We start from the raw sequence: 288,358 nt of genomic DNA on the forward strand, positions 1-288,358 counted from the left end.
GGTCAGGCAGTATTACTTTTGTTACAAAATACTATTTTCCTTAGTTCTTACTCCAATAAACTATAGTCAGTCTAGACTCAAACCAAGGGGATTATACATAGGCACAAATTTGGGAAGTTTGGTTATTTGAGTTCTGTATTTAGAGAACAACAAAGAACCTTGTTAGCTGAGTGAACTTTTATAGCTTACTATGTGCCAAATACTATTCTAAGTCAGATGATCCCTGACTTGTGATGGAGTTATGCCCATTGAAAATTGAAACTATTATAAGTTAAGGATGTATTTAATATACTTCATGCTGCCAAGCATTTCAGCTTTGCCTACTTTACCTTAAGCCTACTGAGAACACTTACATTATATTATTGTTGAGAAAAATCACCCACTATTAAGGTTATTGTGCAATAAAAGAGTTAAGAATCTTATGTATGTATACAGGTAGTTGTCTTACAGACATGCTGGAAAGCACTAACACAAGACACAATATCCAAAAACTGCTGACAACACAGTACACAAGAGAGTAAGGGTTGCTTACCTTGTGATCATGTGGTTTTTCTGGAGCTATGGCTCAAGGTTACTGTCGGGCATCACATGAGAGTATCATACTATGTATTGCTAGCTCAGTAAAAGATCAAATTAAATTTCAGTGTTTAAGTTCATGTTCTATTGAATGCATATTGCTTTCTCACCATCATAAAGTGAAAAGATTGTAAGTCAAACCATCATAAGTGGGAGACCATCAATACTTTCATGTGGATTTTTCTCTTTTAATCTTTACAAAAATCCATTGAGAAGTGGTATTACAGATTCACATTAGTTAATGCACATATTTACTGCGTGGCAACTCTGTAGCAGACTGCAGTGGTCAGAATTCTAAGATGGTCTGTGTGATCTGTGCCCCATGGTGTTTCTCCTCTGACTGTTATGTGACAAAGGGATTTTGCAGATTTAATTAAGGTTTCTAATTATTTGACCTCAATATAAGGAGATTATCCAGGTGGGTCTAACCCTAATCACTCAAGCCTTTTAAAGGCAGGGGATTTTCTCCCGCTTGTAGGAGAAGGGAAAGTTAGAAAGATAAATAGCATATGAAGAACTCAAGAGCCAAAGTTGACTTTGAAGATAGAGAAGATAAGTGAAGGTTGCACAGAAAGTTTTAGCAGTCAAAAGCAACCCAATAGCCAAAAAGTAAAAAGGGACTTCAGTCCTACAGTCACAAGGAATTATATTCTACCAACCATCTCAATGAATTTACAAGCAAGTTCATCCTAAGTCTTATGGTATGAGTCAAACGTGGCTGACTCTTGATGTCAGGCTTATGATATGCCTAAGCAGAGAACCCAGTGAAGCCTACATGGACTTCTGACTTTGAACTAATAAGAGTTTTGTCACTAAATGTGGTAATTTATTACACAGTAACAGTGTGTGGCTTTTCTTCATACCACACCCTTGCTTTTCTTTCTTCTTTGCCCATTTGTGCTTTAATAACAAAACACTATTATAACAAAATATCACTGACTGTGTAATTTGTAAATAACAAAAATATATTTCCCCTAGTTCCAAAGGCTGGGGAGTCGAAGATCAAGAAACAAGCATGTTTGGATGTCTAGAGAGGGCTTCATGCTTTGGAGGAAGGAATGCCATGTCCTTATGTGGTAGAAGGCAGAAGGGGATGGAATCCTGGAGCAGGGTCGTTTACGACCTGCTGGCAGTGTGAGTGTAATTATTGGTGGAAATTGAATAGAAATTCTCAAGTACTGCCTTACAACTGAATTGGGACAGGATGAAAAAGGAAGGTCAGTTGCTGACAAATTCACTGCATAATATGAAAGTGAAATGGCCTCCTGATGGCAGTAACTGAGACCCTCATAACTTAACCAGAGAGTGTAACACACTGTGCAACAGGTCCAGAACTCAGTGATGAATTCAGCAGAGGTATACAAATTCTACATTTAGAGTTTTAGTAAATCTCTAATATCAGGAAAGAAATGGAATCCTGAGGTCTCACAGTGATGTAATTAGATAGATATTCTTGAATACATTGAATTTAAGATTATGTCTTGTCCTCTCTGTTTTCAAAAAGTGGTCACTTCCTATGCTTGAGTATACCAACATATATTGCACAGTCTTCAGAAGACTGTGCAGAGACATCTCTTTATCTAAAGATTATGCAGAATCCTCCCCTGCATAGTCCTGGCTAGGACCAATAACTAAGGTCGAATCTTAGGCTGCCCAAATGGGGAGCACTGTTTATGCTGAAGTATGATATAGAATATTCACCCGTGGAAATCAAATATTATGTAGCATCTGAGACCAAGAAAACATGAATAGGAGTAGAATATGAGTATAATGGATCAAATTAATTACATATCAAGCTGGAGTGAAGGGTTGGGTGATATGAAAACTCTTTCCCATAATTCAGATTCAATATCCTGGCAAGAGTTCATTCTTAATACATTGTTGGGGTGGATCCCGGGAGATTGGAAGAAATGATGGTTGAATTAAATTAGCAGGTGATGACAGAATGTTGTTGAGGAAGGAATAAAACTGCTCAGAGAGATGGATATACCGGAATGAATCTATTACCTACAACCAAACTACCCACAAATAGTAAGATTTCCTAGGAAGATCCAGGGGATACCCCTTTAAGAAATGATCTTAGTGAGGGAGAAACCAGGAAAAAAAAAGGTAGCTCAGAGTTGAAGTGATGATGAGCTACTGTAGGCTGAAATTGATAATAGTAAATAGTCACCTGCTATTGTGACATACTGACCCCTGTTGTTACCTGAATCATAGTATTGCAGAATAGCTTGGGCAAGGTGTCAGTATTTAACCGTCAGACAAAGAGTGTTTGTACTTACCATTTGGGGTAATTATCTACATCATGAATTTTTAATTGGGGTGAATATACTTATAATCAGGACAGATAATAGAATGTACTCTGTTCTTGATCAGTGCTGTTATTATTCTCTTGCTTCATGTCTTGATATAGTCAAAGAGGACATTGATTGTGTGGACATTCCGCCACTCATAGTCCTGTAGAGAAGATATCTTGAAAGACAGAGGTAAGAAGAAATCTTCCCGGTAGGCCAAGCTTGTGCAGTACTCAGGCTTATGGTCTATGGAATATGGCTTGATTTACTCATTAATGGCTTGGAAAGAACAATATTAGGAGAGAAAAATCTAAAGAAAAAGACATATGGATGGATACCTGGGAGTGACATGTACTGTGCAGATTTTGGTATTTCACATAATTGCCAACCAGAGAAAATGTACTGAATAAAATGTACTAACCAACCAGGTAGACAAGATAACCCATTCAGTATATATTAGTCATCTCTTTATTAATCAATGCCAGTGTCCACATAGTAAAGCAAAATATTTACTAGTCATAATAAGAGATATTGTCTATGTATGGGTCCAAAAGAATTCTACCAAAGTTGAAAAAGTGACTATCACTGCTCAATATTTGTCTTGTCAGAACAAGAAAATGATTATTTGGTGTTTGGTATATCATCAACTCTCCAGGGGAATCAGCTCCTTGGTGGAAAGTTGATTATAGAAAACCCCCTCTACTCTGGAATAAGCAGAAATTTTCTGATGTTCTAGCATGGGTTTTCCTTTTTCACCAGTAATGCCTTGGCTTAATATTTAATGACTAACTGTATGTGTGACTGTTTATCATTTTATCCTTTATAACATTTCTTTGGACTAACGAAAATAATTTGTAGGAAACTGACTTTAACAATTAGCATGTACCCAAGGAATCACTTACTGAGCTGTTGTGTATATTATCCTAAGCCTGATGGCCAGATAGTATGGTATAATTAACACTCAAAGGCATGGCTAATGTTTGGACAACTGCCTTCGGGTGTGATATGTACCTTTGATCAGTGGCCATTTTTTTCCTGTGTCCTGACAGAATATCAGTACAGAAATGATAGAATGGAAGCTAGAGTGGATACTCTCAGCAGTAACATACCTGGCGATTTACTTAGATAATTTGTGCTTTCGTTTTTGCAATTTTGAACTTGACATGTCTAGAGGTCTAAAATTATGTCTTCTACCTGGCCCCTTTGAGCTCCTAATACCAGTAAACCAATACAAAAGAAAATAGGTATTTGCTTGGCAATGATAATGCATTGATCACAATGAAGTGGAAGAATGCCTTTTATAGAAAGAAACATAAAGAAGTAGAAGATTTACTATGGCATACTAAATTATCTAAGTCTTATTTTACCCATGAACAGACCCTAGTCAAACACAATTGTAGTAATAAGGGTGAAAACACTTGAGGTATAAAAACATAGGTTTTCCCACCATTTAAATTAACCTAAATGAGCAGAAATCTCAGTTATCAGTGAGAGTTTAGCAGAAGTGGTGAAGGAGGAAGATGGTAAATATAATTTAAACCTCAGGGCCAATTACATCAGAGTTCCTGCCAGTGGCTGATGTAGTTTAACTCTCTAAATATTTCTTCTCCTTCTTACACCTTGCTGAAGATTTGAACATACTAAACATGTCTTCATTTTTTTTTCTAGAAATGTTACTAGGTATCATCCTGAAGCAACAGAATAGTGAACTTAATCTGAGGGTTGATTAGATTTGACCATTTAAATGGGGGTTGGGGTTGTAGCAGACACTGTCTATGTTTCCCACACATTTCCTAGAATCTCTTTATCAATTTCATTCACTGTAGTTCCAACATCCACAATCTGCATCTGTGAGCATAGGGCTGTCCTCAACATGCTAAGCTTACCCTACAAAAGAGGTAAAAATGTCTGAGAATTTATGCACCTCTCTGCACATCCCTTAAAAATTAAATGATGATGTGAAGATATAAGTTCTCAGCTCTTCATATCTTGATCACCACAATATTAAGGTATTATGTACACCTTAGTATACAGCAGGGGTATGAGATTACCCCTTTAGGGATGAGCTGACTAAAGTATTTTCTGTAGGAATTTCCTTATCAAATTTATGTTTGGTTGCCTTATATTCCCAGCACATCTTCCATTGAATTTCATGCCCAGGTTATATAGAAGCAATTCTACCTTCTGATTTTCTCTCTTGTTATTGTATGATTCTGTTTTTCTCTCTTGTTATTGTATGAATGTATACATCCCTTCAAAATTCATACATTGAAACTTAAATTCCAAAATGGAAGTATTAGAAGGTGGTGCCCTTGGGGTTGATTAGGCCATGAGAATCCAAATCTTATGTATTGGATTAATGCCTTCATAGACATGCTGGAGGAAACTAGCTATGCCATTTTGAGTTTCTACCTTCGTTGTAGAAGAGAGAGCCTTCATTTAATCCACTGGTACTTAGACCTTGGACTTTCCAGCATCTAGAACTGTAAGAAATAAAATTCCAGTGTTTATAAATTATAAAGTCTATGGTATTTTGTTGTGTCAGTAGGAATGGACTAAAAGATCCCTTCCATCTCCTTCTCCTCCATTCTATTTTTTCTTCTTCTAATTAGGATCAAGGACAATTATCCTAGCCATTATGGTTCCCCTAAGAATCCAGCCATGCTAAGTATTTAGGAATCTATCCTGAGTGAGATAGAATGCTCTTGAACAGTTTTGAGCAGATGAAAGAGGCATGATGTTACTTCACTGGGTATTTTGTGAAGAAAAGATTGTGCAGGACAAGATGGAATGACAGAGACTAGAAGAAAGGAGCTTGTAGGTAAGATATGATGATAGCCTATATGACAGCGATAACATCAGATGTTGGTCAAAAGTGGTCAGAATTTCAAATAACACATAAAGTAAATACATAGAATAACAGCAGATATCTCAAGAGAAAACTTAAAATCTAGAAGGGCATGAAATGAGATAGGGTTTCTTGGAGCTATTTGCCCAAGCTGATTTTGAATCACAATCCTGAAAGTGCTTTCACTCCTAGGATACTGTACCCAGCAAAGCTTTCAGTTCTGAGGTCAGCAACTGTGTATTCATCCCCTTCAATTTCCACCAAATCCTCTATTATGCTATTTAACAATGTTCTTTTGAAGAGTTGTATTCCCCTGCCTTCTTTTTCTCCCTATGTTTCTGTTTTGTGCTTTGTTTGTGTGTTGTTTATTAGTTAGCTGCAGGTTTTAGTCATCTGTTATCTTTCCCTTGACTTAATTTCTATGCTCTGGCTAGCTTCTTTGTTCCTTAGGTTGTTGTAATATTCCTGTTCCTTTACCTGGAGGTGTAACTTAGCAATAACAAATTCTCATATTCAATGTGAAATCAGTAATTTACCTAAAATATGAGGAACCCTTGATGATATTATCTATCAACAGTGGGCATTGGGGAGTAACAGTTGTTTATATAGTGATAGATACTAAGGTAATTAAAAACATGGCACTAGAAAAGTGGGCAGAAGGGGAAGGAACAAGGGAGAGAGAAGGTTTGAGGTGTGGGGGCTATACAATGAAAGGCCCTAATGTGCATAAAGGTGTAGTTAGGTCGTTGGGAAGGAGGGTGTTATTGTTAGAGAGAGGAAGGATGGGGTAAGGTGTTAAGTTGGTTTAATAAACTTTAGTGAATGGTGAGTGTGGAGGAGGTAGGTCAGTAGTGGGAAATGAGAGGGAGTGGAGAAGGAAAGGAGAAGAAGAAAGAAGAAAGAGAAGAAGAAAAGAGAAGAAAAAATAAAATTAAAATTAAAAAATGGGGGAGAGAAAGGAAAGTAGAGCAAGGGGGGATAAGCAAATTGATATTTGGACAGAGTGGATGAAGGAGATAGGTAACAATAAATTGAAAAAAATGGAGAAAAGAAAAAGAAAAATACTAAATAAAAAAAAATTAGTTCAATGAATGTTCTAGATTCTTTCTTCTGATTAACTCCAGGTGCTGACACATTTGACAAGGCCTCTCTTGGCATCTCTGTCCCATCTTAAAGTTGGTATGCTGGGCTGTGTGGCAATAGATGTTGCTCCTCCATATTGGACAGCTTTGGGGAGCATCAGTTCAGGGTGTTTGAGCCCAGGCTTTTGTTGGTGGGATGGACTTTCTGGTGTAGTTGGGTTCTCCCAAGTGGTTCTGTGAAGAGCTGGTATCTTAGCAATCACCAGCCCATACTGCTCACAGGGCAAGCTTGGGAGTTAAAATTTAGTTTTGATTCACCACTTTATTCTTGAAAGTTTGTCAGATTCACCTCACTACCAGTTTCTCCAATGTTGTGAAATGTCTTGTTTTCACCAGACTGTAGCTGGATTGCACAGCCCCCACACAGGCTGGGTCAGCTCAGCATTCCACCCCATTGCCACTAGGCAGAAGCAAAATATTCTTCCATTTATTGGGCCACTAGTTTTGTCCAGGGAGGGTTCAACCTGCCCACTAGCTGTGCTGGACTATGTGGGTCCCTCCAGTGCAGATTATGTGTTGTGCTCACCTGGCAGGGTTGCAGATTCACTCAGTTCTGGAATGACAGAGGCAGGCAGCACAAGCAGGCTCCCAGTCCATGAATTATGGCAGATCCAGGATGTCTCAGACGCTTATAGGACTCGTTCTGCAGTTCTTTGCTTGTGCTTTTGCTTTTCTAGGACAGTAGTAAAGAAGCCACAAAAAATCAAAAAAAGAAAAGAAAAAGCCACTTTCCAGTGGGTGAATGGATAGTTGTTACTGGTCCCAGGGCTGGGGCTTCCCCAATTATCATGTGCAATAAAAAACTAATTTAAGGATCAGTAGTTGACCATTATGTGTATTCCATGTATTGGTAGTATCTTAGTTGGTTTAAAAAAAAAAAAAAAGCAGGATTACTAGAAACTTTCTACCATGAATCTGAATTATTCTTCTGAAATTGTGGAGCTCAGGGTCTCAGGGTACCTCAGCTATCCACCATCTTGCTTTCCCTTCTCTTCTAATCTCTAAGATGTTTTATCCCTTCTTTTTCCTCTCTCATTTAGTGTAAAATCTGGATTACAGTATCTACCTTCTGTGCCTTCTGGTATCATTGCAGTCCATTCCCATTTCCATTCAAACCAAAATTCAACACCACTGTTGTGAAGCCTATTTTAGAAAAGGTCCCATCTTCATATCCAGCCCTACTTGGTTGGCACTGATCCTCCTTGTGGTAGCCAATACATTGTATTTTGAGCCCATATTTTGGGATCAGACTGAATACAAAATTTTGGATCTATCTCTAACTTCATTGGATAAGTCACACACACAAAAAAAAACCCTTTTAAATCGCTCATCTGTCCAAAAGGGAATAATAATAGAACCTATGTCATTGGAAAAAACAAAAAAATAAGATGATAGGGTTAAATAATTTAGAATGTGATGCTCTGATAGGTACTTTAACAACTACATTTATAGATTTAAAAAGAAAGAGTTAATTCACTGGTCATAAAGTCATTGAAAGTAGAATTGAAAAGGTGTGCCCACTTGGCATGTGTGTAGATAGCATACTACTGAGTTTGCCAGTGTTTCATACATTACATTCATAAATATTCTCTATTAGTATTATGGTTTGTACACACACACATGCACACATATATGCACACATATTAATTAGGACCCTGTATCGCAAAACATCCGTTCGTGTCAGTCTTCCTCCTTGTTGTATATTTCTTGTGGGTAGGTATTATCATTATATGACTTGAAAAACATTTGCAAAATACTCTGACTTCTTTGTGTGTGTATGTGGGGGGGGTTGGTCATTCTTATATTCATTTCAGAACTAAAGATCCATGTCTTAATTCTTATTATTATGAATTGATAATCTGGATTATCAATTTCATTAGATTGAGAGATACCTATGTGATTAGTAAACTTATATTTCTTAGTTTGTCAGTGAGTGTTCACCAGAGATGATTAGATCATGAGGGTTCTGATCTCATGAATGGTTTAGTCCATTGATAGATTCAAAATAGTAACAAATTAGCATGAGTTGATGGAACTATAGAAAGTGGGGCCTAGTTAAAGGAAGTGGGTTTCTGGGGGTATATCTTTGAAAGGTATATCTTGTTGCTGACCACTTCCTATTACTCCTTTCTGCTTCCTGGCTACCATGAGGAGAAAAGTTCTCACCTATCATGCCCTTCTGCCATGATGTTCTGTGTCACCACATGCCAAGAAACAATTTAGTCAATTGACCATGGACTATAACCTTGGAAATTATGAGCCAAATAAATCTTTCTTCCTTTATACCGTTTGTTTCAGCTATCTGTCACAGACACAAAAAGTCTGACTACCAGGCATGGATGTAACCATACTGCTTACCTCCATTACTCCCAATGCTTTGTTCTATTTTTTGGTGGTACTAGGTTTGAACTCAGGGCTTTGTACTTGCTATGCAGGCACTCTACTACTTGAGGCATGCATTCAGCCCTTTTTTGCTTTGGTTATTTTTGAGATAGGATCTCAGTTTTTGCTGGACTCATCCTCATGATCCTCTGGATCTTAGCCTTTTGCATAGCCAGGATGACAGACACATGCAAGACACAGACATGGGGTCTTACAAACTTTTTGCAAGAACTGACCTCCAACCATAATCCTCTCAACTCTGCTTCCCAATTATGTGAGGTTGTAAGAATAAGCCACCAGTGCCTGGTCGTATTTGTTATATTCTTATTTCTTATCTTTAAGCTATGTCTCCTTCCTTTTGCATCTTTTGAAAAATATTAAAATCAGTATTATTGATTTTGTTAATAGATGAATGAATTACTGAACTAATGAACTAAGGTGAGGAGATTTAGAGAGAAATTCTGAAATTCAGCACAGTACCAGAATATTATTTTGGGTCATACACAGGCACTGATCATTAGACCCTAGAAGATAATGCCTAAAAATAATAATTATTATAATGGGAAAAGAAAAATCATAACTACTTATATGTGTTGAGCATTTACTATGAGAGTCATTTTCCTGAGGATTTTCTGTTATAGAAATTAGTACCAAGGGACACTTGAGGGAGAAATAATGCCTGCACCCTTAATCATGAAAATGTGAACAAATTCAAATCTGTTCAATTTTAATTTGCCATGTTTATTTTTCAGTTAGTGTTAATCCAGCTAAGTTTGTACTCATTTGTATAAAGAAAACCTCAAAATTTTAGGTGAACTAGAATTTAAAATGGTAGTACAAATATCTTCTACTTAAAATTATCAGAACTTCCGGTTGAAAGTGACAAAAATACCAATTTGAATTAATTAGTAAAATTAAGAAATATTTTAACTTAATATAAGAAATAGGTGAATGTCCTATACATAGGAAGGGAAGAGGTATATCTGAGGTGGAGGGACAACTAGAGATAGAGCTTGGAGGAGTATAAGATTCTCTTCATGTATTCACTGAGCTTGCAGCCAGTGAATAATTGGTATTATGTCTTCTAAATAGTTAATGTTATAAAGATTTCTCATATGTGGCAGAAAGCATGACTTTTAATAACTTCTGTGTTTTTCATCTTAAGACTTCAAATCTTAGAGATGGACTTATGTTGATTAGACTGGTATGGCTGAATCCCCAAACCTGGACCACTGAAATTCAGCTAGGAATCATGTAAGTCTTCTACCAGTGTTGGTTGGATTCTCACAGCTGAACCAGTCATATTTAGAAGATGACCGATGACATGACCATTATTGAGAAAATTATGAGTAGACAGAAGAAATTCTAGAAGGAGAATGTTAGACAGACCAAACAATAGATATCCAGGAAAAGAATATAAAAAATAGTTTCCAGTTCTTATGTCAAGTTTTCATAAGAGACCCAGTGACCTTTTCCACATGGTTCAGAAAAGCCTTGGGTTCTAACTTTCAGATTGCAGCAAGCAATTCAGGCAGGTCAGATCTATCAGGCATAGCTCTCTTGCTATTGTTCTTATCCTTACAAAAGAAACACTGTTAGTATTCACAATGGCACAATGAAATGAAATGGTCTCTTTACCCTGTACCTAAGGCAGTATTAGATATTAATTAACTCTTATTGTTGCTAGAGAGAAAATAATAGCAATAGTTCTCTCTTCTTTCATTACTAAAATTATTATTTAGCAGTAGCTTCATTCTTGAGCTTTTTTATTTAATAGGCAGTGACCTTTAACAAATATCTACAAATAACATTGATGTTTTCATTCTCAATCGCTGCCCTCTATACCCACCATCTTCATTCTGTCTGTCAAATCACATTGGGTCATACAGAGGACACATGTGAGATGTTTGAATTTTAGAATTACAAGCATCACAGCCGATGTGCATTTGCATAAAAGCAGACTTCTTTTTCAGACATTAGACACACATAGCAGCATTCAGCCTGCCAACTTTATTACTGTTCATTTCACTATCCTACAGTAGCTCTTGCTGAAAAGAGTAACATAAATCTGAGCAATATCCCATAACCACTCACTGAAAAAACAGGGTATTATCTTATTCTATGGTATACATTAGTAAAGTGGCATTTGCTAAGCATTTTATGATTTGGGAACAAACATGAGGAAGTCTGATAGAATATTTGAATCAGATATCTTGAGGATAAAGTAGAAAGCAAGGATAAAAAATTTATAGATCTTTTATTTTGGCTGCAAGTGCTATTCCAGCAATGCTGTCAAAATGCCTAGGCACAAATGTGGCAGGATAATGAAAATGCTTTGATAGGCAGAGACCATCCCATATATTTCACAACAGACAGATACAACACATACCTCACATACTGTGTGTTCACATTCCAAGGCCCTGCTCTGTGACTTGCTGAACCAGCTAATGGGTTATTCCATACTCGAAGATTTACACTAAGCTTTTTCTTTCCAATTTCCTTCGACTTCAAGAGTTACTGATGCTGATTGAACTCAGTGGCTCAATAAACAACTTTGCTATCTCAAAAAATACACCTTTGCCAGCAAGATGTTTGGAGTCCTTCCAAGAAAAAGAAAAAAATCAGTCAATGGAGAAAAGGGACTGCATTGAAAAGTATGCACTACTATTTTCACTCTGGTCATAAATCATTATCCACTCTGTCATTGATTAATTGGTCTTCCTCAAATCCTCTAGAATTCTTATAAAAATCCAGGATAAAGGGCAATCACACTGTTAGCAGCAGACAGAAAGGGATACATTTTAAAGGCATTGCCTGGAGATAACAGTGCTTAGACAAAAATGTGCCACATTTGAAGCAGCTTTTTGGTTATTTACATTTGTAAATGATTTAGTTCCTTTTGTTCAAGTCTTCATTCACTACTTTTCTTATCTCAGGTCTACAACCAAACCAGAGTTGGTGAGGATGACATGCTCTACATACTCCACCTGTCAGTGTGACACCAGGGCATCCTGGCCCCATTGAAAATTTCTGTGTTTTGATGTCTAATTCTTCAGGGTTCATTGCTAATGATCAAGTTTTGCATTGATAATTGTAGGTAGCATCTTAAATAGATTAGAAATGGGCTAGAACAACTGTCTGAATGTCACATGTGGTCAGCCTCATGGAGATTAGGCTCATCATTCTAACAATAGCTTCACTTTGAGAATTAATAAGCTTTAATTTGAGGACTAGTGTTTACTTATTCCTGCTTCCTGTTCAACCACACTCTTCTTGCCTTCTTCACTCCTCGATGACTTGTATTCTTTCACTTTGCTTATTTCTTTTAAGAAAGGTTGTCATTATACTTTGCACTTTGGTAGTTACTATTCTGTGTGATACATATTACTACAATTTTGCTATTGTAGTAATTGCTATTACTACAATTTTTTTTGGTGGTATTGGGAGTTAAACTCAGGGCCTGTCACTTGCTAGGTGGGAGATCTACTACTTTAACCATGCCTTCAGTCCCTATTATCACAGAGTTATAAGAGAAAAAAGGCACAGGAAAAGAAAAATATAGACCAACATGTCGTAATAGATACCCATAAAGCAAATTTTGTATATGGATAGTTTAATAGATGTCATTTGGTAGACTAGCTAATTATACAGATAATAAGAAAACTGAATTCTTGGGGAGTTGGGTAAGATGTTGGATTAGAAGCTTTCTTGGGCCGGGTGAGACAACATATGCTTCTAATTGCAACTACTTTGGAAGCAAAAATAGGGAAGATTGCAATTCAAGGCCAACCAGGGCAAAAAAAGCAAGGAACCAACCATCTCAGGCATTAAGCTGGGCATGGTATTATGTGACCATGATCCCAGCTAAACATATGTAGGAGGATCCCTGACCAAGCTGGTTCCAGTCACAACTGAAATACTTTTCTGAAAAATAACTAAAGAAAAAAGGGCTTAGGGATGTGCTCAAGTGGTAGAGCACTTGCTTAGCAAGTGAGAAGCCCTCTACTGCCAATAAAAGAAAAAAAGATTCTCTCTTTGACTATGAATTGGAAGAGTCAGGGTAACAGTGGAAAGATTACATTTAAATAATACTACAGAGCAGTAATAATAAAAACAGCATGATACTTTCATAAAAACATGAAGACATGGAAAAAAAATACAAGACCCAGAAATAAGTCTGCAAAACTACTGTCATTTGATTTGTGATAAAGGCCAAAACAGGCTGGAGAAACGATAGCCTCTTCAATAAATGGTGTTGGAAAAGTGGATATCGGTATGCAGAAGCCTATCTCTCACCTTGCATAAAAATCAGTTCAAAATTGATAAAAGACTTTAATGTAAGAACTGAAATTTTAAAACTACCACAGGAAAACATCTGAAGACATAGGCATAGATTACAATTCTATGAATAGAATTCTAATAGCTAGGAAATAAGAGTAAGAATTGACAAATGAGATGGTCTCAATTTAAAAACCTTCTGCACATCCAAAGAAGACATTACCAGAATGAAGAGGCAACTTACAGAATGGGAAAATGTCTTTGCCAGCTATTCATCGGCCAATGGATTAATATGCAGAATATATATAGAGAGAGCTCAAAACATTGAACACAAAGAGAATTAATAATGCAGTTTGTAAATGAACAAATGAGCAGACATTAGAAGTACAAATGGCCAATAAGCACATGAAGAAATGTCTAACATCCTTAAACTCTAAAGGAATACAAATCAAATGACATTTCATCCTAGTCAGAATGGGTCTCATCAAGAAAACAAATAACAAAATATTGCTGGTGGAGATCATTGTGTTAAATGAAATAAACTAGACACAGACAGATATCACACATTTTCTATCATATGCTTAATCTAGACGTAACAAATGACATGAATATAAAAAGGGACTGTTGGGGGAAACCAAAAGGAGGGTACAGAGCAAAAGGAGAGGGTGATGAGATGTGAATGTGATAGTACTACATTCTATGCCATTTTTGAGGATGGAAAAATGAAACCAATTTTTTTTATTTCTTTTATTCATATGTGCATACAATGTTTGGGTCATTTCTCCTGCCTTCCCCCTACCCCTTCCCTTTCCCTCCCCCTCCTTCTCCTCCCCCACCCCCTCACTTCCGGGCAGAAACTGTTTTGCCCTTATCTCTAATTTTGTTGAAGAGAGAATATAAACATTAATAAGGAAGACAAAGGGTTTTTGCTAGTTGAGATAAGGATGCAGGGAGAGTACTCGCATTGCTTTCCTGTGCATATGTTTTCCATTCTAAATTAATTCTTCTTGATCTAACCTTTTCTCTAGTTCCTGGTCCCCTTCTCCTATTGGCCTCTGTCGCTTTAAAGTTTCTGCATTAGATCCTTTGCATTGAGGATATCAGATGCTGTCAAGTTTTTTGGGTTTCTTACCTATCCTCATACCTCCCTTGTATGCTCTCGCCTTATCATGTGATCAAAGTCCAATCCCATTGTTGTGTTTGCCCTTGATCTAATGTCCACATATGAGGGAGAACATACGATTTTTGGTCTTCTGGGCCTGGCTAACCTCACTCAGAATGATGTTCTCCAGTTCCATCCATTTACTTGTGAATGATGAGATTTCATTCTTCTTCATGGCTGAGTAGAATTCCATTGTGTATAAATACCACATTTTCTTAATCCATTCGTCAGTGGTGGGGCATCTTGGCTGTTTCCATAACTTGGCTATTGTGAATAGTGCTGCAATAAACATGGGTGTGCAGGTGCCTCTGGAGTAACCTGTGTCACAGTCTTTTGGGCCTATCCCCAAGAGTGGTATTGCTGGATCATATGGCAGATCTATGTTTAGATTTTTAAGAAGCCTCCAAATTTTTTTCCAGAGTGGTTGTACTAGTTTGCGTTCCCACCAGCAGTGTAAGAGGGTTCCTTTTTCCCTACATCCTCACCAACACCTGTTGGTGGTGGTGTTTTTGATGGTGGCTATTCTAACAGGGGTGAGGTGGAATCTTAGTGTGGTTTTGATTTGCATTTCCTTTATGGCTGGAGATGGTGAGCATTGTTTTGAAACTGATTTTGTAAAAGAAATCTAGGTTCCTATTTTATGCCACACAAGAAGTTTATATTCGGGAAGATAAAAAAACAATCGAAAGGCAATTTAATAAGTTTAATGAAAATCTAGAAGTGTGTTCCTACCTGATCCCCAGAACGGAATAAAGTACTCCCAAGATCTCGAGTGTAAAAAAAAACTGAGAATATTAAATTTAGTTAGATTAATTCAAATGGGTGGTATAAATTAAGATTAAACAGCTGAGTTCCAAAATGTCATAGGATTTTTTAAAGCAAAATGAAACAGCCAAGTTACTGATACCACTAAATTAATGTTTAAGCCTTTCCTCAGTTTCCTAAGACGATGTCAGATAAATCCACAGAACGGGGCTTGTAAAGAATTGTTTAAAAAAAAAAAACAACAAGAGTAGTCAAAGCATTATTACACATCCATATTTAATTACCAAATTCTTATTTTGCACACCATGAGGCACATCATTATTTTAAATATTGTTACAAGTACTATTTTGGCCATTATAATGGCTACATGAAGTTGGTACTAGCTTAATTACACTCTTTGTGCAAATAAAGGAGCTACTGAGAGGGTCTGTTATTTACGCCAGATAAGATGATGTTTCCTCAGTTTTGCAACAGACCTGCCCTGTTAGTCACTGCTTGCTATGGCATCCCTAAAACTTTCATGCAGAAGTAACACTTGACATTAGAATACTCTTCTTTCCGGAAAAAGAAACGTGACTCCGTGGTCCTAGGAATTAACTCATTCCCTTATACTTGGTAGGCAAGTGCTCTTCCACCCCTTTTTTTGTTTAGTTTATTTTTCCGGTAGCATCTAGGTCTTTTTGCCTGTTCCAGCCTGGGGCTGAAATTCTCCTAACTATCCCTTTTGCATAGCTGATATTACAGATGTGTACACTGTGCCTAACATATTAATTTAGATAGGATCAGGATAACCTTTTGCCTAGGCTGACCTTGAACTGTGATCCTCCCAAACTCCAGCTCCTGAGTAGCTGGAATTATAGTCATGAGCTGTCTCACCTAGCTAGAAATCAACTTTTGCTTTGATTTTTTTTCTTAAATTTCTCGTATATTCTAGTTACAATAATGAACAAAGAAAGTCAGTATTCTGCTCAGAGACAATGTAGAGGGCTGGTGGAATGGCTCAAGTAGTAGAGTACCTACCTAGCAAGCTTAGCAAGTGTGAGGCCCTGAGTTCAAACCCCAGTACCACCAAAAAACAAATAAAAAGAGACAGTGTAATTTCTTCTAGTTCATCAGTATGGTCTCCTGACAAAAGTCATTACATATTTCTATTTTCATTCTACTTCTTTTGATGGTTTCTTATAATTAGAGTATAAATCAATATAGTCAAATAATTATATCCATTCTCAAATATGTAAAAATTTATAATAAGGAAAACAGACTGAGTAAAAAATCAAGTAAGTTGGAGGTACATTGGAGGATTATGGATTGGATGAGCTGATGTTAATCATATAAATAATAATGTACATTTTGATCACAGATTTGCACATTGGTCTAGGTTTAAGGTTATCATACTATTCTTGGCTTCAAAAACTGAGAAATCTTGTCTGAGTTTGGCATCAAATTTCACTGTTCTCAAAATTTTGAAGCAAGAGTTAGTTCTCTAAAACATGGTTATGAGACTCCTGGGGATCTCTAAGATATTTTCAGGTCAAAAGATCAAAACTATTTTCATAATAACACTGAGGTGTTATTCTGCCTTTCCATATTCATTCTTCTAAGAGGATACACTGGAGTTTTCCAAGTCTACAAAATAATGGACAGCACTGTTTAAATCATTTTCAAAAAGTAAAATCATAATACACCTTTACATATAAAATGATCATGAATTTATGATTTTATACTACTCATTAGCTGAGGGAAGCATGCTAAGGAGATTGGTTTAAAGGAAAAGTCAAAAAAGTTCAAATGTATGTATAGAAATGTTGAAATGAATTGCAAATTTAGACAAATCTATATTTTTTCCTCAGAAGTCAAGGGGAGACATTTGAACTTCTATCAGACAAGACAAGATTTGAAACACTTTTCAGGTAATTACAACTACTTCTAGGATGATAACAATGGCCTTGATAGAGTCAGAATCTGGCAAGATAGAAGGATGTGGTAGAGATAATGCATAAACTTTATTCACCTATGTCAAAACAACTTCACTGCAGAAGCAGATGTGAAAATCCAGTCATCTTTCATAAAGCCAAACATTAAAGAAATTTACAAAAATGTAAAAAGGTTTCTGACCTCATTGTTATTTTTGTTGTGAAAATACAATTGTCATAAAATAATAGGCTTATCATTCTCATTTTATATGAGTTACTATTTAAAATTTTTTCATAGCCTTAATTTCTAATGGAGTAAATACTGATAAAAATAACCCACAAAACCCAAAATGTCTATCTTCAGTAAATACTATTAAGATAAAGGATCCTGAGAACAAAATGTTTGAACACACTATTGGTTCTGAAAGGGATTCTAATATTTCATTCCAAAATACACCATTTTGGCATAAAGGTTATTTTGAGCTGAATAGCCAATAGATACAAGATGAGTCCTCTGTCCTCTTTTTATTTGTTTAAAAGCAGAGCATAAATTTTTCTTTATGAAAGTGTCCCTCTCCTGAATCAGGAAGACAGGAGCACTTATCATCAGAGCTATGAAGACAAATTCTCATACACAGACCTTACCAAAATAACTCTTATCTTCCTTGAGTTAATTCCCCATATATATCCCAATCACTTTCTCATTTTTTATCATTCCTTGGAGCCCAATCCCCTATTTCTTTTTTAGAATAGCACATATGTTCCTAAGTCTAGCTACTTCTTTGAATTCTACTTCTAGTCTGTGAACTCATATGCATGTGAAATATTAATACAAATTCTATGCTTTTTCTCTTGTTAATCTAATGTTTAATCGTTTATTTCATCACCCTAAATGAAATGAACCTGAGAGGGAATGAGACAAGTTTTTCACCCTAAGCAATTACTTATTATTTTATCCTTTTGTCATAGTAAATTCATGGAAATTTGATCAGATCTCTGATCATCTAGAATTTACTAATCTAATATTTCTATCAAAAAAAGAAACAATCTAACTCATTCTTAGGATATGGATATGAGTTCTAATAACTACCATGTTTTTCACGAAGGTCTTGGGCATCTTTTATTTAATATTCCTTTTTGTTTTAGATTTCAGAGCCTCTTGTTGGTAAAAGAATTTACCAAGGTACTGAAAACAGTAAAAAGCAAATATATATTAGGACACCACGAAAAGGAGAGAGAATGGCTGGCAGCTAGGCAAAGGACCATAGCACATGGAAGCAGGGTTGAGAGTAGGGTTTATTCTTTAAATCAGGCTACTTTTGACTGCCTGCCTCCCTTTTTGTGGGCCTTACTGATTTGTTGCAGAGCATGGTTTGAATTTTGTGCTTGCAAGAATATCTCTAAGAGGTTGGCTTTTACTTCTGTACTCCATCTGGCCCACTTCTTCCCCTTGACGTATTTCTGTGTTCCATTGGTGGACTTGATCCACTTCCACATTCACTCTGTCCCTTGGCTTTTCTTTGTCCACCCTATCTCTTTAAAATGAGGACTTCTTCCATCCTTTTAATAACCTCTCTTGAGTTTGGAATCAAGATTCATTACTCTATATGTGGAAAAATCCAAAATTGACACTTTTAAAGAAAAAAAGAAACTACACTTTTTTTCTTTTCCAGTCTTTGGCATCTCTCACCTACTATTCATTTAATAAGGTTACTAATTATATGCCTAACCATTTCCTGTGATTTTAAGTATTTCTTATAATGCTTTTAAACTTAGCACATTCAAATTTATATTATCTTGAAATATTCAGAGATTTCGTGAATAATTTTCTGTTTACCTTAGGCATAACATTTTTTGTTTCAATCTTGTCTATATCCTCCTTGACCTACTGAAATTGCCATCCTTATCTTTGATGGTTTTAGATCTGGACCATTGCATACACTTTTATCTCTTGATTTTCATTTTATAGGCCTGTGAAAATTACATGGGCTCTAGAACAGTTATTTTTTGAAGTATGATCCAATTATCACTTATATCAGAATTCCTTGCTAAAATATATCCATCCCTGGATGGAATCATAATATTTTGCTTGAGCTGAATCTCTGTCATTTGTTGCCAAAGGATTTGTAACCAACATTCTTATAATATTAGAGCTTATAGAAATTTTATCCATCTTATTCATTCAGTCCTCATAAAAACTTATTAGTCCTATTTTATGATTGAGGTCAGTTAAGAACTAGCTCAAGGTTATAGAGCTAGTAATTGTCAGAGCCTGGAATCAAATCAAAGTCTTGTTTATTTGGTTTTCTCCCTCCTAATATCTCAGGCAGATTAAACACCTGAGGGATCCTGGGAATGGCTTGATTACCAAAATTACTCTCATTGGCCCTGTCTGAGTCTGAAATCCTCAGCACTTTCCAGTTCTTTCGTTAAGGCAGTGTTTAAATGCAAATTATATCTGGGAAGATGTCACATTAATAGCTACTACCAGCTATTAACTCCTAAACACAAATCAATGTTCTTGTTCTCTAGACTAGACAGGACTCTAAAAGAATGTAATATTTGAAAGAAATTTTTGAACTGAGAATGAGAGGTATGGGACAGGCTCGGGACATAAGGATGCTGTCACAATTAGAACCTTGGACAAGTAACAGATCACAAGTGCTGGGAGGAGGGTGACCATGATAAAGGAGGATACAGTGGAAGCAGTCTGAAAGCACTATTAGAAGGGGTGATAAAAACAAGGGTTGCCTGCTTTACATTTTTGCATACAGCCATTTCAAATTCTGGCATCCATTTTGAACATGCTTCAATCTTTATGATAAAACTCAGGAAATTACTGCTCCCCTTTAATGTGCAGGGCGTGTTAAATATGAAGAATGAATCTGAGATTGCCAAACTTAATTCACAAAAGGACTCAGCATGAGATTGTATTTGAAGATCATAAACATCTTTAACCTAATTGGACCTTTCTTCCTCAGCAACATATACATATGAAAAGTAAAATGTGATGTCAAGGGATTATATCACATACAAAATGTTGCTTTGTTGTCAGAATCACTACTAGAGGAATGATTTTAGAAAGGTATTATCGAAACTGGTCTAGCTTGATAATTCTTCCCATAAATTACTCCGAAAACAGGTTTCACAAAGCAGTAAAATAATTTTGAGGTTGCATAAATTACTTGTTAAGAAATAAGTGACAGAGCTATTTGGCCATAGTGGCTAATGTCAGTGCCTAATAAATTTGTTACAAAATGTTACGGGATTAAAAAAATTATCACTTAGTATTGGATCAACAATAAAAAAAGCAGGAGCTTTTCCTAAAGCTCTCAGTGAACAATGACACTTGAAAATGAAACACTGGCAAATTGCCCATCTCCTGTGGGAAAAGCAGGAAGGACGCAGCAGCATCTTTGTAAGCAATCACACTGGAGAAGGCAGGCTTCTTCCTGGGGCATTAACAACATCTCAACAGGACTCAGAGATTTTTTGTCAAGAGCCACAATTTACACAATAATTACACTCATTGGAGCAAATACTGATCCCAAATTGCCTCCTATTTCTTGTTCTTTCCCCAAATCAAATGTTTTGTCCATGTCCCCAAGTTGTTTTAAAGGACAAGTTATTAGTGTATTCACTTAACAAACAGTAGCTTTTGTGTATGGGTGTTTTATTTTCCCAACCAATCAATTCACAAATGTGATTCCTTTCTATTAGTGTACTAAAGGATAAAAAAGGAATATGATTTTAGGAGCCATTGACATACCTAAACATATCTCTCCTATATTCAAAGGTGAATAGATCTTTTTAAAAAGTGTGAGTAAGTTTGCTAACCTGAATTTATTAAGGAACACAAAACCAATAGCAATGAAAGACAACTTGGATTTATGTGGAAATGGCAAAGATTATATTGTGCATTTTATAAGACAAAGGTAGTTTTTCCAGGCTATTAGCTGCTGGTTTTTCAAGGACAGATGTGAAGCTATCATTTTCCCAGATGAATAGGTTGAGGGAGAGAGGCAAATTTGCTATAGCTACTGCTCATGTACTTACTGTTGCTGCTCGTGTAACATTCACTGTTGCCAGTTTGTCTTGACAACATGGGAATTCAGTGAACCTATGATCATACTCTGCTTTCATGGTGCCATGAAAGAGAAGTCATTTTAGTCTACTACAGCTTAAACTATTGATGTCCAAGCTGATTATGCATTATTATCTTCTCTATGGTGCTGGGACACCAAAGACTGATCCTGTTAAGAAACAGAGTGCAAAACAGGATCAGTGGGATATTGTAATCAGGTGGAGGAAAAACTAAAGTGCCTGAGAAAAAGACTTCCAGATGGTGATGAAAAAAAGATGATCTCCAATGGAGTTACTACACAAACTCCTGGAGGAGAGCCTCAGGGCCAAATGCTGTGAAGGAAGCTGAAGAAGAAGAAAGAGCAGCAGATTTCTCCTTCTAGGTAGATAGAGATCAGGTCAAAAGCTTCCTTAGGGGATGAAGTGCAGACCCTTCAAGGGAAAGAAGTTTGTTGGTTATCTATAGATAATCAGCTCTTACGTATACTCCCCACTCCTGACCACCAAGAATTAGGTGCTGCCCATATATATGAAAATATCCTTGCCTATGGATTACATGTGTGTTTACACTTCTGTATGACATAGTTGGGCTCTGCTGCTTTTTTAGTTCTCTAAATTTACCTTCCAGCATTTCTCATTGTGAGGCAAATTGAATGCTTTCATATGAAGAAATACTAATGATTCAAACCGGATGAAATAATGATCCATCTATTAGCACATATGACAATTCTGTATCCACTCTTAAGTTTATTTCTTATAGGTTACAAGAATAAAATTAATATTGGTTTTAATATTTAAAATATTATTGTAATGTGAATTATCATTGTCATTTTGTGGACATTCAACTTAATGCATTACCTATTAAACTGAGAAATGATAAGACAATTGCTTAATATTGGACCCTACCAGTATATTCTAGATTTCCATTGTTGGTGACAATAAGTTCCAGAATCTACAAATCAGATTACCATTTCAAGACTTAGCTTAAGAAGGGTTAATATGTAATGGTTAAAATTAACCATCAATAGGATTGCCCCAATCTAAAGGACGTAGAAAATAATGACTAGAGAGATCTAAGACATGAGCCCAAATTTTATCTGAAGATACAAATTAATTAATTTTTTTGCAAAGTGACGCTCTAATAAAACTTTCTATCTAATTATAAACAAATATACAATTATATGCAAATATATAAATAAAATCAAATTCAGAAGTAAAAATGTTTCAGTAGGAGACAAGTTTTTGGCATGTGATTTAAAACCAGTATGTTATATAGGAAGACTGTGTGAATGGACAGCCATTTGATATGGGGAATCCAGCCATTCTTATAATTTGCTATTGGATTTATTTATCACAGTACTTACTTGAAAAAAGCCAGAGAAAGTCATGAGATAAAAAAAGGTATGTTTGTCATCCTTAAAATGTGTACACATTAATCCCACAAGAAAGCACAATTATGGACTGACAGAGAGACAGAGAGACAAAAGAAGACCTTATTGACCTGGTAGTAATACCAGAAGAGAGCTACATTAACAAATATTACCAAATAGCCTTTATCTGCCATTTATACCTTCCTATCAGTTGCTTTCCCAAAAGATTTAAAAACCTTTTGTTTTGTCTTTCCACTTCTGTAAAAAAATTTACTGTTCTTTGTTGAAGATGCTATATAGGCTGGAGTTAAGAGCTGCTCCTTTGAGCATTACTTATTTCCTAAGTATCTCCCATGTAAGTATGAGATATACATGTTCATAAATTTGTCTTTGTTTCTCTCTTATTAACTTGTCTTTTGTCATGGGTGGTCTGTTTCAATTCAGAATTTATGAGGGTCGAAGAAAAATTACTTTTCTTTCTATTTACTTTATTGCTGATCCATGATTACAATAATTTCATAGCTAATATATTGAGGGCAAATATTTTCTTACTTGTCTCCAAATCTTTGCTCTTAGTAGGCTACTTGCAAAGACCTGGCACTCTTTAAATTTGGGAACTAAGAAGTGTGAGAGAAAGGAAGAAATCAGCATTTCAACTGCTAAGCAAATCTGACTCCCTCTGCCAGGACCCATGAAGATGCTTCATCACTTTCTTGGTGGTGACTCTGTGGCTAAAAAGGATAGCATGTGAAAATGTACCCTGAATTGGTTACAAACACAGCCAGTCATTGGTGTGGCTATTTAGCCTCAGCATTCAAAGGAAGTTGTATCTGCAAGTAAGGTGAAGGGAATCTGAACTAAATGTTCCCTAAGTCTAAACTTCTGCCATCTCTCACATTCCAAGACTATATCCAATTGTATATTGGTTAGATGTAGATGGCATTATTGATGCTTAATGATTTCATTAACAGAAGTCTCATTAGGGTAAGGTGTTAAAATGGAATGCACTATTCCTTAATAACCAGAAAAAGAATTTGAAATGAGCTTAATTTAATTTAGCTTTAAGGAATTGTAGGGTTATATAGCAAGTTGTGAATAATTTGCTTTAGGATCACTGCAGAAAGTGCCTTGTCCTCATGTGGAGGAAGGAGAATATTTCTGTCTCTTCAGTGGGTGTTAGATCAGTGTGATCATTAGCACAGCCTTATAAATGTATCAATTTAGAATTAGGAAAGGCTGTAAGATCACAGGATAAATTTCTCAGAGTACAACCCATCAGAAACATTTCAGAAACAGTCTTACAGCGTCTCCTTGAACCCATATGCTTTCTGCATTAGACTATTTACATTTTTTGACACACATTGTGTCAGTCAAGTGAGAGAAGATAGACATCAAGTGCTTAGGGCCCTAATATACCATTTAGGAGGGAGCCACCAGCTGTGGAAATGAAAATGTAAGGGAAGAATACAATCTTTTATAAAGAATTCTTTGAAACATAAAAGAAAAATTACAGTGTGCCTTGCTGCTTGATTGTCTCCTGTACAAAGGCAACTGACACTGACTTGAATCTGTGGCCTTGTAGTCCACATGCCTTCCAGATGATCTAAATTACTCAGGCTTGAAATGAGAAAACTTCGTCCTAGTCTTGTATGTAGACAGATGCAAGCACTCAGTTGTTTTCAATCAAATTTCTATATGTGTCCCTCAGTACTCTTTATTTGTGAACAAATAAAGAGAACAAACACAGAACATAAACTGACATGGACTAATATGATCTTGATTCTTGCTCAACACTGTCAGTTGAAAACTACAATTATAACATTCATAAAAAATGTTCTAATATATTTCTGATGGTTTTAATACCACTGCAGCTCAATAGTATTTCTAAGGTTGTAAATGGAATTTTATAATTCTTTTTTGCAGAATGTCACCAATTCTTAATTTTGGGCTGCATGTGCAAATGTTACTAGCTGAATATTGCATAAGCCTCTAACTTTTCTGAGCACAGCATTTATCTGAGAGAAACATGTCCACCCTATCCAATAAGGGTTAGTTTCCAACTTTCCTGAACAAGGAAAATGTAACAGTTGATTTTGACTCAGTGTATGCTATATATAGAATGAATATTAATCTGTGATACCAATTCCTATATTCCATTTTAAATTTCTCTATAAGTAGATAAGCTCAGATAAGCCTTACTTGTGAGGTGTTTTTTGTTTCTATCAGAGGCTCAATATTAATATTGGAATCAGAGCACCCTGCTCATTTTAACTCAAATGTGTGGGAAGCAGGTAACCAATCTATATTAAGTATGTCTTAAAACAAACACAAAATACAAACTGACATGGACAAATATGATTTTCATTCTTGCTCAACATTGTCTCAAACTATTGATGGCAAAATGGTGTTTTCAGAAGACCTTGGTCCTTGCATTCCCACATGGAAGAATCCAAGCAGAACATGTGGGTATAAATAGGGTTTATTAAAAGATAGGAAAGGAAATACAAAGGGAGCATGGTGGGGTGCAGGTGGAGTCCACCAGCAGAGAGAGCTTGCTTTTCTTTTTCAAGTGTTTTCAAAACCTATACAAACCCTGGGAAGGGACGACCCAGGCGATTCCCACCTAATAATGAACAAGTGGGGAGGGCATGGGCAGTTCCCAGCCAGGTAAGAGAGCTCTGGGCCATCCCTGGGAAACCTACATGAGCCCCAAACTTTTCCTACTTCTAGCGTGCCTCAAAACTATCATGTGTTTCAGAACCTCTTAGAGGAGGGTGATTCAAAATACAATGCTAGGGCTTCTATCTGAATCTAGAGGTAGACCTAGTTTTATTTTGAAAAGCATCTAGGTGATGCAGGTGGATCTGGTTTTGTGTTTTGAAATACTTGTTTATGATCTAGATAGAGTCTGTCTGCATAATGAAAAATGTATTACATCCAGAAGCAAATTACTTTTGTTTCTTAGTACGTAGCTTCGTTAACTATGTTCTTTCCCTTATACTTTAGATGCTTTGCAGTAAAAACAAGGAGCTGTAAAACAGAATGTCTTTATTCTTAAGACAGTACCCATTTAGTAATGTAGTAAAACAGATCTTTTTAATGTTGTGTTTTTTTAAAAGGAATTTTAGTTTTTTTAAAAAATGTTTTTAAGAGAAAAATACAAGTGAAGGTATATTGAGAAAATTTTCATTGAAACAATAATGTTCACTCTACAACGTTCTTTGTAATGGTGCAATTCTAAAGTAGAGATATAAGAAAATGAGCTCTACTTTCATTTACATAGATTTGAAATATGTCAACATTAACAATATGGTACATAGTCTAGAATAAGTTCTGGTACTAGGGAAATAAACAGAATAAAGCAAACCATTTTAAGTCCCCAAAAGTATAGGATTCTCAGTGAAATAAAACTGTGAGTTTGGTAATGCTATACAGCACATGTGGGATTTAGGCCTTGTTGCAGAATTCAGATGCAGGTCATTTCTATCTACTCCCAATATAGTAGTTAAAAAAGAAAGAAATTTACAAAAATGTGGCCAAATTATACTCTTTATACTACTTACAAGTGATATTAACTCTGGAGTTAATAGCTTATTTTATTTCCTTACTGGGAAGAAATTGTTGCTGTGTATGTGGCTATTATAGTTGTTGTCAGGGAGAATGTCGTGAATGCTGCATTTTAAGATGGAATTAAGCTCCTTGAAAATTCTCCCATTTGTAGACATTCCAACCTCCCAACCCACTTAAATAGAAAGATCATTCTGGGAAAAAAATTATTATTTATAGCATAACATGTAATCATATGCAGAAACTTTTATGCAACTTTTTGCAAAAGTGAATTTTATATATGCAGATTGTTAATGAGGATTTACAAGTTGGGAAAGACATCTAAATAATATATGATTTTCCAGATCTTATCAATTTTGTTGAGTATCCTTTATTTTGATAATTTTTCTAGTCTTTATTTATAGCTGACATCTTATCAAAAGTTAATGCAAACCAGACTAATGATGTTGCTTTCTGAATCAGAAGAATATAAAACTAGGCATTTGACAATTCATCTGTGAATTCTTTTTGCACCTGCACCGTTCCTTTGCTGCATTATGTACGTGGTAGCCTAATACCATGCCCTGCCTCTCGGGTAGATCAAGGTGAGCCCTGGCAGTGACGGTCTAAGTAAACTTCCTAAGATCTGCAGATATGAATTGTTAGTTGAATTTGGACAGCTGGGGTAGGCAAATCTTTTAGTTTTGCTCTTTTGTTCCATGTGATTCCAACTACAGGTAAGTAGATAAAATTTTACATAAACAAATGGGTATGCACTTTTAGATAAGGTTCTTTTCCACAACATTGCAGAGAAGTGATATTCTTTAATGAGTGATTAAATTTTATCAAAGAGAACAGACATGACTGTTTAAATATCAGTGATGACACCATGTGTATGAAGGAATTAAACACTAAAATGTATATATTAATCTCTGAATAACATTGGTAATACTTTCAAGTTGTGAAGGAGATGGAGGTGAGGAAGCTAGAAGCAAATTCCATAAGACTAGAAATAAGACATTTGCTTCTTGACATGAGTGGTAACTTGGGGCTTGCTAAAAGTCAAGAGACTATATCTGTTTAGGGGCAGGAATGGATTTCACCTAAGTCAATTTTTATTTTTAATTGTCAACACTTAGCACAGTGAGTCATACAAATTAGAAACTCTGTAAATATTTGCTAAGTGATTGAATAAGTCAATAAAGAAGTTTTTTCTTTCCTTTTTGAAGATGATGATATAAAGCCTGCACTTAGGAAACTGAAAAGTTCTTCACATTCTAAGCCTGAAAATATTTCTCAACTTTGTCTAGCATTTACATTTTATTACCAAATTTGTATGAAAAAAGAATTTTAAAATTAGTTTTTAACATGGGAAAGAAGAGCATTAACTCCTCTCCAGGTACCAAGTTAGACATGCTTTTTGTACTCTTCCATGAGATAGTCCTATCTGCTGTTTTGTCAATTGTGAAACTGGCCTGAAAGAAGTAAACTGATTGGTTAACTGACATGTTGCTGGTAAGTGTAAAACTACTTAATACCTTTTAGGAATGGGACTCTTAAAAGAAAGAAAAGCAGCTTCAAAAAATAAAAGCAGAATTTATTTTCTTTTCTTTTAGAGGTGCTGGTGTTTAAAATGAGATCTTTGCACTTGCTAGGCAGGTATTCTACCAGTTGAACCACACCATCAGCACTTTTTTTTTTGATAGCTTCTCTTATTAAGGTCAAGCTGTTCTGGACAATGATCCTCCTATTTATGCTTTCCAAGTAGCTGGGGATGACAGGTGAGTGTCACCATGCCTAGCTTTTTTTTTTTTCATTAGTTCCGATGTACTGTCATTAAGTACTGTCATTAAGTCGAGGCAGGTCTTGAATCACAGTCCTGCCATTTGTTTCCTTCCAAGTAGCTAGCTTTATAGGTTTGGGTCACCATGTCTGGCCAAAATTTCTTTGAACAATTATACATATATATATATATATATATATATATATATATATACACACACACACATATATATGTATATACAAACATACATACATACATACATGGTGGGCTGTTGAATAATCAAATAATGCAAAATTTTATTTTGATTCTTGATTTTCATCCTGAAAATCTATGCTCTTAAGTTAAACTAGCATTCAAAGTTAAATAACAGTGTACATATGCATGAAGAAACAAATAAAATGAAGCAAATTGGTTTTGGAATATTATGTTATTACAATACCAGATTTCATATTTCATTCAGAACCATTCATTTAGCATCAAGTCATGGAATCTGTCATGAGTAATACTCACTGACTGACTGTTGGACTAAGAAAGGACTACCATAGACAAATGTAAATTGTCCGTGTAAGCAGAACAAAGGGACAGACTTTCCACTGAAAATATGCAGTCGAAGGAATAAACTGCAATAGACAAACACACAAACTCAAATTTTTTGTTCTGTGAAATTTATGACCTTCTCACCATGCTCAAGTGCATTAGTAATTGAAAACATCACTTCTCCATTATTAAATGCCAAATGGAACTTTTTTTTAATCAAAAGACCAAAATAAATTGAAGTTCATTGTAAACTGGTAAATGTTTAAAAACTTAGTACTTTATAATACTAAGTTACAAGACAGTTTCAAATAAGACAGTAAAGAATTTTTTAAAAGACAATGATTTAATCAGCTTTGTATTTTTAAAAGATGACTCCGTTGCTACTGTAAAGAATTGGGAAAGAATGCAATGAGTCCTGGATGTGTGGTAACACACACTGGTCCAAGCAGTAGATGATGGGAGTCTCCTGCCGAACAGACAAGAAGACAGGGAAGGGCGGATGGGAGGATATAAAGTCACAAGTAACAGCGTTCTACAGAGGACTGGGGAGAAACAAGCCACAATAGGGAACAAAGCAAAATTTTCTAAGACTATGTACAAAGATTTCTGACTACACAATTAGAACACTCTTGAGATATAGTTTTGAATACAGGACATATTCAGTGTCATAGTCATTTCAGGCTGTGATAATAAAAATGTCAGAGACTTTTTGACCTGGACAGCACTTGTTTCTTACAGTTGTGGAGGGTAGGGAGTCTGTGATCAGGGAGTCAGCAGATTTCACATCTGGTGAGGGTCATCTTCCTAGTTTATGCATGATGCCTTTGCTCTGTTTTCTCACATAGCAGAAGGGGCAAGGGAGCTGCCTGGACACTGATCTCATTATGAGGTTTACACTATCATTACCTAATCTCCTTCCCAAAGTCTCACTTCTAATACTACACCTTCAGGGTTAGAATTTCTACATAATAATTTGGGGTTGGGGGCACAGTCAGTCCATAGCAGCCAGTTTATAGAAACTTCTTCCTAAATTTTACATATGTGATGCATTGCTTTCCATTTGCTCCTCCAGACTTATTTTTCTCTCTTACACTTACCTCTTACCTCAGTCACTGCATGCATGAGGCTGACATTTCTGGTCACCTGTCTTTGCACCAGGTCCAGTTGATATGTCTCCAGGTCTGCCACAATGCTTTCTTTGTTTTCTTTTGTAGCCCTAACAAGGGCTAAGCTGCTTGGATGATCATGGAGTTAGACATTTGTTGCTGCTTCAGGTCACAGTTGGCTCTGTTTTAGCCTCTGTTTGGGTGTTTGGTTTGCTTCAGATCACTCAAAGACATATCTACATAGAACCCACCCTTTCCTTGTACTACACAGCCTCACCACGTCTTCTGAGTGGAAGACAGACACCATAAAAACAATTAATGTCAATGTGTGACACAATGTAGATCAAGAAATTGACAGCTCATGAGGCTTTTAATAGTCAAAGGAGCCCCCAGACTCTTAAAAGTCATCATAACTTCATACCACTTCTTTGGAAATGGGTGAAAGCAAACAGTTTACTTGTGAGCTTCTATTCAGGTCAGGAAAAGTACTTTTTATAATTTTTTGTTCTTTCATTTTTGCTTCCCAGAGATTTTATACACACTAATGTGTTTGAAGACACCATCTTGCTCCTTACTAGGGGTCATGGAGCTAAGAAAGGGGTATTGTTAGTCAGAAAGGGTGAGTTTGGGATTTTTGTCATCATGGATTTATCCTTTCCAATTCCACTGTAGCCTTCTTCTATGACAATCCTCCTAGGTTCCAGTGCCTGCTTCTTCTTTGTGTCCCTTCAAGCTCAGAGGGCAGTAACTTCAAGGTTCTGCACCATTGATAATAGCATTGTTTAAACTCTTCTCAAACCTTTGCAGTGAGTCATGTCATTGCATATCCTTAATTACTATTCTGATTTGTTCAACATCTTATTTGGAAAGACTTGCAAATGATCCAGAGAGTTATATTTCATAACTAAAATTGGAAATTAGCATGTTGGTAATCAGTATGGGAGCAATGGAGAAGGTCAGCCAAGTTTAAAAAAGTTATATACCAAAACAGGATTTGGCTAACCTGACGCAGGGATCAAACTATACCATCTCTAACATCTTCCATTTTGTAGTCTAACATTCTATAGTTTTAGCGCAGGGAAGAACACCTGCCCCACTGATGTCAATCATATCCATTAAAGGGAAAATGGTAGCACTTCTTCTTTAACTTGTATCAGTAAATGATATAAACCAACAAGAAAACGTGCTCTTATATAATAAAATTCAAAGCAAAAAACCAAACAACTAGTTTAGGATTAGACAAGATATAACTGTCATCAAGTTTCTTATTAACCATATATAGCTCAAGTCATTTTCATTTTCTGAGACTTTGTATTCTTACATGTAAAACAGGCATTAAGATGCCAAGTCACAGTGGCTGCATAGTTATTACAAAAAATTAAGCAAGATAAAACATGTAAAACTACATTATTTTTTAGAGTACAGTGATTTTTGTAAATATGGATGTAAATGTTGACAATCCATGGAAATAGCCTTATATATAAAAAAGATTGCAACCTCAAATTAGGAAACACTGGATATGCCTAGTCTTTGGGGAAAGAATAAGCCCAATGGTTACCCATGGGAATCACCTCTGATGTCAAGTTATAAATTTTTGCCTACATAATTCTCTGTGACACAGTGCATTTGAAAGAAAGAAAAAAGGTCCATTTCATATTATTTCCAATGCAGAATTCATTTTTCTGGTCATTAGTTAAAAAAATGCTTCCTTAGTCAATATGCCTGATTTTTTTTTCTGATACCCATTAGTGCATATGCAATATAGTGAAAAAAAATGTCACCTTTGGAAAACAAAGCACAGTACCTTCTAGGAATACAACCACAAGAATGGCTGAAATCTGGAGCAAACCATTCTCCAAAGGTAAAGCTCAGAGCCTCTGTTTCCACAGTTCTCTGCCTCAGTCTTTGGAAAACACTGAGTTGCACTGAACCAGCTATTCATGGTTTCTAGCCCAGTCAGGCTGAAAGTGCAGCACACGTTGCCACAGGGAAAAAAAAAAAAAAGATTCCTCGTTTTTCTGAGACTGTTTCAGAAAGGGCATTTATCAAATTCTCCTGCTTTCTCAGTTTCACATGAAGTTTTGCTGACAACCACTGTAGAATTGAAATCCAATTCAATATCCCATAAATTTTTAGCATAGAAAACCAAACACTTTCAGCTCTGTTACTGCATCAGCAGTAAACATGTTTAATAATATCATTTACTGACTGCAACACTTCTCTAATCTGGAAAACCATCCAGCCTCTTGGAGATAGTGTCCTCTGCAATTTTAAGAATACTGCGTTCATTATAGTGGACTGTGTAAGCATTTTAGCAGACACCATCTGTACAGCAAAAGAACCAATATAATCTCATGTAATTACTTTACGAGGTAAATGCAAAATATATCATTTAATTCCTCTAGATAAGATTCGTATTTGTTTGTTTACTTTTTTTTTCCTGGGACTGGGGTTTGAATTCAGGGCTTCACACTTACAAAGCAGGCAGGCACTCTACCACTTGAGCACACTCTGGTTCATTTTGCTCTGGTTATTTTGTTTGGGGGTCTTGAGAATATTTGCTGAGGCTGGCCTCAAACCAATTTCAGTCTCCCAAATAGCTAGATTTACAGGCATGAGTCATCAGTGCCCAGCTATATAAGAATCTTTAACACCATAAGTTTCTTTTTTTTTTTCATTTTTCTTTTATTATTCATATGTGCATACAAGGCTTGGTTCAATTCTCCCCCCTGCCCCCACCCCCTCCCTTACCACCCACTCCGTCCCCTCCCTCTCCCCCCCTCAATACCCAGCAGAAACTATTTTGCCCTTATTTCTAATTTTGTTGTAGAGAGAGTATAAGCTAACACCATAAATTTCTTAAGAAGAACTATATTTAAATGTTCCAGAGTAATAAAGTAAAGCTTTACTTAGAATTTTCAACTATGTTCTTCTGCTATTTGTTCCATTTAGGAGATCACTAAGGCTCAATTTTGTGGACATATAGGTTTCTAAGTCTACAAAGAGCATTTTTTTTTTTATGGTCTGGCCAAGGGTCAATTTTTATTTGAACTTTTTTTTCCATTCTTTTTTTTCATTTATTCATATGTGCATACAATCTTTGGGCCATTTCTACCTCTTGTTCTCTCTTTCTTCCCCCAACCCCCTTGCTTCCAGGCAGAAACTGTTCTGCCCTTTATCCAATTTTGTTGAAGAGTAGACATAAGCAATAGTAAGAAAGACATAGCATTTTTGCTAGTTGAGATAAGGATAGCTATACAGAGAGATTCTTAGCATTGCTTCCATGTACAAGTGTATTACAACCCGAATTGATTCATCTCTACCTGACCTCTTCACTACTTCCTGGTCACCTTCCCATATTGACCTCTGTCATTTTAAGGTTATGTATTAGCTCCTCTGCAGTGGGGACGTCAAATACTTTCAAGATTTGGGTTTCCTATCTGTCCACATTCCTTCTGTATGTCCTTTCCCCTTAGTGTGTGACCCAACTCCAACAACATTGCTACATCTGCCCTAAAGTCCACATATGAGGGAGAACATATGATTATTGGTCTCCTGAGCCAGGTTAAACCTCGCTCAGGATGATGTTCTCCAGTTCCATTCATTTACTTGTGAATGATAAGATTTCATTCTTCTTCATGGCTGAGTAAAACTCCATTGTGTATAAATACCACATTTTCTTAATCCATTCATCAGTAGTGGAGCATCTTGGCAGTTTCTATAACTTGGCTATTGTGAATAGCACTGCAATAAACATGGGTGTGCAGGTGCCTCTGGAGTAACTTGCTTCACATTCCTTTGGGTATATCCCTAGGAGTGGGATTGCTGGGTCATATGGCAGATCTATGTTTAGATTTTTAAGAAGTCTCCATATTTTTTTCCAGAGTGGTTGTACTAGTTTGCATTCTCAACAGCAGTGAATATGGGGTTCTTTTTTCCCCACATCCTCACCAACACCTGTTGTTGGTGGTGTTTTTACTGATAGCTATTCTAACAGGGGTGAAGTGGAATCTAGTCTGGTTTTGACTTGTATTTCCTTTATGGCTAGAGATGGTGAGAATTTTTTCATGTGTTTTTGGCCATTTGAATTTCTTTTGAGAAAGTTCTGTTATTTCAGTTGCCCATTTCTTCATTGGTTCATTGATTTTGGGAGATTTTAGTTTTTTAAGTTCCCTGTATATCCTAGTTATTAGTCCTTTGTCTTATGTATAGCTGGAAAATTTTTTCTCCCACTCTGTAGGTGGTCTCTTCATTTTAGAGACCATTTCTTTTGTTGTGCAGAAGCTTTTTAATTTTACAAAGTCCCATTTGTCCATCCTTTCTCTTAGTTGCTGAGCTGCTGGATTCTATTGAGGAAGTCCTTGCCTGTACCTATTACTTTCAGAGTGTTTCCTGGTCTTTCCTGTACTAACTGTAGAATTTGGGGTCTGACATTAAGGTCCTTGATCCATTTTGAGTTGATACTAGTACAGGGTGATAGACATGGATCTAGTTTCAGTTTTTTGCAGGCGGATAACCACTTTTCCCAACAACATTTGTTGACGAGGCAGTCTTTTCTCAATCATATGTTTTTGGTGCCTTTGCTAAAAATAAGGTTAGCATAGCTGTGTGAATTCATATACGGGTCCTCTATTCTGTTCCACTAGTCTGCATGTCTGTTTTTCTGCCATTACCTTGCTGTTTTTATTGGTATTCCTTTGTAATATAGTTTGAAGTTGGGTATTGTGATACCTACAGCATTTCTTTTTTTGCTGAGTATTGCCTTGGCTTTTCGCATTCTCTTCTGTTTCTAAATGAACTTTAGGGTAGAGTTCTCAATATCTGTGATGAATGTCACTGGGATTTTGATGGGAATTACATTGAACATGTAGATTGCTATTGGTAGTATAGCCATTTTTACTATGTTGATTCTACCAATTCATGAGCATGGGAGATCTTTCCACCTTCTGTAGTCTTCCTCAATCTCTTTCTTCAAGAGTTTGTAGTTCTCCTTATAGAGGTCATTCACATCCTTTGTTAAGTTTACTCCTAGGTATTTGATTTTTTTTGAGGCTATTGTAAATGGAATTGTTTCCATATATTCTTCCTCAATTTGTTTGTTGTTGGTGTATAGAAAAGCTAATGATTTTTGTAAGTTGACTTTGTATCCTACTACCTTGCTGCAGCTGTTTATGGTGTCTAGGAGGTTTTGGGTAGAATTTTTTGGGCTTTAAGACATAGGATCATGTCATCTGCAAATAGGGATATTTTGACTGCTTCTTTACCTATTTGTATTTCTTTTATTTCTTCTTCTTGCCTAACTGTTCTGGGTAGGAATTTCAGGACTATGTTGAATAGGAGTGGGGATAGTGGGCACCCTTGTCTCATTCTGATGAGAAATGCTTTCAGTTTTTCTCCATTAAGTATGATGTTGGCTATAGGTTTGTCATATTTATAGCCTTTACAATGTTGAGGTAGAGTATTACTTCTATAAGTAAAATTTCTACTATTCTCTAGTAATCTGACAGATAATACTGCTCAACTGGAAACAACCTCTCTTTGTGATATATTCTCTTTTTTAAAAGTTTTTTTTAAGTATAGAGTTAGGATCTAAGGGGCTTAGCTAAGGCCATATTGTGATTCCTCACCTATGGAAATGATAATTGAATGACGACTCCAGAGACCAAGATTTTTTTTTTAATAGAAGGTTTTAGGAGAGTGAGGATAGGATTCTATCTTAGAAACATTAATCCAACCAAAGGAGGTGGGTTAGACAGACCCATTGCTTTTCGCTATCACCTGCCTAGGAAATGTGTACTTAGTAACTGAGCTAATGCATTGGTACTGTACCAACACTGTACTCTCACAGTCAATTCCAGCTTTGGGAGGAGTTACATGTAGAGGATTGCTCATTGGGGATCCATACAACTGAAATAGAGGTTAAACTTCATCTGACAAAATGATACTACTGAAAGCAAGGTTTCCACTTGAGAGAGAAGAGCAATAAGGAATTTTAGCACAATGCAAATATAAGATGTTAGAGACTGAGTTCCTGGGCTCTTGGAACTGGTGAAGGTCCATTGTGGGATAGGCACCTCCCTACTTGGTGTGAACTGGGCTGGTGGAAGGGTGAGTCACTTTCCTTCCTAGATATAACTGGAGATACTGGAGACAGTTGTACCAACTCACTATCACTTTTTTTTTTGCTGCTACTCATGGGAATGGCAGCTCTAGGAAGGGGGATTCTTTTAGAGAATAGAAGGAGGATCTGAGAGTAAAGGCAGAGAGGATTAGTGGAAAGCCAATGTGTCTAGTGTCCCTACTGTTCAGGGTTGCTTACTTACTTCTACAGTGGGATGAGGTTTTCATTTATTTCCTTCAGAATTTGTGTGGTTCACAGAAAAGTCCTCTGCTTTTTCCTCCTGTAGTTAATGTAATCCCCAAACAAGATGTTACAAACCTTCAAAGCAGTTTTTTATATCCAGTCTGACTCCAGCATGCATGAACTGAATGTCACTGGAAGATATTGCCTGTTAAATTCTAGAAAAAATTTGTGAAAAAAAATAAGCCATTCAAGGCCTGGTGTGGTGGTTCATGCTTGTAATACCAGATATATGGGAAGTGGAGAAAGGAGATTGCAGTACAAGGCTGGTCTAGAGGAAGCTTAGGAAGATCCTATCTCAAAAAAGCAAGCATGTTGAGGTGGTACACACCTATCGTCCCAGACACTCAGGAGACAGAGTTAGGAGGATCCCTATCCAAGGTTGGTCCCAGGCAAAAGCACAAAAAGGAACATAAAAGCAAAAGGACTAGAGATGTGGTTTAAGTGGTAGAGGGCCCCAAGTTCAAACTCCAGTGCTGTGCCAAAGGGTGGTGTGAAGAAAATTTCATATGACAGTGTACTAATAAAAAACCTGAAAGACTAGATTGTTTTTAAATTTGAAAGCCAACAAGGAAGGAAATATCACCATCTTTTCATGCCAGAGCTATGGCCTGATGGAAGAAAGGCAAAAAGGACCCAAGGCAAAGTAGATAGAGAGAAGAAGGAAAAAGAATGGTCAGGAGAGGAAAAGGCATCTGAAGGCCACCTGAAAAATTCTCTAAACAGACTAAATGTTTTCAGTTAGAAAAGTGAAGAAAGACTTTATATTGTACCCTTCAATATTAATAACCCTTCTGTAAGTGGACTCTACCTCCTGTTCTTCCAGCTAATTCAGCAACACAATGGGTTACACTTATTAATTATTGTAATTACAATAATTATTTATTAATTATTGTCCTTGTGTATGCATCAGTCTTGCTCAATAGAGATTGAGTTCCTCCACGAGAACTCCAGATTCATTTCACTTTTGCTCCTTGCACTTAGTTTATCAATGTTGTCGAATGAGAGAACAAATGTTAATTTTGTGCTCAGCTATTCAGCTTGGTTTCTCAGTTGTGGAACACTTGCTAGTAAAGCATTCTATCTAGCAATTCTCCACTATTGGATGATTTCATACCATTGGATGCTCATGACTAGCATTTTGGGAAAATGGAGCCTGGGGCATTCACCTGTAGAAGTGCAATGCTAGAAGAAGAGAGATTCCTCCCTCACCTGTCACTAGACTCATGACTGAGGCTGGCATAGCAGAAGACAGATTGACAAGACAAAAAGAATACAAATTTATCAGATATAAATTTTATATAATATGAGGCTCTTCAGAGGTAAACACCTAAAATAACCCATGTAATTTTATGCTTCACTATGATGAAGAGGGAAGAGTTGGACTGAAGTGTGATTGGACAAAGGGACTATCATCTAATGGTAATCAACTGGGGAACTCAACAAGGTAAGAGATTCTTCTCTGTGTTCCTGTGTCATCAGAGAAATTGCAAGAATGAGGGTTTCATTATTTATTTTATAGGAAGGCATAAGAGGAAGGGGAGAGTTTTCAAATGCTTCTGCCGTTTTTTTAAAATGCCAATGTGCAGTATTCTGACATAATGTGTCCTGAATCCCATCAACATAGTCCAGTCATTGTCTTTTATCTGTTCCATGGGAGAGCTGTAACAGACAAAGGAACCAAGTTGGTCCCAGTTCACTGCAAAATGAATGGTGTACATTTGTGAATGGATGGAGTCAAGGCTCAGAAATAGAGCACTGTATGATTCCAAATCTACTATGTGAACAAAGCTACTGGGTAGTTGGTATATTTAAAGGTGAAATGATTAGTATGGCTTTTAAATTTTAAAAACAAACCCTACTACTTGAATATTAAGCACACTGAGATTCCCCCAAATAGAAACTGCTCTAATTTGTCATGTTTTATTTTTAGAATGATATGCAAATATCAGAGAGAGAAAACAACTTCTGTGTATTTATTTGAAATTCAGACCCATTAATGGTTTTTGTATGTGTAGAATACTATGGATATTAAAAGAAACATTGCCACTTTGAAGATTTTTAGCCAGAGGACCCACCTGAAAATGTTTTAAAAAGCTAAAAACTAATATTGGAAGGAATGTTTATTCAATTTAATTTAACTTTTTGATCTAAAAAGAGGGAAGAGAATAAGAGGCCATATAATGAAATTATTGGGATATTTCATCAAATTTTTCCTCGCTGATGAAGCAGTCAGCATTGCAACACTGTGCTTAATGAAATAACTTATTACTATTTATTTAATAAATGTGTGTGGTGGGAAAAAGGATGAAGTAGATGCAGACTGTCATTTATCAGACATGAAGGTATATTCATTGTATTTTTGTCAATAGTCAAAGAGCAAAAACCCTTGCCTAATTTAATAGGCTTCACTCTGAATTAATTATTTAAATAACTGGCATAGTTTTACCATTATTTCATTTCAAACTATGAGAAATGCAAGCCTGTCTGTCAACTATTTTTCCCTCCCTTTGGCTATTATATGATGCTCTACTTCTTCCCATTGTCTTCAATTTGATCCTGTTACTATAACCTTTAGAACTTCCTGGTCACTAACAACAAAGTACTTTACATATTACTTTTCATTTGTATTTGATTGTCCTAGTGGTGTGCTTCTCTTGTGGTTCTTTTCAAGGGCTCTTCTCTCACTGCCCTCTGCCCTACATGTCAATGGGACATGAGGTTGAGATGATACTATCCTGTCTCCCAATGGCATCTGCAGCCATTACATGACTAGCATCACCTTGGAGGGCTTTGGTATCCATGCACATGGTTCTCTAACATCCTAGTCCCTTATCTAGTCATGAAAACATTTTCTAGACCTGTCATCATCTTGAACATATTTATTTCTGGAAAATTAAATATCACTACAACTGAATACAGCAGTCCTTACTTATTTGCCCTTTACTTTCCAAGTTTTTAGTTAACTGTGGTCAACTATGGTCCTAAAATATTAAATGGAAAATTCAAGTCAATAATTCATAAATTTTAAGTTGAATGCTGTTTTGAGTAGTGAAATGAAATGCTTGCATCATCCTGAATCATCCTACAAAGGAAATGAATCTTCCATTTAAGTGTACTCACCCTGCATATGCTATCCACCAATGAGTAATAGTAGCCATCTCAGTTATTAGATCTACTGTTACATGTCACAGTGCTTTTATTCAAGTTATATTTGTTTTACTCAATACTAGCATCAAAGCACTAGAGCAGAGGGGCAAAGAAGGCCCTAGTGCATAAAACAGAAAGGGACAGTTTAATCTGGTATTACATCACAACACTGCAGGGAATATAAGAAAAAAGCATAGAATATGTAGAGTTTGGTGTAACACACAGTTTCTAGCATGCAGTAGGAATCTTATCCATCATGGATAAGGGGGGCTTCTATACTACCATCAGCATTTCTAACTCTCATTATCTTATTTCCATTAAGTTGCTTTGCTGATTTCCATGTGATATCAAATATCTTAACATCTCTTTGATTTTTTTTTTTTGCAGTACTGGAGTTTGAACTCAGTGTCTATATCTTGAGCCTCTCCACCAGCCCTTTTATTCTGATAGGTTTTTTCAAGATATGGGCTGGCTTCGAGCTGCGATCCTTCTGATCTCTGCCTCCTGAGTAGCTAGGATTACAGGCACCTAGTCTCTTTGTTCTTGAAATATATTGGTCCTTTCTTCAATGCTTGTGAATTCCCAGGCCATTATCTTGAAACATGAAAGTGTTTAGTGAGTACTACCTGTTTGATGTTTCTGTTAATTATAACTAATATTCATGTGAGCCCCATGGTTCATCATTTTTGCCATTTTGCTTTTATTCTTCCAATTTTCTTCTTCTTTTTAAAAATTTTATTGTTGTGCTGGGTAGGGGTACTTTGTGGCATTCATAAATGTTCTTATTCTTGTTTCAGTATACCCATCTGGCAAATTCCAACCTGGATTAATCCAAACCATCACTTTTCTGTTTTGTTCACACTATGCCATTCTCCTCAGTCAGATTTTATTTTTATTCTCCTAATGCCCCTAACAGCACACTTAGCTCTATTCTAACCTTGTTTCTATTTCACATTAGGAAAAAAAGGAGATTGATCCTGACAGTGTAATAATACTTAGCAATTAGAAGCAATTGACTCGCTGTTCACTCATCGGCATAGAAAGATCATGAAAACAGTGTTGAGCGAAAGAAAGACATGTAAGAAACAGAAAGAGGTATATAGCACACTAATAGCAGTTATGTTGATTATAAGAAGCCTCTTTTATCATTATGTATCCTGGTTTGTGGCTGTGCTTTGCTGACTGGCCTTCCCATTTTAGTTTACCCCATAAGAGTAAATTTTCTAAGATTCCTCCAAGACACCTCACAACACTAAAGTGTAAAAACAAAATCCTTGCAGTGGCTGACACAGTATTCAAGTTTGCCTGTTCTCTTTCCATCTTCTCTGGGCTCATTCTTTCCAGTCACAGGGGCCTCTTTACTGTTTGTTGACTATGTCAGGCATTCACTTCTTCTAATCCTCTTCCTGGGACATCTGCTTTCCAGACATCCCATGTCTTTCTCCTCCTGCTCATGTATGTTTCAAATATTTATCCAAAGCCTAATTTGGATACATTTTCTAGGTGCTGCAGAGAAGAAATAAGTAGCCAGTGAACACATGCATTATAATAACAAAAGTGGAAAATTCCTGTCACCAGTGGAGGAGCTTGCCTTCTAGTGGGTTGAGATTTGGGACAAATACTAAATAATGTGAGGAATTTGTACCAAATTTTAGAAAGACATTCATTTCATGGTATAAAATTAGGCAGGAAAGAGAGATAGAGCCTGTAAATTTGAAGGAAGTTTGAGGCTATTTTAGCATTTTAAATGTTTGTTCGGGAAAGTTCTTTCTGGGATTATGAGAGCAAAGAATAGAAGAAGATAAGACAGAGGGCTGTTCGGGTGCCTAGAGGAATTGGATTCCAGTTGAAGGAAGAAGAACATAGACCCTGTGTTTTGGGATGCTGGCTGTTTCAGAAGCAGGGGTCTGAGAATGAGGGGGGTGTTCAAAATGACATCACAGAAGTTAGGTGAGCAGGAGAGAAAGGCTTTTTAGGCTTTCTGAGGGTGGCTGGATTTTGCAATGATGTGTGAGAAGTTCTTTGAAGGTTTTGAGCAGAGAAGAGACAAGGTCTAGATTTAGGTGGTTTTCAAATGTTACTTTCTCAGTATTCCTGAGTACCTTAATCAGTACTCCAACCTCCCGTTTCTATTCCCTGATTTTTTTTTTTCTGATAGCACTTACTTGGACCTAAACTACATGCCTTACTTCTTACTTATTTTATTTTTTTTCTTTGCTTCCTTTTCTCATACTAGAATGGAAAATCCACAGTGCAGAAATATTTTTTCTCTTTTTTTTTACTAGCATAATCCCCACCCTGTCTCCACATGCAAGGTGCTGAGAATAATGAAGTATTGATTATATAAGTATCACAAAAAATTAAATAACGGCCTTTAGGGAAGGATGGATGAATGAAAAGTAGATGTGTGGATAAAATTGATGAGGAAAATTTAAAATTAGTAAAGTCTTGCATGGTGATACATACCTGTATTCTCAGTACTTGGAAAGATGCAGCAGAACAATTGCAAGTTCTAGGCCAACTTGGGTTGTAGAGTGGTACTTTCTCAAGGGGCAAAAAAGAAGAAAGGAAAGAAGGAAGGAAGGAAGGAACGAGGGAGGGAAAAAAGAAAGGAAGGAAGAAGAAAGAAAGAAACTTGCATGGATCTGTTTACACAGAGTGTCACAAAATGCTGAACAAAGTTTGCCTAATAATGTCCATAGAAATGCCTAAATGGAAATAAGCTTGCAGATACAATCTTTTCTACTCTCTTTCTCCTTTAAACTTTATTGCTTCTATTTTCATTTTTCTATGAGCAAAGCTCATTTTAAAGACTAAAGTTCCCTGATGAAAAGTGAATCCATTTATGTTTGTTCAGAAATATATTCTCTTCATTCTTAAAGACATTGTTTTGTAGTTTGTGCCCTCATAACCAAATGCAATGGGTACACGTCGCTGAGTGCAAAATCAAAAACAAGCATGGCCAAGAAATAAGAGTGGAGAAATTTTTATTATCCAAAGTTTTATTGTCCAAAACAGTGCCCTCCTGGACACAGGAAGCATGGAGATTTTTATCTGATGAGTCTATACATATACAGGAAAGAATTTTAGGATAATAGTAGGAAAGATGGCAAACATGTTTTTATGCACAATTAGCTAAGTGTCATAGAACATATGTTTGAGAGGTTAAAGTGGTGATCAGAAACACCTCAGGGTATGCTAGGCTTGCATTATAAAGATGATGGACAGGAAAGTCTCTGGCATGCTTGCTTTTCTCCAAAAAGTTTTAGCTGAAAAAAATAGGAAAGGACACTTAAAGTCCATTAATATAGATGTTTGCCCCTAAAGCTGCCTGCCTCTCTCAGTGGCTAACATCCTTTCTTTCCAGACCTTTAACATTTTTTGCTCTCCAAAATTTTTCCCTTAACTACATTGTCATGTCTGTCTTTCCCATCTTAAAAACAAAAAATGAAAGCAAACAAGTATGATACCTTCGGACTCTGTATACCTTCCCAATGCTACTCTACCTTTTCAGAGCAAAACTTTGAGAAGGAGTCATTGAAACTTTATTTTTACTCAGCAACTTCTTGTAATCATTTCTCAGTTGGTTCTTGCTATTTTTTAAAGTGTACCTGCCATTCTTTACTTAAGATTACCATTCATTAGTTTATTTTTTGATAATGTAAAAGACATATTAGATATGTAGAATACTACATGACGTTTGGAATGCAAATTTTCAGGATCATTTTCTTCACCGATCTATCACTGCCATCTTTTTGGGCATAAAATTTGCCTTCCACTTTATTTTTATCAAGATAAAATAAATTGGTCTTTAGTTCAGAGAAAGAAATAAAAAAGAAAAGTCTCTCTCTGAATAAAAACACAGTTGTTTTGCTATGAAATGATTGCTCTCAACAGTGTAAGTGGCTGATACTTTTACTGATGTTTGACGCTAAGTCTGAAACAGTAATTATTTTCATCAATATTTTCTGTACTCTCAAATATCCAACAATTATCAACTTTATTTTAAGAAAAAGAAATAAACCAAAGGGAAAGCTGGACAATGAAGGATGAAGTTTGGGGAAAAGAGACAGGACCCTGAGCAGGAGTCCATCACTAAAATTCCCTAATGGATGCAGGGACACACAAAAGAATAACAAAAGAATCTACAGTAAGAAGAAACTCCCACGTATGCAGGGGAGTTGAAACTAAGAACGAATGAGGTTTTGCAACATTCAGGAAGGAACTGGAGGGGTAAACTGAGTAATTATTACATTCTCTTCCTATTTCCTTTTGACATAGAGTATATATGGTAAAGACTTGGACAAGAAGTAAAGAATTCTGGCTATCGATCTGAATCTGAATACTCAATTCAAAGACTAGCAGAGACAGTGGACTTGATTCAGGAAAACAACAAAAAAACTGTACTCTGGGCTCCTCCTGGTGTTAATGACATTATTTAAAAAATAAGACATTGCCTAAGCCCTTAAGGAGCTATAGCCTGCTGCAGAGGGACAGCTCCAGTAAGCAGTTTTAACTAAGTAAGACAGTTGCTTTAATGATGTGTTTGTCAAGGGCAGCAGAGGGAGAAGTTCCTAAATCTGCCTGGATGTGACAAGTTCAATGTCATAAAGAATGTAGCATTTGAGCTGAGTTTTAAAAAGTAAAACGTTATTGGACTTCCCAGAGAAGGAGATCACAGGCAGAGGATCAAGAATGAAGATAGAGGGGAGCAAAGATTTTCTTTGGAATTTATGCATAATTCAATGTTGAAGGATTAGACACAGAATTTAATGAAGTGGAGTAAAGGGCTATGAGTTTAGATTCAGGAAGCAGAAGTTAGACCTTGAAAAAGCATTTTATTCACACCTGTAATTCCAGTTACTTGGGAGACAGAGATCAGGAGGATAGTGGTTCAAGATCAGCTTAGGCAAAAAGTTAGGGAGACCCCCATATCAACCAGTAAGCTGGGTGTCATGACATGCACCTGTAGTCCCAGCTGTGTGGGAAGCCATAGGTAGAAAGATGCAGACTGGGGCCAGCCTAGGCAAAAACATGAGACACTATCTGAACAAATAACTAAAACAAAGGAGGGGTGGAGGCTTGTCTCAAGTAGTAGAACATCTGCCTAGCAAGTGTGAGGCCCTGTGTTCAAACCCTAACACCACTATCAAACAGAAACAAAAAGGAACACAAATAAATAAAATCACTATTGCATGTCTCACTAAAGGGTTTTGAATGTTACCTTGTAGGTCAATGGAAAGCCACTGAGGAATTTTCAGAAGTAGAAGACCATGTTAAAAGTCTTTCCTGTGGTAGGTGGATTAGAGAAATCCAAAACACTTCTCGGCCATTCACGAAAACAGGTCTTATATGATTTTCCTCAGAGTAAGTATATTATAGTGAAATACACATGAGGAAAACATGCTCTGTCTCCTTAGAATTTCAAAATGCATATTAAGTACCCTTTGGTCATTAACAAAGAAAACTAAATAATGCATTTAACCCTGTGTTTCTCAAACTTTTTTATTTTGCTTATTCATATGTGCATACAATGTTTGGGTCATTTCTCTCCCCACCCCTGCCCTCCCCTTTCTCCCCTTCCCCACTCTCTCCCCCCATATCCCCTTGCTTCCAGGCAGAAACTGTTCTGCCCTTATCTCTAATATTGTTGAAGAGAGAGTACAAACAATAAAAAGAAAAACAAAGCATTTTTGCTAGTTGAGATAAGGATAGCAGTACAAGGAGATTTCAAGCATTGCTTCCATGTACATATGTGTTACATTCTAAGTAACATTCTTCCTATACTGACCTTTTCTCTAGTTCCTGATCCCCTTCTCCTATTGGCCTCTATCTCTTTAAACTTTCTGCATTAGTTCCTTTGCATTAAGGACATCAAATACTATCATGTTTTTTGGGTTTCTTACCTATCCTCATACCTCCCTTGCGTGCTCTCACCTTATCATGTGATCAATGTTCAATCACATTGCTGTATTTGCCCTTGACCTAAAGTCCACATATGAGGGAGAACATATGATTTCTGGTCTTCTGAGGCTGGAACCTCGCTCAGGATGATGTTCTCCAGTTCCATGCATTTACTTGCGAATGATGAGATTTCATTCTTCTTCATGGCTGAGTAAAATTCCATTGTGTATAAATACCACATTTCCTTAATCCATTCATCAGTAGTGGGACGTCTTAACTGTTTCTATAACTTGGCTATTGTGAATAGCACTGCAATAAACATGAGTGTGCCTTTGGAGTAACCTGTGTCATAGTCTTTTGGGTATATCCCCAGGAGTGGTATTGCTGGATCATATGGTAGATCTATGTTTAGATTTCCTTCACATGTTTCCTTCACATGTTTCCTTCACATAGTTTCCTTCACATGTTTACTTGGAATAAATCAAATGACATCCAGCTTTAATATTCAGACTATTTTTTTCAGTTTGTTTTGAATAATATGTATTTGAGTCTTATGGCTTGTGAATTGATAAAATCTGTTTTAGAGATGTGATCAACCCTTTTTTCAAAGTATCTACAGACAAGGGCTGGTGGAATGGCTCAAAGTATCTACAGACAAATAAACTAAAAGCACCTATACTACATGGGAGGGAAATGCCAACCAGAAAAATCAATTTTCAAATTTATTTTTAAGGTTCCTTTTCTCCTCTCTTAGCAACCATACATATGGTCACTGTGTACACAGGTTTTGCCTGGGATGAAGTTAGGTTTGAAGATTGCTGAACTGTAATTTTTTTAAAGGATTTTTGTTGTGCCTAAAATTGCTTCCCATTTTCTTCAAAACACTATCTTTAAGCTGTTCAAATCTTTGATTTAGTATCCTTTCATGTATGTTTTATTTTCATTGCTGTTTCCTATATTAATGGGTACTGCATTTTTTTTCATTTTATCTTAACATTCTGTTAAGGACACAGCTGTATGATCTATTGTCCCTAGGAATGACTTCAAATTTTCTCATTACTGCAAGACATTAAGTTGCCAAGATATGATTTACTTTAGTAAATGCCTTTTATGCCATCTATGCTGGAGAGTTTTTGTGACTGTTACTTAAAATTCATTTCCCTTGTGATCTGTTTTAGTGTTAAAAAACAATGGAGAGATGAAATGTTGGAATGGACAAGATACATAAAATATTAGGTAACAGCCAACCTAAAACATTAGATAAATATTAGCTAACTGTCACTGCCTTGTTAGGCAGACACCACTAGAACAGACCTCATACTACATGAAACCAGAACAGCCACCTGGAAAGGCAGAGTGAGCGGCACTCCTTGGCACTGCCTTTCCAAATCTGTCCTATCAGCTGCACACATTTCTGAATACATGGAAGCAAAGAGAAGACCACAGAAGTGGAAAATTGGAAGCAGAAAAAAATCTCTTCAGGCGGAGACCTGAAGTAAATTTTTAAGCATGTATAAGTGGAGAATGCTTGCTGGAATTTGATAAAGGTAAAATGTACAATAGAAAGAGTCTGTTCCAATGTTTGAGGACTGTGTTGAATTGGCTGATAAGAAATGAAATTGTGTAAACAAATTGAAGGCAAAGATGAAGGACTTCAGTTCTGCTGAGAACTTGCTTAGGCAAAGCTGGTGAAACTGTCACCTTATCTATCTGAGAAACGTGATTTTTGCATGTTTAAAACCAGAACAATAATTGGAATTTAAAAAACACATATATAGAAATTGTATTCTATAAATCATTGCTTCATGGTGTGGCAAAATATTCCAATATTTTTATGTAGAGCATTAAGCAAGACTGAATAATTTAGGGAGGCAAAATAACAACACAGGTAAGTATAGTTTTGAAAGTTGTAACACAATAGTTATATTTGGAAATAATGACTGAGGCCATTATTTTTATTCCTTTGATATATAATGTGCACTTACTTTTAGGGTCCCCAGGTATATGTAAATTGCAAAATCTGAAATGATTTAAACAATGGCATACCTAACAACAGCACTTAAGGATAGCATTAGCACTACAACCTCACTGTTAGTCATATCAGCAGACACTAGGTATATTATCTCAGAAATTACATTATGGGATTTTTCCCATTCCTGTCATCATATATATTCCTGTTCAGTGGCATTAACTTAAAAACCATTTAACTATAAATCATGAAACAATTAAACTATGCTTTCCAGAAAAAATTCTGATAATGATGTTAAAGCTGGCCTCAGTTATTTTTTTCTCTAATGCCATTATCCTTAGAAATTGCTTTTGTTGTCGGGTAGTGTAGTAGTCCCTGCCTGTAATCCCAGCACTCAGGAGGCTGAGGCAGGAGGATCAGCAGTTCAAGGCCAGCTTGGGCTACATGATGAGACTCTAGTCAAAAAACAAACAAAATCCCCACAAAAATAAGTAAACAAAAAAGGCAAAAAGAAATTGCTTTTGTTTATAAACAAATAAAGAAAAAATTAAGGCAAGGCATTATGTGCTAGAATATGCACTTTACATATCAGCAAGCTTGTGAGGTAGAATTATTATCATATCTATTTTTGCAGAGTGATCAAGAAACAAAAAGCTTAATTTTTTTTCTAGTATTGCATTGTTAATAGCAGAGCAAGACTCAAACCCAAGTTATCTTGACTCAGTTTTGAAACAAAGAAGATCTGCTTCCTTTTTCATCAGTGATTATTTCAGGCTAAATTAATACAAGTTTTTTTCTGTTTTTTTAAAAGTGAATTAGCTATAAACTATTCATTGGTATTTCTCATGCCATGAATTGTCAATGCCAGGACTCTAGATATTTGGAAACACTGTATATTGCACCAAATCATTCAATATTTTGTTTTCATTTTTTCCTTCTATTGGCTCCAGTTTATGGTTAGGTAAGAGAGATCAACAGCATAAAAGATGAGGCAGAAAATCAGGAGAAAGTCCTGAAGCAAGCAATTGAGGAAGTTTAGGCACAATTAAAATAGCCAGATGTCCTGGCAGGTGACATAGTTTGGCAGCAAAGTCTCATACAGTCATTAGCACAAGGAAGATCTTTTCTAAACTATTGCATCTCCAGCCAAATGTTATGAGGTTTGTGACTGATCTTGGAAGAAACCCAGAAGAATAACATAACTGAACAGGAAACTAAAACAAGTAAGATCTTGACAGTCAGTGACTAAAATAACTGAGATTTTGTTGAAGCAAGAAAAAGATAGGGAAGTAAAAATTCAACTGATGATATTATTTCAATGTTTCCAAAGGAACATCAACAATTTTCCAATGAATCAAGAGTAAACTTAAGAAAAAAGTATATTTTAACCAGAATCATACCCAAGGTAACACTACAACTGGAAAATCACTGAATGCTTCTTCAAAATTCTTCTTGCTTTCTTACCAATGACATATGGAGCTCTGTTTCATTTATTCTGTCTCTTGGACAGATTACTGAAATATTCAGTTGCAGGACCAATCCACTTCTTGAGTGCATCCATCTCAAAAGTATGACAGGCATATTCCTTAGAATCTGCTAGAATAATCCAAAACCCAATAAGAGATCCTTTTCTTCCCTTTTTCCTCCATCCTTTTACTAAGTGATCCCTGAAGAACAGGCCCCTATTTTAAGGAGACATGGCAAACAAAGGAATACTAAGGAACAGGTGGAATGCTGGGATGGAGGAAGTAGATCAACAGCTGGGAGGGGCTGAGATGGAACCATGCAAGCAGAAGCCAAGCTTGCAGAGATGTTCCTATAGTGAAATTCAAATGATGATCCTTCCTAGAGAAAACCAATCAATAAGGTCCTCAAGAGAGGAGCTGACCAATCAAAAGTGGCCTAACTCTGAGATATGAAACTTACTCTGAACCCTAAGTGCACTGTGCTTGTTTGCGTAGCCTCCCACCATAGTCTCCCTTATTAATTACATCCTAATAAATCGTTTTTTCTCCTACTCTCCATCTGAATTTGGTTAAATTCTTTTAACCAAAAAGAAGCTCCTCCAAACCCATGACAGACAGTCCTTACAGAAACTGATCCATGTTATTCCTGGCTTCAGGAAACTAGTGAGTCTGGCCTTGTGGCACTACCTTGACATTTCTGCTCATTTCGTGACAATGGGCTTTACAAAGAAGAGATGTTGGTTATTACAACAAACATGCCTGGAAATAGATTTACTGCTGCCATGAAGTAGGCAAGTTTAAACATGACGAGACCCAACCTTTGTTCCTGAAACTTGGGAAACGTTCATTCATGAAATAGCCTGAGTCACAATATTTGGTAAGATGGAAAGCTAGGGAAAAAAAACACAGACAAAAGTTAACTATTCTACAGTTCTAGTTCCCTAATTTTTATTTCTTCTACTCTAGAATTCTGCAGACTTGAGATTAAAGTAGTCTTGTAAGTAATACAATATGGGAATTAAACATTTACCCTGCTTGTTTGAATATATATATAGATATATCTATCTATCTATCTATATTTATGTATGTAAGTCTTAGGGTATCTATCTGTCTATGTATGACCTAAGACTTTTTTGTATTAATGGATTTAAATATTCGTCTCTGTTTTATTCTATAAAAGAGGATACACTACTGACAATCAGTGTACAAAAAAGTCTATCCTTGATCCATCAGTGTTATTTATGTTTGATAGTTCCTTTAGCTAGACTTCATGTAGTGTTCAGGTTGTTATAAAAACAGTATGAGATGCATTGCTTTCCCCAAAAAATTTCTTTATGAACATGAGTATTTTGCACATTTAAGCTTAGAATGAAATCCACTACAGAATCTAATCATGAAGACTTTTTTCAAGCTTCCCTATTTACCAAGATTTTTAAAAAGTGAAAAGAAAAATAGTACCTACATCTCATTACAAATTCCTGACTATGCAGTAAAGGTGCAGCTGTTAGCTATTCATCACCTAAACTTGGCTTTGTTTCTATTGACAGATCATTTTAATAACCACAATTCTCAGTTGATATAAGGTATTCCACATTTCTGTGCTCAAGCAATTTATTAAACTGCCTAAAATAAAAAGTTTTATTTTTTGCACTTTTTCTGAGTAATTCTTCACAGTGCATTCTTTTTCTCTTAAAAGTATACCTGAATAAAAATGATTGCCTTTCCAGAAAAAATTTTAGTCTGACAGTTAGTCAGACCTGATAGATAATATAAAGCTATTTGCACAGAAGGCACTCAATATCATGTGACTTACTGTCCTTGTGTTCTATTTCCTATATTATTTAGCCTTATTATTGATCTCTTCTGTCTGAATTTGTAAAATGCTTGAGTTAAGCAATTTTTTAAAAGGTGGAGAAGCTAGCATACATAAATCAAGGACAATGTTGAGTGTTATATAGAAGAGACCAATATGTGCTACTTGATTCTGCCTGACATTTTCCAGTTGCCCAACCACCCACCCAAACCCTCTGTCTTTTCTATTTAAGGAAAAGTGAAAAACAGTGCCAATTCTTTTTATCATGGTTGGTATAAAAATCAATACAGCAATGACATTATTTTTAACAGCAAACCATCTCTCCCACATTGTATTCTAAGTTAAAGATGTGACAAGATCTAGAGAAAATGCACTCTAGTTTTGCTTATGACAACAAATAAGGTTTGGGTTGTCAATGTGCTTACTTCATGTATTGAACAATAAAGCTGAAAAATACTCTTACAAGAAATAAGAAATCACAGTGTTTTACAGAAATGAACTTCATCATGTCTTTTTCATGCTATTAACTAGCTGAGTGGAAACTGATTTTAGTCTCAAGAAAAAACTGATTAAGTTTATATGGTTAGTCTGAGGGAAAAATAAATGATAGCTCAAAAGGCTGTTTTCATCACTCCTGATGATTTTGTTCTTCATTGCATTTCCTGATTTCTTGCTAAAGCTATTTTGCTAAAGGCTACAATATACTAAGAATTAGAGCTAGTGAAGTGGAAGTAAGTCAGCTTTGAAGCTAAGTGACCAAACTGCTTCCCTCTGGCAAAAATATCCACTTATGATAAAGCAAGTTTCCTTTATAATCAGCCCAGTAAACTTCTAGGGGAATACCTATGTCAAGTCCAGGTTACAATGCACTTAGGATGCCATTTTGAAGGAGAGAAATACCATGTTTGTTCCAATAAGTCTTAAAATAATGCTCAAACTTTATGTATCCTTTCCTTCCTGCAGGCGAGGCACAACAACATTAGGGATACCGAAACCTATGATCAGCATCAGGAAAAGAGGTCATGACTATAAGTTGTTCAAATTTAAGAAAGAATTTGGGGGAATAATATGTTTGCCTTCACCAACTTCAAGATCGTTAGAGAATTATGTACTATTTAGTATCAGACCACTATGGCTTTTAGATAGCGTCCTATGAATTGAGTGAATCTTGTTCTATGCTCCAATTTTTCTTCCTAGCATATTCTCCAAAGCTCACAGGAGTTCCTTTTGAGCAAATCAATCCTTATTTCTGTCATTGGAAAGACTTGCTAGTATGAAGACAATTCTATTACCACATCACCCTATTTTCAAGATCTAGAAAGAACACGCAGCTTGAATATATATTTACTAACTACATTTCTATACTTCTCTGTAGTTCCTCAGGGGTCAAGGTCAGGATAAAATAGAAAAGCTACATACTTTTCTTGTCCTTTGTTTTCCCCCCCAATGTATGAGTTCTTTCCACTCACAGAGACACACCTAATGAACTAGGAAAATAAATAGAAATAGTGTGAAGGGAAATTCCCCAAAATCCCTGCTATTTCTCCCAAATAATCTAAGGTAAAAGACCATCAATTTCAGTTCAGCTACTTGTTCATTTCTGAACAAAATAAACAAACATTTCAGTATATATCAAGGAAAGAGCCATTGTTTAGCATGTTTAAGGCCCTTGGCTCCATCCCTAGCACACTCATGTGCACGCGTGCACACGCACACACACACACACACACACACACACAATCATAGTTTACAATATCATTGTCTGGGTATGGATAAATTCAAATTGATATAACTGTAAAGAACTCCTTAATATCTCCATTCCAATTAGATGACTTCAGCTTCTTGTCCTGAATGAAAAGCAAATGATAATTCTTTCTGAATGACAGGACAATGTTAATTCTCCCTGAAATATCTTATAAGCATTCAACTGAAGTGCTATTCCTGGTATCTTTCCCAAAATATAGAAGGAAAAGTTGAAAAGGGACTTTTACATCTTAGATATTCACATTGTTAAGTATATCAGGAGCAACTTCTTTATTAAAAATAAAATCAAAATGTACCATAGTACTAAATTAATTTTATTGGGTCTTATCTATATGAGATGTACTTATTATTTAGCTTAGTGCTTTGGTGCTTGTAGTATCTTTGTTACCATTCTGGAGACTCTCCAGAAGTATGTCAACCACTTGCTAGCATAATATGGATCTGGAATATTAAAAAGGAATATTTTTGAGTAATTTAATTACTATATTCTGCTCATAAAATATCTTTGCAGTTTTTGTTTTTATCATCCCATTTAGAAAAAATAGCTCCTTGATTGTGAATGTTATTCAACAGAAGTGTTAAATGTTAATTAAATAAACTCTTGCTCTTTAAATTCCATATTTTCAGTTTATTAGTTCCAACTGCCCAGTTCTGATTAAATTTCTCTCTATCTAAACAGACATTCAATTGAGAATCAATGCTTCCACAACAACATTAAGATGTGGAGAACAAAACTAATGGAGTGTTTTTTTTAGTTTCACTGTGGACATAGGTTAGGAAAAACTCATGCTAGCTTTATTCTCCTTTCTGCTCTAGGGACAATTGTTTAGCATATTTTAATAGTGTTCCATTAAATATTTCTAATTTTTTAGTCCCCTGGGGAATAAAGAGTTGACTTTGACTTTTTCATACCAAGTGAAAAATTTTTCCATAGTAAGTGACTTTCAAGGTATCTTCTTTGCTCAGAATGCAGATAGAGTAAGAAATTTGCAAGCTGAGGGGAAAAATTTCTGCATTATTCAGGAATGGAGATTTTCTAACTTTAGTGGAATATACTGTGGTTATTAAAATGACCTGCCAGGTAACATAAGTATGTTGCTAGGCTTAGGCTGTTTAGTTGTAAATACAGAGCAACCTAGGGCTGTTGTATATGTAAATGTTCATTCTTTATTTGTTTTGATGGATTTTGGACAAGGATAAACTATGATCCCTAAAGTTACTAGACTACTGTGGGGAGTTAGTTTTGAAATTCATCTGTATTAGACAGGATAATTAATGCTAATTGATATAGCAAATAACTCCTCATCTGCACTGACTTAACATACACACACACACACACACACACACACACACACACCTCCCAACATAGTCATAGTCTGAAACAAGCTGGGTGTCTTTCCTGAGCAAGGTTTTGACTAAGGGATTCTGGGTGTTTTTTTCACACAATGCTGCCATGTCTGTGTTTTCTGCATTCATCCTCAGAGCAAAAAGGAGAGAGATCTCTACTTGAATATTTCTAGGAGATTTTAGTGTATCTGATTAAGAGAAGCAAATATTTCCATGTACATTCTAGTAGCTCAAACTTCTCACATGGATCTCTTAGATAGCTTTTAAAAAGGCAGGGAAATAATCTGTCTGGATGCTTGTCAGTAGAAAATAGCCTAGGTGAGTATCTAACCAAGGTTTCCTAATAGGGCTCTTGCCATTAGTGTCTGCTGCATTTTGAGAAGTTTGTAAACTCATACTAATCACTACGGGGTGAGAAGAAAGCCTGATATGATTGTTGCCCTCATTACAAATTCTGTACTACTTATTTTACAGCCATAAAGACACAATAAGGTTTCAGTCCTATAGATACTATGGAATTTCAGCAAGTATCCCAAGGCATTTGTTGAAACTATATCTAGACTATCAAACTTTGCACTAATTTGTTCTAGCCTAAAATAATCAAGGTTTTCCGTGAGGAACATCTTAAAGTGGCATAATTTTATGAGAGAATTTAGCTTGTTCTGGTTTGGTAATCTGCTATCTTTTGCGAACAATAATAACACATGTGGATGTCCTTCGGTGTTGAGAAGGAATTCCTTGGGGGAGGTGAGGGAGGATGAGAGAGAATGAGGCAGTGGGGGTGAACCTAACCAAAGTATATTTTAACCATAAATGGAAGTGTCACAATGAAACTCACCCGTAAAACTAACATCTGCTAATAAAATGCTTTAAAAATTACATTAAATATGAATGTGGCAAGCTCCAGAAGGTAGAAAAGGAAAAGAAATAGACTTCCTCAGAACTTTGAGAAAGGAATGCAAGACTGCTCAAATCTTGATTGCCAATCTCTTCTGGACATCTGACCTACAGAGTTGTAACATAACAAATTAATTTTGTCTTTAGCCACTAAGTTTGTGGTAATTGTTTACAGGAGCAACAGAGAAGAAATATAATTTTTGGTGCCACTGAAACAAATACCTAAACATGTAAAGTGACTTTCAAATTGGACACTGGGATGGAGTAGAAAAAACTATGAGGGGCATGATTTCAAAAAGTGTAGATTACCTTGAATAGACTGTTCATCGACACTAAGTGTGTTATGGCAGAGGGGAATAGCTCAGTAGTAGAACACAAAGCCCTTGTTCACAAGAAAGAAAGAAAGGAAGAAAGGCAGGAGGAAAGGGATGCAAAGAAAAAAGTGAAAAAAAAAAAAGAAAAGCAAAATAAATACCACCAGATGTGATGAAACCTGTTTATAATCTGAGCACTTGGAAGGCTGAGGCAGGAGAATCAAGAGTTTGAGGCCAGCCTGAATTACATAGCAAGTTCCACGACAGCTTGGGCTACATAGCAAGACCTCAAGAACTTGTCAAAAGGAAAGAAAAGAAGAGAGAGAGAGAGAGAGAGAGAGAGAGAGAGAGAGAGAGAGAGAGAGAGAGAGAGAAGAGAGAGAGGAAGGAAGGAAGGAAAGAAGGTAAGAAGGAAGGAAGGATAGAAAGGAGGGAGGAAGGAGAAAAAGATTTAAAAAAAGAAGAAATTCCTTGAGAAGGTAGGTTATCTATAACATATTTGCTCAACCTATTTTAGAAGTAAAATAAAGCTGTCCTACTTACTGTTTTGAAACTCTGGATATCTTTGGTTTTCATCTCTGTAACTAATTTAACTCCATTGTTAGTGAGAACTAAAGGGAAATTTTAAATAAATAATATTCCCTATGTTATACAATTAGATCCTGATTACAATTTAAAAATACCTGATCCCAGGCTGCTTTTATTGCCATTCATGTGAAATATGTTAGAAGCATGTCAATCATTATTTCTTGGGTGATCAAGAAATTGGAATTTTCTTCCTTGCTCTCACTTTGTTCCAAAAGTATTTACTTTAGTCCTGATACATATATAACACTAAGAGGATGCATTCCAGGACTTCAACCCCTATAGGACCTCAAGGGTGAGATGTTAATGTTTTACAAATATCTTGTTCTTTCCTGAACCTTTAATCTAGGTCAAATGTAAATTCCTTAACTTGTGTTTTGGATGTAAAGTGTCTGTCCCCAAAAAAGCTCATCAGTTGAAGGAGCAGGAACTGAAACCATGTGCCCAAATAAATCTTAACTCCTTTTAAGTGGCTTATGTTAAGAACTTTGTCACAGCAACAAAACATTGATTTGTAAAACATGCTAACAGCCCAAATAGAATGCAATACCTATCTCAAACCATGGGGCCTGATAAGAACTGAATGTTTGCATAACCTGAAATTTCATATGGTAATGTCTACATTTCCAATGTGATTGTACTAGGAAGTCAGACCTTTGAGAGGTGATTAGTTAATGAAAGTGGAGACTTCATGAATTGAACCCCTGTATAAAAGTGACCCTAAAGAGTTCTTTTTCTTTTTCTTTTTTTTTCATCCTGTGAGGATAAAATAAGTTGTCATTCTCCAAATCAACATAAATTATCACCAAAACTTAACCATTCTGGCACTTCCAGAACTGGAGAAATAAATTTCTGATTTTTGTAAGTTACCCAGTCTATGGTACTTTGCTTTTTGTCAGTACTGGGGTTTGAACTCTGGATTTCACACTTAGTAGGCAGGTGCTCTATCTATCTATGGTATTTTTTATGCAGCCAAAACTGAGAAAGGCATCAAAATAGGCACTAGTAAAATGATGCTTGTTTGACTTCTTCAATCAGTTCTCTCTTTGGATCCATTTTCTTTCTCTAAAAGTGACTTATGTTTCTTCCAAACCCAGTTAAAGACGTGGTCTTACATGTTCCTTTACAGAACGTACCTTCCTCTCCCATAAAGGTAAGTATACATATTATATTCTTTGTAGTGGTTGGGAAACAAGTTGAATTTTCTTTTCTTCCTCTGAAGGGATTAATGGTTAATCTTGATTATCAACTGGGTTGGATCTAGAATTGGTTAGGAAAGCTCATCTCCAGTGTGTTCATGGGGATGTTTCCACAGATCAACTAAGCAGCAGTGGTTGGGGGGAGGGGCATGTGAGATCTGCCCTGAACTTGGTGGCACCGCACTATATAGGGATTAAAAGAGGATAAAAGGGGGGGAAAGGAGAATGACCAAAAGCACAGGGATTCTCTCCCTCTGCTTTCTGGTTGCCAGGAGATGATCTGCACTGCTCCACCAAGTCCTCTCCACCATAATAGATTAAAACTTCTGAAATCATAAACCAAAATGGATCTTTTTTACCTTCAGTTGTTCTGCCAATAATTTCATTATAACAATGGTAAAATGATTAGTATATAGGGTATTGTGACAAGTATTTGGCATATTATTTATGTTTAATAAATAAATGCATGGCAAATACTGAGAAATATTTTTATACCTCATAGTAACACTTCAGTCATGATAGTAGTGTCTTACAGGTATTTCTGTGGCATAATATATGAAATAACAGCTAAATATTTTGTCATATAAGATAATGTCAGTTCAGTTCATCTCCAAAATCCAACACTGCTTGTCAATGTAACCGGTAACAGCTAGTTTTATTATAAGCAAGAAGTAGAAAATTTATCACTTTTCGTCAAGCAAAAGCACTAACTATTAGAAACCACACAGCAAAATTCAGAATGAGGTGGAGAGAGCCTGTTTTGTTTGTTGATGGCCTTCATTCATCAACATGACAGCCTTATTCCTACACTCTAAAAGCTATTGAGTAGGTGCCTCTCTGTTCAAGAGAAAACTTTCATTAGACCCGGATCTTTGTCTCGTCTCTACATTGTATATTGGTCTTTTTAGCTCTCTTATTTATACTCCCCATCAAGTTTCTACTTCACTAGTGCCTAGCTTCTTGCCTGTATTATCAAACATGTTCTCTCCCATTCATACATATCAGTGGCAACAGAGGTAGAGAAAAAATGGAGAAAGATTCTCAGTGATGCTGGGAGTATCTGTGTTTGCTGATGTTGGGGGAATCTAGCAAAGTATCTGCTATCTCCCAGAAAGAGTTTAATCTTTGTTGAACAAAAATTTTTCTAGATGTATAAAATATACCATGGATATAGTAGACACTTTGCTAAAGTAAAATGAATGTCTTTTTTCTGACTTTGACATATATTGTAGAAATCCCATTTCTGTTACTTTTGATTAAGAAGGCAGCTAAGAAAATAGATGGAAGAAAATTAAAAATTTATAATATTTTTGTTATTCTTGTCTATTTTAATTGACTTGCAGTTAATTTGACATGATGAGCTCTATCTACTTGTACAAACACCTTATGGATGGGGTGAGAGACAGTGTAAATTTACAGAAGGAAAAAAGTTAAATAAGATATTTTGGAAGATGAGAGTCTTTGGTTCTAGACATTGTCTTTGACTGGAATGATTTAAGTTAAAATCTGAAGTTCCAAGGGCAAACTTCATAAATATAGGATTATTTCATTAGATAAGGCAGAGAGGAGATAACCATTGAGATCCATTATTTAATATTTTATAAAATTAGAACAATATTTTTCTTAGCTTCAAATTTTAGAGCTAATGATCCCTCCTAAGAATGTTCACCTCAGTAATACAAAAAGAACAACTTCCCAGAGATTCCTATGAAATAATTTTTCATTACAATGATTTTGCCTGAATCAGATGATCTGTTTTCATTTCCCTCTAGGGTAGTGATGTTACTAATGTGAATGGTTAATTTATTTTGGCAACTACTTTATTTTGGTTGAGTAATTTTCCAGTTATTTTACAATTCATTAATGTCCTTATCATTGGGTGGGGATGAGAGAGGAGGATAGTAAACTGAAGAGGTTTTGTTTAAAAAAATTATGTTTGCTTCTCATTATGAGTAAACATAGTGTGCTTTTTAAAATAAAAGGAGTAAGCTGAAGTTTCAAACCCAATAAAAAATTCACCTATTTCACCTGTTTTTAAAAAATTGAATATGGCATAGCTTACATTATATTTCATGGGTCTGTTGAAGTATACTGAGATATGCCCTGACCCAGTATTTGTTGTTATAAAAAATTCCTAATATTTTACAGCTCATAGAAACTCTGCTGAGGATTGTTTTCTATAGTCAACTGACTTCATCTCTCTCTCTCTCTCTCTCTCTATATATATATATATAAATATGTATATATATATATGAATATATAGTTATAATTTTGATATGATTACACATATGATATAATGTTAAAATCAGTGAAAAAGTAGTTTATATCTGTACATTTTAGGACGTTGTTCTATGGGTTAATAGTGTACGGAGACCAGAAAGTAACATTACACAAAGAATAAGCAAAAATAAATGGTAAGCTTATAAAGAGGTGTTTTACTGGTAGTTTAAGCATAGCATTTCCAAAAAGGATCTAAATAGTTTTAGATAGTGTTCCTATTGTAACACTAGCAGTTGACTCATTCTGGCTCCCAGCTTTGTTCTATGTAGTAGAACCATTGTTCTATTCATGCAACTTTCTTAAAAGTCCTTAATAAAAACTTCACTCAGAAAACTAACAAGTAGTAGAAATTTATCAATTATACCTTCACAATCATGCTGTCTTTTTTCTTTTCCTTCTCCTGATGTGCCTCAAACTCATATTCATTATGCCTTGTCATAACTACCCTAACATATTTCTTCTTGTTGCCTCTAGTCTTACTGTTTTTATTCCATCCACACTACAAATTGATGTCAGAGTGAACATCCTAATGCAAAGTTGCAATGCCATCATCCCTTTTCTAGAAAAACCTTAGGTCATGACCCATTGTATTAGTCAGAGCTCTTGACTGCAAGCTCAGAAACCAATCCTAGTTCTCCAGCAATGAAAATTGAATGTAATGACAGACTTAACGGGAGGCCAAAGAACTCGATTTGAAAAATGCATGGAGGAAAGGTCAGTAGAGAAGGCTTTCCTGGCAGTACAATAACAGTATTTTAGCAGGAACATTCTGGCTAGGATATTACTTTGGTGCTTCAGGGCACCATTAGTGCAAGTTAAGAAAGGAATATTTCCTTTTGTCTTTTGTAGTGTGAGAAGATACACTACAGCACAGACTGCATACAATAGCAAAGCCCCAAATCAAGATGAAACAGTCCTGAGCTGAACAATTACTCAAAAGAAAGCAAAACAACAACAAATAGAATTACTACTATAAATGTTAATTCATTATACAAATAGGGCCTAAACTTGTTAGAATCGTGAAAACTCCCTTCCCAAACTGACTTTCCAATCTAATTGCTTGCCAAGGTGCTCCTTTCCTTTGTTATATTGTCATCACCAACAAAGAGTTATTTTCTCAAATCACTGCTCATCTTTCACACATTCACATTTATACACATGCTGTTTTTCTCTACTCAGGTTCTCAATTGGGGTACCATTTACAGTACACATCGAGACATTCTTTGCTGTAGTGGACTATCCTTTGCATTAAGATATTTAGCAGATCCCTGGTTTCTACCCAATAGACTCCAGTAGTGCTTCTCCAGTTGTGATAACCAAGAATATCTCTAGACATTGGCTAATCTTTTCTAGGAATGTGCTCACCCCAGTTTAAGAAGGCAACTGAGGAGAAATAATTAAATACATGTGGAACTCTAGACAAAGGACACCTGTGGGAAAATTTGTGAAATTAAAATATTTTTTAGTTAATAATGTTGTATGAATTTAACTTTCTGGTTTGATCCTTATACCGGCTGATGTGCAATGCTGCTTTAGAAAACATTAAGTGAGGTTACAGAGATGCTGTCTGTGCTAATTTTACAACTTTTTTTTTTTTTTTGAAATTCTACAGCTAGTTCAAAATGAAAATGCAAACATACTTCTGGGTTGACCTCACCATATCCTGAAAGAAAAGTGTTTCTTTTCTTTTCTTTTAGGTCCTAATATTGCATTTTCTTCAACCATCCAAGGCCATTTGATTTATTCTTTTCTGCATATCCTGTCAATGAATTTTGACCAATGCTGAAAGACTATACACAGTCATGTACTGTATGTATAGCTGACTATATATATAAGAGAGTAGTTTTTTAAACTCCTGCTATGGTTTGTATCTTGATTCACCCATGTTAAATGAACTGAATGAGGCCCATGATCTTAAAGGCTGAGTCCACAATTTGTGGCACCACTGGGAGGTGGTACAACCTTTACAGGTAGGACCTAGTGGGAGGAAGTCAGGTCATTGGGCATTGCCCTTAAAGAGTATGTTGGGACCACAGGCTCTCTTTGCCTCCTGGCAGTCATGAAGTCAGGAGTTTCCTCTGTCACATGCTCTTACTATGAGGTATTGCCCCACTATAAGCTCCAAAGTACTGGAACCAAGTGACCATGGACTAAAACCTCTGAAATCAAGAGTCAAAGTAAACCTTTCTTATTTATATGTTGTTTATTTCAGATATATTATAGTAACTGAAAACTGACTATAGTGTCTGAACCCCAAGAACTAATTTTTTCTCCTTTTTGAGAACACGTGCTTTGGTCAGAAGCAGTGATAATCCTCCAACTTTCCAAAACTCTTTGTATCTATAATTCAGTTGTCAAATGTTGCTTTTCATTTTAATAAAAAATATACCTATAAGTGTATACACATTTTATCTTTCCTACATTACCCATTAGCTTCTTAATATCACTGGTGTTTTATCTGCCATTTTTGTACCTTCTACAGCAACTGAAATACAAGGAACTCAAAGTTTGGCTACTATTTAAAGAAGAGATTATATTCAGCTGAGATGATTTGTGTAAAATAGACAAAAAGTAAAAGAGGTCTAAGTAAAAATCAAGACAATAAAGTGAAAACATAACCAAATCAATTTTGAGCATGGTGGTAGTATTGTTTGACTTGTGTTTTATTTGGGGGTAATAGTGAGGGATTAGGAGAACAGGTGGGTAGATTTGCAATAAATTCATTTCAAGGAGCACAAGATGTGTATAATGAAAAACCACATGGTGGGGGGGGTGGGGGCAGGGGGGAGAAATGAACCAAGCCTTGTATGCACATATGAATAATAAAAGAAAAAAGAAAAAAAAAAAAAAGAAAAACCACAGCTACTGGCTGTGTGATGATGGACAGAATTTTGAAGTTACCTGAACAAGAAATAACTTGTCTCTAACCTAGGTAATAAAGTGAGTTAGCCTCAGAAGGACAATAGGAAACAAATGCAATCCCTCCTTTAATGTTTCTTTCTCTTGCATGAAAGATATTTGCGGTATGATGTTTTTCCAGACAGTTTCAGATACTAAATATTCTTTTTCTACTCCTAGAAGTCTTCTTCAGTAACATACTAAAACTCGCAATTAGTATTCCATCAGCTTGGACTTCCTTAGTCAGGAAAATTTGAAGGAAAGAACCATATACTCTCTTCAGAGTTTCCACTGATGAACCTAACACCTGAATTTTTCTTATCAATTTTCTGGGAACATGTATTATGTTGCCCAGCAGTTTCTATGAAATCCTCACTTGACTTGAGAGCAAGGAAGCCAGCCTGTCTCTGCACCATGGAAGAGGACAGATGCACTGACCAGTTTATTCAAACGAATCCTCACTATCATTGTCTCAATTTCTTATTACTCTTACTTTCCTTGTATGAAGGCTGGGAGTAGGAGATGGTTTAATGCTGGCAGAAAGAGCCATAATGCAAGTCTTAATACAGGAATTAATTTAAAACTAGGAAAGTACCAGCATATATTACATATTTTATGGCTTCAATGATATTTGCCAGAAATACAGAGATTATAGGGAATAAATTATTATCTGGTTATATTTTAAAGCATGAATACTACCCAGCACACAATAGATATCCAATAAGTGTTAGTTCCCTTTGTTTCCCATTTTTCTCTTCTTTTTAAGATACTTCTCTGAATCATATTCCTTGCTAGCTTGCAAATTAAATTCTATAAATGTCTTTTTATATAAATATATTATACTGTAGATTCCTGTACATTTTGCCATTCCATGTGTTTCCCGTATCACAAAAAAGAAAAAGAATTAGATTTAAATAAACATCATCAATGAATAAAAAATATTGAGTAAATGGAAACAATTGAGAATGATAACAATCTTAAATATTGGTTGATAAATTTGATTTTGTCTCTATTTACTCAATTGATTACAACTAGATAATTTTATTAACTTATAAATTAGACTAAAAAGATGTCACACTGGCTGGAAACATATTTCCTCTAAATGTTTTGTCTTTGGCCACTTAGTAGTGTTTTATGGAAATTCTTTCACCAGGTAAAACAGAAATCTTAAGGCTTTTCTATTTCTTCAACTATACCCATGGATTTTAATGTATAATAGATACAGGATCTTCCTGAACCTGTTTATAGCCTATAGTCTACCAATTACAGGACTTACTATTATATGAAGAAATGTTTTCCATTTTAAAAATAAAGTCAGTGATTTAAAGTCTAAGGAGCACCCTCTTACTAACTGGTCACCAGCCAGCGAACACGGAGGTGACCTGAGGGAATGTCAGAAGCTGATAAGCTGAGGAGTCTGGGCAGTTGTCTGTCAGAGATCAGATAAGCAAAAGATACCAAGAGGGCATCCACACAGTGAGCAGAGAAGCAAAGAATGTCCAAAGTCCAGCTAAACAAGCTGACACTACTGGCAGGCAGCAAAAGTAATTGTGGAGAGCTGTACTGGAAGGATAAACAGGAAATATGGTGGATGATGGCGAATGAATTGAAGGAGAACTTGACACAGAGCCAGCTTGCTGTCTTTGCCTCCATTGCCTTCATATTCCTCTCACTTGGTCGAGATTTAGTCCTGATTGAACCTGGCTTGGAGGGAAGCCATTGATAACTAAAAACAGGTGGTTTAATGTCTGAGTAGCAGACACTTAATCCACATTTTCCAGGGTAGAGGACAGACATATTTCTCCACCACAGGCAGTTTCCTGACACTAATATTAGTGAACACACTCTCTGTGCCTTTAATGATTTTACAAACTTCGATCACTGTTGCTACATCTTTCATTTTGACTGTTTGCAGGGTGAATGGTCCTTTAGCCTTTCCACATGTGGAAGCCCTTCCTCCCCACCCTTCCTCAAACTTGTTATTTGTTCTTCAGATTGTATTCAACTCTGTTTTTTTTAGCTGGAGCTAGAAAATCTGTACCTCATTTTCAAGTATGGATTCTCCCATTTAGAACAAGGGCAAAACAATAATTTCTATATTCCCATGAGATAATTTTCTGATTGTAGTATGATTTAGGCTCCAAATGCTCATCGAGTCATTGTATTCATAGATTAATGCTTCTTCAATTTCAACATGCATCTGAGCTACCTGGGGATCTTGTTAAAGTACAGATGTCACTTTTTTTCCTCAATCTGCTATCAGACCTTGCCTCTTTCAACCCTTTCTCATTTTGTTTCCCAGACTCCAGGCTTTTGTCCAGGACACTACCCATAAGCAGATGAACACAGTTCTGTTCCTCCAACAGGTTCACTACAGTCACCTAAAACAAGAAGACACTGCTGATACCTTCTCCCCTTAAGAGATCTGACACCCCTGTTCAGCAGGGGGTAGTTAGAGGATATCAGCACCCCATTCCCTTTTATATGTATGTGTATCAAAAGGCAGGAATGTTAGGGTGAACAAAAGGGAAGTCTTGTTACAATTGGACCCCCCCAACTCTTGCAGGCAGCTTACTGGGAACACCCCAGCATTTATCGGAAGGACTACATCTAGCCTCAAGGGAACGATAAATTCTCACCTTGCAGAGTGAAGGGGTTAGAGGGGACCCTAGAGCTGGTTATACAACCATTTTCTCTAGCTTCCCCTAGCAATTGTTAACCCTTGAAATTTTTCCATCCAGCTACAATTCCCTTCCAGGGCTCTCCCTTATACCCACTCCAAGTCTGTAAAAAGCAGTGGGGATCTGACATTGGCTAGATTCTTCCCTCCACAAGATTTCTTGAATCAACCTTATGCTGGCATTTGAACTGAAAACATCCATCTATCTATCTATCTATCTATCAATCAATCTATCTATCCATCTATCTATCTATAGATATCTATATAGATGTTAATTCAATAGGTCTGGAGTGAGCCCCAAAATTCTGTGTTTCTAGAAATTTCTAGGTGTTGCTGCTGGTGCCTAGGCCATACCCTTGGTAGTAATGTATTACTATAGTAGTAATCAGACTCTTTCTCTGTGCCAGAAGAAAATGTTTAATGTAGATTATCCCTCCCATTCCACCTTCTCCTACATTCCCATAAATATGACTTTCTGTTTTCCCATATTGATACATAATTATAATTTTCCTATGCAAATAAACATACAGGAGTCTCACAGAAATTTATATAAATATTTATTCATATTTGTTTAACATTACTATGAAAATTAGTTTAGCATAATAAATTTTGGGAGAGTTTATTGTTTGCTGAATATATTTTGATTTAGTTATGTCTTTTGTGACATCTTAAAACTTGTTATTAAGGCATGTATGTACATAGAATGGGACTGGCAAAGAACTGCAATGAGTTCCAATGAAATAACACAAGCTAAAGACAAGGCTATCTTATGCCCCAGGTTCACTCAAAGTTATATAGATGGTGACCAAGTAATTCTACTATCTCTTGTCATAGGTATAGTGAAAGCTGGAATAAGGAGCTGAAAAATCTATGCTATTCCAGTATATGGATGAAGAGGTGAGGAATCTGGAAGGTGACCAGATTTTATCATAATACTGGCTAGTCATTATGTTAAAATCAAAACTAGAGGCTAAGGTAGATACCCTCAATACACCTTTCCTTCCCCTGGGGCAAGAGAAAATGAAATATTCAATCCACTTAAAGCAAGACCTAATTGGAAATAATACTAATCCTTCTCTAAGTGGTTTTAATAAACTCCATATATCTTTCATTATATCAGTTTAAGAGATTGCAGGAAAAATTAGGTGTGTTCTTTTACAGATTATTCTTAAAGTAAGTTTATAGGGACTGCTGGTGCAGCATACATAGAAGAGTCCAATAACTGGACATTAGGACTCATGTATCTACCCTAACATTATTGTTGTATATATCAGCTCAGTGAACTGGATACAGCTCAGTGATAAAGTGCTTGCCTCACATACACAAGATCCTAGGATTGATCTCTGGAACTATAAGGAAACAAACAAAAAATATTAAAATATTTCTGAATATATCCATTTTTGGCAAAGGTTCCCACTTTCCAACTTTTGAAAGTCTTTTTGAAAATCTAAACTGTATTCATATATATTTCTTGTCCACATCATTTGGAGACAGGAATCATTTCTTCCCGACTTGCTACTGAAAGTTTCATTTATGCAGTAAGGGCAGTCCATTAGATAACAAACAGTGCTGCCCCATTCTCCTCCTCACTCACTTATAGTGAGTACTGTTAAAAACAAGGGCGGGGTGAGGATGGGTAAGACACCTAAAAAACTAGCTAGCATTTGCTGCCCTTAACGCAGAGAAACTAAAGCAGATACCTTAAAGCAACTGAGGCCAATAGGAAAAGGGGACCAGGAACTAGAGAAAAGGTTAGATCAAAAAGAATTAACCTAGAGGGTAACACCCACGCACAGGAAATCAATGTGAGTCAATGCCCTGTATAGCTATCCTTATCTCAACCAGCAAAAACCCTTGTTCCTTCCTATTATTGCTTATACTCTCTCTACAACAAAATTAGAAATAAGGGCAAAATAGTTTCTGCTGGGTATTGAGGGGGGGGAGCGGGAGGGGGTGGAGTGGGTGGTAAGGGAGGGGGTGGGGGCAGGGGGGAGAAATGAACCAAGCCTTGTATGCACATATGAATAATAAAAGAAAAATGAAAAAAAAAAAAAAACTAGGTATGGGAAGCTTGGCCTCTTCTCTCCTTTGTAGAATCATCTTGTTTCCTGAAGTTAGTCATGTGAAAAGTTTACAAGCTTGTTTCTGCCCATAGGGAAGCTTGTGGTAGTCTAAGTCTGTAGCTGACTGGCGTTTATGTTGTTCTAGCTCTGTGGTCACTTATAGGAAGCTCATTGTTATCACAAATTGTGAAGCCATATTTTCCATGTTTACTAGTAATAAAGGTGATATTTTGTTCCCTACCTAGAGGATACTATGTCTTATCTGTTGTATCACACTGTGCCAGAGAAGTGGTAGTGTTTATTGGCATATCATTGAACACAAATTTTATTTATCTTCATTATCATTCAGAGAACTCCAGAAGGCTCCCTCTTTTGCATTTTTGTTTGCTTGTTTTTGTTTACTGGTGGTTGAACAAGCACTCTACCACTTGAGCCATGCAACTAGCCCTTTCTGCTTTAGTTATTTTTGGATTATGGTCTTTCGTTTTTGCCAGGACTAGCCTGGGCTGCCAGCTTTGTATTTATGCTTCCCATATAGCTGTGATGACAGGCATGTACCTCCAAGCAAGCCCACCTATTTATTGAGATGGGATCTTGTAAACTTTTTGCTCCCTTGACCTTGAACCACAATCCTCTATACCTCTGCCCTCAAGTAGCAAAGATTACAGGTGTGAGCCACTTTTCCTGGCCTTCCAAAAAGGCTTTATCTGATACGAAATGTGTTGTTTCCTTCTTATGGTTGTGTATAAATGAATTGTAATTCATATTAAAAACCCATCTAAAAATCAAGACTGGGAACTTGGCTTGAAAAAATTTGAGATCAACTTTAAACTTCTACTGCATTATATTTGAATAATCTTTGGAAGTAAAAATCTTTGAGTCTCAACTATCTGATCTATAAAATGAGTTTCACATGTTTACCTTATCATGTGGCAGTAATGCTAAAATTAAATGAATGTGAAAATATATTGGCAAATATAAAACACAGCACAAATGTATGACAGCTCTGTCACAATTCTCTATGTGTGTATTTCAAACACACTTTGAAAAAAATGACATTTCCTTTGATTGTATTCAAAGTGCTTCTCTTTATAGAAAAATGGAATTAAAACCATTTCTTCTATCCAGAAACACTATTATAGTTAGTTTATTAGACCAGATTTTTATTGCAGTCCATAAGAGGTATTTTATTTGGATTGACTTTATGCCACGTACACTAAGAATGGATCATTTTTATATCTAAGTTCTGTGATTGACTGAAAGTATTTCCTTGTCAAATAAAGATTTTAAAAATGAATTATGTTTGTATCACCTAGGTAGCTTTATTTATGTAGATTTCAAAACTCATCTTATTGTTAGACATTTTGAGGTTAATTAATTTCAGTTATATGAAGTGCTGAATAACATTTGTTAACCTATTTCAGTGAAAGCACCTTTAAAATGTCAACCAAACAGATGTTCTACTATAAAAATGAACAAAAATGAGGGTATAGAAAGACTAAATATAGGATACTTTGTGGTAATATTACTTAAAATTCAGAAGTGATAAAATTATATATAATTAATTAAGAAGACAGAGAAAGACTCCCAAGTTCAAAATTTAGAAAAAAGTTTGAATGTTTTAAAGACCTTTCAAAGTTAAGATGTTACTTAGTTGTTTTTTTAAAATAAAGCATTTTAAGAACAAAGTTAAGCAAATATGGTTAATGGCATTATTCTGATGGTTTCTGCTTCTGCTTCTATCCTTATTTTGATACTTCAGAATCCGTTTCAAGTTTACTATTCCAATGGATGCTATACTTCAGTTATCTCCATTCTATTCAGCTGCTTCCGTACCCAGGGAAGATACATTCTAAGACTGCCTGTGGATTCTGGAAATAGCAGATAGTACTGAACCTTATATATATTATGTTTTTCCCATACTCGTAATAACATTTAATAAATTAGGCACAGTAAGAGTTTAAGAACAATAACTATTTGTAAAATTAAATAATATGCTGTAATAAAGTTGTATGAATGTGTTCTGTTTATTTCTGGAATTTTCTATTTAATATTTTTGAGCTGTGATTAACTCTGGGTAACTGAAACTGCAGAAAGTAAAACTGGAATAAGGAGGAACTCGTGTGCATGTATTATACGTATAAAACATCTCACAATAAAAAGTGGCCGGGGGAAAGGCCTATTTTATCTAAGAAATGAAAGGAAAACATAAATGCCATTTCCCCTTTGTATACAATACAACATCTGAATATTTTGAGGTTTTAAAATGTGCAGTTTGAAAAATAAACCATACATTTAGCTAAATTTAAAAAGTGCATAAAACAATTAAAACAACTTAAAGTGTTAACCCTGAGGCTGAATGAAAAACTCTCATTTTCTACTTTGATGGTCCTAAGGTGTAACTTAGGACTTCTTGCTTGATAGGCAGGCATACTACCACTTATGCCACATTGCCAACCCCTTTTGCTTTAGTTATTTATTAGATAGGGGTTTATGTTTCTGCTGGGCCTGCTTTAACTGTGATCCTCCTATTTACACATCCTGTCCAACTGGCATGACAGGTTTCCACCACCAGCTTACCTTATTCATTGAGATGGGAGTCTTACTAACACTTTACCTGGGCTGGTCTTGAACCACTGATCTCTGCTTCTGGAGTAGCTAGTATTATCTATGTGAGTCACTAGGCCCAGCCAAAAAAAGCCTTGTAAGGCATGTATTTTCAGAAATTGTCTTATTCTCATTTATGTGAAGATGTACATATAACATTTCACCCTTCCTGAATTGATACATTAATAATAATGACATGATAATATAACATAGCTACAATTTTTTTTATTGCTACAACTCTTTCTACTGTTTGAATGCCTCCTGAATATTTGGGAACTTATTACTGGGATTTGGGAAGGTATATTTATATGTATACTCTTATTTAATATATCTGTTTTTATTTGAGCCTAAAGTAAAAACAAATAATTTTATTTTGAGACATATTTTACTTAATTTAAGATAGGAAATACATAAAAAGAGGACTTAGATTTTTAATGCTAAATGTAAAAAAATTTTAGAAGCATAAAGCAAACAACCCACATTATTAAAAATTCTTATGAATATTCATTATGAACTAAACAGCCCATGTGCATATGCACTATGGGACTTTTATTTATTATCATATTATTGTTATATTGAGGGTTCATTGTGACATTTACAATAGTTCTTATAATATATCCCAGTTGAATTCACCCCCTCCATCATTCTCCTTTATTCTCCCTTCCTCATTCCTGGAATAGTTTCAAGAAGTCTTGTTTTTCCATTTTCATACATAAGCATACAGTATTTCCACCATATGGACATACATGGAAAGAAAATCAGTTTTATTCCAGAAAATGGGTCATCATCCAAACCTCAGTATTTATAAATATCATATTGCAGGTACTTTTACTTAAGTCTATAGTTCTTATTGTGGCTATTTCAAGGGGCTCTTATCTGACTTTTGTCTTTTGATTTCCTTTTCTATTTTTAGGTATAGGATATCATAATTCAGTTTTTCTTAAAATAAGGGATACCTGAGAGTCTATCCTTAATTGTTACCAATTAACATACAAACATGAAATTGAGTTTGAAAATTTTTGAATTGTTATTATTTGAGGCAATTTTGAATGATGACAAATGCTTTAGCTAATTACTGTATATTTAAAAATATAACCCAAAATAAAATAAAATTTTTCCCCTTTTATCCTTCTTGTCAATATGGATTTAAATGAATAATAAAATAATGGAATAATATAATAAAGCAAATGAAAGTAATAAATGATTAATACTACTATTTTAGAATTTTAAAATGATATAATTTGATTGCTATAGTTATCTCATAAGTTAGGTATTATTCCTGTCCTTCCTTTATACATTTTCAATCTAAGCCTCAGAGAAATAAGTAACACGCCAAAAACTTATGACCTAAATGAATATAATGACATTAGGGTTAAAAGAATATCTTAATTGCCATTCAAACAAGGATGAAAATATATCAAGTAAGGCAGAATTTCTTTACTGACTTGCTACTGAACTATCAATTTCTCCCTTTGCTGTCAGGAGAAGTCTGCTCATTTTTGGTCAAGTTTCTATTGTTACCAAAGTCTTCCATATTTTTATTGTTTGGAGAGTTCACCAAATATTAGCACCAAACTTATAAAAACATTTTAAAGCTTGCACATTAATTTTTAATTCCTATTATAATAACTTATTTCAAGATAAGTGACTTAAAACAAAATAAATCCTAAATGCCAAAATAGTTAACAAATGGAGAGGAATTGTACTGTAAGAAGGATTGTATGACATGACTCACCTATCTCTAATTAAATGATTTAAGTGACTTGAAAATTTTGAGTTGTTGAGACTTATATGACATTTCAGACTTAATGCTGTAATGGTTGAAAACTTTCAAGATCTTACAGTGGGGTACATTATTTTACAGGTGAGAAGTATACAAATCTTTCGATTAAGAGGGTGTCTTCTGCTGAGATGGATGAGTGAATCCATCAGTCATAGATCTAATCTCTTGAAAAGCCCTTTGTGTGGCTGAATAATTTGAGCTGTGTAGATGTTACGATTTGAATATAAAATGTTCCCATGGGTGCATGTGGTGAATGGTTGGCCTCAGTTGATGACATTATTTTTGGAGTTGGTGGAAACATTAGGAAGTTTGACCCAGCTGGAGGAAGTAGATTGCTGAGGACATGTATTTAAGCCTGTTGCTCTCTCTCTGCCTGAAGTGAGCAGGTCTTGAGGCTTTTAAAAACATGAGCCAAAATAAGTCCTTCCTTCTTATTTTTCAAAGTAGTTAGCCACAGTGTTGGAAAAAGTAACACAGAAAAACTGGTACCAGAGATGGGGCTGCTGCTATTACAATTTCTAATGGTGTGATTCATCAGAAATAGGTTTTGCAGAAGAATTTAGCTAAGTTAGAAGATGCAGGCTAGACAAACCCTAGAATGCTGTAAGCAGAGCTTAGTGGGTGATTCTAGTGGAAGATCAAAGGACCAGAGTGCTCACAGGAATGGGAACAGAAACAATTCTTTAGTTGGGAAGGAGGACTCTATTGAGATTTGGACTGGAGGCCGTGAGTCTTACATTCTGTCAAAAAACTTGTCTTCACTTTGTTCATGCCCTAAGACTTTGTGAGGCTGACTTTAATGGTAATGGACTAATTAATCTGGCAGAGGAAATTTCAAGGCTGCATAGCGTTCTGGGTGGTGCATAGGTGTTGTTGGCTGATTTTAACATGTTTACAGTGAGAATAGAGACTGAAGGGAAAAAAAAGTGGAACAAATTGAAAAAATTTATAGTTTGATCATAAAAACCTGTGTAAAGTTGGGGTTAAGGAAGGCATGGTTTGTGAAGAGAATAGCAGCATTAAAAAGAAGCCAAGTACTTTACACTATTACAGTAGGAAAAGATAAGATGAGGGCAACTTAGGAATCAGAAAGACCCCCCCCCATAATTCCTCAAAGATATAAAATAGCAACCTGATTTGAAAGGCTGTTCCTTGAGAGGAGAGTGCCACTGAGGCACCCTGTTCACATGGGGCCATAGGATGGTGTTTCCCCAGGACTGATTTCACATGGTCAGCCATTCCTATATTCAGAAGCTATTGCTGCCATGGTCCATGGGGGCCTGGCTAATGCTTGAGTTGGTAGCAAAGCTCAGTGTTGATCACATGATGCTGGATTTACAGGTACATGCAGAAGGCAAAAGTTATGTGGTCATGAAGGCTTCCACTCACATTTCAAAGGAAAATCTGAGAGGCTAGGTAATGTGTAGCAAGGATGAATTCCCTATGAGCAGACCCTGAAAGAGTGGTGGATGAATCAGAAAGCATGAAGACAAAGTTGCAATAGAGATTCCTGGAGTTTCTGCCAAGGAAAGCCACAGGCAATTAGCAGAGCTAGACCATGGGAGAGGGCATGTGGACTGCAAATGGTAAGGCCATACAGAGGAGCTGCCATACAGAGGAGCATGTAGGGCAGCCTACATGCTGCCCTAGCATTATATCTTGGAACTATGTAACTTATTTTTGATTTTTATAGAGGCTCTTGGCTAGGTTTGCCTTGAGTCTCAGAAGAGACTTTGGACTTGAACTTTTGAGAAATGATGAAATATTAATACTTCATTTATTCTTGGGGATGGACTACATGCATTTCACCTTATAAAATGACATAAGCCTTTGGGGACCAGGTATAATCTTACAGTTTGAATAAGAAATTATCCCCACAGGCTCATGGTATAAAGGCTTGCTCCCTATCTGGTGGAGGCAATTTTGGGAGGTGCTGGAAAAGGCAGTGGGGCCTAGTTGGAGCAAATAGGTCTGTAGGGGCATGCCTTTGGAGGGTTTCTTGACCCTGGTCCCTTCCTGTTGTTTTCTTTCTTCTTGCTGACCGTGATGAGTGGAATAGATCTCCATTGCACTCTCTCCTCCATGATATATTGATAACCTAAAACCAACAGAGCCAGCAGCCCTAGATGGAAACCACTGAAATCATGAGGCAAAATAAAACATTCCTTCCTTAAGTTTTTGTCATCAGGTATTTGGTCACAGTAATGTAAAAGCTGAATAACAATGTGTCCTTCAGAGACACTAGCAAAATTTTCAATCACACCTTTGGCATTCTCTCCAGAGCCAAGCCACTTCCTGACAGTGAATCTTTAATTTAGCATTTCTTACACATGTAGATAGGCTGAAAATTTCCACAGTCATCAAGATTCCCTTTGCTTAAAAGCTATTTTCTCTATCCATTTTCTTTCACATTTTACTGTAATTTAACAAGAATAAACCAAGCCACACCTCCAACACTTTTACTGGAAATCTTCTCACTTAAATATCTATATTTATCACTTAAAAGTTCTATTTTCTACACAACTATAGAACACAATTTTGTCAAGTTTTATGCCAGTGTCTAAGAAAGACATAATTTATTCCAGTTTCTGATAATGTGTTTCTCATTTTTATGAGCTCCTAAGAACAATGTCTTTAAAATTATATTTGTATCAATAGTCTTTAAGTATTTTCTAAGACAGCATAGGCTTTCTTCATGCTCATGATTTACTTCTCAGTTTTCTCTACAAAAGTCATTATATCTATATAAGTACTAATAATTTCCTCAAGAACATTTATACTTCCTTTGTCATGTGCCTTGTAACTCTTCCATTGTTTATTACCAAATCCTAAAGCTACTTCCATAATTTTGGACATTTGTTACAACAGCACTCTACTTCCAGATCTTAATACATATAGTAGATTCCTATTCTCTAACTAATTACTCAACTTAGTAGCTTGAAACAACCAAAATATATTTTTTTGTAGTTCTAAATGTCAGATGTAAAACATAGGTCTTCGTTAACATAAAAAAGACAGGAAGATTGACTTCTTCCAGAAGGCACAGGAAGGAATTTGTTCCTTGCTTTCCCCAACTTCTGGAGGTTGGCAGAGCTGTCTCATTCACGACTCTGCTGATGTCGTCACATCACCTTCTGCTATCTATGTCTGTTTACACTCACAAGAACATTCATGATTGCACTAGGGACACTCTTATAACGCAGAATAATTTCTCCATCTCAAAATCCTTCAGTTAAGCTTACCTGGAAAATCCATTTTATTATGTATAAAGTAGCCTGTTTACAACATATTTACTTATAAATATAGTCATGAAGATATTTCACTCAACAATAGACTACACCTAAGATTGTGGTCCCATGAGATTCCCTATTGATGTCATAGCTATCATAAAGTTAGAACAGAATGCATTGACCATGTTTTTGGTAATGCTGGTATAAACATACTTTACTAAACAGTCAATTGCATAAATGTCTAATGCATACAGATATGTACAACATACAACTTAAAGAAAATAAATGACAATAGCTCTGTGTTATTATATTATAGTTTTATTGTTAATTTATAATATATTCCTTCTACTTATACATAAAAAGTTTATTGTAAAACACTATGACGTGATGTCAGTAGCAGTCTAATAAAATTATTGTTTGCTGAGTCTATACGTTGCATCAAAAAGTCACGTTCTGTGATTGATCTGTACTATTTAGGTTTGTGTAGGTACATTCTATGATGTTCACAAAATGCTAAAATCAACTGACACATTTCTTTGAATCTCCATCATTAAAAAACAAATGATTATATTATTCATCCTGGCCTGTTTTGATATTAGCTCTCATTGATGTTTTCTTCTGATTTTAGTCAACTATGATATATACAGTGAACTGTAATTATATTTGATATCCATAATCTTAATGTTATAAATTTATTACTGACAATTTATCCAAACTTTGTCTTTTTTTTAGTAATATGATATAATGATGATGTATAGTACAGATTATCTGGATTTTAAAAGAAATTATTAAGGCTGTGCTGAAAATGTATTTTAGTCAACAGGTGATATAATCATATTAAATATGATTCATTATGTTGTTTTTTAAAGTACAATCTGTAAGAAAACAACATATCTTTAAGATATGGGAGAAGAAAGAATATGAGATGAGAAGTGTTTTTTAGAGATGAGTTGCTTGTTTATTTATCATTTAAATTAACTAAGAAAACTGAAACCAGTGTGTTCTCAAAGTTCATTTTTCATAAATTTAGCACACATTCTCTATGTATGCCTGTATTGAGAAACAAACATATTTCACATTCATAATGAAGTAAGAGGACTTTTTTTTAGATTATAGGAAACCTAAAGAAAGATTTGAAAAGCAGATGAAATGTACAGTTGGTACTACCCTCAAAGCAAGTTAGTATTCTTTTATATACAGCACATTCACAAAGCTATGAGTCTGCTTCTGTAGACTACAAAGGAATATGTTTGATCTCTTCCTAGCATCTTGGTACTCGAGCTTTATTTGTCTCCCAGCTGGAGCTTTACCACCTTCTGAAGTCTGCTCATCCTAATGCTTTATTTTGCTAGTGACTGTATAGTGACATAATATAGACACCTTATAAACAAGCATTCTCTGAATCAAACTCTGAAACCATCCTAGTATAGCCAACTGAAATCCAATTTCTGTCCCATCCATGTTTACCACCCCTATAATTAAGTTGTATGAGATTGCTCCTCTTAATTACTCAGTAGGATCCCAGTTAGCCTTCTTCTTCACAATATTCTTCAGCTCTAATTCATGTTCTACATTGTGACCTGATTTTTTTTTCTGAAATACTAAGGCCACTTACCAAGTTTATCAAAGATTCTCAAAATCTTGCACAGTAACTTCTGGTTTTAGTTCAAACTCCATAATTCAACATCTATAATTTTCAGAATCTAGCTTGCCTATGGTAATAAATTACCTCCTCTTAGGTTTTTCCCCTATGATCATCTTCAAGGAGAATTAAATGCTCTTATCTGGGATTTTCTTCTTCATACTTGTTATAGTTGGTCTGTTTTGTGGACCTATAATGCTGTAAGCAATGTTCAAAAACTGTCATTATTTGATGCATTTACCAATCTTGGATTAGAAATGCCATATAGTAAGGAAACTTACTATAGATGTTTTATAATATTTCTCTGGTCAAATTTTAAGTAGCAGAATTGGTTTATAAAAATGGACATATTTAACTCTTTACTATACTTTTTACTGTACCACAGTTAGCATTACCAAAATATTGTTTACACTAACACATGTTCTAAGCAGTCATGTGTATATGTAAGAACATAAAAATGAAAAAAAAATACTGATATTTGTAGAGCTAATTTAACTTGAAATAAATTTTAAGCAATTTGTAAACACAAATATTCTTAAATTGATCTAATAAATTATAAGATGAGTAAAAGATATTTTAAATAGCTACTAAGTATAAAATAAGTTATCAATGCATAAAGGAAGGAAAGAATTTAGGTTTCCAAGACTTTGTGAGGAAAAAGATAAGATAGTAGAAAAAGCAGGAAGAACTATGGGATGTGTTCATTTTTGTTTTTTTATGTTTTTGACAAGAACACAATGGGAATGTACTCAAGGAGGGTTGAAATGTTAGTAAGACTTATGTATTCATATATTCCTCCTGGTTATTGTATGCTATACCAGAATTTTTGAAAAAATGTTATTACAATGAAAACAACTAAAAGAACTGATATAAGCAGTAATTAATATTGTGTAGTTAGTTCTGCCTTTGTTGAATGCCTGGAAGGAATTTGAGGAGAAATTGGTACTGAGGGTTAGAATTCATTACATGTAAAAAGGCTCTTTTCAACCTGTGTGCTTAAAAAGCATTCCAGGTATAGTTCATGTCCATTGTTTCTCCTAGTAACTCTACTACAATTAGGTTCAAAAAATTAATTATGCAGTTGGCCATTATACATAGTGTGCCCTATTCCACAAACACAATTCTTCCATTAGAAGAAAATCAGTAGTAGAAAATAGGCAGAGGCTCATTCTCCTTGTGTTTTGTATGAATTGGCTTATGATGAGAGTAACTATAAAGTCCAATGTACATTATGATCCAGGAAATTAGGCAACACATAGAGACAGCCATGGTCTAAATAAGGGAGCCAACAAATGAAGATTACAAATTAAAACCAGTTTGTCACTGTTTAAGTTAATCCTGATTTATTTTCTATGCCATGTCTTAGAGCCAGGAAACTTCCAGATGGTGGTAGTTCTTTGGGATTTGACATTATTTGAAAGGTCACCACAGGCAAATTATAACGAGAACTTCGCTCTTATCAGAGACCAAACATCTGTGATCTTGCTCCAGTTTTGAATCACCAGTGGAGCCGTTTCCCGTGGCAGTTCCTTGCCAGCTTTCTTTCAGGGTGAACTATATGAACTTTTCTTTTCTATTAAAGACTGGCACATGCATTATATAAGCAGTCCCATAATGTTCCTAAAATTTTGTCACTTAAATTTGAGCAAAGAGAAATTAGGTTATTGATTTAGAAGAACAGATATATTCATTTATAATGGCATTAACATTTAGGAAATATTCCTTATGTAAGGTCCATTTGCTTATCTGTAGTGTTACTACCTAATAGCAAACTTATATTTACTCTGCTGCCTCAAAATTATAATACATGCTGACAAATAAACCAGTTTAATTGCATTATTATACAAATATAATATTTAAATTACAATGTTTCAGAAGTTCCTTTCCCCTTCAGTATTAGAGAGCAAAAATAAATTAAAATTATGAATGCTCTCATCCACAAATATGAAGATCTTTGGAGGGTTGTTTTGGATGTATGCTTCTATTACATGTAGATGTTATGAGAAGAAGCAGATTGGAGAATAGAAATGAGTATTATTTTACAACCTTGAAGTGTTTATTGTTACTTTGCCAAATCAGTAAGAACTGGTATTCATATTGAAGATTCAGATGCCATTAATTAGGAATGAAAGCTTATATTATGCTCACTATAGATTTTGTATGTAGTGAATTTTATTCTTTTTCATATTCCTTCTATATATGTACTTTAATAATTACACTATTTCAGTAGTAGAGTTTTGTTCTGAACTCTACCCCTCTACCTAAGGTCTGGGTGCTTGACTTAGATTGTGTTAACCAACTTTCCCACCACTTGTGGGAAGATACCAAGATGTACTTAGACCTTTGTTTGGTTAAAATATTTCCTTCATATTGGCAACTTATCCACTTGATATTTGAGGACAATTCATGTTCTGGATATCTTTTAGGGTAATTCTATTAAACTAAAACCTAAAATTCCCAAATAATTTCAGTGTTTTTCTATTGTAATTGAAAGCAGTGCAATTGCAAGAAATTTTGAGAAGGTACAAATAATTTTAAAAATAAAAGGTCTAGATTAACAAGTGACTTTTGTTTATGTGGACAAGAGAGAAAGCTAATGAAGATGTACATATACTGTACAACAAATACATTTATGTTAACTCAGACTTATTTTGTGTTCATTATAAATTCAACTTTTAAATCTGTTTACCACAAAAATAAATGAGCCTCTTGTACTATTGAAAAATGGTGTTGTTATGATAGTTGAATTATAACTAATGAAATGAATGTTTGAAATGGGAGGTTGAATTTACAAGAATGTTATTTGTAGAAACTTTAAGTGGTGATTTATTTTTAACATATGCAATAAGTTTTCCTCAATATCATTGGATTGACTAATCTCATAACTCCTCTGATCTACTTTACAAAATGACATTATCAAATTAACTTTAAGTTATAATGCAGAATCATAATCTACTTTTTCCTTGAAATTGCTCAAACTGTGGCTCCTTTTACAAGCACAATCTTTAAGAAGAAAGAAAAAGAATGCTACCCAGCTCTTATTTCTTTCTAAAGTCTGCATACTGTCTTTTATGGAATAGCTTTTGACACATGTAATGAAGTCTGCTTTTGTTCAAGTTACTTTAAATGAACTTGTATTGCCAGCAAAGTGTAACTCTCTGAATAAAAGTAACCTTGTGCAATTTTTTTTGAACCTATAATGCAAAGCATTTATAGAAATGACACTCAGGCCACTATATCTCTTAGACATTATCTCAGGTGCACAGAGGTGTATTTCTAGTAATAGATTCTCCCAGTTACTTCACCACCTGGTGTTTGACCTTGCAACTGGTTTGGGTTCCCTGCTAAATATCCTCAACTAAGTTACTTTGCTATTAATGACTCAAATATGGAGCACAGAATCATTCTCTGTACTTCTCCAAAGACTGTCACTGGAGTTGGTTTTATATTAAAATTACCAGAAGCAACCCAGTGCCTCTTTTTAATAAAGATTGCAGTTTTAGAAACTACTTGTATATGCTGTGAAAAAATATAGATGTCTGGAGTGTGGCCTGGTGCTCCTTTTATTTATAGATTCAGAAGTGCAATTTCATTTAACAACTACTAACTTTTTTAGAATATAAACTCCCCATGGGAGCACATGGATACATAAGTCCTTTTGTGAAACTCAGTGACTTTCCAGTTCCCCATTCTTAGTTTCAGCTTATGGACATAAATAGTGTTAGATTACAGGGTTTTGAGACTAAAAAAATCAGGAAGTTTATTTTCTTCAGCAAGTTGGCATTTTTTTTTTCTGTAGATGGAGACTATTTCCCATATTGAAGGGAACATTTAAACCATAATCAACTCTAACACTTTGATGAAAGGGCTAGCAAAATTATAGAAGATCCAGACGCAAGGAGGCAAGAATTAGGTAGGTTAAATCACAGCATTTCTGGGAAAATATTGTTTTATTCCTTTATATTTGTGACAAAATCTATTACCTCCTAAAATGGCACATTTTGAGGGCCAAAGTGATGTTTTAGACTGGGATGTTGATTGTTTTTCGGCTCCAATCCAAACTTACAAATGCCTGAGTCTGTGTGCAAAACTAGGGAAGCAGAAAGTAGTTTCAGGCCAATGCTACTCAACAATCAAATTTTACCTAGTGTCTTTGATGTAATGATACCTATTGGATACTACCTGAATCTTTGTAGTTGCATGATGATTTCAAGAATCTTGGATTTGGCTATTTCTTAATTAAACATTCAACTAACACTTAACATTCTTGGATCTATACCTTAATAAGTAGTGTTTGAATGAATGAAGAACTTTCTTAATTATTATTATGTGCAATATTTTTAACCGTTTAAAAATATGACTTCCTTCATTAAAAATACTGAAATAATAATTTCCACTATAATTGGACTCTGTAATTTGAAGACAGGTAAATTTTTTCATGTGAATTATAGCAGTCATGCACATAATAAATGTTGTTAGTACTTGGTGACTACCAACTAGATTTTCACTTCTGATTTAGAAAAGAAAACCATGCATAGTTAGATAGCATCATATATAGCCTAATTTCTTTAGAAAACCTGGCCATAACATTAATAAAAAAGGTATCTGAGAATATTCTGGCAGGATGAAGATTCTTGATTAAAAGCAGAAATAGGTTATGTTTATGCAATAGCAATTCTGTTGTTCACAGGAAAAAATGACTCATCATTATGCATAATTGGTAGACAGATGGGAAGAAATATTAGTCACTTCTTTTTTGTTTATTTGTTTTCTTTTTTAAGGAAGAAAATCACCTTTTATTCCCTAATGTAAAGTGGTAGAGAGCAATGTAACAGATGTAGCTAATTTCATCATTTGGAATGATGAATTTTTGGAGTAGAAAGGGATGAAGCAAAATTATTTGGGTATATATTAATCTCATTTTACCTAGACTATAGCTAGAACTTGAAGCAAAATATATTTTTTAAAAATTCAAAAAAGAATTTGTGTATTTAGGGCTCTGAAGTATGAAGAATATAATAAATGAGTAAATCAGGGTTTCACCATGGGTTTTCTCTGGAAATGTAATTTAAAATACAGCAAGACAAAACTTTCAGTGATCAAAAAAATTTGTAGAAAACTGGTTTTAAAAAGTCAAATATATTTCATTTGCTCTCCTCCTCTTCCACTGAGGATTGAACCCTAGCAATTCTTGTACATGCTCAGTAAAGCGATGGTATTTGGAATACACCCCTGGTCCCAGGCAGATTTTCCTAGTGCAATACTTCTATTTCTCAAAACCTTAAAATAATAATAAACTATGAATATATATGAATAATATACTATGAATATATATGAATATATGTTGAGATATATAATACAGAGAGTATATTTAAACATATCTATATCTATCTATCATCTATAGAGTTTGATTCAATTTTTCAAATACATTTGACTACAGAACATTGTTTTTTTCTTCTTAGAGCACCTTAGGGCGTAAGACTTTGTAGAACATACTTCAGGATATTGATAGAAATATTTCTCAGTTCCTTCATTAAATTTTCAATGTTACTGTGTATTGATACTCAGTATTGTGTGGACTAACTAGTATTTAACTATTCTGACAATGTTAAATAATCTCAGATAAATGAATCATACACTGGTTTCTTTATAAATTCTGGTAATTTTTTTTGGTCAATTTATAGAAGAAGTTCATTGTTAAAATATATAGCTATCTTGAACAAAAATTTCAGTTTTCTTTTTTAAAGGAGAACAGGAGGGCAGAACAGGTCTTGCCTGAGAGGATGGTACCTGTGGGAGAGGGGAGGATGTGGAGAGAGAGTGTAGAAGGTGAATATGGTGCCAATTTTGTGTACACATGTATGTAAATGGAAAAATGAGACCTGCTGAAATTATTCAAGGGAAGGGGGGAAGAAGGATAAAGGATTATGATGGAAGGGGTGAATTCAAGTATGATGTATTGTAAGAATTTTTGTAAATGTCACAATGTACCTCCAGTAAAACAATATTTTTTTTTAAATGTGCTTTTATTTTAACAGAAATCTTTATCCTCCAACAGGATGAAAGAGTGCTATTTCTACCTTGAAATTATACCAAGCTATAACTCTGGTTAATAAAATACTTAAGACTCTTGATGAAATAAATCATTATAACAACAATATTCATCATCATTATTGTTATTTCTTTAGAAAAAGAATTGGCTTCTGGGTATTCTTAGGCTAATCCCATCTGCCACCACAAAATTTGGGTGTAGAAAATGCTTTAGACATTTCCTGGTTCACATCCCTAGATAATGAAGAGCTTCATTAAATATAGAAAGCTGTGTATAGCCTCACCTCCCACTTTGTTTAATATATAAAAGCCTGTACTAGATACAGAAATTGTATTTACATTTTCAAATCCACAAAGTTACATTTCATGTTGTGTGAGAGGAACTTGAGGTCACCCTACACAGCAACCAGCAAAGAATTGTGTTTGGTTTCGTCTCCTTTTTTGTCTGATTTCTTTTAAAAAAAAGAAACAAGAGCAGCAATAACAATGACACAAAACTTTTCAAAGTCAATCCTCAAGTAATAATAGTTTGCAACTTCTTCAAGAAAGCAAAGATTTTTCCAAATGACTGTTACATTAACATGAGCACTGGTGCTTTTTCATAATAAATTTGTAAGACAGACAAGAAAGCGCTATCTAAAAGGGCATATAATGGAGAATAAACCAGAAACATGGGTAAGTTTGATATGGAAAATTACCAGATTGCATAATAATAGTATTATATGACTATGATTAAAGTGAGAAAAATGATTTTTTAATTGCCTGCAAGTCTAGTCTTAGTTACAAAGGTTTGCAACTTAAATCCAAAAGAAATGTAGATGTCTGCCAGAGACATCTTGCCTGAAAATGGTGTTTACTTCACTACATATTCTTTAGCAGTATTTTGAGATTGATTTTTTTGTATCCATTGAGTTGACAAAGATTAAAAATATGACAACATCAAGTGTTGGTTAGGATGTGGGAAAACAAGTATGCTTATATACTGCTGGTGTGAGTATACATTGGTATAGGTAAAAAAAATAGCATTTTCATAGTTAGCTCTATAAATGAAAGTAAAACCTGTATATTATGTATTGTGTTAGACCTTTCACCACTGTGACAAAATATTTGACATATACAGCTGAGGATGGTCCTTGGTTCCATTGATTCTGAATCAGTGATGAGATGGAACATTATGTTGGTGGAATATGTGGCACAGGGTACTCACCTTATAGTGGACCCTATATATAGGAAGCAGAGAGAGGTAATTCTGGAGGAAGAGGGCAAGTTTTAGTCCTTAGGGATGGCCCCAGTAACCTGCTTCCTCCAACTAGGCCACATATCCAACTTTTCTCTACTTTCCAATTATGCCATCAAATTAGGAATCTATCAAGGGATTAATCTGTTGCTTTGGTCAGGATTCAGTCTTTTCCCAAGTCTATGTGGTACATTTCGTATTCAAATTATAACATGTATTGATATATATGGATATGTTATATTCATATAATTATTCATTTTAGTTATTTTTAATTGAGTAGTAATTTGGGGGGTTCATTCTATCTATAATTCATGTGTTTTAAGCATAGAAGAAGAACATGTAAAATGGAAAATATTAATATATCTTTATTGTTTGAAGAAATATATTAGGGTAGTTTCTATCTGTCCCTTTCTGTCTATCATTTATCTAACATCTACCTCTACTGATCTATCTCTATATATATTCTTTTTGATTCATAAAACAAATATATCCTTATAAAGAAAAAGGAACTCTGTCATCAAACTATTTTTTATTAATTGTTTAAACCAGGCATTGGTAACTTTGGAAGGATAAATCTTGCCCAATGCCAGTTGACATAAATGATATATAGTTAACATATTGATGGATGGCTTCCTGACAAAATGGCAGATTTGTCATTGCAACAGAGACAATATGGCCTACACTTTTTCGTAGAAAGTGTACCTAATTAGAGCTGGCTGGGTGTGTGAGACAAGTGTCGACTGCTTAAATGTGTTTATATAGATTATTGAATTATATAGCATGAAGTAAACCAAGTAATTCCTTAAAAACAGAGTTGATTCCAATGTCTGGTTAAAATGCTAATAGAATTAAATGGATAGTCACACTGTAGTTATCCACAAACTATTCCAATTAAAGTTATATATTTAAGGGCAGAATTTTGTTTGATTTCTGACTAGGGCAGATATTCAGTCAAATAATTACTCCCCACTTCCATAGAGTCTCTACATAATTCTTATACATGAAATACCTCATTAGTCATTTGAGTTTATATATTAATGATAGGATTACTATTCCCACTTTTCAGCAGAAATTTAGTTTCTGAAAAATTTGGTGAACTTATTTGCTTAGCATACTGGAATCCTTGCACCATTTTTTCCTATACAATGTTTTCTCCTCCCTCCCGCCTTTCCTTCTTTCCTTCCTTTCTTCCTTCTTTCCTTCCCCTTCCTTTCTTGCTTGGTTCATGGTAGGCAATCATTCTACCACTGAGCTACACTCTCAGCCCTTCTTTCTTTTTAAATGAGTTCATAAGAAAGATGAATATTTGACATCTTTTGATTTTTAAAAAAATGAATAATCTTACATACGGATATCTTAGTTCCAGAAAATAGGAAATTATGCACTTGATCTTTGTCAATCAAATTTCTTTAGCTTTCCCCAACATATAGGTACAATTTAGATCATTCTGTGTTACTCCTGCAATCTCACTCGCTTCAGCTCCTACTTACCTACACAGAAATTCCAGTCCTCACCACAGTTTCCCACTTGTTTTGTTGACATTCTTCACATTGATTTCAAAGTAGGCTAGCCTTCTACTCACTGTGACCTTCTAGACACAGACTTTTGGACAGCAGGGCAGTGTCTAAATGCCCTATTGTCCTTTTCTCATCAGAGACCTGGTGCTATGGCTTCCAATTTCCCTTTCTGATTCCACCATAGCATGGTAGTCTCTCAAGAAGGGAAAATTTCATCTAATTTCCTTTTTATGTTCTTGCAAAAGAGTTGCTTGCATTCTAAAATGAAAGAGTACTTTGTATTCAACCACCCAGTTATTTTTCTCCTCAGTGCTTAGACATGACATCAGATGGTAAGATTGTAATAAATTACTGTGTGTGCCAATTCATGTTTCTGGAATACACCATTGTCTACTAAATTACCAAACATTGGAGGTAAGAGGATTAATACCTAGATATTGGTATAAGAGAAATATTCTAACTCAACTTGCCAAAACACCATAACTCAGCTTCTTGCTTAAATATAAATATAGTACTTATATGACGTGATGGTTAATTTTATGTATCAGCTTTGCTGGGCATGACACAGAGATCATTATTCTAGATGTTTCAAGAAGGTAAAAATATTGTTAAGGAAAATTATATTAGAAAAATCACAGAGAGCTTGACAGAGGGACAGAGGGTAGAAAATGGAAGCTTTTGTACTTCCAAATTTCTGCAAGCAGGAAGCAGCTGCAAACACATTGCCTTTTGTGAAAAAGGCTAAATAGCTAGAGCAAAATCAAATCTTGATTTTGAACCATGGTAAGTTATTTTGAGGAAGGAGTTGGGCGGAGTCCTAATCAAGGAACTTTGAACATGTTTTTGAATATATTTCTGACCTGCTGTAAACCAGTGGTTACTATACCCTTCTCCCCCCCCACACACCCTTTTTTTCAATACTGGTGTTTGAACTCAGGGCCTATACCATAAGCCACTCCACAAGCCCTTTTTTGTGATGGGTTTTTGCTGAAATAGGGTCTCACAAACTATTTGACCTGGCTGGTTTTGAACCACGATCCTCCTGATCTCTGCCTCGTGTGTAGCTAGGATTTCAGACTTGAACCATCGTTGGGGCCCAGATCCCCTTCCCCTTTTGAACAGAAGTCTTGGAACAGCTATCCTAAGCCTGTCCTACCATTATAGGTTGGCTTTGTGTATTTATGTGTAGTGTGTATGGAAGTAGGGGGTAGATCATTTGTCTTTTTAGCTTAAGTTTACAGAATGAAAAGATCTGAGCCCCCAATTTTTTCCTACATTTTTTCACTATTGGGGATCACACATTTGGCCTTGCCCATGCTGAGCAAGTAGTTTACCACTGAGCTACATTCCCAGCCTCTCCAAAAGGTTTTCCTTAGTGACTCATACCATCTCTCCTGTACCTAGACTTAATTTAGATGATTAGATTCTGACTGTCACACTGAAGTTGTGCTGGGATGACACTTTGGATTTTTGTGAGCGGGTGAGAGAATTTTGCATAAAGGACAGAAATAAATTATTGGTGGGAACAGGATACTATGGTAGACAACATCTAAGTTGATCCTAAACAACCACATATCCTGAAATTCAGGTACTTTTATGGTTCTTTCCACATTAAACAGGGATAGGTTCTGTGGCAAAGAGAATATATTAGAAGTGATGGCATTGCATTTTGGAGACAGATTGTAAATGATACTATGCTTTTCATCTTGATGCTCTCCAGCCCTCCTCTCCCTCCATTTCTGTCCCTCTCTCCCTCCCTCTCTGGTTACCTCAGATCACTTATTCTGTCTGGTAAAAGCCATTTGTTTTACCATGAGCTTTAGCAGTGGTCCCCATGTGCTGAGGAACCAAGACCTCTGCTCTACACCCAGTAGGAACTCAGGACTGCTGTCAATAGCCACGTGTGTGCAGTTAAGGTTGTGTCCTCTTGTTTTAGTCAAGCTTTATACAGACTGTGAGTTTTGAGTGATTTATTATATAACAAATAACAACTAATATAACTATCCAAGCGGTCATTAATATCTTATTTTATCTTCTGCTTTGTATAATATGCTGATGGCAATAATAATAAACCATAATATCCAACCTTTAAATAACTTAGGACTCAATGCTGAAAATAGAAACCACTAGGAAGTACTAACTGGAAGAGTTTTTAACAGAAGGGACATAGATGCTTGAAAATACATTGGAAAACATCAAGTGCATAGTCAGGTAAGGGCCTCGAGGGGCTACTGATTTTGAGGCCATCGCTGGTACCAGCAGTTTAAAAAACACAGCTCTGTAGTTTAGTGAGAGAGATGGTGTGAACAAGGCATCAATTCGGTCACTGTTGCTGCTACTGATGTCTGTGGCTCTAACACTTGGTAAGGAAGAAAATGGACACAAGTATGTTACTTCAGAAAAATGGTATCTGATGATGACATTATTCAGGAATGCAGCATAACCAACGAGAGGCAAATAAATGGCTTCTTCTTTACTTCTATCACCCTTTTGTTCGGGAAGTAATCCTAAGTAATAGAACCTAATTCTTTTCTAGATTTTTAGTGGCAAAGAAGTCTGGAGATGTTTTTCACTTTTGAATTTCCTCAACTTGAAAGGAGGTAGAATGGAGGTTGAGAGCCAGTTCTCACTCTTCAACGTGGTCTGTGCTCACAAGGGGTTTGCAAGCTTAATGAAATGACAAGATTAACGTAATGCAACAGTGTTAGCGATGGGACATGTGCTAAATTGAGTGTGACAGCTGATACTCAATATAAGATCAGAGAAAATGGAGATTGGATTGTGATGAAGAATTCAGAGAGAAAGTTTCATAGAAGAACTTAGCATTTTGGTTGAGGCTTGAAAACATCTTGAAAATCGAACAAATGTAGAAAAATAAAAAAAAGGACACTGAATGCAGGTGGATGACAATACTAAAAGCAGGGAACAATATAAATGACACTAGGTAAGTAATCTGACACTGGTAAAAGAAAAAAATAATGAAGGTTTATAATAACCATAGACTTTGAAATAAATGGAACTTTAAAAATGGATGTGATATTTAAATATATTGCATGTGGGTCTCGATGTACTGATGTCCACAACGTACATTTACATAATTATGTAAATTAGGTGTTATATCCATTGAGCAGATTTATTTCTTTGCCAGAGACTGATGTGTCTAGGCTGAGCTCCAGAAATGTACGTGCCCACAAATATCTCAGTATTCCCTTCCTCCAAACCTGCAATATCTGTGTAATAACTACTACAGTCTTTTGCCTTGGTATTTTCTGATTTTTACTTTGTTTCAAAAGTATGGGCTTTTGGTATTCTCCCTAACTTTTGCAGTTCCTTCTTTATTGAGGGTCTGGACTTATTTTTGTATTTTCCTACTTACTGTCTAGAGCAGTGATTCTAAATGGAAATTTTTGAGCATTGTTGTATGACCCTGTCTAATCTTGAGATTTGTATGTGTCTGGAGAATTCTGCTACTATGACTCCTCATTCAAATCAGATCTTTATCCATTTTCATATCTTGATATTAAGAATCATTATAACTTAGTATGTATATTTTTCTTTTCTAGGAAATGTATTCAACACTTCCCAAATATTATTTCAAATCCAAATATATGTTTTTTATATTCACTTCATAGATGAAAGAACTGAAACTCATTTAACCAAAGAGATGACAGTCTTTCCATTATATGATAAAAAAACACAAAATATTTCCTTTGTGTGATAGTGTCTCAAATTTCAGAATTTACTAAGCATTCTTTTTACGCATTATCTAATTGAATCCTCAAAATAAGCCAATGAGATGAGAAAGGTGGGAAATTACTCTCTCCATTTTTGTAGATCAGATAAGCAATTAAATTCTAAGTCGCTTGTCTCAGAAAGTTGAGTGTTCAACAAACATTATTATGCTTTGATCCAGTCTTGTATGAGGAAAATTTTATTCCATATTCATTAGACAGACACATAAATAAATAGATTAATTAAAGAATTTGAAGCACAAAGAATTTAAGTTTGGAGAACCACCAGTACCATAAAGAATATAAATTTTTAGCACAATAGCAAGTGGTAAAATTTATTTATAATAGAAGTTTTTCTTACATAATTGACTTCATCTTGGGTACAGCTAAGCATGATTTCCATGTGTTGATGAATGTCACATCTTTTATGTTGAACAAGAAAAAAAATGTTGTTAATCTTTCTGAGTCTCTATCTAAATTTCCAGAATCTTCTTCTAATTGATGCATGTTTTCAACAATGGAAGAGTCAAAGAAACTTGTTGGCTTTTTCTTGGGGGATCTTTATTGCTACCAACCTCATGAAGTTGTTCTTGGCAAACTTGTATATATATGTTGGTATCATATTGGAAAATGAATGTTCTATTATTATATCCATGTAGATAGGTGTTTTTCGAGAGTGTCAATGCATGAGGTAATATCAGAAAATAAACTTTAACCTCAAATTAAAACAATGAAATTTTAGTTATTTTTCATGATGTAGGACAGAATTATAACTTTAGAATGACCTCTAGTTCTTAAATTCCATCTTTCATCAATTAGACCTCACAACCAGCTTGCCCTTTTCCCATCAAGAAACAAAAATTTATGTCCATGAAACATCAAAAATTCCTTGGTTATAATCAAGAGGAACATAAAGGTGAACATTTTCATTAGTGCATGTCATGGTCATTGTAGAGAAAAGAATTATAACACACCCCAGTCTAATCCATCTTCCCTGAAGAGCCATTTACAGAAGGGGTGGGGAAATCTTGGTTTTTCAGTTGCTCCAACTCATTGAAGTTTAAAGTTGCACAGTGAAAGTTCTCAAGGAATAGCAATGACTGCTGGATCTCAGCTAGAGCCAATGAAAAAATTTTAATTTTTCTAATGACACTGCATCAGAAATAATGCATTCAATTCTAAAATCAGGAATATTGATAGAAATCTAAGAGATAGATGTGAGATTTTAGCCTCTGAACAGAGAGTTAATACATTTTTCCATATATTTAATTAATCATGGATTAAGAATTAAAGATAATATATCATTTGTCTCAGCCTTATTGAACAATTCATAATTGCTTAAAATCTGTATGAAAATTCAAATATTTTGCTTTTAGTTCTCAGGGAAGGAAATTTGTGGTTTAAGATTAAAAATTAAAAGTTGTTGGGAAAGAAATCATTGACAGAACAAATATAGATTGCTATTTCAGTAAAGAGCACAAAATTACTTTCTAGACTAATAAATATATTAATATATATCCAAATTGCATTGTTATTTACACACAAAGTAAAAATTTTAAAATGCCAAGACCTCAATTAAATGTGCTACAGATAATCAGATATTTTAACTAGTGGCTAAATTAACGTAAATGTGCTGTTTTACATAGGGTGTGGCTTTCTGGATCATCTGCTTATGCAAGGTGATAGCCCCACCAAGATGTACGAATTGTTGTTATTGTATTATATCTGTAATTCCAATTATACTGGAATAACATTGAAGTGGTTAGAAGTGATGTGTTCCTAACTTCAAAATTTATAAAGAATACACAGTAGTCTCCCCTTATGTGTGGGAAATATGTTCCAAGAGAGTGGATTCCTGAAACTGCACACAGTACTAAATATATAAAAACTTTTTACAAGACATGTATCCCTATGGTAAAGTTTATTTTATAAATTAAGTGCAGTAAGAGATTAAAAGTACAATTGAAAATAAAACAGAACATTTATAATATAATACTGCAATAAAATTTATGTGAATATGATATATTTCTCTCTCTCAAAGTATCTTAATATACTATACTCTCTCCCTCTGTGCAATGACATGAAATGATGCAATACCTATGTGATTAGATGAAGTGATGTGAATGACATAGGCATCATGACACAGCATTAGGCTACTGTTAACCTTCTGACAATTCTTCATGAGGATGCTGTTGACTATGAGTGACTGAAATCGTGAAAGTGAAATTGCCTGTGAAGCAGTCTACTATAGAACATTTACAGACTGGCTTTGTATTGGACACTTTACAAATTTCAAATTAATTCCTTTAATCCCCTTAATTATATAAATAATCTTATATAGTAGGTATTACCTTCCCTGTTCTATGGCTGAAAAACTGAACTCATGATTGCATAACCGGAATTTTACTGGACTGAGAGTTAAACACAACTTTGTCTAAGTCCCAGTCTTTGTCAAATTGCATATTTAATTTAAAATTTTCATATTTCCATGAAATTATTCCCTGTGTAGTGTCTTTCTACTATTGTTTTGTGACCTAAATTTTCTCATAAAATGTGCTGTGACCAATGGAATTTCAGCAGATATGACATAAGCAAGGCTGGAACTGAGTTTGCACAATGGGACTTGATCTGCTGTGTTTCTGTCATTGCCGTCAGTCTGTCTCAGGATCCCAGACAAAAGGCATGTGGAGCACAGCCTTCTTTGATCAGCTGTCCAGAGCAAGGTAGTAAAGAGCAGAACTCCTTTCTGTCAGCCAGCTGCAGATGATTAGGTTCAGCAAGTTCAATTTGCTGTATTTGAGATGTCTACAAATGTGTGAGCTGAAAGGATAAGTGATTGTTGTTTCCATTCATGGGGTGCTTTGATATACTGTGGTTAATAATGAACACAAAACCTCTTTTTCTTGCATTTTGCAAATGATGAAATGAAACATGATGCCTGATAGGAAAAACTTGTAAAAGAGTTGATATATCTTTGCTGTCTTTGGGAAAGGCATAAGTTCAAAACTTATGTTAAGAGACAGAAATGAATGGATTATAGTGGATTATTAATTTAGCCATCTGAAAACAGTGTTGCATGACCTCTATTAGCTGAGGGCAAAATATGAGAACCAAAAGGAAAGGATAGTATTCCATCCCATGAAGCAATATAGTGACTCACTAGTATGCTTCAGTGTAGGAAACTAATGAGGTCATACTCTCTCCCTCCTACTTTCTTTCTGTAAGCACTGCTTGAAGATGAACAACTATGGACAAGAGAGTCTAAAAGTTTTATCAGGGACTGGCAAGTAATAGCAGATCTAGCCGACTGGCTGTTATTATATACGAACACGCTCATCTCTATTTATTGTACAGTGTCTAATGTTGCTTTTGTTCTACAATTGTAGAGTTGAGTTGTTAAGAGAGCTATGATGTCATACTGAACTTATCACATCTAGCCCACTTTAGAAGAGGTTTGATGACCCTTGTTCTAAAGCACAGCAGGGGAGCGTGACAGGAAAATGTTACACTGGAATAGGAAAGTACAGCTGTGTCAAGAGAAGGCAGTTTGCAGGTATGGTTGTGGTTGTAGTTGTTTTTATAGTGATTTTAGTAAACAAATGAGAAAGGAAACATGATTTCTGGGAATTCTCACTGAGGTCCATTGTGAGGTTTGAGGTCAATTCTTCTGTGATTTGCTTGTTGCAGAAAAAATTTTAATGGCTTACCTACTTTAATGAAACCTTGTTTCAATATAGCATATTTCACAATATTAGTGCCACCTGAGAGAATTAACTTGATTTGTAGGTAGAAATTTGAGCCAAGAGAAATGGGGCATTCTTGAAAGGTAGCCAAACTCAGATTCATTTTCTATAAAACATCTGGTATATGTGTGTGTGTTGATGTGTATGTGTGTGTGTATGCATGCACATGTGTGTGTGTTGTGGTTAAAGGTATTTTTCAGACATTGTCACAATGATATATATGTTGGATCAAGGATACACATACACATTGTGTGTGTGGGGGAGATGTATTTTAAAAGGCATGTTCCACACATTGTGCTAATCATAAATATCTTTGAATTTAGGATAAAGTATACATATTTCTATAATTCATATTCTGTCTTGCTGTACTTTGGGACACTCTGAGTGCTTTTTGTTATATGTAACCTCCAACCCCAAAAAATCTCAAAGAACCAAATAATTTCTATGTTCCTCTCTATTAGTTCCTCTACTTCCTACTGTTCACATTACAACAGTAGTTCATTTCCCTTTGTCTGTTCTCTCTCACACTCCTCCGAGCTGTGTAATCACTCATTCTTTCTTGTTTATCACATCCTTTCCTGGTCCTGACTACACTATCTCCCCAGTTTTGTCATGGTGCACTGGTACATTACAAATACAATTAAACCTCTTACGATACTGCAGCTTTTGGCTAACACAGCCCAGCTTCAAGGTTGAAAGATTTCTGATATTACCTGATACCAGTTCTTTCCCATTTATTGGCAGTGTCCGGACTAATGCAGTAGTGTTGCATTAATTAAAGGAAGCATCTAGTAATACTGCTGTTTTTGCCTGGCTGACACAGAATCAGGAGGCTGATGCCCGCTCATGTTTTAAGAACCATTTATCACCCATGTCATCCCAAAGCAGCCAGCTGTCTGAGCCAAGTCTCATTTGCATTTCATCAACCACAGGCTCTTTTTCCCCATCTCACTCTCAAGTCTTTGTATAGCAGTTTTAATTTTTTTAAAGCACATTTTTCAAAGAAGGAGCTTAGCTAAAATTAGTATTCTATGTAGAAAGATAACTTGAACACCAGACACAAGTCTCCATACTAATTGTGGTCAAAATAAGTCATAGAAACGAATTTGTTCTTTCACTTGGTGAGGTGGTGGAAAGATGGGAAGAACTGTAGCCACTACTCCATTCCCCAACATTGCTACATGAATTTCATCTAAATTTGTGCTCAAGACTAAACATAAAGATTCAATTTCATTTCCTGATTACAAAAAACAATTTATTAAAATAACAAGTGAAATGTATTTGATTCAATTTTATCATTTGTTTTGCACTTGGCCCACTGTTCTTTCTACTCTCTGCAATCCCACATTTTGTTACCTTATCTATCTATCAAGATGTTTATAGGCATGTCTTGACAATGACTCAAATTTCCCAAACTGGAGAAAGATTAACTTATGAAGCTGTATAAGTTGAAGCTGTTTGAAATAAGTTTTGCATTCATCTTCATGGTATCAAAACCTACGTAATGAATACACATATTTTCTTTTTTCATATGCAGATCTTTAATATATCAACCTTTTCATTTATCCAAATTGTAATAGTTTTTGAGGAAATTTATCTTTTCCTTTCCAAAGCAGAAGTAGGATTTTCCCTTTTCCTTGAATCATCTTCACATTAAATGCATTTTCTGAAAATATATGAAAGAATGGTTGGGGGAGTTGTGTGTGAGGAAAAAGTGTGAAAAAAAGAGTTATGTTAACTTTGTGCCATGGACTCTGTGTATTCCCAATGTGTTGCCTAAACAAAATCTCTGGAGATCACTTTTAGGGCCAATCACACCGTTTTATGGTCTTCCTTCTTAACCCAGATGGTCAGGAATAGCAGACACCTGTCTCCCGCTGAGACAATTTGATAGAGGTCATTTAACAGGCTTTCCTGATAATACCCTTAGTCACTGTAGGGCTGGCTTCAGATTCCATTCAGTGACCTAGAGACTTGAGAGGTCTGTATTCCTATCTAACCCCTCAGGATTTCTAGTTCTCAATAGATAATCAGTTCAACAAGTTTTCTCTGAGAGAAACTGGTATTTTGGAATTTGGTAAATGTTAACTTTAGTTTATATCTAAAGTACATTTTAAGATTAATTTCATTTAAATTCTAATTACCCACATATCATTTAGTGCAAAAGCCAAGTGCTTTCTCCTAATAAACTCTACAAAATAGGTTTCAGTTTATTAGGATAAGTGTTTATGATTTATTGGTTATGCAGTTGATATTCTTACTAACCCATTCTCAAAACACCTTGCAGTTTTAAGTGGAAAAATATGTAATTAGTAGGGAAGGTTTTTATTTTAAAAATTCCTTAAAAATTCAACTGACATAATAAATATTATTGTATAAGCAATATGTATTTTTTACATTGACTTGAAAATTTCTGAACTCACAGTCATTCTTCAAAAAGTAAACTTGTTTTCTGCTATTTGTTTTTTGACGTATATTACCAAACATTGATGAAAGAGACATTTATTCTTCTATATGTTCCATATCTTCTTCTAACACCTTCATTCCCTATTTCCCTTCAGATTTATGAACTTTAATGATTGAAGGTAAAATTTTTTCCACTGGCCTTTGTACATGTAGATATCTTTTTATATTGTAAGTCTTCCTGTCATATCTAAAGTTCTTAAAATACATATTTGAGAAAGGAAAAGAATGAAGTAATGTAATAGTAATGCTCAGTCTACTCCTTATTTCCTGTGTGCAGGGCATATATAAGTGGTCAGAACTTCAGATGTCATTTGCAGAGGACATTCTTCTTATACCCTATGTGCACTCTTTCTATACTCATATGGTCACATTTGTGTAGATGGATTGTTTCCTTAGTGACATTTTTTGTAAACATTTTCCTCTTGACTAATTTAATATGCTTTCATATTTTTTCATAGTCCTTACAATATCATGGATTTTGAAAAATGGAATAAGGACTTCTGCCATTATCAAGAATGGATTTAATGAAACCAACTTGGTTGGTTTCTGAGTAAATATGTTTCACACTAGCAAAAATATACAATTGTCCTTTGGTATTAGAATGGAGTGTTTGAAACACTAACTGAGTATGAGCATGGAGCCATTTTATTTGGATAATCTTTTATTTCAGAATGACTTTAGATTTCCAGGAAAATTGTGAACATAGCACAGAGTGTTCTCATATGTCTCACACCCACTTTTCTGCCTTGGTTACATCTTATGTTCATGGGTATCATACTTTTATCAGAACTGATAAACAAATATTGATACTTTATATTAATTAAAATCCACACGTGTTCAGATTTTCTTAGCTTTTTCTAAATGTTCTGGAGCCAATTTGATAAGAGAAAACATTTGGGGTAAACATCTACATGCTGACAATCTCTAAGAAAGTGAATAGAAGGGATAATGAGAGACCCTAATGTCTTAACTGTAATTTTATAGATTTATATCATGACATGTTTTAAAATTTATTGTGTGTTCTTAGTCAAGTTACTTTGCCTCCTTAAGTCTTAATCCTTTTATGAAAAAGGGGGCAAAACAATGCCTTTCTCAATGATAAGGGATGAGCATCAAATTAAATTTTGCAGATAAAATTCTTAGTGCTGAGTTTGGAAGATAGTTCTCAATAAATACTAGCTATTTCACTAATGTTACTAAATTTGAAGTCTAGGGAGGAAACTTCTTGAGAGAGTTCCAGACTTACTCATGAAATAAGTATGTTTCTTCAGACTGATAGTACATTTAAGGGATCAGGAACAGGCATGTAGCTCAGTGGTAGAGCACTTGCCTAGAATGTAGGAGGCCCTGGGTTCAATCCTAGCAGTATGAAAAAGGAGTGGGGGTAGGAGAGGCAAAACAGAAAAACTCTAGGTGTTCATGACAACATGTTTTCATGTTTTTCTTATATTTCTGAGATGGTGCCTCACTATGTAGACTAGGCTGGCCTCAAACTCAATACTGCTTCATCAACCTCAGGCATATATCACCACACCTGGCTTTCAGGTTTTTTTCTCATGGCAAGTTTCTGCTCTAACAAAAGATCCATTAGGTATCCACTAGTGAAAACGGAACTATAAGGTGGAATCCTATTCTAGTTGGTTTGACCGTAATTGTCCCTAGATTATTCTTTTTTAGTGAAACTAATAATGAAATATTGAACTTCAAAGTTTTGTTTACTATTTCCCAGACAGCTGGAAATTATTGAGAAGTAAACATCTTAAAATTTTGATATATTGTGAAAGAACTCTCTTTTTTTTACAATTTATATTTTGTGAATGCAAATGCTTTGTGCACAGAGAAAAGTATGTTTTAGGCATTTCCAAAATCTAACTTGAGTGAACAAGTCTTTAAATTTTCTGTTGAGCTCTGTGCAGATGGCTCAGGCCTATAATCCTAGCTATTCTGGGGGTGGAGATCAGAAGGATCAAACTTTGAGACCAGCCAGGGCAAAAAGTTCTCGAGACCCTCATCTCAACCAATGAAATGCTGGGTGCAATAGCGTGTGTCTGTCATCCTAACTAACAGAAATCTAAATAAAATTATTTGCTTTGCCCCCCCCTCCACTTTTCCTTGACAAAGCAGAAGAGAAAATAAAATAAAAACAAACCAACATAAGAGTTTTTTAGGGTAAAGTTCTGATAATGAAACTAAATTATAAGATATAAATAGATTATTTTCAATCTGTCAAAAATTAAAGAAGAGCTATAGTTGTAGCAACAATAGGTCAAAAAAATAAGAGAAAAAAACAACAAAAGGTTTTGTGTTGAGAAGAGAGGATTATGTAGAGATTTTACAGCCTTTAAGGTGTTTTTCTAACAGCAAGATTTTACCATGTATACCTTGGAAATAAAGATCTATGAATTAAAAATCCAATATTCAATCCTTCCTTTGATAAATGCTGCTAGGTGCACATATACGTATATTCAAATATGCTTTGTGCTTTTTCAATTGTAACAATGTGGATAGAAGCAATGAGTTTGTATGTAGCACTATGCTAGTGATAATGTTCCTTGAAAGAGCAAATGAGAGGCCATCGCTTTTAAGCAGAATTGAATGCAATCAAGTATTGTGTAGGCTTATGGATATTCAGATTTTATAATCATACATATATCACTATAAAAGAAAAATATTGAAATTTCTGTAGTTAAAAAGGTAATGTTATTACAACTCTCAATTTCTCAAGACTAAATTCTTTTGAATTAGTCAACCCTGTATAAGTTGAATATTTTAATTGACATCAAAGAGTAGACTTGTTAATAGGAATTAGTATGCCTTGATTAAGCTGTAGTATAAGATCAACATTTTTCTTATGTGTATATCCCTTTTCTATCAATTTTCAGAATATAAACCAACTCTAATCCTTTTCACTAATTTTCTCCAGAGTAGCACATAATCAATCAATATCCACAAACCTCACATATAGAATGTCAAATTATCTTCACTGAAAAACAGATGAGCTATTTTAACAGCAAGATCTTTATGAGCAGTGGACACCATACATGTATGCTAATTATTATTTGTAAGGTATATAATATGTTAGAATTTAATCAAATTTATAAATTGATAATGTTTTGTTAATGGGTATGAAAAGTCTGTAGTAAATGTTTGTCTATACATGTTTGAGAAAACAAAAGAATGAAGTGATTTAATTCTAACACTCAGTCTACTCATTTCATGTGTGTCTGAGATAGCTAAGTGGTCAGGATTTCAGATAGCATTTAAAGAGGACACTCTGTACCATATTCTGCCTCATTTCTATGCAATTGACTTTTGCTTTTCTCCTTCCCTTGCCACAATGTTCAGAAATCCTAATCTTGAGTTTTAAATCATATATAGTTTTTTTCATCTGTGGTCATACCTGAAAAATAATTACACTACATAAATTCCATCTACTAGAAGTGTGGAGGTCCGCATGTACACCCATTAACACTACCTCGCTGCTTGTATGGTTGGAGGAGGCAGATGATTGAAAACATTTTCTTTACACAATTTTATTCCTACACATCTCATGTATTACCTGTAATTAAATACCAAAGATGTCTTAAATGCTCATGTAGTTTAATGGGCTATACAGGAAGTATAAAATTATAAGTGTAAAATTTAAATTTATTCCTCAGATACATTCATCTTGATAAAAGTAAAACTATTCAGAAGTTGCATGGAGATATTTAAATGAAACAAAAGATGAGAAACAGGGAAAAATGAATGCACTTTTCTTTATTAGTTAATCATTGTTGGTATACCAAAGGCATCTGATTTATAGCTCGAATTAAATCCAGTCTTTTCTTAAATAGAAAGAGTGGTGAGGGTGGAGAGAGAAGGAGTATTTTGAAATTCAAGTATGATATATTTGATATACTGTAAGAACTTTTGTAAATGCCACAGTATACATCCAAAGCACAACAATAAAAAAAAAAAAACCAAAAAAAGAAAGATAGTAAATTTAAAGAGGCTGAATTTACAAGCTCTTTTTGTGTCAAATAGCTGTTAAACATAATTTTGAGGATTTTAATATAAGTCAGTTTTAAATAGCATATGGACGAAGTTTCTTTTGTTTGTAGATTTAATTTGTAGGGGCAAAGATCACTTGGTATTTTTCTCTCCAACTGTACCTAAACACCAACATCATGCTCGTAATTCTAAAGCATGATTTTTCATCTAAGAAACTTCAGTAGTTACTTACATTTAAAATCTTGTCATTTGTTGTTGTGATGGGTGGAAGTACATTGTTTGGCATATACAAAAGTTCTTATAATATGTTAAATATATCATATTTAAATTCACCCCTTTCACCATTCTCTTTTATTCCCCCACTCCCCATTCCTGGAATAGTTTCAACAGGTATCAGTTTTCCATTTACATATATGTGTATATGGTATTTGCACTATATTCACCCTCCCACACATTTTCCCCACTACTTCCCTCCTCCCATTGGTACCAAGCCCCACCCCCACCATAGGACCTTTTTTGTGCTCCTATTCTCTGATTTTGTAAAATAAAATTTAAAAAAGACATTTTTGCTTGTTTAAGATAGCTATACGGGGAGTTTCCTTGGGACAGTTCCATGTATATATGTATTATAACCCAAATTGGTTCATCTTCTATTTTTCTTCTCTATACCTTAGTCCCTTCCTTATGGTGGTTCAACAGGTTTAAAAATTCTATATTCATTCTTGTACAGAGAGTACATCAATCATACTCACTCTCTTAACTTCCTTCTTCTACCTTCCCACTCACATACCCTCACATATAAGAGTATGTGACATTCCCTTAGTGTGACCTATTTTTCATAACATTGTATTAGGCCTATATTCCACATATGAGAGAAAACGTGCAGCCTTTGAATTTATGAACTTGCCTAGCTTTACTTAAGATGATGTCCTCTAGTTTCATCTACTTACCTGCAAACAACAAAATTTCATTCTTTGTGGTTGGATAAAATTCCATTGTATATAAATATCACATTTTCTTCATTCATCAGTAGTGGGGCATCTTAGCTGTTGTGAATAATGTTGAAATAAACATGGGTATACAGGTGCCTTTGTTGTAACCTCACTTACATTCCTTATGGCATATCCCTAAGAGTGGAGTTGCTGGATCATATAGCAGTTCTAGTTTTACTTTTTTGAAGAGCCTCCATATTGTTTTCCAAAGTGATTGTACTAATTTACATTCCCACCAGCAATGTATGAGGATTCCTTTTTCCTCATATCCTCATCATCATTTATAACTGTTTGTGTTCTTGATGGTAGCCATTCTAAAAGCAGTGAGGTGAATTTTAGCTTTTTTTTATTGTTATGCCTGGATGATAAACATTTGTTTAATTGTTGTGCTGTGTGGGGCATTTACAAAAGTTCTTACAATATATCAAATATATCATACTTTAATCCACTCCCTTCACCATTCTTCTTTATCACCCCTCCCTCCTTTCCTGGAATAGTTTCAACAGATACCATTTTTCCATTTATATACATGTGTATACTTATTTTTTAAAATTTTTTTCTTTATTCATATATTCATATGTGCATACATTGTTTGGGTCATTTCTTCTCCCTGCCCCCAACCCGGCTTCTTTCCAAGCAGAATCTGTCTTTCCCTTTTCTCCAATTTTGTTGAAGAGAATATATAAGCAATAATAAGAAAGACAAAGCCTTTTTGCCCATTGAGATAAGGATGACTATACAGAGAGATTCCTAGCATTGCTTCCATGCACAAGTGTACAATTTTTCCTTTGACAAAGCTCTGTGCAGTTCATTTGCCTATTTCTACATTGGGTCATTGATTTTTGGGGGAGTTTAGGTTTTTAGGATTCCAGTATAGTCTGGAACAATCCGTGTTAGATATATAGTTGACAAAGATTTTCTCCCACTCTGTGGGCAGCCTCTTCAATTTAGAGACCATTTTGTTGTTGTGCAGAAGCTTTTTAATTTCATGTAGTTACATTTATCAATAAATTTTAATAAATTCTTAAAATATATTAAGTCTCCTTATCAATATGATCACTGATAAAATTACTTCACTTTCTTTTACTGTATCTTACTTTCTTACACACCTATACCCTTCTTCTAGCCATGCTATGCTATTCTATAAATACTAAGAACAAGGGCTTGTATTTGTGTCTCTCCTACTTAGAGTGTGTTCCTAACATGTAGATGGTTGTTCTATTATTTTGCTCTTGCAACATATTACCTCAAAATGAGCTCTGGCTTAAAACAAAAACAGTACTTTTCTCATGAATCAGTTTATGTGCAGATGATAAAAGTGGGTTGGTCATCTTTGTTCCATTTGTCATCAACTAGTTAATTTTGACTGGGCCTGGAGAATACATGCCCAAGATGGTTACTCACAGGGTTAGCAAGCAGTACCAGAATTCAGCAGGTGTTGTTCATTGATTCCTCTTTACAGCAGCTCTTTTTGATGGATATGTCTTATAGCATGGAAGCCAGGTTTCAAGAACAAATACCCCAAAATTCAGAAAGTAGAAACACCAGTATATTAAGGCCTGTAAACTCACACAACATAATTTATGTTCTATTCTATTAGTCAAAGCAGCAATTTATTATTCAAAACAGAGCCTTCCTAGATTCAAGGAGAGATTATCAAAAGTTTTTTTAACCCTCTTTTGTGTGTTATGGGGTACTTAAAAATTATTCAGTAAATGATTAACTTTTTCAAATATATTTTTCATTTCACACATCCTTGTGTCTCTACTCTTCTATTCTTCCTTCAAAGGATGACCGTATCTCTCTTAATTCTTCAAAGAATGCCTTTCTACTAAATCTGCTTGTTAAAAATCCTGTGTATCATCATCATGAAATTGGTCATGTTTCCTTATTCCCTGATGTTCTTACTGTTCTTTGTATTTAATTACTTTATTATCAACAAACACAATCTGCTTTAGAAACTACGGAGCTTCTGTTATCATTATTATTATTTATTATAATTATTACTGTTTCTCCTATTAGATTTTGGACTTCTTGAGGTTAGGAACTATGTTTTGTTTTACACATGCACTTAAATCAAAATAATGATGGGGCGTCTCCAAAAAGGATATCGATGAATAGAGTGGTTGTGTGCATAGTCATCCTCACTTGCAAGAATGCTGGAAACAGAACTAGTTCTATCTGTTTTGTAAAAGCGATCTGATCAGGTAAATCCTGAGCACTCATATCCTTTGCAGTTAAAAAGTGACTATGTCAGTAACTGTGGAATATGAGGCAAAGATAAGCTTTCTAAAATATATTTAGTTGTTTGAATGCTCTCAACCCAATGGTTTTTAATTTTTGTGACAAATTTTCTAATTTTTAGTATGAAGTCTTTGTGGAATATTTCATTTCCTTCTTTCCATTGCTGTAATGTGCAAAAATATTCTCTCTGTTCAACAGACTATCTTAACCCATGAAGTCACAAGCCTTCCTAGAACTGTTGATCACATTCCATTTTCTTTCCCATTTGAAGAAAAGATCATTGTGAGGTAAAATGGCCAAGGTGCCAATGTGGCTCTTTAATCTGTAATGCAGAAAATTCCAAGAGTTACCTGGCACATTGGATCATTTATAGGTAATCATTCTCTCACTGTTATTATACAAGGTACTGGAATGCAGAATGTAAGTATTATAACTGATAGGAGCTAGGGGTATATGGTGGAGATTGGATTAGTTTATATTGGGCACAGGGATGGGGACCAGAGAGGAACATAGAAGTAATTATTCTTTTCCTATTTATCTTAAATTTAAAGTAAGTTGCTTTAAGTGTATAGTTGAGGTAGATTTCTTGCTGAAAAGCAAATGTTAGATACAAGTGAAATGCATCAAGAAAAAGCATTATAAACAAGCCAATTTCCTTTCAATTCTACCCACCTATCTATGTATCATCTATCTATCCGTCTATGTATCTATGTATGTATGTATCCATCTGTCAGTCTACCTAACTATCTTTAATTTATCCATCAATATATCATATCTCCACTCATCTAGCATCTATGTATGTCTGCATAAACCTTGAGAAAACAGAGAGAAAAATATGAATGCTATTACTCGTTTCTTAAAATCTCTGACTTAGTGGTGACATTGCCACAAATGATCTATGAAATGAGAGACTGCACAAACCAGTGAGCTTTAAAGACACTGACATTGATATTTTACTCTGAAATTCTGCACTTTTCTGGGTGGGGATTCTGCATTTCTTATTTAAAGGAAACTTATTGTAATTGTGCTATTTCCATTAAAACTATTTTCAGTCTCTCTTCCAAAAGAAAATATGTGTTTCCTCAAATGCATTAATCCAATATTTGAAATTGTGTCCCTGACCTCCCTCTGAATGTTTTGTATACAATATAAACAGTGTTTAATAGCACAAGGGCTCAGGCTTGGCAAATGAAACCATGGGGTAATTGGTTAATTGCAAGTGAAATTGGCCACTCACCTTTTTACTGAAGAGTAAGTAAATAATTGCATTTGTGAATGCTCTAAAAGAACAAATTGTTACCCAATTATGGAGTGACATTCATTTGGTGGACAGGCAGATGATCATATGGATTTGAAATCTGTGTACCTGTACATCTATCTAATCTGGATATACATTTGTTCCATTGATCTGTCCAATGAGAAGACCTGGAAATGGTGAAAATATAAAGAAATGATAAAGATAACACAGATCCCAGAAAGGGAGCACACAAAATGGTCTCAGGATATCCTATTACATGAATTTACCAGAAAATAACTATGCTCACAAAATGATGAGAATAAAAAAATTAAGCAAAAGTTAACTTAAAGGGCTCACACTGGACAAATGGGTTATACTGAGTATCAAAATGAATAATAATACTAATATTAATAATAGTTTATGTTGCATTGAGTATATTAGGAAACCAGAAATTCATGTTAGTACATTAAATAAATGAACTGGTTGAAACTTTCAAGAGGGATGTGAATCTAACAATTCCATAGTTTCACAGTAAAGCCCCTTCTACCAAATGAGTTTTTATTTTTTTCAAATTATCATCAGCTTTTTTTTCCATTTTTATTAGCATACTTTAATTGTATGAGAGGGATTCACTGTGACTTTTGTGAATAGCCCTACAATGAACAATGCTTAGGTTTGCCACACCATCTCTCCCAACCTAAAGCAATTGTAAAAAGTTCAATTGTTCTATATCATATATGTATACAAAGTACATTGACCCTATTCATCCTTCTTCATTTCCTCCATTCACCCTTCCCCCTCCCACATGAACCCTTCTACCAACACATAGGACATATTTTACAGATCTGTCCTTCATTTTTAATTCCAAAGTCAGTGTTCATGGGGGTTTCTTACTGTATTCCAGATGTGAATATACTGTATTTTGGTCAGTTTTACCCCCTTTATTAGACATCCTTACCTTTTCCCTCTTATTCCCTATTGTTTAATATATATTTTTATGCCATCTACCTGCATAGATGCAATGTATTTTGATGTTGACTCTCTATCATTCTTTTTTCTTTTTTCTCCTATCCCAAGTTCCATACAGTAGTTTCACTACTACAAACATGTTCTGTATACAAATGTGTACATGATTATGTTTATTTTGTGTACATGTTTATCTTTTGGATCTATCTCCCACATATGAGAGACAATATGTGACCTTTGTCTTTCTGAACCTGGCTTACTTCACTTAACATGATGTTCTCCAATTCCATCTATTTACCTGCAAACAATATAATTTCATTATTCTTATGGTGAGTAGTATGCCATTGTGTATCTATACCACATTTTCTTAATCCATTCATCAGTTGTGGGGCATCTGAGCCATTTTCATAGCTTGACTATTGTGAACAGGGCTGCAATAAACATGGGTGTGCAAGTACCTCTGTTGTTTCCTGACTTACATTCCTTTGGGTATATGCCCAGGAGTGGTATCATTAGATCTTATAGTAGTTCTATTTTTAGATTTTAAAGGAATCTTGATACTGATTTACCTAATAGTTATACTAATTTACATTCCCACCAACAGCCTATAAAGGTTTCCATAATGGTTATACTATTTTACATTCCTACCAACAGTGTATATGGATTCCTTATACACTACCACTTCCTCAACAACATTTATGTTATTTATTTTCTGGAAGATAGCCATTCTAACTGGGGTGAAATGAAATCTTAGTGTAGTTTTGATTTGCATTTCTTTTATTTCCAGGGAAGTTATTATTTCAAGTATTTATTGACCAATTGTACCTCTTCCTTTGAAAATTACCTGTTCAATTCACATGCCTATTCTTCACTGGATTGTTGAGTCTTTGGGATTTTAGTTTTTTGTACTCCCTGTAGATTCTGGTTATTATTCTCTTAGCAGATTAATAACTGACAAAGATTTTTTCCTATTCTGTAGGCTGTCTCTTAAGTCTGGTGACTATTTGCCATGGAGAAACTTTTTAGTTTGATGCAGTCCCATCTGCTCATCCTTTCTCTTAATTGCTGAGCTATAGGGCTTCCACATTCTTTTCAGCGAAAAAGGTAATATGTATAACTTCACTATGGAGAAGCTGGCAGGTGATAAGAGTTTATAATCAAGAGTAAAAATTGAAATCATGTGATACTTGATGGAATGCATGACAATAAAGAGCATAGCTTTTATGAAAATCCTGTCTAAGATGTGTAACCTGATTCTGATAATGAAAAAAAATTAGGGAAACCCCAAAGATGGACATTCTACAAAATAATTGATCTATGGAACATCAACGGCATCAAGGTTAAGATAACCAATGAAGGTCTGGGAGTGTGGCTTGGTGGTGGAGTGCTTGCCTATAAGTGCAAGGCCTTGGGTTTGATCCCCATAACCATAAAAAAATAAAAAAGAAAAAAAGGAAAAAGGAAGGAAGGAAGGGAAAAAAATAAAATTGAGATGTTGTTCCATTGTTCTAGGCTGAAAGACACAAGGCATGACAACTGAATACAATACTATAAAGATATTTTTTAGGATATTGCGTCAGGAAATAATGTTCGTACTATTGTACATTCTCTTCTTACCTGTTAACAGTTGTCATTTCATTTTCTACTTCTTAGCATTCAAAATAATGAGCATATCTTGAAGTATTGATTATCTTGCCAATTAACCACATTAAATATTTTAAGACTAGTAAAACAACTAAGGTTTATTTTATTTTATAGTAATATGAAAAAATTATTTCATACTCACCATTGTGGAAGTGACTTTACCATAAAATTTAAAAATCATAGCTCTATTTTGAATCAAGTAATTGGTATCTATTGTCTAATTAAGACTTTATTTGTTTATAAAAGCACAATATTTGTTTTATTCAGTCAAGAAATATTGATTGAGTGCTTGTTGTGGTACAGGCAATGGAGACACAGTGGTAAGCAAAAGCAAGCCAAATCTCTGACCTCAAAAAGCTCATATTGCATTTGAAGAGAGGATATTAAAAAAATAAGTAGATTATGTTGTAGGTTTCATATATGTGCACAGTGGAGAACCCTGAAATAGAGAAGGAAAATGAGAATTATAAGGGTCTGTGAAACGTCCAATGAGCGGTGAGGGAAGATTCTGTTGAAAGGGAGACATTTAAGCAAAATCATGGATAGGCTGAAGATCTGCACCTTATGAGTTCTTCCAGGCCAAGTGCAGCTAATGAACTATTTTATTGTTTTGATTTGTTTTAATATTGTACAATTAATATGTTTCCTGTACAGGTTAATTTTCTAATGCCGACAAGACTACTTATTGAATTTATCCATATATATGACAAGGAAAAATTGGGTGCTTATGGGGTTAAACTCCATTTTGAAAAATCACTTTACCAAAATCTTTTATGGATATAATATCTATTCAGAACAGATATAGGGCATAAACACATGGAATAGATACATTAAAAATTGGAAAGGCATTTTGTACCAGAGAAAAGGAGAAAGAGAAAGGAAAGATAGAGATTGCAAAAGACAAAGAAAGGAAGAAAGGACAGGCAGATAAGACTAAACACATAATAGATCAAAAGTGAAGGGAAAACCAAGGGCAGGTGTAAAGAAACCTTTTCTCTACAGGGACAGATGGTATATATTTTAGGATTTGTGGATTACATAGAGCTCAGTCAAATTACTCAACCATGCCTTTGTGAAAGCAACCATTAGATGCTCACAAATGAAATGGTGTGAACATGTTCCAATAAAACTTTAATCATGAACACTAAAATTTAAATTTTGTACACCACAAAATATTTTTATCCTCTGTATTTTATGAAGTATTCAGACATTGCAGACAAAAATCTTGGATTATAGATCTTACAAAAATAGGTCAGTTTGGAGATCCCTGAACTAAAAATGCTGAGGTGAGTCATGTGAGTGAATATGGTGTAATGGAAGGTGAAAAGGAAGCAGATCAAATTTGCAGGCTTGACAACATATTCCTTCTTTTGGTCTGAGCAAGATTTTATCTCTCAATGCTTTATTGTTTGAGCTAATGGAGTGAGAATGTTGAAATCAATGACATTAACTGCTCTTCTTATATTAGCTTTTGTTTATTTACCTTATTTGTGTTCATTGCTGCAGTTCTATTATTTACAAGAGTTTCTTTTTTCTCAAGGCAAAAACAATGTTTCATGTTTTGGGTGTGGAAGTTTCTCTTTTTAGACCCTAAGAACTTATTGTCACTATAGTTTCAGTAATATCTTGCTGGAAAAATCCCTGAAATGATATGAAGCTAGGCCTCAACATTGCCTGGCAAGATGTCAGAAGTTTGTTTCTGTATAAGAGCCATACCTAAATGGTAAGTGAAAAATCTTACCCATAACAGTTTATCATATGCATTCCGGTTTAGATTTTCTTGAGAGGCCAGGTGTGTTGAGGTTTGGCTTTGGAATAGTGAACATGTGTTTCTTGTTGAAACAGTTCTTGCTGCACTGCTTTAGGACAATGAGACTGTAGATTTGGACTTCCTTCTAAATAGTTTTCAGAATGATTTTAAATTTATATACTTAGAAATGAATTATTACAAGGCATTTCTCTACTCTCTTTCTGAAGATAATGTCTATAAGTTCTAATAGAATTTTTAAGGTTAGTTCTGTGAGGAAATATGAAAGTTTTTAGAAATGAAATGGAGTAGCTTGTGTCAATCTGAACAAAAAGCAAACAAAGCTGTGAGGTTATGAAGGAAGGGTTCTTACGTATGCTTGCTGGAACTATCACAAAAAAACCTGCCAGAATCACAAACTTTCACAGAGGCTATCACAAACTTATATAAAAAGTACTTTTAGAATGATATCTGCTCAGCAATTATCTGTTCAGTCTTGGACTGGCACCACCCTTATTATTAACTCTTGTGACCAAAGACTTTTTTCAAAATATCTGAGGTAAGCCTCCTCATTTTTGTCTTTAAAATTTTCCCACTGCCCCAATCTCTTTGAATGCATCCATTGTTTACTGTGGCAAGCAAAATCTTCTCATACTCTGATTTTTCCCTCCCGCCAAATCATTACTCTTTAGAGAATGTCCCTCAGATTATTATTTAGGTTGACAGCTCCATAAAATACATTGCAGTTTTGGGTAGCAAAAAAAAAAGTGGTAAACTGACCTAGATTGTATTTCTAAAGATGTCCAGAAAAATACTTGTTATTCCACTCTCTCATCGTTTGGGTCTTTCATTCACTTTCCCTTCAATCGGGGCTGACTGGTGACTCCTTTTGACCAACACAATGTAATAAGAATGACATGAGTGTGCATCTTTTTTGTTGTTGTTGTTGAGCAGTGTGGAGGTACATTGTGGCATTCAAAAGTTCTTACAATATATCAAATATATCATACTTGAATTCAGTCCCTTCAGCATTTTCTTTCATTACCCCCATTCCTGTAGTATTTCAGCAGGTTTCATTCGTACTGTATTTTGTCCCCTCCACCATTTCCCTACCTCCTTCTCCCTCACACTCGAAACAACCTCCCCCAATGCAGGACCTGTTCTCCCTGCCCTCCTGTTTTCTTATTTTTTATAAGGAAAAAAATGACATTTTTGCTTGTTTAAGATAGCTACACAGGGAGTTTCTTCATGGCACTACCATGTATATATGTTATCAAGCTCAATTTAGTTCATCTCCTCTATTTTTCTTCTTTCTACCTTAGTCCCTTTCTTATGGTGTTTTCAACTGGTTAAAATATTCTACATTCATTCTTGTATAGAGAGTACATCAATCATATTCACCTTCTTAGCTTCTTTTACCTTCCCCCTTCCTATGTGACCTCCCCTTAGTGTGACATGTTTTTCATAATACTGTTGCATTTTTATTGAGTCTATGTTCTACAGATAAGAGAAAACATGAAGCTTTTGGCCTTCTGAACCTGGCTAGCTTCAATTAAGATGATGCTTTCCAGTTCCATCCATTTACCTGCAAATGACAAAATTTCATTCTTCTTTGTGGCTGAATAAAATTCCATTTTATATAAATACCTCATTTTCTTAATCCATTCATTAGTAGTAGGGCATTTTGGCTGTTCCATAGTTTAGCTATTGTGAATAATGCTGCAGTAAACATGGGTGTGCGGGTGACTTTGTTGAAACCTGACTTACATTCCTTAGGGCATATCCTTAGGAGTGGAATTGCTGGATCATATGACAGTTCTATTTTTAGTTATTTGAGGAGCCTCCATACTGTTTTCCATGTGATTGTACTAGTTTACATTCCCACCACCAGTGTATGAGGGTTCCTTTTTCCCCACAACCTTGCCAACATTTTTTGTTGTTTGTGTTCTTGATGGTAGCCATTCTAACAGAAGTGAGGTAGAATCTTAACGTGTTTTGATTTGCATTTCCTTTATGGCCAAGGATATTCAGCATTTTTTCATGTGTTTTTTAGCCATTTGGACGTCTTCCTTTGGAAAAGCTCTCTTCAGTTCTTTTCCCATTTTTTTCTTTCATTGGGTCATTGGTTTTTTGGGAGTTTATGTTTTCAGATTCTCTGTATATTCTGGTTATCAATCCCTTGTCAGATATATAGCTGGCAAATGTTTTTTTTTTTTTTTCCATTCTGTGGGTAGCCTCTTCAATTTAGAGACCATTTCTTTTGTTTTCCTAAAGCTTTTTAATTTCATGTTGTCCCATTTGTCAATCCTTTCTCTTAGCTGCTGAGTCATTTAGAGATCTATGAGAAAAACTATAAAGCATTGAAGAAAGAAATCGAAGAAAACTACAGAAGATGAAAAGATCTCCTGTGCTCATGGATTGGTAGAATCAATATAGTGAAAATGAGTATATTACCAAAAGCAACCTACATGTTAAACACAATTCCTATCAAAATCCCAATAACATTCATCACAGTGATTGAAAAATCTACCCTAAAATTCATTTGAAAACACAAAAGACTGCAAACAGTCAAGGCAATACTAAGCTAAAAGAGCAATGCTGTAGGTATCACAATACCCAATTTCAAACTATACTACAGATCCATAGCAATAAAACCCCCATAATGCTGGCACAAAAACAGATAGCAAGACCAGTGGAACAGAATAGAAGACCCAGATATGAATTCATGCAACTATGCCCACCTGATTTTTGACAAAGGCACCAAAAGCATGCAATTGAGAAAAGATAGATTCTTCAACAAATGTTGCTGGGAAAACTGGATATCTGCATGCAGAAAACTAAAACTAAGTCATATTTATCAGCCTGTACAACTATGAATTCAAAGTGAATTAAGGACCTTAAGATAAGACCTGAAACTTTGAAGCTAGTGCAGGAAACAGCAGGGCATACACTGTAATTAATAGGCACAGGCAATGACTTTCTCAGTAGAAGTCAAATGGCTCAGCAAATTGAGTATACACATTATCTACAGCTTTTACTTCCTCTCTCAAAGTTCTCAGCTACTATAGTGGAAAACAAGTAGAGCAATACTAAGAAGAAGAAGAAAATGGGGAATGGAAGAAGAAGAGAACAAGTGATCCTCCAACTGTTCCAGCCACTCAAGCTGAGCCATCTTACAACTGAATGAATTGCTTTTGACAGCTGTCCCAGCACTCCAACTGAACCTGATCACAAGTTGACTGTACCTCTGAATATAACCAAATGAGCAACCCCAGGAAATGCCACAAGGAACAAAGGAAAGACCCAGTCAATCACATCCACAATCTGATTTTCTCATCTAAGAATCTTGTCACTAAATTTTAGGATATATTTTTAATCTACTACATGGTAGGGTACATTGTTGAGCAGCAAGACATAACAGAAACAAATTTGACATGAATTAAATTTCATAATTGTCAATTAATGCCATACCTACACTTGAGGTGATCCATGTATAGCTTGGCTTTTTCAACTAACTGCTCTATGGTAAACCATGCAGAAATCTCTACTATTCAAACTATATGCTGTCCTCATTTTAAACATTCATTGTTCTTTTGACAATGTGCTGCTTAATATAATTACTTCAAAGTGAATCTAATATACAATTAATGATGAAGTAGCATACATAAAATTTTAAATTACCTACAACAAGTTTAACATGAATTAGTCTGGTTTATAATTATTAGAATTAGCTGTTTGATTATGTCAACAAAATGCAATTATATTTTCTATGTAATATGTTCAATTCTTTAACTAAATATATTTTTCAAATAATTGTTAAAGCAGGGAAAGATGTAAATTTATTTAATTCATATGCTATGAAAATTAAAACAATTTTTCTTTGTGAGTATCAAGTTACACTATATAAAACTACTTATAAAAGCATGATACATCTGATTTTTATTTTCATCATAGCTTGTTTGAGATTGGTTAAATGTTCTCTTGATGCTTCCTCTTCAAGACAAAATAGAAATGAGAGTAACTACTTAAATGGTGACACAAATTGATGTTAATAAGTAGTTCATTCATAAGAGGTCTCCCAATTTTATTTCTAAAAACACAGCATTATAAGCAGCATTATGTAGTCTAAAAGGCACACTGATAAGTGCCTGTATTCAAATCAATTTCTGTGCCCTTTGTGTTCTTATCTTCACTGGGCCAGCAGACAATCCTGCTTTTCACTAACCTTTGGCACTCCACCATCAGCAATAAACTGTGTGCTATTTCATAGTCTCTGAGCTTACTTAATTAGCATCACCTGTGGTATGTTTCATTTTGAGCAGCCCCATCAGCAGCACACACCTGCTTTGGTGCCTGCAGGTAGAACAAGACTCAGTACCTCTGGGCTCTGGAGAGTCCATCTGCTTTCCCTAAAGCAATAACTAAACAGGAATCATCTTCAACAGGCTTACTGTAGCCTCTAATCCTGATAATTGTGCCTTGATGATGTGAAAGCGAAATGATAAACAAGGACCTGAACAGAATCACATAGAGAGGTCCTAGAAAGGAAATAAAATGTTTCCTTCCTTTTTGAAATAAAAGATATTTGATTTCACAAACAAAAAAACTAAGTAAAAAATACATTTATCCTTTGAAGATGAAATATCTTTATTTTTATATTTAAATTTGCTTTAAACCTTCTCTCATGAACCAACAAAGTTTCAAACATTTTAATATTTTTTGTCATAGTATGAATATTTTTAGCACAAAATTTGAAGCACATCTTCAGAAATATCCAAGGGTCATGTTTTCATTTAAAATTTTTTAATGGTATAAAGTATTTTACAGTATGGTAAGAGGGCACAATTGCTGCATATTTAAAATAAAGAAGGAGAGCAATAATGTATAAAAACATAATGAACTCCTCTAACAGACCAATCAAAAAAACATAGGTAGTTAAGCCAAAGGAATTTTAAAAGGCACATTAATTTGTGTTCTTCCCATGAACTCACACATTTATTTTTTATACCTTTTTTCTTTGCCAAGAAGAATTTAGCCATGACAGTTAATAGGTATACTTTGTTGAAGCTAAGTTCTTTTAACGTCAAGCTTTTATATCTTCTATATACACAGAGAGAAGGTGCCAAGATTTCTAACAAATAGGTACACATTCTTCTTTAAACCAAAAGACACTAAAGGTACATTGGCTAGATTGATGTGTTGAAAGATACATAACTGAATTCTTAATCTATTACACTAAAGGCTGTTTGAGGAAGGAAAAAAATCCTATAGATTAACACACATACTTAAAACAAAAGTTTTTGATCTCCTTGCCTTATTTGTATTAAAAATTGTATATTTTTACAAGAATAATTTCAGCAGGAAGTTAGGGCAGAAATGTTGCCTTAATTATACTAGTTTTCACTAAATAACATAATGTTATAGTCTATTTCTATAGACAGAAATATGTATATATATATAATATACAAATGCAATTTAGTGTTAAATGACTCACTTGCAATGAAAATGGCTCATAGATGTGAAAAGGATTAACCACCACACTCTAATAATCATTGTTTTGATTTCCCATTCCATGTCCAGAATATACAAATCATGCACTATCTTACACATGAGAAACTCAGAAATGACCTGTAAATTGTTGTATTGTTGTATTAGTGATGTTTCATGCAATTTCCACCACAATATGCTGCCTTCCTTCACTGACTTTGAGTCTCTGAATGTCAAATGAAAAAGTGTATTTTAATAATTGTGAGTCTTAATTAGAGCTCAAAACCCTATATACCTTTATAATTTATAATAGGATGAATTTCTCTTAGAAAGTGTGAGTTCACAGTCCAGAGTCCGGAGTACTATATTCCCAAGCATAGTCGATGTAGTCATAGTTATTAGAGAGCTAGAGTCCCTTCAACATATATTATTTTAGTTACCACTGGTCAACTTACTTAATTTTTCAAATAAAACAAGAGACAACTCACAAACATTCCAACTCTGTAAAGAAGTCAAATGATAATGAAATAGAGTATATAACCAAAGAGAAGTTTGCATAGATTACAGCATTATACTTTATCCAGACACTGACAATAATGATTAAGATATAAAATCAAAGATTCTTTGCTGTACTTTTCAATTAATTTTCAAAATATGCTTTGCAAAAAGATCCTATGGATATTTAAAAAAAAAACCCAATCCAGCAAATTATACAGACACATCTGTAAGGGCGCCCCTGTGGAATAGAAGTATCATAGCAGAGATAGGAAAGAACTGTAAAATGCATATGTAAATTGATCATAGACATGATCAAGGAGTTGATCTTGCTAGTTACTACTAATTTGAAGGAATTGCCGATAAGCATGCTAATTCACTGCTGTTGTGAGGACTTAGCTGCTAATGTGTTGTTGGAAAATAAACATTTAGCCTTGCTGAATATGGGGCATATATCTATTAACTTATGCGAAACTTCATAAAGTATGGTTAACTTTTTCTCTCCTGTACAAGGTGCACAGGAGAGAAGTAGGAGTAAGTATAACAGCTTATATAGTCTGGAAAGTTGAGGCTCCTTTTATTAATGAATGGCAGAATGGACACATTTGCTGGGTATTGCTTCTCTTTCTAACTTAGGCAGTTCAAATTTAATATTGGCATATGTAGAGACATCAGGTAGCCTTAGAAATGTGATTTAAGCAAGTATCACCAAACAAGTTACCATTATTTTAGTACTGAGTTACAATCTTCAGAGTAAACCAAATCTTAATGATAAACTGTAAATGGTTTCCTTCCGCCTTCAAATATGTATGTATATTTATATACTCAACAATTCACTGGGCATAGAGTTAAAGCTTTGTTTAATGCAAAATCTGGCCATAAGAAAAATATGAGCAGTGAAGTGGAAAATATTTTTTCATTTTCCTCTGCTAGTGTTGCCCTTTCTGTCAAGTTGCACATGCAAGTGTCCACAATGGGAGTAATATTTACAAGCTGCATTTTACATAATTCCAGGGAATGCTATCTACTCTTCCACTGAAGAGAACTCCCTTGGTACTCCTGCTTGCCATTCGGTCCTGCTGGCTTGTTTGTTCTATTGTATATCCTGCAGAGTGATACATTGCAGCATCTTTGCCCATTGTAGCTGAAGTGGAGTCATCCATCATTGCAATCACAGGAACCGAGGACCTTATGGAGTGGGAGTAAATTATGAAGCTCTGAGGAAAGTCATCATTTTTGCAGAAACAGCTATTTTATGTTCCTGTTCTCTATACCACCCTTCCTTACTTGTTTGGGGTAATGAATGAGTAAAAACCACATGAGCAGTTTTTGTCCTTTGGATTTAGACTGAAGGAAGAAAATACAATCAATAAAAATGCACTTAACAAGCCTAAGATTGACTGGTCTTTTTCTTGTTTATTTTGAATTTCAGATGTGATTCTCTGTTGACCTGCTATTAATGGTATATAGCTGCAGATTTCCCAGATCAAAGTGTGTTATAAATGGATAAACTTCACCATGTGGGATAATTTAAACTTACTGACTTGAGATCCAGGCTTAGCACTACAAAGGGAAAGTTGTCAATTTTCTTTGTGAATTTCAGTCACATAGAGTCAAAACAGATAACTTACTACTTTCACATCCTATCACACTTACCTTTCTTCTACAGTGGAAATGTCAATTAATGGCCAAAATTATGATCTAAGTTCATAAGTTACTTAGAAATTTATCATTTTGCTTCATGTGATTTATGCAAGTCTATTTTATCTTAGTGAATTTGAATCTGTTTAACATTCATAATATGGAGAAAATATGACAAGGTAACTTCCAGAAAAAAGTGAATTACTTCCCAAATATTATTAAATGAAATTGAAATTGAGGATTAAATTATAAAATTTAAATAGTTTTAATGTATGTCACAGTGGACTTAATATTTATTTATTCTTCCTTCAGTTATTTGACAGTTTTACAGCTTGATCTTATAAAATCCACCTTCTTGATCTTCTTTCGCTCATTACAAACACAAGCATACTATATCATTATCACAAACACTTATTACTTCTTTAATATAATTTTTAAATTTAAGAAGTGAGTATCTTTTTTATTAGAGAGCTCTACATAGCTTCACTTTGAAAACCGATTTTCTTTAATATAAACAGTACAAGTGACTTCAATATGGTTGATTTGAAATGGTTTAAATGTAAAATTTTGTTATGTGTAAATCAAGGACATAGTAATTGAAATCTAAACTATTATTTTAATTTGTAAGGTGCCTTTTTTTATGGACTATTAAAGTCACCTAAGGAATTATTCTAATTAAATGCTAAATGCTGAGACTAGACTAAACCCACATTACATCTGGTTGTTGTATGTGAGAGATAAATATTTAACACAAATTATACCAGCAATTTTGAAAAAAAATATTTACCTTTTACTTAGGATGACCACACACATACTTATATTGTGCTGTAGCTACTGAAAGTTTATGCAAAACACATAGCAGTAGTAAAGTATGGATTTTGTGAGAGAGATTAGACTTCCTTTGTATGGGGAAAATGTTATATATATATTTATGAAACAGCAAACCAAGATAATGTTACTGTGTATTAATGCAGTTTTTATTGGGACAAGTCAAAGGCAAGGGGACACAGGAATGATACCATTATTTTATTTTAAACTACTTTATTGACTTCAGCTGCAGTTTGTAAATAAAACCAGTCTCTTCTACATTACTGGCAGCACCTTATGCTAAATCTTGCACTGAAGAATAGAAAGTTTACTCCCCCCAAAGAATTCTCCTTAAAGAGAGTTATCTTGCCAAACTGGTAAAATTTTGAATGGATCAGTCAATGCAAAAAATTATATATGCAATATTTTACCTGAAAATTTGAAAGTTTAGATGTTTCAAAGTACAGGAATGAGGGAAACATTAAGTAACCATAGACAATTCCTAAAACACTCTTAAGTGTTGCATCCATAATTTTCCATTGTGTAGAGCACCCTGCCTATCAAGGAAAATCTAGATGGAAAACTCTACCAAATTTTCTACAATGAGCCCTAAACAGACCAAGGTTTTAGAATTTCACATGTCCTTGCAATGAAATATTATGATTCCTATTTCAAAGACAGATTTATAGGCATTTATGTAAACTAGGTTGCTCAATTTTCACATGGACATATCAAACTATACTAAATTCACATTGTTTTCACTATGGGATAATGAAACAACTTTGGATGTACTGCCTTCTTGTGCCTGGTTTTCCTAAGAGGTAAGTCTTGTAATCCACATTAGTGGCTTCTGGTGCTTAAGAGGTGTCTTTAGCTTTGTGTGTGTGTGTGTGTGTGTGTGTGTGTGTGTGTGTGTGTATTTGTGTAAGACAGTTTCCAGGTCTACAGCATAACTTAAAAACAATTCATGTGATTGGTAAAGCAAGATATTAAAATGTTGTATCTTAACAGTCTTTTGGCAGAGAAGTACTCTAACATGACTAATTTCTTCCAATAGTGCATTAAATGATCACATAATGAATTAATAAAAATCATTGTGAACTAGTTGAAATGAGAACAAGTTAGTCTAATTCATGACATCCACAAATTTTACATATGAATTACAAAATTCTGCATCTTAATAATATCATGTAATATTATTAAATTATTTGGGTTTGAGGTCATTATTCACTTAGGAAATAATTTCTACATATATACTAAAAATAGCCAATTAAAAAATTAAAGAGGAGCTTCAAGATGGCAACTGAGACAGAGCTGCAGATCTCATGAGCTCCTGAACCAGGAATGCTGCAGAGATGTTGGAGACAGCCTTGGCTGAGGTAAAGCACCAGAGAAAGCCAAAAATATGGCACTCTAAACTCTTAGATAGTGGAAGGCTTTTCCAAGCCACGAGCTAATAAAAGAACACCCAGCCTGCTAAGTCCCCACCCCATAGGCCTGCAGAACAGCTGCTCTGCTACACCTGGCTCTCTGTCCCTTGTGCTGAACTGGGCCACAGCTCTATGGGAACCATGCCCTGCTAGGACCCCCACCTCTTGGGCTGTGCTGGATCCATGCTCTGCTGGGATCCCCACCCAATGAGGTCACCAGCCCCTCAGTCTGTGCTGGGATCCCCACCCCTCAGGGCTGGGCACCAGCTTGATGTAAGACAATCACATCCCCAGCCTGCTGGGATCTCCACCTCTTGGGCAGAGCCAGACCCCAGATCTACAGGCTTTCCAGATAACCACTACACCAAGCTCCCACTCGGGCCACCACTAGAGGGCTCCAAACATACCTAAGACACCACACAGACAGCACTGGATGATAAAGGAGTAACAGAACAACTAAGACTGCCTTCAATTCTACTGTCCCACAACTGGTGGTTATTATTAATATTATTATTATTTTCTTGCTTTTCATCTTTTCTTTCAGGATTTGGCTGCCTGGTTTGCTATTTGATCACCCACCATCTCTCCCTTTTTTTTTTTTCCTCAACTCTTTAAGGATTTGGTTGCCTGGTTTGCTGTTTGATCACCCACCATCTCTCCCATTTTTTTCTTTCCTTGTTCCTCTCTTCTCTCTTCCTTTTATCTTTCCTTGTCTTTCTCTATTTTATCCTTCTTTCTTGGTTTTGTTAGTCTTAATATTGCAACCCAGCTAATACTAAATTACACATAGTCCAGGGACAGAAATGGTACCTAGTGGAAATATGGGAAGAAGAAAATGGGATGGAAACCATTTTTCCCCAAAAATAAAGTAGTACAGGATTTAGAGCAAAATGAAGAAAACAGATACCCAGATCCAGACTCTAACAAAACAAAGATAAACTATACCAAGGAATCTAACAAAGCCCACAAGAACATTCTGAAAGAAGAAATCCTACAAGTAATTAATAAGAATTTTATAGAGCTGTTACTAGACATGGTCAACCAAAATGTATAGGAGGCACTAAAGAAATTCCAAGACAAGAAAAACAAGACTATGAGAAAACACAGAAACAACTAAATGAAATCATAGAAGCCCTAAATAAACACCAAACTGAAACTGAGGCCATAATAAACAGAGAGATAAATGAAATAAGGACAAAAATTGACAATATTAAAGAGGAAGTAACCCATGATATGGAAAACCTCAGAAAACAGAATGAAACAAATACAAAACAAAATGGAAGGCCATTCCAGCAGAATAGAACAAACAGAAGACAGAATCTCAGAACTTGAAGATGAAATGGCAACTAAAGGAAAAACTGAAGAACTATTAGTTAAACAACTGAAGACCTGTGAAAAGAAAATGCAAGAACTCACTGACTCCATCAAAAGAACAAACTGGAGAATCATGGGCATTGAAGAAGGAGAAGAGGTGCAAGCAAAAAGAATTTGTAATATATTCAACAAAATAATAACAGAAAATTTCCCAAATCTAGAGAAAACTATGCCCATTCAGGTACAGGAAGCCTGCAGAACACTGAAGAAATCTGATCAAAAAATAACTAACCCATGACATATTATCATTTAAACAACAAATATGGAGACCAAAGAAAGAATATTGAAGCCTGTAAGAGAAAAAAAACAAATAATAAACAAAGGTAAACCCATCAAAATCACAGCAGACTTCTCAACAGACACATTAAAAGCAAGAAGAACATGGAATAAGTTCTTCCAGGCACTGAATGAAAATAACTTAAATCCTAGGAAACTTTACTCAGCAAAACTATCATTCAAAATAGATGGAACAATAAAAGTCTTCCATGATAAGCAGAAACTAAAACAATATATGACCACCAAGCCACCACTGCAAAAGATTCTCCAAGGAATTCTGAACACAGGAAATGAAAGCAAACAAAACCATGAAAGGGCAGGCAATACCAAACCACAGGAGAAGAATAGGCAAGAAAGTAAAGAGTAAAATTGATTCATGTACACATAATCAAACCCTTAATCAACAAAGACAATTACATGACAGGGATCACCATGCACTTATCAGTACTAACACTGAATGTTAATGGAGTAAATTCCCCCACCAAAAGACACCTATTGACAAACTGGATTAAAAAGGAAGATCCAATAATCTGCTGCCTACAGGAGACCCACCTCACAAACAGAAATAAGCACCGGCTGAAAGTGAAAGGCTGGAAGAAGATATACCAAGCCAAGGTCCCCGAAAACTGGCAGGGGTAGCAATACTTATCTGAGACAAAGTAAACTTCAAACCTACATTGGTCAAACACTATAAAGAAGGACACTCCATACTAATCAGAGGGGAAATACACCAAAAGGAAATAACAATTATCAACATATATACACCTAACCTAATGCACCCAATTTCATCAAACATACTCTGAAGGACCTCAAAACATATATAAACTCCAACACAGTGATAGTAGGAGACCTTAATACTCCCTAATCACTAATAGATAGGTATCAAAACAAAAAGTCAATAAAGAAACCCAAGAATTAAATCACACCATAGATCAAATAGACCTAGCTGATTTCTAAAGAACATTTCATCCAACTTCTGCACAACTCACATTCTTCTCAGCAGCCCACTGAACCTTCTCCAAAATTGATCATGTCATAAGACACAAAGCAAGCTTCAGCAAATATACAAAAATAGAAATAATCCCATGCATTTTATCTGACAACAATGCATTTAAACTAATAATCAACAACAAAAACACCAGTAAAACCATGCAAACAATTGGAAGCTAAACAACACATTGCTCAATAACGAATGGGTCATTGATGAAATAAAAGAGGAAATTAAAAGGTTCCTGGAAGTTAATGAAAATGAAAACACGACCTACCAGAACCTATGGGACACAGCAAAGGCAGTTCTAAGAGGAAAGTTTGTAGCCATGAGTGCATATAGTAAAAGGACAGAAATATCTCAAGTCAATGACCCAATACTATAGCTCAAACTCCTAGAAAAACAAGAACAAGCAAATCCCAAAAAAAGCAGAAAGAAAGAAATAATTAAAATAAGGGCTGAAATCAATGAAATAGAAACAAAAAAAAATCATACAAAAAAATCAATGAAACAAAAAGCTGGTTCTTTGAAAAAATAAATAAGATTGACAGACCCCTAGCAAACCTAACTAAAATGAGGAAAGAAAAAACCCAAGTCAGTAAAATCAGAAACACAAAAGGGGAGGTAACAACAAATACCATGGAAATCCAGGAAATCATCAGAGACTATTTGAGAGTCTATACTCTAAAAAATTTGAAAATGTTCAAGAAATGGTCAGATTTGTAGAAACAACTGCCCAAAACTAAACCAAGAAGATATTAATCATCTAAAGAGATTTATAATACAAAATGAAATTGAAGCACCAATAGAGTCTCCCAAAAAACAAAAGTCCTGGACCTGATGGATTCACTGCTGAATTCTATGAGACATTAAAAAAAAACTAACACCAACTCTCCTTAAATTTCTCCATGAAATAGAAAGGGAAGGAACACTGCAGAACTCATTCTATGAAGCCAATATTACTCTCGTCTGAAAACCAGACAAAGATGCCTCCAAAAAGGAGACCTATAGGCCAATTTCCTTGATGAATATTGATGCAAAAATCCTTAATAAAATAATGGCAAAACAAATCCAAGAACACATCAGAAAGATCATCCACCATGACCAAGTTGGCTTCATCCCAGGGATGCAGGGATGGTTCAACATTCTCAAATCTATAAATGTAATACGGCACATGAATAGAAGCAACGACAAAAACCACCTGATCATCGCAATAGGTGCAGAAAAAGCATTTGACAAGATCCAACACCACTTCATGATAAAAGCTCTAAGAAAATTAGGAATAGAAGGAATGTACCTCAAATTATAAAGACTATATATGACAAACCTACAACCAACAGCATACTTTTTTTTCCTTTTATTATTCATATGTGCATACAAGGCTGGAGTCATTTCTCCCCTCTGCCCCCACCCCCTCCCTTACTACCCACTCTGCCCCCTTCCTCTTCCCCCACCCCCTCAATACCCAGCAGAAACTATTTTGCCCTTATTTCTAATTTTGTTGTAGAGAGAGTATAAGCAATAATAGGAAGGAACAAAGGTTTTTGCTGGTTGAGATAAGGATAGCTATACAGGGCATTGACTCACATTGATTTCCTGTGCATGTGTGTTACCTTCTAGGTTAATTCTTTTTGATCTAACCTTTTCTCTAGTTCCTGGTCTCCTTTTCCTATTGGCCTCAGTTGCTTTTAAGGTATCTGCTTTAGTTTCTCTGCATTAAGGGCAACAAATGCTAGCTAATTTTTTAGGTGTCTTACCTATCCTCACCCCTCCCTTGTGTGCTCTTGCTTTTATCATGTGCTCAAAGTCCAATCCCATTGTTGTGTTTGCCCTTGATCTAATGTCCACATATGAGGGAGAACATATGATTTTTGGTCTTTTGGGCCAGGCTAACCTCACTCAGAATGATGTTCTCCAATTCCATCCATTTACCAGCGAATGATAACATTTCGTTCTTTTTCATGGCTGCATAAAATTCCATTGTGCATAGATACCACATTTTCTTAATCCATTCGTCAGTGGTGGGGCATCTTGGCTGTTTCCATAACTTGGCTGTTGTGAATAGTGCCACAATAAACATGGGTGTGCAGGTGCCTCTGGAGTAACCTGTGTCCCAGTCTTTTGGGTATATCCCAAGAGTGGTATTACTGGATCAAATGGTAGATTAATGTCTAGCTTTTTAAGTAGCCTCCAAATTTTTTTCCAGAGTGGTTTTACTAGTTTACATTCCCACCAACAGTGTAAGAGGGTTCCTTTTTCCCCACATCCTCACCAACACCTGTTGTTGTTGTTGCTGATGATGGCTATTCTAACAGGGGCGAGGTGGAATCTTAGTGTGGTTTTAATTTGCATTTCCTTTATTGCTAGAGATGGTGAGCATTTTTTTCATGTGTTTTTTGGCCATTTGAATTTCTTCTTTTGAGAAAGTTCTGTTTAGTTCACTTGCCCATTTCTTTATTGGTTCATTAGTTTTGGGAGAATTTAGTTTTTTAATTTCCCTGTATATTCTGGTTATCAGTCCTTTGCCTGATGTACAGTTGGCAAATATTTTCTCCCACTCTGTGGGTGTTCTCTTCAGTTTAGAGACCCTTTCTTTTGATGAACAGAAGCTTTTTAGCTTTATGAGGTCCCATTTATTTATGCTATCTCTTAGTTGCTGTGCTGCTGGGGTTTCATTGAGAAAGTTCTTACATATACCTACTAACTCCAGAGTATTTCCTACTCTTTCCTGTATCAACTTTAGAGTTTGTGGTCTGATATTAAGATCCTTGATCCATTTTGAGTTAATCTTGGTATAGGGTGATATACATGGATCTAGTTTCAGTTTTTCGCAGACTGCTAACCAGTTTTCCCAGCACCAACAGCATACTTAATGGTGAAAAACTGAAACCATTCTCCCTAAAATCAGGAACCAAACAAGGATGCCCACTATCTCCACTCCTATCCAATGTAGTACTGGAATTTCTAGCCAGAGCAATTAGGCAAGAAGAAGAAATAAAAGGAATACAAATAAGTAAAGAAACTGTCAAAATATCCTTATATGCAGATAATATGATCTGATACCTTAAAAACTCAAAAAAAATCTCTACCCAAAAACTCTTAGATCCAATAAACAGCTAGAGTAAGGTGGCAGGATACAAAGTCAATTTACAAAAAATTATTAGCTTTTCTATACACCAACAGTGAAGAAACTGAGAAGGAATATATGGAAACAATTCCATTCACAATAACCCCTCCCAAAAATCAAATACCTAGGAGTAAATTTAACAAAGGATGTGAATAACCTCTACAAGGATAACTACAAACCCCTGAAGAAAGAGATTGAAGAAGATTACAGAAGATGGAAAGACCTCCCGTGCTCATGGATCAGTACAATCAACATAGTAAAAATGGCTATACTACCTAAAGAAATCCACATGTTTAATGCAATTCCCATCAAAATACCAAAGACATTCATTCCAGAGATCGAAAAATCTACTTAAAGTTCATTTGGAAACACAAGAGACTGCGAATAGCCAAGGCAATACTCAGCAAAATGAACAATGCTTGAGGTATCACAATACCTGACTTCAAACTATTTTACAGAGCCATAGCAATAAAAACAGCATGGCAGTGGCACAAAAACAGTCATGCAGACTAGTGGAACAGAATAGAGGACCATGATATGAATCCACACAATTATACCTACCTCATTTTTGACAAAGGTGCCAAAAACATACAATGGAGAAAAGACAGTCTCTTCAATAAATGTTGCTGGGAAAAGTGGTTAATCAGCTGCAAGAAACTGAAACAAGATACATGTCTATCACCCTGTACTAGTATCAACTCAAAATGGATCAAAAACCTAAATATCAGACCTGAAACTCTGAAGTTACTACAGGAAGGAGCAGGAAACAATCAATAACTAATAGGTATAGGCAAGGACTTCCTCAATAGAATCCCAGCAGACCAGCAACTAAGAGAAAGGATGGACAAATGGGACTTCATAAAATTAAAAAGCTTCTGTACAATAAAAGAAATGGTCTCTAAACTGAAGAGACCACCCACAGAGTGGGAGAAAATATTTGCCAGCTATACATCAAAGGACTGATAACCAGAATATACAGGGAACTTAAGAAACTAAATTCTTCTAAAACCAATGAACTAGTTAAAAAATGGGCCACTGAACTAAATAGAACTTTTTCAAAAGAACAAATTCAAATGGCAAAAAATCACATTAAAAAATGTTCACCATCTCTAGCCATAAAGGAAATGCAAATCAAAACCACAGTAAGATTCCACTTCACCCCTGTTAGAATAACCATCATCAAAAACACCACCAACAACATGTGTTGGTGAGGATGTGGAGAAAAAGGAACCCTCAACCACTGCTGGTGGGAATGCAAGCTGGTGCAACCACTCTGGAAAAAAATTTGGAGACTTTTAAAAATCTAAATATAGACCTGCCATATGATCCAGAAATCCCACTCCTTGGGATACATCCAAAGGAATGCAACACAGGTTACTGCAGAGGCACCTGCACACCCATGTTTATTGCAGTGCTATTCACAATAGCTAAGTTATGGAAACAACCAAGATGCCCCACTACTAATGAATGGATCAAGAAAATGTGGTACTTGTACACAATGGAATTTTACTCAGCCATGAAGAATGAAATCTTATCATTTGCAGGTAAATTCATGGAACTGGAGGACATTATTCTGAGCGAGGTCAGCCAGGCTCAGAAGACCAAAAATCCTATGTTCTCCCTCATATGCAGACTTTAGATCTATGGCAAACGCAGCAATATGGTTGGAATAGGATCACATGATAAGGGGAGAGCACATATGGGAGATATTGGGATAGGTAAAAAACTCAAAATATGAAAGTGTTTGATGTCCCCACTCCAGAGGAGCTAATACAGAAACCTTAAAGCCACAGAGATTATCATGAGAAGGAGATCAGTAACCAGCGTAAAGATCAGTTAGAGATGAATTAACATGGGTCATAACACATGCGTGCACGAAAGCAATGGAAGGAATATTTCTGTATAGCTTTCCTCAACTCAACTAGCAAAAATGCTTTATCTTCCTTATTAGGCTTGTGTCTTTTCTTCAACAAAATTAGTGATAAAGGCAGAACAGGACCTGCCTTGAACTGAGGGGGGGGGAGGGGTGGGAAATGATCCAAACAATGTATGTGCATGTGAAGAAATGAATGATTCAAAAAAGTTATAGAAATTTGCGAAAAAATGGGCAAAACACACACCAGAAGAAAACAAGTAAAAAAGTATTGTCCTTTAGCATTGTTTAACTCTTGTTTCCTGTTCAAAAATTTTAAGTTTCACTTAAGAGGTTTGGGTGCTCAGTATCCTATAGTGCAACACGACTGTTCTTCATCAAAGAAGCACACACAACTCTTCTTTCACTAACCCCCTTGAAAATATTTTCACAAAAATAGCCTTTACCTGTTAGAAAATTTGATTTTTATATCTCTCTGAGGGACCCATTTTCCATTTCATGAAAATCGGAATTATTATTTTACCAGGAGGCAATCATTATGGTACCTTTGGCACCTGTGACTGACTTGCTCCATTTATATGTCACTACATATTGTTAATCCTTCCCTTGTGTGCTGAAATGACATGTGTCTTTAGTCAGTACTGAATTGAAGATCTGTTTGTTTCAAAGATAACTTTAAGGCTCTATATGTTTGATGTAGAAGGTGGATGATTACCCATTTTTAAAGCCCATTGTGTAATTTGCCTAAGGTTATTAAAACATTAAAATACATAAAACTAAGCTAGGGAAAGAAAATTAAATATTAGAAAGCCTCATAATAACAAAAGATTTCCACTTTCCACTGGTTGAAATAATGTTTAACATAACATAAGTCATTTAAGAACTGATTAATATAAAGTCTATACAACTCATGTTCTATAGTCACAAGGAAGTATAATTTTAAAAAATCAAACCATTTCCCCTAAAATTAGGAACAAGACAAGGATGCCCACTCTCCCACATCAATTCAACATAGTCCTGGAATTCCTAGCCAGATCAATAAGGCAAGAAGAAGGAATAAAAGGAACACAAATAGGTAAAGAAATTGTCAATGTCCTTATTGGCAGATGACATGATCCTATACCTCAAAGGCTCAAAATACTCTACCCCAAAACTCCCAGATACCAAAATCAGCTTCAGCAATGTAGCAGGATACAAAATCAACTTACAAAAATCTTTAGCTTTTCTATACACCAACAATGAAGAAATTGAGAAAGAATATATGAAAACAATTCCTCTTACAATAGTCTCAAAAAAATCAAATAACTAGGAGTTAACTTAACAAAGGATGTGAATGACCTCTACAGGGAGAACTACAAACCTCTGAAAAAGAGACTGAGGAAGACTATAAAAGGTGGAAAGATCTCCCATGCTCATGCATTGGTAGACTCAACATAGTAAAAATGGCTATACTACCAAAAGCAATCTACATGTTCAGTGCAGTTCCATCAAATCCCAATAACATTAATCACAGTGATTGAAAACTCTACTCTAAAGTACATTTGGAAACACAAGAGACTGTGAATAGCCAAGGCAATACTCAGCAAAAAGAGCAATGCTGGAGATATCACAATACCTGACTTCAAATTATATTACAGAGCTGTATCAATAAAAACCACATGGTACTGGCACAAAAACAGATATGAAGACCAGAGAAGCAGAATAGAGGACCCAGATAAGAATCCACACAGCTATGCCCACCTTATTTTTGACATAGGTGCCAAAATCACACAATGGAGAAAAGACAGCCTCTTCAAGAAATGTTGCTGGGAAAATTGGTTATCTGCCTGCAGAAAACTGAAATTAGATCCTTGCTTATCACCCTGTACTAGTATCAACTCAAAGTGGATTAAGGACCTTAATATCAGGCCCAAAACTCTGAAGTTAGTACAGGAAAGAACAGGAAATACTCTAGAAGCAATAGGTATAGGCAAGGACTTCCTCAGTAGAACTCCATGAGCCCAGCAACTAAGAGAAAGGATGGACAAATGGGACTATGTGAAATTAAAGCGCTTTTGCACAACAAAAGAAATGGTCTCTAAACTGAAGAGACCACCCACAGAATGGGAGAAAATATTCACTGGCTATACATCAGACAAAGGACTGGTAACCAGAATATAAAGGGAGCTAAAAAAACTGAACTTTCCCCAAAGCAATGAGCCAATAAAGAAGTGGGCAACTGAACTGAACAGAACTTTTTCAAAGGAAGAAACCTAAAAGGCCAAAAAAACACAATGTAAAAATGCTCAGCATCCCTGGCCATAAAGAAATACAAATCAAAATCACACTAAGATTCCACCTCACTCCTGTTAGAATAGCTATCATAAAAAATATCACCAACAGGTGTTGGTGAGGATGTGGGGAAAAAGGAACCTTCATACACTGCTGGTGGGAATGCAAGCTAGTACAAACACTTTGGAAAATAACATGGAGGCTTCTTAAAAAACTAAATATAGATCTACCATATGACCCAGCAACACTACCCCTAGGGATATACCCAAAGGAATGTGACTCAGTTTATTCCTAAAGCACCTGCACACCCATGTTTATTGCATTATTCACAATAACCAGGCTATGGAAACAACCAAGATGCCCCACTACCAATGAAGGGATTAAGAAAATGTGATATTTATATGCAATGGAATTTTGTTCAGCTATAAAGAAGAATGACATTTTGTCATTCTCAAGTAAATGGGTGGAACTGGAGAACATCATTCTAAGTGAAGTTAGCCAGACTCAAAATTCCAAAAATCTTATGTTCTCCCCCATATGCGGACTTTAGACCTAAAACAAATGCAGTAATATTATTAGACATGGGTCAAATGCTAAGGGGAGAACACATACAGGAGGAATAGGGAAAGAGAAGGAAACCTAAAACTTGAAAGCATTTGATGTGCCCACTATAGAGGAGCTAATAAAGTAATCTTAAACTGACAGAGGTCACTATAGGAAGGTGACTGGGAAGCAATGAAGAGGTCTGGTAGAGATGAATCAATTCGGGTTGTAATACACTTGTGCATGGAAGCAATGCCAGGAATCTCTTTGTATGGTTGTCCTTATCTCAAGATAGCAAAAATGCTGTGTTTCATATTATCACTTACGTCTTTTCTTCAACAAAATTGGAGAAGAAGAAGGTGGAATAAATTCTGCCTGGAAGCGAGGGGGGTGGGGGAAAGTTGACCTAAACAATGTATACACATATGAATAAATGAATAAACAATAAACAATAAATAAATAAAATTAAAAATCATTAGGATGGCACTTGTTCTGGGATTCTGGGCAACAATAATATAGAAATTACAGTGTCAAAGAGGTGAGAATATCTTCAGGACATCTATGGATGATGAATTATTTTCATGTAAACAGTTCTTATTTTGATTCCAGTAATTCACAATGCTTAAAATCCCAAGCTGATAGTTCAAGAACTATCTAAGGAAACATTCAGCTTGGGATTTGCTTCACACAGTCTTCTTTTTATCAGTTCCAATCTGGGCAAATGATTAAGTAAATCTCCCTCAGGAATCAGATAAATAATCACTCAGCTCTTCCTTAGTTTTCATTTCTGTGAAGTTATTTTTGTAACTCATGGAGCAACTACTCATTGTATTTGACCTGTGTCAATATTTTTTCAGTTGTTCTCTTCTGTACCAGTCAAGGCTAGATGGCATAGTGAGGATAGCCAAAGAATATGTTGAATTCAATATGTCAGCTAAAAATACCAGATCTGTAATCGTGAAGAAATCAAGAGACAGCAATCTTGTCAAAAGTCAGGATGTGGATTAAATAAGCACAAGAATTTAAATTCTAGGCAGGCAGTTCTGTGAGTTCATAGAATAGAGGGCAGACATCTTTTTCTACTTTGTTCATTACTATAACCAAAGTAGAATACAGTTAACACCAAATAGACATTTGTTTAATGAATGGATATATTAATAATATGCACAACACAACAAATTAAAGATAGAGCAGATAGCAATAGACAATAGGATGGCAATGAATAAAGGACAGCAGTTAGGCCTCCATCTTGTCAATAAAATATAAATCAGGAAAACTCCAAATTTCAAAGTAATACAGGCAATAAAGAAGCTAGTAATAATAAAGCTGACTTCTTTTTTATATTTACTATGTATAGGTATTTGTCTTGATATTTTAAATATATTAAATCTCTTTGACCTTCACTTTCTCCCATTATCATTAAGCTATATACAAGAAAGCAAGTCATAAGAACGTTCCATCTAACTCAAGATCTGGGGTTTAAAATTGGTAAAAAACACAAATAAACCTGAGCTTCTTCTCTAAACACTTTGTTGTACTGTCTTCCTTTGGACACCCCAGCTATACTAAATGTGACTTGGAGCCTGGCAAAGCAAGCAGAGCAATGGATGTCCAACACTAGGTAGAAAATTAGGTTTTGAGCCAAACATCTACATCATCTAAAAAAAAGTTAATATACCAGATTACTGTTTGGGCAGACATCAAACTTGAGGCTAAATTCACCACCCAAAAGTTTATGTTGGAACAACACATTTGAATCACATGGCAAAATATGAAAAGATTATGATAGCAAGTTGTTTCTGTCTTTTGTGGCATACCTCACAGTTTTCATTTTTTCTTGTCCAATAATTACCAATATATTTTAAAAATAAAACATTTTTGAATTACCCAAAATTAGTTTTTACCTTTTAGTACCTGAGTTCATTGATGAAATAAATATGACAGAATACTTCTAAGGATATAAAAGTATTTTTCTATGCATTTGTATTTGATATTTTATAAGAGCATCTGTATAATTTGAAAAGTTGAAGGTCAGACATTTAAGACAAATTGTTTACTTAATTAGTGTGCATGCTCTGTGGAGTTGGATTATTAAACCATTGGGTGAAAACCAATCACCACAGAAATTTAATCTGAAAAGTAGATTTCAGCTACGTTAGAGTAACTACTACTTATTAAATTCTTGATTGTTATTTGTCCATATTAACTAGAGCAGGTTTTCTCAGCTTTATTAATATTAATACTTTGGATAGGTTCATTCCTTATTGCAAGCCAGGATGTTTGGCACCTACTTACTACATGCAGGTAGCATGTAGTAATGTCCCTTTACATTAGGGTGCTTAAGTTGTAGAATTTAATGCCATTTTAGGTTGTATCTCACATCATACAAGCCCTGATAGACATTGTCAAATTTCCCCTGCAACAGTGGAAAATTAAAACTCAGTAAGCCAATGATTTAAAGGAACACTAATAGTTTTTATTAGTATATTATGAAATGCATAAATGGGGCCAATAATACAGACATTTATGTCTCCTTTGATGGATACTCCAGATAGATAGTAGATGCTTTGAGTGACTGTTCTCAAATGATCACCCAAGGATGAAGAACATTGTGCTTCCAACATCTTCCAAGAGCCTCCTATTTTCCATGATCATTTGATACAGAATATGAAACACACAAATACAGGACTTGAAAACTGAATCTCATACATACCAGACTTTTTCCCACACACTTGAATAAATGCAACAGGAAAAAGAGACGAACTTAGCTATACATGACAATGGAACATTTGGAAACATACAAGGGCAAAAAAATAAATCCAAGAAGATCACATGCAATATTATATCTAACTATAAAACTTAAAAATAACAAAAATACAATATTCTCTTTACAAACACAATAAATCTAGAAAATCTAGGAAGCAGTGATTATAGAATGTTAAGTAATTATTATTTCTAAAGGAGACAGTTATTTTGGATGGAAGAATGGCACAAAGATATATGCCAGTTATTGGAAATGATTTTCTGTGGTGATTGGGTGGTGAGTTCAATGTTATTCTTCATGTTATTCTTTCGATAACCTATTATACCTGTGTTGAAGAGTGAATTAAAATATAAAATATTTAAACAAAAGGATAAAAATTGAGCAAGGATATTATGTTTGTTTATTATTGAACATTTTTTGCTCACTGAATATTTGCTAGTGAAACATTTAACTAAATTCTGAATATTTACATTGCAAGTTAGTTTAGAAAGCTTCTTAAAAGAAAACAATGCAGTTAATTATACTGGTGCAAATTTCTGGTATTATATTTCATTTTTACTTTAATTACTGTTATTTTGTGATTTATTTTGATTACAATACATTAGTTTTAACATTAGGTTTAGTTAGTACAGTATTATGAATAACTTGGGGAATAATTGTTTTTCATTCTCATATGCATTGAAAAATGTGATTGATTTTACTTTATCATGAAATAGTTCATTTTTCTGTATTTCATGTTTTTAAAGGGATTCAAGAGCAAAAGGAAAAAAAAAAAACAGAAATGGATTTTATCTTAAACCCTATTAGTATAATTTGTTTTACTACATGAGGAAGATTAAAAGAAAAAAATTTAAAAATCCTTATTGAGTATGCTGTTAAAAATAACCTATCTATTCACTAGAGAGTTAATTCATGCTGGCACTGAAAAACCTAGAAATTATCCTTAGCAGTATAAATGTAGAGAAATGGTAACAGATTAACAAGATTAATGTCTATGGGTTGATTATTGTGCTCAGACTCATTCTGTTCAAATACTCTCTATTTAGTTAGAAAATCAGAATGTGGACATGGGTAATATCTCAGTGGAGGGCTCCCTTGCATCCTCTGAGAGAATTGAGAAAAAATCATCTTTCTTTAGTTTTTCAATATGGAAAAATCTAATGTTTATAATGGGAAAAATCTAATGTTTGTAATCAAATTCTAAAGACTAGTAGGAAGAGTTTCACTAACCTTCCTCTTACTTTTTTCCTCCTGGTATCATATGAATATTTCTTGCTATACACTTAAAATACAATATCCAAGAAACAGGTCATAACCTAATCAGTGAAGAATATTTGATAAAATTATATTAGAGACTAATATACATGAAAGTATTTTTAAAAAAGATTTAATATGAAGCCAAAATACCTGCTTATATGTATTCCCTGTTACATTTATGTTTGAACATTCATAGATATGCATGTTGTTCAAGCATCTTATTTTGGCAAAGGTACATAAAAAATCTCAAGCAAATAAATTTGAGTGTTGATAGTCATGATATTTTGACAAGTTTAGGATGGATAAATATGAAACTGACACAGAAACTGTGATGCCTGACAGACTTTGGTGTTTGCTTCATTATTGTCATGGAAATTTTGTACAAAAATAAATTTGACAAGCTTTGTTATGTTTTTTGCAATTGAAAAAGTTGTTTGTGTAATTCCTTTGATGATTAACTGACTAGAGTTTTAATGATGCCATTGAAGACAAAAACAATGAAGCATCATTCCTAGCAACTGGTACCCAGCAGCATAGAAAATGACTCACATTTGGCAAATTTACCTTGAGTACAGCTGTTGGATGAACATAAAATCTGAATAGTTGGAAGAAAAATGAGATATGGAGTCTGGCATTTATAATGAATTATCAAAGCTGAGTAATTGTACTCAGTTGAACCATAACACTGAACTTTTTCAAGCTGACTTATAACTTTAATAACTTCCATTTAAAAGCTATTTTATGCCTAATAAATCCATATAATATCAAAGTGCTTTGAAACACAATCAGTTTTATTTATTTGATTTGATGATTAAGTAAAATTTTTCCTGAAAAAAAATCCATTTCTCCATAATACAGTGATTAGCATACCATCTATTCTGGCTATCGGCATTCATGATCTGAGTTGAGCCAGGTGGCAACTGAGTAATCATAAAGCAGTTAGTCAAACAAAATTTTGTTCAGAAGACCAAGAAATTTGACAAAAAGGAAGAACATGATATGATCTGGGGAATGGATGATGGATAGAGATGAAAAATCTTGATCTCACTTTGCTAATGAGCAATCATTCAGAACTATGACCCAGAGCCCAGGATTTATGAATGTAAATTCAATTGGTGTAAAACTCCCTGACAGGAATAATCATGATGTCTGATTTTATCATGTTCATACAGGTGAAATATTACCAATGTATACTGTTGCTTCTCTCAAAGAATAAATAGAATTAGCAAAGTTACTACCTTTTTCCAAAATTTACACTAAGGCACTAGTATATTGTTTGATGTGACTTTTTTGTTTTGTTTTGTATCTTCAAAACTTCTTAATTTTGATTTACCCTGTATGCCTAGTTTCTATAAGTCAGAAGAAAATTCTTATATATTGATGGTGTTGTAAACTTATTACTTGTTTTCTTGGCCAGGAACATTAAGAAATAGATAAGGACTGGTCCTTAGGGATAAAAAAAAATAGCAATTGCATTGGGTGAGTATAAGATTTGGGTGTTAATGAGACTGGGGGTTTATCTCAGTTGTATAGTATATGCCTTTCATGCATGATGCTCTGGCTTTGATCACCAGCATAAAAACAGGGGTATTAGTAAACCAGGGTGGAGGCATTTTGGAATTCAAGCCTCTTATTAGGCATGTACAACTGGTGCTAGATGTAAGAGTCTTCTTGTAGGCAATCAGTTGAGAAAATGCATGCCTTTTGAGCCTTATAAACTTGGTATTTATAATTTTCTTATAATTTTTTAAAGTTGTCTATAATTTTCTTTATATCTTTCTATACCTAACAAGTATTTGTTTAGTTTTATGTTTTCACCCCAAAGAAATGAAAATACACTAAAAATAATTCTTCAAAAATATTTATAGCATTTAATTAATTATTTCTAAGCCTTAGATATCTTGTTCCAATTGGACATTATTTGCTGGCTCTCTCTGCTGCATCATATTCTTTTTCCTAGATGTTTCCCAATTTTTTTTTACAAATCTGCTTAAAGATATATTTATAGTTTTGTAAAAAATTAACACGAACAATGCTATTTGAACATTCTCAGACTTTTCTCTTGCTTACATACAAGTGTATTTCTAAGGCAGTGACTTCAAATGTTTGACTACAACACAGAAAAAAATTTAAGAAATTTAATTTACATGGTTACTAAGTAAACATAAAGTTTTACAAAATTTCAAAAATAATTTTAACATAAGGCCATACCATGTTTTCTATTTTATTATAAAATATTTATAACCAATTCTACATTACTTTTTTAGTATTTTCTCGTCATCTTCTAAGGTCTATAGTTAGAAGGCTGAATATTAAAGCTCCTTTTCATCTAATTTGGCAAATGATCTTCATTGAAGAGTAGATCAATGTTATACTAAAATTCCTCTTTTGTTGCATAGTGAGGATTGGAGAATTCACACAGGGTGGGCACCTCATTAAGTACATCATGTACATATATACTGACTTTGATAGGAGTGTATGATTCCTGGTCTGCAATGTTGCTTGCTGGAAATGGAAATTTTTACTTTTTTTGGAAACTTCAAAGGTGAGAAACATTGGATTTTTGTTCTTCTAGCAGTAATGGATTACCTTATTTTAGAAAAACCTTTCATTAAAAAAACAGCAAGTAGGCAAAATATAAACATAAATAAAATTACATCTGTTGATGTACAACAGAGATCTGTCAAGAAAGCAAGATAAAGTTTTGTTTGGAATATGATCCCAAAGAATAGCAAAGTCCAAGTTCTCAAGGCACTGTTGTCTGTGGACATTTTCTCTACTTCTCCACTGGAATAGTTTACTTATTTTAAAACAGTAGCTAAAGGGTGCATGGAATTCTAATGTAAGCATGTAGGTTAACAGAAATAGATAGTGGCTGTATAAAGCAATGATGACAAAATATTGCATGTTGCATGACAAATACATCACAAAGGTGGCAAGAAAGTAAATGGAGAGATTCCAAGATGGTGACTAGAGGGAGGAAGCAGAAATCATGCTTCCTAAAGTAAACTCTTGGAGAGATGCTGGAGACACACCTGGCAGGTAAAACCACCAAGAAGAAGTAAAACTCCAACACCTCCACACCCCCAGACCACGCACAGCATCCCCCCCACCCCATTAAACAGAGAAACCAGGAGGGCTCCTGCGCTGCCAGACACCAGCTCCTACCCTGCTTGGGAGACCACCAGAAATACTACTCAGACACCAACGCCAGAATTGGATGCTGAAGGACTAGCAACAAATCTATTAAGACTGAAACTTTATTACATTTGAACTTGGGAAATTTTATTTATTTATTTCATTTTTATTTATTATTATTATAATTTATTTATTTTATCCTCTCTCTGTCTTTCTAATGCCTGTTTAGCTCACTGTTGATTAGTACACTATCTCTCCTTGTTTATTTCTTTGGCTCTGTTTTTTCTTTAGTTTTGTTTCTTTTTTCTCTTTTTCTTTACCTACTTTGCTTTCCCTGTCCTCTCACCCTTCTATTCTAGATATCATCATCATTATTAATATAAGCTAGATAATACTGAATTACACACAGTACAGGGACAGTAACAGTAGCAAGGGCAATAACGGGAAGATGGCAAAAAGAGGGAAACCAATTTCCCCCCAACAACAAATTAGTACAGAAACCAGAAGGAAATGAAGAAAACAGATGCCCAGATCCAGACTCTAAAAAAATGAAGATAAATTATGCCAAAGAATCCAATGAAGCCCAAAAGAACACCCTGAAAGAAGAAATCCTGCAAATAATCAATGAGAATTTTATAGAGATGATACTGGATATGATCAACCAAAATGTACAGGAGGCACTCAAGAAATTCCAAGACAATAAAAATAGAGAATTTGAGAAAGCACAAGAACAAATAAAATAAACTACAGAAGCACTGTATAAACACAAAAGTGAAACAAAGAACATGATAAATAAAGAGATAAGTGAACTCAGGTTGAAAATAGACAATATTAAAGAAGAAACAACTCAGGGTATAAAAAAACCTCAGAAAAAAGAACAAAACAGAAATACAAAATAATATGGAAGGCCAATCCAGCAGACTAGAATAAGCAGAAGACAGAATCTCAGAACTAGAAGATGAAATGGTAATTAAAGGAAAAACTAAAGAACCATTAGTTAAACAACTCAAGACCTGTGAAAAGAAAATGCAAGAACTTGCTAACTCCATCAAAAGACCAAACCTGAGAATCATGGGCATTGAAGAAGGAGAAGAGGAGCAAGCAAAAGGATGCATAATATATTCAACAAAATAAAAACAGAAAATTTCCCAAATCTACAGAAAACTATGCCCATATAGGTACAGGAAACCTCCAGAATATGAAACAGACCTGACCAAAATAGAACTACCCCATGACATATTATCATAAAAACAACAAGTACAAAGATTAGAGAAAGAATATTGAAGGCTGTAAGAGAGAAAAAACAAATAACATACAAAGGTAAACCCATCAAAATCACAGCAGACTTCTCAACAGGAACATTAAAAGCAAGAAGAGCTTGGGGTAAGGTCTTCCAGGCACTGAATGAAAATAACTTCAACTGTAGGATACTCTACCCAGCAAAACTATCATTCAAAATAGATGGAGCAATGAATGTCTTCCATGATAAGCAGAAACTACAACCATATATGACCACCAAGCCACCACTGCAAAAGATTCTTCAAGGGATTCTGCATACAGAAAATGAAACCCAACATAACCATGAAAAGGCAGGCAGCACCAAACTATAGGAAAAGAAAAAGCAAGAAAGTAGAGAGTAACATTGATTTAACTACACACAATCAAACCCTCAAACAACTAAGACAACTAAATGACAGGAATCACCATATACTTATCAATACTAACACTTAATGTTAACAGACTTAACTCCCCCATCAAAAGGCACCATTTGACAAGCTGGATTAAAAAGGAAGATCCAAAAATTTGTTGCTTACAGGAGACCCATCTCATTGATAGAAATAAGCATAAGCTAAGGATGAAAGGTTGGAAGAAGATTTACCAAGTCAATGGCCTCCTGAAAACAGGCAGGAGTAGCATTATTATCTTGGACAAAGTAGACTTCAAACCTACATTGATCAAACAGGATAAAGAAAGACATTCCATACCAATAAAAGGGGAAATACACCAAAAGGAAATAACAATTATTAACCTATATGAACCCAATGTCAACGTACCCAATTTCACCAAACATACCCTGAAGGACCTAAAAGCATATATCAACTCCAACACTGGTAGTGGGAGACTTTAACAACTCACTATCATCAATAGATAGGTCATCCAAATAAAAAATCAATAAAGAAATCCTAGATCTAAAACATACCAAGGAGCAAATGGACCTACTTGATGTCTACAGAACATTTCATCCAACTTCTACACAATATACATTTTTCTCAGCAGCCCATGGAACCTTCTCCAAAATAGATCATATCCTAGGGCACAAAGCAAGCCTCAGCAAATATAAGAAAATAGAAATTATACCATGCATTCTATCTGATCACAATGCATTAAAACTAGAACTCAACAACAAAAATAAAGACAAAAAACATGCAAACAGCTGGAAACCGAACAACTCATTGCTTAATGAAAAATGGGTCATTGATGAAATAAAAGAGGAAATTAAAAGGTTCCTGGAAGTCAATGAAAATGAAAACACAACCTATCAGAACCTGTGGGACACAGCAAAGGTAGCCCTGAGAGGAAAGTTTATAGCCATGAATGCATATATTAAAAAGACTGAAAGATCCTAAATCAATGACCTAATGATTCATCTCAAACTCCTAGAAAAACAAGAACAAGCAAATTCCAAAACAAATAGGAGAGAAATAATAAAAATAAGAGCTGAATGAATGAAATAGAAACCAAAAAAACCATACAAAGAGTTAATGAAACAAAAAGTTGGTTCTTTGAAAAAATAAACAAGACTGATAGACCCCTGAAAAACCTGACTAAAATGAGGAAAAAAAACCCCAAATCAGTAAAATCAGGAATGCAAAAGGGGAGATAACAATAAACACCATGGAAGTCCAGGAAATCATCAGAGACTACTTTGAGAACCTATATTCAAATAAATTTGATAATCTTGAAGAAATGGACAGATTTCTAGATACTTATGATCATCCAAAACTGAACCAAGAGGAAATTAATCACCTGAATAGATCTATAGCACAAAATGAAATTGAAGCAGCAATCAAGAGTCTCCCCAAAAAGAAAAGTCCAGGACCTGAAGGATTCTCTGCTGAATTCTATCAGACCTTTAAAGAAGAATTGATACCAACCCTCCTTAAACTGTTCCACGAAATAGAAAGGGAAAGAAAACTGCCTGACACATTTTATAAAGCCAGTATTACATTTATCCCAAAGCCAGGCAAAGACACCTCCAAAAAGGAGAACTATAGGCCAGTTTCCTTAATGAACATTGACGCAAAAATTGTCAATAAAATAATGGCAAATTGAATTCAACAACACATCAAAAAGATCATTCACCACAACCAAGTAGGTTTCATCCCAGGAATGCAGGTGTGGTTCAATATCTGCAAATCAATAAATGTAATAAACCACATTACCAGAAGAAAGACAAAAACCACTTGATCATCTCAATATACGCAGAAAAAGCTTTTGATGAGATCCAACATCATTTCATGAGAAAAGCGCTAAGAAAACTAGGAATAGAAGGAAAGTACCTCAACATTATAAAAGCTATATATGACAAACCTACAGCCAGCATTATACTTAATGGAGAAAAACTGAAACCATTCCCTCTAAAATCAGGAACAAAACAAGGATGTCCACTATCCCCACTCCTTTTCAGCATAGTACTGGAATTCCTAGCCAGAGCAATTAGGGAATAAGAGGGAATAAAAAGAATACAAATATGTAAATAAACTGTCAAAATATCCCTGTTTGCAAACAATATGATACTATACCTTAAGGATCCCAACAATTCTACTCAAAAGCTTCTAGACACCATCAACATCTATAGCAAGGTAGAAAGATATAAAATCAACATAGAAAAATCACTAGCATTTCTATACACTAATAATGAACAAACTGAGAAAGAATATATGAAAACGATTCCATTTACAATAGCCTCAAAAAAAATCAAATACCTAGGAGTAAGCTTAACAAAGGATGTGAACGACCTCTACAAGGAAAACTATAAACTCCTGAAGAAAGAGATTGAGAAAGACTATAGAAAGTGGAGAGATCTCCCATGCTCATGGATTGGTAGAATCAACATAGTAAAAATGGCTATACTCCTAAAAGTAATCTACATGTTTAATGCAAGTCCCATCAAAATCACAATGACATTCATCAAAGAGATTGAAAAATCTACCTTTAAATTTATTTAGAAACTCAAGAGACCGTGAATAGCCAAAGCAATACTCAGCAAAAAGAACAACGCTGGAGGTATCATAATACCTGACTTCAAACTATATTACAAAGCAATACCAATAAAAACACCATGGTACTGGCACAAAAATAGACATGAAGACCTGTGGAAAAGAATAGAGGATCCAGATATGAAGCGACACAACTATAACCAACTTACCTTTAAAAAAGGTGCTAAAAATATATGATGGAGAAAAGACAGATTATTCCACAAAAACTGCTGGGAAAACTGGTTAGCAGTCTGCAAAAAACTGAAACTAGATCCATATTTATCACCCTATATCAGTATTAACTCAAAATGGATTAAGGACCTTAATATCAGACCCCAAACTCTAAAGTTGGTATAGGAAAGAGTAGGAAATACTTTGGAACTAATAGGTATAGGCAAGGACATTCTAAATGGAACCCAGCAGCACAGAAACTAAGAGATAGCATAGACAAATGGGACTTCATAAAACTAAAAGGCTTCTGCTCAACAAAAGAAATGGTCTCTAAACTGAAGAGAACACCCACAGAGTGGGAGAAAATATTTGCCAGCTACACATCCGACAAAGGACTGATAACCATATATAAGGAACTTAAAAAACTAAATTCTCCCCAAATTAATGAACCAATAAAGAAATGGGCAAGTGAACTAAACAGAACTTTCTCAAAAGAAGACATTTTAATGGCCAAAAAACATATGAAATATGCTCACCATCTCTAGCCATTAAGGAAATGCAAATCAAAACCACAGTAAGATTCTACCTCACTTCTGTTAGAATAGCCATCATCAAAAACACCACCAACAATATGTGTTGGTGAGGATGTGGGGAAAAAGAAACTCTTATACACTGCTGGTGGAAATGTAAACTAGTACAACCACTCTGGTAAAAAAAATTTTGGAGACTTCTTAAAAATCTAAATATAGATCTGCCATATGATCCAGCAATACCACTCTTGGGAATATACTCACAGGAATGCGACACAGGTTACTCCAAAGGCACCTGCATACCCATGTTTATTGCAGCACTATTCATAATAGCCAAGTTATGGAAACAGCCAAGATGCTGTACTACCAATGAATGGATTAAGAAAATGTGGTATTTATACACAATGAAATACTACACAGCTGTGAAGAAGAATGAAATCTTATCATTTGCAAGTAAATGGATGGAACTGGAAAAATCATCCTGAGCCAGGTTAGCCAGGCCCAGAAGACCAAAAGTCATATGTTCTCCCTCATATGTGGACCTTAGATCAAGGTCAAACACAACAAGGGGATTTGATTTTGATCACATGATGAGGTGAGAGCACACAAGGGAGGTATGAGAACAAGCAAGAACCCCCCCCCAAAAAAACAAGACAGCATTTGATGTCCTCAATGCAAAGAAACTAATGCAGAAACTTTATAGTGACAGAGGCCAATAGGAGAAGAGGACCAGGAACTAGAGAAAAGGTTAGATCGAGAAGAATTAATTTAGAATGTACCATATATGTACAGGAAAGCAATGCAAGTCAACTCCCTGTATAACTATCCTTATCTCAACTAGCAAAAACCCTTGGTCCTTCCTATTATTGCTTATACTCTCTCTTCAACAAAATTAGAAATAAGGGCAAAGTAGTTTCTGCCTGGTAGTGAGGGGGTAGAGGGAGAGAAGGAGGGAGTAAGGGGGAGGCTAAGGGAGGGGATGGGGGTAAGGGAGAAGAAATTACCCAAACATTGTATGCACATATGAATGAAAGAAATTTTTAAAAAAGAAAGTAAATGGAGATAAAGTGATATAGTCTTCATAATTCCTCAGAAGTGGTAATGGTATTAATTTATATTAGGCTTTAATAGCTAAAAACTCATGTTGAAATTACTAGGGTAACTGATAAATAGACATTTAAAGGATGAATAGCTTACATGCTAAAGGTGGAAAATGGAATTAAGCAATGAAGTATAACCACCCAAACCTGCTAATTAACATAGTCATTGGTAATGTTGTGAGATATTTTTACTCAACAGTTTGGAAATGAGCAAAAATATCCTGCATTACCATTTCTTTGAAACAATGTGTTTATTGTCTTCAGCATTTTCTTAGAGGTTCTGACAAGTGAATTAGAGAAATCAAAGTTATAAAGGTGAAAAAGAAGTACTAAACTGTCATTGCTTATAGGTGATACAATTGTCCATCTAAAACATTTAAGTATAGAAACTTATAATAAATGCATTTAACAAGATTAGTGGCTCCAAAATTAACATATAAATATTAATTATACTATACATACCATATGTATACTGTATATATACTTATATATACTATATATATATATTAGATACTTACAATAGAGCACCAAGTGTTTATAGCACCATTATTTGTAATAGTCTCAAACTAAACACAAGCCAAATACTCATCAATAATATATGGATGATAATAAACAAATTGTGGCATATTCCTAAAATATGATACTGAATAGCAATAGGAATAAACATGCTAGTGCTAACTATGACAATATTTATGAATCTCACATAAGTTCTATTGGAATAAGGAGCTCTGACATAAAAAATTGTAGCCTTTATGATTCAATTTTATAAAGGCTAGAAAACCTAGACTATGCCATTAGGATCTGGGTAATGGTTTGCTACTGGGAAGAAGGTTAGAAGTAATGACTGAGAGAGGGCACAAGAAGGGCTTCTAAAGAGCCAGAACTACTCTATTTCTTGATTACATGAATGTGGAAGAGGCTGAGGGTAAATTTTATTAGCAATCCTGATTCTTCAACCTTTTACCTAACCATGCTACTTTGTCAAGTAATGATAGAGTTTATTATAAAGGCAGAATATAGCACCCCATATGACTTATATGAGTTGATTTGATTAACTGAATTTTGCAGAAAAGTTGTCATTTTTAATTGAAGCCAAAGATTCAAAGGTCCTTGTGCATTTATATTTCTTTTCAAGCATTTCTGCAGTCACTGTGAGAAAATTTTCTGTTAGCATCCTAAAAGGAGAAAGAGTAGCACGTGGAGCAGAGGTGTACCAGGTAAGATGCAACATGCTAATAGCATCACAACCCGTGTTTTGTGTTTGTAGATATTTTGTGTTGCATTTATGCCCCTCTTTCTGCTGTCTGTTCTTCACTCAGTACTCTTTTCAGGAGAAGGAATTAGTATCTAATTTACCCACATAATTAGCTGGTATCTCAAAGCTCTTTTCCTTGTATTAGCTGCTTTTAAGCAGAGTGAATTATTTATTACCTTGTTTCCCTTTTAGTGTGATAAGTTCCACGGAATGTATCTCCACCTATAATCAGGTGGAGATGTGGGGAAGAGGGAGCTATTTTAGAAAGTCAAATTCAAAGGGAGTGAAAAGTAGCATATAGCATATACCTGCTGAATTTTCCAATCCAGTTTTATTAACAATGTGCACTTAGATTCTTATTTTGCTTCATGTATCTGCTTTCAGTTGATTGGATTTAAGACATCTGTAAATTCTTCAGCATTCCTTCCTTTGACAATGGAGTCAATATTCTTTCCCCTGAATGGGAATAAGGAAGTATGTGATGCTATATAACTTCTGATAGCTTAGAATTTGAAATTTCTAAGCAGATTTTACTACATTATAGTAGGACACTTCTGGATGTAATCTCATAGATATCTCAGAACCCAGCTGCTATCCTGGGAGAAACTCAAATCACCAAAGAAGACCATAAGAGAGCCTTCAGTTCACTGTACTAGCTGAGCCTAGGATTAAGCCATCTTATCCCAGGTACCAGATGTATGAGTGAAGGAGTCTCCATAAAATTCTATCCCTAAAATATCTTTATTTTAGTAACCCCATGCCTTTGAGCGTACATAGCTGAGTTTCCAGAATCATGGAGCAGATACCAACCATGTTTGCTGCACTCTATCTGAATTCCTGACACACAGAATCATATGGCTTTTTTACACCACCCAAGTAAATGTGGATTGTTATATGGCAGTAATGACTTGAACATTAGAGGAACTAAAATATGGCTGAGGGGAAGCCAAAAAGCTTTCTCCTAATCTCTGGCATTACACCTATGCAACATATGAGTCATACAAAGAGAAAAGGCAATTCCTGCAAAAAGAACTCTCACAAATGTGAATAATTTTTAGGAGTTCTTCAAGGCTCATCTGTATCCAATCAGCCATAATATATTATTCATAATTAAACCCCTAGTATTTGAAATTAACCTTTAGTGGAAGCTGGAAATGGCTTTAAGATTATGATTTTTGGGATGACTGAGACCAGATTGTAATAATTAAACACAACTATTACCCACCTGGTCAACTACCTAGCAAAACTGGTACCATACATGTCTAGCATGCATGGTACTCTAATTATGGGAAATTAAAAAATAGCTCTAGATAGTAAAAAATGGCTATAGCAAATGGTAAAAGAATATATTTACATTAGGGTTTGGATACAATAATATACACTCATTGTGAAATATTCACATTACACACCCAAACATGCATATACAAACACACAAATATCTTCTATAGTTAGTGTAAATTTTGTACTATTTCATGTTATTTATATTTAAACCTATATTTTTGATAACAGAAATTGATTCAAATTGTATATTTGAATAAAAAATAATAAGACAGTTTTTCTTTATAGTATGCTATGAAGAATTCATATTCAGAAATAAAAATTTTCAATAACAGAGATTAAATCAATCAAAAACACCTAAGTGTAGTCATAACTGAGATCATAGAAACATTATTTTGGAACTTATTAATCAAAGTTTTTTCCACTCTTATGACTGCAAAATGGCTGCAATGTTTGTTTGGAATGTTAATATATAATTAATGACATTTTATTGGCTAATTTATGTCCATGAGTGAAGAATAATTGGTTTATTTTTGTGCTGGTATTAGAACCCTAAGTTTCAAATTATAGAAACTAATGCTGGGGACATTAGCTTAAGCAAGATGGGGTATATATTATCATGTTATAAAAATATCTTACAGAACTGCAGAACCAATATCAATTTAGCTATTTAGCACTACCTTGAAAAAGAACTAGAAACTTTAATTCCTCTTGTCTGTTTCAATTTTCCTTCTCTGGAAGATCAGTTTATTCTGATTTTTCTTGCTACATAGTAAAACAAAAAAACATGGCTGTTGATGAATCCTAAATTGACATGTTACATTCTAGGGCAGACTTCTTTCTCAGTCTCAATTTGAAATTCTTAGGATTGGACTATGTGTAGCTTAGATTAAGTGAATAATATTTGGGGAATAAAATCTGATGGTCTTGTCTGGTATGGTGAGAGGACAAAATGATGTACACTGCCATCCTGGGTAATATATGAAAAGCAGTCACCAAGCAAGGTGCCTAAATTCCCCTGAAATAATCCATTGTAGATATAAATACTATATATACTTACTAACAATCTGAAAATGACCATTTCTGTGCACTCTAACTTGCTTCCTATATGTACCAGAATGTGATTCAATACATCTACCAGTTACATTAACCCCTTCAAGGATCTTCAAAAAAACACCCAGCTTTGTATTGATCATGCCAAATTCTATTTCTTTTCCACTAACTTAAAAGGGATTTCTGCCTAACAGTATATGAGGTGATCCAGGGAAGAATCTTAAATACTAGGAACTCATTATGCTTGACAGTGGTGACTAACCCATCAATGCATCTTTTTTCAGTGAGTTTGAATTGAAATCAATTGCCCTAAGGTTAGAGTCAGTATAAGTGTAACAGGTTCAGCGGAGCACCTGGATATTGAATGACAAGAGTATTTCCACCGAGCCCAGACAATCCCAATTTCTGCAGAAATGACCAGCAGAGATGCTTCTGAATCAGTACCAATGCAGGTGGACCAATTGAATTAGATTTGTATGAGAAATGACATTTCAGGTCCAGGGTGGCTTTTAGGACCACTTCTTATTTTCCCTTACTTCCCCCCAAATTGTTAAAATAAGCTCTGATCACCTGATGAAAACTGGTGTGATTCTGTACCATGAAACTTAAAAGAGCCTAATTGATACAAACTATAATATTGAAACAGTGAGACTGAAATGATGCTCACCTTAAAAATAAATATTTTTGAGACAGAGTATCAAGATGGCTGAGTAGATGTGTTCAGCACTCACCTCTTCCTCCACAGAGAAGAACCAAACTAATAGGCTAAACTGTCACTCATTTTAAGGTGAATGATAGTGTGAGAATGTTAGAAATCAGTCAGAGGAGACTGAAATCTACTGAGGTTCAGAGATGTAACAGCAAAGAAATAGAAACAAGACACCCCAACAACTGCGACCCTAGCTTGGGAATGGAGAAATCCCCTTGGCATGGATAGGCTAAACAAGAGAGTCCTAGCAAAATCTGTCAGCATGGGCACTGGTAATCCTTGATACTAGAAATTTTCATAGTCCTCCCAGGCTTGTAGTCTAGGTGGTGAGAAACCTGCAATCTGCACAATAACTTGCTTTGGAGAAGGATCTCACAGCATTTCTTAGCAAATTACCAGGCTGCTGTAGCTAGGAGCCATTTGAGAAGAGAGCTATTGTTTGAATTTGTGCTGCTTTAGTGTTGGAAACACATGCTTATTTCCACCTCTAGGACCTCACAGACATTCCACTGCAAAGGCTCAGAGATTTGCAGCCTTTCAAAGCCAACTTCACTCAACAAAGTAACTATGACCTCAGAATCCAAGCCCACTGGGTGCCTTTCATTGTGGGGACTGGGTGCTGTAGCATGACAATATTGGATGGTGCTACCATTGAGAGCCAGAGAGACTGGGCTGCTTGTACTCTGAGAATGCAGGTGTCCAAGTGGTTCCTGCCACCCTTCACCTCACCCCACTGTGTCTGGGTGCTTATTGCTGACAGGGCTGGGAGGGAATACTGTGGTTCTCTTCTGAGGTGTATGCTGAGGAGGCCCCAAGAAACTCCATGACTTCAATTAGCATTCCATTCCCAGGTGCCCATTTCCAAAAGGGCCAAGATTGCCTGTTGCTCAGGTGCTTCCTTAAACCAGGCATGTGCTGCTGACTGTGGGGTTAAGAGCAGCACTTTGGCTCCACACTGACTCCATACCTATGCAGTTCCCACCACTGCCCTGCACCCACTGCTTTGTTCCTGTACCATATCTGAGCACATGCTGTGATTTCCACCATACCTCTTCCTGTGCAGTATCAGGACCCATACTATGGCCTGGTGTGAGGGAAATTTCTTTTCTTTTTTTAAATGTACAACAGGATTTTAAATATACATAGTCATTTTGAAATGATTACTACAATCCAGCTAATTAATATCTTAATCACCTCACAAAGAGATGTTCCTTAGGCTTCTCACCACTGCTCAGGATGCCAATACTAGAAATCCTTGCCAGTGCCAGAACTAGTGCAAAAAGTGCCCAAGGAAATCTCCCACACATGGCTGGGTCCACCACTCTTATTTAGGAATACCCACAAAATGAACTTCCCACACCCACATCTGTCGGCACTACACTTACCTGAGCAACTAGAGTCTCCATCCTGGTTTGGTCCCTGGAAGAAGTGGGTCTCTTCAACTCTGCCACAGTATACATACATCTAATTAATGCATACATTAATTAGAGCAAAAGAAGCTATAGAAAAACTATATCTCAGTGGCCAATTAGAAACAGAAAATAATGCATAACAAATTGACACCCAAGACATATGTTCAAGAAAAAAAAATCACTTCCTACCCTAAAAATAGTAGAGATATCTAAGCCATTCAATGCAAAAATCTCCATGTGAGATGATAATAAATAAGAAAAACAAGTAAACAAACAAAACAACAAAGTAGCATGATGTATCCAAAAGAACACAGTAGCTCTCTAGCAACATTTCCCAAATAAATCAATATAGAAATAAGGCCTCATAAAGAATTTAAAAAATTGATTTATAAAAAAGCAAAATAAGATCCAAAGGAAAACAAAAGACAAAAACTTAGGAAAGTAATGCATGAAGTTGGACACCAGTGGCTCATGGGTGTAATCATAACTATTCAGAAGGCAGAGATCAGGAGGATCATGGATTGAAGCCAGCCCAGGCAAAATAGTTTGCAGACTCTATCTCAGAAAAAAGTAAAAAAAAAAAAAAAAAAAGAACCTCATCCCCAAAACAGGGCTGGTGGAGTAGATCAAGTGAAGGCCAAGTTCAAGTTCAAACCCCAGTACCGGAAAAAAAAAAAAAAGCATGACATTAATGACAAATTTAGCAAAGACACAGATTTTGCAAAAGAATCAAACAGAAATATTGAAAATATGTGGGGAGACCCTACCTGAAAAGTAAACTAAAGTTAAAAGGGCTGGAGGCATGGCTTAACTGGTAGAGTGATTGCCAAGCAATTACAAGGACCTAAGTTCAAACCCCAGTGCCATTGCCAAAAATGTAACAGAAAAAAAAGAATTCTACATGTGGGAAGAGAGGACAGGTGTGATAGTACTTGCCTATAACGCTAGCTACTTAAGAGGTGGATGCAGGAGGATCAAGAGTTTGAGGCCCGATGGGGCAAAGGTAGTATGAATATACATCTCAAAGGCAAAATGAAAATGGAAGGGCTGGCATGTACCTCAAGTGGTAGAGCACTTGCCTACTAGGTGCAAAGTCCTGAGTCTAATTCCCAGCATTGAAAAAGAAAAAAAGCAAGAGAAAATGCAGTTATACTTTAAGGGAATCTCTATTGGACAAAGCACAAATTTCTCAGCAGAAATCTTACAGGTGAAGAGGAAATGGAATGGATGACATATAACAATTTCTAAAAGAAAATAATTGTTACCAAGAATACTATATCCAGGAAGGTTATCCTTCAGAAACAAAGGAGAATTAAATACATTCTGAACAAACAAACAAGCAAGTAAAGACTAAGAAAATTCATCACCACTAAAGTTGAGTTACAAATGATAAATTCCCACTAGAAGTGCAGATTCACAAAGGAAAGCTAGAAAAGAATCAAACATTATCAATACAGTAAAGCATCAAACCACATGAATAATTAAGAGAGGAAGAAAAGAACAAAGAATATTCAAAACAATTATAAGAAAATCAACAAAATCCTTAACTATTAATTATAACCTTGAATATAAACAGGCTAAATTCTTCAATTGAATGAGATGGACTGGTTGAATGGGAAAAACAAGCAAACAGCAATATGCTGCATATAAGAAGTTCATTTCACCGTAAAGACAAGCACAGACTGAAAGTGAAAGAATGGAAAAACATAATTTAAGCAATTGGAAATCAAAAGTGAGATGTTTTATCTGACAAAATGGACTATAAGACTAAAACTGTAATAAAAAATCAACTATACAATGATTAAAGGATCAGTCTAATAAGAAGGTATAGTGATTATAAATGTTCAAGAATCTAACGACAGAACACCTAAGTTTGTGAAACAAAACCATTAGACCTAAAGACAGAGATAGGATTCAGTGCTATAATCATGGGGGCTTCAACATTCCAATTTCATCAGAGAATATATCACCAGACGAAAAAACAACCACTCAAGAAGTATCAAAGTTACACAATACAATAGGTCAAATGGAATTAGCAGACATTTAATGCACATTTTATCCAAAAGTCACAGGACATGTTCTTTTCATCAACATATGGATCTTTCTTTTGAATAGACCATATGATAAACCACACAAATAAGTCTAATAAATTTAAAAAATTGAATTCATATTTTGTATCATTTCTGATCACAAATCAAATTAGAAGTCATCAGCAAAAGAAACTTTTAGAAATATAAATATATTGAGATTGAACAACACACTTTTGAGTGAACAATGAGTAGTCAAAGAACTCAAAATGGAAGCTAAAACATTTCTCAAGACAAATGAAAATGGAAACAAAATATGTCAAAACTTATGTTCAACAAAAACAGTACTAAGATGAAGGTTAGTAGAATAAGCAGCTAGTTCAAAAAATAGAAATATTTCAAACAATCTAATCATGCATTGTAAAACTTAGAAAAACAAGAACAAACCAAACTTAAAATTAATAGAAAAAAAAGATCATAGCAGAAATAAGTGAAACAATCAAAAAGGAAAAAAAATACAAAAGATCAATGAAATTGAGTTTTGAAAAAATAAACAAAATTAACAAATCTTTAATTAGACTTAAAAAAAGAGAAGAATTAAAGAAATAAAATTAGATATGGAAAAGAAGACATTACAACTAATTCCTCAGAAATACAAAGGATCAGTATGAATTATTATTAAAAATATATTCTAGTTATAGAGCTTAGGAGACATGGATATATTTCTAGACACAAAATCTGTCAAAATTGAACCATATGGATGCAGAAAACCGAAATAGATTAATAATAACTAATGAGATTAGCCAGTCTCCCAAAAAAAGAAAAGCCCCAAACCAGATGGCTTTACTGTTGAATTTTACCAGCCCTCTAGAGAAGGACAAACACCAGATCTTCTCAAACTAGTTCAAAGAGTTGAAGGGAGGAAAATCCCTAAAATTCATTATAAAAGGCCAGGATTACCTTATTAACCAAAACCCGATAAGGACAAAAATACCCAAAAACTATAGAAAAATATCCTTGATGAACATAAATGCAAAACTTCTTCAACAAAATACTACCAAGTTAAATTCAACAGCACATCAAAAGTATACACTATTGCAGAAAAGGTGGGGGTGAGCGGTACTAAAAATAAAAAAAATATATATATATGTATACAGCATGATCATGTTGATTTTATAACAAAGATGCACAGATGAGTCAACATATGTAAATCAATAAATGTAATATATCACATCAACAAAATGAAGGATAAAAATCACATGATTATTTCAATATAGGCAGAAAAAATATTTGATAAAATTCTACTCTTTTTAATATAAAATCTGTAAAAACTATGCATAAAAGATTGTACCGCAACATAGTGAAGGTTAAGTATGACAAACCCTTGGTTAACATCATACTGAATAGGGAAATGTTGAAAATATTTCCTTTGCTTATTTTTTTATTTCTTTTTTGTTATTATATTATTGTTGTACTGGGGGTATATTATGACATTTCCAAAAGTTCTTACAATATATCTTATACAAATTCACACCCTCCATCATTCTCCTTTATTCCCCTTCTCTTCATTCCTGTAATAGTTTCAACATGTCTCATTTTTTCATTTACATACGTGAGTGCATAGTATTTGCATCACGTTACACTCCTACACTGAAATATTTCCTTTAAAAAAAAAAAGGCTGGAGCAAAACTCATGCCATTCTACATTTTTTTTTGTGATACTAAGTATCAAACCCAGGGCTTTGCACATGCTAGGCAAACATGTCACCACTGAGCCACACCCTCAGCCCTTGAAATTTCCACACAAAATCTCTGTAGGTAGCACAGTTAGTCTCAATCTGGAAATTCTCCTGCCTTCACCTACCAAATGCAGGATTACAGGCAAGCTCCACCATATCCATCCACTAGCACCACTCTTTTTCCATATGGTATTAGAAGCTTTAGCCAGAGCCATTATGCAAGAGGAAGATATCAATAGAAGGGACGGAATTAAACTTTCCCTTTTCAGATGATATGATTCTATATAGAGAAAACCCAAAATACAATACTAATGAAGTATTAAAACTGATAAGTGAATTCAGTAAACTTAATATACAAAAATCAGCACTTTTACAATCATAGAGAACTTGCTGAAAAGGAAATCATGAAAACCAATCCATTCAAAATAGCTACAAAATGAAATAAAATTTCATACCTAGGAATAAATTTAACCAAGGAATTGAAAGACTTTTACAATAAATATTATAAAACACTGCTGAAATAAATTGAAGAAGACACACAAAAAATTAGAAATACCTCCCATGCTCATTAATTAGAAGAATTAATATTCTTGAAATGGCTATACTCAGGGCTTTGGGTATAGCTCAGTGGTAGAGACTTGGATTCAATCCTTAGCAACACAAGAAAGAAAGCAAGAAAGAAAGAAAGGAAGGAAAGAAGGAAGGAAGGAAGGAAAGAAAGAAAAGGAAAGAAAGAAAGAAAGAAAAAGGAAGGAAGGAAGGAAGGTTGGTTCTGGGCATGGTGATAGATGACTGTAATCCCAACACTTGAGAGGAAGGCATAGATTGAGAACTCAAGGTTACCCTTGGCCATATAGTGAGACCTGTCTCTAAAACAAACAAATAAAAATGTCCATACTATTCAAAGTGATCTATCGATTCATTAAAACCCCATCAAAATTCCAATAACATTCTTCACAGAACTAGAGAAAACAATCCTTAAGTCTGTATGGAAATAAAAAAGGTCCAAACTAGCAAAAGCCATCTTGAATAAAAATAACAAAGCTGGATACATCACAATACCTGACTTCATGGTATATTATAGAGACATAGTAAACAAAACAGCATGGTATTAGCATAAAAAGTAGACTTGTGGACCTATGGAACAGAACAGATATACCAGATATTAACCCATGCAACTATATCTAACTGAGTCTCAATAAAGACATCAAAAACATAGTTTGGAGAGAGGATAATCTGCTCAGTAAATGATTCTGGGAAAACTGGATATCCATATGCAGAATATTGAAATTTGATCCCTCTTTCTTCAACCTTTACAAAAATCAACTCAAAAGGACCAAAGACCTAAATGTAAAACCTGAAATCTTAAAAAACACTAGATGAAAACATTAGGGACATACTTCAAGACACTGGTGCAGGCAATAGTTTTCTGGATATGAGCCCAAAACCACAGGAACCAAAAGCAAAAACTGATAAATAGGATAACATGGAATTAAAAAGTTTCTGCACAGCAAAGGAATCAAGAGACTGAAGAAACAGCCTATAGAAAGGAAGAGAATATTTTCAAATTATTCAACTGATTCAGAATTAATATATAAAGCCCCTAAGAAACCCTTAACAATAGAAAAACAACTAACCTTATTAAAAATGGCCAAATGATCTAAATAGACATGTCTCAAGAATAAATCCACAAGGTCCAATAAACATATGAAAAAATGCTCAATATTATTAGTCATCAGGAAAATTTGAATCAAAAGTGTAATGAGATAATATCTTACCCCTGTTGGAATGGATATTACTTTAAAACAAAATAAAAATCTCAAAAGTTAAAACAATTTAAAAAACCAACCAACCAAAACAAATGCTGATGAGGATATGGTAAAAAAGAAATTTTATACACTGTTGGTGGGAGTGTATGTTAGTACAGATATTATGGAGAAAAGTATGAAAGGCCTTCAGATAAGCAAAAATAGAGCTACTATGTAATTCACCTATCCTAAATATGACGATATATCCAAGGAAATGAAACCACCATATCAAAGAGATATCTGCACATCCTTATATATATAGGAGTATTCCAAATCACAAATGGCCATCAACAAATGAATGGATAAATAAAATCTGATGTGTGTATAACTAAATACATATATATACATTTATATGTATATAAAGATATATACATGTATCTGTATATACGTATATATAGATCTATATATGTATATAGATATACAATGGAGTATTGTTCAGCCATAATGAAAAATGGAATCCTTCCATTTTCAGCAGAAGTGTAGAAATGAAGGACACTATGCTTAGGAAAAAACCAAACAAACACATAAAGACAAATGCTTCATGTTTTATCCTCTATGTGGAAATGAAAAGTAGTTTACATGAATATAGGATAGTGATTAAAAAGGGTGGGTAGGGAGGGGAGTGGGAAAGGATGGATAAAGTGAAGTTGAATTCAATCAGTATACACAATATGCATGTGTGGAACTATCTCACTGAACCCTATTGATATATAAAATGAATGAATGTTAATCAAAAATAAAATGAAATAATGATTGAATATAAAAATATGAATAAATTTGAAAAGCATTTTGGTTGATAACAATGACTGAAAATAATATTAATAATAACAGTGACAAGAGTGCAGTGTAGTTTTCATTGACTGCTTGCTAAATTCTAGTGAAAGTACTTTACAGGTATTATCTTTCTCTAAACACAATGGTCCTATGAGGTAGTTTTAAACTGCTATCATTCATATTTTCAAATGAGGACTCTTAGTTTCACAAAAGTTAAGTTACTTCAGATATTATAGTCATGAAATATAAAGTTGAAAATATGGCACAGGATCTGAGTTCTTCTCCATGCTTCTAAAATGATTCTCCTGTGGGATTTTTCAAAATATAGAATATTGAGAACAGATCACAATTTCATTTTGAGAAACCATTTATAATGTAAAGACACTTGCAAAGAGGACTCCCAGTAGCAAATGTGTGGTTACCTTGCAACACACTTTCTGAAATATGTGTCCTTAGATACTAATCCTAAAATATTTCAACATCTGGTTCAAATTATGCATTTTGCTTTATCTATAAAACTGCAGGCCATTATATCATTAGCACTAAGCAAACATGTGTTCTTCATTATACTTTATGCTATTCATATTGAAAGAGTTATTAGAATAACATGACACAGTCACTCTATTTTCTTTATTTGCTCTATTTTAGTACCAAACAAAGTGTTTTATTGTTAGTATAAAGAGCCATATTGAAAATTTGGGTTTTCTTATTCCTTTGTTTTTTGCAAATCATCAACTATGATAAAAATACTAAAATGTAGCACAGAGTTTATTAGAAATAATTTCCACTCTAAGAAGCCTATGAAAGCCATGTATTCAAATGACACCAATTTTTATTTAAGAGAAATTAAAAGCCTTTCAAAGGCTTTAAGGGTCCTTGATATTCTGGGCTACTTCCTTTGGAAATTTTCCTTTGTGAGACACTGGTTGTTTTATTCTGGTGCATCTACCTCTGTGACATCTTTTCTCTCCCACTATTAAACACAGTTTCCTTTCAAAGCACAATTGGCTATCCTGTAGTTTTGCTGTTATATATTCATCTAGGCAAACAAAAAGTATTTATTTTGGTAGTTTAAATGATTGCCTTTATTTAAAAGGGAACAGGTCTCTAGGTTTGGACTTCCTGGAATCTCTTTTCAGATCACCCACATGTAATTATGGATGAGAAATCTAACAATTCCATACTTCAGTTTCCTTACATGCAAAATTTGGAAAATCTCCCTTAGGGACAACACAAGGATTAAATGAGATCACATGAGTGAAAAGTCTGGATTTTATAGGCATTGATCACCATGAGGTATTTGCTTCAGCCCTGACTTCTAATTCCACATATTCTTTTTCTTTCGAGGCAGATAATTTAGTAGTTAATAAAGACTCAGTGATTAAAAGTCACCAAAAGATTTTAAGAAAAATCATGAAATGACAAGATATTACAGACCTTGGAAGCAGGAATATCTGATAGACGGCTTCTGATGAAATTGAGGCAAGAAATGAAGAGGGTCTGAAATAAACAAATGGTAGTAGGCATGGGTAGAGGGATCTTTTGGAAATCAAATTCAAATAATTTCATGACAGATTGCATGCATAGTACAAGGGGTGAATAAACAAAACATGACTCAGAGAGTGAAATTTTGAATGATTTTTTAAAAACTTATAAATAGAATAGAGTTTGTTGAAAGGAATGATAAATTCAGTTTGGGACATTATTAAGATGAGCTGCCTTTAAGAAATTCAGCTAGAACAATACATTTATGTATTTATATGCATATGCACACCTATATATATGCACATAATGATTTAAAACTCAAGAGAAGTTTATGGGTTATATATACATATAACATATGTATGTATAGATCTACATTAAAAACACATGAATATTCTATATCATCACATAAGGAAATATTAGAGGATAAGCAGAAAAATTGAGCCAAAAAAACAATGCTATGTGATACCAGCTATAAACAACATGAGGAAGAAGAGCCCAGAAAAATTAATGAGAATGAATGTCTAAAGACATGTAAGAAAAATCTTGGTATTTTGGTTTAATAAGACACTAATATCATAGAAGCCAGGGATGAATGCATTTTAATAGTTAGAATGCGGTGTCATCTAATAACACCATAAACACTCAAAAGAAGATTCCAACTTGAAAAGGTTCTGAGATTTAGCAACTTAGAAGACAATTAAATTTTTTCTAAGGGAACTTTTCACTTCTACAGTTGAACTGGAAGCCACATCATAGTGAGCTGGAAAATGGTAGGACTAGAAAAGGGAAGAGAAAAATATTATCCAGAGCTTTGACTATGAAGGAGAAAGATGGTATAGCTGTAACAGATCAGGCACATAAAGTACAAATAAAAACTGATTTTGTGCTTATTTGTTTTCTGAGGTGATGGAAATGTGGAGCTGTTTAATCCCTGACAGGAAAGAACAAATAGAGAAATTTGGAGTCATAGATGAAACAGTGAATGACCCATGAACCAGGATAAGGGAAGAGATTGACACAGATCCCCTGTTCCAAACCCCCCAAATATTAGATTTAATAAAAATGTGTCACAGCTCTGCATACGGAAAAGGGGAGAAAATAAACATCAACACAAATGCAGGTTGAATAGCTCTTTCCAAAATGCTTGGGACCAAAAGTTTGGGGTTTTAGTACTTTTTCAAATTTTAAAATAGTTGCACATGTATATATATACATATATAACTTGGGAATGGGACCCATATCTAATCATGATGAAATTCACTTATTTTTAATGTACATCTTCACCTAGGTTGAAAGAAATTTTAATCAATAATTTCTGTCTTATAAAGCTATGTGAGGAATTTTCCACTTACTGTGTTATGTCAGCACTCGAAACGGTTTGAATTTTGGGTTCTTGGACTATGAATGCTCAGCTTGTTAGGTAAGAGTGTAGATTGCATCAGGGATAGTGAAAAGTAAATACATCTCTCTTAATACACACTCCTCCTCTTCCCCTTCCTCTTCTTTCTTCTCCATCTTCTCATTCTTAAAATTTTAAAATATTTGTCATGCAAAAAAAATACCCATTTCTAAGAACACTAAATTATCGTTGCTTTTTGAAATTTCTACACTGAAGATTAAAATGATTTTATATTTTTAATAAGATGTTGAGACAAAATTGTTGATGATTAAACAGACTGAGCTAAAGAAAACTGCCAGAAAGAAATAGAAAGCATGTATTTTTTGAAACTATTGAATATTTTCTCTTAGAGTCAAGAAGAAAGAGGGAGGGAGGGAGGGAGGGAGAGAGAGAGAGAGAGAGAGAGAGAGAGAGAGAGAGAGAGAGAGAGAGAGAGAGAGAGAAGCATTGCTTTGAGGGAAAGCAATGTGGTATGCATGTGATATGTAATTACCTTAGTCCTAGAATGTGAATGGAACTTCCCAAATACTTAACATGGACTAATGCTGTTGATAATAGAAGCAGGGAATCTTTAAATTCCAGAATCACATCCTATTAAATGTTACCACAACATCCACAGATGTCAGCTGAATTTCTTCTCCTCTCACTGGTATGAGTGATGTCAAATGTTTAGGCACCTTACCTAGCTCACTACTATCTCCCCTCAGGAATCAGTACTCGCCAAGACTTCTTACTTTAATTTGAACAACAGCAGTTCGGTATAACCAAATCTTTATCTGAGGTACTGCATACCTTGTTTTATATATTTCATATTTATTTGCTAAATGCAGGTGTGTTTGAGGCTAATCTACAGGTCCATATCATATCATGCTTTTTGTGAAATACTTGCACATTTCATTCATTATCTACTCCATCCTATGCTAGTTCTATTCTATCTCTTTGGAAGACCTTCCCCTGCAGATATTTTATGCCTATCTTTCTCAATACAATTTCTTAAGATCCATCATCTACACAAAAACTTCCTGGATTACTCCAATAAAACATCTCCCAGAAAATAATGAAAAGAACAATCTTATATTATCTATCTGATGATTATTATTCATAAAGTATTCTTCCTACCAACCATTTCCTATGTTAAACCCCTACTATGATGCCATGGACATATTAAAACCTACAAATTGGAGAAATTTTCCATTATTACATTTAAAATACAAAACAATCCAGCAACAATCAAAACCTTCTATGTTTAGAAATAGAGATCCTAAAGACATAAACTAGTAATAACCACAGGAAACAGAGCCCTACAAATAAAGTGCTTAGTGATTATATATAAACTAACAAAGGATCTGGTGATTGAGCCATCTTACCTACTAGTGCAGTGCATTCTAGGTGATTTCTTTCAAGGTATTTGTGAACTTAAGACAAATATGCTCAATCAGAATACACTTTATTGAACTGCAAACTGACACTCTCAGTTTTTTAAATTGATTCATGATGATAGACATTAAATTGACAGAAAATTTAAATAAAATCTAAAGCAGTATCTGTCCAATTTGGGAACCAAAAATTATTTTATCTTAAGATGTCTTTCTTTACTTTTATAATCTAAAATATGTTTTAGTCAGGTTTTCCAAATATAAAGTAGGTTTTTGAACAACCTGTGTTCATTAATGATATTTAAACAAAATTTTATGCAAAATGCATGCTTCACTGTGAACAGCTCAATAAAACTTGAAAGTATATGGGCCAAAAGAAGTGCAAAATATGTATTTTATCCCTGAAATGGCCTGGCTCCTTGGTAGAGGTAAAAGCAAATTATAATAGCATGCCCATATCTTTTGTAAAGTATACTGACAGTGCAGAATTTAGAGAATCTAATTTGAGTGACAAAAATTGTGACAAGAACAGAAGTTGGCACAGAAATCAATATACTCAAGTGGTACACACTGCAAAAAAATAGAAATAAAGTGGGTGAATTTAGACCAATTTCATTATAAAGTCGGCCTAACATCCTATGTCATTGGCTAAGGGTAGCATGTGTATGAAAATGCAGAAAATTATGAGCTGTACAATGAATAATTTTAGTGCTTAATCATCCTCAAAAATAACAGTTGAGACTATGATGGTGAATGCTAAGGCAGGAGAGTATTAATTTAATGTCAGCTTCAAACAAGATAGTCAATGGTCAATATTCTGTGACCTTGTCTCAAGCAAAACAAAACAAAACAACAAAGTTTTAAAAGATACATTTGATACATTGTAAGAACTTTTGTAAATGCCACAATGTACTCCCACTCAGCACAATGATAAAAAATATCAAAAAAAGACTAACATTTGAAAAGTATTTTGAGCTTTATTTTCATATGTGAGATTATATTCCTGTGTTATCTACAAATGAGCTACTTTTTTCTATCATGAGAATAATTCGGCATGGTGTACTTAATAAATGTTCACTGAGCATGTACAGCATTCTTCATCATGTATACTTAATCCCAGCTCTGCCCCATGGCACTGGCTTTATTTTATACACATTTCAAAAATTAGGAAACTGAGGCATAAATCAATCTTTATGGTATAGGTCACAAGGACAATCTGTAGTAGATACCAAATTATGATTCTTAGCTATTAGAAGCAGGATTCAAGACCACTGATTCTTTTAACCTCTTGAATTTTTATTTCTTGGGTCATGTCACCATGTATATAATTGCTGATGTACATGGGCTAGGGGATTTTCTGTCAGGAAATTTTTGCCAATTATTCAGAGAGACAAAGCTATGAAAAACTAGCATCAGTTCCTAGGATAGCATTTCAAGGGCCTGTGGACTTGTGAGTATATGTACAAATGTATGCATATGTATCTTTTCAAGTTAAAAATATTAAGTGTGTGAAAGAGAAAGCTCACATATAAACCTGGAAAAGCAAACATTCTTCCTCCTAGATATATGACCTTGCCCATGAATATTCATGTAAATGGACCATCTAATTCACCATAGACAGGACAATTGGGTATTTTGAATTCTACAGCACAATCTTAATTTCATATAATTATATTCTTTAAGAAACAATGAATTGTAACCATAATTACATGTGCGTTCATAAACTTTTAATGCCTGTATAAAGATTTTTCATTTAGAAAAAAATCTATTAATATTAGAAATACATTCTAAAGACATTGTTTCTACATTGTTAGTTTACTATCAATGGAAAGGATTAAAGGTATGGAAATTATAAATTTTGCTTTGTAAACTCCCAAATACATTTTAATTACTTTGTATAAATTCAAGACAGTCTTGGAGAGAAAATATAGCCACATGAAAAGCAATTTTAAGGTGATGTGGGTGGAAGGGAAAAAGGATTGCCTTGGTGATTGTTTCATGAGACACTGTGTGATCATTTTATTTGCACTTGCTACCCTTTAGAATATTGTATGATGTACAAAATTAAGATCATTAATATTCCTGGATATGGACATTCATTACAAATATGATTCTGCCCTGAATTCAAGATAAAGTCTTGAGTCCTAATTATTGGAAAGAAATTGAAATCCAGAAAAATACTAATATGTTTATAAGATTTATGTGTGTACTTGATTTTTCTAGAGAATATACCCAGGTAGAAGAATATGAATAAATATGACTAACCAAATGCACATATCCATATTTATTTGCATATTAGATCATATATATATAAACCTTTTATTGATAGGGAATACAATACAATATAAAGTACAATATGGTAATTGTACTTTGAAAATTTTATTCTATTATTAGGTGCATTTAACAAAAAGTGCTAATGCTACTGTTTTTACTTGGGCTGATTTACACACACAAAAAATGAAAGAAATAAGATTGTTAGCAAGAATTGCTCTTGTTTCTTAAAAGCAGCTTGCTCTGTTTAATTCCTAACAAGGTCATCATCTAATCTTAAGTCAATTTGAAGTCCTGATGGGTTTAAGAGTCAAAGACAGATGTGATGTGCTAACTATAAACTAGTTTGTTCTGTGACTTGCCAGTCTAAAGTTGTATTATTTATGTATCTATTAATAATTTAATTATAGAGCCGTTTATTTTTCACGTGGTCACTCATTACTCTCCTATTTCTATGGGGAAGTATTTACCATGCTGTGCAATAACAGTTAATGAGACTTGTGATGAGCAATCCAACGTCGGCAAGTGCCTAGTTGTACCCACTCTTCAGCTCGCATGATGGTGTCCTCTTGACTTACTCAATTTTATTCCTGATAAAAAGGAAATATTGTTAACGTATCAAGGCAGGTAGTTCATAGGTTCCTCCCATTCTCTGTCTATCTCCATCTTGTACTTGTCTCTTCACTCCTTTTTCCTGCATTCCTGAGGCCCACAGATTTTTAAATCATGCACCCAAAATCTATATTTTCACTTTGTGCTCATCAAATATTTCCTAGCTTTACCACTTCCTGACATATGGCTGCACTGAACCTCTTTACAATTATTTTGGTCTTCCAACTTCTAAATATGAGCAGCATTGAAGTAGGATGTGTGAAGAACTGGGCTCAATTTGCCTTGATGTCTTCTTAGCAATTACTTTTTAAATGTCTTTTATCCTGGATCTTTAAATAAACACACTGAATAAAGTCCCCTTATAACCTGCATTGGACATGTGTCATATTGAGAGAAATAAGCTTTCATGAGATCAAATCACTGAAAATATTTGAATACTAAAATAAGTACCTTAAGAGTAAAAATTAGTATTCATGGCAGACATGAAATAAGTACTCAGTAAATGTACTTTCTCATTCATAATTCAAACAGTATATTTCATTCCAGAGCAAAAGGAGACTTTAGGTATCAATTTTAGAACCCAAATCCATTTTTTCTATGTAAAATGAGAAAAGATATTTTTAAAAATCCATTTTTAATAACATCTAGGAACAAATATCACTATTCTGTGAACGTTCCATTTCAATGTCAAAACATATGGAAACTCCGATACCTAACTTAAATTCAATTTGATTTTATTTAAGCCAAGTTGTTTCTAGTTTTCTTTTCTAAAGGGAGAGAAAAAACTTGTAAATCCCCTAGAAAAATCCTTCTTGTGTCTTTGCCAATTATGTTGCTTCTGCTATCAAAAAAGGATAGTCTACTAACCCCCAGAACACACGTACACACACTCCAATTTAAGATTAACTCTGCCTTAAATTTAGTTCAAATGTTAATTATTCAGACACAATTTAGATTACCATCCTGTCCCAATTTAAATAGTTTCTCATTCAATACTACCCCACAATTCCCTGTTTTTTATCTCCTGGAGAATTTTTCACATATCACAGTATTCACTGACTTTTTACCTGGCCCTTTGTTCCTCTGAGCAAGCTCAATGACTCACTCAGCACTGTATTGCCAGTGCCTAACAAATATTTGGTAAACAATAAATGCACAATAGTCCCATTTAAATGAGTACATGTATATAATTGAAGAAATTTTCTTTTAGTTCTTATCTGCTGTATCTCAAGTTTCTTTCTTTAAATCATTAATTCAATGAACAAACATTGCTTGAATGACAACTGAAACTTGGAGCAAGGAAATGTGAAGCTTTTAGTCAGAATTAAAAGTTTTAAAGAAATTTAATGATTATGTGCAATAATTTTAATTTTCTACTTATTAATATTTTCTTGGTATATATCTGGTTGTTAGTACCCTTTTTAAATTTTCTAAAAAAGGAATCAATGTTCCCATTAGGACATAATAGGCATAGGGATATTTTACTAACGTGACTTCTATCATGGTAGCCAATAAAGGACCTCCCTTGTCTTAAGTTATTATTTGGTCTGTACTAATATGCTAACGCTTATTCTCAAGTAGCTAGTTAGTGCTCAGCCCTTAAATATGGAGGGGCAGTCACTATGGCTTTTAGGTTACACTTTTGATGGAACAGTTACCAATTAATCAGGGAAACTGAATTCTACTCTTGTGCCTTGAAGTGTTGTCAGTTTTCCAAGATTAGAGCAGACTGGTGAATGAGATTGCCTTCTAAGCCATTGATAAGTATATGAAAGTGTATGAAAAATAGAGGATCTTAGCACTTATCTCTGTGGGAAAGCTTTATGGCACCCTCTTTTATCATATAATATGATAATCACCTATAGGTTTGCCCTTCCTGTAGTTACACACTGATCTTACAAAATAATCTGAATTACTTTGTTGTAAGTCTATGTCACAGACCCTACTAAACCCGTATATATCAACTGTCTTGCTGATACTTAATCATTAATGTCATGGAAAAGTTAAGTTGTTCCGGGGTGATAAACTTTCATGAATTCATGTTAAGTTACAGTTGAACTCTTGTGCTAAGTATCTTCTATCCATGATCATATATACTAATGGTCCAAATATCAAAATTAGCCTGTCTAATATTTACTCTTCCTTCCCAAATCAACAGGTTCTTTTCTATTGCAACATATCCATTCTTTATTCTCAGTTTTCCTAAACCACATTTACTCTTCCTGCCCTCGCCAATTGCCCTGTCCCCCAACATTGCCTTCCTACTTGATCACCATTAGCTCAGGCCTACTGCCATAAAAATCACCCAAATTTTATGCATTCCTTTATTTGCTTTTTAACTCTTCTTTTTTGAATATTTGTTGTTTTGAGAATAGAATCATTCTATATCCATAATGCCTAGAAAAGAATAATGCAAGCACTTAGTAAATACATGCTGAAGGAATTCTCAGGCTTTTCTTGAATATCATTTCTACTTTTTGTCTTTCCCTCAAATACACTGATTAACATGCTTCCCAAAAATGGATGCACTTGAACATTCCTTATTCCCTGCAAGGGGCCTGAATGAAATAATTTCACCCTCTTTTCTGTTAATGTTGACAGGGTTTGCTTTCTGTCCTTGAATATAGTCACTTATTGAGCTCCCTAGACAGTCTTCCTCATTCCTCAATGATTTCAGCACCTGGTCTACATTTTCACTCTCTGCCTGTCTCCAGCAAAGTTTACGGCTATATGGAATAATTCAATCATCTCACAGTTCCTCAATCTCCTCGTCTCCAGTAATTTAATTTCTACTAGCCACAATCACAACCATATAATCCACCAAGTTCATAAGCTGAAACTTTATAGTTTCTCATATCCGAGATATTTTTACTTGGAAACATGCTGATCTAAATATTACTACATTTAGAAATTTTGGGGATGTCCTCCACATGAAGAGTGACCATACAGGGCTTGCATGCTCACTCTGTAATCAACTAGGCTATAACGGACAGATGAGTTGTACAGAAGGATCTAACAACAAGTCGCCTCTAGTGAGAGCTTCCAAACTGGCTTCATGACTTTTTCTGAACCCCTTCCCAACGCTCACCCTAACTTCTATAACCACTGAGTGTAAACGTATTTCCCTAAGATTTGATTCAATTCTACACATATTTAGCAAGCATTTTTTATTTATAAGATTTAATTCTAGGAGTTTGGCATAAATCAGCAAACAATATAGCAAAAGCTGCCTGTCATTTTGACACTTAGCTATTTTCCTTGAATTCTCTTTCAGAATGTAGTTTTAAAATCCTGTATTATATATATATATTTATATATATATATATATATATACAATTTTATATGCATCTATATAAGCTATAATTTCATGGATTTATCAGTCAACAGAGTCTTAGACCCAGAGAAATCTTTTAATTTTCTAGGGTAAGTACATTAATAACAGCATATAACCTCAGATGCTTTTTCTGAGCAGGCTAAAAATACTCTTACATACTCTTGTTTCTATACATAGCAAACATTTTGAAAAATTTTCATTACCACTATTTGTGTTGGCATTTTGTTATTTGTAATATTACTATACTTCAAATTATAAGTGCTCAATGAATTGTAGCTATTTGTATTACTGATATTTTTGTATGATACCTTCCTATTGAATAGTCAGCAAGGTTTCTGAAGTCAAGAATTTTCTCTCTCTCTAAGTGCATGTGTGTGTGTGTGTGTGTGTGTTTGTGTGTGTATGCCTGTGTGTCTGATCTCCTGTGTGGAAGACATTAGACATTAAAAAAATCTGCTTCATTGAATTTAACTAAAGAACAATTACTTCATCCCATCTAACTTCCAGGTTTTCAATTTTCTCCCAAAACTCTGTTTTTCATACCTACCAGTTCCTTAATAAAACAGGAAAATGAATTATAAGGTAGCATATATCTGCATATTATCAGGTTTAGAAAGAAATTGTAAATTTTAATCTCTAGCAAAGAAATTGGCAATCATAATGGAATTCACTTGAAGGATAGACAAATTGTGATACATAGAAAAGTTCCAGCTCTATTCTTTGAAATGGAATGACCTAGATTATCATTGATGGATATGCAAATTTGAAGAATGTGTACATATTGGAGGTCATGAGTATTTTTTTTTTTAAAGATTCTGTTCATCTTGGTTGCGGATAGTGAAATGTAGCTTGCAACCCTTCCAATGCCTGGATTTTCTATATTTTGTATGCTAATGATTAATCAAATCACAATCAGTATGCACTTTAAACCACAATCCAAATGCTGAACTTCATTTGATAATGTAAATATATCTTAATAATTATGGAAATTTCCTTGGGTAAAGGGCAGCAAATATTAGTATAACTAATGTAGTACTTATTTGTGAGGTAAACTGCTTCAGCCTGCCTAACCTACTAAGGAACCTGTCACTACTTTCACTGATAAAAAACTAAAAACCTACTTTTTACACAATCCACAGTTCAGCTATACTATTCTGAATAACTTTATGATAATAAATTTAAATGGCTCAGACTGTCTTGCTTCATTATGCCAGATCATGAATATGAATTTAGAGAGATGTTACAAATGGATAATACAGTAATTAAATAAACAAAGAATCAGATGGCCATTGTTGCATGTAACTATTCTATAGATTTTTCAGCAAAGTGGTAAATAAGCTTTTCTTTTGAAAGTGAGAGAGATTTATTTTTGTAATAATTTCTTTCTGAAGGACCTAAATCTGCCTTCTTAAAAAAAGTGTTTTATCTCTGTAAGAGCCATTTACAGCACTGTCTTTCACTTTGAGTCAAAAGGGGGACCTTATCAATAGTTCAAAGTAAATCCATCTTCAGATTTCGAACTGTAAGATAGCACTATACATTGTAGAGGAATCTCTTACACGCTATTTTTATTTATTCCCACAATTTTACAAAGTAGATTAAACATTTGTCAGATGAGAAAACTGAGAGCATAATTACCTTATTTATTTATTTGCTTTAATGGATAAGCTTTCAAATTATTTTAAATATTTTTAGTCAGAAAATCATGTTTTTATAGGATGATATTAATATATACTGCAATATGCAATGCAATATAAAGCTTAAGCACTAGATAAATACATGTTATAGGAAGAGAAAATACCCCCAAATCATCTCCCCACTCACAGAACTGTCTTCAGTTTGCAATCTTCTTTTAGCTATATATATATATATACTTTCTCTAGATATATTCATGCTTCACCATCAGCAAAAATTCAACAGAAAATGGATTCTCTTTTTTACAAAAACTCCTTTTTTTTCTTCTTAGTAAAAATTTTTATACATTTCTTCTGTGTGAATATATGTTTTTATAGTGGCATTTGAATTATTTTCAGCTTTTCTTTATTAATAACAATGTTACAATAAACACTTGCTTCTGTTTTCTCATCAGTTAAGTTTATTTTTTGCTTACAAAATGTAAGTATGCATACTTTATGAGTTGTAGTATTATCTATGTTGAAAATTCTTAAGTATTTTCTATGCTCTTTTAATTTTTATTCAATTCTTGAACAATACGTGGAAATTTTTTCTAAATGTTAGAAGATTGATTATATTTTCCTACATGCAGCAATGCCTTTATAACTGATTTGAAGTAAATTAGTAAGTTTGTGCATATCTAACTGATTAGCAAATCAAGTAAAAACATATTTGTGGAGTAATCACAATGGAAAACATGTAAGCACACAATCATAAATAAAGAGAAGGAAAGGAATAAAGGTTTATTTAAGCTCTTATTTCCCCAATTATTTTCTTAGATATTTTCTCTTGTCATTTTATAATCTATAGACAATCCTGCACATTACACCTTACTGTATTTATAGTTAAAAATATGGTGTTTAAGATGGTAAAATAAAAAGCCATGTTTACAAGTTTTTTAATGTAATTTGAGCTTTGAACCAAAATCCCTGACTCTCAGTTAATACCATTCTCATTCCAACATATGATATCTTATTAAAGATTTTCTGAATGTACAGTCTATTATCTTCCTGTTTGCTTATAAGTTGCATAGTGGTAGTTAGAGATCTAGATATTATAATTGGTTTCTCATAACACAGTGGGAATGAAATAATATATTTTTTCCTATAAAGAGGAATATAATTTAGCTGATTGATTGTTTTCTTTGGGATAGGTTAGATAAAGCGTCGATGTTGTAAATTTAGACATCTTTTTAGATTCAAATATTAAGTTTCTGTAAAAAGCTAAAAGTGGAAATGGAATCCTTTTAGTAAGTTAGGTTGCTACTAGCATTGTAGAGAATGTTAACAGGAACACTGATAAAGCACTTTGTGGAGCAAAACAATTCTGGAGAATTTGCCAGGAGTTAGAGCAACACGATGAAGCATAACATGAGCGAAAATGATTCAAGTTTATTTATTACAAGTAGCTCAGAGTCGTTAATGAGGACTCCTATCATGTTCTGACAAATTTTAAATCATCAGTTTAGCTTCTGCATACACAATCTAAGGCACTCTTTATTGTGAGAGCATTTACCCTTAAAGTCACAGCTGCTGGTTTTTCTCCCACAACATTAGCTTTGAAATGTTCAATAAATATTGAGAATTTATATTTACATAGAAAAAATGCTTCATAAAACATTGCATGTATTTATGTCATTTTAAGCATTCAATATAGTGGCTTGGTCACATGATGCATAAACTACTTCATGCCAGTATACTGAACATCCATATTAAATGAGCTAAACTATCCCAGATGCCAGAAACCCACTGAGCAATATTTTCTGTGCAAGTGTGCATTTGTTGCAAAGACATGGATAGCTTATTACCAAGAGGTATTTATTTTCTGCAACATCCAGCTTTTTCTTGCACCAACTGCACATTTATTAGAATATAACACTGAACTTAAAAAGAAATTATCAAATAATCAAGTAAATGCTAATGATATTTGTAAGTTGATTTTGTATCCTGCCCCCTTACTATAGCCGTTTATGGTGTCTAAGAGTTTTTGGGTAGCATTTTTTGGGTTTTTAAAGTATAGGATCATATCATCTGCAGATAGGGATATTTTGACAGTTTCTTTACATATTTGTATTACTTTTATTTCTTCTTCTTGCCTAATTGCTCTAGCTAGAAATTCCAGTATTATGTTGAAGTGGAAATAGTGGGCATCCTTGTCTCGTTCCTGATTTGGGAAATTTTCTGTTATTATTTTGTTGAATATATTATGAATTCCTTTTGCTTGCACCTCTTCTCCTTCTTCAATGCCCATGATTCTCAGGTTTGGTCTTTTGATTGAGACAGTGAGTTCTTGCATTTTCTTTTCACAGATCTTGAGTTGTTTAACTAATAGTTCTTCAGTTTTTCCTTTAGTTGCCATTTCATCTTTAAGTTCTGATTCTGTCTTCTATTTGTTCTGTTCTGCTGGAATGTCCTTCCATTTTGTTTTATATTATTCTTTTTCATGAGGTTTTCTATATAGTGGGTTTCTTCCTCTTTGATATTGTTAATTTTTGGCCTTATTTTGTTTACCTCTCTGTTTATGGTGGTCTCAGTTTCAGTTTGGTGTTTATTTAGGGCTTCTATGATTTCATTTATTTGTTTCTGTGTTTTCTCATATTCTTTGTTTTTGTTGTCTTGGAATTTCTTGAGTGCCTCTTGTATGTTTTGGTTGACCATGTCTAGTAACATCTCCATGAAATTCTCATTGATTACTTGTAGGATTTCTTCTTTCAGAGTGTTCTTGTGGGCTTTGTTGGGTTCCTTGGTAGAGTTTATCTTTTTTTTGTTGGAGTCTGGATCTGGGTATCTGTTTTCTTCATTTTGCTCTAAATCCTGTACTAGTTTTTTTTTGGGGGGAGAATAGTTTCCCTCCCTTTTTCTTCTCCCCACATTTCCACTAGGTACCATTTCTGTAATTTAGTAGTAGCTGGGTAACAATACTAACAAAACCAAGAGAGAAGGATAAAAAAGAGAAAAATCAGGAAAGATAAAAGGAAGAGAAAAGAGAGAAAAAGAGAAAACAACAACAACAACAAAAAACCCCAAATGGGAGAGATGGTGCATGATCAAGTAGCAAACCAGGCAGCAAATCCCTTAAAGAAGAGGAGAAAAAAGAAAAAAAAAAAAGAAATCACCGGTTCTGGAACAGTAGAATTGAAGTCTTAGATGTTCTGATGTTACTCTTTTAGCATCCAGACCTGTCCGTGTGTGTCTTTTAGGCAGGTTTGGAGCCCTCTTGTAGCAGGTGGCAGGTGGGTGGGGTCCTACATGCCTATGAGAGGAGGCCTTTCATTGAAGCGAACTAGCAGGCCTTTGGAGCATGGGCCTGGTGTGCCTAATGGGCATGGGCCAGCAGAGTGGGGATCCTGCATGTTTGTGGATTGCCAGTTTTGCAGGCTTTAGGGGCACGTTCCCTGTGGAGATTGTGCAAGCCTGTGAAGGTGTGAGGGGCGCAGCCCAGTGGAGATCATTGAGGCCTGTGCAGGCCTGAGGGTGTGGCCCGGTGGAGATCATGAATGTCTCTGGATCACTGGCTTGGCAGGCCTGAAGGGTGTGGACCGGCAGAGTGGAGATCCTCCAGGCCTGTGCAGGCCTGAAGGGCTCATCTGGCAGAGATTGTGTGAGTCTGAGGGGTGGGAATTTGGGGTAGCACAGCCCTGGTGGGGCTGAGGAGCAAGGCTGGAGGATTGGAGATACCACAGCCTGTGGAGCAGCAGCTCCGTGGGCCTATTGGGCAGGGCTTGGCATGCAGTGCCAGCTATTCTTTTAGTATATTGTGGTGTGGAGAAGCCTTCCACGAGCTACTGGTTCAGAGTGCTGATGTTTCAGCTCTCCCTGGTGCTTTACCTCAGTGAAACTTGTCTCCAGCCTCTCAGCAAAGTCCCTGGATCACGGAGCTCAGGAGGTCTGTGGCTGTGTCATGGTCACCATCTTGGATCCCTCTTTTTACTTTTTTATATTACAACAAATTTTGACTTAAAGAAATGTAAAGGTAGTACAGAACACTCATGTATACCCTTCACCACAATTCATCTAATTTTAAAAACTTATAGAATCATCAAACAATACTAGCATTAGCGTAACAGTATTGTGGTGCAGTTGAAATTTGAGTTCCACCAGTTTTTCACTACTATTCATTTATGATACACAAAGCAATCCAGATTCCACATTGCAATTAGCTGTTCAGCTCTTTAGCTTCCTCCAATCTGAGACAATTCCTGAGTCTTTTAGTGTCTTTCACAACAGTTTGGATATATACCAGTCAGTTATTTTGTAGCATGTTTCTCAATTTGGTCTTATCTGATATTTTTTCACAAATAGATTGAGGTTACACAGTTTTAGAGAGAATACCATGACAGCATTGTGTCTTTGTGTCTTTTTTGGTCCATCATACTGGGAGCACTAAGACCTTATAATGGCTATGACATAAGTAAGTGACAGGAATTATAAACTTATAGATCCACTATTATATATACATTCTGGTTGACTATAATGTCACTGTTTATTTTATGACTGCACTAATTATTGAAATTTTCTCTAATCTAAAGATACGTAAAATAAAAAATATAGAAAATAACTCTACTCAAAATTTTGGTATATTCTGAAATTCCCACTTCATTTTTTCTTCATATGGTAAGATCTAGATAAAATGCAGAGAGACCTATATAAGAAATTTTAGGTCTCATAAGATTTTATGTTTTAGCCAGTTAAATTTATTTCTATGATAACTACTTTAACACTATACAAAAACTGTTCTTTGTGGCTGAACTTAGGAGGTACAATTTTGTAATCTGTTCATTGATAGTAGATAATAGTTCAAAACAACAGATAGCTTTTGTAATAATTACATTTTATAAAATTTGATGTGATTTGATAGGTTGGTTTAAAAATGATTTCTATCTATATATGTTTATATGTGTATATGTATGTATATATATATATATATATATATATGCATATCTACCCACATGTGTATATCAGCTTTTACCAGACAAACTGGAAATCAATTTCAGAGTACTAAGAAAACAATTCTTATTAAAAATGCTGTAAATAGCATACAAGTAAAATATTAAGAGGGTATTACACCATTGTAAAGAAGGTTTACAAAGAAATGAAAGGAATGAAAAAATGAATAGAATTTTTGAGCATTTAGGAAGCAATTCATTAAAATATTTTATTAAAATTCAGAGAAATAAGATTTAATAATGTTTAAGACAGACATTTGAAAACTAACTTTATTGAATAAATTTACTAACTCAGTTAAAAAGTATAATTGCAAATATTGAAGCCTTACTAATACACTTAAATGCTGTTTGAGATATCTAACTATAGTTACATAAAGCATTTTAACCATAGCTTCTAATGAAATTTCTATCCTAAGATTTTAATATAGAACCCATTCAACTCAATATGAATGAGATTTTATTCTGCATTTTTGAATGTCTTACATGAGAACAAATTAATTTTTGAACATTTAATTTTATGCTCAGTGTTGTTTTCTCTTTGAAATTCATTAGTAGCAATTTCCATCAATAACTTATAATTCAATGTTGAATGTATATGCCCTTATATTTAACACATCCTATACCTCTTTTGCCCATATTTCTTCATTGAAGGAGCTAGCTTCTCATGCATGTTGTTGTTCACATTTGGAGTGTATAGGTAAATATGCATTTTAGTCCCTTGAGGTTTTGAAGAATGCATCTTGCTGATGGATGTCATTTATATACAGGCAGTTTTTTATTTCACTTGGAATCATAAAACAGAACGTGAACTATTATTCAGTAGGTAAATTGCTATTACTAAGAGATAAGAAAGGTGTTATGTTCTGGATAGAGTCATCATTAACATGAGGTTGACATTGTATATAGACTAAATGCCACATACCTAACTATCGGAAGACAAAACTGTGTAAAAGCTTAAAAACTCACTTATATGGAAATAACAGGTACAGATTTGTCATTCCTCTATTAGCAAACAGAAAACTGACAAACAATTATTCAAAAAATTGTTTTTAGACAAGAAAAAAAGAGCATAAAAGTGGTTAAGAGAAGGATAAGTGCACTTTAAATACAAACATACAATGAAGTAGCAGTAAACCCACAGAAAAAATATAGCATGTCAATACTACATGTGAGGAGGCTGGATTGGCTAGATTAATATCTGAAAAAGTCAAGTTCAGCAAAGGGAATATAATCAGGGATAAGAGAGACATTTTATAAAGATAAAAGGATTAATTCATCAAGAAGACATGGCAATTCTAAGTGGTATGCTTGGAAAAATAACTTCAAATGAATCAAAATTTGACAGAGTAGAAAGGAAAAGCAGCAATTTCCACACTTAGAGTTAGGGACTGTAGCACTGCTTTCTCTGTAATTGATAGATAAATAGATAACAAATTAGAATGAATGTAGATGTGAGCAACATTATTCTCTAACATGACCCAGTTGACATTTCTAGAACACTCCATTGCACAACACAATATGCATCCTATTCGAGAGCACATGAGATACTCCCCACAGAGGATGTATAGGATGCTATGAAATCCACAAAAATAAGAAAATGAGAGATATATAAAATATATCTTATGACAGATGCATTCAAAAATAGCTTGTAAGAAAAATTAGTGAGATAGTAATTGGAGAAGACCAATCCTAGTCTTTACTGCTAAGTTTCATTCTCTTTCTACTTCATTCAATGGCAAAATATTAAAGAACCCTTACCCTTCCAGCCAGATAAATGAAACCTCATGGGGAACCAACTAGACATCCAGATCTATGAAGGTATTTTTAAACATTGCCTATTTTGTATAGTTTTAGAATATAACTGGACATTTTTACTTAAAAATGACTGGGAAGATGGTAGGAAAGAATGTTCTGCAAGAACATAGAAATCTCAGTGGCTATTTCTCATTCATTTGCTTATTTTCTTCCCTTAGGTAAATTAACTACTGCTATATAAAATAACATAGATGAACATCAATTGAGATAAATAGGTCAGGCATATAAAGTATATTTTGTATGATTTCATTTATATGAGAATCTAAACTAATGGACAAATGAAACTAATAAAAGTTAGAAGAATGGTTAGTTCTGGGTAAAATTTGGGTTTCAATACATATAAGTCATCAGTAGCAAGACTGAAAGAGAGAATATCACATAACTCCCAAAATGATTAAAAATAATAAGGGAATAAGTAAATTTTACCCTTAAATTTGCAAAATTGGATGACACAAATTTTCACATCAAAAAATATTGCTCATTCATTGGTTACCCCAAATCTTTTAAAGAAACTGAATTTGTAACAACAACAATAACAACAAAATAACTCACAAAGATAACTTCAGGTCCTCTTTACTTAAATGAGAAGCTCTATCCAACATTTAAAGAGTTAACAGTATCAATATACAAGCTCTTACAGGAAATATGATAAAGGAAAAGCTTCCTAATTCATTCTATGTGGTCAACATTACCATAATAATCAAACCAAAGAAAGCCTTCATACAAAAATAAAATTGCAGATAGTGAACACCCATTCAAAATTTTAACAAAGTATTGTAAAATGAATTCATTAAAACAAAAAGCAGTAAACAGAGAGATTTATCCAAGGAAAGCAAAATCAGCTTCATATTTGGAAAACACTCTGAAATAATACAGTATATCAATGTTAAAAACTAATGAGAAAAATCATACAATTTTCTCAATATAATGAGAAGCACTTAATAAAAATTGTTATCAATTTATAATAAGGGCTGTAGGAGTGGCTCAAGTGGTAGAGCTCCTGTCAACACCATGAGACTGAGTTCAAACATCCGTATCACCAAAAAAGTTAGAAGAATGACAAAAGAAACTTGTTAGCATACTAGACTAGAAAAACATCAAAAATTTGACAAAGACTAGCTGTGAGAAAAAAGCCAAAATCTTCATGTTTACCATTTTTATTTATCACTGTTCTTGAATGTCAAGTGAATAAAAAACTCATATTTCAAATGGAAATCTGATTACTTTTAGTTGCACATTGTGAACATGAAAAAATTCTACAATGTCTGCAGAGTAGCCAGTATGCTACTTCAAATTGTGATTGACAAAATTGCAAGATACAAGGCTATTGTACAAAATCAATTATGTTTTTATGTAATATCAATGAATAATTAGAAAATAAAAACAAGGCCATTCCTTAAAGCATCTGATAAGAAGAAATACTTAAGTGTAAATTAAATAAGATATATGTAATACTTGCACACATAAAAAACTGCTGAGAGAAATAAGTGAAGATAAAATATTGTGGACTTAGAATAGAGGGTATTCGATGTTATTGAGACATCATTTCTCTCCAACTTGATGTATGGGTATATTGAAATCTAAATCAAAGTTTAAAAATGATTCTAGTTTTTAAAAAACAGGAAAAATGCAGCTTTGATTTAAAGTTTATATGAGAAGTGAAATTTCTCAAATATACCAAGACAATTTAAAATAGAATGACATAATTGGATAATATACCTCTGTCAAACAAAGAGCTGCCAAAGATTTTCTCCTATTCTTATACTGTCTCTTCACTCTGTTGATTGTTTCATTTGCTGTGCTTAAATTTTTAGTTTGATACAATCCCATTTGTCACTTTTTTGCTTTTGCTTCCTATGTTTTGGGGTATCATATCCAGAAAATCAGTGTCTGTACCAATGCCTTGAAGCAGTTACCCCAGGTGTAGGTTCAGAATTGCAGGTTTATATTTAGGATTTTGATTAAATTTTAGTTGATTTTTGTACAGGGTGAAATAGTAATCAAGTTTCAGACTTCTGCATTAGGATATCTATTTTTGCCAGCACCATTTGTTGAAGAAGCTTTCCTTTCTCCATTGTATACTTTCGACACCTTTGTCAGGAATCAGTTTGCTGCAGATGTGTGTTTCTATGTGGAATGTCTATTCTGTTCCATTGGTCTGTATGTATAGTTTGTGCCAAAACCATGCTGCTTTGGATTTTGTGCTCTGTAAAATGTCTTGAAATCATGTATTGTGATGCCTCCAGCTTTGTCCTTTTTGTTCAAGATTGTTTGAACTATTTGGGGTCTTTTGGGCTTTCATATGAATTTTCGGATATTTTTAGAGTTGTGTGAAAAATGTCACTGGCATTTTGGTGGGGATTACATTGAATTTGTAAATCACTTTGAAAAATATGCATATTTAAAGATGTTTTTAATTCTTTTTTGGAGTTGTTTGCTTTTTCCTTTGTTGTTGTGATGAGTGGGGGTACATTGTACCATTCACATAGTTCCTTACAGTGTATCAAAAATATCAAACATAGATTCAACCCTCTGCTACTCCCCTTTATACCCTATCCCTTAATTCAAAGAATAGTTACAACAGGTATCATTTTTGCATTTACATATATGTGTTCACATTTTTTGCACCATATTTATCCTCCTAACCCCTTTCACCACCACCTCCCTCTTTCTACTGGTGCCAACTCTCCCGCTACAGGAATTGTTCTGCCCTCCTGTTCTCCAATTTTGTAGAAGAAAAAAGATAGAAGATAAACCAAAAAATATGACATTTTAGCCTTTTGAGATAAAAGTAGTTGCACAGGGAGTTTACTGGTGATATTTCCATGTATATATGTATTTAACCCCAACTGGTTTATCTCCTCTAATTTTCTTCATTCTACCTTAGTCCCTTTCTTATGGTGGTTTCAGTTAGTTTGAGATTTCCATATTCATTCTTGTATAAAGAGTATATCAACCCTACTCAAGGTCTCAGTTTTCCTGCTCTTCCCATGAGTAGCCTGCCTTTAGTGTGACCAGTGTTTCATAATATTGCTACATTTGTGTTAGGTCTGTATTCCACAAATGTGACAGAACATGAGACTTGTGGCCTTCTGAGTCTTGCTAACTTCACTTAAGATGATATTCTTCAGTTCCATCCATTTACCTGAAAATGACAAAATTTCATTACTTTTTGTGGCTGAGTAAAATTCCATTGTATATAAATCCTACATTTTCTTAGTCCATTCATCGGTAGTGGGGCATCTTGGCTGCTTCTATAGCTTAGCTATTGTGAATAGTGCTGCAATAAACATGGGAGTACAGGTGCTTTGGTTGTATGCTGACTCACAACCCATTGGGTATATCCCTAGAAGTGGTTTGCTGGATCACACGGTAAGTCCATTTTTAGTTTTTTGAATAGCCTCCATTCTGTTTTTCACAGTGGTTGTACTAGCAGTGTGTGAGGGTTCCACTTTCCCCGCATCCTTGCCAACATTTTTTGTTGTTTGTGTTATTGATAGTAGCTATTCTAACGGGAGTAAGGTGGAATCTTAATGTTGTTTTGGATTGCATTTCCTTTATGGCCAGGGATGGCAAGCATATTTTAATGTTTGTTTTAGCCACTTGAACCCCTACCTTTGAAAAGTTTCTGTTTATATAATTTGCTAATTTCTTCATTGTATCATTGATATTTTGGGAGTATAGGCTTTTTTTTAGCTATTCTGTTTATGAACCCCTTGTCAAGTGTATAGCTGGCAAAGGTTGTCTCCCATTCTTCAATTTAGAGACCATTTCTTTTGATGTACAGAAGCTCTTTATTTTCATGTAATCCCATTTGTGAATCCTTTTCCTTAGTTGCTGAGCCATTTGAGTTCTATTGAGAAAGGTGTTGCTTGTGCCTATTGACTTTAGTTTATCCCCTGCACTTTCCTGTACTAGCTTCATGGTTTCAGGTCTTATATTAAGGTCTTTAATCCACTTTGATTTCATACGTGTACAGGGTGATAAGTGGATCTAGTTTCAGTTTTCTGCATGCAGACATCCAGTTTTCCAGCAACATTTGTTAAGAAGCTGTCTTTTCTCAATTATATGTTTTTAGAGCCTTTGCCAAAAATCATGTGGGCATAGATGAATGGATTCATATCTGGGTCTTCTACGCTGTTGCAGAGTCTTCCTATCTGTTTTTGTGACAGCATTATGCTAGTTTTATCGCTATGACCCTGTAGTATAGTTTGAAACTGGATATTGTGAAACCTCCAGCATTGCTCTTTTTGCTGAGTATTGCCTTGGCTATTCCTGATCTTATGTGCTTCCAAATGAACTTTAGAGTTGATTTTTCAATTTCTCTGATGAATGTCATTAGGATTTTGATGGGAACGGCATTGAACATGTAGATTGCTTTTGGTAGTATAGCCATTTTTACTATGTTGATTCTACCAATCCACCTTCAGTAGTCTTCTTTGATTTCTTTCTTCAATGGTTATTTGCTCTCCTTTTAGAGATCATTCAGATCCTGTGTTAAGTTTATTCCTAGGTTTTTGAGTTTTTTGAGGTTATTGTAAATGAAATTGTTTTCCTGTATTGTTTTTCAATCTGTTAATTGTTGGTGTATAGAAAGGGTACTGATTTTTTAAGTAGATTTTGTGTCTTCTATTTTGCTGAGGGGTTTGTGGGTGGAGTTTTTCAGGTCTTTTTGGTATAGGATCATGTCATCTGTGAATAGGGATAGTTTGACTACTTTCTTACCTATTTGTATTCCTTTCATTTCTTCTTCTTGCCTTATTGCTCTGGATAGGAATTCCAAGACTGTGTTGAATAGGAGTGGAAAGAGTAGACACCATTGCCTCATTTCTGACTTAAAGTGAAATGGTTTCAGTTTTTCCCATTAAGTATGATGTTGGATATAGGTTTGTCATATACAGCCTTTGTTATGTTGAGGCATGTATTTTCTATTCGTAGTTTAATCAGAGCTTTTATCATGAAATGTTGCTAAATTTTATTGAAGACTTTTTCTCCATCTATTGAGGTGATCAAGTGATTTTTGTCTTTGTAGCTGTTAATACGCTGTATCACATTTAATGATTTGCATATGTTGAACCATCCCTAGGTCCCTTAGATGAAGCCAACTTGGTCATGGTGTATGATCTATCTGATATGTTTTTGGATTCAGTTTGACATTATTTCATTGAGGATTTTTGCATCTATGTTCATTATGGAGACTCTCCTGTAGTTCCCTTTTTTTGTATGTGTCCTTGTCTGCTTTGGAAATGAGTGAATACTGGCTTCATAAACTGAGTTATGTGGTGTTCCTTCCTTTTCTATTTCATGGAAAAGATAAAGGAGTGTTGGTGTTGTTTCTTCTTTAAAGATCTACTAGAATTCAGTGGAGAATCTGTCAAGTCGTGGACTTTTCTTTTTTAGGAGACTCTTTATTGCTGCTTCAATTTCATTACATGTTATAGAACAGTTTATGTGATTAATATCCTTTTGGTCAGTTTGGATCTAGAAATGCATGTATCTAGAAATTTGTGCATATAGTTTAGATTTTCCAATTTATTTGTATATAAGTTTTCAAAGTAGTCCCTGATGATTCCCTATATTTCCTTGGTGTTTGTTGTTATCTCTCCTTTTTTGTTTCTGATGTTAATTTGGGTCTCTTCCCTTAGTCAGATTTGTCAGGAGTTTGTTAATCTTGTTTATTTTTGCAAAGAATAAGCTTTTTGTTTCGTTGATTCTTTCTATGGTTTTTTGGGTCTCTATTTCATTGATTTCAACCATTATTTTTATTATTTCTCTCCTTCTGCTTGTTTTGGGTTTAGCTTCTTCTTGTTTTTCTAGGAGTTTGAGATGTAGTATTAGGCCATTTATTTGAGATCATTCTGTGTTTTTGATATACACACTCATGTCTATAAATTTCCTCTTAGGACTGTCTTTGCTATGTCCCATAGTTTCTGATAGGTTGTGTTTTCATATTCATTAAATTCAAAGAACTTTTTTATTTCTTCCCTTATTTCTTCTATGACCCAGTGATCATTGAGCAACATGTTGCTCAGCCTTTTATTGTTTATTTTCTGCTGTTTCTTTTGTTGTTGAGCTCTAGTCTTATTGGATTTTGTTCAGGTATTATGCAGGAGGTTATTTCAAATTTTTTGTATTTCTTTAAACTTGCTTTGTGCCCTAAGATATGGTCTATTTTTTCCATGGGTTGTTAAGAAGAATGTATATTGTGCTGTTGCAGGATAGAATACTCTATAGACATTTGTCAGTTCTATTACACCTATGTAATGGATGTGTAATGGTGTCATTTAGTTCTAGAATTTCTTTGCTAATTTTTTGCCTGGATCACCTATCTATTGGTGATAGAGTGGTATTAAAGTCTCCCACTACCATTGTGATGGGGTTCTATCTGTGATTTTAAGTCTTTTAGTATATTTTTAATGGAGTTGGGTGCACAGACTTAAACGCATTAGGTTGATAATTGTTATTTCTTTTTGATGTATTGCTACTTTTATTAGTATGCATTGACCTTCTTTGTCTCTTCTGACTCATTAAGGTTTGAAGTCCACTTTATCTGGTCTAAGTATTGTTACTCTTGCCTATTTTCATGGACCATTAGCTTGGTAAATCTACTCTTTCACCCAAAGCCAGTGTTTGTTTCTGTCGATAAGGTGGGTCTTTTGTAAGCAAGAGCTTGTCAGGTCTTCCTTTTTAATCTAGTTCACCAAACAGTGCCTTTGGGGAATTGAGTCTACTCATGTTCAGTATTAATATGGGCAGATATGTGGTGATTTCTGCCATTTAGTTGTGTTTGTTGATTAAGTATTTGAGTGTGTGCAGCCAATTCAGTTCTACTCCCTGGGTGTTTGTCTGTCCTTCTCATGTTGTTTAATACTTCCTGTACTTTTGTGATTATGTTTGTTTTCATCTTCTTGTGTGTAGGATTCATTTCAGAATCTTCTGTAGTAGTGGCATATGGTCATATATGGTTTTCATTTCTGTTTATCATGGAAGACATTTATTCCTCCATTGATTTTAAATAATAAGTTTTCTGGATAAAGTATTCTAGCATTGAAATTGTTTTCTTTAAGTGCCCAAATACCTCACTCTATGTCCTTTTTATTTTTAAGGTTTCTGTTGAGAAATCTGGTGTTATTTTGATGGGTTTACATTTATCTGTTATTTTTTTTCTCTTACAGCTTTCAATATTCTGTGTTCTCTGTGTTAGTTGTTTTAATGATAATATGTCATAGAAAGGTTTTATTTTGGTCATGTCTGTTTGGTGTCCTGGAGGCTTCCTATACCTGAATGGGCATCTCTTTCATGAGATTTGGGAAATTTCCTGCTATCATTTTGTTTAATATATTACATATCCCTTTGGTTTGCATCTCTTCTTCTCAATGCCCATGTTTTACAGGTTTGGTCTTTTGATTGAGTTGCTGAGATCTTGTGTACTCCTTTTGTAGCTTTTGAGTCTTTTGTCTAAGAGATTTTCTGTTTTTTCTTTAACATCTATTTTATCTTTGTGCCTTGAGATTCAGTCTTCCACTTGTTCTAGTCTTCTGGAGTGGCTTTCCAGTGTATTTTTTATTTGATTTAAGCAAATTTTTATTTTCAGGATTTCTGTTTGATTCTTTTTTCTAAGGTTTTCCATATCACTTTAAAACTCTTCTTTCATATCTTGTTTTCTTTATTTCAAATATCTCTTTTTTTATCATCACCTTTGTTTCACTTTGAAGTCTGCTGAATTCCTCTCTGAGTTCATTTATTTGCTTCTGTGTCTTCTCATGTTCTTTATTTGTGATGTCTTGATATTCTTTGAGTTCATTCTGTATGTTCTGTTTAATCTTCTCTTGTAGCTTCTCAATGAGTATCTCAATGAACTCATTCTTGATTTCCTCTTTCAAAAATTCTCTATGAGTGTTATTGAGCTCATTGGTCATATTTTTCATTGTCTGTTCAAATCAGGATGTTTGTATTCATTTTCTTCATTTTCTACTAAATTCTCTATTGAATTGTTGGTCTTTCAAGGAGTGGAATTCCCTTCTTCTTCTCCACATGCTTCTATTTTGTGCTGTGCTCCTGTGATATTGATTGGCTAGTGGGGAGTTTTAACCACTTGTTATCTTTCCCTTAACTAATTATTGTATTGCAAGTAGCTTAGTAGTTATCTAGGTTTATGTGCTATTTCTGTCCCTTACCTGAAAGTGTAAATTAGCAATAACAAATTCACAGATTCAATGCCAGAGTAGTTATTTGCATATTATCTATAAGCAGTGAGAATTGAGGGAGTAACAGTTATTTGGATAGAGATATATACTTGGGTAATTTAAAAAGGTTTCACTAGAAAGGGAGCAGGAAAGGGGATCAGGTGAGGGGGACAAGAGGTGTGGGGGCTATAGGGTTTCAGGGCCCTTTGTGTGTTAGGGTGTAGTTCTGTTGTTGTAGTGGACTGTGTTTGTGTTAGGATTGAAGAGGACTAGAGGTGTGTAGGGTTGGTATAGTAGACTGATCGTTGGGTGGTAAGTATGGAGGAGGGAAAGGTGGACAAAGGTCAGGCGGGCATGGTGATGACAGGGGGAGAGAATGGATGAAAAGGAGCAGAAAAAATAGTTGGGGGAGAACAATGGATTTTAGCACACAAACAGGAGAGATAGTGAAGGGGGTAAGAAAAGAGATGTGAAAATAGTAGTAATAAAGTTAAAAATACTAAATAAAAAACAAGAGCAAATAAAAAAATAAAATAAGAATAAAAATGAAAAATGAAATAAAGTAAAAAAAGCAAACAACAAAAAACCCCATAAAATCAGATCAATTGAAGCTATGAACTTACTCTTTCAGAATTAAATCCAAGCACTGATGCTTATTATTACTGGGGCTTTCTCGGCGTCTTCTCTCTTCTCAAGGTTGATATTCTGGGCTGTGCGGTGAAGGATTCTGCCCCTCTTTGTCAGACAGTTTAGAGGAATTTGCTGGGGGTCTTTTCAGTCCTGCTTTCCTTGGCCTGATGGTCCATCTGGTGCAGACAGGATTTCTGAAGTAGTCTCACAAGAAGGTTGAGTTGTAAGTAGTAATTGGTTCCTTCTGCCTATAAGGCAGGTTACAATTGAGGTCTGTGGTTTCTCACCACCAGATCATCCAAGGTGGTCAGATATGTTACTGTTTTCTCCAGGCAGCTGCTGAGTAGCTGCCCAGCCACAACTCTGGCTGGTCAACTCCTCCCCCAAGAAGGTGGGGCAATTCAGTTTTGTGAGCCATCCATAGTCCCATGAGTGGTTCAGCAATCTGCCACATTTCTCCTCTGGGAGGTTGGCTTCTAGTCCTAACCCTGCATTCAGTGTTAGTTCTTCTCCCCACTCCTGCTCTCAACTTTTGTTCCTTGTTCTACCCCCCAATCTCAGAGTTCAGCTCCTTTCCCTTCCCTTGCTCTCCAAGGTTGGATCAGCATTCCACCCCACCCCCATTGAGAGTGGTGAATTATATTAATTATCTATGTCTCAGTTTTGTTGGTGGGTGCAATGTGTCCACGAGCTGCACAGGATAATGTTCCCAAGAGGGCATGTGGTGTGCAGCATTCACCTGTTGAGCTTGTAGATTCACACAGGTAGACTTGGGTCCAGGCTGACAGGGAGAAATGGCTGGCGGTTTTTCCCAGGGCAGACACCCACTCACATTTAAAGATATTCATACTTCTAATTCATGAACCTGGAAGATCTTTCCATTTTGTACATCTTTTCCAATTTATTTCATCAGTATTTTGCAATTTGCATTATATAGGTGTTCATATACTAAAGTAAGTTTACTTAGAGGTATTTAAATTTTTTTTAGGGTGTATTCATTGTGACAATTCCAAATAGCTTATATTGTACATTGGTTAGATAGACTCTACCATTTCTCCCCCTTAACACCCATCCCACCCCCCCTTCAAATAATTGCAAGAGATTTCGTTGTTCTATTTCCTATAGGTATATGAAGTCCATCAACCATAATTCCCTCACTTTAACTTCATTCATTCACTATCCCCTCCCATAAGTACTCTCCATACCAATTTTACAATCCTATCTTTTATTATTATTAATTTCTAAGTCAATGTTCAAAGGGGGTCTCTCAATGAATCCCCTTGGTGAGTATACTTTACTTTGATACATTCAATCCTTCCCATTACTCTCCCTTACCCTTTCCTTCCCACCCTCCATTTTTCAACAGCTTTCAATACATATCAATATATTCTCTACTTTCACAGATGTTTTATAATAGTGTTGATACTCTATCATTGTCTTTTCCTTTCCTTCCTTCTCCAAGTTCCATAGAGAAGTTCCACTATAACAAACATGTTCTATACATGAATTTGCATATGATCATGTTTATTTTATGTATATGTTTGTCTTTTGCATTTATCTTCCACATATGAGAGAAAACATGTGGCCTTTGTCTTTCTCAAACTGGTTTACTTCACTTAACATGATGTCCTCCAATTGCATCTACTTACCTTCAAGCCACTTGGTGTCATTCTTCCTTATAACTGAGTAAAACTCATCTATATATGTACACATATATATATGCAATATGTGCTATATCACATTTTCTTGATCCATTCATCAGTAAGGCATCTGAGTTGTTTCCATAGCTTGGTTATTGTGAATAGTGTTGTGATAAGCATTGGCATGCAAATGTCTCTATTGTATCCTGACTTATATTCCTTTGGATATATGCCCAGGAGCAGTATCACTGGATCATATAGTAGTTCTATCTTTAAGTTTTTGAAGAGACAGTATACTGCTTTCCATAATGGTTGTACTAATTTGCATTCCAACCAACACTGTATAAGGGTTCCTGTTTCATGGCATCCTTGTCAGCATTTGTTGTTATTTTTGCCCATAAAGGTGGTCATTCTAACTGTGGTAATTTTGCTATTGTGAATGAGATTACTTTCATGATTTCTTTCTCAGAAAATTCATTTTTAGTATATAGAAAAGCCAGTGATTTTTTTCTGTGTTTTTGTATAATCTTACTTACTAATTTTGTTTAACAGTTCTAATAGTCTTTTAGTGGAGTCTTTAGGTTTTCCTGTAAATAATCATAAAACTGCAAGCAGGAATAATTTGACTGTCTTCTTTTCAATATATGTCTTTTATTTTTTTCTCTTATGCCTAATTGCTCTGAGTAAAACTCCTAATAGTATATTGAATAAGAGTGGTGTATGTGCATATCCTTCTTTCAATCCTGATCTTGGAGGAAATGCTCTCAACTTTTTAACTATTACCCAGCCAGTATAATGTTGGCTATGCATTTGTCATTTATAACCTTTATTATGATGATTTATGGTTTAATCATACACCAGGAAATAAAGCTATGGCTAATAACAATTTCAGAATGATTTGTCCTTGGCTATTTCTTACATATTTCTTAGATATGAATAGGAATTACAGAAACCACTGTGTTATGAAAAATGTATCCAGCCACTGAAAAAAAAATAAATCCAGCAGTGGCAGGTTAAAGTCTGTCCTTGTTAAAATAGGTGAGAAAAGGTGTTATGGGCATTCCCTGTTCTTTTCTGTTTACAAACTTCACAGGAGGAAGAAAACTTGTAAAGTTATGGTAATTTTCTATAAATAGAAGTGGATCTATCACATAATTCTGTTCTTAGCCTCATCTCTGAATACATTTAGTGCTAGGAGGGTGTGACTTTTAAGTATCTTTGTACCTGGAAGCAAACCAGTGTGTCAAAAACACCTGATTGCATCAGTTAAGAGAAGCAATTGGTTTAAGACACTAAGTAGTGAAATAAGCAAGATATACTTCAAACCTAACTTACCTTGGACATAAAAACAGAAGTATTCATTGGATTGTGAGTCTTTATTCTTATGCTTGCTGGATACACAGAACAATGTGTACATTAAATCCAAGTGGGTCACAATGCTTAAGAACAAGAAGACTTTACTTCTGTATAACAAATCTCATGTAATAAAATTGAGTTCTTATAAGGAATGGAAAGAAAAAGCAAAAAAATAAATAAGGAAACCAAGCATCATAAGAATCAGAGTTTAGGGGAATGAAAAAACAACATATAAGGAATGTAGATGCATAAAAGAACAACACCTATTACCCTGGAGGACTCTAATAATAACTAACTTTTTTGGTGGTACAAGGGCTTGAACTCAGTCGCACATTTGCTAGTCAGCTGCTTTACCACTTAAGCCACTCCCCTAGCCCTTTTTTCATGTTGGGTATTTGTGACATACTGTTTCACAAACTATTTGTCCAAGCCAGCTTAAAACCACAGACCTTCTGATCTCTTCCTCCTGAGTAGCTAAGTTTTCAGGCTGAGCCACTATCACCCAGATCTAACATCTTTTTAAAGGACAGACCATGTGGCAATATTCATACATATATTCTGTAATTTAATAATCCTCACAGGTACTCTGTGATAGGGACTTTTATTGTCATCATTCTGAACTTCATAGAAAATGTGAATTAACTTGCCTGAGTTTATGTAACTAGTAAGTTGCAAAGCTGAACTATGAATCTGGATATTACAGTTCCAAAGCCCATAGGATTGCAGCTGTACTTTGTTTTCCTGAATCTTCCCAGAGGCCAGTTCTTCAGGTGGCATAGTACCAACACACTTCTTCTTCTTCTGTTCTCACTTATAGTTCTCCCTTATAGTTTTTCACGAATAACTGTATACTGTATGGGTAACCATCTGAAGAAGGGAGAAATTGACTGTAATGGCCTATGCTCTTTTCTAGTCTTCCCCCATTTTATTCCAGTGAGTTCTGCTGTCCCGAGATGTGTAACTTAACATGGTGTATTTTTGAAGTTCTCAGTTGTGGAACACATGTGAGGGGGCATGACTCCATCTACTTTGGGCATCTGTTTTAAGCTGTGAGGAGTGAATCACAATGAATACTAGGCTTCTGTTGCCCTTGTTATCTGTAAACAACAAACCTACTTCATGTAACTTGTTTTGTGTGTGTCTGTCACACACTCAGGCAAATGGGTGACCAAGCACCCATGCTTCATAGTTTCTAATCTTGTCTTCCTGCACAATAAGTAATGGTCTGCCCTCTCAAAGGCTAACTATAGCACAGCATACTGCAAATTTCTAGAGCCAAGCTGAGCCCATGGAAGGGGTCAACATTAGAGGTGAGAGGATGGGAACAAGAACTTTGTACCATTGGAGAGAACTACATGACCTTTTCAACTCTTCTTTTCTCCTAGGCATCAGGTCCATTGAGAAATACCATCAATTGGTTATCCCAGCCACCAGATAAAAGTATATCATGATTCATAAAAACGTAGTATGAGTATACTACAGAAGTCTGTAGTTCTAAAATGACATGACAAAGCAGTGAGGGATGAAAGAGAACAAGTATCAAAAAAAGAAAGAAAATACAGTCATACTAAAATTCTTTTCACCATCTAGACTGAATTGTATAGAAAAACTGTAGCTTTAGAAGGAGTCAAAGATTCTGTAATTTCCTCTGGGAGCTTGTTAGAAATGCACAGCCCCAGGTACCATATCACACCTGCCAAATCAGAATATGCATGCTTTTTTTCTTGTTTTATTTTTCATATGTGCATACAAGGCTTGGGCCATTTCACCCCCATTCTATACCCCCATCCTATATGCATGCTAATAGGAGCTCAGGGTGATTCATATGCCCATTTGCCTTATTTTATTCTATTTTGAATTGACAGATAAGATTACATATATTTATGGGGTATGGTGTGATATTTCAATACATGTATAAATATATAAATATATAAAGATGAAATCAGGATAAATAGCATGTCTATTCCCTCAGATATTTATTACTTCTTTATGATGAAAATATTCAAATTCATGAGCACTTATTTATTTGGAAATATATTGTTAACTATAGTCACCCTTTTACCCTCTAGAACACTAGAATGTATTCCTCCTATCAATAATAATGGACTCACTAACCAACCTATCCCTATCTCCCTTTTCTCCCCAGTTATTTCCAGCCTCTGGTAGTTACTATATTAGTCTCAACCTCAATGGTCAGATTTTAAGCTTCTGCACATGAATGAGAACATGTATTTGTCTCTCCATACCTGGTCTACTTTATTCAATATAATGTTCTCAAGACTCATCTATGAGATGAGTCTTTTCATTTATCTCACTTTTTGTACATGTTTATTGTGAACAACATGTTTCAAAAAGTGTATACATGTGGATGGTCTAAGTCAATCTGATTAACATGTATCACATCACACACTTTCATTTCTTTTGTGGCAAGGATTCTTAAAATCCACTATCTTGTCAATTTTCAAGAATAAAATATGTTGTTATTAACCACAGTCATCATGTCATACCATAGATCTCTCTATCTAACTGAAATATCGTATTCTTTGACCAATATTTCCCCAGCCTTTTTACCCCACCCTCTAGCCCCTGTACTCTCTAGCCCTCTAGTACCATTCTCTTCTATATTTATGAGTTCAATATTTAAAAGCTTCTTCATATAAGTATGATTATGCAGCATCTGCTTTTCTGTGTTTGGCTTATTTCACTTAGCACAAAGTTCTCCAAGTCTATCCATTTGTTGTAAATGACAGAATTTTCCACTTTTTCAAGGCTGAATAAAATTTCATTCAATAAACAGAAGAAGTCAGATATCTCACTGACACATTTATTTCATTTCCTTTGGATATATACCCAGTAGTGTTACATTTTATTTATCTATTCCTCCATTGGTAGACACTGAGTTTGATTCCATAACTTGGCTCTAGTGCAGACATTTTTTAATATGCTGACTTCCTTTCTTTTGGATATATATGCTGTTGTGGTTCTCCTGGATTGTATGGTATTTCTATGTTCAGTTTCTTGAGGAATGATCACACTGCTCCCCATTATTGGTATAGAGGCTTTGCTGTTTTTCTGCGTCGTTGCCAGCATTTGTTATTTTTTCTCTTTCATTAAAAAGGAAGTTTGTAGTAATCAATACCTACATTAAAATATAGAAATATTTCAAATAAATACCTAATGATGAACCACAAGGGAAGAGAAAGGCAAAGACAAAGCAAACCTTAGATTAAAAAATAAATACCAGTCAGAAAATAAAACAGGAATTAAGATTAAAATAGAAGTATAAAACATCAATAAGACAAAAGGTTGGTTTTTGAAAAGATCAACTAAATCAGAAAACCTTTGGCTAGACTAAGAAAAATCGTAAGAGAGAAGATCAAGATAAATAAATTAGAGATGACAAAAATGGGGACATTACACTGATAACACAAAAAATGTAAAGGATCATCAGAAATTATTATGAATAACTATTTGTCAATACATAGAAGAAATTGATAAATTCTTAGACACTACTACCTACAAAGATTTAATAAAAATAGAAAATCTGAATTTTTTAAATTGAATTTAGAAAATAGAAAATCTGAATAGGTAAATAATGAGGACAAGTTCCCTCCCGTCAAAGAAAAACCTAGGACCAGATAACATCACTGCTGAATTCTACCATACTCTTAAAGAAGAATCAAATAGTAATTCTTCTCAAACTATTCAAAAGAACTGAAGAGGAGAGCATCTTTCAAAATTCATTATACAAAGCCAGCATTACCCTGATAACAAAAAACAGAGGATATAAACAGGGAAGGAAGGAAGGAAGGAAAGAAGGGCGGGAGGGAGGGAGGGAGGGAGGGAAAGGAAAGAAGGAGCAAATGAATGAATGGACAAATGAACAAATCAACAAAGAAATCTATGGTCTATTCAATTTTGAAAATGAGCTAAAGACATCAACCCTTTTTGCAAAGGATAATGTAAGAATCAAAGAGCAATTTCTTGGTTCCTGTATGAGAATAAAATTTACAACCTTTTGTTTTCTCATTAAATCATACTAAACTAGAGAGGGCAATGACAAAATTTCAACATGTAATTTCCCTAAGGTTTCAACTTTTAATAGCTAGTTAGAAAACTCAAATAAATTTGAGGGACTCTTTTTTCAATTTCTTCATGCTGAGTTCTCCAAATGGCAGTAGTTATCATACACTACAGTTTTTCAAACTGTAAAGAATCTCAATATTCAGCTCCTGAAGTTTGATCAATTTCCTCATAAGTTTAGGCATTAAATGAATTTATCTAAAAGACATTTCTTTATAAAAAAATGGTGGACAGTGAAGCTTAACGTGTTATTCACAGTGGACTTAGTACAATTATGGTTTGCTACTGCTACTATTAGCCTGAAGACAAAAATTTCTTTGGGGATACATCCCAGCACTAATTTAATATGTCTATAATATCTTGTAAACAACTTGGTTTTCAAATTTTGTGGCAAATTGTATTTCTTTTTATTTCTTATTTTTAGGAATTGCATCATTGTTAATGAATATTATTCAGGATATTAAAAAGATGGCCTTATATGTTTTGAAAACCAACAAAAATTTAAGTTTTTCATTCTGCTTAGAAGAGTGACTGGCTTTTATTTTATCCCTTACTATGTGTCATAAATATATAAATAAAATAGATTTATTTTTCTCTAAGGCTTGCTTAAGTTAAGGTCAAAAAAGTGGAAAAAAAAGCTGTATTGCTCCCCTCTTTTTGATCTGCTGAAAGCCCCCAAATGAAATTAATATTGATTTTCTCTAAGAAAGGACAAACATTTCAGGTGGGTATATATGTTTATAATTGGCCTATTATTGATGGGTGGTTAATAAAAAGCCATCACTAGTAAATGGAATCATGATTCATGCTTGAAAATAAGAGAGAAGGAATTTAATTTTGTAAGGACTCAGCCATAACTGGGCCAAATTGTTTTCTCAGCAATAATTCAGATGACATAAACAATCAGTTTGACTATTTGAATCACATATCTGACTTTAATTGTATTAGCAAAATCTAGATATAGCTTGTATCTGTAGTCATCTATGGTAGGAGAATAATGGCACCCAGAGATATTCACACGGTAATATTCGGAGGCTGTTAATATGTTCCATTACATTACAGAGGGGAATTAAAATAGCAGTTGGAATTAAGTTTTCTACTCAGTCCACCTTAAATCGTGGATTATCTGGGTTGCCCCAATATAATCACAGGAATCCTTAAAAGCCAAAGAGGGTGATGGAAGTAAGAACCCAAAAGATGGTAAAGTGAAAAGTAAGAAGCTGATTTTGATGTCTTGAAGATAGAGGAAGGAGCCATAAGCCAAGGAAAATGTGTAGCACTTTGGAAGCTGGAAAATGTGGGGAAACTGATTCTCATCCAGAGCCTTCAAAAAGAAACACACTCCACTTCCTTGCTCTTAACCAGTGAGATCCGCTTTGACCATCAAGTATTTAGAATTGGAAGATAATACATTTGTACTGTTTTAAACTGCTATTTGTGGTATTGTTGCAGTAGCAAGGTAGTACTATCCATGACTTTTCACTACAAGTGAAAAAGTAACAACAGCTACAGAATAACGGATGCTAACAACTGCCGTGTGCTAGAACCCTAAAATTTATTTACTTCTCACAAAACTCTGAAAAAATCTTAAATTTTACAAATGAGAATATCAAGCTTTATATATATTATTTTATCATCAAGTAAAAGTTGAATGGAGATTTGTGCACAGATATTTCTAACTTACTTCTTAGTCTGTCACTGCCAACTATGAATATTTCCTTTCAGACCACAAGTGTAATCTTTGCTTTGAGTTCCTCATGAAGTGTTTCTGCCTGTATCTCCTAGAGAGATTCCTATTACTGGGAGTATTGTGGTGAAATCATCATAATCCACTCTCAATTCTTTAGCAACACAGGATAAAAGTGTTCCCTAGTATACATATGTCTAATGGTGGCCTTATTACCTGTTATACCTGAAAACCTGGCTTTACAAATTGTGATACAGTTGTGTTTCCCTTTGCAATTGTGTGTCCCTTTGCAGGGAGTCTGGAGTGAACTGGCTAAGTGAGAGATTTTGGGCAGCCCTTATTGTTGCAGAAAGCAGTACAGATCATTACAAGGAAGTCAAGTACTCATATTTTCAACATCACTATTTTCCGACAGCTGACTCAATAGCTCAGCAGGCATTTTTAGTGCTGTCTTGCCAGGTATGCAATTTACACTTGATAAGATATTTGGATCTTGGCCTCTTACTTCCTTTGCTGTCAGAATATGGGTTTCCTAGAGCAGTAGATTGCTCAGATCCTAGAGTGAATGGAGTGATTCCCATCCTTCAACAAACCATTAGCAAAATAGCCCCATCTGGAACACTCAGTGCCTCTCCATGTTTCTATAGGAAGCAGGACAGGAAACAGTGAAGTAGTGGCAAAATTAATGAGAATTAAGTAGGAGAACAAACTTTTCAATAGTAATGGAACATAACCCAAGGATAATTTAACATAACTAGAAATATTTTCTTCTTCTCTAAAAATAAGATAAAATTGTAGCATGAAGTGAAATTTCTTTTTTTTTAATTAAATTTTTATTCTTATGTTTCAAAATTCAGTCTTAAATAATATGCATGTGCCAGTTAAATTTCTTCTACTCCATTTTGACCAACAGAAACCTGTTTCACAAGCTATATTTTATTTTTTATTTATTTATTTATTTTTTTCTTTTATTATTCATATGTGCATACAAGGCTTGGTTCATTTCTCCCCCCTGCCCCCACCCCCTCCCTTACCACCCACTCCACCCCCTCCCGCTCCCCCCCTCAATACCCAGCAGAAACTATTTTGCTCTTATCTCTAATTTTGTTGTAGAGAGAGTATAAGCAATAATAGGAAGGAACAAGGGGTTTTGCTGGTTGAGATAAGGATAGCTATACAGGGCATTGACTCACATTGATTTCCTGTGCATGGGTGTTACCTTCTGGGTTAATTCTTTTTGATCTAACCTTTTCTCTAGTTCCTGGTCCCCTTTTCCTATTGGCCTCAGTTGCTTTAAGGTATCTGCTTTAGTTTCTCTGCGTTAAGGGCAACAAATGCTAGCTAGTTTTTTAGGTGTCTTACCTATCCTCACCCCTCCCTTGTGTGCTCTCGCTTTTATCATGTGCTCATAGTCCAATCCCCTTGTTATGTTTGCCCTTGATCTAATGTCTTTGATTCAGAGTCCTTTCTTAGTTGAATACAGAAAGTTAAATTTTATTATTTATATGCAAGTGTGTCATAAATGGTATTTACTTAAAAATATAATCAAACAAAAATGACTCTGTAAGACTCAGTAAAGAGCTGAAGTTTTCATGTGTTAATGTGGTACTCAAGAAACAAGCCTTCTCTGCAGAAAGACATAACCATTATGTACCATTTTGTGTTTATATAGATATGATGATACAGTCTTTTTTTCTGAAGATGTTCGATATATTTGAAATTATTAGTGATATTTTCAAAGGCATACAAATTTTTCCAGTCACTCTTGTTCAACTTTATTTTATAAGTGAAGAACAAACATTTGAAATCACATAGAATTCTCATATATCTTAAATTTTCTAAGACAAACAGCTAAATTACTACATTTTAATATTGATTCACTCATATTACAGAAATGGATCTTCCAAGGCAAATCAGAATTTAAGTTCTTAATCACATGTCTCATTTTATCATACTATTGAAACGGTTTTCAAAAAGAAAACTGAAACTGAGATATCAGTTTTGTTATTCATCCATAAACACTTCTAGATCTACTTTTGAATCAGATTAACACATCCCATAGCTGTGCTGTTTTTGTTCTCAGCCCTGTCTGCTTTGGAAATTCTGTACCATTAAGTCCTCAGGACATTTATGTTGCTTGTTTATAATCCAGGAACCTATTCTCCTAGCCTGGATTGCTCCAGTGATTTAAAATCTGATTATCTACTTGATTCCAACGTGATACTCTTTGACTTGTTGCATTGGCACATGGCCCTCACAGTTTCATGCTCCTTAACTCTAAATTTTGATGTCCACTACACTGTTCAACTCCCTAAGGAAGCTGTGTATTCAGACATTTCATGTCTGGTGAGAAGGAAAACTCATGTCAATATTTTCATTTTGTCTTAATTACTTTGCAAGTGAGTAAATTGGAAAATAATGCTCCTGCAGTAGTGTTTCTAGGCTGATGTTTAATGGTGTAAAAAAAGAAATATCCCATGGGAGATTCTACATTCAGTTTAGCTGCAAAGTGTCTCTCTTTCTGCTAAAGACACAAGAAAACAACCACCATCATTTCTGCGGGTAGAGAGAAGGCCAATTGTCAGAACACAAATGCACAAATAGCATTCAGACTTGAAAAAAAATTAGAAAGCTACTCCTGCAAGAATAAGGAAGACAAGCAGCAGATATTTTTGCACAAGTTTAATTAGTGAGATTTGAGCTCTGGAAATACAGACTAAGAACAAGAAATAAAGGCACTGAAACAAAGACATCCAACCAAGAAACAGAAGCTTTGAGACAAAAATTATAAATACAAAAATACTAAATGAGATTCTTTATAAATATAAAAATACTAAATGTAGATTCTGTTTTTCACCATTTCTCTTTGATATCAGAATTCTACAAGTTATCCTTTTTATAGGTTTTGTATATAATTATGCTTGCATTCACTATACAGCAAAATATAGAATTCACATTCTAAATTGCTGGATTCATTTATTTTCAGCCTGTTCTTTTCTCATCATCATGATGCTATAGATAAAGATTTTTTGACAACAATTTATAATGGTGTTTGCCTGAAGAGTCTTCCAGGTGATCACAGATCATATTCTAGTATTCATGTTGGAAATGAGCAAAAACAGAAGTGATATTCCCAAGGGAATGTTGCATTTGAAAAGCTTATTTTTCTTTGTGCCTAGAACCCATTGAGAAGGAAATGACCTTGTTTGTCTGTCACCATCTTTACACAAAAGTAATCAAGGAAATACAAGATTTGAGACCCTGTGATATAGGTGCACATATGTCATGTAGCATAGCATAGTCAGTAAGAGCTTTGGCGTGGGCTGAGACTGCAGAATAGAACATTGGTTCCAGCAGCTTTTTTTTATTCCTTTCATTAGCATGAATAACTGATTATTTAAATTTATTACACATACTACCCATCAGTTTATTTTTATAAAAATATTGTGGAGATTCGAAACTATTTTCCTATAACCACTATCTATCCAGAACACCACTTAAAAATTTTTGACAATAAGAAATTGTTTTTATTATATATGTTCTATCTTACCTAAAAGAACATATCATCTTGATTATTTTAAGGAATTTTGGTGGGGGAGAGTAGTTAAAATTTCTCAACCAGATAAGAGAGTTTTAATGATATTTGAAATTTTGCATCATAAATGTGTGTGCACATATGAATGTCCTATTTAAATATTTTTGAAAAATGAATCTAGAGACTTCAGCTGAATGGGCCACAGAACTTAGATGTCAGGATCCTCAGAACAACTTCCTGAGGTAGGTAGTAAAGATGCAATGAAGAGTCATTTGACAGTGCTGGACCACTTGCTAACAGTCTTTGTGGCCACAGTCTCTTCTAAATACAGACACAAGGGTATGTCTCTTGACTTTTTAATCCATTTATTCTCTTTTACCTTGGAAGAAATGTCAAATGTTAACACAAAAGAAATTTGTCAGGTTTTCAATATTGCAGCTTATTTTATATTTAGATTTTTGATTTACAGATGTATTATAAAATTATAATGGATATATACAATCTCTAAGTATGCATTATTAAAAGGAAACTGTCTCTCACATCTTTGATATAAATGACATCTTGTGATAAAAAGTAGATAAATAGGAGAAGTGATTATGAAGAAGTAAAGATGGTTATGAAATCATAATAACTGATAAAATCTAGCCCAAAATTGATACTGCTGTTAGGAAAGCTTACAAAATGGATATCCAATAGCATAAATCTCCATGAATGACCATGTATTTCCAACAGTATGGAGAGTTAAATTAGTCCTTTATTAGCTTTGTTTATCCTTAAAGTAGTAATAGAAGTAATTTTCTATTGAATTAAAATAAACTGTTAGCACTCTTCACGGATCATAGTGCACTTTAATAATAAGGCCTTTTATTGTTAACAGGGGAGAATGATTCTACCAGATGACAAAACTGAAGCATCCCTTGGTGCTCATTTATAGCAGTTAAATGGGATTTAGTGAATTGTTAACAAACTGGTATAATTTGTATAAATATATTTTATTGCTACTTTAGAAATAAAAACATTGCTATAAGCTGAATTTCTAATATTTTAATCCCCATTCTAACTCAAATATTATTACTTTATCAGTATTTAATCCAAGAATAAATGTGCAAGGTTGAAATAACTTACATTTTGATGTATAATAAAAATCCTAACAATGAATACAACTATACTCAAGCAGAATCCCACTCTTAAAAATACAGTGAGCCTTCTTTTATTAAGAGCATCAAAACATTGTTAAAAAACATATTTGTAGAAATGATACATGCATCTGAAAGAGGCTTGGACAAGCTTCCTTTTAACATTTCATGTTAATGTAAAATGCAGTCATCTTATGGCCTTATTTCAAATCCATATGAAGAGAGTGCTTAGAACATTACAGTTTATATATTATTATAATTACAAAGTTGTTACTTTCTATCCTAAAAGTAACATATGTAGGACATCACATGGTAAAAGATAAGCAGCAAAAACAATATTAAGAAAAATAATATATGTCCTTATTCTCTTTCTCACTTCCTGTAGTAGCGAGATCTAAACACTGCATTTTCAATTTTTTAGCTAAAAACCAAAATCAGAATAAATAATTAGGCATATGCTATCTATTATGTGCAAATTTCTCTTGTATTACTGCCAAGAAAAATAATGAATTCACCACCATTACCTGTCTCTCACTCCTAACATTCCATGTAAGAGGTTCAGTTCTTCTATTTGCCAGGTTTTGTTTTGGTTCTAACCTGTAGTTCTTGTTCTTTCAATTTTAAACACATTTAATCTTCACTTTTATACTTGAACAAATAAACACCTTGACTTACCTCTTTTTATTTTTGTATTGTCAAAGATTGTAAAATTTATATGCTATTCGGTTACTATAATTAATTCTTCTGTGCTTTGAGTATAGACTCTAAAAGTTGAAATTCAGTAAATTTTATTTAATTTTGTGTTTATTTGCCTATCATTTACTGCAAATAAGTAAAATTACTGGAACTGAAGAGAAAATTATGCTGTCCTAGGGCCATTCAGAGGGAATGCTGCAAATTTCAAAGTTAGGTAAATTTATCCTTTCAAATGTGAAAAGTCATGCCTGATGCAAGAAATTAAATTTCTCCAATGCTCATTTAATTAGTAATATTATTCTTTCTTATGCAAGCAATCAGATTGGAATGGAAAATCAGATCAGAAAATTATGATGTTTGTACTTACTTCAGAAGCAATATGAAACATTTTATAATGTAGGACAATAAGGGAAAAATATGTGAAATTCATGTGAAACAGCAATTTTTTTCCAAATATTGTGTTTGCTTTAATTGACTATGAAAGAGTAGACAAGTATCCACACAGTGACACTACTGCAAATGAGGTCATAGAGCTATGATGGGGTGCCATTGTGGCAATTAATTAATGTTCCAGGAGGTGATAAAAGAAGTTGTAATAATTTCTATATTTTAACCAAGTTGATGGGTTTTTTTAAATTCTGTGGCAGGTTGAAGGAAAACCCCTTAGTGTCCCTGTAAGACTATGTGAGCTCTGCCACTGTGTAATTTCTCCTTAGACTACAAGGTTTCAAACAATACAGATAAAATCATGTTGCTTGGCAGTTGTAGCACAGACCCTTACCTATGCTTGTTAATGCTTATTGACCATAGAACTGAGAAGAATGTGAAAGGAAATGACAGGTGTCATTTCTAGGACAGACCCCTAAAATGTCTTACACTTTCTATCTGGAAATTGAGAATTTTGAAATTGCAGACCTTCATAATGGAAAGAATGTGGTTCTCTGGAAAATTCACAGAAAAGTGACTTGACTAGCATTTATCTGTGATAAACCAAGAAATAAACTTTTATTGTGTTTAAAGTCATGAGACTCCAGGGTTTGTTAGAATGGAATAAGTTAGCCTATTCTGATTTGCAGCATTGTTTTAGTAGGAAAAAGTAGCCTGAGGTATACTCTTCTAGCTTCTGCATTTTGATGTCTTCAAACTTCTAACATATTGTTGTTTAAAAATGAATCAAAATAAGACTTACCCTAGAAAGGTGAGGCTTACCTGATGTTAATGCCATTTTACTTTGCTTTATATTTGGAGAAAGTCTTTCTTGTGCAGTTGTTTTTCTAGACTTTGGAAAAGATTTTTTTTTTTTTTGGTTATTGACACAAATATAATTTCTTCATAATATTGTAACAATATCACATTTTATTAATCACAAAATTAATTTAATTATTTTTGCTTCCTTCTTGAAAACATACTTCTTTGATATCTTTGGTTATAGTTTTCAATATTTCATTATAATTTAGGCCAATTTCTTGTTAATTTTCCTAACTCCTACACAGCTATCATTCCAGGTTTCCTTTCCAGGTGGTAGATCTGTGATTCCTTACATATTATTCTTTGTTTTCTTGGTATTAACTTTGAATTTTTCTATACAACATCCTTCATTATTTTTTAAAAAATTATTCATGATTATGGGCATAGGTTTATAAAGAACTGCCTAGCAAGCGCAAGGCCATTGGTTTGATTGACAACACTGAAAAAAAAGCAGCATAGAAATTATTCAAAGGATATACTCTTTTTGACTCTTTGTATTTCCAAAATTATTTTTATTTTCCTCCATAGGCTTGCATAGGTACAAAATCATGGGTTAGAAATAATTTCAAGTCTTTGATAGTACTGTTCTGTTGACTAATCCCTTGGGCACTATATTGTAAGTTGCTTCCTTCAGAGGTAAACTATCTTTCTCTGGAAGCTTTTCAGACACTTTCTTTAGAGTTAGAGTTCTGAATTTTTACAATGATGTGATTCTGCTTACCCTTTAGTAAGCTCCTTTCATTTGAAACTTCTTTTCTCAGCTCTAGAAAATCTTCTTTATTTTTCATGAACTTTTTCCTTGTCCTCATTTTTGCACTCTCTCTCATAGGCACACTAACCTTCAGAATACTTCTTAGATGTATATTTAATAGTCTGGTTTTATGCTTCATATCTCTTTACATGTGTTAGCTAATAGTGCTATTGCCTCTTCAGAAAGTATGCTTAGTAATGTGAAGATGAGTATTTTGCATTTCTACCTACAAACAACTAAGAATCCTTGAGGCTTTACTCATTTTTGCATAGTCATGTATATATGCACATTATATATCTTACATAAACATATATATATACAGATTTGTATATGTATAGTTATACATTTATGTACGCAGACCTGTATATATGTATAAATATGTGTGTAATATATATGTATATGTGTCTATAAGTATGCATTCACACACATAATTATAATCTTTCTGGATACTTAACCCATATTTAAAATTTTTATAAGTGACTTCTTGGAAGTATGCCACTAAATTGATTTTCAATTTTATTCTTTCTTCTATTTTTCCACATTTTACTTTTCCCTCCACTACTCAAAACTTTCACTATGTGGAAGAACTTTAGGGTCATATATGCCTGTGCAGGGCTTCTTAAATCCCTAGATCTTGAACTACAACTTTCTGAAACTATAAAAACTCTCTTATAAATTGGATAAAGTGTATCACACGAAGAAGATTTGATGAAAATTGATTCTTTTCCCTGATTCTGGATTCTCCATATATGTTTCCAATATCCACAGAATTTTAAGTGAAAAGTTTTTCCATGCCTTTACTTATGCCCTAGTGATGAGAGTACCTCCTCGGCCAGTTTGCTCAATCTCAGTATGGACATGTATGTTGATGTTTTCACATTTATGTTGTAGAACTGTATAGTAAGTTTATATGGGACTATGTACCTGTCTTTTTACCTTTGTACTTTGGGATTTTTCTGAAGAGTACTGTGTGTGTGTGTGCATGTGTGTGCCTGTGTGTGAACATGGGGAGAAGGAACTATTTAGTGGTCATCAGTGCTAACATGTGGTAAGGAAATACTTTGGTATACTGTACTCAATGTTAGCTGAGTTTTTTAATTATATAGTGTGGTTTCATGCTAACAGTAAGCCACTAGGCAAACTGCTGTTTCATTTTTATTGATTTCTACAGTCATTCTTTTCGCGTTTTCCTTCTTGCTAAGCTACCTCATTAGATGTTGAGAGCATGTGTCTGTCATATAGTCACAGTACAGACAGTTTCTTGACTGGCTCCTCCTTTTCCAACAAACATGATTAACCTCTGACTTTCTAAATATCTACACTGCATTTCTACAGTAGGTTTCAACCAAAAGGTGCTAAAATTTCATATTCATGTTTTAATATAAAGAGATAAAATTTCCAAAAATCACTACTATACCATCACTGGACATTGTGAATGCTACCATAAAAATAAGAAAAGATTTTTGAAGAATGCCTTTGACTTTGATATTGCAATGACTAGCAGTTCATTGTCAGGATTGCGATATAACTTAGTTACCTACATGGAAAGCACAAAACCGAAAGGAGTAATGTCTCAGGTCTTTGTTTTCTTTGGGAGTGTTTGTACATGCACTTCCAAATGTCTCTCCTCTTATTAGTGGTGGGGTTTTTTTGGTAAGTAGATGAATCTTTAATAAATATTGACAGTAATTTGTTTAGAGCATAATTTAGTTCAAGTTCATATTATAGCCACATCCGAGTTTCATGCTTCTATTAGATAAAATATAGAATCATTAATTTGAAAGTGAATATGGCATCATTTTCACCAGGCTACAGAAACACCTGTTTATTTATAAGGTTACAAGTGGTGTACAAAATTTTAAATTATGGTAGACTGCAAAATACAGTTTGGAATATTCTTTTTATTAGTACTTATTCAATCACAAAACAAAGCTTAGTTTCATAAAACAAGAACTATTTGTTAGTTATTAGTTACAAAATATATGCATAGCAGCCCAAGAAAAAGGAAATTCAAAGAGTTATTTACATGCATTATAGATGAGAATATAAAACCTGTCTATAAATCAAGTTTTGAATTTTACTATAATCGAGCTTTTCAAAGTAGATAATTAAATTGCTGTGTCTTTGGGAAAAGGTCAGCCTGTTGGGATAGTACAGATTAATCTCTCTGGGGCATTTGCTCTTAATAACCATGAATTGTAGTTTCATAAGCTTGAAGGCTTGGCAATATTCCATCCAGCCTAAAATACTTTGAAAATGACAGGAATTCACTAAGAAACTCTCTAATAGTTTTATTTAATCACCAATTAACCTGCATAAGCACCTTTGTGTTATCATCTACCAGTTAGCCTTTACTATGATCAGATATCAGAGAAAATGAGAGCATGAAGCTTCCTGGGTTGCTTTGTTCTTTCCTGTGTTTGGTTTGCTGTTGGTGCCTTGAGCGAGATGTAGAGGGCAAGCAATATGAACTCAAGTTCATACAGAATAAAGCCACTAATTTTATAAAGTATTTTCTAATACAAGTTTGTGCTTTTATTGCAATTATTTCTTTGCTACACCATTATATAAATTATTAAGAACACTTTCTGATACAACTTAGAAGAGTCCTGAAAGAGACTTCCTAGATATAATGGCAAAGGTCTGTATGTCCACACAAGTAAAATTAAGGATATTTATAGAGAAAATATGAGTCTGAATGTCTTCTAATGAAGCAAAAACAAAAAAAAGTAATAATTGATGCTGAATTATCCAATATGAATATTCTCATGTTGATGAAATGATCTAGCATCCAACTCATATAACTCAGAAGAAAAAGAATAAGTTGATGATAAAGTATAAGTGAAATATAATATTTTCTGAGGAGAATGATTAGAAAAAGAAATATTGTTCACATATTAAAGCTGTGAAGCTAATATTTTGCTGACTTCTACTAACAAACTCTCAAATTACCAACTGAAGATCTGTAATGCCCTTGGAAAAAATTCTTTCCTGTGGTTATTAGTAGTAATAGTGCTAATAATAACTTGGACATTGTATTTCAAAAGTTTGTTTGTGAAATGGAAATATCTATTGCTTAAATAAGGGCTCTTGTTCTAAAATGACACCTGTTTTTTCCTTCTTTTCCATTATGTAAACTGTGATTTTCAGTAATGTTATTTGATTTTTCTGGGGATATTTAAAAAGACTTTCCCTGTTATGATATTTGATGAAAGGAGCTTGCTCCTCATCCTAATGTCTTCAGTATGTATATCAGCATCAGTGGTTTGAATTCCGAAGGAAAATATGCTTATGATCTTGGAATATAAACATTTAAAGACCGGCACAGGAGTTCTGACTTGGGCGGGTTCACCTCTCCTTAGGCAACCTGGTGGTCCTCTGCTCCCAGGAGGTCACCATATTGACTCTGAACTTGGTGCAGACACCCAATTGGCATACCACACTGCAGCCCAGAGCTCCTAGATTCAAGCAGTCCTCCTGCCTCAGCTTCCCCAGTAGCTAGCACTACACTAGCTAGCTACAGCTAGCCTCCCCAGTGCACCTGGGGGTAGTTGGCACATGCGGGAGGGCGGAGGTGGCGGGGAAAGAGGTAGGAGGATGAATACAGTGCCAATAATGTATACACATGTTTGTTAATGCAAAAATGGTACCTGTTCAAACTGTTCTAAGTATGGGAGGGGGAGAAATGTGTGTGAAAGGGAGCAGTGGAGGTGGTGAATTCAAGTCTGATATATTTGACACAGTGTAAGAACCTTTGTAAATGCTATAGTGTACTCCCACATAGCACAATAAAAAAGAAACAAAGTAACAACAAATGTAGACTATTTTCTAGAATAAAAGTCACAAAGTTAGTCTTAATCAATGAAGTACCTAGCAATAACAAACATATTTTGTATTTGCTTTCTTCTTTGGGTTAGGAAAGGTGCTTTTTCTTGGATGTCTTTGCTTGTTAGGCATTTATAACAAAACACCATAAACAGTGTAAAGCTTTTTTTCTCACTCTTCTGCAGGCTGGGAGGTCTAATATTAAATTCCAGCGGATTCAGTGTCTGGTGAGGGTTAATTTCCTGTTTCAGAGATGGCAACTTCTCAGTGTGTTCTTACTGTGGAACAAGTTGGGGAATGCTCAGGAGGGCCTCTTTGATAAAGGCACAATATAATTCCTGAGGGTTCTGTCCTTATTACCTAATCACCCCCCAAATGCTCCACCTCCTAATACCATCACATTAAGAATTAAAATTTCAGTATATGAATTGAGAGGTAAAATAAATGTTCACTTCATTGCATCAGTACATGCAAACTATACTTTAATATTAGAAACAATTATATTAATTTATTTTAATTATCCTTTCTAGTGGTTATAGACTGTTAAGCATTGAGTTTTATCCAAGCTTAAAAATGAAGAGATGAGAATTGTCAAATGATTACATCAATTTAAAAAAATGCACTGATTAGTACATTTGTACCTATTGGAACATCTACTCTAAACCACCAAAACATTTACTAACTAGTTTTTTTCTTATCAGTAGTAGTTCAACTCATCATATTTTACTATTGGCTATATTTTAATATTATTATTAGAAAGCGACTTTTATCACTTGCTGACATATTTTTTAAAGTGGACATTTATTACATTTTAAAACTCTATTCTTGGTCACCTGCCAGTGTTATACAAAATATTCTAAATAAATGTGAAAGCAAATTTGACATGAATTTATAAGGTTAATGGCCAGAAGCTGTAACTGAAAATAAATTGCTGAGCAATATTTTATACCTATTTATTGGAATCCTACACACTGCTGACTGATATCTTCAGGGTCTTTTCTTAGCACTTACATCTTTCTAAAATTAGCTAAAAAAACACTTATTGTACATTTCATATTTGTTAAAACCTCCCAAATTTTGCTATACATCATTAGCAGTGAACCTACAATAAAATATAATCATAACTTCAACTGGGTATATAAATCATACATTTATTACTGTGCAGTTTAAGTATGATAGATGTATTGTTAAAATGGAAAAAAGGCATCCAAGTTTTGAGATGCTTTTATACATTTTATGCCCCTTTAGTTAAGTGTATTTGATTTTAATGTTAAGAATAATTTTAAATAATTTCTACTTCTGTTTATTATTTATTCAATGAGCTAAACTGTCAAATTCATTCTAGTCTATGTCTAGCAACACAGTAAAATGTTATTATACCCCAAAGCTGTTTGAATCTGAAATTAATTTTATTTCTCTTTTAGGCCATTTAATACTAATTCCTTGAAGTCTCCCCACTATGTTACAGACCATTTGTTGCTTTTACCATTAATAAGCACATTAGTCTAAAGAGTTATTGTTTAAAATGTGCTTTCATGTGGTGGTAGCAATCTACAAAATCATGTCTTCATGGTCATGCTCAAAATTCAGTTATTACTACTGAGATAATCACTCTACCTTTAATTATGCTATCTACAAAGGCTTACAATAGCTTTGGTTCTTAACAGAACATTCCTTAAAGCAATTCACTGCAAACTATTAAACAAAGAAATTAATGGCTCTGTCTACTGTGGCTGTTTCTGGCAGATTACTTGAGTAAGATAAAGGTTTTTATAAAGCACATTCTTTTCCCTCTGTCCTTGGCTTGTGATCTATCATGAAAGTTGATGACCTTTCCTCCAACTAATTCCGATCAAACTTTTTTACCACTTCTTGTGTGTGTGTGTGTGTGTGTGTGTGTGTGTGTGAGAGAGAGAGAGAGAGAGAGAGAGAGAGAGAGAGAGAGAACATCTGTAGGGCAGAAAAGTTTTAAATGAAGAATGGTAGAAAACCCAAAATATGAAAGTGTTTGATGTCCCCACTCCAGAGGAACTAATACAGAAACCTTAAAGCAACAGAGGTTATCATGAGAAGGGGATCAGTAACCAGGGTAAAGATCAGTTAGAGTTGAATCAACATGGGTTGTAACACATGGGTACACGAAAACAGTGTTAAGAATCTCTCTGTATAGCTATCCTTAACTAACTAGCAAAACTGCTTTGTCTTTCTTATTATGCTTATGTCTTTTCTTCAACAAAATTAGTGATAATGGCAGAACAGGACCTGCCTGGAACTGAGTGGGGGAGGGAGGAAGAAGGTGGGGCAGGGGGGCAGGGTAGAGAAATGACTCAAACAATGTGTGCACATGTGGACAAATGAATTTAAAAAAAAGAAAGAAACTCATTTTCCTATTAATAATTTTAAAAAAAGAATGGTATATTATGGTGTCGTATGTTAACACTAGAGAGTATACATATAGTATAAAGAAAAATAAACCAACTTTTGGCCCTAGGAATCTGTGACATACATTGAGAATTTACCTAATCCTTTTTTCTGAATCAACCTTACAATCTTGCATTTAGAAAGGAATTGGGTTAATTCATTCACAAGGAGACGTAATGATAAAAGTTTCAAATGATATTGGGGACAAGCCTTTATAATGTTTTCAAAGAAATTTAACTCTAATTGTAAAATTCATGTTTAGCCAAATACTAGATTAATATTGCTTTTGCAAGAGTAACAAAGTTAATATAGCTTATACATAAATATGTATATTTATATATGGTTTATAAATATGTGTACAAGACAAAGTAATGTGACTTTTATATAAATTAGCTTATTTAAGGATAATATTATTCCTATGTTGCATTTACGCATCCTAAAATTTCTGAAACCATAGTGCTGAGGCAATTAGTAAAATTTCTTCAGACACCCAATCATTTTGCATGTGCATTTGTGGAGAGGAGAGTTGAGGAGCTCTTCTCTTCATAACTCAATCTACTGAAAAGAAAAAAAATATTCCAGACAGAAAATATGCATATAGCCACTAACTTATTCAAATCCTAAAACATGATAATGTCTATCAACTCTGCAAAAAACGTAAAAATACTACTTGAGAGGACTAGAAAGCAAGGAAAAGAAGAGGAAAATTGGAGAGGAGTCTATTTTTGGAAGAAACAATGAGTCTGTCAGATGTGTAATTGAAGTTCTAAAAGAAAAGAAAAGAAAAGAAACAATGAGGGAAAATTAACAAATTGGGGCAAGAATGTCTCCAAAGTTAGTGGAAAACAACTTACTACAAACAGAAAAATAAGAGAAAAAATTTAAAATTAGTTACAGAAATGATGATGCACTAAAAACAGGGCCCAAAACACAAATGACTGCCAACTCCTCAGAAGAAAAATGAAGGGCATAACATAGTGGAAGGAGACACTTAAAAATGCAAGGAGAAAATTTCTCAACTAAGAAGACCATCCTGTGAAAAATAAAATTCAAGAAAGAAAATAAGATACAGACATTTGCAGATAAGCGAAGTTAACTCATTATTAGAAGACAGTACTGGGCTGGTAGAGTGGCTCAAGTGGTAGAGTGGCCTGTTAGCAATCATGAGATGAGTTCAACCTGTAGTACCACCAAGAAAAGAAAGAAAGAAAGAAAGAGAAGTAAAGAAAAGAAAGAACAGTACTATGCAGGGTGCTGGTGGTGGCTCACACTGCAATCCTAGCTACCTGGGAGGCTGAGATGGAGAGGCTGAGGTTTCAGGCCAGCCTGGACAAAAATGTTTGTAAAACCCCATCTCAACAGAAAAATCTGGGCATGGTGGCACATGCTTGTCAACCCAGCCACTGCAAGAAGCCTAAAATAGGACGGTCACTGTCCAGGCCAGCCTGAGCAAAAAGTGAGACCCTATTCCAAAACAACCAGAGCAAAAAGGGCCAGAAGAGTTGGGGCAAGCAGTAGGCCATCTGTCCAGCAAATGCAAAGCCCTGAGTTGAAACCCCAGTGAATAATACTCTAAGAAAGTATATAGGCCTTATTGAAACCTAGATCTGCAGCACTGGAAATTGTACATATTCAAGTAATGTAATTTATATCTTTTCTTCTTAACTTCTTTTAAAATATGAATTAATTTAAAAGGTAAATGTTTGTATGTGTGGTTTGTAGAATTATAACAAATAGGGGAACTGTAGCTGAGAAAATGGAGGGGTGAGGTAAATGGACTGATGGCTGTGAGTTTCTTAAGTAGCACATGTACCACATGAATAAACACTGAATAAACTGTGAAATGTGTAATATACATATTGCCAGTCTTAGAGTAGCCATTAGAAAATATTAGAAAATATTACACAAATTACGTGAATAAAAACAATTTTAAAATTGAAATTAACCCAAAATATTTAAGAAAATAATAATTTAAATTTTTTGAAATATCAACATTCCAAAATGTAGGCAAGATGAACAGAGAACTTTTACATATATGTTTTCATAAACAAATTAATTATCATAAATTTTCTCATGAAGAAAGTCAAATCCTCACAAGAGGTCACTGGTAAAGTCTATCAAACATTTAGGGAAAATATAATATAAATCTTACATAAACTTTTAAAGGAAATTAGGTGGGGAACTTCTAACTTGCTTAAGAAAATAAAAATTTACTTAAAAACAAAATCAAAGTAACTACATGGAAGTAAAATTACATACCAATATGTCTAGTAAAAATAAATGCAAAAATTCTCCATAAAGTAACAGTAAACAAAATTCAACAGTATTAGTTATTTCAATGCAATAACCAAAGGAAGAATCATATATGGAATTCAAAATTGATTTAATGCTTTTTAAGAAGTTAATGTAACTTTCCATGTTAAAATACTAAGAGAAAAATCGTAGATCATTTAAATAGATGAAGAAAAGGCCCTCAGAACTCTTCTGCATCCATTACTTTAATACCCTTGGAAATACAAATAGGAGAACACCTTCAGTTTGATGGAAGGAATATAAGGAATGCCTACAACTAGCATCAAATTTACTGGTCAAAAACTGACCCCTTTTCCTGTAAGCTTAGTAATAAAGCAAGCATATCTTCCCAATGCAATAAAGTAAAACAAAGAAATACAAGGCAAATAAATCAGGAAGGAGGTATTAAAACACAGAGGATATATTTTCTAAAGTATGATATATTAAGGTATCTGTAAAACAAGTACTAGAACTATTAATTGAATTTACCCATGTCACAGGATACAGGTTGGTATTAAAAGTATTTGCACTCATATAAAATTGCAACAAATAACTGGAAAATAAAGATGAAAAGTAATAAGATGCATTAGTTTTTATAAAATGCACTTATGATAGTGTCTATGAAACTAAAAATCTACCTTACTTTATCTAAGGTAAATTATAACAAAAGTTTATAATTTAAAATAAAATGTTAACCCAAAATAGTCTAAAAGACATTGTTTAAGGTATACATATGCTCAGTATGTAGATTAAAAATAGCTCAGAACCATTAATTAATTGGAAAATACAAATTAAAACCATAATGGCATATCAGTGTATAGTCACCAGAGTGGTAATAATTCAAAAGACTGAAAGCTCCAAATTTTAGCAAAGCTCAAAGGAAGCTGGACTTCTACAGTATTGTTGTATTGTGAATGGTACAACAACCTGTGAGAAAGACATGTCAATTTCTGAGAGAATCAAACACACATCTTTTGAGTTAATGGATGAGGAAGAATGGTGAACATACCTCTTATTTTTTTTACTGCTGGATTAGAAGACTGTTTAAAATCAGTGCTGTTGCCAGAAACCTCCTCTTCTGAAGTCCACAGTGTCCTCCATATTCCTTATCTTGAAATGCTTTGACTACTCTTCCAGCTGTGTAGATGACCTTGAAGTTTTCATCCATAAGTTTTTTTTTTCCTTTGATCATTTTATGTCTTCGTACTTAGTGATTTAGCTGATTACTTTGAATACCTACATGGTATACCTGAATTATTATTTCTTGGCATTCACCAAAGGTTGAAACTTAAATTATTTTTCTGAAAATAAAATTTCCCACTTTCACATCTGCTCTGTGTTTTTATAATTTTTGCTTTCATTGTGACCTCTGATCCTTCAGCACCTGCTCATTTTCCTGTTCTTTTTCTTTCTTCACTTATTGGGAGTAAGCACCAGGCTGTGAAACTGGAGACCTCCCATACGTATTAGTTAAACTGAATTGAATTCATTCACCTCACTGGTTAGGCTGCACTTTGTGATCTGTCATCTCAAAGTCCCTTTATAACACCAGAAAATCACTTATCCTCTTGCACTGCATTCCTGGACACTTAAAAAATTATGCCTGGAGTTTCCTCTGTTCTCTCTTTCACCTTGTTGAAAGTTGATGTGTAAAGTCAACTGGATACACATGACTAATTACCTATGGTAATTACTGTAACTAAGCTCAGAGAGCCTTACCTATAGTTCAATTGTCCTAGTATTTATTTTGTGTTTTATTCTTACTCTGTTCTCCACAGTGGTATTCCCCCATCTCTTTAATTTCTACATAATCTTTCTTCATTCCATTTCCTTTCTAAGTAAAAAACAAAACAAAAACAATAAACCACACAAAAGTGGTTCTCCTATTTTCTACCATAATATTCAATGCTTCACTCCTTTTTATTTTGGCATCTACACAAAAGCTACTTTTATCAATGGCAACCCTATTGCTCATGTATTTTCAGGATCTCTTTTGTTAGCTCATTTCTTTCTTCTTATAAATTCACTGAGCTTTCTTATCTGAAAAATTAAATACTCCTTTCCTCCTTGAAAAATATTTTTCATGGTGTCATCTCTGACATTGTTATCTTTACAGAGTTGAAAGACAAATCTGCATTCATCACTTCTGTTTCTTCAAGTGTAAACTTCAGTCCCTGGCCATGTAACCACTTATGTCTTACCATTTGTGGTAACTGTGCTCAGGAATTTCACTTGAGACCTTGCACCAAAATCAGTGTGGTTTGTTTCCCTCCATTTTCATCCACTGTTGAAATGCCAAAATATTGGATATTCCCTACATCAAAAGCTTATTTTTGCCCTTTTCGTGTTTTAGATTCCATTTATCTTTTATGTTATCCTTAATTTCTTTGCTAATTTTCCCTTTATCCCTTTTCATTTCCTTTTCTTCCATCATTCCTCTTTTCAAAAGAGATAACTGAGTACTAGCCATAGCATTTCAAATACCTAGTTCAAATGTCTCTCTTAAAAATAATTTTAAGTGAAGAGCTTATCTAAATGGAAAGAGAAACTGATTCAAAATTTAGAACAAAATACATTTTTTTGGTAATAGTTAATATATTTCTCTGTATATGCTCAGATAAATGATTTATACAACATATATATTGCTTTTATATATACATAGAAATTCAGCTAACTGAATTTTATACTTGATCAAAACATCCAAGTAGTTGAGTTGTTTATCCCACATTGATACTTGTGAAGTCCATCCTTATTAATGTCTGCATCTCAGTTCTTCTACATTTCCACCTTCCTTTATTTTGTTTCCTATGCCTTTTGTACTTTGTTCACTTCTGGGAGCCTGTTCATTCTAAGTGATTTGGAACTCTGTAATTTACAACAGACTTTTCCATTTAATTACAGACTTCAGTGTTACAGCTTATAATTGTTATTGCACAAGTCCAAGGAATTTATTCAGTGTGGTTTCCCACATCTCAGTTTTAAATCTTTAACTATAAAAGCTAAAATATATAGCTAACAACTTGCTACTTGCTTTCTAAATCTTCTTTGCCAACTATATAGGAATTAAATTATAATCACTTTACATTCTTTTCAGTGAATCAAATTTGCTCCCATACAATTACCACATCAAGTCTAAATTCTGAAGTTTAAAAATTTTCCATAGGCTGGGTTAAATGTATGTCTTGGTCTTTTTATTCCAAAACAATTTTCCTTTGGCTGCATAGATTTCACTGTGTCAGCACAGTATATTTCTTGTCCCCACATCTTTCATGTATGTACTTCGCCTGATGTCTCTTCTTTCTTGTTTCATCCTTACTAATCCCTTGTATTTTTCTTGGCTAAGCTTAAGTCTTAATTAATAAAAAAAACTATTGTCTAATTTTTGCACTATTCTTATCTTCCCTTTCCCTAGTAATACTTATTACTATGCTAGGTATTTGCACAAACATTTTATTACATTCACTTATTTTTCAAATAAATTGAAAAATTCCTTCTGTCAGGTGCTTTATTGGATAAAAATATTTATTGACAGAAGGAAAGTAGAGATATTTTAATTGCACCTATAATATTATATATTCAGAGTGTTTTCTGGGTGCCAGATGCTGTCCTAACCTCATTTAATCCTCACAACCACACTCTGCAGTTGTTGTTATTAAATCCATTTAATAAATGAGAACCAAGGTTCACAGAGGTTAAATCTCCAAGGTCATGTAGCTAATCAAAACCAGATATGTCTGATTGCAAAGCCCATAATCCTTCTCCTATACCTGGAAGATTTCAAATATTTGTGAAATGATTGTTTTAAATGAAAAGACTTTGAGTTGGTTTAATATTATACCTAGTATTCATATATAAATATTCGCTAATTTTGAGTCTATATTCTGGAAAGAATTCTCTTTCTCCTGGAATTTTTTGTTAACAGAGAATATATTTTCTGAACTATAATTTTCTGCCCCCAAATGCTATAGCAACCTATGAAATTCTTAACTCAAGTTCAAGTTTATATTTTGTAGCAAAGAAGCCATATAATCAAGTGATCAATAATAAGAAATTATAAAAATGTTCTGGAATAATTTTATCTGATAATGACAACCAACAAAATCTGTTAATATTGTAGGGATGATGTGAGTAAATTGTGAGTGTTTTAGTAAGAAGGGCTTTTGAAGGGAATATTTCAAAGCCTATAAAGGAAGTTGTATAAAACTTTCCAAGCATACTTTATGAAGATCAAATATATTCTCACACCTAGAGTGGAGAAAACTTGAGACAACTTCACAGTACAAATAGGAAAAAGAAAGAAATGATGTAGGCAAAAAGACATAAATGAATAAAAGGTCTAGGTCAGGGAAATAGTATGTACTAGATACATTAACTAGAAACATTTCTGATGAAAATGTATGGCAAATAAACCATGTAGAATACAAATATTTTTGACCATGGAATTATTAGGGTGACAATCTTCAAATTAGATTACATCAGTTTATCAAAATGACATTGAACTCCACACTTATGAGAAATGCAGTGGATGAATAAAGAATGCAGAAATTTTTTTTGAGCATTTATATTGGGTTGACAAACCATAGGAGTCTTTTTCTTTGAAAAGTTGAGGTCATTATGCCATGCCATAAGAGCTTGTAAAGACAGTGAACTCTGTTTCTCTTTCCTTTCACTGCTTACCTTTTGTGGTATTAGCAAATCAACTGGAATTTTCCTTTCTTTGCTCTGGTTAGGGATCTTAAGTGACCTGTGTGAATGCTGCTTATTTTGTTTGAAAACATCCCAGATTTGAGGGCCTGTGGGGGTCTTCTAATACCTGGAACATTTGTGTACTAAGGGCAGCTGACCAACTCTCCTGCTGTGTTTTGTTTCTAAGGACCTCACAGCAATCAATCCAGACATGGGAAGATGTTGATAACTACTATCCTTTATTGTCTTCATCCTTTTGGTGGCTATAGAAGACATTTTATTTTCTGCAAAAAGAGTTTGAAAGGGAGAAAGAAAAGAAACAAAAAAAGGAAAGTAAGAATCCTAGCTGATATCAGGAGACTTTGAGGCAAATAAAACTTTCTCTGTGAAAATAAGGCAGAGATGAAACATGGCAGAGATGACAAAAAGACATATCTTTCTGTCAACAGTCTTACTTTAGTTCCGCTGAGATCCATTAGCAGCTGTGAAGTGTGAAAATTAGGAGTGAAAGCACAGAGGATATTTTAAGGCTGAGAATGCAGTAAGCTTTCATATTTCCTTATCACATCCCACCCCCCCATTTTTTTTCCACTGAACATGTTACTTGTACTATTTTTCTTTAAATGATTGCTCAACAGATTCAAAGATTGCCCCAGAAGTCTGATGAGGGAACTGACCTGGCACAGAGTGATAGCATCAGGAACGTATTTCCCAAGAGAATCTTTCAAGAGGACTCAGAAGGAAGCAGATGTTTTCTATCAACAACTGATGCTGGAGAGCTACCATTACTCCCTTCCTAACCACATGCTCTAGGCCGTAATCATGTCCTCCCTTCTTCTACTTTCATAGACACAGCAGCGTGTCATAATTCAAATCTTGTCTTGTTGACACAGCTTGTTTCAGCTGTTCACATAGCAAATTGTTTGTTCACTGAAACCGAAGACACAGGAGCCTTTGTGGAGTGACTCAAAGAAGCTGTGGATTTCTGAATGATGCTTGCAGTGGAAGGTTACCACTGCAGAGGGATCTAGACACATCACACAAATATGTCTGCATTCTTCTTTCCCAGCTATGTATGGGGTATTTCCATTGTTGCATTAGCTAAAGCAGGGTTTGTGCATCATTTCATGAGACTTCCCTAAAACCTCAGACTACTTTCAGAGCAACTTGATCAAATTCCTTTTTGAGCCAAAATGGAGCCTTTTCAATTGAGGGAACACATCCAAAGCAGCAGAGGCAACCAGGACTATTATGTGGGACCTATACTAAATCTCTTTCACATCTTTGGCATCTTCTTTGAGTAAATGGACCACTCTTATATGATGGTCACTTATTACTAAGGTGCATCTACTCAGGTAATTCACCACTGATTGTGTTATTTCATTTTAAGTGTTTCCATAAAGCATGGTTGGCATTTGTAAAGATCATGGCAGCAGGGCACTGTGGGCAGGGACTGACAGAATGTCACATGCCTTCTCTTAGCTCAGCTGTACACAAATCATAAAACCTTGAAGATTCAGCAGCCTCATCTACAATAGCAGGCCTAACTTATCTCAAAGTCCCATTTAAGTTTTTAAATTCTGTTTTCTCTAAGTTAATGCTCGGTTATCAAAGCTACAAATCAGTAGTTTGCAATCTAATAAATTTTTCCAAATGATTACAGATACTTTTTGAAGACAAAGTGCAGATACCTAATTTTCTCTGTTCTTCCCAAAGGTAATGCGTTCACACAGAAAACTTGTCTTGATAAATGACCATAACCAGCTTCCATGCTCTTTATGTCATTCTGATGCCTCAAGTTCAGCACTCCATACATTTTCTGGTTGGTATTTTGGTCTTTAGTTGACTTGCCCATGTTCCCTCCCCTAATTCCATTTATTTGTTTATTTATGTATTTATTTATGTATTTGTTTCAATTGAGCTCAGACTCTCACACTTGCTAGGCAAGTGCTGTATCTCTTGAGCCACATCCCAGTCCTTTTCCTGATTTAGTTATTTTTTGGATAGGGTCTCACATTTTTGCTCAGTGGCCTTCAAACTCCAGTCTTCCTACGTATTCCTCCTGCATAGCTGGGATTCTATAATCCAGCATACCTGCTTGTTTATTGAGAAGTACTAAGTAGTAACTTTTTTCCTAAGCTGACTTCAAACCATGATCCTCCCAATCTCTGCCTCCCCTATAGTTGGAATTACAGGTATGCACCACAACATCTGGCCCCCACCTAACTCCTTCAAAACATAACCAGAATTATCTTTAAAAAATTATGCTCTCATTCCATTCCCCTTTTACATAATATCATTTACTCTGTCACCTATTAAATCCAGTCTAAGAACTTTGGTTTAGCACTCAAAATCTTTCATATTTATATGATTAAAATAAATTTTCCATCGGAGAACAAGATGGCAGAACAGGTTCTTCCTGGAAGTTGGGGTGGGGGGGTGGAGGAAGTAGCCCAAACAATGTATATGTACGTGAGTAAATGTAAAAATGAAAAAATAAAATAATAAAATAAAATTTCCCACAATTATTCAGCCTAGCCTGGTGAGTTCCCTCAGTGACACAGATTGTTTTTCTCTCTACTTCTGTGGCTAAATTTCTCCCCTCATGACACTTGCATGACTTGAATTCAGTTTGTCTTACACTTTTAAAAATCTGCATTCCACTCATCTCTCAAAACTTATTGTGCACCCTTCATGCTGCTTCCCCTGGCATCTCACTATGCTCTCTGGCTTGTAGGACTTCTGGTTGTATTAAATGTCAATAGTGATACTTTAGAGCGATCAAAGTTAATGGGTCTCCCTCTTGTGAGTATTTTCTCGCTCCTTGGTTACTACTGAATCTAACTGGGCCTAACTGGGAGTGACAAGAGATGCAGAAAGGACAAACAATAGTTAGACAGACAGACATGCAGAAAGTTGGGGCCAAATGTGTTGGGCGCTCAGGTGGAGACACACAACAGCCTCAGTGCTTCTTATCTCTATTAGTCTCTTCTCGTTACTCTGCTTCTTTTCTCTATCTTTTCTTTTTCTTTTTTTCTTTTTTGTTATTCACATGTGCATACAATGCTTGGGTCATTTCTCCCCCCTGCCCCCACCCCCTCCCTTACCACCCACTCCACCCTCCCTCTCCCCCTCCACCCCCTCGATACCCAGCAGAAACTATTTTGCCCTTATCTCTTATTTTGTTGAAGAGAAAGTATAAACAATAATAGGAAGGAACAAGGGTTTTTGCTAGTTGAGCTAAGGATAGCTGTACAGGGAGTTGACTCACATTAATTTCCTGTGCATGTGTGTTACCTTCTAGGTTAATTCTTTTTGATCTAACCTTTTCTCTAGTTCCTGGTCCCTTTCTCCCATTGGCCTCAATTGCTTTTAAGGTATCTGCTTTAGTTTCTCTGCGTTGAGGGCAGCAAATGCTAGCTAATGTTTTTAGGTGTCTTACCTATCCTCACACCTCCCTTGTGTGTTCTCACTTTTATCTTCTGATCAATCTATCTTTTCTTTAAGGCCTTACTCCTTTACAATTCTTTAAAACCCTTTATGCTTTTCTTTAGCATAATCTCTCTTAAAGTCTTTGCCCCCAGACTTGCACTGACTCTCTTAAAGCCTCGATGCTCAGACTTGCACTGTCCCATGTTCTCTCTTTAGCTTTCTTAAAGTCTCTGCCCTCAGACTTGCAGACAATCAACAGCAGCCATTGTTGCCAACCAATTTTATCAACCCTCTTTAGCAATTCCCTTTGGCAATTCCCCTTCAGCAATTCTCCTTCAGCAATTCTTTTTCCTTCAGCAATCTTCCCTTCAACAGTTATTTTTTCCCCCTTCAGCAATCCTCCCTCCAGCAATTTCCCTTCAGCCAAAAACCCCCATCAAAAAACCTTGCCCATCCAAAAGCATCTCATCACCAAAAGCCTCCTTGCATCCAAAAGCCTTCCACATCCAAAAATCCTTCTCCATCAAAAGCCTCGTATCCTCCTTCAGTGAGTCTTTTATACCCAGTGGTAAACAAGGAGGTGATGCAGTGGTTCTCAAGAAGGGGTATGACATTTCATGAAGAAGATTTCATTCTTCTTCATGGCTGAGTAGAATTCCATTCTGTATAAATACTACATTTTCTTAATCCATTTGTCAATAGTGGGGCATCTTGGCTGTTTCCATCACTTGGAGACTGGAGAACATCATCCCAAGTGAGGTTAGCCAGGCTCAGAAGACCAATAATCATATGTTCTCCCTCATATGTGGACTTTAGGTCAAGGGCAAATACAGCAAGGTGATTGGACTTTGGTCACATGATAAGGAGAGAGCACACAAAGGAGGTATGAGGATAGGTAAGAAACCCAAAAAACATGATAGTATTTGATGTCCTCAATGCAAAGGAACTAATGCGGAAACTTTAAAGTGACAGAAGCCAATAAGAGAAGGGCATAAGAAACTAGAGAAAAGGTCAGTTCAAGAAGAATCAACTTAGAATGTAACACATATGTGCATGGAAGCAATGCAAGGAATCTCTCTGCATAGCTATTCCTATCTCAACTAGCAAAAATGCTCTGTCCTTCTTATTATTGTTTATACTCTCTCTTCAACAAAATTAGTGATAAGGCCAGAACAGTTTCTGCTGGAAGCGAGAGGGTGGGAGGGAGAGGGAGGGGGCAGGGTGGGGAAAGAAAGGGGATGGGGGTGGGGGAAAAAATGACCCAAACATTGTATGCACATATGAATAAACAGGAAAAAAATAAAAAGAACCAAGAAAGGAAAAAAAAAAAAAAAAGAGGGACCTGTGTTCCTGCTTTTAACCAACTTAGGAAAAGCAGCTGAGCTACATCTCCTCTTCTTGCTCTCTTCTGCATCTGGGGCTGTGCCAAATCTGAGCCTACAGATTATTTTACATAAACATCTTAGGAAAAGCAGCTGCTCTGCATCTTACTCTAACCTTCTTCTGCAGCTGGGGCTGTGCCAATCTCAGCTTACAGAACATTGAGTACAGCTGTGCTTATGTCTTCACAGACTTCTCCTACTCTGCTCCCCATACCTTCTCACCCATGTTTGGGACAGAATGAGATAAATGGAGCTTGAAATAGCATTACTACAAGTAAAGGTTCCATTCAAAGTTATGATCTGGAGCTAAGACTGCACTAATTATTTTAGCCCAAAGTTGAACAACCACACCTTACAGTCTGGTAGAAAGTTGACTAAAGAGCATGCTCCTTGCCAGCTGGCAAATTGGACAAGATAAACTAAGGAGGAAGGACTGAACAACTTCTCCTAAATCCCACAACCAGATGAGGCCCTTGACTCAACGTCAGAGAGAAGATGTGAATATTACTCTATATGAAGCTTCTCCATGTAGAAATGTGATGTGTTTACTTCTTGGTCAACATAAAAAGTGTTCACATACTTATTTACTTTCTTAATGCTTTATAGATACCAAACAAGGCTCCTAGCTGGGTGCAATGCCTCAAAGGTACTGGAAGCACTATCTGAATTTCTTCTTTCATTCTCACAGTGCCAGACACACTATATTTGCTCAAAAATTGTTGTTTGATTGCTTAAGAAAGAATGCTATTCTTTGTTAATTGTATTTACAACTGAACGGTATATTGTGAAATTGTGTGTGCACATGGAATAAGAAAACTTTACTTCTAAGAGAAGTGCATAGGGGTGAGGATAGGTAAGACACCTAAAAAATTAGCTATCATTTGTTGCCTTAATGCAGAGAAACTAAAGCAGATACCTTAAAAGCAATTGAGGCCAATAGGAAAAGGGGACCAGGAACTAGAGAAAAGGTTAGATCAAAAAGAATTAACCTAGAAGGTAACACACATGCACAGGAAATTAATGTGAGTCAACTCCCTATACAGCTATCCTTATTTCAACCAGCAAAAACACTTGTTCCTTCCTATTATAGCTTATACTCTCTCTTCAACAAAATTAGAGATAAGGGCAAAATAGTTTCTGCCAGGTATCGAGGGGGTGGTGGGGGAGAGGGAGAGGGCGGAGTGGGTGGTAAGGGAGGGGGTGGGGGCAGGAGGGAGAAATGACCCAAGCCTTGTATGCACATATGAATAATAAAACAATAAAAAAATTAAAAATAAATAAAAAAATAAGAGAAGTGCATAAAGGGAAAACAACAGTAATCTACAAAGAATATCTTTCTGTTAAAGCAGATCTTTTATTATGAAATATCAGTACTTGAAGCTTGTTTTATTTTTGATGAAGTGAAAATGAGCAAACTAATAGTCAAAAACAAAAGAAAAATAAGAACAAAGAAAACCTATCATATTTTGTTAGTTCTCTGTATTAAAGAAGTAAAAGTCTATATCATCTGTCTGAATGGGATACTGTTTTGTACATACTTTATTGATATTTTTGAGGAAGAAGATTAATTGTTTTATCACAATCCAGCAAACTCTCTTGGTATCACAAACTTAGAATGAACTTGGACAACAAAACTGTTTACTGATGCTCTTGGATAATTGGATGAAGTAATACAATTCAAACATTTTTAAAAAAGGTAAAGTGGATAATGAAGCTCAAATATAAAGATTATAGTTAATACATCTTTAAATAGCAAACTAGTTGTCTTAAAGTACTAATTGCTCTTAGCTACTTTTGTGACTTCCATTATGATGTTTCTTAATTTTAGTCACTTCCAATTGTAGTTTGCCTTATCTTTATGATGTTTGTGAAATACTTAATGAGGCAAAGAGAGAAACTATAATGTTTTTATGTGTGTTTTGCATAATTTTCCCTAGATGATAGTCTCTTTTTTCTTTGAGAAAAAAGGCAAAATTGTAGTTTGCTTTCATTCCTGTTTTAGTCTTTGTACCTAGTGTCTGACTACTCAACAATATTACAATCAAGTACACCTGAGCTGCCTGCTGGTAAGACACATATAAGGTATCTGGAGATGATGTTCTAATAGGTAGTTGTGCAGCAGAGACTCAGGTCTCTCATGTCTTCAGACATTTTCTAGGCATTATAAAGGGGTTTCTCAGGGTTCAATCTTTCAGCAAGCAAAATTCAGTTTTAGGCTGCCCTGTTGCAGAAGAAAATATGAAATTCATTATCTGATAGTGACAGACATAAATTGCACAAAATATTATACAACTAGATGGGGCAATGGGTAGATTTTTGCTCCAGGAGATTAAAAATAATGGCGATGGTAGGAGCTGTTATTGATTTTATGCATATATATGAGTTAATTTATATTTGGCATTCCATTTTTTTTTATGGATGGAATAGAGAAATAAAAACGATTTTGTATTTTTTGGCCTTATGTATTGTAACTTTGCTAAAGTATGTTTATTCTACTTTTTGGTGCTATGTATATACACCATTATATTGTCAATGACATTGTTGTAATTAATCTTTTCCAACCTGGATGTCTGTATATTTTTTCATTGCCTTTTTACACTGTCTAGGACTTCCAGATGATATTGAAAGGGAGTAGTAAGAGCAGACGTCCTTGTCTTGTTCATCATCTTAGGGCCAGAGAAATAAGTCTACAATATGGTATTGATGGCAGGCCCTTTGTTGAAGCCTATGTTCAGGCTATGGTAATCTATTTGATTCCTTATTATTGGAGTGATTTTGTTATCACTAATGGAATATGGAATTTTGTCAAGTGGATTTTCTGTATTTTTTGAGATAATCAGAACCATTTCCTTCTTTCCTTCCTTCCTTCCTTCTGTCCTTCCTTTCTTCCATCCTTCCATCTTTCCATCTTTCCTCTCTCCCTCCATTCCCTACCTCCCTCCTAGTCTCAAACTCATGGGCTCTGCAATCCTCCCAAGTCAGCCTTCTTGAGTACCTGGAGGTACACAGGCATATACCATCATGCTTAGTTTAATGATAATGTTTTGGAAATATTATACTTTTACTTTTATATTTTGTGGTGCTTGGGATTGAATACTGACCCCATATATGCTGGGCAAGTATTCTACTTCTGAACTACATCCCCAGTCCATGTTTTTGTTTATTTTTTAATTTAATTGGCAGATGTGAACTATATAGATTGATACTCATATATTGAACAAACTCATTTGGTTGTGATTTATTATATTTTACTAATAAAAGAAAGGAGAAATAATTATCCTAATGCCCAGAGAGAACTCTTTATTAGTATTGAAAGGCAATTAATTTTTATATGTGTGTGTCCTAGAACTTTAAAGAATTTGTTGTTTCTAATAGTTTTTTGAGTGTGGAATCTTTAGGGGTTTCCATATATATAATTATGCTATCCACAGAGCAAAATTTCTTCTTCCTTTCTGAGTTGGATGAATTTTATTTCTTTTACTTGCCTAATTTCTCTGGCTAGTTCTTCCCACAATATATTGAGTAGAAGTGGAAAAAGTGGGCATTCTTATCTTTTTTCTGATGTTATAGTTTGAATCTCAAATGTTACCCAAAGGCTGATACCCCACAGTGCTATTGTGAGGAAGTAGAACCTTTAGTAGGTGGGAACTAGTGGAAGTGTAGTCATTAGGTGCACACCCTTTAAGGAGATATTGAACTCCAGTCCATTCCTGTCTTTGCCTCTGAGCTGCCATGAGGCGAGTAGTTTCCTTGACCACATGTTCCCATAATGATGTAATGTCTTACTGCAGACCCAAAATCAATGGAGCCAGGGAACTATGGACTGAAACCTAGGAAATTGTGAGACAAAATAAACTTCTCCTCTTTTTAAGTTAGTTATCTCAGGTAGTTTTTTATTGTTAGAAAGCTTAATAACACACTGGTCTTAGAAAAGTTTTCAATTTTTTACCATTGAATATGACATAAGCTTTGGGTTTGAAATACACAGTCTTTATTGCACTGAGATAATTTCTTCCTATGCTTAATTTGTTCCAAATTTTTACCATAAAAGATGCTAAATTTTGTCAAATGTGTTTTTGTTCTGAATGTATTGAGATGGCATGCTATTTTTAATTATTTTTATTAATGTGGTGTATCACAGTTTTGGATTTATAAATGTTGAACTGTCCTTGCTCTCCATGAATAAATCCTACTAGATTGGGTTTTATCATCTGTCTAATATGCATGTGAATTTCATTTGGTAGTTTGTTGACAACGTTTCTATTTATGTTCTAGAATATGGCCTATAATTCTCTTTTCTTTTTGTGTCCTTACCTAGTTTTGCTTTCATGATACTTTTGGTGTCAAAAAATGCATATGAGACTTGCTATGGTATGAATGTTTGTGTCAATATACAGCCACATGTTGGTATCCTAACCTCTAAAGCAATGATATTATGAGGTTGGACATTTTGTGATGTCATTAGGTCATGAGGGTGAAGTCCTCATAAATTGGATTATTTCTCTTATAAAAGACACAGGAAGTAGCTTGTTTATACTTTCACCATGTAAGGACACAGTTAGGAGGTGTTATCTATAGGAGCTAGCACTCAGCAGACATGGAATCACTGGTGATGGGATTAAACTTCTCAGTCTATAGAACTATGAGAAATTTCTGACTTTTATAAGCTAGTTGGTTTATGGTAATTTGTTTTAGCAGCTTTAAAAAAGACAAATATTGTCACTATAATAAATACTTAAAAGTGTAGAATTACTTTTGCAATTGAATAATTGGTAAAAGCTGAAAAAAGTTTGGAGGTATGTGTTTGAAAAGCCTACATTGCTGTTTATGGACCATTATAGACAACTGTAGTGAGGACTTCTAAGCAGAGAACTTTTAGAAATCCTTAATCTTCTTAGAAAATATTAAGATGATATGAACAGAATATTGGAAAAAAATTAGAATGATAAAATCCTCATGCCAATGTCTCAGATAGGAAGAACAATATGGTATTGGAATGTGGGGAAAAGAGATCCTTAATATGATGTGGCAAAGAACCTAACTGAATTGTGTTTGTGTCCTAGTGCTTTGTAGAACACAAAATTTTGGTGATGAAATTGGATATTTGGTGGTAGAAGTTTATAAGCAAAGTTTTAAGTGAGGCATGGATCCACTAAATGTTTGCGATAAAATATGAGAAAGGAGAAGTGATTTAAAGATGAAATTTTTTATTAAAACAAGAAAAATTTTAAATTTTGAAAATTCCCAGTCTTTCTTTTGTAAGTAAAAAGAAAACATGTTTGGAAAAGAACACCAATGTTGTGGTGATTCCACTATCTGACTAGATAATTCAGTCATCTAAATAGAAACTGGAATATTTTGTCAAGATAGTGAGAAAAATCCCAAAGGTATTTTGTAGCCCCATAGTGCTGCCTTCTTAACACAGGCTCAGAGTGCAACTGCAAAGAAAAATTGCCAAGTTGGAACTAGAGGCACTCACTGATCCTCAATTCTTCCTGCCTGGTAATTCCTCAAGGCTCTGCTCCTGGCATCATGGTGCAAAACTGCTTGGTCCAGGTTTGACTCAGAACACAGTGGCCCCTCTGCAGGCTTCCTTGATGTAACATCTTTATATGAATAGAGTGCATTAGTGCATGGCTACTTCCACCTAGAATTCAAAAGATGGAAACATTTGGAACAATAGGTGTGTGACCCATGCAGAGAACCACCATGTGAACCAGGCCACCATGGAGCCCCCACCAAGGGCAATGCTTGGTAGAAACATGGGGGAGAAGAGTAACTATCTTCCAAGATCCCAGTCTGGAAATGCCACCAGCGAGTAATGGTAACCTGGGAGATATACAGGCTGCGTTAGGATTTTGGAAACACTTGGGACCTGTCATCCCTTTCTTCTTTCCTGATTATCCCTTTTGGCATGCAAATGCCTATCTTATGTGTATTTTGGAAACACACAGCATGCTTGTCTTCACAGTCTCACAGCTTGAGAGAAATTTGCCTTCTTGTAAATTATACCTTGAGTTGCACCCATATTTATTTGGTTTAGATATTTAGATTAGATTTTGCCCTTTAGATTTTGATAATGGAATGAGTTGATCTTTGGGATAGAATAAATATATTTTGCATAATAGAAGGACATGTATGGGGGTGGGTGTAAGTGGCAAATAATTTTATAGGAATGTCTCTCATACCACCCCACCCCAAATTCACATGTTGAAGCTATTAGCAGGGTCTTTGAGAGAAGCTTAAATAATGAGAGCAGAACGCTCACAATTAGGATTAGTGTTCTTATTAAAGACACCAGAAAGAGTTGCATTGCCCCTTCCACCATGTACATACATAGCCAGAAGAGCATAGTCTATGAACCTGAAAGTGGACCCTCAGTAGGTATCAAACCTGTTAGTGCCTTCATTTTAGGCTTTGCAGTCTTCAAAACTGAGAGAAACAAATTCCTGTTGTTTATAAGCAACCCAGATTATGGTGATTTGTTATGACAGCCCAAACAAAGTAAGTGTTCTTAATCTTCAACTTTCTGGAAGAGTTCAAGAATATTGCTGTTAATTCTTCTGTAAATGTTTAGTCAGGTCCTATGGTTTTATTTGATAGGATATTTATTTATTAGTGACTCAAACTTTGAACTCATTGACCCATTCAGATTTTCTGCTTTGCGTGGTGCAGTTTTGATAGGTTATGTATCTAGGAATTCATCCATTTTTCCTATATTATCCAATTTCTTGAGATATAATTATTCATAGTAGTCCCTTGTATTACTGTATTGTCCATTTCATTGTTTCTTTTTCATTGATAATTTTATTTGGGTCTTCTCTATTTTTTCTTAGTTTAGGTAAAATTTGTCAAGTTTGCTTACCTTTTAAAAAAATTCAGCTTAATGTAATCTTTTCATTGTTTTCCAGTCATCTAATTTATTTCTGTCCTAATCTCTTTTTTTTCCTTCCTTTTACAGAACTTGGATTTAATTTGCTCTTATTTTTCTGGATCTTTGAGGTATAAGCAACCCCCTTTACAACAGAATCAAAAACAAAATAAAATAATTACAAATAAATTTACTTCAGGAAGTAAAAGTTTTTTACATTGAAAACTACCAAAGTAATGAAAAAGCTGAAGAAGACATGAATGAAAATAAAGATATTCCATCTTTATAAATTAGAAGGATTTATATTAAAATAGTCAGTCTACCCAAAGTGATCAATAGGTTAAACTCAACCCCTATCAAAATTCTCATGGTATTAATCATAGAAACAGAAAAAGAAGAAAGCTAAAACTCACATGAAACTACAAAAGACCCCAAACATTCAAAGCAAGCTTGAAGAAGAACAAAGCTAGAGGCATCACCTTAACTGATTTTTTGTATACTAGAAAGCTAAGTTTATTCAGAAAAGTATGGTGCTGCCATAATCACAGGCATGTAGACCAATGAAGCAAAGTAAAGACTCCAGAAATTAATCCACATGTTTTTGACTGATTAGTCTTTGAAAAAAGATGCTAAGAACACACAATGGAGAAAGAACAGTTTCTTCAATAAACGGTGCTGGTAAAATTGAATATCTATGTACAGAAAAATGAAATTGGGTCTTCATCTCATATCACATATAAAATCAACTCAAAATGGACTAATGATCAGAACTTAAGAAGTGAATTTATGAAACTTTTAGAACACATCATGGGAAAAAGGCTACATGAAATTGGCCTGAGTAATGATTTTTGGGACTATAACTCCAAAGCCAGAGACCATAAAAGCAAAAATAAATAAATTGGATTGCATTAAACTGAAACATTTTGCACAGAAAAAGAAATAACAGTGAGGATATAACCTACTCAATGGAAAAAATTTGAAAAATATTTGCATTTCACAGATATGATAAGGGATTAGTATTCCCAATACATGGGTAACTCAAGCAACTCAGCAACAAAAAAAACAAATAGGAAAATGTAAAGATCAGAAAAGAAGCTAAGCAGCCATTTTCTAAGAGAAAATGTGGAAATTACCAATAAGTATCTGAAAGTTTATATCACTAGTAATCAGGAAAGTGCAAATTAAAATTGTAAGACAGTACCTTATACTTGATAGAATGGGTCCCCTAAAAAATACATGTTGGAGCAGATAGAGAGAAAAGGGAACACTTAAACATGGTGGTGGAAATATAACTTAGTACAGGCATTGTGGAAAAGTTCTTTAAAAAAAATTAAAATAGAACTACTTTATATCCAGCTATCCTACTTCTTGGTATATGTACCAAGGGAATGAAATTAGTATCTGGAAGAGATATCGGAAGACTCACGTTAATTTAGTACTATTCATGACAGCCAAAATTTGTGGAAAAAAACCCATGTGTCTCTTGACAGATGAATATGGATGAAGAAAATGTGATATATGAACAATGGAATTTTTATCCATCTTTAAAAAGGAAGGAAATCTCTGTCCTTTGCAACATGGATGGACCTAGAGGATATTATGCTAAATGAAATAAGCTAGGCACTGAAAACAGATTCTACATGATTCCCTTGGTATGTGGAATCTAGAAGTGTTGAATTCATAGAAGCAGAGAGTTAGAATGGTAATTGTCAAGACAGGGAGCTGATACTGGGGGGCTGTGGACATGTCAGTCAAAATCTACAAAGTTTCAATAATACAAGAGGAAAACATTCTAATCTAATGGATAGGATGATGACTGTAATTAATAATACACACGTTCTTTGTTTTGTGATAGGGTTACTGCCTGGTATCCATCACGAATTAAAAGTAACATAAGAAAACATGTTTAGTACAACTAACCCACCAAAGATCATAGGTTATATATGTGTCTAGCAACACAGTATACTAGAGGGTAATAGCTTTTTATCATTGTGCTTGTGTAACTGACTGGGAACTATGGCTCGCTGAGGCTGTTTACTATAGAAAAATCCACCAAAAGATCCAAATTCTATGTGTGGTTTCCACCTCACGTGGTATCCCTTTTGCACCATCATAACATAAAAATCATACTCTGACTTATTCTAAGTCATGGACTATTTGTAAAATATTGTATTTCTATGTTCTCAGTATACCTACATAGGCACAGAGGACAACTATGGAAAGTTATAGATTTGTTAATTAATTTGATGGTAACAATGATTTCACAATGCAAATGAGTCCAAAACATCAACTGTTACCCTTTAAAAATATAGAATTTTTATGTTGATTATGTTTTTGCAATCCTAGTGAGAAGAAAAAAAACACAGGGAAAAAAAAGAAAGAATTCTAAACAGTTAAAAAAAAAAAGAAGAGAAAATTTAAGTAGGCCTAATCCTGATCTTTAATTGAGGAAGGGGAAGTATGAGAAAAAAGCTACTAGTCATCTATTAAGAACTTTGTTAATAAGAAATAGGCAGAAAACATATTCTTATATCTTATTTTTATTAAAATACATGTTCAAGTTTAAGAATTGGCCAAGGTATCATCTAATTCAACAGCATATGTGTTTCTTGGAAAAGATTTACATTATGTACAAATACAGAATAATTTTTAAATTGATATGCAAGGTAAAATACATTTGTCTTACTTTTTCTTTTTACCAACAAACTTCTAAAAATGTAAGTAGAATTTACTTAAATATTTTTACAAATTAGACTATCTTTTTCCTTGCCTTTTCCTAGACTTGCCTTTTTCCTTGTGGGAATTATTAGAATATGGCACCAATACAGGATTGATTTTTTTTGTTCTTTCTAAGCATGAGATAAATAAATATCTTTTTAAAAATTCCAAGTTCAGGTTGACTTGCTTAGTATTTTATTTGCCCAGGCTCATTTCACTTTCTTTGCTTAGCCAGCCAAGTCTTTGATTTCAATTGGAATATTGGCCACTCAGGTTCACATTATTTTTCAGTATCATTTGTATCCATTCTTTTGAAGTCCAAGATTGTACTAAATACACTGGAAGCAGTGGGATCTTTAGCCACATCAAGATGGAAGGAGTTAATTTTTAAGGCTGAACTATTTCCATAGTTCCAACTGTAATTGCTGCTGATTATTTTTATGTTGTAATGAAGCAATAATGATCAAAGCACAGGGCATTTCTTAGGAATTCATGACTGGCTGGCTTTGCCTCGGGCCATTAACCCTGTCATTAATTCCCCTGGAAAAGCATTGTGCTGAGGTCATTATTGTTAATAACAGAGCTGTATGAAAACATTTGCACATACTTTGGATTAAAATTGTTGATTATTTTCTGCTTATATAAATTTTGTAATTGAAAAACCTAAGAATGAAGAAGAGTGATAAACAGTAAAATAAATTATTATTCACTACAAAAATATATGTTTTATACATATAATATCACATCGTACATATTTATGTGTATATACATGTATATATCTATACAAATGCTTTATATGAACACATTATATATATATGGTTTTCTAATTTGTTAAGTTATTATATATTGCATAAAGATTTTAATAACTGTCATTTTAAATTATAGCTGCATTTTTAATAATGAATAGTAAATGCTGAGTAAATGTACCTTTTTTAAACCTATTTACATTGTTCCTTCTTTATATCACTAGGAGAGTGAAAATAAATAAAATTTTCTTTGAAAATTATTTCTCTATTTAGTAACAAATCAAAAATCTACTTTTGTCTTCTTTCAACTATAATTCTTTAAAGTAATTACAGTGCCAGCATTGTAATTGTCATACTCAGAATAGTTTTTTGTTTTTGTTTGTTTTTAATATACTACATACATTTCAATAAACTCAAGAAAACTGTACCCACAGCATGAGATAATACAGTTGGGGAACATTAAATAGCAAAGCAGCATAAACCCCATCATAAAGTTTCAAGGGTCTCTCACAAATCAAAGAACTCTAACAAAAACTTCACATTAAGTAAGTTTCCTTAATGGGCAACTGTTTGCCCATAGAAAGATTTGAGAAACAAGGAGACATCTACAGATCAAATTGGAATTTGAGCAAAACCAAGAAAGTCTGTCTTCACTACTTTGTAAATGTTGTTGCCTCTGTGACAGATCTCAATCATTGGTTTTTTAATTCATTTTATTTTATTGTTGTGCTGGATAGGGGTATATTGTGGTATTTACAGAGGTTCTTACAATATATCAAATGTATCATACTTGAATTCACCCTCTCCTCTATTCTCTTCTATCTCCCCTCCCCTATTCAAGAAATAGTTGCAACAGGTATCTTTTTCCCATTTACATTCATGTGTACACAGTATTTGCACCATACTCACCCTCTTACACCCTTTCCCTATCTCCTACCTTCCTCCCACTGGTATCAATAGCCCTCTCCCTCTAGTCAGGATCTGTTCCTCTCCTCCCTCCCATTCTCCAATTTTGCAAAAGAAAGGAAAAAGAAATGACATTTTTGCTTGTTTAACATGGCTACACAGGGAAATTCCTTGTGGAACTTCCACGTATATATGTATTACAGCCTGATTTGGCTCATTTCTTCTATTTTTCTTCTTTCTACTTTAGTCCTTTTCTTATGGTTGTTTCAACCAGTTTAGAAACCCTACATTCATTTTTGCATGAAGAGTATATCAACTATATTCACCTTAATTTCTTTCTTTTACTCTTCTCTTCTCATGTGTGACCTTCCCTTGGTGTATTCTATTTTTCATAATATTGCTACATTTGTTTTGGGTCTATATTGCTCATATAAGAGAAAACATGTAGCTTTTGGTCTTCTGAACTTGGCTAAGTTCACACACTCATGTTTATTGCAGCATTATTCGCAATAGGTGAGCTATGGAAATAGCCAAGATGCTCTCTGTTGATGAATGAATTAAGAAAATGTGGTATTTATATACAATGGAATTGTATATAATGCAAAGAATAATGAAGTTTTTTCAATTGCAGGTAAATGGATGGAATTGGGGAACCTCATCTCAAGTGAAGCTAGCCAAGTTCAGTTATTGTTAACACTCAACTAGCTGAGAAACATAACATCTAATATTCATCAAAGTTTTAAATTTTGTAAAATTATGACTATCATTGGTAATGGCTAGTCCATACTTTTCTTTTATGTTTTTCTCTATTTAAATTTTAGGTAGTGAAGGAAATAAAAAAAAAAAAGGACAAGAGGTTTGGCTAGTGGAAAATTCCAGATATATTCCTTATAAAACTCACTGCATTTAATGGAATTTTGAAAATATCATATACTTGAAAATCTCAGGTACCATACAAAAACAAATTTTAAAAAATGACAAGCAAAAAGCTGATTTTAGAAAATAGTTTTAACCCTAGAGATATTAGAAAACTAGTAATTCAATCTGTATATCTCAAGTAGGAGCAAATCAATGAAATGTGAATTAGTGGAAAGATCTATCCTCATTTTACAAATGAAAAAGCAAGACTCCAGTAAGTAATTTAACTGAAATAAAGCAACTTCTAAAGAGCTGAACTAGAATTTAAATTGTTTACATACTCTTCTTTTTTATTTCACATAGTTATATCATAGAGAAACATTCAGCATTGTCTTTTAAAAAACATTTTGTAGAAGATAAGCCAGACAGACTCTGCAACAAACTGGCAGGCATCTCCTGCAAACCTTAACTCCAGTGAAGGGATTTGACAGGACAATGACCTCAGCATAACAGGCTAGCATGAGACAAAGTCACCTTTCATTCCCACCTGTCTCAGATTGTTATAGCAAGGCACCATCTAGAAAGACTGCTTCCTGATCAAGACTGAAGTACATGGGGGTCTTGAAAACAAGGAGCAATCACAGCTCAGGGCATCTTGAGTCAACCAGCAGTAGCATATGAGAAGGAATAGCCATGAGAGGCTCATGGTGATGGAGAGACTTTCACTGGGGGTAAGCTGAGAAGTTAAAGGGAGGTAAGGAAGGGAAAGATGCAGTGTTTGTGGTCACCTCTAACCACCAGGGGAAAATTTCAAAAAGAAAGCACCTAGCCTTCTAGCTGGTTATAGAAGTTGCCTATGGCCAAACTTTGAGACTGAAAAACTGAGGATTTAAGTGGTTGTAGCTCTGAGCATTCCTGACTTCATAGCCACAGTGCTCATGTTACAGACCACCTCTGGATCAGATGTGGAGATAGAGAGGTTTTTTTTTTTTATTATTCTTTTATTCACATGTGCATACATTTTTTGGGTCATTTCTTCCCCCTGCCCCTCTACCCCACCTTCTTCCCCTTTCCTCCCTCAGTTCCAGGCAGGTCCTGTTCTGCTTTTATCACTAGTTTTGTTGAAGAAAAGAGACAAGCCTAATAAGGAAGACAAAGCATTTTTGCTAGTTGAGTTGAGGATAACTATACAGAAATATTTCTAGCATTGCTTTCGTGTACGCGTTATGACCCATGTTGATTCATCTCTAACTGATCTTTACCCTGGTTACTGATCCCCTTCTCATGATAAACTCTGTTGCTTTAAGGTTTCTATACTATCTCCTCTGGAGTGGGGACATCAAACACTTTCATGTTTTGGGTTTTCTGCCTATTTCTATATCACCCAAATGTGTTCTCCTCTTACCATGTGATCCAAGTCCAACCACATTGCTGCATTTGCCCTAGATCTAAAGTCCGCATATGAGGGAGAACATACAATTTTTGGTGTTCTGAGTTTGGCTGACCTCACTCAGAATGATGTTCTCTAGCTCCATCCATTTACCTGAAAATGATAAGATTTCATTCTTCTTCATGGCTGAGTAAAATTCCATTGTGTAGAAGTACCACATTTTCTTGATCCATTCATCAATAGTGGGGCATCTTGGTTGCTCCACAATAACTTGGCTATTGTGAATAGCGCCACAATAAACATGGATGTGCAGGTGCCTCTGGAGTAATCTGTGTTGTATTAGAGAGGTTTTAACTGAAGGCAGCTGAGGTCTCCTGGCAGAACTCTGAGAAGCAGCAAACAGCCCAGAGGTTTGTGAAGCTGCTCTATCAGCAACAAAAGCACTATTGACTAAGGTCAATTTTGAAAACAAAACACCTGGCCCCCACTAGCAGAGACTTCAGGTAACAAGAGTTTATTGGGCACTTAGAAAATTAAGGAATACTACAGCTCACAATTAGTGTTTGAAGAGAAAGAAAGCCATAACAAATGTCAAAGAGATGGAGGAGCTTTGACACTGGTGAGCTAAGAAATTCAAGAAACACCAGGAGCTCAGACAGTAAAAGGCCTAGTGGTTGGTGGCCCTGGTCCCCTTGGCTACAGTAAGCCTTATGGTCAGTGGATCATGGCAGTGCACCTGAGTCCATCAGTTCTTCATCACTGGTGCAGAAATTAGAGTGCTATTTGTTACTTCCAGTATTGGGTATATTTTAGGACATTTAAGATTTCCACATATATTGCCCCAGGGGACACAAACTGGGGGAAACTGTGTGTGGCAAGTGGAAACTTACCTGGCCTATAGATTAAAAAGCACCGAGTGGCCAGCAGTGGTTTCCCATACACAAAGAAGGGAAGCTTCTAAGTTGGAAACAGTATAAAAATGGACAGCTGACCTTATAACAGCCCTGCCCTCAACTTACATATAACATTAAACCATGCCCAAGGAAACAAGAAACTTCAGCTACTTCTCTTTTATCTGAGTGGTGCTGAGGACAAAGTCTAGTGTCTTGGACACACGGGCATAAACTTGCCTATGGAGCTATCACCCAATTCAGTGATGAGAAACTACAGCCTTCCCACTACACAATACTTCCTGAACACTGAGAATATTTTGACTGTAAAACCACTGGTGAATAAAACTTCCAACCATCAAATCTGACCTTAGATGTATAACCCCTAAGATCAACAACCCTACAGTAACAGACTCTAAGGTTAGTGAAGAGAAAGAAAGCCCAAACAAAGAACTGAACAATAAATAATACACAACTGAATGAAATCAGGAAATCACTGCAGGATACAAAAGAGGAATTCAAAAAGATAAAAAATCCTGAAAAGGAAAATCAGGCTGAAATTCTGGAGATGAAAAGCTCAAGAAGTCAAATAAAAAACTCAGCTGAAAGTCTTTCTAGCAGAATGGACCAAATTGAAGACAAAATACCAGAGCTTGAAGACAAAGTAAATGTATCAGAATAGTCAGATGAAGGCAAAGAGAAAAGAAATAAAGAAATATGAATGAGACTCCATTAAATGATAAAACCTACACATAATGGGCATTGAAGAAGAAGTACATAATAAAGGTATAGGAAACATTAAAAAAAAAATAGAAGTTCCCAAATCTTGAGAAAGAGATGCCCATCCATTTACAGGAGATATCTAGGTATGCAAACAAACATGATCCAAATAGAACCTCTTCATGGCATTTTATAGTTGAAACATGAAGTACAGAGGACAAGGAAGAAATATTGAAAGCTGCAATGGACAAGTGCGAAGTCACCCACAAAGCCAAACTCATTGGAATAACAACAGATTTCTCAACACACACCTCAAAAACAAGGGCATGGATGAGGCATTACTGTAAGCCTATATTATTCTATCCAGAAAATGTATTATTTATAATTGAAGGAGAAGTAAAAACATTCTTTGATAAGCAAAAAGTAAAGGAGTTTATGAACACTAAACCAGCACTGTAAATGATACTCAAAAGAATCCTACACACAGAAGAGCAAGATAAATGTAACCATCAGAATGTGGGAAAAAATAAATGCCGCCAGAAGAGTATATAAGCAAATGAAAGATAGAAAATGTCAAATACTACAAAAACAAAATGCCAGGAGTCACTAATATGCCTTTCACTAGTAACTTGGAGTGCTAATAGTCTCAATTCTCCAATTAAAAGAAATAGATTAGCAGGTTGGATCAAATACCAAGAGCTCACCATTTGTTGACTACAGAAAATGTATCTAACTGACAAAAATAAATACTGACTTAGAGTGAAAAAGTGGAAAACAATCTTCCAAACAAATGAAAGTAAACAGGAGTAGCAATACTCATATCCAATAAAGTTAACTTTGAGCCAAAATTAGTCAGAAGAGACAAAGAATGTGACTTCATAAGAATAAGGGGAATAAGCAATCAAGAGGAAATAATAATTATAAACATATATGCACAGGATATCAGTGCACTCCTTAAAGGAACAATACTGGAATTAAAAGTACAGATAGGACTAAACTAATAATAATAGGAGACTCCAATACCACACTCTCACCAACAGATAGGCCATCGAGACAAAAAAAAAAAAATCAACAAAGAAATTTCAGAATTAAATGACACTGTAGACCAAATGGATTTAAAAGACAGGTAAGGAATATGTCATCCAGCAGCTGCACAATATACAATCTTCTCAGCAGTCCATAGAACTTTCTCCAAAGTAGATATCATACTACACAAAGCAAATCTCAACAAATAAAAGAAAATTGAAATAGTTCTTCCCTGTATCTTATCAGAACATAATGGAATAAAATTAGAATTTAGCAGCAAAAGAAACTACAGAGAATATTCAAAAAGATAGATGCTGAACAACACATTGTGGAGTAACCTTTGGGTCATTGAAGGAATAAGGAAAGAAGTCCAAAACTTCTTAGAATCCAATGAAAAGAAAACACAACCTACCAAAACATTTGGAATATAGCAAAGTGTTAAGAGGAATGTTTACAGCCTTGAGTGCCTATATATATATATTGCAAACAAACAAACAAACAAAAAAAACAAAGAGGTCACAAATCAACAGCCTAATGAAATCCTCATGCCCTTAGAAAAACAAGAAAATGTCAAACTCAATATTAACAGATGGAAAGAAATCATAATGATTAGGGCAGAAATTAAGGAAATAGACACCAAAGAAACTATATAAAGAATCAAAGAAACATGAATTGTTTCTTTGAAAAGATAAATAAGACTGAGAAATCCTTAGGCCACTGACTAAAGGGAAGAGGGAAATGACCCAAATTAATAAAACTAGAGATGAAAAGTAGATTAAACCACTTAAATAGAACTATAACAAGCAATGAGATTAAAGCAGTAATAAATATTCCACCAAGAAATTAAATCCCAGGGCCCAATGGATTCACTACCAAATTCTACCAGACCATCAAAGAAGAAATAACACAAATACCCTTTAAACTATTCCTTAAAATAGGAAGGGAAAGCTACCAAATTCACTGTATAAAGCCAGTATTACACATGCCAAAACTGGAGAAGGACATTACGAAAAAGAGGAATAACAGGTGAATCTTTTTAATGAACACTGATGCAAAAAACTCAACAAAATCATTGCAAATCATATTCGACAACACATGAGAAAGATCATACACCATGATCTAGTTGATTTCATTCTAAGAATTCAAGTATGTTTCAACATATGTAATCAATAAATGTAGCACAGCACATAAACAGAATCAAGGACAAAAACCACATAATCATTTTAACTGATGCAGAGAAAGCATGTGACAAAATTCAACATCTTTTCATGATAAAAACTCTGTAGGAATAAGAAGGAAATAGTAGGAATAAGTAGGAAAGTAGGAATAAGAAGGTATGTACCTTAACCTAATACAGGTTACTTATGACAAACTTATAGCCAACATCATACCAAGTGGGGAAAAATCAAAACTATTTTCTCTAAAGTCAAGAATAAGACCCAGCACTCTACTCTCCTTACTCTTATTAAATATAGTAGTGAGAGTCCTAGCCAGACCAATAAAGCAAGAGAAAGAAAAAAAGGGACTCAAATAGTGAAGGAAGAAGTCAAATTATTCCTATTTGCAGATTATATGATTCTCTATTTCAAAGACCCCAAAGATTCTACCAAAAAATTCCTTTTGGCAATTTAGTAGGATATAAAATCAAGATACATAATTTAGTATCTTCTCAATATACCAACAATGAACAGACAAGAAAGAAAGCAGTCAATCAATCTCATTCACAACAGCCTTGAAAAGAAAAAAAAATACCTAGGCATAAACTTAACCAAGGAGGTGAAAGACTTTTATAATGATAACTATAAAACCTTGAAGAAGACACCAGAAGATAGAAAGACCTCTAATGTTCATGGATGGGAAGAATTAATATTGTGAAAAGGGCTATACTATTAAAAGCAATCTACAGATTCAATTCAATACCCATCAAACTCCTGATCTCATTATTCACAGAAACAGAAAAATCAATCGTAAAATTCACATAGAAGAATAAAAGACCCCCTAGTAACCAAAATATTATGTTACTAGTACAAAAAACAGAAAAGAAGGCCAATGGAAGAAAACAGAAGAACCAGAAACAAAACTACACAGCTACAGCCATCTGATCTTTTACAAGTCAAAGACAGCCTCTTCAACAAACAGTGATGGAAAAACTGGCTATCTACCTGCAGAAGACTGAAACTAGACCTCTATCTCTCATCCTGTACAAAAATCAACTACAAATGGATTGAAGACCTTGATGTAAGGTTTAAAACATTGAAACTACTACAGGACAAAATAGGGAAAACTCTGGAATATAAAGTCATAGGTAATTATTTTCTAAACAGGGCTTCAATTGCCCAGGAAACATGAACAATGCTTGACAAATGAGATTGCATCAAGTTAAAAGTTTCTGAACATTATCAAAAGAAACAGTTAGTAGAATCAAGAGAAAACTCGCAGAACGGGAAAAAAAATCTTCTCCAGCTGTTCAACAGAGATGGGATTAATATCCAGATACACAATGAGCTCAAAAAAACAAAGTAGCAGAAGAATAATTCAATTAATAAATGGGCAAATGAATAGACAGTTCTCAGAAGCATAAATACAAATGGTTAATAAACACATGTAGTGTTCAATTTCCTTAGCCATAAAAGAAACACAAATCAGAATTATCCTAAGGTTTCAACTCACCCCATGCAGATGGGTCATCAACAAGAAAATAAACAACAAATGCTGGTGAGGATTTTGGGGAAAAAGAACCCTCATACACTGTTGATAGGAATGTAAACTAATACAACCACTATAGACATCAGCATGGAGTTTTCTCAAAAAACTGAAGCTAGACCTACTTATGTCTCTACCATACCACTTGTGGCCATATATCCAAAGGAGTATAAATCAATATACAAGAGAGATACCTTCATACCCATGTTAATTGTAACGCTCTTTACAATAGAATTAACCAAGGTACCCAACAACAGATGAATGGATAAAGAAAATACAGACATCACGCACACACACACACACACACACACAAATTACTCATTACTCAGTCATAAAGAAAAAATAAATTACATTATTTTGTAAATAGATGGAACTGGAGATCATAATGCTGAATGAGATAAGCCATGCTCAAAAGAAATAGATTACATGTTCTCATGCATTTGTGGAATATAGACCTAAAATGATTGTGGGGTATGAATGTATAGGGGTGGCTGTTTAGGAGAGGAGAAAGGGAACGAAAACTGAGGGGTGAAGAGGATGGAAGCACTCTGCATATGTGCATATGAAGAAAGCATAATTGAATACATCAAATACTGTTCACAAGATGGGGGAAGAGAGAGCAGAATGAGAATACAACAGAGGGAGTAAACTTGGTCAAGATAAGCTATATATGGAATATCTCAATGACATCCTCATAGTGCTAATGTACAATAAATCAAAAAAAAATAAATAAATGAATAAATTCTCTGAAGAATCACAGATGACAATTTCAGGAGATGGCATGATGGTAAATTTGACATATTAATTTATCTGGACCACAGTGTGTAGATATTTGGTGGAATATTTTTCTGGCTGTTTCTATGAGGGTCATGTTTGGATGAGGTTAACTAATGTAGACATTAGTTTGGATATTTTGGTTAGGCTTAATCCAAACAGTTGAGGGCTTTAGTAGAACAAAGACTTGACCTGCTTTGAATAAAAGTCAATTTTCCCACAAGTCTGCCTTTAGACTCCACTAGAAACTTTTCTTGAGTCTCCAACTTTATAGTCTTCCCTCTATAATTGCATGAGCCAATTCTCTAAAATAATTCTCTCTGCCTATGTAAATATACATATTCTGTTAGTTCTGGTTTTTTTTTTTTGGAGAAAGCTGATTAATACAGATGGGAAATTAAAATAGAAACAGGGAATGGGGTAACAACCAAAAGTATGTGGAATGAAAATCAGATATGTAAGATACAGTAACACTATAAGAATACCAATGGTTGAGGCTGCAAAGGGAGCTGCCCTGCCCCCAGAAATAAACAGAAAATAACACCACCACCTCTAAGTAGAGTGTGGGTTGATATGAACATTTACTAACATTTTTATCGATGCTTTGTTTGTCCACAGTGAATTGATAAAATCTCTTTATATTTGATGTACCTAAAATCTGCTTTCTTTTAAAAAATTTAGATTCATATATAGCTTCAGATGAAAAATACCTAGGAAATGCTTTTTCTGAAAAAATTTTTGAGCAGAATATATATGCATAAACTTGTGCATATATATGTATATATATACAGATATAGAAATGATAAGTAAATAAATATTTATTTAGCTAAATAAGTAAATGCAGAGGCTGGAAAAATATATCCTTTGGAGAGAGTTCTCACAAAGTCTATTTTCTATGAAATTTAATTTTCTTTAGAATGAAAAGGAAAGATCTTTACAATATATCATTTCAACTACCTCTAATTATATACACAGGTATGGGGTGTGTGTGTGTGTGTGTGTGTGTGTGTGTGTGTGTGTGTACTAGAACAAACACTGATCTCCTTTGAATAAAAGTTAATTCTGCCAGTAGGCTCATTTGGGCTTTCTAGTTGCAGCATTTGCTTAAGTCTCCAGCCTTCCCTGAAATGCATATGCATTATATCATATTTTATATATATGTATTATGAATATATATACATATTTCTGTTTATTCCAGGGTAGCTCAGTTGCAAAGAACTTAATTTTGTGTTTTATTCATTTTTTTGGTTTTGGTTTTAATTTGGGATTTTTTTTTTTTTTTTTTTTGCAGTAATGGGGATTGAACTCTGGCCTAGCATTTACTATGAAAACATCCTGGCACTGGAGCCATGCTGCCAGTCTTTCTATGGGGTTTTAACAGATCTCCCACTCATGATTCTTAAATAATTAGGTTTATGTATATGCTTACTGTATTTTTTTCTGTTTCAGTTTTAATGCTGGTAAAGGTTTCTTTAAGATCAAAGCACCATGGCTAAGACTATTTAAGGGCAGCATTCTGAAGTCAGGGTCACTTATCCCTGGACTTGGCATAAGTGACAATAATTCTGTCTTTTTGAAGAAATGTTACTTTCATTACTCTTATGTGTTTAATCAACTAGAATAGTAGCAATATAATATTTTTAATTGTATCTCTAAAATATCTCCAATGTTTCCAAAGAGAGTAATGATGAGACAAAAGGGTTAAGTCAAAAATTCAGGGAGGGAATAGAGAATTCCTTTTGGCAAAAAGTCTTCTCTATTAGCTGTCCTAAACAGGATGTGTTTTCTCTATTTAAGGGTAGAAACTTTTACATCTTCATTGCCTGGTGCTTATGGGCAGAGATTGAGAAAATTGCTCCTATTTATAGAGAAACACCTTGGACACTGCCACCTGGACTGTCGTCTCTGAAACATCTCTTGCATTACAGCATTTTCAGGACAGAAGGTAGGAAAGACCCTCCTCCTTAGTAGTAAATACAGATGGAGAGCAAAAGTCTGCAGATGGATTCCTCCTCTACAATTATTTCACAGAATAGAAAGTGGCAGGGTTCATCTTCATTATTATATTGCGTGTAGTCTCTTTCACAGAGCTCAATTTGATAATTTCACGATGAATTATGATGATGATCAATTAAAAATGAAGTATTATTCACGATAATTGAAGGATGAGAATGAACTTTTCATTTCAGAATGGTGCCAGAAGCAAAATTTTACATAAAATAGCACAATCTATCCTTAGCTTTATATGCAAGCATTCTTTCCTATGAGGAGAATTTTTAAGTCTTTCTGGTTGATTGTCATTCATTTTATAAATGTAACAAAACCATACACAATACTCCTATTTCAAAAATATAATGTTTTTGTTTTCTATGCATATTTGTATAAAACAAAAAATATTATTAAGGAAATAATACTTGAAACATAGCATTCCAGACATTATTTAATGGAAGAATGCTTTTCAATACAGAATACTAGAATCCTTTCAGTGATATGTGTGACAAAGATGATATACCTCATCCAGTGAAGGTCCGGTTAGCCCATTTATGTCTAAATTATCATTTTAAGATATAAATTCTGGAAAATATGCCACTTAATTTTTAAAGGTTTCTACTGTAGTTTATCTGACATTGCCTCATACCACATTCTTGCAAAATTTCTGACTGCTGAAACTGTATGATTATCTCATATTTATGGGTTTTTGTAATGTTCAAAGTACTTTTACATTTATGATACCAAGTTTTCTGTGTTTCATAAAGTTAATGAACAATTACAGTCTATTTTTGCCTATGTAAAAATTAAGCCTCTTAAACACTTGGTTATATTTTTATGAGGGAAAATGGCAGTATTGAGCTAGGATGGAAAAATGAATTTTTGTTTCACCAAATATCATGTGGTGAGTCATGGATTTCTAAATTTAGTCATACAAATAGTCCTCATCAATAACTTGTGAATTGGAAGAGAATTTGATGAATATTATTTTAGGTCACTGTTAGTGAACTTCATCTTTGTTTCATGGGCTGCTGTCAAACTTTCATTGATTCCAGGGGCTCCGGGTCCTGCCACTGTGCTTTTGTCATCATTTGAGTGAACTCATGTGAGTAGCATATTGTGAGGAACACTTTCCCTCCAAAGTAAATACAATCCTTTGTTGTCTTGCAAGTCCACTTACAGTAATCCCTCTCACCTGAAGTTTTGCTTTTCCAGTGTTGCAGTTACCTGCCACCTGGAAAATATTAAGTCAAAAAGTCTAGAAATAAGCAAATTTTAAATATTAAGTTAAACACCATTCTGTTTAAACCTCATGCCATATCACTCTACCTCCACTATAGTATTAAACATTTATCAGCTTAATGTTCATGGAATTTAAAAGTACATAGGTGAGTTCAAACTTGGGCTTTGCAAATGCAGATTCTGAAGCATAAAGCTACAAGAATCTCTGGGCTTTCAGGGTGTGCAACTGACTTGCAGTTTGCCCAACAATTCTGAACCCTGAAGGAAACAACTAAAGTGCCATGACTCTTACCTAGCTGTAAGAATGCCAGTTCATCAGAAGATATAAGTCATATTCACATACAACTGTAAGAGGAATTGAACAAATTGCACATTCTTACTTTGCCACTTTTTTTGAGGTGGTACTGGAGCTTGAACTCAGGACTTCACACTTACTAGTTAGGTACTCAACCACTTGAGCCATTCCCCTATGAAATTACACATTAGTTTATTTATTTATTTATTCTCTTTATTCATATATTCACATGTATATACATTGTTTGAATCATTTCTCCCCCTTGACCTCCACTTCCTCCATCTCCCCTCATGCCCCACCCTTCCAGGCAGAACCTATTCTTCTCTTTTCTCCAATTTTGTTGAAGAGTAGACATAAGCAATAAGAAAGACAAAGTGTTATTGTTAGTTGAGATAAGGAGAGCTATATAGAGAGAATCTTAGCATTACTTCCATGTACAAGTGTATTACAACCTGAATTAATTCATCTCTACCTGACCTCTTCACTACTTCCCAGTCACCTTTCCATATTAACCTCTGTCGCTTTAAGGTTACTGTATAGGCTTCTCTGTAGCGGGGCCATCAAACACTTTCAAGTTTTGGGTTTCCTACCTATCGCCATTTCTCCTGTATGTGCTTTCCCCTTAGCATGTGACCCAAGTGCAACAACATTACTGCCTTTGCCCTAGATCAAAAGTCTGCAAATGAGGGAGAACATATGATTTTTGGTCTTCTAAGCCTGGCTAATCTCACTCAGGATGATGTTTTCGAGTCCCATCCATTTACTTGTGAATGATAAGATTTCATTTTTCTTCATGGCTGAGCAAAATTCCATTGCACGTAAATAGACATTTTCTTGATCCATTTGTCAGTAGTGGGGCTTCTTGGCTGTTTCCATAACTTGGCTATTGTGAATAGCACTACAATAAACATGGGTGTGCAGGTGCCTCTGGAGTAACCTGAGTTGCCTTCCTTTGGGTATATCCCCAGGAGTGGGATTGCTGGATCACATGGCAGATCTATGTTTAGATTTTTAAGAAGCCTCCACACTGTTTTCACAGTGGTTGCACTAGTTTGCATTCCCACCAGCAGTGTACAAGTGTTCCTATTTCCCCACATCCCCGCCAACATTTGTTGTTGGTGATGTTTTTGATCATGCCTATTCTAACAGGAGTGAGGTGGAATCTTAGTGTGGTTTTGATTTGCATTTCCTTTATGGCCAGAAATGGTGAGCATTTTTTCATGTGTTTTTATACCATTTGAATTTCTTCTTTTGAAAAATTTCTGTTTAGTTCAGTTGCCTGTTTCTTTATTGCTTCATTGATTTTAGGAGAGTTTAGTTTTTTGAGCTCCCTGTATATTCTGGTTATCAGTCCTTTGTCTGATGCAGAGCTGGCATATGTTTTCTCCCACTCTGTGGGTGTTCTTTTCAGTTTAGAGACCATTTCTTTTGTTGTGCAGAAGCTTTTTAATTTAATGTAGTCCCATTTGTCTATTCTTTCTCTTAGTTGCTGAGCTGCTGGAGTTCTATTGAGGAAGTCCTTGCCTATACCTATTGCTTCCAGAGTATTCCCTGCTCTTTCCTGTAGTAACTTCAGAGTTTCAGGTCTGATATTTAGGTCTTTGATCCATTTTGAGTTGATACTAGGACAGGGTGATAAACATGGATCTAGTTTCAGTTTTCTGCAGGAAGATAACCACTTTTCTCAGCAACATTTGTTGAAGAGGCTGTCTTTTCTCCATCATGTGATTTTGATGTCTTTGTCAAAAATAAGGTGAGCATAGCTGTGCGGATTCATATTTGGTCTTCTATTCTATTCTGCTGGTCTTCATATCTCTTTTTGTGCCAGTACCATACTGTTGTTATTGCTATTGCTTTGTAATATAGTTTGAAGTCTGGTATTGTGATACCCTTAGCATTGCTCTTTTTGCTGAGTATTGCCTTGGCTATTCACGGTCTCTTGTGTTCCAAATGACTTTAAGTTAGATTTTTCAATCTCTTATGAATGTCAATGGAATTTTGATGGGTATAGCTAAACATGTAGATTGCTTTTGGTAGTATAGCCATTTTTACTATGTTGAGTCTGCCAAACCATGAGCATGGGAGATCTTTCCATCTTCTGTAGTCCTCCTCGATTTCTTTCTTCAGGGGTTTGTAGTTCTCCTTGTTGAGGTCATTCACATCCTTGGTTAAGTTTACTCTTAGGTATTTGATTTTTTTTGAGGCTATTGTAAATGAAATTGTTTCCATGTATTCTTTCTCAATTTGTTCATTGTTGGCATATAGAAAAGCTAATGATTTTTGTAAGTTGATTTTGTATCCTGCCATCTTGTTATAGCTGTTTATGGTGTCTAGGAGTTTTTGGGTAGAGTTTCTTGGGTCTTTAAGATATAGGATCATGTCATCTGCAAATAGGGATATTTTGACAGTTTCTTTCCCTATTTGTATTCCTTTTATTTGTTCCTCTTGCCTAATTGCTCTAGATAGGAATTCCAGGACTATTTTGAATATGAGTGGGGATAGTGTGCACCCTTGTCTCATTCCTGATTTTAGGGGAAATGGTTTCAGATTTTCTTCATTAAGTATGATGTTGGCTATAGGTTTGTCATATATCACCTTTACAATATTGAGGTACATTCCTTTTATTCCTAGTTTTCATATAGCTTTTATCATGAAGTGGTATTAGATCTTATCAAAGGCTTTTTCTTCATCTATTGAGATTATCAAGTGGTTTTTGTCTTTGCTTTTATTAATGTGCTGTATTACATTTATAGATTTGCCTATGTTGAACCACCCCTGCATCCCTAGGATGAAACTGACTTGGTTGTGGTGAATGATCTTTCTGATACATTGTTGGATTCAGTTTGCCATTATTTTGTTGAGGATTTTTGCATCTATGTTCATTAAGGAGATAGGCCTATAGTTCTCCTTTTTTGGAGATGTCTTTGTCTGTTTTTGGGATGAGTGTAATACTGGCTTCATAAAATGAGTTGGCAGTGTTCCTTTCCTTTCTATTTCATGGAACAGTTTAAGGAGGGTTGGTATTAGTTCTCCTTTAAAGGTCTGATAGAATTCAACACAGAATACATCAGATCCTGGACTTTTCTTTTTTGGGAGACTCTTGATTGCTGCTTTAATTTCATTTTGTGTTATAGATCTATTTGGGTGATTAATATCCTCTTTGTTCAATTTTGGGTGCTCATAAGTATCTAAAAATTTGTCCATTTCTTCAAGATTTTCAAATTCATTGGAATATATGTTCGCAAGTAGTCTCGTTTGATTCCTTGGATTTCCATGGTGTTTTTGTTATCTTCCCTTTTGCATTTCTGATTTTACTGATTTGGGTTTTTTTCTCTCCTCATTTTAGTCAAGTTTGCCAAGGGTCTGTCAATCTGGCTTATTTTTTTTTCAAAGAACCAGCTTTTTTGTTTCATTGATTCTTTGTTTATTTTTTTCTGTTTGTTTCTATTTCATTAATTTCAGCCCTTATTTTTATAATTTCTCTCCTTCTGCTTGTTTTGGGTTTTGCTTGTTCTTGTTTTTCTAGGAGTTTGAGCTGTAGTGTTAGGTCATTGATTTGAGATTTTCCTGTCCTTTTAATATATGCACTCATGGCTATAAACTTTCCTCTTAGGATCGCCTTTCCTGGGGCCCATAGGTTCTGGTAGATCATGTTTTCACTTTCATTAACTTCTAGGAACCTTTTAATTTCCTCTTTTACTTCATCAATGACCCACTGATCATTGAGCATGTATTGTTCAGCTTCAAATTGTTTGCATGTTTTCTGCTGTTGTTTTTGTTGAGTTATAGTTTTAATGTGTTGTGATCAGATAGAATGCATGGGACTATTTCTATTTTCTTCTATTTGCTGAGGCTTGCTTTGTGCCCTAAGACATGATCAATTTTGGAGAAAGTTCCATGGGCTGCTGAGAAGAATGTACGTTGCGTAGAAGTTGGATGAAATATTCTGTAGACATTTGATCCACGTGATCTAGGTCCATTTGATCTATGGTGTGATTTAGTTCTAGAATTTCTTTGTTGATTTTTTGTTTGGATGACCTCTAAATTGGTGATAGTGAGGTATAAAATCTCCCACTACTACTGTGTTGGAGTCTATACATGCCTTTAGGTCCTTCAGATTATGTTCCTGAAATCGGGTACACTGACATTGGGTGCATATAGGTTGATAATTGTTATTTCCTGTTGGTGTATTTCCCTTTTTATTAGTATGGAGTTTCCTTCTTAATCTTGTTTGAACAATTTAAGTTTGAAGTCTACTTTGTCTAAGATAAGTTTTGCTATTCCTGCCTGTTTTGGGGGACCATTGGCTTGGTAAATCTTCTTCCAGCCTTTCACCCTAAGCCAGTGCTTGCTTCTGTCAATTAGATGGGTCTCCTCCAAACAACAGGTTGTTAGATCTTCCTTTTTAATCCAGTTTATCAGATGGTGTCTTTTGATGGGGTAGTAAAGTCCATTAACATTGTGTTAATATTGATAAGTATTTGGTGATTCCTGTCATTTAGTTTTTGTTGTTTGAGGGTTTGATTGTGTGCAGCTGAATCAATGTTACTCTCTAATTACTTGTCTTTTCTTCTCCTGTGGTTTGGTGTTGCCTGTCCTCTCATGGTTTTGTTTGCTTTCATTTTCTGTGTGCAGAACTCCTTGAAGAATCTTTTGTAGTGGTGGCTTGGTGGGCATATATTGCTTTAGTTTCTTTTTATCATGGAAGACTTTTATTGTTCCATCTATTTTGAATGATAATTTTGCTGAGTAGAGTATCCTAGGTTGAAGTTGTTTTCATTTGGTGCCCAGAATACCTCATTCCATGCCCTTCTTGCTTGTAAGTTTTCTGTTGAGAAATCTGCTGTGATTTTGATGGGTTTACCTTTGTATGTTATTTGTTTTTTCTTTCTTACAGCCTTCAATATTCGCTCTCTATTCTCTGTGCTTGTTTTAATGCTAATATATTGTGGGGTAGCTCTAGTTGGGCAAGTATGTTTGGTGTCCTGGAGGCTTCCTGTCCTTGAATGGGTATAGCTTTCTCTAGGTTTGGGAAATTTTCTGTTATTATTTTGTTGAATATATTATGAATCTCTTTTGCTTGCCCCTCTTCTCTTTCTTCAATGCCCATGATTCTCAGGTTTGGTCTTTTGATAGAGTTGGTTAGTTTTTGCATATTCCTTTCAGAGGTCTTGAGTTGCTTGACTAATAGCTCTTCAGTCTTTCCTTTAATTTCCATTTTATCTTCAAGTTCTGAGATTCTGTCTTCCACTTGTTTTAGTCTGCTGGAATGGCCTTCCATTGCATTTTATGTTTCTGTTTCATTCTTTTTTCTGAGGTTTTCCATATCATGGTCTTTCATATTGTCTATTTTCATCTTTAATTCATTTATTTCTCTATTTATGGTGTTCTCTGTTTCACTTTGGTGTTTACTTAGGGGTCCTGTAAGTTCATTTATTTGTTTCTGTGTCTTCTTGTATTTTTTATTTGTGGTGTCTTGAAATTTCTTAAGTGCTTCATATGTGTTTTGGTTAGCCATGTCTGGTAACAACTCCATGAAATTCTCAGGGTTTACTTGCAGAACTTCTTCTTTGAAGATGTTCTTGTGGGCATTGTTTGGTTCCTTGGCATTGTTTATCTTTGTTTTGTTGGAGCCTGGCATTGGATATCTGTTTTCTTCATTTCCCTCCAAATCCTGTATTAAATTATTTTGGGGGGAAGAATGGTTTCAATCCCTTTTTTGCCTTCCTATTGCTCCACTTTGTACTGTGCAACTATGTTCTTGGTAGGCTGGCTGATGGTTTCAGTCACTTGCTTTCTTTCCCTTTGTTTACTTTTGTTTTGTGGCTGTATTGGGTTTGTAGCTAAATGTGTGTGTGTTATTTCTTTCCCTGGTCTGGGTGTAATTTAGTATTTGCTAATTCACAATAGTAAAGCTAACAATAAGAACAAAAAAATTCCAAAGAAATCAAAGTGGGGAAATGAACAAACTAACACAAACAAAAAGAGAACAAGCAAACAAACAAACAAACAAACAAACCAAAAGTTCCAGATTCAGGAACAAAAGAATTTCAGTCTTAGTTTGATTTCTGGTATTACTCCTCCAGCATCCAATCCTAGTGTTGGTGTTTAAGCACAAGCTCTGTTGTAGTTTTGCAAGATGGTTGGGTAGTGTTTGTTTTTTTTCTTTTTCAGAGGCAGCTCCTTGGTCAGCTCCTCCTTCAGTGGGGTGTGGCAGTTTAAATTCATATGTTATCCTCAGGTTTTGGAATCAGCTCTGTAGCTAACCAGCTGCCCTGCTTTGGAGTTGTTTTCACTGTGCTTGATTACTGGGGGCTTGTTTCTTTGCCTTGCCCCCTTTTTCTGGGGCAAGGTCAGTGATCTTTCAGCTGTCCCCTTGCTGTCACTGTGTTGTGATGGTTTGCTGATTATTTTTCAATCTTTCACTGTTGTTTGAGTTTGGCTGTTGCTCACTGGATCAGGAGATGAGCTTTGTGTACTGCTGCCTGCCCTATTTCAGGTAGCAGCTTATCACCCTCCTGCTGTTGGCCCTTCTGCCTTTCCAGCCTTTGTTTACTGAAAGTTTGTGCTGAGACAGCTCCGTGCCCCTACCCTCTTCTCTGGTGAGCTTTCAGCAACTCTGCCCCTCTGCTGTATGTTAGTTTTCAGTTCCTTGTTTATTGTTCAGGGTTTTTTTTGTGCAGATGGGGTGGGGGGGGGGTCATTCTGCCAAGTGGGCTATGCTGGTTTATCCTAGGGGTGGCTGGAGGCATACCATGTGACACTTGGTGCTCACCTGTTGGTCTGCCAAATGTCTCCTAAGCAGGTTTGGAGGCAGCATCTGGCAGCAGTGGGAGCCCTCCTGTTTTCTCAGTGTAACGTGGCATACACAAGCTTTCCATGGGCTAGGGGTTCAAGATGTCAAAGTTTTGATTCTCCTTGCTGCTTTATTCCTTCCAAGTGCGGCTTCAGTGTCTCAGTGGGGTTTTGGAGTCTCAGAACTCATGTTGTCTGCTTCTGCACCCTAGTCACCATCTTAGAGCTCTCCGAAATCATGCATTAGTTTAACCCTTAAAATAATTGTATTTCTTTCCCAAAATAAGTGTGTGTGGAGAAATGCTGCATTAGTTACCTTTGTGTATCTGTGACAAAAATACTCCAGATAACAATTTAAAGCAGAAAAGATTTATTTTGGCTCATTATTTCAGAAGATTCACTACATGGTCATTTGCCCCAAGTGTTTGGAGCAAACATTATGGCCGTGGGAGCATATAAAGGAGGAAGTTGTTCACCTCATGATAGACAGGAAGAAGGGAGAGAGAGAAATTGGAAGGGACCAAGGAAAGATATGTTCTTCAAGAGACCCCCCTCCCCCCGCAGTGGCCTACTTACTCCATCATGGCTAAAACCTTCCACAGTCCCACTATCTCATAATAGTCTATGCAATTTCCTATCCACCACTGGATTAAACTGTTCATTAGCTCAGAGCTCTCATGACCTAATGTTCTCTAGAAACACTATCATAGACATAGCTAGAGGCATGCTCTACTAATCTAGGTGTATCTCAGTCTAATCACTCTAATAATAAAGATTGACCATGACAAGCTCATAGTTGATTGGGGAAAATAAATCAACCCATCTATCTAAATTTTTGTCATTGTTGCAGAACACAATAGATACTTATGTTTGGGCTCCGATTGACTACCACAAAACATGGCAAATTTGATATCTGTTAAAACTGTTCAAGGAATGGGGAGAAGGGGGATAACGGAGAATGGTGGAGAGGGTGAATTCCAGTTTGATATATTTGATACATTGTAAGAATTTTGTAAATGCTATAATGTACCCCCACTCAACACAGCAATAAAAAAAATCATGAAAAAAAAAAAAACAGAAAGTGAGAGACAGCAGAAACAGGAAGGTCACTCTCTGATTTTTCTCTAATGCCTCACCTCCTCCCAGTAAAAACTGGCTAGTAAAGAATTATCTGGCCAACCTCCTCTGAAAACAGTTCATAAGACCCTTGTACGACAGGTGTCTTGGCTTATACCTGGAGACCGATAAGACTCTGAAAAGGCAGGTCCTGGTAACACCCACCCACTATGTTACCAATAGGTCATACCTTCTTGTCCAATTGTACTTCTATATGATTAGCTATTCTTCATAAAACCTGACTATAAGAATACACCATTAGAAATACATAAGAATTCCCTGCATCTGGGGGTCTTCATTTCTGAAATCTCATTTGTCACCTAAAATTTTGGTTAATTAAATTTGTTAAACTCTTCTCTTATTAGTCTATCTTTTGTTATAGTTCTGTCAATCATGAATCTTGCAATGAATAAGGAAAAAATATTAAAATTTCTTCCTTATAATTAATTAATTTTAGAATCTGCCCACCTCCACATACATAAATATCAATAAGAACTTAGATTGCATTCTATATCATTCTTCAATTCTCTGCTTTGGGGCTAGGCTTTTACAGTGTGATGAATTTTATTTTGTTAAATATTTGTGCTAATGATAGTCCAAGGAATTTCCTTCAACAATATTTATTTTTTTTACACATTTAGGTTTTTTTCTCCACTGCTGAAATTAGTCACTTATGTTTGCACAGGTTTTGTGAGCCATAATTAACCTTTTCAACCTAGCCAACCCAACATTTTTCAAAATAACAGAATACAACCATGCTTAGAGTTAGAGTAAGCACTTTTTTCTTTTTTGGATTTTTAAAGCTCTTAAGTTTTCACAAAAGCCTAGTGTGAAACAACTTGGGGGAAAAAAGATCATTATTTAAAATAACAACAAAATTGGAGATAAGGGCAAAATAGTTTCTGCTGGGTATTGAGGGGGGGAGCGGGAGGGGGTGGAGTGGGTGGTAAGGGAGGGGGTGGGGGCAGGGGGGAGAAATGAACCAAGGCTTGTATGCACATATGAATAATAAAAGAAAAATGAAAAAAAATATGCAAAATTTCTCCAGTTTTTGGGCTAACCTCTCATTCCAAGACATAAGAAAAAAGCAAAAGACAATAATAAAATGAATGAAAATTTATCTCAGACTTTTAATTAAGGAAGAACTGTGTTGCTATATATTACTAAAGGCTGGCTATGTAATTCATAGAAAGCACTTCAGTTTTAAAACAATATATCATATACAAGTCAATATCAAGTGGATTCATTTGTTTATAATTTAAAGTTAATTATTACATAAATATAGTAAAGTAGGTTTAAAATAAATAAATAAACATATATTTAGTTACATGAAAGCAAATGATGCACTGGAACCCATTTTCAAGGTTGGAAGAGGATGATGTGATGGGGAAAGAAAACTTTTTAACAAGAGGCAACTTTTAAACCTTGCTATGTTGTATGAACCATGTAACTGTAAGAATAAAAGGAAAATGATGCAGCAATGACTGTTTGCTTCCTTATAATTTCCCCCTTCTAATCAGTTTTTAACTACCCACAAACTTAATTTAGGGTACGATAAGAATGCTTTAATATTCTTTATATTATCAGGGACAAGTAAGATTGTATTAATTTATTTATATATCTTCAAGTTTATGTTTCCTGCTTTGTGAAATGTGTTTTTATTGATAAACTTGATGTATTAGTCAAACTGAGATTCAGAGTGATAAGTTCTGAACAGTTAAGTTTACATATTTCAGGCTTTTCAATAGTTAAGCCAGGCATGTGTGCTTGTGAAACATTGGAAAATGCCATAGTAATATTACTATATATTGCAGTATATTTTTAGTAACCTCTTCAAAACTATTTCCTTCTGGAATTGGCATTTCTGTTTTATATCTTACATTTTAGCCAAGTGAATGTCAATCTAGTTTCCTGTTCTTTTCTGAAGGAGTATTGTATTTTGAGCATGCAAAGAAGGAACATTTAGGTACATATAGAAAAAACATTACTGTCAGGATGCAATATGCACTTTTTTAAGCTCACTCATTCACACAGTCATTTCACAAGCATTTGGATGTCTACTCTGAAGTAACTGAAGTATATGACATAATTTCTTGTTCTAAAAAGGGACAGTGAATTTCTTGCTTTCTACTTCGACATAATTTGAAGCACACAAAATTGCAAAAAATACACTTTCGTACAACTTTTTTCCCAGGTACATGAATTATTAACATTTTACCCCAATTGCTTTATCATTGCACATATCTATACATTTTTACCTCTTTATTTTGATATACCTCATGGTGCATTTTCTGTGAATAAGAATATTCTGTCATAACCACAGCGTATAGTTAAAAACTTCAGAAATTCAACATTGATATAAAGTTTACTTTTTATAACATACATATTCCAATGTTGTCAATGATTTTTTTAATGGCATTTTACCCTCAGGTCCAAGATCCAGTCCAAAATCACCTAATACATTTATTTGTCATGCTTCTTTATTTGCTTTTAATTAGGAACATTTCCTCTACCATCCTTTATCTTTCATGACAGAGTTGTGAAAAATGTAGGCCCTCCTGTTTCTTTCTAGCAATGTGTTTTAATGGATTTGTCAGAATTATCCTCCTTTTAAAGTCATGTATCCTACCCTGAATTCTATATAAGGGATTTTGTGTCTTACTTAAGGTGTCACATTAGGAGGCCCATGGTGTATCAGTCTGCTCCTCAATGGTGATGTTAATATGAATCAATAGATCAGTGTAAAAACTAGTTTCTCTAGTGTAGAGTTACCATATTTATTTTTTGTGCCTAATAAACAGTCTGTGATGACCACCTCTAGGACCACACAAAATTCTGTTCTTTAGCAAAATTTCCCTCTTTTATTTGACTGGAAAATTAATCTTTTCTATTACAACTGAAAAATTATGATTTGTCTAACTCCAGGACTTTTTCTATATTTATCCATCAGCATTCCACTGTAAAGAAAAGTTGACCCTTCTCATTCCTTCTTGAATTTGTTCATTGATTAGTTGATTAAGTGATTGAGTGATTATTTGTATGAACTCATGCATTTCTGTTTTTCCCTAATGGTTTATGTTTCATAATTCTTTTTGCCTAATTATCTTGTCCCTGGCTAGTGGAAGCACTATGATAAGGGTGTCCTTTTATCATGTGTCTGTCACTTCTTTCTACAAATATTTTAGTATTTGCCTTTCAGACTCAACTTATCAGAGGTCATATTTGTTAAAGTATCTGAGGTGTCCTGTTTATTTTTCATAAGGAATAAATGTGTGGGTCTTTTTGTGACCATGGTCACTGGACTTTCTTTACTTCTTGGTCTTTGCAACAGACCGAACTAGTGTTTGTAACATCAGTTTCTATTGCTGTGTCCCAGTGCAATCATCTTCCTTGCCTCCACCCATCTCACATATACATATGTTCTATCTATCATCTATCTATCTATCTATCTATCTACCCATCATATAGCTATTCATTTCCTTCATCCATAGTAAGAACTCTGGCTGCAATCAATGTCTATGCACTTACTAATTGGCTCAGCCCTAAAAATTACGCAAATTAATTAAAACATTGATTCATCCATACCACTATAGAAAGCAATTCTATTAAAAGTGTTCTGGTCCTTCAATCCCCATTCCCCATTTCTGTACTGAATCATACACTGTATTCAAAAGATACTTTGATTCAACTTTCCTTTGTTTGCCTTTACTTGGTTTCTATCTCTTTGCTATGATTATGTTATATGCTTGAAATATAATTGGTTTCATTTATATCAGTTTTAGCCTTTTTAATGGTTTTTAAATTGCATTTAATTTTTAATATGAAAACATTAACATGCTTCTAATAATCAGAACAATATAAAAATTATATTCAGAACAATGACACTCCCTCTTTACTCTCTTTCCCTCCTTTATAGCTCATCAATAATGACTCATAATTTTCTGGTTTATTTTTCCTGTGTTTTTTTGTGAGAAACGATGACTGCATTTTTTTTATTTACCTTTCTTTGCTACACAAAGTGCTTATAGGTATATGTGTTGATATATGTGAGTACCTGTTATTTGTCTATCTATTCATTAAGCCATCTATCTATCCACTTTTCCCTTTGCTTTTTTTCATTTGTAATATGTTCTAAGGGGGAAGAGATTTGTTTCAGAAAAAATCAACAATATCAGATACCTAGAATGTGTAAGGAGCAATGTAGAACAATATATAAAGAAGTAAATAGAAAGAAGAAAAATATTGCTCTCTTCATTATTCCATCAGGCACACCTAAGGCCAAATTGAACTACTTATGTCTCTTAAAGTCTCAAAGATAAACAAAAAAATATCCCTTTTCAACTCCGTCTCCTTTTGTCAGTGGATGACCTGTTTCTTCTTCTGTCTAAATTTTTGTATCTTCCATTCCTTTCTGTTTTTTTCTGTTCTTATCAGAATGTTCTCTTCATTAGATTGATTGATAATACCGGTAGCTTCCTCCATATCCTATGTATTAAGCATCCCTATTATCCTATATCTCCTTCTATACATACAGCCTTTCACTCCCATTTTTCATGGTAAAACTTTTCACTAACGGATTTGTGCTTCATTGGTACTTTGTCATCTCCTATTTCACTCTGTAAGAATTAGAAATGGGAGCCATTTCAGTGTAACTTTTCCCTGTCATTGTAAACAGATTTTTCTTTCAAGGGACATTGAAAAAGATTATGTTGACCATTGCATCTTTGCTACTCAAAGTGTGGCCAAAGATCTAAAATAATAATAAATTGGAAATTTACCACAGATACAAATGGAAGAGAAATAGACTACTCCTCCTACAGAAAAACTATCAGTGTATTTGGCAATCTTTAGTCTGCAACTGTCCACATTAAAGCAGGGGAATAAGCTAATCAAGAGAGGAATAAACTATTCAGATTCCTTCTATTTAAAATAGTTCTCAGAGTTGAAATTCCCAGCTCATGTTCATGCTCTCAGTCACAGGGTCACATTTATCAGTGAGCTTGGGTAATGCCACTTTTCTTTCAAGTTCAGCTATTTTAGAAAAAAAGGGGAGACTGAAATAATAATCAAATCTATCTTTTATGAACAGGAACTTCCTAAAGCTTGGCTATGACAACACAAGGAACTATAATGTAAAGGAATATTTTGGCTCTCATTTCTGATTCTGTTTGGTTTTTCTAGTTGGACCGTGCTTTCTGGAATGTAAAATATTTATAAGAGCAGATAATGCAAGAAATCATTGTTCTTAAATATTTGAGACCAAGGTCCTGTATCTAGGAACAATTCCTTCACTGTGGAAATGAATGATTCCTGTGGTGCAATCTGAATTATATTTTTTTTCAGTAGAACACCTTTACTCCAATTGAGTGTTGACCATATGAACAATGTAAAGGACAAAATTTGCCCTCAGACAATCTTGTAGGTAGAAACCAATAAAACAAATTCCATTCATATTCTGCTGCTGAATTTCCTGCTTGTGGCACAACTCTTCTCTTCATGTAGACATTTTACTTATTATAGATTTAAAAACAATCTGAGGAGTCATATAAAATTTGTTCCCTTTGTGGTTGGAACCAAAAATTTTTGGATTTTTTTTTAATTCCAGAGTCAATTTTGTAAGTCACTTAACAATCTACTCTAAGTATTAAGTATTTTTGTCCTTAATTTTTATGTGAAGTTATCTCTACTCATACAATACCATTTATAATACAAGGTGTTAAATGCAAATGAATGACAGGTTCCTAATAATTCTATTTATTGCCAATCAAAGATAATAGAGGATATAACATTATATATTGAAAGCCATTGAATAATGGGAGTGTGGGGCTGTTAGAGAAGAGGTAAGGGAGAGTGACAGAGGGGGTTGAACTGACCAAAGTTAAGTACACTCACAGATAGGATATATTGAGAAACCCCTTTGAACATTGACATTGGAATTTAAAATGAAAGACAAGACTGTAAAATAGTTGTGTATGTGTGTATGTGTGTGTGTGTGTGTGTGTGTGCGTGGTTACTTGTTGGAGTTTGGAGGATGAATGGAAGAGGTGAAGGTGAAGGAATATGGTTGATGGGTTTCATATACACACATGTAATAGAATAGTGAAACCTCTTGAAATTGCATTATGTGGGGCAAGGAGAGAGTTGGGGTGAGGAAATGGTGGAAGCAGTGTGCAATGTAAGACTTGGGAATTGGCACAATGAATCCTCTTGTACAATGAATATATGATAATAAAAATGGGAAAAAATACTAACTTCTACAAAGTATTTCTTTTTTCTTATGGAATAGTGTGTTTAGATACATGTCATTCAAGGTTCTAAAACTCAACAGCCATGTATGATGCTGAGAAAGTCATACATTTGAAACTCTTATTTTTTAGCTCAATTGGTATAAAAAAGTGAGCAATGTACCATCAAATTTGTATAAAGCTAGAAACTCAGAGGAAGCTGTACCATGAGCAATTGAAAGTAACTATTTCACCCGTTTATTACAGAATATTGATCAGGCATGTACTTGACGGCAGGCATGTTCTAAACCCTGTGCAACAAGGGAACAAAATCTTTGCCTTCAGGAAATTTAACTGTACAACTAATACATGCTAATGAAATGTTAAGTAAAAAATTAAATTTAGATGGAGATTGGGATACAAAGTAAACAGCAAATGAACAAGAATTTTGGATGTTAAAAATACTATGAAGAATGATGTGAAAAGTGTCAATACAAGAGTTATTTTAGATTAGGTAGACTAGGAAGATATAGCTATGACACCATTAGGGTTTATTGCCAATCAGACCCAGAGCAAAACCAATCTAAGCAGAAGAAAGAGCGAGTAGAAAAGTCCTTAACTAGATGTCTCCACTTGTTTAATAAAGAAAAGAAGAGGCATTGTGACTGAACCTTAGCACATGTTGTAGATAGTGTTGGCAACAAAATTGAAGAAGAAGTTGGCAGGGACCAGATCCTATATGCCTCTGTAACCCATTATGAGTGCTAAGATTTTATTTTATAAGAAATTCTGGGACACTTTTACTGAAACATGGTATTCCAGGTATGCCATTGTCATTGTTTGTGCCGACTTTCTTTCTCCTGATACGTTGGTAATAGAGTGGTCCACTATGTGATGTATCCTCCTTATCACTCTGTCTCCCTCAAATTAAAAATGACTAAAATTGCAGCAAATCCTTTTCCCAAAAGACTCAAAAGGAACATTGCTAGAGATGTTAGAACATACTTTGGAATTCTCAAACTTTCTTTAGTCCTAATTACAGATAAATAAAATCCTGGTTTCTAAAACATGTCTAGTGTGAACACTTAATCATGGTTTGAAAGTTAATCCTAAATGTGTTGTCAATCAGGACTTATTCAAAATCAAATTGCAGGAGCTAATTTTTCATCCAGAGTGTCCTAATTATCTTGCTTTTAAAGCAGAATAACAAGAGTATGAGAAAGGAAAAATAAAACTAAACTCAAAAGAATGTGCTTCTAGTCTTCACAGAAACATGTTTTTTTTTTCTACTTTATTGTAAATTTTATCTCAATTAAAAAAGAAGTTTATCCTCAGGAAACAGGAAGATCATAAGTTTAAACCTAGCCGGGCCTGAATGATAAGACTCTGTCTCCAAAAAAAAAATTAAAAAGAATGTTATCAATGCAGTGACTCTCTAATATTTTTCAGATTAAAACTGTGATAACATCATGCGTAATGGGGAAAACTGGGAAATGTAGAGTCTCACAGATTTTTTTTTTCATTTTTCTTTTATTATTCATATGTGCATACAAGGCTTGGTTCATTTCTCCCCCCTGCCCCCACCCCCTCCCTTACCACCCACTCCGCCCCCTCCCTCTCCCCCCTCTCAATACCCAGCAGAAACTATTTTGCCCTTATTTCTAATTTTGTTGTAGAGAGAGTATAAGCAATAATAGGAAGGAACAAGGGGTTTTGCTGGTTGAGATAAGGATAGCTATACAGGGCATTGACTCACATTGATTTCCTGTGCGTGGGTGTTACCTTCTAGGTTAATTCTTTTTGATCTAACCTTTTCTCTAGTTCCTGGTCCCCTTTTCCTACTGGCCTCAGTTGCTTTAAGGTATCTGCTTTAGTTTCTCTGCATTAAGGGCAACAAATTGCTCACAGATTTAAAGGGGATAATGTAATAATATGAACTCTGAGGCAATGTTCACAATGAGTGTAACAACTACAAATCTGCAAGCTTTGAAAAAAATCTTATTTTTAAGAACTTTAAAGATGCAAACTTATGTTTTATCTTCAACAAAGTTAGAGAAGAGGAGCATGGAATAGGTTCTGCAGGGAGGGGGCTTTGGCATTGGTATGAGGGTGGAAGTGACAGGGAAAGTGTAGGAGGATGAATATGGTGCAAATATTGTATACACATGTATGTAAATGCAAAAACCATACCTTTGAAATGGTCCCAGGGATCAGGGCAAGGTGGATGAAAGAGAGCAGTGGAGGGGGAAAATTCAAATATGGTATATTTCATACATGGTAAGAACCTTTGTAAATGCTACCATGTACCCCCACCCAGCACAAAAATAAAAACAAAAAAAGAAAAGAAAGAAAAATAGTTACATTTTGAAATACTTAAGATTTGTGGACTTTAAGAAAAATTGCTTGGAGAAAAAAATAGAAGAAATTTCATTTTCACTCCATATATTTGAACTCCTTACTCTAAGGTGACAACCTCTTACTAGTATGTGCATTATTCTAGACTTCAATTTAATGAATTGATAAAGAAAATATTTGCAAAAATTTTATTTGTGATCTCTATATAAATTTCATGTACATATTGTAGGAATCAATTTCCTACTTGCTTTGATGATTAAAAATCTTATGAATACATTCGACCTGTTCTTTCTTTTTAATGACTGCATAGTATCAATTTCATTAATTCCCCGTTATTTCTTTAACCATTTAAAAATGGGTTAGCATTTAGTTCTTTTCTTTTCTTTTTCTATTAAAAACAATACCCAGTGACCAAAAGTAACTATCAATTGACAGATTAGCAAAAACAAACAAACAGAAAAATTGCCATACATACATCTAAAATATGCAAACAATATTAGTCAGTAACTAGGAAAAATGCATACCAAAATATTTGAATGATATAAACAAGCAAATCACAGAATAAAAGACATACAAGTGAGAAATAATAAACTGAAAAAGATACTCAATCTAAAAAAAATTACAAACCAGTAATTATAAAAGCAAATATGTGATTCTTTTACCTTCAAATTAGTAAAATAGAATTAATTGCATAAAAATAAAGGCAAAGGTTTTAGAACACTAATCCATTAGTGGGTGAAGTGTAACTATTCATAATTCTTTTTGTAATGTCCACACTGAGAAACACTTTTTTTACCTAGGGAAACAACTATAAGTGCACAGTAATCCTCTTTCCTTTTCTGCACCAGAGCTCCTGACATTGGCCTCTGGCTGGCCCTCCATCCTTCCCCCATACATGTGGGGCCACTTGGAAAGAATGTAATCATTTTAAAAGCATTCATTCTAAAGTGTGAAGAACTAATAGTCTTCAAAACTGTCTCCTTTTAAAAAGAAAAGTCTATAAGACAGAACACATAATAAATTATTTGAGATTGTATACAGCCAGACAAAATAAAATGAATTTCAGATGGTTGTGGGGAATATTTTAGTGTAGGAGCCTTTTTACCTTCTGTGTGATAAAGTGAGCACAGTCAGAATTGTGAAGAGAAATGGGAGATAGATAGCAGATGGAGAAGACTGGGTTTTCTGTTTTTCAACAATGAATGTGTGTGTGTGTGTGTGTGTGTGTGTGTGTATAGAGACAGAGAGAGAGAGAAAGAACATGTTTTTTTCTTAAGAAGCAAATTTACAAAGGGAAAGAGTTAAGTTTACCCTATAAATTTAAGGTGTCTTTCAGAACAAAATTATTAAATATATTTTATCAGATTAAATGAAGAATGAGCATTCTTCCTTCCTCTGCATTCAACTTCTATGAATTTTCCCACTTAGAGCTGTTTTGTACAAATAGAAATAATTACATGGCTTATTTGCCTAAAATATCATTTTTACTTTTTTATTTTTAAAAATGTTTTAGTTGATTGATGCTTCAATTAGAGTGGATGTATTTATAAAGAGAGAAAAAATTATTAACGTGTAAGAGGATTTGAAGGATTAATGAAGGGACAAAGGTAAAGTGGTTAAAAAGCGAATGCTTCTGTTTGAACTGTAAAAATGTCACTGCAATATTTTCTGTATTGTCTCAATTTTAATAATGTAAATAAAGTAGTTTTTAAATAGATGTCATGAATTTCATATTTCATTTGATGTTTCTTGATGCTTACTACCTGAAGTGTCTTACCAAAAATTTGAGGTTGAGAATGCCATCATCTGAGGGTGACAATATCCTAAGAAATGAAAACTTAACATAGTGTTTATTTTATAAAACCATGATTTTAATAATCAGTGAAATAAGACTAAAATACATGCTTTGCCTTCCAGAAAAACTAAATTCTTTCAAACACTCTAGTTTTGTTTCTCTAGAGTTGTGTATAGCTAGTTGCTTTTATTTAGAATATTTGCCAGTGCTATTTGAAACTCCATCATTTAAAATTAAAATAATCACCAAACAGAATATGTTTTAACAATATTTATCAGAAGTTCAATTATAGAAAATTCAACTCACAAGTTGAGTTTTCCATCACTACCGCTTCTAGATATAGCTCACAGGAATCCTAGTGTCCACAGTTCATAATACAAGATTTTCTTATTGGTAGTCTTCTTTACCAAACCTTGAAGTGAAAATTTTATAAAAGATGGCACAGAAATAATCCCTATTATTATTAAATTCTCCATACTGTATGAAAAATACATCGAAGAGTATTTTCATTTTCCTGTTTGGAGGAAAAAAATAAATTTTTGCTGGTCTATTCAAACTGTACATCAGTTTGGGTTATAGACTTACTTTTAGTTATATTACATTAATGACAGTCAATATCAGCTCTACAAATATAGATAAAGCTGTTCGATTAAGACCTGATATTGCTTTGTTAATTAATTTCCTGTGATAAAACTTACAAATGGAGATATTTCTCCATGGCATGCTGACTCTACATAATAGGCCATCCTTCTGTCAAAATTGCACAACTCGTAACAAGCTTGGTTATGCTCACTGGGTTTCTGCTATTAAGATTTTTAATTTAACTATAAATTTTATTGACAACACATTCTAATTTTAAGGTGGATCAAGTTAGGACTCCAACTTCATTAATAATCAGACTGCCTGTGAAATCTTATTGAATTCATCATCCCATAAACAGTGAAGGACAGAGATTATGATTCCATTATTAAAATTTCCTAAGTGGCTTTTTGTAAAGTATGAAATAGGATGTTACTCTATACTTAGATAAGAAACTGGTGAAACAAAAAACAGAAGTAGATTATTTGCCCATAAAAATGGTAGTAAAATTGACTAGGTTTTTTTTTTTTTCTGAGTTCTCCCTTTTCAATTATAAATGTGCATACACACACACAGACACACACACAATCAAAGCCAGGAATGTGTACCTTTTTGTACTAGGCTCTGGCTAAAATCTTTGATGTTTTTAACTTTTCATGTTAAGATTGAGGAATGTTAAAGGAAATTGAGGGCTGCCAGGAAATTATTTTGATTGCCTATTCAAAATAATAGTTGCTGTGAGAGATACTGAGAGGAAAAAGTCTTAGCTTGAATATGAATAGTCATGTCAATACTTAAATATGCATTGACAAAATTAAGGCTTTCAAAATGGCCTAAAGCACATATAAGTTTAGGTTAAAGAATTGAGCTCTAAATGTATGCATTTAGCATTATTCTTAATTAGCTCAGATAAGCTAAATTATTGTAAAGTATGATGAATTTTTTAAAAAAATCTATGCTATTAATTAGTAAGCAAGCATGTTTGAATTTAGACATTTAACTATATAAAAATTTTTATAAGAAAAATTTAGTAATTTCAGTTTCCTACCCAGCATTAAAATTTTTAGAAGGTAAAAGTATATCCTAGGAGGCTGGGTGTGGTGATATACTCTATCATATAAGTGACTCTGGAGGTGGAGATCAGGAGGATTGTGGTTTGCGGTTAGAGTGGGCAAAAAGATAACTTGAGACCCCTATCTCAGCGAATAAGCTGGGTGTATATGGCACAAATCTGCAATCCCAGCTGTGTGGGAGGCATAGGTAGGAGGATTATGGTGCAAGGCCTCCCTGGCAAAAAGAGAGACTCTATCTAAAACTAAACTAAAGCAAAAAGCAATGGAGATGTGACTCAGTGGCAGAGGACTTGGCTAACAAGTGCAAGACCTTGAGTTTAAACCACAGTACCACCAAAAAACAAACAAACAAAATAAACCCCACAAAAGCCAAAACAAAAACAAAACTCCATCCTAATACAAATGTCCCATTAGAGAGAAAGGTTAATAGTATACATTTTTTGTAGTATACTCAGGTCCTTCCTTAAGGGGATTTGGGCTCTTATTCATACAAGGAATTCTGTGTTAAGTTATGTTTGGGGCTATGACCCTCACATTTTATTATTTAGGTTAGGTTTTGTTCACTTGACCTAGCAAATAGTTCACAAGACCCTATCAACAAAAAATCCAGCACAAAAAAAGGGGTAGTAGAGTGCCTCAAATAATAAATGCACCTGCCTAGCAAGCAGAAGGCACAAAGTTCAAACCCCAAATGCCACCCAAAAACAACAACAACAAAAAGAAGGTGATAATATAAGGAGAGGAGGCCTTTCGGGCATGATTAGGTCATGAAGTCAGAACCCTGACAAATGAGATTAGTGCTTTATAAAAGAGGACCAAGAGCAGGTGTGGTGGCATATGCATGTAATCCTATCACTGTGGAGGCTGAGGTAGAAGATTTGTAAGTCTACATAGTGAGAACTCATCTCAAAAAAAATTTAAAAACTAATTGATAAATAGATAGATAGATAACCAAGAGAAATCCATTTTCCCTTCTTACATATAAGGTTACCGTGAAAATCATAGCCATTTATCAAGAAGCAGGTCCTCAGATACCAAATCTCCTAGTGCCTGGATCTCAGACATTCCACTTTCTAAAATGGCATGAAATAAACTTCTGTTGTTTATTATCTACACAGTTTACAGTATTTTGTTATAGCAGTCTCAATAGACTAAGTCAGATTCCTAAGTATTTAACTTCTGTAGACACCCTGATCAATTAGCTAATGCTGGATTTAATTCTGCATTTCCAACTTGCTCCTTGTGGGCAAGATTTCTGTTTCTTTTAGCCAAAATATTGAATTCTAGAGACTTCTTGAACACTCCAAATTACAATATGAAATGCAGAATCTCTGCTTACTGGGCCATGTGAAGAAATTTGGCCTAATCTAACCTTATGTTCCTTCCACTGTTGTCTCATATCCTTAGAATCCACTTTTGCATAGATTCTTTGGGTTTATTGGTAAAAATTAGTAAACTCAAGTCATTCTTTTGAAGTATAGAGTATATCCTCATAGGTAACACTTCCTCTAGGAGCAAAAAGGAGATGCACATTCTGCACTCAAATATCATCAAATTCTTACCATTAATATCTTCTGAGTTTTATGACATGGGTACATAGTATCTGAGAGAATATCATTTGGTATGATTTCAGTTACTAAATAACCTTCATCAAAAAATTAAAATTGACCCTGTAAAGAAGGATAGTATTACAGCAGAAAAGTTCTTACCTTCTTAAGCAGCAAATGTAGACTTCCCAAACAAAACCGAAATTTATTCTCCTCCTAGAATTCCCTCTCCAGCTCACCCAAATTGGTAGAGAACATCATTCAGTAACATTCAGTTCAGTTAAGTAGACAATTAACAAGTAACTGTTTCATGCTAGATCTCTTCCAAAGCTACATGGAAAGTGAATTTGTTGAGGAGGGCGTTGGAGGTTGGAGGGAAAAAGGACTCATTGACAAGCAATAATATAGGTGAGATGTGATGAGATGATAAAAAAGAGAAAGATGCAGTGTCAACAAAGAGAAGTAGAATTTGAAATGGATCATTTTAATTGAGCAATGGAAGCAGAGCCAGATTTCTGGGGATAGGAAATTTAATAATCTTAAGTTACCAAGTCATGAGAGAGACTATGAGCAACTCAAGTTTGGAAGATATTCCCATGTAATATTTCAAAGCTCATACAGGTAGAAGTTATCAGCAATTCCGTGATTCCAGTCCACAGACCTATGCACTATATTACCTACCTTTGTCCTTGCTTATAGAAGGAAAATAATTGTTTTTGAAAAAGAAAGGAAAGTTAATATATCCAATTACAAAGTGGCTTCTTTTATAAACAGATATATCTGTAATCAGAGGGCATAAGTAAATATGCTATTTGATATGGGGTTTTCATTCTCAGTGACAGATTTTCAGTTAATCTACTTGATTGCTGTTAGGCATATGCTACTGCATTCACATATTATTTCCTGGCCAGGTAAATAATTCTTTTCCTGTCTGTGACTTTGTATTAACCAATTCCTTAGGTACTATTTCATTGCCTCTTGTAGTAGGAAAAAACATATCGTGTCTTTTGTTAACTATACTTTCTTGCAGTAACTTCTCATTCTTTCAATTAATAAATTTTTAATGGCCTATGTGATAGGTGTTATGGCTTTTTACAAATGTTATGGTATTCTTCTTTTTGTAGGTTTTTCTTGCCATTTCGAAGGTAAACTTGGGATTTGTTTTGGCTAATTTAATATATCAAAGTGATATATTTATTTCCAGGAAGAAACTCAGAAGGAAGCAGCAAGTACCAATGTTTTCCCACATGCCATAGAGATCATGCAGACATGTACAAAGACAGAGCTTAATTCTGTCAGGTTCCTCAGTCGTACTTGCATTGGAATTATGTTATGAATAAGCAATAAATCTGAGAATTTGGACCTACTGATTACTAAAAAGACTAAAATTTTCACATTAAGGTGTGGTGCACATGTAATAAAATACTGAACCATGTGGCATTGTTTACAGTGATAAATTTGTGAGAAATTGGAAAATGTATCAGAACATGGAAGCAAAAAAGATTTAAGTTTTGAAAGAATAGAAGATGTGATAAAGTTGTTACCTGTTGTAAATTAGATGAGGATTCCAGTGAGCTCTTGTAGCTATAGAAAAGGGGAGAAAGCAGAATACTTGTTTTTTACAATATGGAAGGAAAAAAAGAGGTATACTAAAAAAAAAAAAAGATTTGGTCAGCTTGAGGAGGGTTTAAAGACAACACATACAGTGAATATGTGCAAGATTCACTCAGGGTGGAAAGAGACCACTGCTTCACAACCCCAATATGTAAAATATAAGGATGAGAAGAATATTGATCAACAAAAGCTTATTAAAATTCAGCATTGTGACTGAATTAAGCCAGGGAAATGGCTAATATCCCTACCAGTAAATACTCTGATTTATTATGGTATCCTGGAAAAAAGATTCAATAAGTGGTTCTGAGCAAATACTATCAAGTGGAAAACATAAATGACTCTAAGAAAATTGACAAAACATTTGACTTTCCTTCTGAAAAATGGTATGATAAGAACCCATTACTAAGTCTGAAGAAAGAATATAGGGTTAAGAAAGCAATGGAAAATTATAAATTAAGAACAATGTCTGAAAAAGAACTGGGAGCATGGATTTTGACAAATAATGGTCACTGGAATGAGTTAGATAAGAATAGTAAAATGGATTTTAGACTATTGTTTTGCCAAAAGAACAAGAATACTGGAAACCTCAAGAAAAGAGACTGTTGAGGTTTACAAGTTAAAGAGACCCATGGGGTCACATTCAGCAGTAGGTTAGAAATGGTCTGAGAAAGAACTCAGGACCCAAGAAGTTCATATTGGCCAATGCCTTGCTTAGTTATAGTTATGAAAATAACATAAAAGAAATATTTCCAAGAAGGCAGAGCAAGGAGGTGCTAAGAGAGAACACTAGACAGAGGAAGAAGACTTAAGGCCACAAATATTCTGTTTGGATATTTCTTCTCTTATCATATGTGTCCTATGAGTACAATACCTTTCACCTTATATCTGCCTACCTCATGATTCTATGCAAACATTTAGTGTCAGTGATAAAACAACAAATTTGCTGATTGATCTACTCTTAAATTTAAGTCTACAAATTTCAATGGAGCTCAATAATCCCTAGAAAACATAATATTTTCCCTTACATGCTCAGTTTCATACTCTGAAAAATCATTATTCTTTCCCCACTTAAGCACTGCATAGCTTCTCTAGCCCCTTATTCTCTATTGATGGGAAAACACACACACACACACACACACACACACACACACACACCCCAACAACCCCAAACTCCTTTGTCTTCTCGTTAATCTAACTGAATAGCACTTTAGGACCTTTTTCACTCTCTTTCTGCCATGTTGTTACTACTAACAAATTGACCTTCTTTCCATCCCAATGTGCAAGTATCCCCTTTATCTTCATTATCAGAAATTTCTCTCCATCTGCTAAATCATTCCAAAAATTTTGAAATATCTAATATTTTCTAGTATCTCACTTTCAAACATTTTCTTCAATATCTATTGAGAGTAAATATTTTTTACTCTTCCTCCCCCTTTTAAAATATTTTTGATTGACTCCATTGTTCAATTTTCACACAAGCATATAAAATACTTTGATCATATTCACCCCTCATTGTCTCCTTTCACCCTCCACTGTACCCACCCACAAATAGTACTCATTTTACACTCATGGTATTGATGATCTAGATTCCAGATATGAGAAAAAAAGTGCTATTTAAGTCTTTGCTGGTCTGATTTATTTCATTTAACATGATGATCTCCAGTTCCATATATTTTTCTTCAAAGGGCATAATTTCATTCTTTTTTTTTTTTTTTTTTTTTTTTAAAATATGGAACGCTTCACGAATTTGCGTGTCATCCTTGCGCAGGGGCCATGCTAATCTTCTCTGTATCGTTCCAATTTTAGTATATGTGCTGCCGAAGCGAGCACCATAATTTCATTCTTTATGGCTTAATAATACTACATTGTGAATATATACTATATTTTTTATCCATTCATTGACTGATGGACACTTAATCTGATTCCACAGTTTGACTATTGTAAATAGAACTGTCTATAATTCCTCTACTATCTTATTTACACACTCACCTTCACTCAGATGAGGCCTTGATCCATTCAGGCCTCCAATCTATTACTTTATGGATATTGCCCATATCAAGGTAGATAATAACCATTATGTTGAAGAGTCCAGTAGTCATTTTTATGCTTTTTCTTAATTGAAATCTCAATAATTATTTGACCTATTTTACCATTATCTATTTCTTACAAAATTTCTTCTCTTAGCCTTTGTCATATCATTCTTCTCCACACTTCCTTCAACCTTGAAACACTCCTCTCCTCAATTCTGCAACTTTACTAGATCCGTCACTACTGGAAAACCTTTGACCTCTGTCTTGGACCTCCTCCTTGTCCATTTCCATATATCCATGCAGAATATCCTGTCCAATCCCATAACTTTACAGACAGTTCCACAATTTATAACTCTAACTAAAACCTTTCCAATTATCTGTAGGGTGATAGGTTCAACTTCGCACTTGAGTTTTCTGTATCTTTTGAAAAAACCAGACACTTTATTTAGACAAAGCCAGACCTCGGAATTTTTTCCCAATCAAACTTGCTCTTCCCTCTGCTTTCCCAACTCAGTAAATGGCATTATCATCCAAGTAATTTTCTGAAGAAAATACTAAGCTATTACCTAGAGTTATTGCTTTTCCACATTTCACACATGCATTCATCAGTAAAACCTATTGAATGGTTATGCAGAAAAACTATATTTATAGTCTGTCTATCTCTCTTCCTCTCTACTGTCCAAGCCTCTATAATCTTTTGCCTGGTCATTGGACTAGTCCTCTAGTTCTGCTTAATTCTTCCCTTCATTGGTTTTCATTGCACTTAGTATCACATCCAAATGCATTGTTTTGTTTTTTATATCCCTATAAAATTGTCCTGTCATTTTCTGCAAAACACTATCTTTCTTTTGGTCAGTGAAATCCATGAGTAAAATATGTTCTAAATGCCTTTTTCACACCTTATACTAAATTTCATTTATGCAGCAAATGATAGAGAAAACCAAGAAGGGAAAAGGAGGAATATTTTATGAATAAAGCAAATTAGAAAGAAGTTTATAATAGATAAATAAAAACTTGGGAAAAATTATTTTTAAGTATTTTTACTAATTCAGATTATATTCTGCTTTATTTGAAGTATTTTTGTCAATGTTTCTGAATCTCTCCATAACTAAAACTGAACATTTTCCACTAAGTAAAAAGAAAAACATTGGAAATATTTTCACAAAGTATATTTTCCCCAACACAGTATTTTCACCTTTGAGATGAAAAGTATGACTACAGGAGTGGTTCATCTCAAATATTAAAAAAAAATCACTGAGCTTCATAGTTGTCCAAGAGGGATGCAGAGAAAAATAAACATTCTTTTAAATTTTTTGTCTTTTACCACAATGCTTCTTTCCAAACAAACAAACAAACTCTAGAAGCTCTAGAAAACCATGCATCACACAGAATTGGACTTTGCCTTTCTCAGACAAAACAGAGTTAAATGACGGATTAGCTTCTTATAAGCTTTGCAGAAATATGACTAAATAGACATTCATACTCTCTCTCTTCCAAAGTCTATTTTCTCTTTCACTTAATTGTCTGTATCTCGCTCTGAAATGGTATGCCCAAGTCTGGTCAGAGTGAATTGTGATGAGAATCTATGTTTAGTCAATAGTCCAGATGAACAATATCACCATCTGTTTCTCTGTTTTTGTTCACAGAAAGATACTAAACAATGCATTGACCACTTTTACCAAGTATAAGAAATGACACGATAAAACCCTCAAAGGAATAACTTCCTAAATATCAGTGCCATATTTCTGAATTTGAAATTCACTTTGTATCTTTTACTTCTTGCTCTCCTTGTCAAAACTATCAAATAATATACAGAAAACACTCTTAATTTTCACCCCTACTAAAATATATTTCCCAACAAAAAGAATGGATAGTATGGAATGAAAGTAGTTCATATGGATGTTATATACCAGGTAATATTTAAATTAAGAGAATATTAATAAGCATATTGAGGAAATAGTTTCTAGAGAAGAAGGTGCATATTGTTTATTTTTAATTAATTAGAGATTTTTAAAAATAAATAAGTACAGAGCAACTAGTAGGTGCTAGGCACTACAAGGCAAAGATATGCTTCTCTCTATTGTACAGGTACGGCAAGTGAGGTTATAGAATACTTCAAAGCCAGAGTTATAAATAAGGAGTTAAGTAGGCAGAATAAAGCTATTGAAAATTATTCAAAAAGAGTAAAATAATGAAAGTATTATATTTGACTTTGTAATTTAGGCTTACAAACTGACAAAGCCTTATCTGGATCCCTCAATCTACATATGTTTTATTAGTTTTTAAATAGTTTTTAAAAGAAAAAATACTTAATGACATGGAAAGATTGTCAAAAGTTGAAATTTGAGTTTTCATAAAAAACATTTTGAGGAGATCATAGCCACTTTCATTGGCAGTTTTGAGGGTAAGTAATTGTGGTTGAGGTGTTTCTGAATAAGTATGACCAGTTTTTTTCCTTTCACTTAATTTGTAGGACAATTAAAAATAAAATAGTAAAGTAAATTGTATTCTACAAATATTTTCTTTTATAATTAAAAGAATATATAATATAATATAAATAATATATAATATAATATAACTAATAGCAGAGAATATGTCTTATATCTAGGAGCTAGTGGGAACTCCTAATAATGAATCTCGTTTTAAGGTTCTCTTATTAACTCAGCACCAGGAAATGATAGGATCCTCTAGGGGTGCAGGTCTCCTTTATCATATGACACAGAACAGAAAAAGATACATATTTCCATAGGTAGTTTTGTACTAAAGGCAAAAATATATAGGGCATAAGGATGTCCATTTTCTTTTGATAAATTTAATAGTCACATATGTAAATCTTCAAATCCAGGGGAGGAGTAATCACAGAGGGAGAGAGAAGTTATGAATATTTTCTTCTCTTGGAAACTAAAGAACAAAGAAATAAATTTTCTTCCCTAGCTACCCTTAACTTTTAAACATTTTTTAACCCTCTGGGTTCAAAGAATAAGCTAATTGTCAAACATAGCTCTGGATGTCTTCTTCAGGGAGGACTTAGGCCAACTTACTTGAATACAAACAAGTGGTCTGTTACGGTTCCTCTTGGAATCTCAGATGCAAAGTATAGATTTTCCACATAGATCCTATAATTTATATCAGAACTATACATTAATTAGATTAACTCCAAATCTGCTCTGTTATCAAAGCTGTACACTCAACCTTTACACTGTTTCTAATGTTTCAACATTATATAATGTTTCTAATGTTCATCTAAACTTTTCTAGCTCAGTTGTCTGACATAACCTATCTGAGCTTTTATGAATAATGAAATTAATGATACCATACCAAGATTGCCATAATCAAATTAACAAAAAATATCAATAATAAATTGCCAATAATAAAGTTATGTTATATTTGAATAAAACCTCCTCCCTCCATTATCAATTTCCCATGGAGAACAAAATTTCTAAAATAATAATCGCTCAAAAGTTAAAATCTAAAGAAAGCAATGTCATACTTATTGAGAAACACATCAGGCACAACTACCTACCCTCAAGTCTGCCAATGACAGTGGATATGGTCTCCTCAAAATATTTTTTATGAAAACGTAAATTTAAACATTTGACAATTTTTCCATGTCACTAAGTATTGTTTTTTCTTTTTTAACTGTTTGAAAAATGAACAAAATATATGTAGCTTGAGCAATCCAGATTAGGCTCTGTCAGTTTGTGAGTATGTGCCCACTCTTCACACTTCTGGGATCAATGTCACTGGCTTCTTCTTCTTGTTTTTCTCCCTGGGTTGGATATTTCAATGGTAACTCCCATTTAAACCCTGATCTCTCACACTAGAGGTCCCAGAGTGTTCTTTACTTCTATTACACATGCCACAAATATGTAATTGCCACACCCTAGTAGCTCCATCCACTAAATCACCCTTACATGTGTTCACTTCTCATACTTTAGTTGATGCTTGCCAATGGCCAACTTTTATCACCCTCAAGTGGGATTGCTCCCATATCCACTCCTCCACCTGTCACCCACAATAGCCAGGAAATAAACCAGACTCAATCATAACAATTGAAACAGAGAGGTCTCTTACATAGGAAGTTCAGTGAAAAACAACAGTTGCACCTATGTGAAAAGAAAAAGGTGTCACCTTACTTCTAAGTAATAAAGGAAAGTCTGTTATCTATGCATGTACACAAATGGATAGAAAAGCACTACAGATATTTGGGGAATAAAACTGTTTATAGTGGTTACTTCTGGGGAAAAAAATTCTACTTTGAGGTATAAATGTGAAAATGGAATGTTGTTTTATTTGATATAAATCTGTATTACTTAATTCTATTAATAGAATATCCCTATGTATTTTTTATTTTAAGAAGCAAAATGATGAGAGTGGTATCAGAGTAAAGAGGCAAAGGCAAAACACATTTGCAATGAGGAAACATCCAAATTCATCACCTAGGCTAACAGATCAAAGAGAATTAAATATAAAAATACACCTTAAAGTTTTCATCTCAAGTGATGATTTGCAACTGACATTAATAGTTTATATATGAAATTGACATAGTTTTTCAAGATGGTGTTTTTATTTCCACAGTAGCTTGCTGAGTTTGAGACAAAGATACTTAGAGTTGTATCCTTAAACTCAAAAGATGGGCAAGTCAACTGTTTCATCATTGAATATAAAGGCAACAGCTGAACCCATGAGACCTTGTAGGGAGGAACAAAATGAGCAAAGACCAAATGGCTGAGCATAAACCTTTTTTAAAAGCCATGAAAGTGACTGAAAGGTAAGAATCAGAGCACAATAGATAAGGAATGTGGAATGTACATTCAAAAAACTCAAAAGAAGAAAACATTCCAAGAAATGCTAGGAGAACAGTAATACCAGATTTTATAGTGACATCAAAGAGGAGTGTAAGAGAAAAGCTGATTTAAAAATAAATAGCTATTAGCGACATTAGGGAAAAAAGTTTCTCTAAATATAGATTTCCCTTTTCAAATAAAAGAATATATATGAAAATATGCTGCATTGTATGAGTATATGTGTTATGCCACGTTAAACATTCTGTAAGAAGCTAATACGGGCATAGGATATGAACAGATGATAAACAGATGGCAAAACACAAATAGCCATCAAGTATAAAAAGAGATTCTCAAGCTCATTTGTCATCAGAAAATGTAAATTAAAATAAAATAATTTGCTAGTTTACAACCATCTGATTTACAGAAACTAGAAAATTGAATGCTAATATATTTTAGTGGGAATGTCGAAAATCCAGACTTGCTTAATCTTGCTCAAGAGCATTCAGTAGTACTTATTTAGATTAAAACTACATATAACCCTATGAGCCTGAATTACTATTAATGAATATATAGACCAAAGGTATTCTCTGATGCGACATGAAAGGGCACCTATGATGATTGTATCACTCAGGAGAGATTAGCTTAATGCCGTGGTATACTCCAAACCCTACTTGCAGCAACACAGGTTTGTTTTTTGTTCACACTGCATGTCAATCATAGGTTGGCAGACTCAGTGTATTCACTAAACCTAGACATACTGATAGAGATACAACCCATCTTGAATTCCATTGATTGCAATGAAAAGTAGAAAAATGAGCTCTGAAAGGTTCAAGTCAACAACAAAATGTTCTAGGTCAGAAATAACCTGTGCAATGTTAACCCAAACTCATTAACCACAATCATATCATAAGTGCTCAAAGATTACAAGCATCCTCCTATGTTTTCACACACTTTATGTTATGGGCTGAATGTTTGTGTGCTCCTACAATTCATGTGTAAAACCTTACCTCATAGTGTGATGGAATTAGGAGATGAGGTTTGAGGGAGGTAATTAGAATTAAAGGAGATCATGAGAGTAGAGCCCTCACAATGAGAATAGTGTCCTTATGAAAGAGCTCCAAGAGAACATGCTTCCCTCTGTTTTCTGGCCAGTAAGAATATGAGAACTTGGCAGACTGCAACCATTCACCGCAACCTAACCTTTCTGACACCCCAATCTCCTATTTCCATTCTCCCAAATTATGATAAATAAACCTTTTTTCTATAATCTACTCAGACTATGATAATTTGTTAAAGCAGCTGAAACTAAGACAATTTAAGAACCAGAAATACCTGTGAAAATTTTCAATGATTCATTAGAAAGAAGAAAAGAAGAAAAGAGACAATCAATGCAATACTGTGGTAGCAGATATATAGTCAATTTAGGAATTTAGGTTTCCATCTCAAGGGGAATTTCAGAGAAATAAGATATTGTATAGGTTTCCTATGCAATTCTATATAGCAATTAGAAGTAATGAAAATATTCAACAGAAAAGTATTAAAACTGGGTGGAAAAGGCATACTATAATTTATATAAACAATATTTACATAATTAAACATACAAATGTTCCTCAGCTTACAGCTGAAAATATTGTAAGCTGAAAATGCATTTACTATGCATACCCTACCCCACCTCATAGCTTAGGAACACAGTATGCTACAGAGTATATATTGTTTGCCCTTGTGATTGCATGACTGGTTCAGGGCTGTGGCTCCTTGCTGCTGTCTGGCATGAGGAGAGTACCATACAATTACTACTAGTTCAGGAAAAGATCAAAACTCACAACTGCATTGTTTTGTATATGGTTTCTACACCACATAAAATAAAAAAATCGTTAAGTCAAATTTCCCTAAGTTGGGGGACCATTTGTATATATCTATATTAGACAACAGTAAAAAGATAAATGCAAATTTAAGCATACATATCAGAAACATGTATGTTAATTATTTATGTTATATCCATGGAGGAGAGGAAGGAAACTGAGGGTAGGAAAAGAAGGAAGAAAGTGATAACAGAACGAAAGGGCATCCCATTATGAGTAGAGGAATCAGACTAATATTGTGCTTCACATAAGGTTAAATACCAAAAAAAAAATAAAAGCAGCCTGTGTATAATAGAAGTCATGGCAAAACAAAAGTGCGTCTAAAAAGGACCAGGGAAATTAATACCTAGTGAAGAAGCTGCCTATCTGAATAAGCAACATTGAGAATTAAAAGGAGAATGTGGAATATATTAGTTTTATTTAAATTTTATTAGGATGGATTAATTGAATGGGGGGTATTCATTGTGCCAATTCCAAATAGGCTTATATTGTAAACTGGTTAGCTCTCCCACCATCTCTTCACCTTGATCCCCTCCCCATCCCACTTCAAGCAACTGCAAGAAGTTTTACTGTTTTGTTTTGTATAGGTATATGATGTCCATCAAACATGTTCCCTCACCTTAACCTCCTTTGTTCACTTTCCCACAAGTACTCCACCACACACTGTACCAATTTCACAGTACTGTATTTCATTATTAATTTCTAAGTCAGTGTTCAATGGGTTTCTTGATGTATCCCCACTGTGAGTATACTTTTCTGTGGTCCATTCAATTCCTTCCATTTCTCTCCCTTTACACCTTCCCTCCCACCCCACCCTATTTTTCAACAACTTTCAATACATATCCCTATATCCTCTACCTTCACAGATGTTATATTTTATGATATTGTTGACACTGTCATTCTGTTTTCCTTTCCCTCCTTCCCTGAGTTCCATAGAGTAATCGCACTGTTACAAACATGTTCTGACTATGAGTTTGTATATGATCATGGTTGTTTTAGTGCATATGTTTATCTTTTGGATCTATCTTGAGAATGTGGAATATTTTAGGAGATATGGGCAACTGTGGTTTTGGCCAAATGGACTCATCAAATATTGCTAGTTGATAAGAGAAAGAAAAAAGATGAAACTGAATAAGAGACACATCAGTCTGTGTTTGAGGAAATATTTGCCTTTTGTCACTCTTTGTGGAAGCTTGTTAGAATTATATTCATGGGAGAGAAAATGCTAGGAATTATATAGCTCATAAGACAAATCATTATTAGCAACTAATTAATCAAAATGTTAAGTTAAAAAATGATACTGAATTACTATTCTTGGTTTTGAAAAACTCATTGATTATTAATGTAGACCAATGTGAAAGCTTCACATATAAGGCACATGCTTCCTACCACCTGCCATGAAAGGTAGGCTCTTCTTGGTGATAGGGCCATAACTTCATCACAGCTCCATTTCTGTTTACTGCGGAGTTTCTTTTCCTCCTTGGATTTATCATGCTGCTCTTCCTGTCTACGATTTGACTCATGTGATTATGGACCATTTGCTTCTCTTTCCTTTCAGATGTGAGTAATTATGGGATGCTGCTTGGTATCTGTGGGTGGAAATGCCCACCTTGTCAGCACTTGATGTCCACCTATCACCCGCTCCTAGCCCTTCCCCTTCTACAAATTCAAACAGCATAACACACACAAATTGCCTAAGGGTGTTTACATTTCTCTTCCTATTGCTCTGGTTACATGGCCAAGTTGTAAGATGATATGAGCAAGGATATAGAGCTGGTGGCCTGCAGAGTTCCATAGTCTCATCTTAAAGAACTTACTGAAAAGGCTTTGCTTTATATTACTTTACTTTATACACTGTTGTGCCATTTTTAAAGTGCCTTTGCATTTGCATATAGGATCTTTCTGAATATTCTGGTCAAGTGGAAGAAAGTTAAAAATAGCAAGTTGATAGAACTGTCTTGCTGAAAAAGCTGGAAGTGATTTTGTGGTTAGTAAAAGTTTCAAAGATCTCTTTTGGGAAAAGCATGACCTCTATTTTATAGATCCAGAACTTGATGCTACATTAGACGTGAGAGGAGGAAGGGCAAAAGGACAGTTAAAGTCATGGGCTTTTAGAAACTACTTATTACTTACTAAAATTTTTAATAATTTCACATTGCCTAAGTGTTTGAAATAAAACTTAGCTAATTCAATCTTAACATTCATGTAGCACTTAAAGATAATTTATTAAAACTTGGTTTTACTCCTATCAGAGCTCAAAATTATATCGACATCAGAAATTATGCTATTAACTATAGATGCATATGGCTTACAAAGAAGATTATAATAAACATTGATTTTTGCTGAGGTGAAGATCAAGGTAAAAATCAATCAATATTTTTCCATTTCAACAAAATCTTAATATTACCAGCATCAAAATCCATTGAATTTTATTCCTCACACTTTTCACTGAAGAGCCTCTGGGAAATTAAAGCATTCTCTGGAGAAAGTAAGAAAATTGTTTCTCTCTAACCTTCCTGTATCCCTCTTTGGCCATCTTTTTGCCTCCAAATTCAGAGTTCTGTCTCACTTCCTTGGCCAGGAATTAAATGACTTGGCAACAAAAGAGATACCTCCCCTTTAAATGTTTCCTGCTGGAAATTAGGAATAATTACCTTCCTCTTAGATAATTTAGAGAACAAAAGAAAAAAACAAATTGGAAACAGAGTGCTATTGAATGAATGGTAAAGAGTACATTATACTTCCGTATACTTCATTCAAATCCCATAGAATTTTTAGCAAACCCCTCATGTACATTGCTGTCTCAAAAATTTTTATGAGTAAACTATACAAAAGTTGATAGGTTTTTGTTTCAACTGCCACTATGGTAATAATATTTAATTTGAGACTTTAAATTATTACTTTGATTTTCTTATAGATCTTTGAGGCATAGCTGGGAATTCCTCTGTCAGGTGACTACTTTAAGAGTCAAACTCAATTTTATACTTGTCTTTTTAACTTTTCCTTCCTTAATGTTAACAACCATAAAATCATTCACAATTTAAGAAAACTGTTCTAAAAGTTTAAAAACATGCAAAATTAACAAACCTCTCTCTCTCAATCTCTCTCTCACTCTCTCGCATTCTCTCTCTCTCTCTCTCTCTCACTGTCTCTCTCTCTCACTCTCTCTCTCTCTCTCTGTTACACACACATACCTTGCAAATGATGAACATCCCAATGAAAAGGCTACAGAGCCCTGCCAGGTGAACTGTGTTTTTCCTTCCTTATTCTTGTTTTCTCAACCCCATTTTATAATCAAAGATCAAACAACTAATTCCAAGACATGTCCAATAACCAGGTGTTCTCTCCTTTGATAACAGAAGAATAAATACAAAATACTACCCCTGGAAGCTTTCTTACATGCCAATTTTAACTACTCATATTTTATATTAAGAAAGTATTTGGAAATGATGAAACAAAATAGGAAATGTGAAATGTGGATATGCTGAAGATAGGTGGAAAATCTCCAGAATGCAGCTTCTAAAAGTACCTCTAGTTTGTATAATTTTCCAAACATGTTACTAAATCTCTTTGGTCTTCTTATTTTTGAGACAGAGTTTCACATTTTCCCCAGACTAGTCTGGACCGTGATCCTTCTATTTTATGCTTCCCACAGAAACTGGTATGAAAAGCACATGTCATCATGCAGAGCTTTTCTGTTGTGTTGTCTCAGAGACTGTTTTTTTGCCTGGGCTGGCCTTGAACTTTGAACTTCTTGATCTCCCAATTTACCAAGTAGCTAGGATTATAGGCATGAACCCCTGTGCCGGGCTTGAAGGGAGCTTTTGAAAAGGTAGATATACTTTAAGAATGGAGGAAAAGAAAAAATGGGAAACAGTTGCTAAATCTGTTAATTAAATCTGAGAAGTTTAAATCTGAGAATTAATCTTCTCAAAATAAAAAAATCATTGTTCACAGTTCAACATGAACTGATGCATTTCTCAGCCCATTTTCATCTTTGACCCAGATCATTCATTGAACTAAAATTGACCTCTCTATTCTTCACTTTATTTTCCTGATTTCTCCTAAGAATTGGAAGAGGCTGACATGAGCAGAAAGCTTTTGAATCCAGCTAATAATAATAGTAAGCTAGTATTTGGAAACTGTTGGAATTTCCCCTCAGAATAAACACAAAACCATTGTAAAGGAACTGAATTCAAACCACAGACTCTCCCAACCTGCCTTCTAAGCTCAGTCTGCTTCCCTGAAGAATCACCACCAAATCAAAGAGAAAATTTGATTTACATTGAAAATAATGCACAGAGACTCTTCCTGAAAGGGCAAGTATCAGTACCAGTTGCTGATTCAAGACAGTCTAAAAGCTCCCATTTATAAAATTCACATTTAGGATATGACACCAGTTTCCTTTCTTTAGATGGATAATTTTTCTATGTTCTGTTCTCATTTCTGCCCATTAGAATTCTTAAAAATTCATCAGATGCATGATACACTCATTCATATTAAGGTATCATTGAATGAGTATATTTTATTTGTGCTAACATATTCTCAAGAGATTTAAATATTAATAATAACCATTTTATAGAGGATGGAACTAAGACAGCAGTGTTAAGATACTTGTTTAAAGTCACATCACTTGTAAATGGAGGAGCTGGAATCTGAGACCAAGATTGGCCTGACAATATCTTTTACACTATGTTTCTCCAACCCAGATTCTGCCATGACCTTCTCACTCCTAGTCACTGCCCAGTGACTTCTTTGTTTGGGCACCTTAAGGGAATATAAAACTCAGCTTGTCTATACAAAAGGTTTCTTAATGTCACACTCCTACTCTGACCCCTACTTCTACTATATCTGTTAAATATCTCCACCATCTTATATCTACTTGAACCAGAATCTTAGTTGTCTATCTTTGTGTCCACCCTGTAAGTGACAACATACATGTCCAGTTGAACAGGAAGTTTGATCAATTGTACCTCTAAAATATGAGTTTCACATCTAATTCTTCATCCATTCATCCACTGATGGACACTTAAGTAGATTCTCTGTCCTGTCTATTGTTCTACAATCTACATGGAAGGGCAGATATCTTTTTAGCATACTGATTTCGTTTTCTTTATATGTATACCCAGAAATAAGATTGATGTGTGTGAAAGTTTCCCTATGTACTGATTGCCAACTTCTCTGGTCTAGTGAGTCACACTCAGCAAGTAATGTGAAGCAAATGTTAGTACAGATAGGTAACAGGGGACAAAGGAAGGCTAAGTTCCACTGAGAGCTAGTCACACAAGGATCAAGAAAGCTGTCTAGGGTGGATAGTCTCAAGTACACATGCTCCACTTGCCCTACAGACGTGGGACTCATAGCACTGCCTGCATTTGTGGTATATACCTTAAGGGTAATATGAGTCAGGAGACAAAGCTCTTTTTCCTCTTTATTCATATGTGCATACATTGTTTGAGTCATTTCTCTCCTTGTCCCCTATCCTCTTCCTCTTCCCCCCAACCCCCCTCACTTCTATGCAGAACCTGTTTTGCCCTTTTAGAAGACAAAGCTTTGAAGGACATCAGCTTTCAGGGAGAGAAGAACAAAAGCCCTGGTTGTCTCTGGCAGTTTCTCTCTAACTCAAAATATTGAATTTTAGGAAATGGTCAGAAATACCTGAATTGTTTCAGGCATATCCTGCCTATCTCAAGATGTTATATTCCAGTATAGTCTATAATTGTTCTGGAGAAGTACAAACCAGAAAGAAGGAAGAACTGGATTAGTCCAAAGTCACCAGAAGAATCCCTCTACAAAATCATATGGAAATTCTATTTTTAATTTTTTGAGGAACCACCAAAATGTTTCCCATAATGACTCTACTAATTTACATTCCCACCGATAATGTTTTCTTTTCTTCACAACTTCTCCAACACTTGTCATTTCTTGAGTTTTTGATAATAAGTATACTAACATGTTTAAGTTAGTATTTTATTGTGATTTACATTTACTTGATGATTAGTTATGTTGCACATCTTTTCGTATACCAGCTAGTTGTTTTTATTTCTACCTTGCAAAAATATCTATTCAAATTCTTTGTACATTTTTAATTGGGTTATTTTTGTTATTTTGTCATTGAGTTATATTAATTCCTTATAGATTTCATGTATTAATTTCTTACTAGATATATGTTTCAAAAATATTTTCTCCCTTCTGCAGGTTGCTCTTTCATTTTATTTATTGTAGAAACTTTTTTGTTTGATTTAGTCCCACTTACTCATTTTTTATTTTGTTGCCTGTACTTTTGGTGTAAAATACAAAAACATCATTGCCAAGACAAATATTAAGGAGTTTTTGCTCCATGTTTGCTTCTAGTAGGGAGGTTTATGGTTTCAAGTCTTATGTTTCAGTATTTACTCCATTTCAAGTTGATTTTTGTGTATAATGTAAAAGCAGTGCTCATTTAAATTTTTTGTATTCTTTTCTCAAGACCATTTATTACAGAAAATATGCTTTACCTTTGTGTATTCTTGATATAATTATCAAAACTTAGGTGACTATATATATCTATGTGAGTTTGTTTCTGACTTCTTTATTATATTCCATTGATTTGTATATCTTTTTAATGCTAGTACCATACTATATGATAGCTTTGTAACATACATTGAATTCAGGAAGTGTGATGCCTCCAACTTTGTTCACGTTCAACATTTCTTTAGAAATTAAGGGTCAGTTTTTTAATTTAGCTTTTAAGACTACACAACCTGGTTCCTGCCTGCATTACAAACCATTTCAGTCTTACTATGCTACAGTTATTTTGAGATTCCTCAGGGGTTTTGCATATAGGTCTATCAGTGACATCTCTACAGCTGAGTGTCAAAATCATCTTCTCAATGAGGCCTTCTTTGATTATTCAATATAAAGTTGAACTTATCAAAAGTTACCTTTTTATTTATCCATAAATTTTATCACAATCTGCCACCATTTTATCTCTTTGTTACATGTTTTTGATATCCTTTCCTTGGAACCTGTTTTATATATTCAAAACTTCATCAGTCTGGTTCATTGATTGATTAATAATGCTTAGCATAGTAGATGGAACATAATAGTCATTCAGTAAGTAGCTATTAAATCAATAACTAGACAAATCATGATCTTCCACTAGCTCTGCATCTCCCATTAGGAATAGACAGATCAAGGAACTGGATATCGCTCATTCCAGTGAGCAAGTGCATTATAATTGAGAATAAGAATTCATAAGGTATTGGGATAAATCTTATTTCTGCTCTGTCACTGTAATTTCTGTAACTACACAAAAAGTACCAAATTGGGGAGATCCAAGATGGTGGTTAGGGTAAGGAGTCAGAAATCCTTTGTGACTCCAGAAACCAACTTGAGATATCAGAGCTATACTTGGATAATTCTAATTGCTTTTAGCCCAAATAATAACTCACAAACACATTAGGTGCACATAAAATTCAAGGACTGACTCTGAAAACAGCTTTTAATTGCAACTTCACAGTCAGGAAAATCTTGCCTAGTACAGCCAGCAAGGCATGTCTCACCCTGGGAAAAAAGACCCATAGCCATCTCTCTCTTTTTTTCCCCTTCTCAAAGCAGAAGATAGCACGTCAACCATAACTGGACTCTGCGATATACTGGATCCCTATCCTGAGAAAAGCCTCCCTACATTGTGCCATGCCAAGAGAAGAGAAACACCACTTCTCCCTGTCAGCCAGTTCCAAAATTGCTTGTGTGAATGTGGAACAAACAGGTAAGCATCACACATCATGCATGACTTCCCTACCCACCACTTGGGAACATAATCCAGTGCAGTCCCAAGGCAGATTGAATCTCCCTTTAACAATACTGAAAAGTATAAACAGTGAATTGTAATCTAAAACTGACAGTGGAGGTAGGGGTAGAATGTTGAACCTGCCCAAGAGAGTGGGGGTGGGGCAAGGAGCCAAACTCTCAGTGCTGAACTCTCAGTGAATGAATGTGGGAAAAGCAACAAAGGCTGAGAGCTCTGGACCAGAGGGGAAGGAGGGAGGGGCAACAAGCCAACCTCCCAAAGTGGGGCAGGTGGTGGATCCTGGAGATGGTCTTGTGGGACAGAGGGAAGTACTCAAAACTGAATTGCCCCACCTTGCTAGCGAAGGAGCTGACAAAACAGAGTTGCAGATGTAGGACAAAGCAGCTGCCACCTACTGAAAACAACAGTTCTGACCACCCTGCACAAATCGGCAGTGAATTACCTCAGCTCCCAACTGCATCTTGCTGAGTGGACAGAAAGAACCAAATACTACTTATAAGCCAGTCACCTGGTGAGATTATATCAGAACTCCCACTTATATACCAATATCAAGATTGGGCACTAATGGAGTAACTACAGAACTTTTACCAAACATATGAAACTTTTAGTTGTTGTGGTACATGCTGTATTTTTTTTCTTTCTCTTCTATATTATTAACTTTACCATCACTATTTTCTTATCCTTATTCTTACTGCCTTCACTTTCCTTCCTTTGCCTGTGCTACAATCCATTGTTCTCCCTCCCAACTATTCTTTCTGCCCCTTCTCATCCACTCTCTCCACTCTTCACCTCTTCCTCCTATCCTTACTCAACCTGTCACCACACTACCCCTCCCTCCTATACACTCACCACCTGCTGACTAGCCTACTATACCAACTAAACAGAGCCTCAGTCCCCTTTAATCCCTGACACAAGCACCCTCCACTACAACAACAGAAATACATCCAAACACACACAAGGGCCACAAAAACCAGCAGCTACAAACCTCTTCCCCCACTAATCCTCCCCTTTTCTGCCTCCCATTTAGTGCTACCTTTACCAATTACCTAAGTTAATATATCTAACCTAGTAATCATTAACCCCCAACTCCAAATGTTTATAGATATTATCACCAAGGGGTTTTCTATATAATATGTAAACAAGTGTTCTGGCACTGAACCTGTGAATTTGTTGCTGCTAAATTTTACTTCCAGTCCAGGGACAGAAAGAGCATATCAAACTAACTAACAGCCAAGTCAGTCACAATAGAAAAATTTAAATCAAGGGAGAGAAAACAGGCAATTAAAACCACCAAATGGCCTATCAGAAACATAGTGCACAGCACCAAGTGGAGCAATGGGAAGAAGAACACTCCTCAAAAAAATAATTCATTAGAGGATCCATTGTGAAATGAAGAAAATGGATACTGAGATCCTGACCGCAACAAAATAATGATAAATGTCACTAAGGAGCCCAGTGACACCTACAAAAACTTCCTCAAAAAGGAAATCCTGGAAGAAATCACAGAAAAATACAAGGAGAAGAAACTGGATATGGTTAACCAGATTGTACAACAGGCACTCAAGAAATTTCCAGACACCAAAAATAAAGAATATGAGAAGACACAAAAACAAATAAATGAACTCAGGGAGGACTTGAACAAACACCAAAGTGAAACAAAGGACACTATAAAAACAGAGATATATGAATTAAAGAAGATAACACAAAATATAAAAGAGGATTAGAAAAAAATTATGGAAAACCTCAGAAAAAAGAATCAAATGGAATCCTGGAAATAAAAAGTCTCTTTAGTCAAACAAAAAAACACAGTAGAAGGTCACTCCAGCAGAGGTTTACAAGTGGAAGACAGAATCTCAGAGCTCTAAGATAAACTAGAAATTAAGGAAAAAAACCAAAGAAATATTAGTCAAACATCTCAAGGGCTGTGAAAGGAATGTGCAAGAACTCAGTGAGTGACTCCATCAAAAGACCAAACCTGAGAATCATGGGCATTAAAGAAGAAGAAGTGCAAGCCAAAGGAATACGCAATATGTTCAATAAAATAATAGCAGAAAATTTACCAAATCTTGAGAAAGTTTGCCCATTCAGGTACAGGAAGCCTTCAGAACACCAAACAGACTTGACCAAAATAGAACCTCCCCATGGCATATTATCATTAGAGCATTAGGCACAGAAAACAGAAAAAGAATATTGCAGGCTGTAAGAGAGAAAACACAAATAATGGGTAAAGATAAACCCATCAAAATAACAGTAGATTTCTCAAGGGAAACCTTAAAAGCAAGAAGGGCATGAGTGAAGCATTTCAGGCACTGAATGAAAATTATTTCTACGCTAGGATACTGTACCCAGAAAAACTATCATTCAAAATTGAAGGAGCAAATCTTCCATGATAAAGAGAAACTAAAAAAATAAATAACCACCAGGACACCACTAGACAAGATTCTATCAGGAATTCTGCACACAGAAGATGAAAGCAAACAAAACCATGAGAGGAAGGGAAGTATTAAACTGCAGAAGAAAAGACAAGTAATCAGAGAGCAGTATTGATTCAGCTGCACACAATCAAACCCTTAAACAACAAAAACAACTAAATGGCAGGAATCACCACATACCTATCAATATTAACACTGAATATCAACAGATATTCAGTGTTTCTATTCAGATATTCAGATATTCAGATATCTCCTATCAGAAGACATCATTTGACACACTGGATTAAAAAGGAAGATCCAACAATGCTGTTTACAGGAGACCCATCTCATAGACACAAACTCTGGCTTTGAGTGAAAGGCTGGAAGAAGATTTACCAACCCAATGCCCCTGAAAATAGGCAGGAGTAGCAATACTTATATCAGACAAAGTAGACTTCAAACTTACATTGATCACACAAGATAAAGAAGGACATTTCATATTAATAAAAGGGGAAATACACCAAAAGGAAATAATGATTATCAACCTATATGCACCCAATCTCAGTGCACCCAATTTCATCAAACATACTTTACAGGACTTAAAAGCACATATAGACTCCAATACAGTGGTAGTGGGAGATTTTAATACCCCATCACCAATAGATTGGTCATCCAAACAAAAAAATCAATAAAGAAATTCTAGAACTAAATCACACCATCAAATGAATCTAGCTAATGTCTATAGAATAATTCATCCAACATCTGCACAATATATATTCTTCTCAGCAGCCCATGGAACTTTTTCCAAAATTGATCATATCTTAGGGCACAAAGCAAGCCTCAGCAAATAGAAGAAAACACAAATAATCCCCTGCATTCCATCTGATCACATTGCATTAAAACTAGAACTCAACAACAAAAACAACAGCAGAAAATATGCAAACAATTGAAAGCTGAACAACACATTGATCAATGATCAGTGGGTCATTGATGAAATAAAAGAGGAAATTAAAAGGTTTCTGGAAGTTAATGAAAATGAAAATATGACCTACCAGAACCTATGGGGCACAACAAAGGCAGTCCTAAAAGGAAAGTTTATAGCCATGAGTGTATATATTAAAAGGACAGAAAGATCCCAAATCAATGACCTAATGCTACATCTCAAATTCCTAGAAAAACAAGGACAAGCAAAACCCAAAAAAAGCAGAAGAGATAAATTAAAAAACATAAGGGCTGAAAGTAATGAAATAAAGACTAAAGAAAACCATACAAGGGATCAATGAGACAAAAAACTGGCTCTTTGAAAAAATAAGCAAGATTGACAAGTCCTTGGCAAACTGACTAAGGTGAAGAGGGAAAAGACCCAAAATAGTAAAATCAGAAATGAAAAAGGGGAGATAACAACAAATACCAAGGAAATTCAGGGAATCTTCAGAGACTACTTTGAGAACTATATTCCAATAAATTGGAAAATCTTGAAGAAGTGCATATATTTCTAGATACTTATGATCATCCAAAACTGAACCAAGAGGATATTAACTACCTAAATAGATCTATAATATGTAATGAAATCAAAAAGTCAATAAAAAAGCTCTCAAAAAAGAAAAGTGCTGAAACCGACAGATTCTCTGCCTAATTCTACCAGATTTTAAAGAAGAACGAATACCAACAGTCCTTAAATTTTTCCATGAAATAGAAAGTGAAGAAACATTGCCTAACTCATTCTATGAAGCTGGTACTACACTCATCCCAAAACCAGAAAAGGACACATCCAAAAAAGGAAAACTATAGGCCAATCTCCTTAATGAACATCAATGCAAATACCCTCAATAAAATAATGGCAAACTGAATCCAACAACATATCAGAAAGATCATTCACATTAACCAAGACAGCTTCATCCCTAGGGATGCATAAATGGTTCAATATATGGCAAATCAATAAATGTAATACAGTGCATTAATAGAAGCAAAGACAAAAACCATTTGATCATCTCAATAGATGCAGAAAAAGTCCTTGATAAGCTTCAACACTACTTCATGATAAAAGCTCTAAGAAAACTAGGAGCAGAAGGAATGTACCTCAACATTCTAAAGGTTATATATGACAAACATAATGAAAATCATACTTAATGGGGAAAAACTGAAATCATTTACCCTTATGTCAGGAACGAGACAAATGTGGCCACTCTCTCCACTATTATTCAACATATTCCTGAAATTCCTAGCCACAGCAATAATGCAAGAAGAAAAAATAAAAGGAATATGAATACATAAAGAAATTGTCAAAGTATCTCTATTTGCATATGACATGATCCTATATCTCAAAGACCCAAAAACCTCTACTCAAAACCTCCTAGACACCATAAACAGCTTCAGTAATGTAGCAGGATACAAAACCAATTTACAAAAATCAGTAGCCTTTCTATACACCAACAATGAACAAATTGAGAAAGAATATAGGAAAACAATTCCATTTATAATACTCTCAAAAAATCAGATACTTAGGAATAAACTGTACAAAGGATGTAAATGACCTGTGCAAAGAGAGCTGCAAACCACTGAAGAAAGAGATCAAGGAAAACTACAGAAAGTGGAAAGATCTCTCATGTTCATGGATTGGCACAATCAACAATTCCCATCAAAATCCAAATGACATTCATCACAGAGATTGAAAAGTCTACCCTGAAGTTCATTTGGGAACACAAAAGACTGCAAATAGCCAAGGCAATACTGTAAAAGAAAAAGAGCAAAGCTGTAGGTATTACAGTACCCAACTGCAAACTATACTATAGAGCCATAGCAATAAAAACAGCATGGTACCAGCACAAAAACAGATATGAAGACCAGTGGAATGAATAGAGAACATGGATATGAGTCCACACAGCTATGCCGACCTCATTTTTGACAAAGGCACCAAAAACATAATGGTGAACAGACAGCTTCTTCAACAAATGTTGCTGAGAAAAGTGGTTACCTGCCTGCAGAAAATTTAAACTAGATACATGCTTGTCACCCTGTACTAGTATCAACACAAAGTGGGGAAAGGGCCTTGAAGCTAGTGCAGAAAAGAGCAGGGAATACTCTGGAAGCAATAGGGATAGGCAAGGACTTCCTCAGTAGAACTCAACTGACCCAGCTGCTAAGATAAAGGATGGACAAATGGGACTACATGAAATTGAAAAGCTTCTGCACAACAAAAGAAATGGTCTCTAAATTGAAGAGACCACCCACAGGGTGGGAGAAAATCTTTGCTAGCTATACATCAGACAAGGGACTGATATCCAGAATATACAGGGAGCACAAAAAACTAAACTCCCTGAAAATCAATGAACCAATAAACAAATGGGCAACTGAACTAAACAGTTATTTCTTCAAAGAAATAAATCCAAATGGCCAAAAAACACATGACAAAATGTTCACCATCCCTGCCCATAAAGGAAATGCAAATCAAAACCACACTGAGATTCTACCTCACTCTTGTTAGATTAGGTATCATCCAGAACACCAAAAACAAGTACTGGGGAGGATGTGGGGGGAAAAGGAACCCTCATACACTGCTGGTGGGAATGTAAGCTAGTACAGCCACTTTGGAAAACAATATGGAGGCTCCTCAAGAAACTAATCATAAATCTGCCATATGATCCAGCAATACCACTCCTAGGGATATACCCAAAGGAATGTAACCCAGATTGTTACAAAGGCACTTGCACACCCATGTTTATTGAGGTACTATTCACAATAGCCAAGCAATGGAAACAGCCAAAATGCCCCATTACCAACAAATGAATTAAGAAAATGTGCTATATATACACAGTGGAATTTTCTTCAGTCACAAAGAAAAATGAAATTTTGTCATTCACATGAAAATGAATGGAACTATAGAACATTAAGCGAAGTTAGGCTCAGAAGGCAAAAAATCACGATTTCCCTCATATGTAGATTATAGACATGAAACAAACACAGTAGTATTATTGGACATGGGTCAAACACTAAGGGGACAATGTGCACAGGAGGAACAGGGAAAGGGAAGGAAACCTAAAACTTAAATGTGGTTTATGTGCTTACTGTAGAGGAGCGAATATAGTAATCTTAAACTGAGAAAAGCCACTATGGGAAGAGGACCAGGAACTCTTCTTTTAAAAATTTAACTTTATCATTCCTCATTCCCTTCATCAACTAAAAAGGCATTGTATCAACCTCAAATTTTACTTTAAATAGCCTGAGTTTAAAAGTGTCTAGCAATATTACTGACTTTTTAGTGGACTGCATTAATCTCAATTTTTAGGGATTGCTCTATTGAATAATCATTTTTTGAGTATCTACCATGTACTTGACCCTACCAGATCATAAAGTTATTATAATGAATAAGATGCACAGTACTTAGAAGTCTGGTCTGGTAGCATATTAGGTAGATACAAGCATTAGCAGGTGAATTGCACTGCAATGTCAATTACTACAAATAAATCCTCTGCCTACTCTAGGAACAAAAAGTTCCTTGCTTCTTGGAGTTTTCTCATAATATATACATTTTGCTATCTGAAGTTAATCATCACTTTTGGGGAATTGATCATCCCACTTCCCTTGAGTTAATATATCCTTAAAGTAGGTACAGCTAACCAGAGGGGATTCGTCCAAAGGAGGCACTTGATCTAATGTAGGCTAATATAGTACTCAATCCCCTGAGCACAGTAGACTCCTACAGTGGGTAACTAGTCTAAGCCATGTTATCCAGAAGAGAAAAGCAGAGCTATGAGTTGGTTTTGGAGACATCCAATGCAATAATTCCCATAGCTTATCTGGTTTAGCACCATAATATTTTTCAATTTGTTGTTAGATTTCTTGGAATTGAACAAACTCTTTTTAAAAAAAGTTTGCTCCATTTCAGCTTCAACTAAATGCATGCTTTCTAATAGAGCTGGGGAGGAAACAACAGGAATTAAAAAATGTGAGGTAGACATGCCCCAACATGCCAACCCCCCCAATGATTTTCTGCCTTCTATTTTCCCAAGTCTTTGTGTAATCATTACTCTTGAATATGGCAGAACTTATGGTACTTCTAGCCAGTCAAGAATGTCGCAGGTGAAGGGGTATTATGCTTCTCGTTACGTTATACAAATTGAAATTGTAAACACTTCAAACATTAAAAAACAAAGAAATAATCTATCTTCTGGCTGACCCACTGATGACTGTATCTGTGTCATCTTCTTGGATATGTCAACATAATGCTAGGAAGAATATTTCTGAAAGTCATTTGACATGGGAATAACCAATTAATTATGCACAAAATGACTATGAGCCACATAAATATATACCATGTAAGCTCAATTAAATTTATCATCAATTTAATTTCCCCTAAAATCCATCAATGCTTACCACAATGCAAACTAGTAAGACAGAAAGTCTAACAAGGAAATAAGAAGTAGAAAGAAACTGCAATCTTATCAATTACTGTGAAAATATTCTACTTCTGCAGTTTTTACAAAGATTATAGAATTATGTGACCACACTGATAAAGTTCCCTACAATAACATGAAATAAACCTGTGCAATTAATAGGTGTCCAACGTTAACTATCAGTTTCATAATGATCTGCTTTGCATATATTCATATACACACAATTTTCATAGTCATGCAATTAGTGGCAGAACCTGGACAAAAATCTTATCTTCTTGGTATCCAGTATCATCCACAAATAGAAGTTGTAGTGATAAAATGAGAATCAGAAAGCCAGTGGTAGAGGCGTGTGTGTGTGTGTCTGTGTGTGTGTGTGTGTGTGTGTGTGTGTGTGTGTGTGTGGTGTGTTTCTAGCCACCTAGTGGAGAGTCTATTCACAAGCCCAGACAATGATTTTCAATCTTCAAAAACTGTGTACATTAGCTGTAGTGTGTAAAAGTAGTTTCCATTCATTAAAAGATGTACACTACGAGTTAAGGATAAATAAACCTGTAACTTGATATTGTATTAAGAATTATATTGTGTAAGTTAGAACTTGGTTTTTTTTTTTGGTAAATTAATTTAGCAGGAATTTGCTTTTGAGAAACAGAAGCATTTTGGAACAGTATTGAGGCTATAAATCATAGTGTCTCTGTTGACAAAATATCCAAAATGTAAAATTCACTCATTAATAAAATTCTCCAAAGACAAGCTTGGATGTTCCTTTTTTCCTATGTTTTACCTCTCCCAATACCTTTATTCCTGCTGTCTTAAATGAAATAACATCTCAAGAGTGAAAATTGATTACATGGCAATAATAAGAATCCATGAATAGGAAAGGAAATAAGGAAGAGCTGTCAGAGATAGGTTAGATACTGAAGTAGGGGATAGGAGACTGGGGAGGAGAATAAACCTTTTCATTGTATGCAATAGACTGGAAAGGCTAGTCCAGTTTCTTTCATGTTATGAAGATCAGGAATGGAAAGAATAGGATTAATCTAGATTATTCTTTAACACAAAGGTTCACCTAAAATCATGAGTGAATATCAGAGGAATTCCTGCTAGTCCAGGAAGAGCGTATGGCAAGAATGAGAATAATGACTTTTGCTACAAATTTGCAGTGCTGGCTTAGGAAAAATACAGGGTATCAAAATATATCCCCAGCTTTGGAAATTTTATTATCATTGAAGATTTGACTTTATTTCAATTCTAGGGGTTTGAATATTATTAAAACTAGTCTTATTCACTCAAACGGAATAACAAGGGGATGACTTGGATGTCTGAGTTTTATTAAGGATGAAATTCTATCATTATTTTCAAAGATAATGAGAGCATATTGATTGTTGAGTTTCCTATTTATCCCTTCTTGACAACATTCAGAGAAATATTTTTCTGCTATGTCATTATAAAGATGCAATCAATTCTTGGTTTATCCAAAAAGCTATTACTATGTGATTGGTGTATTACCATGTTTTATTGTGTTCCTTTTTTTCCATGTTAGCTATATGTGGATTACTATTACTATTATTATTTGATGGGACTGGGGTTTGAATTCAGGACTTTGCACTTTGAAAGCCGAAGCTTTACTGCTTGAGCCACACTTCAATTTACTTTTCTATTGTTATTTTGGAGATGAGTCTTCTGAACTATTTGCCCAAGCTGGATTTGAACCTTGATCTTCCCAATCTCAGCCTCCAAAATAGCTAGGATTACTGGTGTGAGTCACTAGTACACAGCTCAATAATTTTCTAATTAGTATAAAATATTCTAAAATACATTATATCGTATCAGTAACTGTAAGGGACTCACTTTAAAAGACATTGGAGATAAATCTTTATATTTTATGTCTTCTAAAATTTCTGCCAGTCAATAAAATAAATATTGTAGATTTGGAAACACAGGAATAGTAATGTCATTTTTATTATCAATTTCCATAATACTTATTTACAAAAGATATATAATTGAATTATTCAACTTATAATTAATTAACTATAATAAAAACAATGGTTTTCATTCTCGTATTTCACATTAACAAGGTAAATCAGAATTGGATCTTTGTTATTCTCTGGTTGTTTAAAAATACAAAAGAAAAAAGAAGTAAAATTAAATTCAACCCAAAGACAATGTTGTACTAGAAGTACAATTGGTTGAATAGTCAATCAGAGCTAACTTCTATTCAGACAGTTTGGAAATAGGTTCTGCATTCTCTTATTTGCATTTAATGTATTTTTGCTTATTGCTATTTAAATGACCAAATTATTTATTTCAGCACTGCTAAGTATGCAAGAGGAAGTGATGTGGACAGGAATCCATAACAGAGTCAAAACTAGGTAATTGTTTAAGAATTTCAACCATGCCTTATTGAATTCTTGAACAACATCAAAAAGACACAAATATTTGATAGGTGGCCTGAAGACTATCCTGTTTGAACATTATGCAAGCAAACACAAGCAAGAAAATATCAAGGCTGTAACTAGTTGTATTCCTGTTATATACTCCTAGTTATCCATGTTTAGAAGAAGAAATAAAGATGAAATAATGGTATCTAAAAAGAAATCTGGCCAAACTAATAGAAATGAACAAGACTTTGCACAAATATAACCGTGTACTTCTCTGTGATCAGCTGTTGATGTACTATTTTTATCCATTTGGCAAAGATCAGGGCTTAAATGGCTTTCACAAATTCTCCTTAGTGAGAATGTCTCTCATTTCATGGACAAAACAAGCAGAAATAAAGAGGAAAGGTTTCTGTGATTTTGTTCCCAGTGCCATTTGGATTTATGACCACAAGAAAATGGCTAAAATTACATGAAATATTGATGGAGATAGATGCAAAAATGGGGGAAGATTTAATGCATGAAAGATAAAGGAAGTATGGATTCCTGGCTAAGAGTCTCACTAGAGACTCAGGGGAAAAATGTGAATAAAGAAAATTGTTGGTATCTATGCATAAGGTTTAAAATTTATAAGACATTTCTGTGGTTGGTAAGTGTGAAAGTTATGTCAAATGAGTGGGCCAATGAATTC

General features: G+C 34.6%; 1 non-coding gene across 1 annotated transcript; it reads right to left on the minus strand.

The window, feature by feature from the left end:
* Nucleotides 1-262,737: 262,737 nt before the first annotated feature.
* LOC141423551 (U6 spliceosomal RNA) lies at nucleotides 262,738-262,844 on the minus strand. Its single transcript, XR_012448396.1, has one exon. It is a non-coding gene; the product is annotated as a U6 spliceosomal RNA (small nuclear RNA).
* Nucleotides 262,845-288,358: the final 25,514 nt, after the last annotated feature.

This window comes from Castor canadensis, chromosome 5 (assembly GCF_047511655.1).
Source record: "Castor canadensis chromosome 5, mCasCan1.hap1v2, whole genome shotgun sequence".
Lineage (NCBI taxonomy): Eukaryota > Metazoa > Chordata > Mammalia > Rodentia > Castoridae > Castor > Castor canadensis.